The following is a 288,358-nucleotide window of genomic DNA, read 5'->3' on the forward strand; positions in this document are numbered from 1 at the left end:
CCTCGGACACCAGAGCCCATTACGTAACTCTACAGCGGTCAGGCCTCCGGTCGGCTTCCGAGCCCTCTCCGCCGGGCGGGTATAAGATTACAACGTCCGCGGTCGTCCTGGCCTCTAGGAGCTTTGCGTGTGGCTGTTATGGCCGTTTACGTTTGAATTTCCCTGAACCGCTGGGTGGGGGCGGAGGCGCGGACCCGCCCCGGAAAACCTCCGGGCTTCTTCCCGCCACCCGCAAGCCCGGCCCCTCCGGGGGTCCTCGCGGGGTGGCGGGAAGGTCCGGCCAACGCTGGGCCCTGGACAGCCAGGCGAGCAGTCCCAGGCGCCCCACTCCGCCTCCCTCAGCCCTTCCCCAGCCACGCCCAGCCCCGCGCGCCAGGCCGACGGTTGCCCGAGGCCCAGATTTTGAATTTACAGGCCCGGCCCCCGAGCCCCGGACCGCGCCGCGGGCTCCCTATTGGCCGGTGACGGTCACGTGGAAGTGCCGGGAGGCGCCGGCCATGTTGGAGCGCGCAGCGCCACTGCTCGCGCCACCTCCGCCCCCCGCCGCCCCCCCCCCCCCCCCCCCCCCCCCCCCCCCCCCCCCCTCCCCCCCCCCCCCCCCACCCCGCTGCTCCGCGCCGCCTGAGAGGAAACAAAGTGCGGCGGGCGGGAGACTCGGCGGCGGCGGCGGCGCGCGGACCCTGCTCGGCCTTCCTGGTCACCCTCGCCCCGAATCTTCCCGAGTGTGTGTGTGAGTGTGTGCGCATTTTCTTACAAAGGGCATTTTACGGTTGATTGGCAGTCTTCTCCCTTTGCCCTTTGTGCTGTAACCCGGCTCCCGCCAACCCAGGTGCTTCTCCCTTCCCACGCCGCCTTCTCCGCGGGCGCGGGTCGTCGGCTTGTGACTTCGGTCCCCGCTTCGCCCTCTGCAGCCCTCTCCGCTCTGCTTCGCCCGCCAGTCGCCCCGCCGCCCGCCATGGCGACCGCGACCCCCGTGCCGCCGCGGTCGGGCAGCCGCGCCAGCGCCCCCGCTACGCCGCTGAGCCCCACGCGGCTGTCGCGGCTGCAGGAGAAGGAGGAGCTGCGCGAGCTCAACGACAGGCTGGCCGTGTACATCGACAAGGTGCGCAGCCTGGAGACGGAGAACAGCGCGCTGCAGCTGCAGGTGACGGAGCGGGAGGAGGTGCGCGGCCGCGAGCTCACCGGCCTCAAGGCTCTGTACGAGACCGAGCTGGCCGACGCGCGACGCGCACTCGACGACACGGCCCGCGAGCGCGCCAAGCTGCAGATCGAGCTGGGCAAGTTCAAAGCCGAGCACGACCAGCTGGTCCTCAAGTGAGTGCCCGCCTGGCGGCCGCGTTGGCTCACAAAAGGGGCGGGGGGCGCCGCTCGGGGGCGGGAGAGCCTGGCCTGGTGCCTACGCCCTTCGGAAAGAGGATCGACTGTTTCTTAACGGGGACAGGGGTCTCAAAGGGGCCTCGAATGGTAGCGACGGCGCGACCAGGATGCACATTTTCTTCTCCCGGCTACCGAGCAGGACCGGGCGAAGCGCGCACCTGAGGCCGCCAAGGAGGAGCGGCCGGCTTGGGGCCTTGCGCCCGAGATCTGGAAGGGTTCTCCGGCGGGGCTGCCCGGCGGGCCCCAGGTGCGGGGTGGCGGCGTCTCGGCGCGCGCTCGAGTGCGCGCTCCGGTTTCCGGCCGGGCCAGAGACAAAGCCGCTGGTGGGTTTGCGGGGCCGGGAGAGCCGGCCGGGGAAGATGGGCTGCCCGCCTCAAGAATGAATGAGCTCTGCGCGGGCGGAGAGAGGAAGGGGAGGGACCTGCCTCCGGCGTCCCGGTCTCCCGGGGGTGGGTCCCGCTTTGGCGCGCTCAGTCTGGGCCCCGTGACATTTTGCAATCGTTTTACGCCTGTCTTGGGCGGGGTCTGAACTGCGCGCCTCTGCCCGCCCAGGGCCAGTTGGGCTTTTAAGCTCTTTAGCTTTCTTTGGGGGAACAGTGTCTTTTCTTTCTACGAAATCAGGCGCGGGTCCCTTTGGGTGCTTTTGTGGACCCGACGACGGAAGCTCGGTTTTTGCATGTCATGGCCACCGTTCTCTTATCCGCGGACTGCCCACCCCCCCAGCAGCAGTCTCCTCCCCGAGTTTTTGCACCCCTTTAATGTAGTCAGTTCTTTGTGGTACTGGAGACACCTTTTCAGCCTCCGCGTCTGTCATTGTCATTAATGACAAGCCAGGGCAGGTGAAAGTGAAGTGTGGAGAGGTTGAGTTTGTGATTATTACACCTAAAGCGGTCCGGGGCCTAAGGATAAACTTGTAAGGCTTTGCTGAGCCTACCTTGACTTTCCGATGAGCAAAATGCCATAACTGTAATAAGTACGAAACTAGTGTTGATGTCATGTTTTAGATATTTGCTAAATTTGTTCCCAGAAGTCATGGTCTTCATCCTCTATTGTCCGTTGAAATTTCTGGAGATGCTTGACTCTTGACTTTGACTCTGCCTGTGAATGTCTTTCTGTCTGTATCTGTGTGAATGTCCCTGTCTCATTCTCTGTGATTTTGTATGTGTGCATCTTTACTTCCCAACCTTATTAATATATGAAAAATAGTTCATAAAAACTAAGTGCATTTGATAAAAAAAATAATTGTAGCGTGGCTTATAGTGAAAGACGTGTGACATTCTGCTTTTTCCAGGAGGCAATTGTGTTTAGCTCTTTTTGTTTTTATTTATTTGGATGTTTAGTTTCATAACTCAATGATATGCTTTTGTATTTCTTGGATTTACCAACCTTTGGAGTTCTCTTTTGAAATGGGTCATTTCAGTCACACCACTGTCCATTTTTCTTTTGTACTGTTCCAATTTTTTGTAGTTTTTTTGTTATGGAGTTTCTTCAAATCCTAGATGCCATTGCTTGTAATGACTTGCCATGACTGTATGTACCACTAAGGAAAAAACATTAGAACCAGCTGTGTAGGATCCATTCTGTTGGACCCATTCCTATTTCAGAGATGTTAAAATGTGACAGATTAACTATCTGTTATGTGCCAGTCACTGTTCTATGTGCAGAGACTACAGAGATTTTTAAATACATTTTAAATAAATAAATTACTGACCTTATTTTGCTGACTACAGCTGGGAGATAACCAGCAAATGGATGAAGATCCTGTTTCATCTAATCTGAAGCATTTTGGTGCTGATGCTTTTATAATCTTTTCAAAGGTTAACTACTGGGGTGCCTGGGTGGCTCAGGTCATGATCCCAGGGTCCTGGGATCAAGCCCCGCATCAGGCTCTCTGCTCTGCGGGGAGCCTGCTTCCTCCTCTCTCTGCCTGCCTCTCTGCCTACTTGTTATCTCTGGCTGTCAAATAAATAAGTAAAATCTAAAAATAAAAAAAAAGTTAACTACTGATTGTTTTTCACATGGTAACAAGACTGTTACCTGGCCGACTATAGTTATAAAATGGTATGTATGAAGGGGGAGGAAGGAATGGAGGAAGAGAGTCAAAACATACACATAGTTATGAGATAAATTAGTACTAGATATGTAATGTATAACATGATGCATGAGGTCATCATGCCATACAATATATATGAAAGTTAAGAGGCTAAATCCTAATGGTTCTCATCACAGGGAGAATTTTTTTCCCTTTTTCTCTTTTGTATCTATATGAGAAGATGGATGTTAGTTGAACCTGTTGTGTTAATCATTAAATGGTATTTGTAAATTAGACCATCGTGCTTTATGCCTTAAACTTGCACAGTGATGTGTTTCTGTTTGTCAGTTAAAGAGGAAAAACTGCTGTATATGGATTGTGAGATGTATGCTAGTTTCAGCAGAATTAAAAAGTGAAGAATACATATGTTAGAATCAATAAAATAATGTTTGTGGTATGATATTAGGTAGTAACAGATGTTAGAGGAATAGAAATAAGGCAGGTTAAGGTTAAGTTAGGTTAAGTGTCTGAACCTTGATTTTGGGTCCTGTGATCTGGTGGTGAGATATAGTCCTGCTCCGCGAAGAGTCTGCTTGGGTCTCTCCCTCTCCCTCTGCTCCTCCTCTTAACATGTGCACGTGAACTCTCTCTCTAAAATAAATAAATATTTTTTAAAAAGTAAAGGAGGTGAAGGGTTGGTATGGTTAAGGAAGGCCTGCTTAGGGTTTGAAAATAATATCTTCTGAGATATCCTTTAGTGTGCTGGGATTAAAAGTACATTTAAAAAAATCTGTACATATATTCCTTTTGTCCACATCAGATTCATTTTCTTTTCTAACATTCCATCAGTTGTTCAAAACATGCCACATTTTACTTCATTTGAGGTTTCAACTCTGATATTAAAAAAAATTGTTTTTAAAGATTTTATTTGTGTATTGGAAAGAGAGCACTCATGCATGAGGGTGTGGAGGGGAGTGGCAGAGGGACAGCCAGACTCCCCATTGAGTGTTCGAGCTTGGAATCAGGACCTGAGCACAAGTCAGACACTTAACTGACTGAGCCACCCTAGTGCCCTAACCCTGGTTTTTTGGGTACAGTTTTGTCCATAAATGGTCTTTTATTTTTCTTGTTGACTAAAGAAGACTTTTAAAAGATAGTAATTACAATATCTTTTACATAACTATTCTTTATTCCCCTGAAGCTTTTAGCTCTTCAGACATGCTGTGCAGCTGACATCCTAGGAATCAACCTGATTTAAACCCAGTTTCCCCCTAGATCACGTATCTTCCTTTCCTTAGTGTCTTCCCTCATTTTGTTGGACAACATCCTTAAGAAATTTATTCAGAAAAGTTGTCAAGATGTTAATTTCCTGAGTCCTGTTTGTCTGAAAGTAGCTTTTTTCGTTTCATGCTTGATTGATAGTTGGGTTAGGTATAGAATACTGGTTCAACATTTTTTCCACAGAACTTGGGAATTACCATATTGCTCCATTGTCTTCTAGCATCTAGTGTTGTAATCTCTATCTGATGCCAGTCACAGTTATTTTCTTTTGGTAATTGCTTTTGCTTTTTCTCTGTGTAAGCTTTGGAATTTTCTTTTATCCTAATTTTCTGAAATTGCATGGTGGTGAGACTAGGAATGGGTATTTCTATTATGCATTCTTTCTTTTGTCAGTGGTTTTTTTCTATTTGAAGTTTTAATCTTTATTTAGCTCTGGGAAACTTACTTTATTCCATACCTTTCTGTGCTCTATTTTCTTTGTTCTCTGGTGGGGATGTTGAACACTGCTGCTCATAATTTTTTTTTCATTCTGGGAAATTACTTTGACTCTTCTCTAGCTCAATAGTGACATTGTAAAGGCTGAAGTCATACTTTTAATTCCAAGAAATCTTTTTGTACAGGTATTTTCTTTTGCTCACTTTGTTTCTGTGTTAAGGATGTATTATTTTCTTTATTCTGTCTGAGGATGATACTTAGGATTTTCTTTCTAAAATTCTTTTCTGTTCACTGGATTATCTCTTTTTCCCTTCTTGGTCATTTGTTTCTTTTGTTTGGTCATTATTTATTTATTTATTTATTTTTGCAAGTGATTTTTTTTCAAGTACATGATCCTTGGATGTCAGCACCTACAAATGAATGGTTGAGCATCACTGCTTTTGTTGTTTAGGTTGCTCCTTTGCTCCCTTTTCTTTTTCTTTTTTTAAAATTATTTATTTATTTATTTGACAGACAGAGAGGCAGGCAGAGAGAGAGGAAGGGAAGCAGGCTCCCCAAGGAGCAGAGAGCCCAATGTGGGGCTTGATCCCAGGACCCTGAGATCCTGACCCAACCTAAGGCAGAGGCCCAACCCGCTGAGCCACCCAGGAGCCCCCTTCCCTCCTTTTTCTAATGCAAGGACAAATTAGGACCTTTATGTATGAATGGGCTGCCCCCTTGGTTAACTTGTTGGAAAGCCTGCAGTTAGGGTAAGATAAGCTGGTGGGGATCAGGTGCAAAGCTGTTCCATGAGTTAATGGCCCCATTTTGAGTCTCCCTCACTTTCTCCTGTAGTCCTTCTGTGTATGTTTTGTGATATGTACTTTTATATACTTTTCATCTTCTAGAAATTTTTTGGAATGTCTGCTGATGATCCCTTCCTAATTCATTTTGATGCTACAGGTTTTTGTATGGGACATACTTTTTTTAATGGGACATGCCTTTTTATTAGGGTGTAGTGAGGTGGCTAATGCCTATATAGGAATCTTAGAAATAATTTCTTTTGACTAATAATTGAAGTATAATTTATAAGATGAAAAGGAAGAAATTTTTCATCTTTTGGGTCCATTTAGCTCTTTTATTTGAGAATAATTTTTTGTTTTGAGTTTTTTTTTTTAGAGATTTTTATTTATTTATTTGACAGACAGAGATCATAAGCAGGCAGACAGGCAGGCAGAGAGAGAGGGGGAAGTAGGCCTTCCACTGAGCAGAGAGCCTGATGTGGGGCTTGATCCCAGGACCCTGAGCTCCTGACCCAACCTAAGGCAGAGGCCCAACCCACTGAACCACCCAGGCACCCTGTTTTAATTTATTTAGAGTCTTTGTAATTAGTGTATCATGTAGGTGGATTAAGAAAATTATAGATTCCAGGAGTGCCAGGGTGGCTCATTAGGTTAAATGTCTGCTTTGGGCTCAGGTCATGATCCCAGGGTCCTGGGATTGAGCCCCACCTTGGGCTTCCTGCTCAGTGGGGAGTCTGCTTGTCCTGCTCTCTGCACCCCACCCCCCTTTCATGCTCTCTTGCACTCTTGCCCTTTCTCTATCAAATAAATAAATAAAATCTTAAAAAAATATTACAGATTCTAAAATTACTTTGTCCCTTTTTGGTTCCTCAGCAGACAGCATACCTCAGAGACAGAAGAATTTATGAAGATGCTTGGTCCTGCTGGAGAGATTTTGATAATACTTCTTTTGTCAATACTTTTGACAGTAGCTTCTATACACTTGGTCTCTCACAGAAAAACATCTCAGATCTAAGATATAGGTACTCTGAGTCAGTCCAAACTTATATGGATTGGAAACATTTTTGGGGATCGATTTCTAAGAATGATGATGAGTGTCATCAGTCAACACAAAAGGGGAAGATTAACATTTCAGAATTTCAGTATTTATAGGGAAGCTAGATATAAGAGAATTAAGTTAGTCTGTCAGTTGTTTAGTAACTAATTTTGTGGATGCATTTTTTTTTTCCCCCAGTGATATGGATCCACAGTTTTTTATATAAAATCTTATGGCTAGGTGTGTTCTGAAAGTAAAAACACTTTCCATTTTAAGAAGGTAATGTGCATATACTATTAGGATACCCCCAGTGGGGCTTGGGGGTGGTGTTCCATTGTGAAACAGATATTTCTGCAAGGAAAGATATTAATAGTTACAGTAAGTAGAGAAAGACCACTAAAAATAGCCTCATGTCCATTTAGGTCAGATTTTATCACCAAATGAATTAATGAAAATATTTGGTTTTAGAAATTCTGAAAGTGCATAAAGGAGAATATGGATTTGTGTTTTTATTTGTTTTTTAAAAATATATTATTTATTTATGTATTTTAGAGGGAGAGCGCATGAGTGGGAGTGGTGGGAGGGCCAGAATAGGAGTGAGGGAGTGAGCTTGATCCCATGACCCTGAAATCATGACCTCAGCCAAAACCAAAAGCTGGATGCTCAACTGATTGAGCCACCCAGGCTCTGGATCTGAGTTTTTAAATTGACTTCTTTTTATTAAGTTCACTGGATTCATCAGGTTCTAGAAGTTGTCTTTTATTCCTTGTTTGTTTTGTGGTAGATTTTAAAGCTTGGAAAGGTGCAAAATTAACTCTCAGGTAAGTTTCTCTTTTTGAGAATTATGAATTAGAAAAGTGGTGATGGGAGCTTGTTGGTATATAACATATATAGTGGATGCTGTAGGATTGTTTAAGATGCTGAGCCAGTTTTACTGTCCCTTTGTTTAAAAAAATTCTGAAAAGACTGTCTTATTAAAAAGTTTAAGGTTTTATAGATATTAGGCCTCAAAGCCAGTGTTTTCAAATTAATCTTTGCAATAATGTACAAAATCTAATGATTTAAAGCATAATTTCTTGCCTTTTCAAAACAAATAATGCTTCTTTTAAAATATAATTTAGTGAAAATAGGAGTTTGTTTTTTGTCCAAAGAATATATTGTTGATTGTATTTCTGCATGGTATTCATATACCTGAAGATTTGTAGACTGTCTCCATTCCCAAGCACCATTGCTTTGAGGAAGATGGATTTGCAGTTGAGGGATTAAACCTATTTGTATATTCCTTTGGGGGAAAATAACATTCTTTTGATTTTGCTTTGTTATATTAGTAAGGAAACTTCTAGTGGGAAATTTGGATTCATGTGTTTTCATTTAAAAGTGCATACTGGTACTTATGTGCTGCTAACAAATGTATTTGGGACACTGTCAATCACACTAGTATGAGATAGGTAGTATCAGGAGTACTGTATAAGTTGCAGCTTCTTATTTTTTGTGACTTAGGGCAGGTACTTAAATTCTTTAAGTCTGCATTTCCTCATCTGTATAATTATGATTAGGAGTGAGTAGTAGTTTTCTGAATCTCAGGAAGAAATGAGAAATTTAGACCATTATTTAGTGTAGTATTTATTTGTGTCATAATGATGAATTTTATCCAGCAGTATTTGGATAAAGTATTGCTAATATTTTAGCAAGGAAAATTGCTGAAATTTTAGCAGTTTTAAAGAGTACTGAAATGTAAATATGGTAAAATAATTTTTCCTAATACTTTCCTAGTGGGGAGGGGTGTTGGAATTTACTATATATTTAGACTTAGTACATGTATATACTTACTTTCTTGGCTTTCTATGTATTTTAGTCACCAATAGAATGAAATTTAGGAAATGTTATAAGGTAAACAGCACTGCAGGCTTATTTTAACATTTTTGTTCAGTTTTCACACCTAATGTACTAAATGCTAATCTGCTTTAGGGAATTTTCTTTATATATAGGATGATTAGTTGGAAAATAGAAACCTTTATTTTTTACTTGTCTTTTGTTTATGTCCTTATTTTGTTCTGGTAGAAACAAGTTGACCTTAATACAAAAGCTATAAACCTGCATGTTAAAGTTAATTTTCAGGGGAATAAATGGAAGGGTGAAGCCCCTAGAATTGGTGTTAAAGTCTAGGAAGCAAATCCCAAGTAATTAAACTGTCATAACACTTTCTTCCTATGCTTTCAAAGGATGTTTGGTATGGTAGAGCAAGATATCTTTTGGAGTTGTTGGAATTTAATCCCTAGGTTTAATCCCTTTAACTGGGTAAGAAGGTAAACATGGAATGAAAAATAAAGCATTATAATATGCTGCTGATTTCTTTTTTACCCCCTTTGCACAGTCTGTTAATATCTGTCCTTTAATTTGTATAGATGGCATCACCTCTGGTATGTCTGAATTAGAGACCTTTAGAATTTTATATCATAAGTGTAGGTCTCTTTCATTCACACATAGTGAGATTGATTGAGACTGAGGCATTGAGTGAGTGATGGAAGCCTAACTGATGTTGGGATCTAAGGAAGTTTCCTAATCAGGATTTTTAACTTCTTTTTTTCACTGTAGCTCTTTGGCAAGGGGATTGTGTAATGGCTGTTCTATTTGGGGAAATTTAAAAAATGAGCTTTTTAAAAAAATTTTTTAAATTTTTTTTATTAACATATAATGTATTATTAGCCCTAGAGTAAAATGAGCTTTTTTATTACATAAAAATTATTATGTTTGTTATGGAAAATTAGAAAAGAAAGGTGAACAGCAAGAAGAAAATTAAAATTGCCTCTAGTTCCATAAAAAAGTGCTTAAGTTTTTCTCTTAATATCCATATTACTAATAAAAAAGGTTCTTTTTTCTTTAACAAAATAGTTCTTGATAAATACTGATATGTAATCTTTTTTCATGGAATACTACTTTACATGTCAGTAGTTTACATTTATAATAGTAAATATACTATTCTATCATTTAACACATTTTAAAGATATATTGATAACTTTATCAGTCACTTAGCTTACTGTGACCAAGGATGTATGCTTCACAGTGACTGTTTATCTTCCCAGTTTCTCAGAGGCGGTTGGAGTACAACAATTATCCTCTTCTCTTGCTGATAGTATAACAGGTTTTTTTCTTCCGGTTAACTTAGTGGTTAAAAGTTAACTAGTTTACTGGTTAAATGTTAGCCACTGGATAAAGTAATTACGATTTTGCCAATTTTTGATGCCATCAACAGCAGATGGATTCCCATTTCCTGTTTAGAGGAATTTAATTTTAATTTTGGAGATTCTTTTTAGTTCTTTTTTTTTTTTTTAAGAGGGGGATGGGGGGAGAGAGAGAGAGAATCCCAAACAGGTTCCACACCCAGTACAGAGACTGACAGGGGGCTTGATCTCAGGTCGTGACTAGAGTGGAAATCAAGTCACACGCTTAACCAACTGAGCCACCCAGGTGCCCCAAGTTCTTGATCATTTTTATATTGTAATGCTAATGTTGTTGGTATAAAGGGGTCAATCAAAATGCACATTATAATCTGTTTTTGCTGATACTTTCGGTGTAGCCCTAGATGTTAAATACTGTTTTCCCTAGCTAGTCTGTTTACCTTGTCCTTTTAAATTTTAACTTTTTGCCTTCATGGCATTTGAATTTATTGATCATAGGTAGAATTAGAACCCTTTTGCTGCTAGAAGAGGTCTTGGATCATTTGATCTAACCAGCTTATTTTGTGGATACAGAAATTAAGACCTGCGGAGATTAAAGTAGTTGTGCAAGATATGGAACAGAAAGTGCTGGCATTGACTTAATACTTAACATGTTCGCCAGGCACGATGCTAGATGCTTTATGGACACTGTCTATTAAGCCTTATGATAACCCTGTTTGATGAATGAGGAAACTTGAGGCTCAAAGAACTTAGATAAATGGTAGAACTGGAGTAAGTCCTAGTTTTGTCTTCTAGCATTGCCAGAGAGTTTTTACATTGATCATTTCAATTATTTTTTAAAGTAAACTCTGTGCTCAACGTGGAGCTTGAACTCATGACCCAGTGACTGAGAGTCACATGCTCCACTGACTGAGCCAGCCAGGTACCCCCTGCCCCCCTTTGTCATTTCCTGTAATCCCAACATCAGAACTGTTTTGTGGGCAAGGCAGAAAACAAACACTATGCTATTGTGATACTGTAAATGTAGTACATTGGTACAGTGTAATAAGTGTTATGATGGCAGGTATTCACATGGTGCTCTGGAGGAAACGACTACCAGCAAAGCAAACCAGGAGCCTTTTGAAGTTTTGGAAGACATCCCAAGGGAACTGGGGAGGCATTGAGGTCTGAGCTAAGTGTTGGGAGCTAAGTAAGTATGAATTGGCTGGAAAACATTAGGAGAGGGTGTTTTCCTGAATGGCAGGTAGTTTCATCTAACTAGAGCAATATATATGTATGTATGTATGTATGTGGTAGAGGACAGTTGAATTTTAATAAATGAGGAACCTCAAGGAAAAAGTGACATGAATGGATGAATGTTCTGGCCATTCTGTGGAGGAAACAGAGTAGAGGTAAAATATCCGTGAGGACACTTGGGAAGTTATGAGGTGATCCCTGAATTCAGAAAGGCAGTGGGAAAGGACAGAAAGTGGATTTAAGAGATGCTAAGCATGGGAGATTGGGGAGAAAAGTCTAGGGTGACTCTCCTCTCCCTGGGCACCTCAGGAGTGTTGCTCTTAGAGCGTGATGGATAGGGAGCTGGTTTAGAGGACCCGCTCCGGGTTAGTGGTAAATTAGTGGTGTTTGTCAGACTTGTTAGCTGGCAGTCTAGAGTACTTTCCTGGAGTACTTTCTCTTTCTCTTCTGAGAAGAGACTTTGAATGGAAGTATAGTTTTAGGAACATGGTGATATTTGCGGATAAAGACAAAAGAGAGGAGGGGCAAAGACATGGAAAACGTATACATAGGATTACGGAAAGGATTACCCACAGTGGAGGTGGTGCGTAATAGAAAAGTAGAACAAGGGTTGAGTCATAGGACAAGGAGATTTATGAAGGAATGCTAGTGTAGTTTTGGTCGGAGAGGCCTAAAAGTATCTATTAACTTGGGTGGCTGGAAGATTACTGTTGATTGTGAGGAGTGCCTAATGCTAGTAAAGGGCAGTAGGATCAAAGGAAGTGGGGTAATTAAGGAAGGAGTGGGAAGAGATTGTGAGATCACTTGTACAAGAATGTTGGCTCTGAAGAGGAGACATTCTTAAAGGTTTATTTAAAGTAATTCTCAGTTGAACTTTATGTCATAAAACATTGGGTAGGGGACCAGAACACTTATCTTTCTGATAATGCACTTCACCTCCTTTGCTTAAAATTAAAGCACTTGAGTAGCTTCTAGAATAAAGACTAAAACTACCTCAGTATTACCCAATTACAGGGTGACCATGAAAGTTAGTGTCCAAATAGGGGTACTTGTATGTGTGAAAGGGGGAGCTATAAATTATGCTGGGACAACTGGCATGAATGGAAGTTGTCCTGGGCAAACTGGGACTTAGTGGTCATCCTCCCTCAAAGTTCTTCCCTGCATGAGCTGGCTCCTTTCTGATTCCAGCTTCATCTCTCACCATACTTGGTCTTGCTCTCTTCCCTCACTGTGAAGTCCTTTATTCAACCCTGTTTACCATGCTCCTTCTTAATAGCAACTTTGCAAAAGCGCTTTCTTTTGCCTGGGCTTCTTTCATCATTGGATTAATTTCTTATCTCGCAGATGTCCACTGTATCCACTTTTTAGGGAAGTCTTCCCTATCAGATGTTTTTGCTATGAGCCTTAAAAAACCAACCAACCAACCTACGACTACCCAGCAGTAAGTATGTGTGTGCATAATTTAAGGACTAATAGTTCACTCAAGGCTTCTCATGAAAAAAGGTTACCTTCATTTATTTTCACTGCTCCTTTGGTATTTATCTCTATCTAAATGACATTATTGACTTGGTGCTATGGAAGATGAGAAATTGAGTTCTTCATTCTATTATCCATAATATATTTGCTTCCCATTATCCTCCTAGTAATTACATTTTAGCTTAGATTGGTTTAGATCCATTTTTGGTTTTTAAAGTATTAATTCAGTGTGTTGCTACAAATGCTTCTTTAACACCAGTTAGCTCAAATATGGCTTATAAGTACAGAGATGATATTATTGTAATTGTAGGTTGTACTGATTTATACATGACTTTTTCTAGTAAAGGGGAACTGGAATATCAAGAATAGAGTTCATGGGGGCCTTAGTGGCTCAGTGGGTTAAAGCCTCTGTGTTCAGCTCAGGTCATGATCTCAGGGTCCTGGGATCGAGCCCTGGGTGGGTCTCTCTGCTCAGCGGGGAGCCTGCTCCCCCCCCACCCCCCGCCTGCCTCTCTGCCTACTTGTGATCTCTGTCAAATAAATATATAAATAAATCTTAAAAAAAAAAAAAGAATAGAGTTCAAAGGTAAGAAAGCCTTCAGTTCCACTTTCAACTCTATTTTGTTATTTTATTTTTATTATTTTTAATTTTATTTTGAAGATTTTTTATTTATTTGAGAGAGAGGGCACAGGTGAGAGGATGAGCGGGGAGCAGCAGAGGGAGAGGGAGAAGCAGACTCCCCACCGAGCAGGGACTCCCACGTGGGGCTTGATCCCAGGACCCTGAGATCATGACCTGAGCCGAAGGCAGACACTTAACTGGCTGAGCCACCCAGGCACCCCTTACTATTTTTTATTTCTTAATCGAAGTATACTTGACACACAGTGTTCTATTAGTTTCAGGTATACAACATACTGATTTCACAATTCTGTGCTTAGTGCTATGTTCACTACAAGTGTAGCTACCATCTGTTACCATATAACTATTTCAATACCATTGTACAACTATTATAGCACCAGTGACCTTATTTCCTATACTGTACCTTTCATCTCTGACTCATTCATTCCATGACTAGAAGCCTCTATCCCATTTCCCCTTCGCCGCCATTTTGTCCACCCCTGCCCCATGCTGCCCTTCAGTTTCTTCTCTATATTTATGGGTCTGTTTCTGCTTTTCAGCTTTATTTTAAGAAAATCCAAAGTGAGTGCCTGTTCCCGGGTTTCCTTTCCCAGAGAGGTACATCCCCTTTGCTCTTATAGGCAGTGGTGTGTTCAGAGCTCTACTTCTGTCTCTATTGTCTCCATTCCTGCAAGACAGCATGACTCCTCCTGTGTATTTATAAGCATCTCTCCAGGTAGTTGGAGCCATGCTAAACTCCTTACCAGGGTTGTCCAAGTTCTCTCCTGAGGTACTAATCATTAATTATTGATGTTACTGCTGGTGCTCTGGCTACAAAACTGCATAGGGTTTGAGAGGGTTGTTCCAACTTTATTTTTCCATTTGATCTATTACTCTAGTGTCTGCAAAATTTGAGTTCTCAGGAACACACATACTGTGTTTGGCAGCCAAGCCTGTATGTACTCTGAACATAATCTCCAACAGAACTCATTAGAGTATTACCCTTAGTTTTTCTTCCCTGTACCACCTTTCGATTACCTATGAAAATAGCATTTTTTTCCCACTTAGTTTTGTCTAATTTATATAGAAAGACTTGATACCGTTAAAGCATCAAGTTATTTAGAATCATGAGGGTTTTTTTTTTTTAATTAGTTTTATGTTATTGAAGAAATAGCATTCAGAGCCTTGTGCTCTTCTCTAGGCTAGTTGTATTGCCTAAACATTGATAGTTTGGATATAGAATTTTAAGTTGTAAAGTACATTTCCTAAGGATTTTGAAGGCATGCTTTATAGTTCTCTAGCTTTTGTTGTTGCTAAGAAGTACTGAGTGAAAAATCAGAAAGTTTGTAACTTCTTTTTTTTTAAGGTCCAATTCTAAAATTTCTTTCTTTCTTTCTTAAGATTTATTGATTTGGGCACCTGGGTGGCTCAGTTGGTTAAGCGTCTGCTTTAGGCTCAGGTCATGATCTCAGGGTTCTGGGATCAAGCCCCCTGTTGGGCTCCCTGCTACTCCCTCTACCTCTTCTTCTGTCCTCTGCTCATGCTCACACTCTCTCTCAAATGAATAAAATCTTTTTTTATTCATTTGAGAGAGAGAGAGAGGCATACCAGCACACAGGCAGAGGAGGGGCACAAGGAGAGGGAGAGAGAATCTCAAGCAGATTCCATGCCCAGTGTGGAGCTGGATACAGGACTCAATCTCATGACTCTGAGATCATGACCTGTGCAGAAACCAAGAATTAGATGCTTGACTGACTTTACCACCCAGGTGCCCTCAGTTCTGAAATTTCTTAAGGATGTTTGTTGGTGTGGATCTTTTTTTCTTCCAATTTGCTGGTCACATGGTGATAGTTTTCAGTCTGGAAATTCATGTCCTTAGTCCTTGGCAACTTCAAAAAATGATTTTATTCATGATTTTCTCCTATTTTATTACTTTCTGAGACTCTTATTATTCAGATGTTGGACTTCTTAAATTGATTCTTTAGTGTTCTTATTTAAAAATTTTTTTCTCCTTAATACTCTCAATTTTATCTTCCAGTTTTTGCTGTTCTGTTAACAAATTTTTCATAACTTTGTAGTCTCTTGATGTTTCTTTATACTGTTGTGAATAAATTTCATGGATGCAGTACTTCTCTTACTTTTTCAGAAGTCTTTATTTCCTTCCCTGTTCCTTTGTGCTCCACGTTAATTTTTTTTTCTATTTATTTAGGTCCTTGCATGTGTTAGTGCAGGAAATGGAAACTACTAGATATTTTAAGCAGAAAAGAAAACGATATGGAATGCAGGTGCTTGGAAAAAATCATTAGAGCGGTTAGAGGTGTTGGAATGATGCCTAGGATGCTATTGGTTTTGGGAACTTTTATGTCTGAGACCACCACTGGAGCCACTGAACTTCAAACAAACAAACAGTGTGTACTACAGTTCAGGATCAGGAAGCTGCCACTACTGTTGGTACCAATACCTGCCCCATGACCCAGCAAACTGGAGAATGAACATTGGACCACTGTTTTGGAGAAACTTCAGACCGCAAAAATGTCACAAAGCAGTGTCTCTTATGAGGAGCAGTGCAAAATTTCCATGAATGAAATAGTAGCAAACCAAACCTATCCCCTTGTAAAAGGACTACATACTATCACCAAGTGGGTTTTATCTTGGGAATGCAGGGTTGGTTTAGTCTGTGGGTCAGTACTGCAAAAAACCATATTACTAGAATAAAGGACAACAACCATCTCAATAGGTGCATAAAAAACATTTGACAAAGTATGTTGCTCTTTCATGATAAAAATACTCGGATGAAAGGAATCTTCTTAACCTGACAAAGAGTATCTATAAAAAAATTTATGGCTAGTATCACACTTAATGGTGAAGGCTGGGTGCTTTCTTCCTAAGATCAGGAACAAGACAAGGATGCCCAATCACACCACTTAACATTCAACATTGTACTGGAGTTTCTAGCTGGGGCAGTTAGGCAAGTAAAGGAAATTAAAAGGCATCCAGATTAGGAAAGAAGTGGTAAAACGGTCTCTATTTGTAGATGCCATGATTTCATAGGAAATCTGAGGAATCTAAAAAAACAAAAAACTTCCATATCTCTTACATATGTATTAGAGTACTTCATTTTCCTCCAGAATCCCACCTGCAAGAGATTCTGGAAAATGGCATTTTTTAGCTTTCCAGTTTGGGAAAGCAGAGCTGGGAGGGTAGAATGGACGTTGGGTGAGTTAATCCACAGTGAGAGTTTTTCTCAGAAGTTTGATGACTCCTTTATACCCAGGAAGGGTGTTCAGAATCTGATGGAAAGCTGTGTGCATGAGTGGGGCTTCTTGAGCAAGCTTCACTGTGGGTGAAATGGCAGGATCATTTCATTGGGAACACCTACTGTCAGTGTTTTCGGTTTTCTGGGGTTTAGCTGCCTAGCTTTCTGGGAGCTTGAAAGGGGATATCAGCATCTGTACAAGTCCACCGAATTCCCTTATTTTTGTGGTATGGTACTGCTGCCTTTGGGTGTGTTGTGTGACTGCCTGATCTAAGATTCTGCTTACTTTACTTAGTAAACTTTTCATCCTTTGCCATGGTGGATGAGGGTCTTTGGGCCCTGGGGCGTAGTATGGAGTAGGTGTCTGCCTCCTAATAGATTTTCAGCTAGTTCTGCCTCAGAGTTACCAAGGTATATCTTGTTATCAACAGCATCTGTAGTATAAAGTAGGTTACTTCTCAGGTGTCCCTGTGTCTGGCTTAGGATTGAGCACTCTTGTGTTGGTCAAGCTCATTTTCACTCATTTAACTCATTTCACATCCGTGTTCAGCTTCCACAATTTTGTCATTTTCTCTTTACTTTTTTCATAATGGATTTGTGCCTTTGCTGTTTTAGTTGGGTTTCTAGAATGAAGAATGAATAGAATAATGAAGTTGTGTTGAATGTGACATTTCTATTCAGAAGCTATATCATGTACTCCTTTTTTTATTTTTAAGTTTTTTTTTTTTTAAGATTATATTTATTTATTTGACAGACAGCAAGGGAGAGGGAACACAAGCAGGGGAAGTGGGAGAGGGAGAAGCAGGATTCCCAGTGAGCAGGGAACCTGATGTGGGGCTCATTCCCAAGACCGTGGCCGAAGGCAAATGCTTAATGACTGAGCCAGCCAGGCACCCTATATCATGTACTCTTGTAGCATTCTGTACTTTTCTTCTCTTTCCTAGCATTTGCTGAGGAGGTTTGCTGACAAATTTAATGGTTGATTAAGATAATTCTTTATGATTGATTTCCTTATGAGAGTGGAATCTCTTTGTGGATGGGGTTAGTGTCTGACTTTGTTTCCTATTGTATCAGTACATTTTTCTAGCACTCTCTAGGCTCTCCTAAGATAATTATTGACTTAGTGATTACTATTTTTGTAGGAGGCTATTTTCCTGTGAGATTGCATGAAACCCATGGAGGAGTGGTAAAATAACTAAACATACTGTTAATTTCTAACTGATTATTCTGGTTTAATTTTCTTCAAAATATTGCTTACCTCTTCCATATATTAGTTTGTTTATTATGTGCCTCTACCCACTAGAAAGTACCTTCCATAAACGCAGGGACTTGTTACATTTCTTCACTGCTGGTTTCCAAGCCCTCAGATCAATGGCCTGGCACACAGTTGTGGTTATTGATTTTATTGATTGTTTTTTTCCCCCCAAGAAGTCATTTTCTATTAGGATTTAAGCTCTAAGCATGCCTTGTAAGCAAGCACAGAAGTAACTATATATGCAAATCTCTTTCCAAATAAATGGTTCTGTGGTCCATTTTAAGTCTTACTTAGTATTTTTTCCTAATTATAAGCTGGTATCAGTTAGGGTTTGCTTGATTCTGATTAGGTTATTGCTAATTTGTTGACTGCTCCGTTTACTGAATGAATAGCAGAATTTTGTTACCACCAGAAATTATCCATTGCAGCTTTTGAGTTTGTGCGAAAGTATCTTAGGCTTTTTACTAGCACCAGAGGAGACCATGTTAGTAGAAATTGTGATCATAGAACTTACTAGAAATTTTGTGTGTTACATTTATCTTAATTGCAGGGGAATTCATTAAATTTCCTCAGTAAAAATATTGTGGGCCACATTCCTTTTTCCTTTGAAAGGTAGGATACTTGGAGACATAATTGAAGCTGGAGGATGAATGTTAGAGCAGATGCATATTTAATATGCATTTTGAGTCTGTAATTATGAAATAGTTTAGTTTTAAGACAGAAGGTTTGTGTTTGGGTTTAATAATAATCCTTACGTTAAATTCAAAGTGAAGTTTTGGTTTTTTTTTTAAGTCTGAACCATGGCTAGATAATAAAAGTCATGTTAATTGTGAATGCTAGGTGTGAAGAGAGCCTCAGAAGCTATATTGATAGTCACTTGCATAATTGCTCTAGTGTTGAGTGGCATTCAGCTGCCACCAGACATGTGTTCAGAAGAACCTTACAGGACATTAAAGTACAGAGCTCAAACAGGTGGTCCTGATTGCCTTGGCTGTCCATGTAGAGTAGGTCTCTGCTGAGGGATTTAAAAATCCCTTGTTTTATGGTCATGATTAGAGGTAACAGTTTCATATAGTGATTTCTGTTATGTTATCTGTTTGCAGGGGAAAAACTAAATGGCTTTTTCCTTTTACCCCCTGTAATTTATATGTTTTCCTAAATAAGAATGGTCCTGAAGTGAAGTGTTAGTGCTGAGTTAAGAAAGGCAGCTGAACAAAGAAAGGGTGTTGTTGGCATGGGTTTCTTGTGTTCTTTTTCATTTTCTTTTATCTATCTTCTCCTTTCCATCTAGGATATTACAATATGTGCATTAGGGAAAATTCTCAATCTGTATTTGTTGAGTGTCTTATTTTATAAGATGAACCTGACAATGTGTAATAAATAGCTTCTCACAATTGCTAGGACGTGATATAAGCAAGCAGAGGGTTGCATAGTATTTTGCTATAGGATAGTACAAGTGGAATTTAAAACTGACTGAAGAGTGGTGTGTTTTTGGTTTTCTTTCTTTTTTTTTTTATTTTATTATTTTTAAGGATTTTATTTGACAGAGAGATATCACAGTAGGCAGAGAGGCAGGCAGAGAGAGGCGAAGGGAAGCAGGCCCCCTGCTGAGCAGAGAGCCTGATGCGGGACTCGATCCCAGGACCCTGAGATCATGACCTGAGCCGAAGGCAGTGGCTTAACCCACTGAGCCACCGAGGCGCCCCCGTTTTTGGTTTTCTTAAGCTGTTCTTTTGCCTAACATGTTAAAGCAGTAAAGCCCCACATAATTATATTTCCATCTTTGATCTCTATAAACATGAATATTCCTTTGTCTAGTTTATTTTTTTTTTAATTTATAGCTTCTAAAATTCTATATTCTTAAGTCTATCAGTATTATAACTTGGATGGATTTTTTAAAAAGATTTTATTTATTTCTTTGACAGAGAGAGAGAGATCACATGTAGGTAGAGAGGCAGGCGGATGGGGGGGGGGCAGGGAGCAGGCTCCCCGCTGAGCAGAGAGCCTGATGTGGGGCTTGATCCCAGAACCCTAAGACCATGACCTGAGCTGAAGGCAGAGGTTTAACCCACTGAGCCACCCAGGCGCCCCAACTTGGATTTCTATAAGAACATACCTTTCCAACAGATTTTAGCAGTCATTTACTGAACTCTTGTCCACTTTTGGATTATGCAGTATAATAATCTTTGGTGAATTTCTAGGAAATGACATATACTATCCAGAAACTGTTAGACCAACTAAGGGGTCATCTATAATTTAGGTCTCTTACTTTGAATTGCTTAATATAACTCTGTACTTACATTTCTGTAATATGACAATCAAGGAACAAGGACAAAATTATTTGAGAAAATACTGAAAATTATGGCAACCGTGAAAGAAGAAAACCAGAAAACCAGACCCAAGCATGTTACAGTTCCTGTCTTGAAAGTGAACACAGATGCTTTGTTAAAAGATACATTGCAGGGGGGCCTGGGCGGCTCAGTGGGTTAAAAGCCTCTGCCTTCGGCTCAGGTCGCAATCCCAGGGTCTTGGGATTGAGCCCCACATCAGGCTCTCTGCTCAGCAGGGAGCATTTGTGATATAAACTGACCTGTGTGAGCAACAAAATTTAAACAAAAGGGCAGTAATTTCCTATTGCTTAAACTATTTTGTAATGAGTTTCAGATTATGTTCCAAGTATGTGTCCCTGTAAGTTTACTTTTAGATTTCTGTTCCATATTAGTTATTTGTTCCCTGTTGAAGTGGCTAATCTAATTTTTCAAGTGTTTACAATTACAGTATACTTAATTAATTCATTTGTAAGTAGTTACTGTCATATGCTTACTAGATCTTGAGTGGTTTTCTCTGTGTTATGTATATGTAGTGTGACTTTATTTAAAAAGGGCTCTGGGGCGGCTGGGTGGCTCAGTTTGTTAACTGTCTGCCTTCTGCTTGGGTCTTGATCTTGGGGTTATAGGATCAGCCTGGCATTGGGCTCCCTGCTCAGTGGGCAGCCTGCTACTCGCTCTGCCTCTGTGTCACTGTCTCACTCTCTCTCAAATAAAGAAAGAAATAATAAAATCTTAAAAAATAAAATAAAATGTGCTCTACATTTATTACCTAGTAATGATGTTTCCCCAAGAGCTACATTGTGCATTCATTTTCTAGTGACTCTCTAATTGAGTGCATTTTTGAATCTCCCATTTCTTCATTGGTGGGGCTTGTCGGCATTGGGTACACTTAGGCAAATGAAGAATATTAAAGGAGTAGGAGTCTTGTTCATATGGAAGGGGTAGTACAAATATCTAAGCCAGTTCCAGCACTGAGTTCCAGAGTCACGTAGTTCAGTGCAGAACCCAAGGTTGAAATTATAATCCTAAAACAAGTCAAGGTCAAAGAGGTGGTAGACTAGAATACCAAGATGACGAAAGCAGTGAAGTATAGTGGTGTTGCTGGTCATAGGGGATGGTCAGGAGTAATTCAGAAAGTGACAAGTAAGCAGATGTATTTAGGTTAGCCCTTTAGGCCTCAGGAGATAGTAGGGATGGGTCCCAAAGGTTATTGGTAGGTACCAGGTTCTTTTGGGAAGGTATCCTCCAAGCTATGGCTGTTACTCTTGAGTCACTATTATAGAATGTTAACCGAAATATAAGTGTAGGGGCACCTGGGTTGCTCAGTGGGTTAAGCCTCTGCCTTCAGCTCAGGTCTTGATCCCAGGGTCTTGGGATCAAGTTCACATCAGGCTCCCTGCTTAGCAGGGAGCCTGCTTTTCCCTCTGCCTGCCTCTCCCTTTGCTTGTACTCTCTCTTTCTGATAAATAAATAAAATCTTAAAAAAAAACGAAACAAACAACAATAACAACAACAAAAAGAATTTCCAAACAAAAAAAAATTTCCAACAACAACAAAAAAATTTCCAAAATAGGGCACCTGGATGGCTCAGTTGGTTAAGTGCCTGCCTTCGGCTCAGGTCATGATCCTAGAGTCCTAGGATCCCTCTTGAGCCAGGGCACATGAAGTTAGCTTTTATTTGCAATTTTAAATTTTAAGTACATTTTCAGCTTCTGATTCGTATCTGTCTACTTTGTTCTCTTATGTGAAAGAGCTTTAAAGAATTCTGTTCTTTAACTAAAAATATAATTCTTTATATTCTTTATAGAAAATAATTTATATATTATGTATAATTATAATTTAATTATATTCTTTAAGAAATTCTTTAAAGAATTTATAGTAGAATAACATATTTTTACAGATTGATAGTATAAGCAACTAAGAACTTGACAGCAGTTTCAAGTGGTGTTATTGGTGGCTCAAGGTACCACAAATTAATAGCATATCCTACTCTCATCCCCTTTATTCCATCACTCCTTAATCTTTTTTTTTTTTTTTTTTTAAGTAGGTTCTGTGACCAACATGGGGCTTGAACTCACTAGCCTGATACCAAGGGTCAGATGCTCTACCGACTGAGCCAGCCAGGCACCCCCACCACTCCTTGGTGTCATTTGGTCTTGATTGTTGTTGAGGAAATTACCACGTTCTAATTATTCTTAATGTTCTTAATTTTGGCTTTATGTATTTCCTGTATTCTTCTAGATGTGTGGTGTCTTAGGCTTGAAGAGTAACATTCTGAATTTCAAAATGTGCATGTTTTATTATCCATTAAATCAATGATACCAAAGAGAACATGCAGTAGCCTCTAAAATTGATGGGAGTTTTAAAAATTCTGTATCCTTCCTGGTAGGCCGTTTTGGTTTCTGGGAAGCACAGGTTGACCTTGCCAAGAGATACCGCATTTGTAAGTACCACATTATGATCTGAGATTTAAATATTGGGTAGTGGTGGATTGGATAGTGGATAGGATTTTTTTGTACTTAACTTTTGTTAAGTAATTTTAAGCCAGTAGCTTTTGTGAATAATGTGTAATACTCTATGAAATATGATTTTGTTTTAATACTTTTTTTTTTAAAGATTTTATTTATTTACTTGAGAGAGAGACAGTGAGAGAGAGCATGAACGAGGAGAAGGTCAGAGAGAGAAGCAGACTCCCCATGGAGCTGGGAGTCCAATGCGGGACTCGATCCCGGGACTCCAGGATATGATTTTGTTTTAAATCATATGTTTTATGATATATATTCCTGTCCAGCTCTGCTCATTTATGTAGTGGGACAGAATTGTTCCTCACAAGCAATGATTATTCTAATGAATTCCCAGCTTCAGAACCCAGCCCTTCTATGAACTGGACATTTTTTTTTAAGATTTTATTTATTTTTTATTTGACAGACCAAGATCACAAGTAGGCAGAGGCAGGCAGAGAGAGAGGAAGGGGAGCAGGCTCCCTGGTGAGCAGAGAGCCTGATGTGGGGCTCCATCCCAGGACCCCAGTATCATGACCTGAGCTGAAGGCAGAGGCTTTAAGGCCACCCAGGCACCCCCGAACTGGACATTTTTGTTATAAATTAATGACTGTATAGGGTTGCTTCTTTTTTTTTTAAACAGCTGATTTTTTTCTCCTCCTAATTGAATCATCAGTGAAAGGATGCCATCTTGTGGTTTTGAAAAATATAGGAATTAAGAAAAATACTGATAGAGGACTGCTGAGATTTTATGTATATAGTTGTTTTATGATGCCAAAATGAGTAAGAGAGGAATACTATTAATTCTTTTCTTTAAATTATATGTGCTTATCTTTTGAGACAGTAGTTTTCTTCATTTTATTTGGATAATAAAATATTATTTTGAGAATTCCTGTTAACTGAGGATTCTTGTAGCACATTCTCAAACATAAGTTGTAGAAATACTCTTCTGTAATATCTGTTTTAATTAAGAATTGTTACTGAGAATTTTGGTATTAAGGCTCTCCCAAGGCCACCAATTAATGATAACAATTATTTGGAATGAAAAAAAATACTGTCCTTTAAACAATTATTTGTTTAAAGAATTATTTGACAAAATATAGCCAAAGGAAATTTCACTCTATAATATAGAACTATATTTAATAAAAATTGATACTTTATTTTTCTTTTTGTTCATTTAAAGATTTATTTACTCATTTGAGAGAGAGAGAGCTCGCATGCTTGAATTGGGGGAGGGGTAAAGGGAAAGAGAAAATCTCCAGACAGACTCCCTCCTGAGTGCAGAGCTTGCCACTGGGCTCCACCTTACGACCCTGAGATCATGACCTGAGCCAAATTCAAAAGTCAGATGCTTAACTGACTGAGCCACCCAGAGGCCCCAAGAAGTGGTATTTTGGAAGAAAAAGAAACCTCAATTCAAACCTCATTTTTGTAATTAATAGTAGAAACTGAAATAATTTTTCCTCAACATATTAGGAAGGCCCTTATCTGTAAGTGAAGGAAATCTTAAAATAACATCTTAGGTAAGAAATGGAATGTATTTTGCAAGCTTGGGTCCAGTGAGTTCTTATGTAATATTAAGGGAGCTTATATAAAGTCAACAGAAACAGACTCCGATATGGAGAACAAATATGGTTGCCAGAGGGGGTTCAGGTTGGGTAAAACAGGTGAAGGGGATTAAGAAGTACAAACTTGTGGTTGTAAATAATTCTTGGGGATATAAAGTACAGCACAAGGAATATGCTCAGTAATATTATAATACCTTTGTATGGTGACAGATAGTAGCTGTATTTATCAAGGTAGTAACCATTTTGTAAATGTATATGAATGTCAGATGGCTAGGTGGTACACTGAAAACTAATGTAATACTGTGTATCAACTATACTTCAAGTATTCTACATGATAGAACTCTAAATTCTATACTAAGAAGAATACTACATTCTTCTTTCTTTTTTTTTAAAGATTTTATTTATTTACTCGAAACAGAGAGATCACAAGTAGGCAGAGAGATAGGCAGAGAGAGGGGAGGGAGGCAGGATCCCTTCTGAGCACCTGATGTGGGGCTCAATCCCAGGACCCCGAGATCATGACCTGAGCCAAAGGCAGAGGCTTACCCCACTGAGCAACCCAGGTGCCCCGAAGAATACATTGGTTCTGTAGACTTCTTTCATTTAGAGTCATTAGTAATCTTGGAAGGAAAATCATTGAAGGGTAAAGTTGTTATCCACCAAAACTCTAGATTTAATGCTCCCGAATTGCTCTGCTAATTCTAGTAGACTATAGCAGCCTTTAAACTGCATCTTTTGTTTCCCTTCGGCGGGGAGGGAGAAGGTTTCAGGTCAGGGGTATAATTTGATGTCTTGCACTTTTTCAAATGTCTTACAGTTATGCTAAGAAAGAATCAGATCTTAATGGAGCCCAGATGAAGCTTCGAGAATATGAAGCCGCACTGAATTCTAAAGATGCAGCTCTGGCCACTGCACTCGGTGACAAAAAAAGTTTAGAGGGAGATTTGGAGGATCTGAAGGATCAGATTGCCCAGGTAAGGCAAACGCTGGTCTTAAGCCCTGTTGGGAGGTTAATTCCCCTTCTGACCGGGTCGAGTACTTTGATTTCTGAATTCACTTAAAACATTTTTTATTTAAAAATTAAAAAAAAATTTATGGTTTCCCTGAAGGGTAGTCTTCAGGCAGCTAACATGCGAAGTATCTTCACCTCTCAGTCATTTTATCTGGGTCAAGCAGATCTTACTGCTGCTCTTCTTCCTTTCTCTTGTGCTTAAGCTCTTTCTGTTTCTTGCTCTCAAAACCTGATTCATTACTGTACCAAAATGTAAGAAAAGAAAGGAAAAGAAAAAGTCCTAACATTGCTCCACACACAGGAACAAGTGAAAGTGGTAGCTAAAATCCTTCGTAGGTCTTTGTCCATTACTTGTTGCCAGTTACCAGATCTGAGAGGTGTTTCAGTGTGGCACTCTTGGTGGGACCAGCATTTGGACACATGGTTCTGTGATAAAGGTTATAGTAAGAGACTTTCATCCACAGATAAAAGATACAAAAGTTTTAATTTATGATTTGATTCAGTCCATAGGTATCTCTTAAATTCGTTACTAAATAATTGCTATGTGATTTTTTGTCAATTCTTTCTCCACATATTAGTTGGAAGCCTCCTTAGCTGCTGCCAAAAAACAGTTAGCAGATGAAACTTTACTTAAAGTGGATTTAGAGAATCGCTGTCAGAGCCTCACCGAGGACTTGGAGTTCCGTAAAAACATGTATGAGGAGGTAACTATACAATTTTATTTTTTTAAGGAAAGGAGGAATCCTAAATATTTTGTTATAACTATATAGTAAAAAAAGGGGAGAAATTTTATAGGTAAGTTATTCAAGGTATCATTGCTAAAAGGTTGTATACAAGAATTCAGGCTCTTACAATGAAGAGATGTGATTTTACTTTAATTCCTAAGGGCTTGGTCATAGCGATTAAATACTCTCAACCTTTTTGAGTATTAGTATCTCTTGCTGCCTAATAAATTACTCTAAATTTACCAACTTAAAACCACAAATCTTCATTATCTCACAGTTTCTGAAGGTGGAGAATCTGAGAGCTGCCTTATTGCATGAATTGGATATGTTTTAGGGTCTCTCATGAGGTTGCAGTTAGGCTTTCAGCCTGGACTGGAAGAACTGCCTCTGAGCTCATTCACAGGTTGTTGGTATGAAGAGTCAGTTCATCATAGGCTTCTCCCTAGGACTGCTCATTCTATGGCTTTCCAGAAGAATGATGAGAGAGAGAGGGTGGGGGAGCACAAGACCGAAGCTGCATTGTCTTCTGTTACTTTTCTAAGCCTAGAAGTGATGTACTGTCACTCTTTTTTTTTTTTTTTTTTAAGATTTTATTCATTTATTTGACAGAGATCACAAGTAGGCAGAGAGGCAGGCAGAAACAGAGAGGGGGAAGCAGGCTTCCCGCTGAGCAGAGAGCCCGATGCAGGGCTTGATCCCAGAACCCTGGGATCATGACCTGAGCCAAAGACAGAGACTTTAACCCACTGAACTACCCAGGCGCACCGTACTGTCACTCTTTATCACATAGACCAACCATGATACACTGTGGGTGGGGATTCTACAAGGGTGTGGCTGTCAGGAGGCAGCCATCATTGGGGGCAACAGCACTTATAGTTAGATATATATTTTTTAAAATAGTTTCTGTGGTCAAGCCTTGGCAGATGAAGGTAGCAATTTTTGCCAAAAAAATAAGTAATAAAATTGAAGAAATGGGAATGTATATTTTCTCAAAATTGAAGAGAATTGGAATTAACCCAGGGTATGGAACCTGCAGTTAAATACTTAATGATTTTAGAAGTAATATAAATTTGAGAACAGCAACTAACAATTACTTTAAAAATGGGGAATTATTATAGAACTTAAATTTCCTTTTTGTTAATTGGAGAAAAAATAAAATAGTAATTTGACTATTTTTACAACTACGTTCTATTAAAACATACAGGTGTTGGGGCACAGTGTACTTACTGGACAAACAGACTTTGGATAACTCTTGAGTCATTTATTTAAAAATGAACTAATACCTGCTCTTTTCTTTTGGGGGGAATAGTGACAATCAAAGTGGAATATTTTGTGCAGAAGTTCCCTGTATAGTGAATACTATCACATAATTGTTAACTACAGTTTTGTTTTATAAATGGAGGCATTTTTGTATTAAGTTGTCTTATATTTTTGTTTTGTTTTGATAAAATTGCTTGTGATATATCATTACTTAGTTTTTATGCTATGTGTGGACTCCTGTATCTTTAAACCAAGAGTAGGGTATTTTTTTGTTTGTTTATTTGCAAGTCACTGATTCTTTATGAAATAATAAAAAAAAGTAGTTGAGTATTTTTAGGTTGCATAGCATCTTTGAATATTTTGATGTTTGCCTTTCTGAGAATGAACTTAAAATATTCCTCTTCTTTTTTATTTAACATAGAGGATATAATTCTATTCAATAAATATATTTCAGTTTCTTATTATGAGCATTTAAGGGAGTGAGAAAGAGGAAGAAGGAAAACAGGAAGAGGAGGAAAGGAGGTAGATAAAGGGCAAAATTACTTGTTGAACTAACCTTTTATTTACATGATTTACGTGTCATTTGCTTCATTAAATATATATGAGCCCTGGGAGGTTGGTAACAGAACTGGAATCTGAACCCTGGTTTTCGGATTCTGTCAAGTGCATTTTCCTCTGCAATGAGCAGTTAAAAGAAAGATGAAGAAATGCCTAGAGAGACATATGCAGGAGGAGGACACAGGAACAAACATCAGTGGGTAATATCCCCCTCTTGTGGGCTCTTTAATTATTGCCATTAAAGACAAATTGTATTTTCAGAGCTAGAAGCTGGAATGGCAATTTTATTCTTGGACTGGGGTTCCTAGGCATTTTAGTTTTGGATAGTCCTTAAAACCTGAATTGAAGGACTATGCCTACAAATTCTGTTATTTAATAGTGAATGGTCATATGTACTTAAGAGAATAAAGTAATATTGGTAATATGTTTCCAGATCTATTGATACTGATGATACCTTAGCACCAGCTGTTAACATAAGGCACATAAATTAACTGGCTCTGCCTATTGCATTCTTAGTATGTTTAAGAAAATAGTTTTGTTAAGCATAAATCTTCTAGTTAATTTTTCTGAGCAGCAGTTTTAACTTTTCATGTGCATTTTTTCTGGAGACATTCTTAGGATCATCATCATACCAGTTTAGAAAAACAGCGACCATTCAGTGTACATAGTTAGTGTATGATTTCATGGTAGTGCTGTAAGGCTTCCAGGCCATTTCTTGTCTTCAGAGAAATACGTAACTATGCCACTGATAAGAAACATAAAATTCTTAGGTCTTTAGCTGCCACCCCCAGGGCTTTAGCTGCCACCCCCACTTGTGTTGTTGGTTCTAGCTCAAAAATCTTATCATTTGAAAACAAAGGCAAAAATAGGTCTGTTCACATGGCTGCTCTAGGACACACCCAAGGAGGTGGTTTTAATACTTCATATGGCCCTGATGTTGCGGAGACGTGTCCCAGGGCAACTGTGGTAGGTAATTTGGTTTTCTGTGATCTTTCCCCCAGGAGATCAATGAGACCAGACGGAAGCATGAAACTCGCTTAGTAGAGGTGGATTCTGGACGTCAGATAGAGTATGAGTATAAGCTGGCTCAGGCCCTTCATGAGATGCGAGAACAGCACGATGCCCAAGTGAAGCTGTACAAGGAGGAGCTGGAGCAGACTTACCACGCCAAAGTGAGTGGTCTCCCCGGTGCCCAGAACCCTTACTAAACTCACTTGCAGGAGCATGACTTGATGTCTGCTTGGTTCTAATTTTCTTCATTGAGTTCCCCTATTCTCTCTGAGAATAGAAAATGGACTTAAAAAAATATTCTGTCAAGTAAATGTTACTAGAAATTATTCAAAGAAAGTGGAGTTATTTCATTTTTATCAGAGGTTAAGGTGTGCCTTTCTGTCCAATCGATCACATGTGTCATGTCATAGTAGTGAACCCTAAGCCTCTGAAAATTCTTTTCTTCCCACAGCACGTGCTGATTCCGCTGTCCTGTGCATCCAGTTAACCATGAGTGCCGGGCAGCACCACATCAGACTTCCATGGCGTCACTGTACATAGTTTGTGACCGCCACACTTTGGGCCAAGTGAAAGTCTCTGAGATTTCTTCCTCTGCCACTTTTACTCATTTAAAAAAATATTCTAGAAACTTCTCACGTGTGTACATGCAGATCATGCAAAAATCTTTAACACCAGTGAGTACAGGCTTTCCTAGTAAAATTTTTTATCCCAGTGTGTTAAATGTGGCATGATTTGATTAAAGAGAGTTAATCAGTGAAGACTTAGAAAATTAAGGTCATAGAAGTGTTGTAAATAATTTCTATGAATGGCCTCAACTGTTGATGTTGCATTTAACCCATGTTATGAAGTAATTGGCTAATGAAGCCCTACATCGGATTGTCTAACACTTACTTAGTGCTAGGCATTGTGCTGGGCAGTGAAGGAGGTCAGTCACCTAGACTCTGGCCCCAAAGGAAGCCAACAAACAGCCAACAAATGTGCCTCATACACGTGCATAATGGAATGTTATGGGCATCTGGAGAAATAGGATGTTTCTATCTAAGGGGCTATTTTTTGCTTCTGAAAGGAAGTGTTTCTCTTGGGACATAATCTAAAATTTGTACTTTCTGTTTTGACTTTATCTTCTGTAATTAGATTTGGTGGGTTAGAGATATGTGATGTTTATTTTCCTATAGACATCACCCACAGTTAAGTTGCTACTACCCATTCCCTTTACTTGCAGTATTAACTGACACATTAGAGATATAATGGGTGAAATACTTAAGTAATACACTTTGGAGAAAGACCCATGTATAATACCATCGTTAAGCACAGGTACTGGGAATTGAACCTAAAGTCAGAAAGACTGAAGAGAATTCGTACCACATCAGCAACTTCATGATGCTTTTCCTGTTTCATCAGCCAGTTACCAACAGGGCTTAGGTTTGAGATGAAATGCCTTAAAGAGAATCATACTTCCTTATTCGTTTGTTCTGAGTCACTAGGTAAGACTGACTGTTGGTTTGTTTCTTCTTTTAGCTGGAGAATGCCAGATTGTCATCAGAGATGAATACTTCTACTGTCAACAGTGCCAGGGAAGAACTGATGGAAAGTCGTATGAGAATTGAGAGCCTTTCATCTCAACTTTCTAATCTCCAGAAGGAGGTAAGTAATTGTCTTCCTCTAAGAAGAGTTCAAGTTGCATGTGAAGGCCACCTTCCCCACTGTCGTCTCCCTGCTTTGCTCTACCTGGTGTCACTTTTCAGAGAGCACAGTATTTTCTGCACTCTGGTTGCCCAGCGCTTTCCTGATGTTTTCATTTTGCAATGCATAAATGTCCTCTGAGCATGACCATCATTCCTAAATTAATAGATTATCCAGAGCTCAGGAGGTTTCCCTTAGGAAGTAACATGCCGGCTTATTTCTGGGGCTTATCCCTGGGCCCAGATTTTCTGAGCCATGTAGTAGCCTCATCTCTACACTCTTCCTGACGTACTCCTTTTTAATCACATTTGGAAACCATAATAGGAAAAACACACAGAAATTGTTTGTGAGTAGTAAATGCTTTGCTATCCTAGACAGTTCCCATAGTGTTTGGACTCCTTACTGATTAAGGTCATGGGAAAGTAGCATTAATGGTGCATTAAGAAATTAGTAACTACTTTAGTCTTTGGTACACCCTAGTGACAAATGATTGCGTTCCTGGTTGTGCTGACTGAGTGTGAGTGTGTGACAGTGCTGTCTAGGTGCAGCTTGGGCAGTGTGCATGTGGAGATCCGTGTCTGTCCAATGGTCACATTGGTGTGGACACAGAGCGCACGAGCAGCTACCTAGGTACTCAGAAGGCTTTCACAATCTACTTCTCACCTTAATTACTTGAGAAAAATCTCCAGCTTCCTTTTCCCTTCAGGGAGACTTTTATCTTAAATTTTCCATCTAAGAATAAACTTTGCTTTATTCTTGACTAAGTTTTTCTTCCTTTTTGTTTTTTCTTTCCTTTTTTTTTTTTTAGTAAAACATTTTTCTGATTATAAAACTGAAGATATTGTAGGAATTTACAAAACAAGGCAGACAGGGAACTGCATAAAATCGGGTAATGTAAACAAAATTAAAATAGAAGCTTTTACATTGCCTCTATCACATGTGCTTTATTATTTGTAACATAATCTAAAAGATTATTTTAGACCTATTTTGTCCCGGTAGTATTTTGAACTTTTCCTGTAGCACTAGAGCTGGAAGGATCTTTTGAGTTCACTCAGACACAGAGCTAGGTGAATTTAATTACTTGCCCAGAAGCTACAGGTTGATAGGTGGGTTTCTCTTCTAGTTGGCAGTTTTTCCCTTTACCTCTCACTCTCTTCAAAGATAATCTTTTTTACATGGCACCATCTTAATAACTACCTTTCCAAAAAATAGGCCCCTGTGTTCTTACTTCGAGTTGACATTTACTACTTTTCTCTGTTTAATAAATCATATTCTAGTTATCCCCTTTCCCTCAATTTCCCATGTCCCTACCTTTTTGGGGGGGGGGGGCTGCTTCATATTCCCCTTGATGATGCTAGCTGTAGAGGTTTTGTAGACTGGGGCGGGGCAGGGGGTGGTCTGAGACTTGCCTGCTGTTAGACAGTGAGAAGCTGGGAAACTTGATAGTCATGTTTCCTGACTCAGGTTCAGGGCTGTTTCCCTGTTGGCTCATAGGTTCTCTTCCCATCCTTGTAAGGTTTTTTGATTAACTTCTGGTTAGTGGTGTTTAAATGATGTTAGGTAGGGCCCTGGGAGTTTCTAGGAGCTAAGACCTTATGAAATAGGAGAAGCACCTTCTTCAGCCAGAATAGTTTTAAATTTCTCTGTCTTTGGAGAGTTGAGGGGAGGGGGAGATGTCCTTTCCTCTGTTCATTACTAAAACCAGATTTTATGATAAATAATATATCTTGAGGAGTCTCTTCATTAGTTGATAAACTTTAGCCTCTTAGATCATAAAAAAGAAAAAGCCACCCCTCTCGGTATTATCCCATTGTGTATCTTAAAAGCATTTGGTGTTGTGTCATACCAGTTTCATCATGCTACCTCTTAGGCCATACAGTTTCCTTTTGGTTATATGACTCATGTTAGTGAAGTACCCCTAAAACTTTATTTAAAATAGACATAGCCTTGGGGCACCTGGCTGGCTCAGTTGGTAGAGTGTGTGACTCTTGATCTCAAGGTTGGAATTTCGAGGCCCATGTTGGGTACAGAGTTTACTTAAAAATAAAAAAATCTTAAAAGTAAATAAAAAAAATCGGCATAGTCTTTAAAATGCTGACTCCTGAAAATATTTTTAAATAAAATAGAGATGGTAGCAATATTTTGTTTTGGAGTTAGGAATTTCATATATTGCTTATAGCATTTCTTTTATTTCTGTCTGGATTTCTGACTGGTGAAATTAATTGGTTGGTCACAGTCTGTTTGGCTTGTGGAAGACTCCACTGGCATTTTGAAAGCACCTCTCAGTTTTGTTTTTTTTAACACCCAGACTAGAAACTTCTATTGTAGCTAGACTCTAGTAAACTAGTACAGTTATGTTACTTAAGTTACTATAAAATAAGAAAACCAGGACTGTCAAGTCAGTCATAAATTACTCCAGAGTGAGAGGTGAGATCTTACATGTAACCTAATTAGACCTCTTCATTTTTCAGATGTGACATTGTCTTAGTGAGGTTAGTTACAGCCTGCCCAGAGTCTCAGAGCTACTTGGTGGCAGACTTGGGAAGAATGATCTAGGTCTGTCTCTCAGGCTGTATTCCTTGTGTTTCACTACATAACAGGTGAAGTACAGCTGTTGAAAATACAATTCAGATATTTCTAAATGAGTCACAGTAACTTTAAAACTTTTTTATACCTTGATTCTATTTTTCTCCCACTTAAAGAACTCTGTAACATCAGAGGCAGACCAAGGGACATTTTGGGGTAAACAGATCTAGGCTCAGATGTTCCCTCTGCATCTTGAGTACTTCATGCCTTTTCGTCAGCTCCCCTTTACATTCTACCTTGTTGCTCATGCTGTCTGCCTCCCACATCAGAAGTATAGTGAAGAGGTTGATTGAGGGAGAAGCATTTGAACTTAAATTTTATTAGAATACTGTGAGGAAAAAAAAGTGGATTTCTTAGTTTATAGCATGGTTTTAGCAAGTGCAGTTCAAGTGCAAGTTCTCGAGGCAGGAATTATGTTTAGCATCACGCTTAAGATGAATGCCTGCTTCTGACATAGAGTGTCAGTGGCTACTCTGATTTTAGTTAATTGAGTGATTATTATTATTTTTTAAAAATTTTATTTATTTCTTTATTTACTTGACAGAGACCACAAGTAGGCAGAGGCAGGCAGGGAGAGAGGAAGGGAAGCAGGCTCCCTACGAAGCAGAGAGCCCAATGTGGGACGCGATCCCAGGACCCCGGGACCATGACCCGAGCCGAAGGCAGGGGCCTTAACCCACTGAGCCACCCAAGCGCCCCGAATGATGATTTTTTAAATAGCCTTTTATTTTGGCATAATTCTAGTTTTACAGAAAAGTTAGAAAGACAGTATGGCAATTCCCTTCTGTCCCTCCTATAGTTTTCCCCCATTGTAAGCGTCTTACGTTCTCATGGCGTGTTTGTCAAAACGAAGACACTGCTGTTGGTACATTACTACTAACTAGACTCTGGATTCTTGGGATTTTACTACATGTCTCTCTAGTCTCCCCTGGTCTATGATAGTTTCTTAGGCTTTCCTTGTTTTTTATGACCTTAGGAGTCTTGAAGAGAACTGGCCACTTACCTGTGTACTGTCCCCCAGTCTGAATTGTCTGGTGCTTTTCCCATGAGACTGGGGTTATGGGTTTTAAGTAAGTGCCCTTGTCACATTGTATCAGGGATCACATGACACCCACAGGGGATCAAGTGGTGATCTCACCTTCATCACTGGTGAAGGTAGTGTTTGCCAAGTTTCTCTACTGTCAAATAACCCTTTCTCTCTTTCCATACTCTGTTCTCGGGAAGCAGGTCACTGTGTCCAGTACACTCTTGAGGGTTGATGATAGGAAGGAAGCTCCACATCTTGAAGGGAGTATCTACCCTGATTAAGTGGAATTCTATGAAAGATTTGTCTCTCTTTCTTTCTTTCTTTTTTTTTTTTTTTTTTTTTAAGATTTTATTTATTTATTTGACAGAGATCACAAGTAGGCAGAGAGGCAGGCAGAGAGAGAAGAAGGGAAGCAGGCTCCCTGCCAAGCAGAGAGCCCGATGCAGGGCTCGATCCCAGGACCCCGGGATCATGACCTGAGCCAAAGGCAGAGGCCTTAACCCACTTAGCCACCCAGGCGCCCCTCCCCGCCCTTCTTAAAAGATTTTATTTATTTATTTATTTGACAGACCGAAATCACAGGTAAGCAGAGAGGCAGGCAGAGAGAGAGGAAGGGAAGCAGGCTCCCTGCTGAGCAGAGAGCTCAATGCAGGGCTCAGTCCCAGGACCCTGGGATTCATTACCTGAGTTGAAGGCAGAGGCTTAACCTGCTGAGCCACCCAGGTGCCCCTGAAAGATTTGTCTCTTTCTTATTTATATTTTATTCATTCATTTGTCTATATTAGTATAGACTCAAGAATATATATTTTATACTTTGGGTTATAATCAAATACTACCTTCCTTTATTGACTTAGATGATTCTGTCAAAATGCTATTATGTCCCCCTTTTTTGAGCAACTCTTGCTCTGTGGTGCTGTAATAGGCTCCAGGCTCATCCTATGTTTTCCCGGCTGTAGCCCTGGGATCAGCCATTTCTCCAAGGAGCCCTGGTTCTTCTTACTGGAGAATGGTACATAGAATTTAAGATCTGGATGCTGAGTGCCTCACTGGTACTGGGGAGTCATTGCTTCTAGGCCTTCTTGTGGTTGGAGCTAGGTCATATATGGGGGTGTGCCAAACCTTGTTTACACACTTTCTGTAATTCTATCTCTGTCCACTTGTATTTATATTAAACTAAACCCACATTCATACAGATATTTCTGACTAACCCCATACCACAGGGTTCATTTTTTGCATTCTTGCTTATCTATAAACTTTTCTCTTTGAGAGTGAAAAACCCGTTTTCATCCACCCTGTTTACTTATTTGTTTATTCCCAGTGTGGATGTAAAGCACTTTCAGAATTTGTAAGCCATACCCCTGTGAGAAACGCATGTACTACCTAGAGTGTAGTGTTATCTGCATAGTGTAGATTCCACTTTTGATTTTTAGCCTTCCAGATTTAATTTTCGTTCAGTATATGCCTTTCCTTCTCTGATGCTGCTGCTTATAATTCTAAGGGTGTGAGCTATCTATCAGTCCTTTTGAGTTGATCACCTTTGTCATTTTTTTAAAGCTTTTATTTATTTATTTGACACAGAGAGATCACAAGTAGGCAGAGAGGCAGGTAGAGAGAGTCAGAAAACAGGCTCCCTGCTGAGCAGGACCTTCAGGGTCTCAGGACCCTGAGACTATGACCTGAGCCAAAGGCAGAGGCCTAACCCACTGAGCCACCCAAGCGCCCCAACCTTTGTCATTTTCTGAGGCTACTGAGATGAATTCTGTCTTGGGAGGAACATAGAAGAGTAATTACCTACCCAGACACAAGGTTTCTCAGATAAACTTTCTGTTGCAGGTTGTGTGATTTCTCATTTTTTAAATACCAGTTACAAAGTTTTTGTATTTATAGTAATACCTTAAAGACTGTACTGCATTGTGTAGTCTTTTTTTTTTTTTAAAGATTTTATTTATTTATTTGATAGAAAGAGATCACAAGTAGATGGAGAGAGAGAGATGGAAGCAGGCTCCCTGCTGAGCAGAGAACCCGATTCGGGACTTGATCCCAGGACCCTGAGATCATGACCTGAGCCGAAGGCAGCGGCTATCTATCATTTTTAGTTAATTTATACTTTCGAGTGAAATGGCTGGTAGGGGGCTAGACTTTTACTAAAACTGAAACTTTTAAAATTTTGTTTTATTTGGCCAAATAGAGAAGAATTATATATGCATTTATGGCACTTGTATTTGATAAATTTATCTCTTTCTAAAGTCTTCTTATAAGCCCAAACTTTGCTGAAGCTGTATTTTATATTGGAGAAGTTTTAGTTTTTAAATTCTTAGAATCAAAATCTCTTCGGCATTCTAAAGTTAGAGATTCCTTCAGGTTCTATTTATTTTCCCATCCAGGAAATGTTTTAAAAATAGCTGCTTCTTGCTAATGTTGGAATGTTCCTAGAAAGTAAATGTGTTCCTTTGACTCTACAGTCCAGAGCATGTTTGGAGAGGATTCAGGAGCTGGAGGACTTGCTTGCTAAAGAAAGAGACAACTCTCGGCGCATGCTGTCCGACAAAGAGCGAGAGATGGCGGAAATAAGGGATCAGATGCAGCAACAACTGAACGATTATGAGCAACTTCTAGATGTAAAGTTAGCCCTGGACATGGAAATCAGTGCTTATAGGAAGCTCTTAGAGGGCGAAGAAGAGAGGTAAGCACCTTAGGTGTCACTCTACCTCACAGTCTACATCTTGCCCCCACCCTTTTTATGTAAAGAGTAGTAACTAGGTTTGGGCCTTTGCAAAAATTTTATTTTAACATTTAAGGCAACTTTAAATATTTTCTCTGTTATTTTTTAATACCTAGGTGTAGCGGTAAATAGGTATGGATCATATTTCTACCAGAACAACAACAGATATTGTTTAAGCAGTCTTATTATTATTATTTTAAATGCTGGACTTTTGCAAGATATATAGTCTTTTTCTTGAGCTTTTGATTATTTAATATGTTGTAAAATATTTGATTTGCTGAAAGAGACTTTACAGTCGTTTTTCAAATCAGGTTAGTGTATAAGTCCTTTGACACCTGTTAGAAAAGTTTCAAAGGGAATGTGTCTGATTGAGAATGAGAAGCCATTGAGTTTCATTGTTACCTACATCGTGATTGTAATTTTATAAAAAGAAAACACAGGTATGAAAAAATTAGGACAAGCCTATGAAACTTAACAGTGGTTGTGGTGGGGCTGGTGGTCAGTGGACTGGTTCCTTCCCATTTTTTCCACACTTCCTGCATTATGATTATATTCTGTTCCTAGGGAAAAGTAAAATTCAAATTATTACTTTTTAAAAGAACATTGTAACGCACATCCTAGCACAAATAAACTTAGTTAAGATGTATATTGGTCTTGTGCAGCACATCTTTAGTAAGTTTTACTTTAGAAATGTATGTGCAGGAAAAAAAATGCATGTGCAGGATATTAATATCCTTGTTTCTAAAGTAGGAAAGTCACAGGTGTCTCATAAATGAAATGTTTGTTTTTTCCACGTAGACTGAAACTCTCTCCAAGCCCTTCTTCTCGTGTGACAGTGTCCCGAGCATCCTCAAGTCGGAGCGTGCGCACAACTAGAGGAAAGCGGAAGAGAGTCGATGTGGAAGAGTCAGAGGCGAGCAGTAGTGTTAGCATCTCCCACTCTGCCTCAGCCACTGGGAACGTGTGCATCGAAGAGATAGATGTTGATGGGAAATTTATCCGCTTGAAGAACACTTCTGAACAGGTGCAAAACAGACCCCCTTTTTTCCAGGAAGGCTTTGCTAGCTGGTAGATCATTTTCCAATTGTCTTAATTCCTCAGACTTCATTTGGATTCAGTAGTCTTCACAAGAATGAGTATCCCTCCTCCTTTTTACTTACAGTTTCTTGAAGCAGAGTATACATTCAAATAGGAAGAGGAGATAGTACACTTAGTGGTTTAAAGTGTTTCTCCTTAGCATTTCTTTATGGAGCCAGAGCTGTATTTCACACTTGGTCATTCTCGCACAGTGGCCTTCCCAAGGATGAGGTCCTATTATTCCCTGCCCTAGCCCAGACTTGTAGAAAAGTTGGAGTTGTGAGTGTAAATGGGAGATACTCTTTCACAGCTATTAATGTTGGTAAAGGAAGGAAATGTGAGCCCAGACTTGGATATGTGCAGGGAGTATTTTTCTCTCTAAATGATTGAATGAACACTAATGATTTAATTTGTATGAAGAACAGTATGGAGCCCTATCTTGAAATTATTTGTTTAAAAGTAAACAAAATGTTCATTGGGAATTCTGAGGTTTCAAGCTGGTGTCTTTGAGAGTACAGTAGTGAAGGTCCTCCCTGGCTAGGCCTCATGGAGCTGGAGGAGTGTGGAGGTGGAGTGAGATGATGGAGGGGTGTGAGATGATGCTGGAAGGCAGGTCTGAGGGTTCTGTGGAGGTACGGTGGGATGGATGTCACTCTGAAGCACGTGTTCAGGATTTTCACATGTTTGTGAAAATTATACCTTTTCTCCGCTGTCCTATGTGTGGATGAGTAAATGATTTGGCTGGGCAAAGGAAACCTAGCAGTTCACATACTAAAGAGAATAGGCTCCAAGCCCTCTTAGTCATGACTTTAAAAGTAAGAGTAGTCTCTGCTGCTCCATTGTTGTAGTTTGGCTCTTTTCAAAAGGCGTTAACAGCCCCGTGTTGAGTTACTCTAAAGCTGGCTTTCAGCTTGGTTTATTCTTGTCTTTGAGTTAGAGATGGGTATAGATTAGTGCATCTAGTTATTTTAAATACCCTGCACCCTTCCTCAGGTGCCAGGCAGCCCTTGCCAGCATGGAGCCAGAGGTGATAACCATCCCTTGGGACTGGTCATTACATCACCGACCCTTTTCAGCCCCTTATGCTTTGAGGAAGGGAAGTTAAGTATGGGCAGATGTGGCATAGAAGAAAACGGTTATATTTTCTTCCATCTGTTTTTAAGCTTATGTGTCTTTGTTTTGTTTTGAGATTTTGTTTATTTATTTGAGAGACAGAGAGCAAGAAAGAGAGAGCATGAGTGGGGTTAGGGATGGGGAGAAGCAGGCCCTTCACTGAGCAGGAGCTCAACGCCAGTCTCGATCCTGAGACACAATCCCAGGACTCCAGTATCATGACCCAAGTCGAAGGCAGGCATTTAACCAACTGAGCCACCCAGGCACCATTATGTATCTATATTTTTAAAGCTTAAAGTAATCAAATACTGCATGTTTATAATTGTGATTATGACTGCTAGATTGTATTGTAAATTTCAAAGACCAGCCCGATCTAGCAGTGAATATGAAACATTTAGTTTGGTTCACATCCCTTCTCTTCTAGGTTTGTCTTCTTTAAAATTAAGTACCGTAATATTAAAACTGCAGCATTGTTGAGGATAGTGTTTTGCTGAATGATGAACCATGTTTTCTTCTTATGGTAGGAAGATGTGAATCAAGAGAAGGCAGCTACAGAGCTATCGTAGCTTAACTATCTGTGTAAATTCATTTGATTACCTGTCACTTTCTGTATCCTTGATGTGACCTTGTTTTACTCTGTTCATGAATAGGATCAGCCCATGGGAGGCTGGGAAATGATCAGAAAAATTGGAGACGCATCAGTCAGTTACAAATATACCTCAAGATACGTGCTGAAGGCAGGCCAGACTGTTACAGTAAGTGAATTTAATCATCATTTAATTTAACTTCACTGTCTTAACTAACAGTTAAAGTGACTCAAGAAAATTTTTGGCTTAAAGAGAAGCATTTTAAAATTGAGCATTAAAACATCTTTGACACGATTAGGGAATTGTAAGTGCTATTAAAGATTTTAAGAATTCTATCTTATTGAGAGAGATAATTGACTATTAAAAGTGAAAGTATTGACCTTTGAATTCTTTTTATTTTGTCTACTCCAGTAGATATAAAACAGCTGTCTCTTGACTGACAATTGTAGCCCAGTCTGATTCAGGAGATACCGCTTGGCATAAAGAACTATTAGGATAATCTGTCAGTGCTAAGATATGCCTTAACATGATAGTCATCAGCCATGGGTGACCCTCAGCATCATCTGGGTAGTGTTCTGGTTTCCAGACCCCACATCACCCTTAGTCACCATCTCTGGTGTTGGATTAGGGACTCACATTTTGAACAAAAATTCGTAAGTGATAGGTCCTTTTGTAAAGAATGACTTTTTAAAATCTATTTTAGAGAGGGTCACATGGTTTTTACATAGTATTCAAGTTTCTAGATTTATTTATTTATTTTTGAAAAAAGATTTTATTTATTTATTTATTTGACAGAGAGGCAGGCAGAGAGGGAGGAGCAGACTCCTTGCTGAGCAGAGAGCCCGACGTGGGGCTCGATCCCAGGACTCCAGGATCATGACCTGAGCTGAAGGCAGAGATTCTAACACACTGAGCAACCCAGGCACCCCTAAGTTTCTAGATTTAAAAAGAGATGGGCTTTTTGGCACTCTGACTCTCCTGTGAGTTCTAAATGGTTCACTGTTGCTGTGTTCTGAAATGCCACATCTTTAAAAGTCACCAAATATAGCATACTTTTTAGAGAAGTAGCTTCATTGAGCAAATACAAAATTTCTTTACTTTGACTTAGTAAGTAGATTTTACAGACAATGTGTTGACTTTGATATAGATGTAAAAGAAGTCCACATTTTTATTCCTGAAAGATACAGAAGTAATGATCTCTTTTTATCAATTCCTTTTTAAAAATTATTTTTATTAACATATAATGTATTATATGCCCCAGGGGTTCAGGTCTGTGAATCATCAGGCTTACACACTTCATAGCACTCACCGTAGCACATACCCTCCCCATTGTCCATAACCCAGCAACCCTATCCCTAACCCCCCACACCCTAGCAACCCCCAGTTTGTTTTGTGAGATTAATAGTCTTTTGTGGTTTGTCTCCTTCCTGATCCCATCTTGTTAAACACATATTTTATGTGTTTAAAATTTATGATAGATACACATCTTACTTAGTGTTAAAGATCAAAGGCTCAAACTGGTTAAGACTTCCTTAAATAATGTGTCATAGAGCTTGATACCCACTATGAAAATATCAGATGCTAATTTTGTAATGGTAAAAAATGGGAAAAATATCCTAACCACACTGTCCTTTCTTCTCTTCAGTAATTATTATAGTGAGAGAAAATTGTTCAGTCCTATTATGTGTCTAATGGAAGCGGCATAATGTGATGGAAAGCATCTGACATTTTAATTCAGAAGGTTCAGATTTGAGTGTGCTCTCTATCTCTAAAGTAATGTGAAACCATTATGCCAATCATCTGCTTTTTCCACTAGATACAGTTCCTCAGGGAACAAATAGATATATATACTATAGGTCTAGTGGAGAACTCAGTTATCATATGAAATGTAATTTATTTATTCCTTCCTTCCTTCCTTCCTTTCAGTAGCTAGCATTAAATGAGATAAGAAGCTCTCTGGAACATGGTTGTGATAACTAATCTTACTATAAAATTGTACCAGGCAATAGCAAAGATCTACATATAGATATACATATACATATATATATTTCTCTTATGTGTGTTCTGGAATTTTATATATATATAAATATATATATATATATATATATTTGAAATTTTCTTGTAGCCACATTAAAGAGAAGTAAAAAAAAGAAAAGTATGAAATTAATTTTAGTACTATATTCTATTTAACTCACTGTATCCAAAATATTCTTCTTTCAACATGTGACCAATATAAAAATGTATTAGCCAGATACTTGACCTTTTGTTTTTTCTTTTTTTCTTTTTTGGACTCAGTGTTCAAACTTACGGATATCCTCACAGTACATCTCCATTTTGACTGGTCACATTTCAGATGCTCAGACCATGTATAGCTAGCATATTGAATAAGGTAGCTCTGGAACAGAATAGTAGGATTGCTAACATTTATGATTATTATTAATACTAAACCAACTATGATTCCTTAGGAACCATGGTGAAAAAGTGTTGCTTAAACTTAGGAAAACACTAATATTCCATATGACCTAACAGCCCAGATCCAGTTGCTTTTTGTTTTACTTCAGTAAACACTCCCTGTCGCTTCCTAGTTGGAAGATCTCTGAGCTTCAGGTGGGCGTCTGAAGGGGACAGGCTCCCTTCTAATCAGAAATTCATAGATTTTCCTCCCCACCTAAAAAAAAATACTACCAATACTATTTCTAGTCTACCTGTTGCCAAGATGTGGCCATTTATATTGTGAAATAATTTGTGGGATGTAAAACTTTTCTTTTTTCATATGGTCTTTTAGAAACCTTAAGACCAGGTAGTATCCTGTAGGTAGTATCCCTACAGATGAGGACATTGAGGCTGGTAGAGTTATAGTGATTTGTCCAGGGTTCACACCTAGGTTTTCTGACTCACATTTTCTCCACTCTACCAGTACTCTTTTGCCAATAAAATACATTAAAAATATGGTAGAATTCCCTTGCTTCTGAAAAAGGAAAAGCAATTGTTTGTTTGCCTATTTCAGTAGTAGTCCTGCTTATCATTGACTAATGGGTTATTTGTTCATTCCCTGCATGCATTGTGGAGTTCAGCCGTAGACACTCCTGGGGTATTGTGACACTGCCCCTCATTAGAGACATACCAGTTTCTATAAGAATATTCTAGATGGGCTGTCTGCTGCAGATTTTTTGAGAGGAATTAGTAGGATCTCTTCATTGACTACTCTTGACAGCTGAAAGATACTGTTGGAATGGGTCAGAGGGCTCCATTCTGGAAGAATGGCCCATAAAACCCCTAACTGGCTGCTGACAGGGAGAGCTAATCCTTGCTCAGTGATCCAGCCCTGCTGTATGGTTAATCCCTTATTCTTCACAGCAATCTCGCTTCTGTCCTATTTTATGGATAATGAGAATAACGCCACTTGGCACACATTTAGCTGACATGTTGAGGGCTAGGAGGTGAATGTAGACAGTGTCACCTCAGATCCCTGGGCATCAGCATTCCCATTTATTGGATGGGGAGGCTGGGGCCTACGTAGGCACTCTTGGACCCATGGGTAGTTCCTTCAGCGAGTCTGAAGCTGGGACACAGTTCTGAGACTTAGAATTAGGGGTTCAAGGTTCTTCATTATGTTGCTGTCATGAAGATTTGGGAGGGCTAGATTCTTGGTGGATTGATGTTCTTTCTTTTTTCTAGATCTGGGCTGCAAATGCTGGTGTCACAGCCAGTCCTCCCACCGACCTCATCTGGAAGAACCAGAACTCATGGGGCACTGGCGAAGATGTGAAGGTTATATTGAAAAATTCTCAGGGAGAGGTAAGGCCATTTCGTCAGTACCACTCCAGTGTCTGTTCCACTTGAAAGTTCTTTGTGCAAGTGTGATATCTTTCCAGCAGTCACATGAAATGTGAAGTAACTGATTGCTTACACCAGGCCAAGGCTGCTGAGTAAATCAAAGTGAAGAGGACTTCACATTTTAGGAGTGAAATGGGAATGTATTGTGGAGCACTGAACATGAGCACAGGCTCCGGTTTCTGCCTCCGTTGCCCTCTGGGTTTGTGACTTTTGGCAAGTTCCTTCACCTCTCTTAGTCTTCTCATTTCGAAATGGTGGATAATAATAAAGCAAGTCACAGAGCTGTGATAATACTAATGTAATGAGAATAATATAAAAGATCTACTCAGAATGTATATATCTGGCCTTTGGTAACTATGTTATTAGCTATTAGCTATGTTCCTAGCTCTCAGAATGTTTGTGAAACTCTTGAGTTTGAAGATTTTGGAGTGTACATCTGCTTGATGGCTGTGTTTTCAACATGTCAGTCCTAGATTCTCATCAAAGAACATTCCCTACCCTTACTGTCCCATCAAGACTCCCATGCCATATGCACGCCTGCATACCTTCCCTCCAGAAATGGGGCTTTGCCAGGGAGGGAGTGGGTGCAGGCCCACTTGCAGTTTCCCCTTTGGGTTTCTTTCTCTGCTCGTGGGATGTAAGCTGCAGACCCCTTAACTCTGTCTGGTGCTTGGCCTGTTGGCCTCTTTCACTAGAGTCCTAAGAACATCATGGGCAAGGACCTATTCTGATTTTCCCTGGCACAGAATAGACCTTCAGTAAGAATTTCCTGGCTAAAAAAAATTGTAAAAATTGAACACAGACCCTCCCTTAAGTTCAGAGAAGTAAAATAACTAACAGCTTCTGCTGTGGGTGTTTGCATTCCGAGTCCCGTGCCTGGCGGTCTTCCCGTCTGTCCCTCAGTAGGCGTGTCTGCTGGTCTTCGGACTGCTCTTTGTCTGGAATCCTTGTCTACTGGGTGAGGAGTTCCCTTGATCTCAGGCAGAGCCGGGAAGGGAAATGGCCTGTGATTCTTTCACTGTCAACCTCAGCACAGTTTTGTGAGATTTGGGGGCGGCTCTGGGGTATTCATCCCCGATATTCAGCCTGGTTCTCAGGGAAGCAGCGTTGTTGACCCATGCCGTCAGTCACTTGTAGGCTTCCTTCTGATCTCTCTGCGGAAGCCCTTGCTTGTTTCCGTCTCTGCACGTTGGGGTCCTTCCTCTGTGGCCACCGCCGCTGCCCTGCTGCAAGGATGGTGGCTCCAGTGCTGGGTGCTCCCCTGACGTTGGCGTTGACAGAACATGGCTCTCTCCACACGTGGCTGAGTGGCGCTTTGCTCAGGTCCAGAAGCCCTGTGATGAGGGGCCCTGGCAGATGCAGCAGGCTTTAGTGAGGCCTGGGATCCAGGCCTCATCTTGCCGTTTGTTTCTCTGTGAAAATGTGTTCGGAGTACAAGTGATCCTGTAGGAGTTTAGAATGTAGCAGGTTGAAAATCCCCCAAAATATCCTGCCTGCCTCTGCCTACTTGTGATCTCTGTCTGTCAAATAAATAAATTTAAAAATCTTAAAGAAAATTTAAAAAAAAATAAAAAGGAAAGAAAATCCCCCAACATAGATGGTAGATACCATGATGGGGATGGGGCTTGAGGTGGTATTAGAGTGACATCTCTGTAATGCTAACTAGAGCTAACTGGAGCTCAGGTTTTCCTTCATAATTTAAATCTGAATATTAAATCATTTGGTTGGTTGGTTTGTCTGTTCTTTTTAACCAACTTCTGTCTTCCACGAGCTGGGCTCTGTTAAGTGGCTTCTATCAGAAATGAGGAAAATATCATGAATACAATTTTGGGTGTTTTTTTTTTTTTTTAAAGATTTTATTAATTTGACGGAGAGACACACCGCAAGAGAGGAAACAAACGGGGGAGTGGGAGAAGGAGAAGCAGGCTTCCCATTGAGCAGGGAGCCCAATGTGGGGCTTGATCCCAGTACCCCGGGGTCATGACCTGAGCCAAAGGCAGCTACTTAATGACTGAGCCACCCAGGTGCCTCATGAACACAGTTTTTATGTCTGGTTGTCAGACAAATACATTTGGAATTTATTTCTTTAATTCTGAAACTGTTTATTAGTAGGTCCCAGGCCATATTTGCAACCATCCATAATTACCACCATAAAGACCATTGTTCTGTAGGATTGTAGATAATTAGTAAGTCAGTTTAATTTTTTATGTAAATTTTCCTCTTGCTGAGGCATTGGAAGTGTCAGAAAATGTAATTAAACTGTCTGTAATGGGACTATACGGGCTCACACAACCAAAAATCCAGAGATAGTGGACTTGATGCAGTGGCTTACCCAATGTCCTCGAGGATCTTCTGTGTCCCTGTTTTCAGAATGTCTCTTTGGTTGAGGCAGGATGAGTGCCGGATGCTCCTTGGAGGTGCCTTGTTCGAGTTTGGTTCTTTGTGGGAAAGAGCTTCATTCCCCGTGAGTTTTCCATCCAGGGCTTTACTCACATGGTACCAGCCTGGGTCACAGGCTCACCTCTAAACCAGTCCCTGGAGTCTGGAGGACAGAGTTATCTTGAGCTGCCTTCTCCCCTCCAGTAGCTCGATCTTGCTCTGCTCCTGTGACTGTGTGTCCCATCTCTCTGGGAGAGATGGGGACCCAGCTAAAACTGGGAGCTTTAACTGACAAATGAGGATGGGAATAGTGGACAATTTACAACAGCAAATGTTGACATGCTAAAATAGAATGTCTTTCTTTTTAAGATTTTATTTATTTGTCTAGTGGAGAGAGAGAGAAGGAAAGAGAGAGAGAGGACAAGCTGGGGGAATGGCAGAGGGACAAGCAGGCTCCTGAGATGCAGGACTCAATTCCAGGGCCCTCGGGTCATGACTCAATCCAAAGCCAGAAACTTAACTGACTGAACCACCCACCTGTCTCTAGAATGGTTTTTTTTTTTTTTTTAAGATTTTATTTATGTATCAGAGAGAGAGAGAGGGAGAGAGAGCGAGCACAGGCAGACAGAATGGCAGGCAGAGGCAGAGGGAGAAGCAGGCTCCCAGCTGAGCAAGGAGCCCGATGTGGGACTCGATCCCAGAACGCTGCTTAACCAACTGAGCCACCCAGGCGTCCCTAGAATGTTTTTTTTTTTTTTTAAGATTTTTATTAATTTGTGAGAGAGAGAGAGCATAAGCAGGGAGAGTGGTAGGAGAGGGAGGAGCAGGCTCTTTGCTGAGCAAGGAGCCTGACAAGGACCTTGGGATTATGACCTGAGCCAAAGGCAGATGCTTAACCGACTGAGCCACCAGGGCGTCCCTAGAAAGTTTTTCTGTGAGGGAACTAAGAAAGCAATCTCTCTGTACCTTCTGAAATATAGTCATAACTGAAACTTGTATATGTGAATGACAACTTACGTGTACAGAGATATAGTTTAACCGTCGGCTCTCCCACCCACAAAAACCGCTCTGATATGTATGTAACATTTGCTCATCTCTGTGGTGTGGGTATCCTGCACTACCTCTGTGGTGACTTCAGGCTGTCAGCATGTTGTGATCGCACAGAGCTGGCAGAGGTGAACATGTCAGGGGGCACTGGGTGGCTTCAGTACACTCTTGAGTTGTGTACCTTTATGTGTGCAAGGCTTTAATAGGGACCAACTGATAGTACGTTTTGTAGACAGACTATGTGGGTCTTTTAGGGCACTTGATAGGGTTCGATATCTTGCTGAGAGGAATTTTTTTGATAAAGATAATTATCTATTAGCACCTTGACTAATAACAATTTCCTGGGCCTCAACCTCCCAACGATTTTTGGTTCTAAATTTGTTTTATGATTTTTCTATCAATTTTTAACATTTAGCAACTCATTTTCTATACAGGCTTTCTGCATTACATTACTTGGTTTTTAAGTGTTGTCAAATGAAAAGTACTTAACCATATGCTTACACTAAAAGTAGTTAAATTGAATTAATTTGTAATTTGTTGGGAAAGTTGCTTTTTCTGAGTTTCGCATTTGAGGACAGTATTCTTATGTCATGTACCTTAAGAGCCCACATTTCCAGATGAGGTGTCTACACTGGTCACCGGCTGCCTGAGCTGGAATGTAGGAATTCTCTAGCAGATTTTCTTTGACTTTTCTTTCCTCGTTTTAGGATGAATTTTGGAAAACTGGGTACTCTAAGAGCTTTCTGAGAATTCTTTTTCGGTTTTGTATGCTGCTATCCCCCAATTGATACTTCAGAGCATTATAATTGACCTAGATTCACATGCTTTTTTGTCCGTGTGGGTTTGGTCAAAGCAGGCTGATATTTATGAAATGGCTATTTGTGTGTGTAGGCACTGACTGAGAGCCCAGAACTGAAGTTTCTGACTAATGGAAACTCTAAGAGAAGTCCCATCTTATTTGTCCATGCAACAATAATCAAGATTCCCCAGAAAACTAGTGTACACTTTGCTTCATTTATAAAATATATCCTTAGACATATTTAAAGTGGAGCTCTCATTTGTACGACATGGTTTTTGGTTTTCTTTCTTTGCCATTTTAAACTAGCTGGTTGTGTGTTAGATTCCAGATAAGCTTTTACTGACGTAATCTTAGCATCTTCATGCATGGAGTTCTCTTTCTTGAGTGACCTTAGGATCTGGTACAGAGTAAGGTGAGCAGCTCTACGGCTCCTTTTGGGACACACTCATGTACTTGCTGGTCAGCCTTTTGCTTACACAGAGACACGGCTGCATCGTGCGAGTTGACCTTCTCTCCAGGAGAGTCAGCTGTACACGAGCCTTTCGGCAGGGAATGGATGTCGTTCATTCTGTCTGAGCTCCAGTGAGGGATGGGCCTGTTTTCTGTGTGGAGTATGTTGGAGCTTCTCCACTAATGTGAAGAGGGAGGGCTCATCTGTCTTGATTCCATTTCCCAGGAGGAACCAGTTGCTGAATGTGGAGTGTTCCCACCATGGTCCCCGAGATCACAGCATTTGGCCTTCATTGTCATTTTAGTCAGCATTTATTTAGTACCTTTTTTCTGCTAGGAGCGTAGATCTTGAAGCTGAAGTCTTGGGGAGTGTTATAAAGAATCTAGTGTGCCACACGGTTCCCAGAGCTCTTAGTAACAGAACGGAATCAAAAGCATTGGAAATTTTGCCGCAGGTGTTTCCCATTGGACATCAGGAGCTCCCCTGCAGGGAATATTGAAGATCTCAGAACTACTACCAGTTATGCAAAATTTCCTGCCCAGTAGCTAAAGCTTCAAGGAACCACTGTTTCCTTTTTTTTTTTTTTTTTTTAAATTTTTTTTTTTTTTAATTTTTTATTTTTTATAAACATATATTTTTATCCCCAGGGGTACAGGTCTGTGAATCACCAGGTTTACACACTTCACAGCACTCACCAAATCACATACCCTCCCCAATGTCCATAATCCCACCCCCTTCTCCCAAACCCCCTCCCCCCGGCAACCCTCAGTTTGTTGTGAGATTAAGAGTCACTTATGGTATATATACACAATGGAATACTATGCAGCCATCAAAAGAAATGAAATCTTGCCATTTGCAACAACATGGATGGAACTAGAGCGTATCATGCTTAGCGAAATAAGTCAACCACTGTTTCCTTTTTTAAAAAAATAATCCCTATTGTAGGAAAGGTGCTCTTTCTAAAAGTTTGGCAAAGCAAAGTTCCCTCTCCCCGACTGCCTTTGTGATTTTCCAGTATGGTTTTAACTTAAGTTGGAGCCACTCTTGTTTTCAGGAGGTTGCTCAGAGAAGTACAGTCTTTAAAACCACCATACCTGAGGAGGAGGAGGAGGAGGAAGAAGCACCCGAAGTGCTTGCAGAAGAAGAACTTTTCCACCAGCAGGTATTACTTTCACATATTTAAGTTTTATTGACAGAAATATGGAAAAACCAAAATCAATAGTGAGGTGGTTTGTTTGTTTTTTTTTTCCCCTGTTAACTTGCTGAACCATGTAAGTGATTGGCCAGTTGGAGTTGGTTTGTTTTTCCTGAGGGTGTTAGTCAAGATAGCACATTAGAGCATGGGAGAATACATTAGCACGTCTTTTAAAACATTTGTTTTCTAATGATACCACATTTCAGTTTTGTTTTATATTGTACTTAGTATGTTCAGGTAGGGACTGTATATCACTTATAAATATGTGTATGTGGGTTGGAATGCATGCTCAAAAAAGAGTTCTGTGAGAGAGAAGTTTAGATCACTAACTTAGAGTATCTGCATATAAACTTTAAAAACCACAGTAATACTCAACTGCAGTGGGAAACAAAATCCTTGCTATATTAGGTTTCTAATCATCTAATTACAAGATAGATTTTAGCTGATGCTTGGGCTTTTGAGAGCACTTGAAATAAAGAAACTCCAAATTTGATTTTAATTAATTAAATTGGAATTATTAATAAGTAATAAGCATTCAGTTTATGTTCTCAAGCTGTTTGAGTCAGATGATTAATCAGAATTCTTACCCTTATCCTTATAAGACTTTGTCTCTGTATCTGCAGATTTATAAATCTCTGTTTTACTTCACTGGCCCCAGTCCTACTCCAAAAAACATTCTTGTATGTGGTTAGCCCCCAGGGTTGGGAACCACTGGAAGTGGGTTGTATGAGGTAGAATGAAGTTTTGCATATTTCCTCATACATTTTGGAGGACTTTTTAAGAACAGATACTTCAGGTTTAGCTTGAACAAGAAAACAAGGACAAGATCCATTTCCTACCCTTACTGGGAAGCATTATAATGACTGGAAGTACAGTAACAGTGTAAGAGAGGTCTCAGTGCGGGACACGTGGCTCACAGTAGGAGTTGGAACAGGCAGATGCCAGAGACAAGGCCACCAGAAGAGTTAAGATCTCCAGGAAGTGTGCTTGTCTGGTGTTCTGAAGGACTGGCAGTGTTGGGAATATTGAGGACAGGCATTGGTGTTCTGCAGATATTTGAGTTACATGTTGGCTGCCTTAACATATACCCCAGAGCTTAGTCCTGTAGACCAGTTTCTTACTTGCCGTGATGGTAGTTTGACTGGGCTCAGCTGGGCACTTAGTTCTTTTGGTCCACGTGATGGAGAGTGAAGTTAATGCTGCGGATGCATTCAGCTGAGATCATGGCTGGGGCTGGAAGGTTCTCCCTATTTCTCTCCATGTTCCTTTATCTTTCAGTAGTTTAGCCCAAGCTTAATTATAACATAGCAGCTGGCTTCCGGGAGGGTGAAAAGGATCTCTAAAAGGCCAAGGCTCATATTCTCATAGCCAAAGTGAGTCTCTAGTCCATCTCCAGTCCCAGATGAGAGTAAATAGTCTTCAGCTCTTGATGGGAGGACTGGCAGAGTCTGTGATGGTCCTTCGTTCACCACAGGGGATGTGTCAGGACTTGGCTACCAAGCATATCCGTCCAGTTGTGTTGGAGGGTGTGTGTCAGACATACAGGAAATGGGAGCTTGGCGTTAAGTGTGCAGTGGGGATGCCTGGGCAGGTAGCACCTGCACACTGCGGAGCCAGGGAGACCCTGAGACCGAATCCACAGTCGACTCGAGAAGGCAGACTGCAAAGACACGGGAGGGACTGTGTGAGTGGAGGTTCATGGGGATGTAGGGACTGAACTTGAGTGGGGAGAGAAGGAAAAGAGTCAGGTGGGTGAGGCTTTTAGCTTTTGTGATCAGGGTAGGTAATGACTTCAAGGTTTAAAAGAGGGAAGATCAAAGAGTAGATATTTTGACTTTGTATTAGAGAATTGGTCCAGTCGCCTTTTGAATTGATTAGAGGGGTTTTTTTGATGACCTTCAACAAGCCAGTTTCAGCCCAGTCCGGCAGTAAGTCACAAGTCAGACTGTGAGGGAGGGAGCCATTTTGACTTCACATTTGAGGGTGAAGCCAGAGTACGTGCTCTGGGGTGTGTAAGCGGAGGACCCAGCCCGCCAGGGTACCTGATGTGGTTTCCAAATGGAACCTGCTGACCTCCTGTTTCCCAAGTTATAAAAGGAGGTTATTTATTGAACAGCAGCTTTCAACTTCAGCTGCATATTATAATTACTTAGGGAGCTTTAAAATTACATATAAATAGATACACTTCCCCATTTAAATGAGAAATTCTCATTTAGTTGGTCTAGGGACCTAGATCAGATTTTTTTAAAGCTCCTCTGGATCCGAATGTGCAGCTGGAGTTCAGTGTCGCTGTTCTCAAATTTGTTGGAAGGAGTCTGTAAGAAAAGGTTAGAAAGGGTATGTGAGAGTTGATAAGGATTCATTCGGAGTCAGGTAATACGGATTTGTCCTGTCTCTGCCTTAGTTGAAAGTAGTGTTATCTACTTTCTTAGCATTGATCTATCTGTCTTTCTCCTTTGCCTCATCAGGGAACCACAAGAGCATCCAACAGAAGCTGTGCAATTATGTAAACTTCTCAAGTCAACGGTCTTCCTCCATATAAAGAAGTATGGTAATCCTTACCAACATGCAGTGCAGAGCCTTCTCAGAAGCACAGAATATTTTTGTATTTCCTTTATGTGAATTTTTAAACTGCGAATCTGATGGCCTTAATTTCCTTTTTGACACTGAAAGTTTTGTAAAAGAAACCATATCCATACACTTTGTTGCAAGATGTGAATTATTGACACTGAACTAACTGTGTACTGTTTGGGAAGGGTTCCTCAAATTTTTGACATTTTTTTGTATGTGTGTGTTTTTTTAAGTTCTTATGAGAAGGGGATGGGAGGGTAAATAAACCACTGTGTGTCTGGGTATAATCTGAAGATTGCTCCATCTAGATTAGCAATCTGCTCTTGATTCCTCTCTGCTATATATAACGGTGCTGTGAGGGCGGGCATTTTTCAATATATCGAACTTTTGTATTGAATTTTTGTAATAAACAATCAAGGCTACAAAAAATTTTTTTTAATAGAAAAGAGAAATTTTGTAAGAAGGCAATATTAACCTAATCATCATGTAAGCACTCTTGGATGAAGGATTCCACAAAACTTTGTTTTATGGTTACTTCTTCTCTTAGATTCTGAATTCATGCGGGGATGGGGGGGGTGGGAGGGAAGGGTTTCTCTTAAAACGCATTAGCTGTGTTTTTAAAGATAGTGTAACTTGCTTTAATTTCCTATGTTACATTAACAAATAAACGCTGTTTTAATATTAATCGACTGTCTTTTTTAACTTTAGTTAAAGCCTGATTTGGGGGGAAATACTATCTTGGTTTTGCTTTTCATAAAAATAATTTGGCTGCTTGTTTAGGCTAGTTGTTTCTTTAAGCTTTGATGATGAGGAAGATAAATAGACTGTATTTGTGTTCTGGTGTCTTCCCCACCCCTTTTCAGTACTCTGTTGTCATTACTAATGGTAGTAACGATAATAAGAGCAGTGATAATAGCTAAGGTTTCGGAGCCAGGCCTTGTGCGCAGTGCTTTATATTTTTGAGCTTATTAACAATAAGACCTTTCAAAATCTCTTCACATAGGAAAGCCAAACAGGAGCAGGGACAGTGGCAAAGGATGCTGAGGAAGACATTCCTCTCAAAGGAAGAAGATGGAGATAATACCTAGAATCTAGTTTGACTGTCCTGTAAAGTAGAGAAGAGATACTGAGTAACAGGGACCTTCTAGAGGATGAAGGTGTGAGTGCGCTGACGTAGGTAGGTGTGTGCTGTGGGCCGCTTGGTTGTATGTGTGGGGGTGACTAGGCCGTCATTTGTTAGGGGCTTGGGGCGTTTTTGTCATGAGATTGCTTTAGCCAAGTATGTTCATCTTAGAGAAAGTGGAAAGTCTGGACAATCCTTAGAGCGGACAGATGATCAATTTCGGAAGGCAATCCAGAGTCAGTGTTTGGTTTTCCTTTAAAATATTCCTGTGGGAAGCTGTGCAAAGACTACCAGCTTTCCCTTGAAAATAACTCACAAAGTCTCAAAATTACTGTGCTCTGCAGATTTACTGCAGACTCTGGTGCCGTCACAGACACAAGATAAATGCTGGGGAGGATGCTCTGTCTGGTGAAGCAGATAAAATGATCACTCTCAACACAGATGGATCTTCAGAATGAGAATGTCCCTGTGGATGGCCAGCCACGGCTTGGAACTGTTTTGCCACAAGATGGGGTTCTTGTCCTCAGAATACACTCGGGATACTTTACTGCCGGGTAAACGAGGTGCTGGAAGGCACACTTGCAGGAGGTAGGCGTTAGGAAGCATTGGTGCCTGTAACCTGGACGCCTGGTGCCTGCTCCAGTGTCACAGATGTCTGTCTCGTGAGTTAGAGTGAAAATCCAGGCCCTGTGAGCACAGTGTGTGATGTTCCTGGACGTGTAGCAAGCCGGACACTTGGGTTTACTCAGTCTGACAAAGTTGAGACTAAATTGAGGTTTTCAGGAAGCAAGTAGCGCTTGTGTCTGTCCCCGCTGAGTGGGAGAGGCAAAGGGTCCAAGCCCCTGTTGCCCCTGCATCTTCTCTCTGTTGCCACATTTGAGAAGCTTACGGGTACGTTTCTGGATTATCGAACTATTTTACAAGCACATAATTTCCCCTTCGTTTTGTCTCTGGTGTTCCGGTTTCCACCACTACTTAGACAGGGTTGTTGTTTTTGTTCTTTGTTTATTTGTTTGTTTAAGTAGGCTCCATGCACAGTGTAGAGCGCTATGCGGGGCTTGAACTCATAACCCTGAGATCAAGACCTGACCTGAGACCAAGTTGGGTGCTTAACCGACTGAGCCTCTAGACAGGGATTTTATTCATTCATTCATTCATTCATTCATTCATTCCTCTTTGTAGGTCTCATCTCTCTGCTCTTCATTAAGAAAATTCAGGGTGTTCTTATTTTGTTGAATCATCTCTTTCCTGTTTGCTGTTCTTCCCTTTGGTGATTTCTTTTAGATTTATATTTAACCTATTCTCTTTCATATCTTTTTTGTTTTAAAGATTTTATTTATTCATTAGAGAGAGAGTAGGAGAAGCAGACTCCCTGCTATACAAGGAGCCTGATGTGGGGCTCTATCCCAGGACCCCAGGATCGTGACCTGAGTTGAAGGCAGACTCCTAACCCACTGAGCCACCCAGGGCCCCCTTTTGTATCTTTTACATTTCTCTGTGTTGTATTCTCAGTAACTCCTTCGTATTTATCTCACTAATCTTGTTCTCAGCTTTATTTATTTTTTTTTAATCCTTACTGAATTTGTAATTTCATTGGCTATACTTTTCATTTCTGGAATTATCTTTGATTCTTTTTCAAATTTGCCCTTTTTTCAACTCTCCTTTTGTTTTTCTTCCTTTTAAAGAGTTACTCTAATCACACTTGTTCTACAGTTTCTCATCTATGTCCCTGAGATCTTGAAATTGTAATTTTTCTGTTAGCTGCAGAGAAAGGAATGGTTTACTTTGTCATGGGGTTTTTAGGATTGTGAACTTCTCTTCAGCAGGGGTTGTTTATTTCGTGAGTGTTTGTGTCCCTACCATACAGAGGAATTTGGGGGTTTCCTGTGCCAACTCCCCAGTGATGATAGTGGACTGGACCTTTGTTGCCGTTTACTCCTATTGCGGTGGTGATTCATGCTCTCGTCTGCTGGTGCATGGGTCTTCTTGGTTCCTTAGAGGTCGCTTGTACCTGCTGCCTCCAGTCCCCCATCGGAAGTTTGGCTTTGCTCTGGGCCTGCCTGCTCGCTGTAGTGGGAGGTGTGGGAGCACCTGATGGTTCTCAGCCTTTGGCAGCGGGCTCCCTTCTGGGTCCTGCCTGTGAATGGAGCGCGTGCCGTGTTTCTTCCCCGACCTCCATCCCTACACTGAATGCTTGCTCCTCTGTGGCACCTAGGTAGTTTTTGTTCTTATTTTAAGCTTGGCTCTATATTACAACAGAGATTTAGTTACAGTTTATCAGGTTTACCCTGAAAGAAGCGGTCCTCCTTGCCGGCTTATTTCCACATCACACATCACTACAAACTTTGGCGCACTTATTTGCATATGTGGATGTGTATGTATTTTGAGAGTTGATTATTCTAAATCATGTTCCTTGTGGTTTCAATTTCTCACCCACCATCCCTTCCATGAAATCTTAAATTACAAAGAAAGTTCTTTGAATGCCCTTTCTTTTCCTGGCCAAATCACATGTTAAAAACAAAATGGGAAATTGAAAAGGATCTTTAAATAACCCCTGCTTGTGAATCACTGGCTTCTAAACAAAATACAGATCTTTTTAGTTCTGTTTCGGGAAGGAGCAGCATGGGAATGAATTTTAGGAGGTACCACCAAAGGAGAGTGATTTGAACCTCTGACTCCAGATTCTGGTATTTCCACGAGAGTTATCTGGGAAAACCCAGAATTCTGAAATGGGGAAGACTCCTTCCCTCTCCTGCCAGAGAGGAAAAGGCACAGAAAGACACAATATTAATATTCTGTGTTTCTGCCATTTGCCTGTCTTGCTAATGAGTTACTCAGAACTGAACTGATGGCAAAATACATGTACAACTCACAGAAGTTGTATTTCAAGGTGTTGTAGGGAGAGTTTCACGGGAACATGCTAAATGGGGAGAGTCGGTAATCAGCGGTGGACAGTAGGGGCAGTGGGCGTGGCTTGGGCGGGCCGACTGAGGATGGAGGACGATCAGAGAGGCTGACTCAGAGAGGCTGAAGGGTGGCCAGTCAGCTCTGGAGTCCCCACACCTAGTGTGTGAATCCCTCCCTGCCCCCTCCTACTGTGACGTCTTTTTCCTTCACTTCCAGCAGCACAGTAGATCTGTCTTTTGCTGACTTTTCTCCAGAGGCACAAATGCACCTCCGTGTGAGGAGGCAGCCTGTTCAGTAGCTTAATTACTTTCTGGCGATAAAGCACACACGCGTCAGATGACGTGACTGCTTCCTCCACCAATCTGAATTGGAATTCATCAGAACTGGAGTTGGAATTCTCCGCTCAGGTGCCAGCCAAGTTTGCTCTTAGAGAGAAATGCAGCTCTTGTTCCATTTCAGTAATTTTCATCCCTCCTTTGGCTGTGTTATTGCTTCTGATGGGCCCTGGTCAGTGGGTTCTAAAGATTTCTCTGCCTCCTTTATATCATTTTCTTAATCATTGGTGTTGATTTCTTTGATCTAGAATAAGAAAATCCTCCCTTGCCTTTTAAGCCTTTCTTTGGGGTACACTGAGCCCACAGCCTTAGTGCCTCATCCTCTCGGCCCCCATGGCCTCCCCCAGATTTCCCCGCATGTTCTGTGTTGGGGGCCCAGCCCCCCAGAGAACTGTCCTGACTCAGAAATACCTTCACCAGTACTTTTTTTTTCCCTCCGTGTTTGTGACACAATCTGGATAATTCTTGTTTGTTGAATGCACTGGAGTGTTTCTCTGACCACCTTCCATATAGGCCCGTGTGCTACAACTTAACTTCTGTTCCCAGTGTTGCCTGGAGTGTCACTGTGTCCCCAGAGGGATGTGGGGGAGCTCTGCTGAGCAGGTCCCGTCTGGCCAAAGCTGGCTAAGAGTGGTTTCCATATGACTCATTCATTGTACCGTTTCCCCAACTTGGAGTCCCAGAACCCTTGTGTTCCTTTTCCCTTCTTTTCCCCCCTTGCTCTACATTTGAGCCAGGAAGATTCCTGGCTCACACCAGCCTTCACCAGATGCTACTTCCTGAGTTAGCTGTGGCAGCTGGAACATTCCCTTCTAAAGCCCGGGATTGTGACACGACCCAACCTTCCCGCGCCACGTACTGTCAGCTCCCCGCTCCTCTGTTAGGCCACCTTCCAGCCAATGTCAAGAGGGAACGGAACCCAGGCTCTATCTGGGGCCAAGATTTTCCTATGATTCATTTTCCCAGTTGCCAGTTTCTTTCATGTTCTTGTCCTGCTGAGAGAAAAACTGGAAATGTGAACCTTAGAAAAGAATGAGCCGAAGATGATATAGGAGTGGAGTGCCTGTTGCGTAATCACCATCAGTCCCTGTCACAAAGGCCACCAGGACCTGGCCTGCATTCACGGCTGTGGCCATGGGTCCCCAGGAACAGTGCTCCTGTGTACAAATCTGGGAAGAGGGACTTCTGTGGAGAAGGAAGGGGTTGGACACAGAGGAGGATATTTGGGTGACTCGGGCTGGCCTACAGGAGGAGCCTGGGGAACTCTGGGGACCTGGCTAAGAGAGTGGCAGTCGCAGGGTTCTTGAAGTGCAGTGCTGCCCCTCAAAGTTACCTGACATACGGTTCGCGGTACTGCACTGGCTAAGGGGTATCCCTTGTGTTGCTGAGGCACTAACTGGCCCAGGAGTTAGGTCATTTATTCACTCAGTGACCATTCCCTGGAGGATTCGGTTCTGCCCAGCGCTGCTGGAAATACCAAGATGAGAGATCCAGTTGTATTCAGGGGAGCTCCGTCTGTTCGCCCAGGTCTCTATCTGACAGCTCTGCCGACTTTATCCCAGGGGGCTGTCAGAAAATAATTTACAGAACAAGTTTACAAATGAAAACGGTGCTATTCATTGTCAAAAATGAATGGGAACAGTTCCAACTGTCAGATAGTCCCCAAATCCCCATTTTCAGTCTCTGTTGTTTCAAATGTTCCTCAAATGAGCGGCGAGTGTAATAAATATGATTTGTATGGTGCCCTGTAGAAAACACTTTCTGTGCTGATGAGCTGCCCTGAATGTCTCTGGCCACAAAGCCGTAGCTGAGTGAGGGGCAGGCCAGGAGGACCGGCTTCCCACAGCCTGTGCTCAGGCTCCATGCCCCCTCCCAGAGCTCACTGTGCTGCTGCAGGACGTACTTTTCTTTCTTTACTTTTTTTTTTTTTTTTAAGATTTTATTTATTTATTTATTTGACAGAGAGCGAGAGATACAAGCAGGCAGAACAGCAGAGGGAGTGGGAGAAGCAGGCTCCCCACTGGCCAGGGAACTCGATGCAGGGCTCAATCCCAGGACCCTGGGATCATGACCTGAGCCGAAGGCAGTTGCTTAACCAACTGAGCCACCCAGGCCCCCGAGAATGTGCTTTTCTTGACATCAGGGAGGTAATGTTGCCTTGTGATGTCAAAGTCTCCCCTGGGGGAGAGTCACCACTAGGTAAGCTAAAAGAGGTGCTAGAGACTCGGCAAGTCCTGGAAAGCAGGCTGGGCCTCAGCGGAGCCATGTGTTCATTGTGTATCTGGGAACTGTGGAAAGTGTCCCAGGGTGTGTACAAGTAGCCCCACTTTTCCTACTAGAGGGGGCAGGCTCCAAATAACAGGAATGATTGGAACTGGTGATTCAGCCCTGATACGAAAGGAAGTTAAAAAAAATTTTTTTTTTAATGATAAGAGGATTAACCATTCTGTGAAACATGCCAAATTTAGTTCTGGGTCATGTTCCAAGTTCGTACTTCCCCACATGGGGTGGAGGGCCCAGACAGGCTGGGAAGAGACGTGGAAGCATTGCTTTCACCTTGGAACTAGTTTTGTGAATGGGGACCCCTGGAAACAGACACGCTTGGGGCTGCCAAGTGCAGTCGTGAGAAAGCTGGCGTTCCTGCTTCTCTCTTTCCCTCACCCTGAGACTCAGCCCCATGACAGGGTGTCGACAGGAGAATTAAATTAGATTGTGTAGAAAGATCACACCAAGATAGTAGGTCTAAGTAAATAAATAATAATTTAAAACCAATGATTACTTTGGATTATTTTTTGAAGGTTCACTACATGAGAGAGAGAGCAGGGTAGAGGCGCCAAGGGGGAGAGAGAGAGAATCTGAAGCAGACTCCCTGCTGAGCGTGGAGCCCCACAGGGGGCTCAATCCCATAACCCTGAGATCATGACCTGCACCGAAACGAAGAGTCAGACGCTCAACCTACTGGGTCACCCAGGTGCCCCTGAAATTTTTGGCTCAGGGTATTGGAAAGGAGGGTGAGATTTTCTTTACAAAATGGCAGGGCCGTCCACGGCTCTTAGTGTTCGAAATCCACACATGAGAACAGTGCCGGTCAGAGTTCCCGTTTCTCCCCGTCAGCTCAGTAGTTGAGCGAGGAAAGCCACTGGGAATGCCAGACGCACCAGATTTTATCATTTTGTGAATAAATATTAATTCATTAGATGTTTCCAGAGTGCTTACTGGGTGCTATGCAGTATGCTAGGCCCCAGACAGGGTTGTGTAATCTTGTCCTGATGCTCATGGAGCTCACACTCTGTGTGGGCATCCAGCAAATCCTCACACAGGCATATGAAGCCACAGCTGTGGACGGATCACACAGCAGTCTCGGGGCAACCGCTCTCCTCTGGGGAGATGGCTGTTAGGACAGTGTGTCTAGGTGGAAACTATGTTTCAAAGACAAGCTCTCCACTTGGAAGAACTCAACTGCACAGACCTTCACAGTCGCGATGGGTGTGATTTTCACTGTGTTCAAATTCTTTGACTTCCTTGTGGGATGATTGGAGTGTCTTTGGAAACCGTGGCCACCACTTCTCATAGGATTAGCTAAGGGGACCTCAGGGGTATTGAAAGGCCATTTCTCTCTAGTCCTGGGTCAGTCCGATTGCCAGCCCAGGTCTCTCGTGCAGGTGGAGGCAGAAATGTAAAGAGTCATCAGGTTCCCAGGCGGGTATCTGCGCCAGCAGAGGCCCGTAGCCCAGCCCGTTTCCCTGGTCTCCTGGACCGAGGGTCTTGGACATGAAATTTACAGGCACCCAATTCAAGTGTCGAGGTCAGTGACTGTTTTCATGGACGGAGATTGAGCCCAGCTCTGGCAAGTACTTCCCCAGCTGCTGAGCAGAATCAGAATCCTCCTGAGGCTCTCTGAGACTCCACTCTACCTGCTCTAATAGGGGATTTGGGCTGGAAGCACCTGGAAATTTGGAGTTTTGGGGTCTACAGCTGTCCAAAGCTAGGCTTTGTGAGTCCTCCATGGAGGGAAACCCATGCCTGAGAGGGGATCATCCCCCAGCCCCCACTGCCACCCCACATCCGGGTGAAGATGTGCCTGTGAAAGCAACCTCAAGTTTGAGGAATAGCAACATCTGCCCTTCCCTTTTTGGAACACTGAGTATTATTTGAGGGGGGATGATAGCTTCCCAGTTAGAAGCTTTGGGAAGTACACTTGGGTTTTCCCGTTCTAAACAAATGTCAGCTCTCCCCCTGCAGAGGTCCCCAATGTACTGATTCATTTCAGATCAGGCCAGCACCCCATCCTGCGGCTTGCCTCCCCTGCGTGGAGGTGCCACCCCCCGGCAGGTCCCCCTCCATTTCCTTGGGGCGCAGACATTGTGAGCTGTGGTCAGTACTGGGTACAGGCTGGCTGTATCCGTGCCTCTGTCCCTGTGGTTCCAAACCAAAGAGGACAGTGACAGTCCTGGTGCCCCACGTGCTCAGGGCTCGAACAGGACATGGAGAGGATTTCTAGAAAACATTTGGCAATCGCTTTAGAGTTTTCCGTCGAGACCCAAACACTGAGAAAATGGCTCGAGCCAGTTGGCCATCATCCTCTCTCTACTCTCCTCGCGGGGGGCCCTGTGCGCTGCAGGAGACGCAGAATGCCCACCTGCTGGGCTTCAGCCCCAGGGCTGAGATGGTGGGGGTTCACTCCCCCTTGAGGTTGGCTGTGGTTGACTGCAGGTTTTTATTTAAAGAAAGGACAGTTTAAGCCTTCAGCTGGGAAAGGGGATTGAAGGGTCCCCCTGCGGAGCCTGGGCGGAGTCTTGCAGCGAGTGACCCGCTGGCCGTGCCCTCCCCTCTGCACCCAGGGGGCCAGAGTAACTGTGCGCCTCTGGCCCCTCTTGACCAAAATGCTGGGTGGGGTTTGGGAAGCACTGAGTTATGAAATAAAGTGAGGCATTTGGGGAGCTGTTGTCATCCTTGGCATGCGTCCTAAGTTACCGTAATGAGAGCAGACCTCCTGTAACGGGGGCCGCAGGGCGCCCGGATCTGCTTAAGCAATTTGTTGTTGCGCGCTGTCTTCCGCGGGCTCGGCAGGCGGTGGCTGACCCCTTGCGAACGGCTTTGGCTGGTTTCAGGCGAGAGACAAGTGAATAATGTTCCCTGATGCTGTTTCTGTCGGGGAGGCGAGGAGCTGACGGGATTCCAGAAGGCTCCGTGTGAAGGGGCCTTTTCCGTTCCAAGAAGTGCCGGGTGGGGCGGGACATGTGCACCTGCGTGCGACACGCTGACTTGTGCCTTTGGCAGATTGTCCCCGTTTGGGGTCTCGTGAGCCGTGTTGTGTTTAGCAGAGTCACCGGGAGGTTGTGGAGGCAGGTGTATCCTCTCCTTATCTCTGTTCCCCTGACCCCCATGGGGCATGCGGCCATTTCTTCCCCGTATTCTCCCTGGGTTCACTGATGATTCTCGCACCTGCGGCCTCCTTCTCTTTCCCCCTCAAGCACCCTTGTCCCAGGCACTTCCTCCTGGAAGGGTGCTGGTCCTAGTAGCTACAGGGAACTGTCTTTGGGAGTGTGAGTGAGGGGAGAGGGGACGAGGGGCTTTCGGAGGGCTTAACCTCGATTTTGACCATGAAAGCAGCTGCTTTGTCCCAGATTCTTGAAATGCTGTGTGTGCGACAGGAACTTTTTACACGTGTATGTATGTGGGTGTGTGTTTTCTGGTTCAGAATAACTTCTTAAATTGGTAAGTTTTCTGCTAAGAGAAGAACTCCAGTTTTAGTCCTCTGTCTAGGTGTTCTTTTCTTTCTTTTTAAAAAGATCGTATTTAGTTTAGAGAGAGTGAGAGAGAGCATGCGTGGGGAGAGGGGCAGAGGGAGAGAGATCCTCATGCCAACTCCATGCCGAATGGAGAGCCCAACTAGCGGGCTCGATGTCTTGACCCTGAGATCATAACCTGAGCCCAAACCAAGAGCTGGAGCTTCAGGGCCTCACCACACAGGCGACCTTATCTAGGTTCTTAATGCATTTTGGACCTTCCTGAGGTTTGATGCACAAAGCTTTCTCATTGTGGCCTTTGAGTGGCACAACTCTGTCACGCCCTGGGGCACAAGGCACATCCTCTTGGTCCCCTGTTGGGATGGACCACAGGGATGTGTCCCCAGGGTGGCCCCCCTGCTGGACCTCTGGGGTCTCTCAGCCGCTCCCAACCATCGGGAGGACTGTTAATGATCTGAGGCCGGGGAAGCCTGGCTCAGGGCGATGTGGCTTCCCGCGGGCAGCTCCTCCTGGCCATCTGCGCATCTCCTGGGTTTCCTGCCCTTCCCTGGCATTGCACTGAGGAAATACCAAGAATGCACTAACGGAAACCATCCCTCTCACCACTGAAGCCACAGCAAGCCAGACATGCGGAAGCGCACATGCTTTATTCAAGCAGAATCAGGGCTCCAGGGGGTTCACGACCATGTCTGTGTTTTCAGGGGGTGAGGGGTGGTGCTGGCTCTGTTCTGCAGAACTCTGTGCTGTGGGGGGGGGGGGGGGGGGGGGCGGGGAGCCTCACTGGTGCTCTCCTCTCTCGGCTGGACTTGTGGTTTCCAAATCAGATGCTGGGAGGCCGGTTGGCCTTCCGTGTGCGATGGAAAGGAAAGCATCGATCCGGCTCAGAACTTGGGACATCCTTCTCTGACCTCCAGCCTGTGGGTGCTGTGTGCTCACAGTCCATGCTGGATCCCGGGCCTCTGCTTCAGCGCGGCAGACACCAGCTCAGTTGGCCTCAGCCACATGCAGCATCTCTGAGGACAAGTGACAGCCTTTGAACATGCAGCCTCTGGTTCACAGACATCCTGGGTGTCTCCCGTGCAGGCGAGCCTCTTACCCCCACTGTGCTAGCTGCGGTCACCCTCTCTGGCTCTCTGGTCTCAGCTTTCAGGCAACGCTTGTGTCGGGCAGCTGGACCCAACTTCTTTTTTTTTTTTTTTAAAGATTTTATTTACTTATTTGAGAGAGAGAGAGAGCGTGAGCAGGCGGGAGGGGCAGAGGGAGAGGGAGAAGCAGGATTCTCCTAGGGATAGAGTACAGTGTGGGGCTTTATCCCAGGGCCCTGGGATCATGACCTGAGCTGAAGGCAGCCACTTAACCGAGTCACCCAGGCGCCATCCATCTTCTACTTTTTTTTTTTTTTAAAAGATTTTATTTATTTATTTGACAGAGAGAGAGATCACAAATAGGCAGAGAGACAGACAGAGAGAAAGATGAGGAGAAGCAGGCTCCCTGCTGAGCAGAGAGCCCAATGCGGGACTCGATCCCAGGCCCCTGGGATCATGACCTGAGCCGAAGGCAGAGGCTTAACCCACTGAGCCACCCAGGCGCCCCCATCTTCTACTTTTTAAGTGACTTTTTACAATGGAAAGATTTAAGCATCTGTAAAAGCAGAGAGAACATGATAGTCAACCCCGTGTGCCCATTACCCAGCTTCAGCTGTTACCCCGTATGGCCCATCTGGTTTCGTCTGTACTCCCTCCCCCTCTGCACTGCCATCTGCTGGATAATTTTAAAGCAAATCCCAGACACTGCAAAACTTCATAATTCCTTCAAAATGTATCTCCAAGAGACAGGGACTTTTCATAAATGTAACCATAATTCTACTATCATACCTAAAACAATTTTTTTTAAAGATTTAATTATTTATTTACTTGAGAGAAAGAGAGAATGTAAGGCCGAGGTGGGAGAGGGGCAGAGGGAGAGGGAGAATCTCAAGCAGACTCTCTCCTGAGCGGGGAGCCTGATCCAGGGCGTGATCTGACCCTGAGATCATGACCTGAGCCAAAGGCAGACTCTTAACCGACTGAGTCACCCAAGCATCCTAAAACAATTTCTTAATAAGATCAAATACCCAGTGTTCATACTTACGTGTCTCCCCTTACTTTCGGTTTTCTGAATCAGGCTCCAAACCCAGTCCCCATGTTACATGTTTTGACAGATGTTGTAAGCCTTCTAGATGAGTTTTCTGGCCCACAGTGTCAGTAGTGCTGCTATTGAGAAATCCTGTTGCTGGTGGTATTTAACATTTTTTTTTTTAAATCCCTCTCGTTCCTGTAAAGCAGTGGTTAGATAGCAGAGCTCGATCAGATCCAGGTTCGGTGATTTCGCAAGAACATCTCATGGGTGTTTCTGGAATTCCTGTTGTATCCCATTGGGGCTGAGGGTGGGGGGTGGTATGACGTCAGCTTTTCTCTTCTGTGTGAGGTGAAAATTGATCTGTGGGTTTTGTGGAGGGTCTAATGCTTTCCTTCTCAAGTTCTGCATTAGCTAGTGGTTTTAGCGTCTGGTAATGATCATTAGGCAAATTGATTATTCATTTAGATTTTGTCATTATTTTTATATTTGTTCAGTGAAAGCTTTCTCTAAAGAACTTCTCTTCGTCATTTACATCCCAAGGTACAGTACACACAAGAGACTTAAAAAAAAAAGCACTTAGGAGAACAATGATTCGGTTCCGAGGTGACTTGTGTATAAGTATCATTATAAACTCGTGGGTTTTTATCATAGACGATGTGTAACAACTCCTGAGTCGTTCTTTTTGACGCCCGTATGGTTCATCTGAGGCTGGTGGGAGCCTCCTGAAGTTGTATCCCGTACCCTGTGGACACAACCACCTTAGTTTTCTTTGCTTTCAGGTAGGACAAGGTGTTCCAGATCCGTCTTCCACATTTTCCACTCCTGACCTGCCCTCAGACATTTCTCCAAGGTGGTCTGCTTCCGTTTAGTAGGAAAATTATATTCCGAAACCATAAGCAACTCTGCCCAGTTTTTGAAGTCTTCGCAGAAATAGTGAGGAACCTATAAGAGATGCAGGTGCATGCAGGGGACCCATGTCTTCCCTGTGGGGGTGACCACCTGCCGCTGCATTTTTACCATGAAACAAATGAAATCCCAACTCTTCCTTCTCACATTGTGTGTGCTCGAGAGTCCCTTCACCTCTGCAAGGCCTTGCCTGAATCTCATCCCTCGTCCTTCTCATCTGGGATGCAGGAGGCTTACCGCCCCTGTTGAATTCTTCCCTCTGTCACTGCAGCTGGCACAGGCTTCTGAAGGAGGAGTGTCAGGCTGAGGACTTGGCAGCAGGTTGTGCAGGGCTCCCGAGGTTGCTTTGGCCAGAGCTGCCCCTGAGTGTTTGTCCTGTGAGCCCAGCAGGATCCTTCCACCCCTTCCAGAAGGATGCGTACCTCTGGGGGAATGTCTCCTCAGGCACAGACCCCTAAACTCGGTTGCCAATTTTGTAAGATGTTGCCCACGGTGTCCTGTGCTCTCACAGACTGAATAGACGGAGAACAAATAGATCCAGAGGCCAGAATCTTAGACCCCTTATCATAGGACCCAGCCCTAGTCTGTCTCTGTGGTCTGGGGCCAGGCTCGTCGGTAGCCCCAAGCTGCTGAGAGGCCCTGCGGAGGGGGGGCTCTGACTGGTGTCTGTGGACGTCACCAGATGCCGTGCACTGCTCAGCTGCAGAACTCGAGGCCTCAAACACAGCTGACCCCACATTTACTAGGCAGGGGAAGGAAAGGAAGGCGAGTGGTAGAAAAGCCCAGTGACATTTTTGAGTTCAAAATGGATTTTTATATGCTAGCAAAGTTAATTGTACATGGCCCGAAAGCCAGTCTGGGCTTCTAGACTGTTCCAGTCTTTTCAAAGGGCAGGAAAACATAGTTCTGGTTGTCACTCTGTACAAGTAATACTCCCCACCCGTCATTGGGGGTGTCGTCGAGCCTCCGTGGATGGCACCGCTGGGGCAGTGAGGGGCGCTCTGCAGAGACCCCCTCATAACAGCACCCAGGCATTTTCTTGCACAAATCTCAAGACTGGCTTTGAAAAATCCTAACGTCAGCAGCCTTTAGGCCCTGTCTGAGAATAAAACGCACTTCTTATGTCTACTCAGTGTCTCTTATTTGCAGCTGGGTTGCAAGTCCCAGCTGCCTCCTTTCTGTGAGTGCAGGGGGGAGTGGGGAGTCTGCAGTTAGCTTCATACGGGGCAGGCCCGCGGGGCCCCAACCTGTCGCGCCAAGCACATCACTGCCGGAGCAAACACAGGGTCCCTAGGAGTCAGGGAGCCAGACAGGGTGACCCCGAATGTCCGAACAAGAAAAGACCTAACTTCAACGTCGTCGTTTTTCTTTCTGGGGCATTGAGCCCAGATCCCTGCTCTACAAAGCAGAGGTGAAGTAGCTGAATGGAGCTGGGGCAACAGAGCCAAGGGTGGGGGTCTCCTTCCATGCCCTGTCCCTACAGCAACTCCAGGGCTCCCAGAAAGACTTTTTGGGAGTTGCCGGTAGCAGACAGAATGGCGGACTTACCCTGGCTCTTGGCTCCCTTCCCCTCCTTACCCACTCAGCCCCGGAAGTGCCAAAGCAGTGGGAGGATGGGTGGTGAATCTGAGGGTGCACTGGGGCTACAGAAGGTGTGGGGGCAAGAAAGCCAGTTGCCACTGCTGGGGGACGGCTGGGGTGTCATGTCCTCTCCTCTCTCCCGGATCACATCCCAGAAGGCGTAGAACGGTAGTGCCAGCCCATTGCCCCCAGGTCAGGGGCTGACCCCGGGGCTGCTTCACATCCGTGATGGGGTAGGTGCTGGGACTACAGGGCCAGCCGCCCTGCCAGCCACATGGAGTTCCCTCTTCCATGCTCGGAAAGCAAGCTGCTCGCAATCCAGGCAAGTCAGAACAGTGAAAATCCACGCGTGAGAACATGGTGATGGGGACACAGGTATAGGGGTGCTCCCTGAGGGGCACGGTCACTTGCCAAGGTGGGGTGGTGGAGAGATGTTGAGTCCCACGGCAGCTCAGAGCACCTCCCACACTGGCCACTGACCCACCAGGATTTAGCTCCCCTCGCTGTGGGTGCTTGTTAGAAGTCAAGGGGGTAGATGCGCAAGAGGACATGGGATCCGAGGAAAAAATAATCAGAGGTGAAATAAGGTGGTAGAATTCTAACCCACATTTATTTACAATAAATGTAAATGGATATGAGCACCTGGGTGGCTCAGTAGGATGAGTGTCTGCCTTTGGCTCAGGTCATGATCTCAGGGTCCTGGGATCAAGTCCAGCATCAGATTCTCTGCTCACCAGAGAGCCTGCTTCTCCCTCTCCCTCTGCCCTTCCCTCTGCTTGTGGGTGCTTTCTCTCCAATAAACAAAATGTTTAAAAACATGGGAATGGATAAACTCACTAATTCAAAGATAAGAGATTTTCAGATTAAAAAAATATTTGGCAGTATATTGTCTACAGGAGGCATAAAGCAATATAGAAATGTTCAATATTAATTTAGAGAAAGAGAAAAAAGAATTTTAAAATGTCAAGGTGGACAAAGGCAATATTAGAATATTATGCTTTGGTAGGAGGAACAATCTATTAAGAAGAGATAATGATAAATCTGTAAATATTGCCACACATATCTAAGGTGGCTATCAACAAGATTAAAAGGAAAAATAAATAAATCTACAGTTGTAATCAGAAAGGTTCTATGCCCTTCTAAGAAACTGACAGACCAAGGGTGGAAAAAAAGCAAAGTTAATTGTAAACAATTAACACACCGTAGATTATTTATTTATATACACATATTTATATACACATTTACAAAAATCAACTATGGACTAAGCCACAAAAAATGCCACAATTTCAAAGAATCAGCCTCATTGAAGCCATAGTTCTTTGGCTATAATGTAGTAGTAACTGAAATACAAAAACAAAAAAAGAACACTCCTCACCCCATGCTTGTTTGCTGAAAGGCATTTAGTAGTGACTATCTACTATATCATTAGTAGTGACTGTGTGGGGGTAAAGAAAGGAACCAAAAGAAATTAAAAAATACTTAAAACTGGGGGCTCCTGGTTGGCTGTCAGTGAAGTGTCTGCCTTCAGCTCAGATCTTGATCTCAGGATCCTGGGATCGAGTCCCGCATGGGGCTCCTTGCTCAGTGGGGAGCCTGCTTCTCCCTCTCCCTCTGCCTGCTACTCCCCGTTTGTGCTCTCTCTTTCTCTCACCCACTCTCTCAAATAAAAATCTTTAAAAAAGACAAATTTATCTTCTAAAAAAGTACTTAGAACGGAAATTTAAACATTGAAAATGTCCAAAAATTCTGGGAAAGTAGTACCTCCAGGAGAATTTATAGCTTTAAATCATTTATCCAAAAACAAAGACAAAAAAGACTGAAACAAGAGGGAACTAAAACACAAAAGAAGGAAGGCCTTAATAATGGTAAGGCTAAACTCAAGGAAGCGGCGGACAAAAAGGATGAGAGAAAGAGAAGATTAAGCAAATTCTAAACTTATTCTTCAAAAAGTTGAATGAAGTGCACTATTAATGCAGACTGATTAAGGAACGGCTGCGTGGCTCATTCGATTAAGCATCTGACCCTTGATCTTGGCTCAGGTCTTGCTGTTAGGGTCATGAGTTCAAGCCCCATGTAGGGCTCCGTGTTAGGTACAGAGCCTGCCTGAAAATAACAACAACAAGGATCAGACCGGCTAGCAAAAGAGTGAAAAAACAGTTAGAGATATAACACACTGAATGAAGAAGGAAGTCGGAAGGGACCAAGTGAAGGGCCATCCACAGACTTCGCCAGAGTCTGATTGGCACGAGGTGGATGTCCCCACAGAGGGTGGCCTGGCGTGATGTGTCAGAGCTGGAGAAAGGAGAAGGGGACATCTCCACAGGGACGGGGAAGTCTGTAGAGATGAGAGACTCGTTACATGCAGAGAGATGGATTATGTAGGTAAATAAAGGGCAAAAGCCAGGTTTCACCTGGTAGGGGATGAAGCTATAAATATGGCAATGGAAAAATGAGGTTCAGCTCTGTGGCATTGGATTGGAACCGGTGATGTTGGTGTGAACTCTTCATTTTCAATATAAATAGAAAGAGGGATAAGCCAAATCTTAAGTAAGATTGATCTAGGACTGAAAAGATGGTTTAACAATAGCATGTCTTACTGCATGGATAAAAGCAGAAATTCACAGAAATTTCTAATTTTTTTCAAATTTTCTCAAACTGGTAATTATATGTAATTATTACTACTAATTCAATTTGGTGTATTTTTAAAAAAGATGTATTTATTTGAGAAAGAGAGAGCAAGCATGCACATGTGCCCACATGAGTGGGAGGGGCAGAAGGAAAGACTCTCAAGCAGACTCCATGCTGAGTGTGGAGCCTGATGTGGGGCTTGAACTTATGACCCTGAGATTATGACTTGAGCGGAAATCAGGAGTCAGACACTTAACGGACTGAGCCACCCCGGCGCCCCTCAATTTGTTTTTTTTTTTTTTTTTAAGATTTTATTTATTTATTTGACAGAGATCACAAGTAGGCAGAGAGGCAGGCAGAGAGAGAGAGGAGGAAGCAGGCTCCCCACTGAGCAGAGAGCCCAATGCAGGGCTCGATCCCAGGACTCTGGGATCATGACCTGAGCTGAAGGCAGAGGCTTTAACCCACTGAGCCAGGCTCCCCAATTTGGTATTTAAAATAATGTAAAAACTCACAAAATACTAGAAGTAGAAAGGAAACAGAAACTCAACAAGATGATATAAGAAAAATGTATAGCGAATATTGGTGGTAGAGAAACTCTGCCCCCTTGTTAAAACAGGGAACCCACCAAGTAAGTCTACTCTCGTGTCTGCCTTGGGAGAGTCAGAGAGGCCCGGCGTTGCACCAGGCCAGGAAAGAGCAGGCTTAGAAAGGAATCGGCAGCCTTTAAGAACTAACACAGTGTTCAGCAAAGCTGTTAGTACAGGATAACAAGTGTTGTTATACCAGTGCTAGCCAACGAGAAAATGGAATAGAAAATAAGATCCCATTTACAATAACAACACAACTATAAGGTATTTAGGAATTAAACTAGCAAGGGACACAAGAATGTTATTGACAATGATTAAAACTCTATTTCAGGACACCAAGAGTACTTAAATAAATGGTGTTATGCTATTTTCATCATATGGGATTGCCAAAAATTATAAAGAGGGCAATTTTCGTGAAATTAATGTATAAGTTCACTACAATTCCAATCAAAATTCCATCAGGACCTTTTAAACGAGTTAACAAAAACTGTTCTAAAATTTATGCACAAGAATTAAAAGCTGTCTATAAATAACTGAGTCAGTTTTGAAAAAAAAAAAAAAAGTAGAGCGAAATTGGCAGGGGATAGGGTTGCTCATTCCATTACATCCCGAAAGTCGGGATGAAGCCTCAGTGAGAAAAACAGCGAGGTGATGCAGGGACACAGATGGAAACTGCAGAAACAGACCCGTATCTACAGGGAGCTGGGTGTAGGACACAGGGGACAGCACCTGTGAATGACGGGAGGGGAGATTGTTTCATAGACAGTGATGGAAAACTTAGGGAGATGAAGTTGGATTTCTGTCTTATGTCATGGGCACAGGTGCATTCCAGATAGATCCAAAGCCTAAGCGGGGGCGGGGCGGGGGATACATGAAAGTATAGAGACTTGTCTTTATGGTTTGGGCATGAAAAGGGACTTCTTACATTTCAGTAAGACTCCCCCACCCCATCAGACCACCTGACAGCAACCAGATTTGGCAAAGTACAACTGAAGGATTTCTGTTCATGGACACAGTTAAGAGGATATTGATCCAAAAACAAATGGCAGCTCATTAAGCTGACGTGAGAAACTAAGGAGGAAAGATCTCCAATCCAGGAGGAACAATGAGAGGTCTACGTTTGCACAGATATGAGTAATGTCGGATTGGCCGAAAATGAACAAATACAGAACAGCTAATGGAGAAAGGGCAAAACTCAGCCACCAAGGGGCGTGTCTAACATGGGGCCATCCTTCTGGAGAACCATACAAACAGTGAAGTTAACTATACCAACGTCCTATAGTCAGGCATTCCCACTCATGGATGCTCATCTAGAGGATCCTTCCAGTGGCTGGGTCTCAGTCAGGGTCCTGTTGGCTGGGTCAGAGAGTGGGAGGTAACGTGAAGGGAGCAGAGACGTGAAATGGAATCCCAAGCATTGCTAGGAGCAGGCACCCAGACACATAAGCAGCAACATAGATCTTAAAAATGTAGTGTTAGGTGTGGGGGTGGGGTGGGAGGGAAGGAATGAGATTTATAGCATAATCACTTTCTAAAAAAAGATGTATTAATTGATTTGAGAGAGAGTGAGCATGTGCATGCACAGAGGGGAGGGGCAGAGGGAGAGGGAGAAGGAGAATCAGGCAGACTCTGTGCTGAGCCTGAAGCCTTAGCACGGGCTTTATCCCATGACCCTGAGATCAGGAATTGAGTCAAAGCCAAGAGTTCCACGCACTTAACCAACTACAACACCTAGGCGCCCCTAGCATAGTCACTTTTATGTAAATTAAGGTATCTGCTCACAAAACAGCATGTTTTGCAAATATGCATATATATAAAATTTCAGGAAGGGTAGAGATGAGAGTGGACGAAGGGGGAACTACTAAAACTAGAAGTTGAGAGGCATCCTAGCATAGTGGCTGAAGGCATGGACTCCAGAGCCTGGGTCTGAATCCTGGGTCTGCCCCTTACTAGCTTTGTTACTTTGGGCAAGTCACTTAACCTCTGAGGTTAAGCTTCCCCATTGTTCAAAAGGGTCTGGTTGCTAATCCGCAAAGACAGCCCCAAACAATTCCGCTCCTCCCATCAGGGGGCGGGGACTTGTCAGTGCTTTCACCAGTAGGATGTGAGGAAGGGACCCCTGGCCCTTCCAAGCCCAGTCATTGCGCAGGACAGAAGCTTCTTCCCTCTTGAAGTCCTGAGCTGCCATGGGAAGAGAAGCCGAGATGCCAGGTGGAGACACAAGGCCATGGGAGGAGCACTTGGCCCACCTGAGTGTCTGAAACAGCCAAGTGCCACCAGACTGCCCATGGACTGCCCAGCTGAGCCCTAGCCAACCCATGGAACAGGGAAATGCAGGGAAATGGTTGCTTTAGATCACCGAATTTTGGGGTCGCGGTGAGGATCCCCAGAGGTCATTTTAAAAGTGCCGCCTAGCTCGTGACTCCTGGGAAGAGCCTGGCTGTGTGTATGTACTCATGGAATAAAGCAGAAGAAGGACCTGTAGAGACTGACGGTGATAGAAATTGTTGTGCAGGGTTAACTCGGTTCTTTGCATCTGGTATTCACAAATACGATCAATAAAACCTTTGACGGGGTCCATATATTCATTTTCTAAATTAGGTGGCTTTGGATCCAGTAGGTGAAAAGTCATGTCAAAAAAGGAGAGTTTCTCCAAAGAAGCCGGGCAAGGCTGATCTCCTTGTATTGTCTTTGTGCATAGACTTCAGAGCCTCTGAGAAGGCACTAGATGGATGAGCTCCGTGACTCACGAGTCCCTCATTTCTGGGAATACAGACAACTGATAGACTATATTTGTTTTCCTCTGTAGCACTAGATCCAGAACTGGCAAGAAAAAAATTTTTTTTTTTTTTTTTTAATCTGTGATGAATTCTCAATTAACCACAGGCTCCAGTGTCAGGAAATGGAAGAGTAACTGAAATCGACGCCTGATTCAAAGATCTCAATCAAGTCAGTAATTTCAACCTCCAGAAGGATCTCTTACTGTTCTTTTTATTCCAAGCACAGTATGCTCAATAAATATCTGTTGATTATTTAAAATCAGTCCCTCTTCTTTTTGAAAAGGATTTTAAACTATGTGCGTATGGTCCTTCAAATCATTTATTAAAGTTGTTTGTCAGAACCCAAGTTGGGGCAGAATAACAGACATCAGCCATGGTGAGTGGAAGGAAGGGGAGGGGCCTGGCCACTCACGCATCCACTCCTGGGAGCAAAGCCTTACGAATCTTACAGGGATTGTCTGAGGCAGGCATTGCCCACGTCTTACAGAGGCAAAAAACCGAGGCTCGGACAGGTGGGCTCCCTTGTCCAGTGCAGAGCCAAGCTCAAGCCCAGGTCGCCTGACTCATGGCTCGTTCTCTCCCACGCTATGGCACTGGGAAGCAGGGAGCCGGGATCGCCCCACAACAGCTGAACGGCAAGGGGAAGGCAGTAAACCCCTAGGCGTGGAGAGCTTTGTAAAGCCAAGAAAGGGGGACTGTAGAACATGCTGGTCTGTGCATTTCTGCTCGTGCGTTCTGACGCATTTTGGAGTGGGTGTGCAACTGCCCAGCCATTACCTTGTAGTGCCCATTTCTCCTCACTCCAAACCTCGGAAGACCCAGGCCTCATGCAGTAGCTTGCCAGTCTGTAGATCCTCCCCATGCTTGGCCAGGGGGGATGGTGTCTAGTCAGGTGCGTTCGGGTCCCCACCTCTGGCCCTAAAATAATCCCGAGCCCCCTTCCCCACCCATAGGCCCACCTCCTCACCCCTGAATGGCTTCAGAATCACAACCTACATATCGCCTCCAACCCTAGGGCTTAGAGCTGTGTGGTTCATCTTCTGGTAGCTTCAGGGAACATTCTGGATCAGAGAGGAAAGGAAGCATGTGCTGATTTCCTTTCCAAGGTGTCTTCTCCCTGGTGAGAGCAGACTGAGGGCGAAGTTTCTGTGCAGGTCGTGCCGCTCCGTCAGCTGGGCAGCGTGTCAGGGAAGGCGGAGCCAGGAGGGGAACAAAGAGACCCCAAAGAGGCCCAGGGAGGATGTGGAGCCTCCAGCTGGCCACCAGCCAAAGTGCAGGGAGGCAGGCTGCTATTTTACTTCCCTTCCCCCCCCCCCCTTTGGCTCCTTCGTGCCCGCCGATGTGTTACTTCCACTAAAGATGATGTAACTGTGAGGACAGCCCAGCCGAGAGGGACGGGCCACAGTGCTCAGGCACAGGGAAGGGGGGCCAGGCCATGAAAGGCAAGTACAAGTCACTTCCAAGTCATGCCATTTATTTTGTCTTTATTGGATTTTTCCAGCTCATCTGAGCGTCTGCTCCGTTCTCTGGGCTGTAGAATTTGTGCGAACGTTCCGGGTTCTCTGGAAGCCCCAGATAAGAACATAGAAACACATGTGTGTGTGTGAGCATGCAAACACACACACACACATACACACACACATACATACACTCACAGGGCAGGCCAAGAGCTCTCTGGACTTGTTTCACTTGTCCCTTTCCCCCTCTGGCTTCAAGGTCCCACGCATTTGTCTCTACCAAATAGCCTCAGGACAAATGGCGAGGAAAGGATACATCCAGAAGGGTGGAAAAGCAGGCTGTTGAAGGAGTCGATGGAAGGGAAGCAGCGAACCCCCAGCATCCTTTACCAGCCCCTCCTTGTTCCTTTCCCTGCTTCATTCTCGAGTTTTCAAAAAGGAAGAAGCAGAGGAAGAGTTCAAGCCTGGCTGAGCCACTGGTGACCCGTGTGGCGCCTCTCAGCGGTTAGCAAGAGGTACGCTTCTTTTACGGCAGGTGTAGCCTGGCTTGGAGACGGACCCAGAGCTGGGACTGTCAACCCCCGCCCATCCCCTGCCTCTTGGCTGGTGCCTTGTGCCGCACGTTCTGTAGTTCCTTGCTCTCCTTAGCCTTGAACAACGTCAGGGCTAAAGCGCCAAGAAGTGATGAAGAACTTCATCAGCATCTCAGATGGGTCCTGGTGCTGTTAGAGCCCAGAGCCTCGCAGGAGGAGGAGCCGAGTTGGTGGCCTGGAAAGGCAGGCACCCATGCTGCTCTTGGCTGCCTGGACTGTCCTGCACCCCCCAGCCCAGGCCACTGACTTCTTGCATGTGGGCTCTGCTTTATTTCCCAGGGTGGGGATGCAAATACGGGGGAAAGAGCTACGGCACAGACCTAGTACTGAGGTGCCCACCTTTGCCGCACAGGAGCCCCACAGAGCTGCTGGGCCCCTGTCTGCCTTTGATAATTTGCGTCACTAGGTCTCATTGCATGAACCCAAACAGCAGGATTTCCCTGCAGCCAGCTCAACAGGAAATGATCCCGGGGATCTCCCACTTCCTTCATTCATGGAAGAGGCTGGGAGGATGGAGGTTACGGTCCTCGCCTGCCATTCCACTGGGAGGGGTCGTCCAGGAACCTGACAGCTCAGGGACCGAGGCTGGGTGGATGTTATTTAGCCCCTCTTCGGCAGGGCTGTCGTTCACCAGCGACCAAGTTGGACTCCTGGCTCTGGAAATGTAATGTGTGACAGCTGTGTGCAGCCAGTGGTGTCCAGCATTTTAAAAAGGTCAATTAAGAAACGGTGGATGGTGGTGCGGCTAATGACAGCCTGGAGGGGTGAACGGGGCAGAGAAAACAGAAGGGCTCAGGCGTCTATTACTGGAGCGAGTGTCGAAGGGAAGCATGGCAGGCAGGAATCTATTGTCATCAGCCATAAAGCACATCTGAGTTTTACAGCAGAGCGGGGTCCAGCTGTTCCCCTCCCCACGTGGTGCAGGGGGCAGTCTGTGAATGGGGGGCTCGGCAGGCAGAGGTGACACCTGCGTCAGACAGAAATCGTTACCCTCCTCGCTGCCTGCTCCTCTGCACTTTCCACGCTCCCACTTGGGAAGCAGAAGGCAGACGCTGGAGTGATACTCAGAATGTGGGTCATGTTCTAGAAATCCATATTTTAAGCATTCCCCAACGCTGGGCTCCGCCTTTTCCTCCCGGGTGTGTAGGTGGGCGGCAGGGGACAGGCAGGGGAGCCGGCAAGGGCTTCCTCAGATGACCCATGTGCCCCCTGGTTTCAGCAGAGTGCGGGGTAGACCCTTTCCACTGTGATGGATAAAAGAGGGACATGAAGCCCTTAGGAAAAAGGTCTCTTTCAGCCTGTGACAGAATTGGCTCGTGGTTTGGGGAAGGCACTATATGGGATTCGTTTTTTTTTTTTTTAAAAACCAGACAAAGGGTCTGTAGGCTGCTGGGACTAGCTTTTTGCCACATCTACCTGTCAAGCTAGAAATTCAATAGAGCAATGGGAATGCTAATTGATATGCAAAACAGGTCCAGGGTTCCTAGAAATGTCTAATGATTCTCTGGTTCCTTGCGAATGCAGAATTAAGACATGAACTACATGGAATGGGATTAAGAACACCAGCACTTTTACTCGCTCGCTCGCTCTCTCTCTCTCTTTTTCTTTTTCCTATAAAAAAAACTCTTTGGGGAAACTTCACCAGTTTTATAATTTCAAAAAAAAAAAAAAAAGAACATTGCAATCAATGGGGTTTGTCTTTGACACACTGGATATTTATTATTAGAAAATAGTTTTTATCAGCCGGCAATACCAAACAAGTTGAAAGGAGCGTGCTTCTCACCTTAATTTTTTTTCTCCTTAATGAAATTTAAATAAACAGCTCACTGTCAGGAGAGTCGCCACGCCTTTCTTTTTTTTTTTTCCCCCTTTAAAAACGGAATAAACGAAGTTTAGTACAAAACGTCCTTCAGCTATGCCTTGCTCTGCAGTTGTTATGTTGTCCCCTTGAGTAAGAGAGAAGGAGGAGATGAAAAAAGACCACTCTGGTTATCAAATTACCCCAAAGAATCTACAGTAGAAACCGGGAAACAGATAAACTCACCCAAAACCCAACCAGTCCAAACCAAGAAACCAGTTGTAACATTGGCTTTTCCATGGTGATTATCATCTGACTTTAATATATATCTATATCTATATATATATATTTGAAATTGTAATAAAAAAGGAAGCATTGAATTGCATCTTTAGCAGAACAAGCTTCCTCATCTGTTACAGAGGTGTTTGGGAAATTTCATATAGTATCTGGTCAGTAAGCACGTTTGGCAGCTCAGCAAGTATCACGTGACTGCAGCATCCATGATTCCAAGTGAAATGGTGTTTGCTTTCTTTGGGGCCGAGTCCATTGCTCTGGGCGAGGTGCTCCCACGGCTCCGGATGTCCCGAGACCCACAGCTTCAGGAAGGGTTTGGAGGTGGCTCAGTGCATGGCCCCAGCGCAGAAACTTCCAGAACCCCAAACAACGAGTCAGCAAACCAGCCACACGGACGTCAGACAATGGTCTCCTTTGAGTTCCTCTTGACAGAGTGGAGGCCCAGCAGGGACTGCTGGTTAGAAGGGACGCTGACAGACTTTGGGATGAGGAGAATCACTCTCTGATTGGTCCGACGCCATTCGTTGTACAATCGACAGTGGTACCTAAATGACACCTGAGGTCAGGAGAGGAAACACAAGGATTATCAGGTCAGTGGAAGCTGATAATCAATCCAAGAAACAAAACAGGTCATTGAAAACAGCTCTGAACAGCTGGTGGCAGTGAAGTGAGGCAGGCCTCTTGGGGCCGCACGGCGCTGGCCGGCAGCTGAGTGTTGGCACCCACCCGAGGACATCCTTATGTGAACACGGGCAGGGATCCTGGGGGGCTTCCTTCCTTCTTCCTCAGAGTGGAAACAAGTAGGATACGAATAAGAAATGAGGTTCTTTCAGAGGCTGGATTTAGTTTGGGGATAGTAGTGTTTGGGCCCCAAAGCATCAGTTGTGAAGCAGATTGGCTACAGGCAGTGAGGTGGAGTGAGTACAGCGCTAGCCCTCACCCTGGGGGTGGGACCTGAGCCATGTGTCTGTCTGGGCCTCAGCTTCCTCTCTCTTAAATGAGAGTGATGCTTGGATGTCATGTTCCCTCCTGCAGGTTGGACACTGCACAATTCAACATTCAGACTGCCTATGACAGGAAGGGTACCCTTTGACTTGTGTCACGCACAACTCTTTCAACTGTACCAGCGGCCCCTGATTGGTGATCCCCAACTGCCTGCAGCTCTATCGTTCTACAGCTTCCAGCGGGGGAAGCTTTGGTGTGGGCACCAAGTCCCTGGATAAACTCCTCCTGAGCCTCAGCCTGGGGTAGGGTCTACCTCCCTGGGCGCCTGGAGTGCCTCGTGCCTACCTCAGCATGGCATCAAGTGCTTTGTCAGGCAGTGTATTTGTGTCTCTCTCTCCCTGCTCCAGAAGCATCTTGACAGCAGGGGTCAGGCCATATTCATCACTGCATGCTCACCGCCCATCATGTGCCTGGTGCTTAGGAAGTTACTGGGTAGAGTTTGCTGAGTGAATAGCTGATTGCAACTCTGTTTCAGACTCTCTTCTATGATCTACAACATTATGAGCAGTAAACTGATGGCCAATGGCCACGTAACTGTGCCAGAGAGTTCTTGCTTCCCATGGAAATATCCCGGAATGAGACACATCTGTGGTTCATTTTGGAGCAGGCTGGCGTCCGGCCTGGATGGACTGCCCAGGAAATTCAGATTCTGTACTTCTGAAGGTGCATGGACTGTCTTTAAAAACGGGGGAAGGGTGAGTGCTGTGAAGTGTGTAAACCTGGTGATTCACAGACCTGTACCCCTGGGGATAAAAATATATTATATGTTTATAAAAATAAAAAATTAAAGAAAAAAAAAAAAAAACGGGGGAAGGTCCCAGTTTGAGAGCATCCAGATGACTTCCTTCCTAGTAGGTGCTGGGAAGGAAGATACCTGTGAACTTAGGCTGAGAGATAGCCCAGGATGGGCTGTTTAATCATGGGGGGGGGTTGCTGGGCTGACCCCAGGACAGGGTCCATGGTGGTCAGAGAGAGGGCCGATCCCATGGTTGGAGCCCAGTATTTCTGGAAGCAGAAGAGGGCACAGGCCCTGGATCAGAAAGGGCTTACTGGTTCTCTGGCAGGATCATGAAATTCAAGGCCGCTAGCTTAAATTTCTGAGGCTAGAAAGCAGATGCCACAGGCTGAGTGCCAGAGAGATTTGGGTATGAAAATATAAGCTTTTAAACTCACACAGATGTGCTTTTCTCCAAAAGGCCCTGAACATGCCAAAGTGGATCAAGTTTGGGGTTTGTTTTTCCTCCCTAAGCTTGGTTCTCGATGCATCTATTCTGTCCTGCTGCGGCTTAGTGCCGATGGCGGAGTGTGGGAGAGGCAGGCGGGGATGCCTTCTGCTCAGGGCCAAGAGCAGGGAGATGAGTTGAAGGCAGACTCGTACTAATGAGGAGCTGCGGCAGCTCAAAAAGACCAGAATCTGGAGATATTCTCCGAAAGCTGGGTTTCAAGTCAAGAGACCCTCATCTGAATGTTAAGGAGCTGTGCATGCCGGGCCTGGGTAAGCCGAGAAGTCGCTGTGGGAGCACCCAGGGGACGCCTGCTCTCAGGCCCGGCACCCCAGGCCTGGACCCCCACCCTCTACCTAGTGGCTCTGGGACTCTGGGAGGGTTGCTTGCCCCCCGCAAGCTTCAGTGTGTCGGCAAAACGTGAGGAGTGGTGTCTGAGAGTGCACAGAAAGCACTTAGCACCGTGCCTCACACACGGTCCTGTTCTCGGCCTGTTCTTTTTGATGTGTTAAATACAGAAAAGAAGATGGTTTTGTGATGCTCCTTCTTAGACACAGGAGAAGGGGGACAAGAAAAAAACGTGCTAATTTCCCTTGCTCTCGACGTGGCCATAGGTCAGCAGCAGGCTGTATCACTGGGGAGCTTGTTAAAACGTCGGAATTTGGGGCTCCACCCAGACCTAAGGAATCAGAGCGTGCATTTTAACAAGATCCCCAGGTGATTTGCAGATCTGTTCAAGCCTGAGAAGCGCTGCTGCAGGCAACCTGGGAAGTCAACGACTTAGCAGGTCTCTTGGTTCCTTGGCCAGAAGGTGTGAAAATCAGCCAGCTTGTTCAGACAAACAGATGAGATCTTATTATACATTCATCTATCTTAATTGCTGTTAACCATCACAATCTGCAGGCAAATTCAGTCAATAAGAAGAAAGGGTCAGAGAAGACTCCTCAAGAAGAGGACTCCTTGATTTTCCCCAATAAGGAAAATCAAGGAACTTGAGCCTGATGCAGATGGGACCCCAGGTTTGCAAATGCCCTTGGGTGATGCTGAGCCAGGGCCAGGAGCTCCAGGACACTCCCTTCCCACAGTGGAATAGAATAGGAAGAAAGGAAGTTTGACTTCCAGAACTAAAGAGGCAATGAGGGAAGCAGAAACAAACCAAAAGGAAGCCAGGACAATTCTAACATTTGGGAACTTAGTTTAGATATTTCTTAATAGTTTAGATATTTCTTAAATGTCCCTGGGTGCGGGTCGCAGAGGGAGCGAAGGAGAGCGAGAATCTGAAGCGACTCCACACCCAGCAGGGAACCTGACAGGAGGCTCAATCTCATGACCCTGAGATCCTGACCTGAGCCAAAATCAAGAGTTGACTCCTAACTGACTGAGCCCCCCAGATGCTCCTTCAATGTCTGTGTTACGGAGAGAAGAGGAAGAAAGCGCACAGGGCCACTATTCTAAAAATACTTCTTTTGGGGTGAATTTCTTGAGGTGTGTTCAGTTCTTCATCCAAAGGAGATTAACCCGTCGTGGGTACGATCCTACAAAGAGTGGTGGTCACCTGGGCAGGGCAAGGAAGGATTACATCAGCAACCACTCTCTCGATCAGGGAAGTGACAGGGCTGTGGCCTAAGGGCCGCTGTAAAGTCACAGAAGGGTGTGGGAAATCTCGTCACCGATTTCTTATTCTGCCCTTTCTCTCCAGATTGAGGCCTACTGATGGGGTCAGGGCCTCATCTTCCCAGGAAAGGACGAGCTCCTTGATCTCCGGCTGCACCGAGCAGGTGGGCTGTGAGAGTACACGGGCCAAGGAGCAGGACTGGACATGGGGTCACCCTCGAAACCCTGGGGCTGCCGTGGGCTGTGTGGGCTGTGGGTCAGCCAGCTCGCGCACGGTCACCCTTGTCAGGCAGTGTCCTCCCGGAGGTCTCCCAATGTTATAAGGAGAATTCAGATGACTATCCCGTGGGGCTGGGAATCAGCCAGAGGAAAGAGATTGCTCATTCATTGCATCCCAGGCCTTAACCAGTTTCTGTGCCGGGTGCTGGCTGTTGCCTTGGTGATGCGGTGAACGCAGGCACTCCCTGCGGGTCCCTGCAGCACAGCACCCCAGTCCCCAACTTGTCCGCGGTTGGCTCATTTTAAGCGCCACGCTGGGTGACTTTCTAGCGCCGAGCGTGGACTCGGATGACGTCTGTCCCTGGACCTCAGACGGTTTGTGATGTAGGCAGTGATAGTTCCATGGCACCCACTCTGGGCTTGTGGTTTCCCAGAGGTAGGCTTCCCCACGGCAGGTTCCAGAACGCCCTGTTCCCGAGGGGCGGCAGGGCCGGGCTCAGACTGCAGAGGCGCGACAAGGCAGCAGCGGGGCTGTGTTTCCCCCTTCCCAGTGCTGGCGAGGCCCTGCCAGGAAGGCTGCTCTGAGCAGCAGCCCGGCTGGGACTGACACGGTGTTTGTTTATCTAAGACATTTTCACAGCATATTCTCCGGAAGCCTGACAGCTTGTTTACAATGGATTTCTGCCGGAGGGCACTTTCCAAGTGCTGTCAGCTCCTGAGTTACGGCTCCTGCCAGGGCAGCTCGCTACAGCATTTATCTGGGAGGGACTTAGCCTGGATCCAGTCACCTCGGGCTCAGGGGTGCTGCAGCGCCGTTTCAGGGGAGAACGCCTTCCCCTCCCTCCAGCGGCTTTGCATCTTGTGGCCCGCTGAGTGTGCAGAGGAAGAAACCCTCATGTCTATTCTGGGGGCTCTGATAAACGTTTCCGAAGGTACCCTACCTAGTCCTGCCGGTAGCCTAGTGACCCAGGGCTGTCACTGTTCCTCCACTATCTGTAAAGGGGAAGGCTGATCACAGAGGGTAAGTACCCTCTTTAGAGTGACACAGTTCTTAGTGTGCTAAATCTTGGGTCTGACCACAGGGTCTTTGGATTCTCATGCGTGTGCTTTTCACTACTGGGCACTGCCTCTCGGAAACGTTTCTGGAATGAAGTATGTTCTCAGTCTCCTGAAAGAGCCCACTCCAAGCACCCTTCCCGCCCAAGCCCCCTTTCTTCTGAGATGGGAGGTGAAACAGGTTCACATCCGCTTTTCCGGGTGAAATCTTTCCCTTTCTTCCTTCCCTCGCTGCCTCTTCCTCTTTCATAATAGATGACCATATGCTTTACAAAGCAGGTTTTCCAAAAGGCCTTAAATTGGTTTGAAAGCCTAACAATAAGGTTTACATCCTCAACCACCCTGCATCCTCCACACACATCTAAGAAAAATCATAGACTAGCAAACCTGTAAACATGGTAAGAACTGAGAGTTATTTTCCAGAGAACCTTCCTCGGGTGCTCTCTCCTTTCTGATGCCAAGGAGCAGGGAGGAGCCTGGTGGGATGGGCATTCCTGTCACGCCCACTTTATGAATGAGGGTGCCAAGGCTCGGAGATGTGAACTGCCTTTTCCAAGCTGACGCAGCTGACCGGGCATCAGTGCTAAAGGTGATTTGATTTCTTATTCTAAGAGTCTTACTCTTATTTTTTTTCCCATTCCCATCACCTTGTGACTTCTGAGTCTGCCTCATTGCTTGACTCACAGTGAATCAGGACCCACATGGGCAGCACAGACCTTTAGAGGAGAGACACTGAAAGAGCCCACTCCAGGCACCCTTCCCGCCCAAGCCCCCTTTCTTCTGAGATGGGAGGTGAAACAGGTTCACATCCGCTTTTGGCTGGTGGTGGGTAGCAGAATGCCTGACTTCACCGGGGGACTCAGAGAGAGTTGGAAGCCTCAGAATGCTCCGTCTTTACCAAGACTCGAGCCATGTCCCTCTCCACTAAGACGGATGGTCTGTCTGTCTGAAGGCTCCCTCCCCGCCCCACCCTGAGGGAAGGTACAGAGCTGTAGCGTCACAGGATGGACAAGACGGAAATGACCTGGCCCAGGGGAAGGTTACAGTTGCCCTGGCAGCTGGTGGGACAGGGTTTGGAAGACAGAGCAGAGGGGCATGTGGGAGTGAGCGCTAGAAGCGTCCACATGCTGACCCCGTGCTATGGGATAAGAGAATGGTACGCTTTGGACAGGAAACACATACTAAGTAACCGTGGGACGTGCTCAGATTAGAAATGAGCAGGCACAGCAGAGTCATGCCAGGAAGCAGGGCGCCCAGTTTCTGAAATGAGTCTAGCGGGTAGTGACTTTCTTCCCTGCAGGTCCCAGAGGGAAACAGAGAGAGTGAGATCAGTGCTGTGCCAACCTCTGCCCAAGCATTTAACTCTCTTCAGGAGTTAAGTGGGTGAAAAAAACCAGACGTGTTTAAGAATTCTCCCTCATATACGGCAGACACGCTTATTTGGGAAACGGGTTTCTTTGGTGGCAGCTTCTCAGCTAGATAAATTAGTGTTTTTATGGGCTGTGGAGTCAATATCCCAACACACAGAATAACCATCAGGCAAAACGCAGCTCCACGTCCAGCAAAGAATTTAGGCTGTGTCCAGGAGTAAGAAGAAAATAACCAGCCTGAGGATTCATGATCTGCCCAGGCAGTGACAGCAGCAGTGGCCAAGAGCATCCTTCATGATCTGCTACAATCCCAGCAAAAGCGAGGCACATAAACCAGAGAAAGAAAATGCCATGCCCCGTCGCGGATGGAGTCCCAGAACCCTGGAGGAGGGGAACGTTTAGGGTGTGTGGCTTTGATTGATGGGCTCTCAGAAGCAGGAGCTTTTTCTTTCCTTGATCTGCTCTTCCCAGCAGCACACTGGGGTGGACACGCGCCCGCGCATGCACATCCACAAGCACACCCACCCGGACCTCGAGCGTGGCACGCACGCCCCCGCCAGCACCTGCGGATCTGCCTTTCACCAGGCCGGGTGGCTGGGCTACGGCCGGGAGGGAAGGCTGTGCCTGCTGAGGGGTGGTGGCCAGCTCTGGCTGCTCCAAGTCCCCGGGCCCTGGGCCATACTTACTAGTGTCCAAAAGAGGTAAATGGTGAAGAGTGCCACAGTGAGTGCGATCAGTCCGACGGCCTCCAGCCGACTACTAAAGTGCAGGTGGTCCACGGCGCCCCGCAGGCAGAGCCAGCCTGAGATGGTGGCCAGCGGCGTGATGAACAAGAAGCACACCATGTCTCCAAACAGAGTCCGCTTCTCATGCTGGGGGCCTGGGTTTCGGAGCCACTGCCGGGGAGACGGGGAGACAGAGAAAAGCGGAGTCACAGTTAGAGGCCGGCGTGGAGCGGAGACCCGCTGCCCTCGAGGGTGTCTCTGTCTCCTGAAATGGGACACAGGTGCTTTGGACCTGTTCTGAGATCCCAGGGAAGAGTTCAGGCCTCATTCCATACCCCACCTCCCCGGGTAATAGTGATTCTTGATAATACTTTAACATGACAACCGTGATGAGGATCAAAATCAGAATTTTTAAAAGTGTCTTTGCTGTAGGCAAAGTGTCTGCTGTTTTTGAAAACAGTTCAGAGGTTATTATATTGAACACTGACATTACGGGAAGATGGGGAGGATGGTATTTCCAGAAGGTAATAGTTGAGACAGGAGAAGTGCTGTTGTGGGGCCCAGTCTTGGGCCCTGGGAATGTCTGCAGGAAGGGGTTAACTTAGCAAGGTGGGTTTGCTCAAATTGTGCATGTTCCCCAGAAAGACCCATTTTCAAGATTGGCTCTTTAGAGATGAGCTCTGAGTCCTTGCAGTATTTTGCCTTTTACGAGCATCTCTGTATGCCTGCGGCCTTGGGCCATATAGTAAGAGTATAATGAAATCTTTTATCCCAACGATGTGATTTATGCTGAACACCTACATTCACTGTAGGGGGCTGGAGTCTAGGGAGCTAAGCGCAGACACACAGGCGCTCCATGCCTCTGTGAATGACTCCAGTGAATACCCTATACACCAAGCCTTGGGGTGATAATGCCTGGTATGTGTTGTCACAAATTGTTGCCGGAAAAATTAAGCGGGTTTGGGTAACATTACCGGGAGGGGACACCTGGGAGCTCGTGCCTGGTTCCTCCTGAACTTTACCCCCGGACCCTTTTCCTCTACTGATCTGAATTGGTATCCTTTTGCTGTCAAACCATAAGGAAAAGAGCTTCTCTGATTCCTGTGAAGCCTTCCATGCAATCATGGACCCTAAGGGTGGTCTTGGGGATCTCCCAAAGATGGAGACTCATGTGACTCCATGAACTCAGTAATGCCCCTCCTTGCATTAGGACCCTGACCCTACTTAGGATGGTCCCTGACATCTTAGTTGTGTTGCCCAATTTGGGGGCTGAACCAGCCCAACAAGGGTAGTGAAAACTTTGTGCTTGAAAGACCAGCGGTGAGAATTCCTACAGGCTGCGAAACACAGTTGCTGTGCTCCCTCTTAGGGGAACAGGTTTAGGCTGAATGCCTGCTGAAATGTTTTCCATAATCCGTTCTGGGAAGAGTCATGCTTACATATTGGTGTTGGTACATGATGGTAATGAGGCCTGGGGGCTTTTCTTCAGGTTAGCACTGGAACATGTCTCCAAATGCTCCCATCTCGCTACTCCATGTAGTACTAGCTGAGCCCAAAGGGTCCAGAGGAGGGGCTCAAGCACAGTTGATGGGATGGGAGTGGGAAGAGACGCTGGCTGAGTCTGTCTTTCATCTTGTCCCATAAGCAAATGGGGGTTTAGCAGTGCTGTGGGCTGGCCCCTGAATGGGAGCATTATGGTCTGCTGAGTAGGCACCCCAAGTGGCCAGGGCGGTAATTCCCACACAAACATTGGTGGGAGGGAAAGGGGCATGACAGGGGACACAGGAGTGGGTGGTGCACAGTGGAGGGTGAAGGGAAGACCACGTTCAAGGGCAGGAGGAAGAGACAGAAGAGCTGCAGAAAGGGCAAGCCAGGTGAGGACAGAACAGCAGAAGGGCCAGAAAAAGCCTCAGGAGTGAGCAGAAGAGACGTGGCGGGGAGAGGCACAGAAGAGGTTTTCTGGGAGGTGCTCTGCCTTGAGTGTCTGGCCGAGGCAAACATTAAATGACCCGCAGAGTCCAGCACACTGCTTTCCAGAGTCACGCACCTTTCAAGTGTGCAGAGATACTGAAGGAAGGAAACCTCAGCTCTAAAGTGGACCCGAGTAAAATAGATCATGGAAGGGTAAACAGAAATACAGCATTAAAAAATTTCACAGAAATACCTAAAGGATCAAATGCAAAGGACAGTGACCCTGTCATGTGTTGTCATGTTACTCCACACATCTCAGCAGCTTCAAAGGAAATCAGTGAGCTCTTATTAACATTTTCTTGCCTAAATACTGGGACTACCACTATGATCTAGAGAGCAGAAATCGGGCGTGATTCTCCTAATATTAAGGAGCAAGGTTAAATGATTGCTTCACGTGACTTAGGGGTCAAAGTGAGGAGGGGGCTTAGTTCTCCGCTCCTGCTCAGATGTCCTATCCACAAAATATTCGAACAATATTAAAATTGCAAGACATTCAGAAATCCAGATCCTTAAACACCGTTGTCCGAATTGCAGTGAGCTGATTCCTTTTGCAGATTTTCACTGGAAACAGATCTGGAAGCCTGGCCTACTTTTCTCTGTGTCCTCACTTGCTGGAACATAGTAGATTCTCAATAAATATGCAACCGAAGTACGCAGACAAGCTGAACTTCCTGGCAAAGACTTTCCCCAATTCCTTCCACTGGAGAATTCTGAATACATTTTATGAAAATTAATTTAGTATTTTACTTATCTATGTGGCCCTTGACATTACCCAATGAAATGACTCAGGTGTGGAAGGAGGTAATTACAAATCATTGCTTATCTCCATCCGGTGTAAGATAAATCAAGAAGGCGAGATTAATATTACTACTGGTTCCCAGTTTCTCATTTTCTAATTGTTCATTGATTTTCTATATTCCTAAAAAATTTCCAGGCCTTTTTATATGTACATGATCATCTAATATCTGGATTCTGCACATTATTAACTATATATATAGATATAATTAAATATATTTAAATATAATCAAGCACATATATTTAAATATTTAATGTTTAAAATATTTAAATAAATAAATAAATAAATAAAAATATTTATATATATGTATTTTTGGCTTAGCTTACCTTTTATTTACTGCTGGCTCATATTTAGGTATGAAGTTGTTTGTGTTTTTTTGTTTGTTTGTATGTTTTTGAAGTAAACTCTCTGCCCAGTGTGGGGCTTGAACTCACAATCCTGAGATCAACAGTTGTGTGCTCTACCGGCTGAGCCAGCCAAGTGCCCCAGATATGAAGTTCTTTCAATATGTACTATTATGTTAAAACTTCTGCAGAACCCCAAGTGTTAATTTATCGCTTACACAAATGCAGGTGCCATGAACAAGACCACTGGCAGTATCTTTTGATGAATAAAAAAAGTTGCCCTCTGCCATGGTAAGAACTTCTGCCAAAGTATTCAAAGGGGCTGATATGGGATATTTACACAAGCCGAGTTTATAACAGAGAAAAGTGGATTACACCTCACATTTCTAGCAGGAGGTGACTGTCTAAATAAATTAGAGGATTTACTTAGGATACCATAGAGTAATTTGAAATGATAATGTACATTTTGTATTTACGGACATGATACATTATTGAGCAGGAAGACAGTTCTACTGGACAGAATGTATTGTATGATCCTGTGTAGGTAATGATATATTTATAAACACACAGACATTTATACCTATGTAGATGAAGTGGATTTACACATCCAAAGACCAGAAGGATTCCTAGCAAAAGAGCGGCTATCTGGGTGGTGGAATCATGAGTGGTCTTTAATTTTTTTTGCTTTGTATTTTCTTGCTTTCCTCCAATGAACATGGATTACCCATGTAAATATTTATGTATTTATTAGTTGTGTACAAAAAATCAGGAGAGAGAGAGAGAGAGACGGACACTGAGTGAGGGATCGGGAAAGAAGAGGGAGTTAGCCAAGGGAGGTGTCCAGCTAGTGTTTTGCGAATGATAGCAGGGAAAAAAAAAATGTACTGCGCTATGGCTGGGGCAAGCTCGGTGCTAGAAAGTTGAGTTTATGATGCAACGTCTCACTGAGGCCTTGCAACAACGCTCATATTACCCCCATTTTACAGATGCAGACACAGGGGAGAAGAGAGTTTACTAACTCACCTGAGGATAGATGGCAGGTGGGTGGTAGAGGTGAGATTCAAACCAGCCTCACTTTGCTGTTCCTTGCTTTCCATATTTAGATTTTCTTTCTGCACCAAATGGCACTTGTGTATGTGTGTGCACTAGATTTCTGGCAAATTTTCAGCTAGGTGGGATAGAGTAAGTCCTACTATTGACTGGTTCATCAAATAGCTGAAGGATTGGCTGGCCAGGATACTACCATGGTAATTTAAAAAATATATTCTTTTTTAAAAAAAGATTTTATTTATTTATTTGAGAGAGAAAAAATCAGAGAGAGAGTGCGCGAGAAGGTGGGGGTCAGAGGGAGAAGCAGACTGCCCCCTGAGCAGGGAGCCCGATGTGGGACTCGATCCTGGGACTCCCAAGATCATGACCTGAGCCGAAGGCAGTCGCTTAACCAACTGAGTCACCCAGGTGCCCTTTACAAAATATTCTTAGGATACTGTTCTGTTGTATGTTCATTCTTTTACCACATCGCAATGAGGCCTAATGTTGGGGAATTTAATCTCAGAGATATTTTGGCTTAATTCTTAACAGGTAAAACATTGATCTCAATTATTGTTCAATGTGATTTTCTGCTGTTATGTCTTGTGCCTCTCTAGTCAGTTATACTTATTATACATGGAGTATTAGACCTACTCTGCAATAGGGTCTTCATTTCCCAAATATGTAACACAGAGCAGGCTGCAGCCGAATGGCAGGTTGGTTTGTGTGTCCGTCTTGCCACCTGACCTGAGGTGGAGGTTTTGTATGACTCGCGTCTTGCATGTTCGGCATTTGCCGCATTCCATCAATGACAGTGGCTTACGTTTACTCACACACAAGGATATCCAAAGCTCTCTCTTTATGCTGGGTGAAGTCACTGATTTACTCTTCAGTAACCTTTGAAAGGGGTACCACTATTGTCACCAGCATTTTATAGATAGGGAAACTGAGGCACAGAGAACTTCAAGTGACTAAAAAAGACTGGCTTAGGCTTTGAACCATGTTGTCTAGCGCCAAAGATGTGATCCAAAATAATCTATTCTATCATCATTCTTAGTTAAAAAAAAAAAAAGAAAGAAAGAAAGAAAGGAGGCAGTGGGGGCAGTGGGTAATGAGGGAATGAAGTGGGTAGGAGGAGGCTCGTACCTTCAATGTTTTTGTTGGTGTAAGAAGGTTCCCTGGGTGCCTGCTACTAATTTGTCCTGCCACTTGTAGACAGCTTTTGCTGCCAGAATATCGTTCTTGAAGGGGTTTTAGTTTAACATTAGTCTTCTGCTTATACTTGGTGGTTAGCTGTACTTTAAAAGCCGAGGTCAATGCTTGAGAATACTAATTTGTACGGCATCTCTCACCTGGCTGGCCCACCCACACGGCATCCGGGGGATCTGTCGGCAACCCGGGCGCCCTTCCTGACTTCTGTTCTCTGGTTCCATTAGGAACACCAAGCATAGAGGCTGTAGAATTGAAACCAGTGAGCTGCCTGCTTCCCTGTGGTGATCTCATTCCAGTCCCTGACTCGTTCCTGACCCAGGAGACTGATGTGCTCTTGGAAACAGGTCCAAAAACCAACCACCCAACCAACCGTCTAAACAAAACAGAAATCCCCCCTTGGTGATCGGCCAGAGACAGGGAGAAAAGCAAGCAGCGTTCCCCCAGCGACGCAGTAGTGTGCAAAGATGAGCCGGGCCCAAGTGATGCCTTCCAAGGTGTGCTAACTCTAGGTTTGGATCTAATTACAGTGTCAATTTGTTAAATCCCTTCCTCGAGGGGTAGGGGTGAAGGGGGTGCAGTGCTCTAGGACACTGGATTCTCTTTCACAGGCTCCGAGTTAATCAGCTTAAATCCTCAAGGTAGACAGGACAGTGTGCGGGTCAGTTTGTACTGGAACCAGATTACACTCTGGTGGCTAATAGCTCTGATCGATTACCACCTTCCCTATGAATCTCCTTAATGAGAACCCATCATGAGAATGGAAGAAACTGACAGAAGGGATAACAACTGCTAGAACCATCTCAAATTTATGGAGAGGAAAAAGAGAAAGGAGGTAAGGTCTCAACATGGTTTCTCAATGGGTCTATCTGCTTGAGTGTTTCCTGTTCATCTGACACTTGGCAGAGTTATTAACCAAGGGCTTACTTTCCTTGGCGTTGGTCTTATTTTTCAAAACCCTGGTCATTTCACACTAAGCTGTCTGCTTGCCTGGGGAGCTGCAAGGTCAAAGGGGCAGTGCAGTGATCAGACGGGTATGTGATGGGTCCTCTGCATGATCTAGAGATTACGATGAAACACGAATATCATGCATTTCCATTCACTTGAAACAGAGCAGAGAACAAAAACAAACAAACCCTACTGATGTTTTAAATCCCTGAACTCCAGTCAGTCGGTGAATTTCCAGGACAGCTGAAGTCACCCAGAAAGAAATTATGACTCTGGGGGAGCTGAAGGCAATGGTTGCTCCGGATATCCATCCAACCAGGCTTGCAGCAACGCATCTCAAATGAAAACTTCACAGAGGATTTGCTCGTGATCCTAAAATGTCCTTCTCCAGCCTTGGCCTCCCTCCAAAGCTCCAGATGTGCGTATTCAACAGCCCACTCAACATCCCCACTTAGATGACTAACAGACGACTTAAACTCAATCTGTCCGAAACAGAACTCTTGATTTAGCACATACTTTTCTCCACATCTCCTCCATCTCAGTGAATGACACCACCACCCATCCTGTCACTCAGCTGGCCCTTCCCTTTCTGTCTTACCCACTACATGTCGCCTTTCGGCACCACCTTCAGTTGGTATCTGGAATCTGGGTGCTCCCTTCCACATCCACAGCTGCCATCCCTGGGCCACTATCATCTCATCCGTGGGAGCCCAAAGCCTCCTTGCTTCCACTCTGGCTTCCCTACGGTCCAGCTCTAAAACCAGCTGGGGTGACTTAGAACATCCACCTGTCAGAGCCTGTTTCTTCTTCGCTTAAGGCTCTACAATGGTCAGAATCAAGTCCATACTCTTTACCTAAGACTGTGAGAAGACCTGATCTCACACCTGCCTACTTCTCCGACCATATCCCCTCTTCCCTCTCCCCCTTCATGCCCAACTTTTACTTATGCCTGTTCCCATTCAGGGGACAGGCTCTGCCCAGATTCTTGCACAGCTGGCTCCTTCTGGTTGTTTAGGTCTCAGCTCAAATGGTACCTTTTCCTTGCAAACACTCCTTGGCTACATTCTCTGCAGAGCACATGACACTCTCCGAAGAGATGCTATTTATTTGGCTGTTCCCTTGCTTACATTTTGCTCCCTACCTCACTGAGAGCTCTGTGATGACAGGGACCTCATTTCGGTTCATTCTTGGATGCCTCGGTCCAAGAGCAATGCTGGAGCACAGTGGATGCTTGTAATGAAAATGAATGAATAAACATCTGGATGCCAGTAGCCTGACCAGAAAAGATCTTACAATACTAGTTAGTCTAATGAAATTCATTGGTGAGGAGACACTTTTGTTGGCGGGTAGACATTAGGTCCTGCAGTTCACTGCCGTTAGCCTTCTAGACTAAAGATGCTTACGTATCATTCTTTTTAGGTTTCTAAGAGAAATATCTATGCACTATTTTATTGCTACAAGGTGAAAAGCCCGTAGTTTCTGTTCAAGATTTTTTTTTTAAGTTGTAAATAATTGTGGAGTGCCATCTGTTTTTCCACAGGTCATGAAACAGCATGAGAGATCCAGTAAATTATTCAAGGTCCTTTGTACTGTTTTTGTCCCAATTATAATCTGGTTTTTTTTTTTTTCTACCTGAAAACTACCTTGAACTACATGAGAAAAGGACAATGTCAGATGTCTGTTTAAAAATTACACAACTCAGTTTCGGGACACCTGGGTGGCTCAGTTGGTTAAGCAGCTGCCTTCGGCTCAGGTCATGATCCCAGCGTCCTGGGATCGAGTCCCGCATCGGGCTCCTTGCTCGGCAGGGAGCCTGCTTCTCCCTCTGCCTCTGCCTGCCATTCTGTCTGCCTGTGCTCGCTTTCTCCCCACCCCCTCTCTGATAAATAAATAAAATCTTTAAAAAAAAAAAAATTACACAACTCAGTTTCAACCAAAAATATGTGCAGAGTGCCTGTTAGATGCCAGATATTTTCGCTGAATTTAATAACAGCAGGTGGTGTTATTATTCCCATTTTGAATTAGGATACTAAGCCTCAGTGAGGTTAAGATAGTTGTTCAAGGTTACACGGAGAGGAGCCAGGCTTTGAGATCTCCAGCCTACTGTTCTTTCAACTCTTCCCCTCAGCTTGCTTTCACACTACATAAAATCTTACAAAAATTAAAAAAAAATTTTTTTTTTAAATTGAAGTGTAATTAATGGACGTAGAATGTTTTACTCTGTTATGTTAGTTTCATGTATTAACTACAGGAAATCTTGACCCTAATTTCTGTTTGCTCCTACAGTGGATAAGGCTGGGGAAGTAGCACCATGCAGGGGATAAAATGGGAGCTGGGACATTGCTTCCGGCGACCCCCATTAGCTCCCCCAAACTGTTCATCAAGTTTTTTCACCTCTTTGGGGGAGTTAAAAAACAACAACAACAACAACCAGGAGTCTCCCTCACAGGAGAGAGGATGACATGGCTTTGAGGGGAGTGGCGAAGGACCCTTTCTCTTTGTCTCAAGGTCCCACTTCTGTCCAGGACATGCGGTTTGACTAGAGAGTGTGTGCCTCGTCTTTCAGCCTAGGGCTTTTCTGAGCCCCGGCTGCGCATTTGCTGATTCCTAGACATCTCTCCGTCTGTGGGAGCAATGTGTCATACTCACCTAGGTCCACCACGGAGCCCTGGGTTCCCTGGCATCACCCAGCTCCCACGCAGGCTGTCCCACAGCGCCTGCTGGCTGTTGTCGGCACCCTCCGCCTCATCCTGACTGGGCCCTTCCTCACCCCACGCCCCACAGGCAAGCGATCTGTGTGTCCTGTTGGTTCTTCTGGAATATATCTTGAACACATTCACGTCTTTTTCTCTCCAGCGCCATTATTTTTCCAAGCCAGCCTTGCCTCTCACCTGCAATTGCCTCCTCATCCTCCTGTTCCTGTGGTCCCCGAATCAGCTTTCTCTAAAGCAGCAAGATCACCCCCACTTCTCTTGCTTCAAATTCCCCAGCGGCTCCCCATGGCCCGTAGTCTATCACCTCCCCGTGGCCCCTGAGCCCTGAGTGATACAGCCCAGGTTGTTTGGGGTCCAAGGGAAGGATTTGCAGGATCTGTGATTTGTGAATGGGGATTTTCACAACCTCTAATTGAAATCTAGCATCTCATTGAGTTATGCAGAAAATCTTACTGAGATGGGGAATACTTGTGGCTTTGTGATCAATGAAGATCACAGTATTTCACTTCCTGTTAAATTGTGGTAGACATCCTGACATACTGCCGCTTCAGAGTTGGTTTTCAGATCTGCCACAACAGAATGGGTTAAAGAAGCCCTTGGGTTTTACATCACAACTTTTGTTTGCTAGCTCTGTTAGAGTGTAATGGGGTATCGTTGCATCCCAAGTGGGCCCTCCAAGCATTCCATGATTCTGAGAAGGGATCCACAAGCGTGAACAGAGTGCCAGTGGGTCCGTGAAGGAAAAGTTTAGCATCTGGAATCAGGCTCCTTTGATCTCTCAGGCCACTTTGTCAGGTCAGTGTTTCTTCCTGATTTGGGAATGCTGAGCGGGTTCCTGCCTGAGGGCGAGTGTAGGGGTTGGTGCTTTGCCTGGTGTGCTTCTTCCCACGTCTGGCCCCTCCTTCTCAGTCATGTGTCTGCTCCAAGGTCATGACCTCTTCAGAGGCGCCTTCACAAACCACCACGCCTTCTCTCACCAAGTTATTCTTTACAACTTGGTTCTTCCTGGATAACTCTTATCACTATCAGAGATAACCTTTTCTTTTATTGACTTGTTTATCCCATGTCTTTCTCCCTGGTGGGTAAGATCTGTTAGTGTACAACATTCTTCCGGCCTGTTCACAGTTATATTCCCATTTCCTAAAATATTTAATTTGTGCTTGATAAATATGAGCCAAAGACTATAAATGCTTCTGACCTGGGGGATGGCCTTGAGCAGAAACAGGATGAGTTTAACTGAGAAATATACATACATCCTTACCCTGACTCCGCTGGTCAAATACAGGGGAGCAATTTTTGCCACAGACACATGCTTAGCAGTGGTGCTGGCATTCACAGCTGTGATTTGGCTGCAGCATAAGTCATGTTCAAGGGCGCCCTGGAGATCTGTGATGGTCCCTGGAGGATTTCGGCCAATAAGCCAATTAATGGGCTATAGTGCTCCATAAATACCGTGTTTGTGTGAGACATTCTAATTTGGCGCTGGCATTATTTAAACAAATGCTATGCACACCCACACCGACGATTTGAAATTTTCCAAAGATGAGATTAGTGGCACAGCAGGACTAGATGGCAAAGTAATTTTACGTATTATCACAACTTCAGATATAAGCAAAATGGGAGTCATTTTGCTCTGTTTTAGATCATCACCGTGCATAAGCGATCACAGCCAATGGAGACTGCTTATCCAAAATATGAAAGGATGCTGCAGAAGTGACACAAGTGATCCTTGGAAAGCCAGAGACATAGCAAGAGAAGGTGAGGAAAGGAGGCTAGAGGGCAAGGAAACAGAAATTTCCAGAAGAAATTGATGACTGGCATACATTGTGCTAAAAATAGAAATGATTTGCCCCGGGAGCCAAGGGCATCATATTGTGTGGTCTGTGATAAACAGGATGCCACAGCAGCACTAGGTCCCTGAGCCCTGCTTCATTTGGTACTTATGGGGCCCCTGGTCCTGGAGCCAGCCCAGTGGCTGGCCTCTGACACCCTCTCTGCTGGCTTGCTATTGGACCCCAGGTTTCTGAAGCTTCGAATAATTACTTCCAGCAGGAGGACAGGATCACAGGGCAAAAGGTGCCAGGATGGTATACCACGTAGGAGTCCCAACTGGAACCCGGGACCAAAAAGGAGACTCTGATGAATAATAGGAATAAGGATAATAAAGCTCTGTTTTGATCAATGGGGATATTTAAAGGAATATATATATATATAGAGAGAGAGAGAGAGAGAAAGAGAGAGAAATCAAATTCACAGCCAGGTCCTCAAAGGGGACCACATTTAAAAATCGGTGTCCCTTGGAGATAGAGTGAGGGTGTGAGTGTGAGGAGTCCCAGAGCGGGGTGTGGGGGAAGGCTTGCTGTGGAACATGGAACACATACATGATAGAGGACAGAAGAGAGTCTCCCCAGCGCCACCTACTCCCAAAGTAAGCCGGAAGGTTTGAGGCACTTCGGGAAAGGGATAGATTTCTGCGAGGTGGAAAAACCATGGAGACAGGAACTTTTAGATCCACAATCCCTGGAGTCTGCGGTTTTGTTGCCCAAAAGGATCCCGAATAGACAGGATGGCCCAGCCGACCTTGAAGACATGATGTAACTCCCAGCAGTGACTGGTTCTGGAACCTCTCAAGGCTCCACTTGAGGCAGTGGCCTAAGACCCTGCGCTGGAGTATTTGCTGATATACCTCTTTATTTTTGTTGGAATCTCCCTGCCCCCAAATTTCAAAGGTAGCCCCCCAGCCTGCAAGCCATTCAGAAGGTGCTCCCCACTCCTTGTGCACACTGTCTAAGCCTTCCACAATTTTCAAGATCTCAGACATGTCCTTTCCAAGCCCCCTCACAGATTAGAGAGTCTCCCTCTTTCTCTTTGTGTCCACCTGCTTTTCTTGCTTCTCTGGTTTTCTGGGATATCTTTCATTGGATAGGACAGGACGCTTAATATCAAAATGTTAGGCAGAACTATGGCATGGTGGTATTGACTGGCATTGCTTCTCTTGATTCGGGTGATTGTTTATGGACCATGTTGCTACAAATCTCACAGAGCTGTCTTCAGGGAAGACGTTCTGAAGGGGCAGGGGCAACAGTTCAACTGACATGGGTCGCGGCATCAAGGACTGGCATTTATTGCAGGGCAAGCTAGAGTCCAGCTGGATGAGCACAGCTGGCTGTGTGTGGGAAAGCTCCACTCCAGTTGGGAGACACACAGACATTTTTAGCTTGAGTGATCCAGAGACATGTGGCCCTATTAGGTCCCCATGCAGGACCAAGCCAAGCGTGGGAGAAGCTGAGTTAATAACTAGCCCAGTCCCATATATGTGCATACCTGAATCACCAGCTCTCCCCTCAAGACTGGCAAATCATATGCATGACTGTGGCACCCACAGAATTATAACGCGACTCCTCAGGGAAGAGGGAATTGGCTGCAGAGTGTTGAGAAATTTCCCTTACTTCCCATGTGCAAAACATTGTGAGGGTGCAGGAGACACATTTGAAAAACCTACGTGTTCCCTCGCCATCTACATGACTGTCTTTCCAGATCAGGGGTCCTTGACTAAGTTTCAGGGCTTTGGAAAACCTGAGAGCCCTTGGAGACTGTATTTGAACACCAGATGCCTGCAAGTTTCAGGGGAGAGAGTTCAAGCTTCTATCAGCTCCTCAAACAGATCTGAGGGGGAAGAAAGAGTGTTCTAGAACATTTCCTTAAATTGGCTTGAGACACCGCTTGGTCGAAGTCAACTTTCTGAGCTTCGAAAAATTGAAGAATGGGGTCAATAGTAGGATTTGACTGTCTCCAAGAATCCATAATTTCTCCTTAGATGCTGGTTTAAAAAAAAAAATTAACCTAGGGTACAAAATGTGATATTTAAAAAATTAATTGTACGGCTGCAGGGCAGCAGAGCCACGAAAGCAACCGAATTAAATTAACGGGCTTAAAGGAAGAAAAGGACTCCTACAGAGCAGAGATGGAAAGCATTCAGACAATATTAAAAAAAATCCATATGCATATTATTTCCATACAATAAAAGAGGAGAAAAGACCAGGGTTTCAGCTCAGAAACTGTGATAGGGAAGGGGCAACACCTGAAGAGGAAAAAGAGCCACTGACATCTCTGTACCAGTGCCCTGCTTCCTAAAATGGAGACGGTTGCACACACAGGATGTTTAAGTGTCTAGAACAGGGGCTCAGGGAAAGCACTCAGTCAGTGATAACTAGTAGGAGTTGTATATTAAGGATACTTGGAAGGGACCAAGAATACATAAAATGATAGCCAGGAAGATTAAGCTGTATTTTCTGCAAAATCTGAGATTAGACCTTGCAAACGTTAACGCTGAGTGAAGGGAGCCGATCACAAAGGACCACTATTGTAGTGTTCCATTTATAGGAAAATCCATAGAGACATAAAACAGATCAGTGGTTGCCCAGGGCTGGAGGGAGCAAGGGGGGAGGACCCAGGAGTGAAGGCTGAAGGAGGAGGTTTCTTTTTCAGATGAAAATGTCCTACAGGGGACGGTGGTGATGGTCGCACACTCTGAATATGCTAGGTGTCACTGAACCATATGCTTTAAGTGGGGAAACTGTATGTACATGAATTAAATCTCAAATAAAGCTGTTTGTAAAATCTGAGACTGGAAAAGCCCATTGGTAAAAAAAAAACTTGGAAGTGTCTTATACGTTCTGCTAAAGAATCCATCTTGCGAGAATTTTGGTTCAGTGTTCCTTTTGCTTTGCCACATCTTCATCTAATTGGGTTATTTTTCAGGTCTGTATCTGTCAGGTATGTCCTTCCAAAGAGCTGAAATTGTGTATATTTTGGTGTATGGATGACTTCTGGGTTTCAACATTAGGGTTGTAGATTTTAAATAAGTCAGTGTTTAGAAAAACATTAGAGCGATTTTATTCCTCCCGTCTATCATGCCTTTTCTCCTTGCATCTCCCACTTTTCATGCAAAGAGCGAGGCTTTAGATGTAGGAAAATAGGAGCGGAAGCATTATTTTCTAGGATGGTGGATATTTTCCCTTCATCTCCCAATTTCTGCTTTTACTGATTCTTCCCGGATAAAAGCCCTTAAATGCCTATAAATTCTATTTTACAATGTTCCCACTGCAACCACTTGCCAGCATTTCATATATACTATATTAGCCGTTTTCCCTCCAAGCCCAAAAAGATTGTGAACCTCACCATTTATTTTAACCTCCTGTTTCTAACAGCATTGCTGGAGGTGAAGCAATGATCAAGCAATGAGTAGAAAGTATTTCCTTTTCTTCCTTTAATCTGACCTCAATCTTCACAAGCAGATTTTTATACATTTTCCTAAATGGTGTACCTAAGAACTAAACCCATTTTTCAGTAAACTAAAAGCTTTAGACGAGTTTTCTCTCGCCCTTGCATTATACACATACAATCCTAACTTTCCTCTCACATGTCCACTGCGGTGCAAATCTGTCCCTCTAACTCTGTAATAATGGACTGCAAAGAAGAGTTTTATCAGATGGTATATCACCGGCTCCTCTCTGAAAACACGCAGGCAGGCAGGTGATGAGGTACAGAAATACACAGTTAGTGAAAAATGAAGGAGGGAACCCAAGCCCCACCAGACCCGATAGGCTCCTTCTTATCTTTCCCCAAATCTGCTGCACCTGTCGTGAAAGAGAAGGAAGGGAAGCAAAGAAATGAGGCAATTATACAAATAATTCAAGAGAAAGGCCAGCGTTGTCCTATATGTGCTGCAAAACCAGTTTTACCAAAGTGAGTGGTCTAGGGGACAGTCTTTAAAGAAGTCTCCCTCACAAACTCGGACAATCGCATTGTGAGAGATAAGCTTTCAGGGCCGTTCACGAAAGGCGGGAAAAGGCTCTTAACACTATCGTGTTCACCGGACTTTCTCTCCCTGAGGGGAAATCCCAGAAGATACAGGGGACCAAATGACTCAGTAAATGAAGACTCAGATGTGGAGAGGGAGTAACCAGATAAGAAGAGACAAAGAAAGGGTGTGTAAAGTCCTTGGTAATGAAGAATGATGTCTCCAGCTCCAAATAGGCTGCTGTACCTAAGAGCTTGGGCCACTTCGGACTGGGGGGTTGGGGGGAGAGGCACAGAGAAGCAAAGCTATTCCACTATCCCACTCTCAATCTGACCCAGCTCAAGTCTGTGTGTGTATTTGTATTTTTTTAATAGACTTAATTTTTAAAGATTATTTATTTATTTGAGAGAGAGCGTGTGCAAGAGAGCATGAGAGCAAGTGAGCAGGAGCTAGGGAGGAGGGGCAGAAGAAGAGGGAGAGGGAGAAGCAGACTCTCTACTGAGCAGGGAGACCCACATGGGGTTCGATCCCAAGACTCTGGGATCAAGACCCGAGCTGAAGGTAGATGCTTAACCGACAGAGCCACCCAGGAGCCCCAAATAGACTTTATTTTTCAGAACGATTTTAGGTTCATAGCAAAATTAAGTTCCCATATGCCCCCTGACTGCACACCTGCAGAGGCTCCCTGATTCTCAATATCCCACCCCCCCAGAGTCAATGAACCTACACTGACACGTCATTAGTGACCAGTCAAGGTCCAGAGTTTATGTTAGGGTTCGCTCTTAGTACTGTACATTTTATGGGTTTGCACAAATGCAAAATGACATGTATCCACCATTGTTCAGAGTAGGTTCACAGTGTTAGAAATCCTGTGCTCTGCCCGTTCACTCTCCCATCGCTTTAGCAGCTTTGGTTTAATAGGGGAATTCAAGGTCAAGAGGAGATCAGGGCTTTAATCGTCTCTACATCTAGTCTCTTAGGAAGGCTGGCTATAGGTGGAGAAGCCCTCGGCTCTGTGTGTGCGTGTGTGTGCGTGTCCATGTCAACAAACAAGTGAAAAGAAGTACTTTTGGGGCGTGTGGGTGGCTCAGTCAATTAAGTGTCTACCTTTGGCTCATGCCATGATCCCAGGGTCCTGGGATCAAGCCCCCGCATCGGGCTCCCTGCTCAGGGGAGAGTCTGCTTCTCCCTCCTCTCTGTCTGCCGCTCCCCCCGTGCTGTGCTCTCTCTCTCATTCCCTCTTTCTCTGTCAAAGATATAAATAAAATCTTAAGGGGCGCCGGGGTGGCTCAGTGGGTTAAAGCCTCTGCCTTCGGCTCAGGTCATGATCCTGGGGTCCTGGGATCGAGCCCCGCATCGGGGCTCTCTGCTGAGCAGAGAGCCTGCTTCCTCCTCTCTCTCTCTGCCCGCGTCTCTGCCTACTCATGACCTCTGTCTGTCAAATAAATAAATAAAATCTTTAAAAATAAATAAATAAATAAATAAATAAAATCTTAAGAGAAAAGAAAAGAAGTACTTTCAAGTCAGGACAGGAGAAGCCAGGGACAGTGGGGACACCAAGGACTAAAGGGGTCATGGAGACCTGGATTCTTCTGCCTTCTCCACCTACTAGCCCTGTGGCTGAAAGTACTTGAGATCTCTAAAGAGTGATTTACCATCTCAAAGTCTCAGCTTCTTTACCTACAAAATAGGATACTATCCGTATGAGGAGAAAGACACGGGAATCAGATGATACATGAGCAGTATAGCACGCCATAGCTCCCCTTTGCTTGGAAATGGGTAAATAACTCAAGAAAAAAGACACATTGGCATGTGAAATTTTGAGGATACAAATAATTGTATCCTCGAATATAATTTCGAAATGAAATTAGTGAGTGCCCCTGGACTTGGGTGTCCCGTCAGGATCTGTGCCTCTTCTGAAAAGCGAAGTTTCTCCTACAAACAGGCATACAGCGTATCACTCTGCCAATGAACAGCCACTGACCTCCCGCTGCCTGAGTGAAGACACCTCTCGGCTTTGCTGATTCGAATACAACTGTTCATTAGGCAGCGTTTAACTATAATCATGTACTGCTCACAATATTTCGCGCCGTCACTTGTTTAATAACGTGTATTCTTTTCCTGGAGTTAAAAGTGTCAGCTATTGACACAAAACTGAAGAGGCAAGAGAAGGGCTGGCGGAAGCCCCCAGTGGGGGGGCCCTAAGCAGTGTCGGTAGCGATGCACCTGAAATCTGCAATCAATGTCTCCCTTCTTTTCAACCTGACACGTACCGGCACAGGGCAGTTGCTGTGAGCTAACTGCACCTTGTTGTTTTGGCAGGACTTAGGGAAAGATGATCACCAGCTTTAGTCATTTGGTGACATGGCAGTGCTCCTCTCTCAGACTCCCCTTTACAGAGCTCTCCTGCCAGCCGCCCAGGGACAGTTTCACCTCCACTCCACTCCACGCCCAACTCCCACGTAATCGCTGCTAATTGCCTGCCTTTCAAAGAAGTGGACCTCTTGGTGGCCAGTGCTAGCCGTTGTTCTTACGTTGGGAGTTAGGACAAAGGGTCCGGGATATTGCAGCATTATTATCTCGTTTTGTTTACTTCTTCTTATTCTTGGCCCACATGTGCTTAAGGAAAACTTGGCTCCGTCTTCTCCTGTATTTGAGAACACCTGAGGGTGAATTAGTGAAGACTACAGCCATTTTCTCACTGTCCCTGCAAAGGTCTGTCACTCACAAAATGCTAAGATTTGTTAATTCTAGGTGGTGGAGATGCACCTGTTTGACACATTATTCTTCATCCTCCTTTGCATTTTTATTTTATTTTTTAAAAGATTTTATTTATTTGAGAGAGAGCAAGCACGGGGGAGGAGCAGAGGGAGAGCAGATAAGCAGACATTGCGTTGTGTGCAGAGCCTGATGTGGGGCTCGATCCCACCACCCAGAGATCATGACCTAAGCTGAAATCAAGAGTCAGACGCTTAACTGACTGAGCCACCCAGGCGCCCCCTCCTTCATATTTTTTAACATAGCGAATGAAAATTTTAAAGTTGGTTGAAGTGACTCCTGGCGTTTTGCATCTTTGTGTCCTCAGTGAGCCAGTGGAAGGGAGCAGCTGCTGGACTGCCAAAGGTCCTCTTCAGAACATGGATTCTCATTTGTCTTTCAACCCAGTTCACTGCAAGGATCAGTACAATTTAAAATAATGGAATCCGGTCATGTAATTCTTTTTATGCATGAAGCTGGATTTTCCCTCCAAATTAAGCCTGTACCAGCAGTGGATGGCCTGAAAACACCGGCACCAAGCAGTGATCTCCCTTCCATCTGGCACGGACATGGGAACACTTCGGTTGGCTTGCTTTTTTAATGAAGTGATTTTTAATGAAGCAAGCTGTGAATTTAATAGACACCTTAAAACAGCTTCTTTGTAACTAAGCTTTAAGTAACGAAGCAACCGCCAAATTAGCCGCCAGAACCAAGAAGAAAATTCAAGACAGAACGACTACGGGATGTAGAATCTCGGGACTTCGGTGAGCAGGGATGTCACCCCCCTGGCCAGCCCCAAAGATGGTGCCACTGGCCCAGGTGCGGGCTGGCAGCCTGTCCAGAGACCTGACTGGAGGTTAAGGAAGTGCCTGGCCAACACGTAGGGGGGCTGTAAGTGCCAGGTGCCGGAACCCCATCCATGCTGGTGTGCCTTCTCTTCGTGATTCATCTGCTTTGTGATTCTGAATTTGTGATTTGTGATTCAGGCATTTCAGCTCATTTACGATGTGGGAACAATAGGAGGGAGATTTTTAGGTTCAGCCTATACTACCTTGACAGAAAGATGCTGGTAGAAAAAAAATGCTTGTAGTATCAGAAAACTCTGACAGGTGGGAGAAATCACCCAATTTTGTAATCTCAAAGGTAAATGGCGACAGATAATGCAAGCAGGAGAAAAGCACTGCCTGGGTGGAAGCAAGAGGCAAGGCTTGGATGAACTGGGAGTGCTTATCCTACCTACAGGTATTCAAATTCTTTTGGGAAATAAATGGGCTGAGGTGCCTGGGTGGCTCAGTCAGTTAAGCGTCTGGCTTTGGCTTAGGTCATGATCCCAGGATCTTGGGATTGAATCCCGCATTGGGCTCCCTGCTCAGTGGGGAGTCTGCTTCTCCTGCTCTTCCCCCTGTTCATATAAATGGATAAAAATCCTTAAAAAAATTTTTTTTAAGTGTTGAGGCAAAAAGCACACCTGTGTGCATGAGTGAGCAAGCCAGTTTGTGAGCTTGGCTTTACTTGGCTGGGGAGGAGCTAACACATAAAGAGAAGTGACTAGTCCAAGTTTTCACTGCAGGCCGTGGGCGGCCAGCCCAGTGCAGGCCAGCCCAGTGCAGCCCAGCTACAGTTACAGGCCAGTGGCCAGAGTTAGCACGTTAAGCCCTGCTTGGTGAAGTCACCGGCCCAGATTTCACTCAGTGGGAGGGCCTCTGTTCTACTATCTATGACTTATGACACACAGGGTTCCTCAACATGCTCCCCTCTTTTTGTCTTTCAATGCCGCAAGCCCTTCCTCTGCTTTGTGAGAACTTAGCCTCACCGGAGCAGGTCAGAGAGCTGCCTCCAGTTAGGAGGGACTAGGCAACCTAGGGGCAGAGCGGGCAGAAACTGTGCTCCCCTGCCCTGAGCTCAGGTGGTGGCAGTTAGACTGGGAGTGAGAGTGAGAAGTGGGAGCTCCTGGTGGTTTCAACTAAAGCCCTCCCACCCTGCTCCACAGATGCCAGGGGGTGACCCTGCCGTCCATTTTGTCCCTCCGGAATAGGACCCAGAGTAGGAGGGAGAAGCCGAGAGCAGTGCATGAGACTTTCTTCACTTTTTCACCCATGGAGTCTGGCTTCACAGAACCAGGGTAAGCCCGTGCCTTCATCTACCGAACGTTTAATAGGAGCTTTTCTCTCTAAGACTATGGTGCCATGTTTGTATAGTGCTTGGATTCCTAAAAGCCTGGCAGAGGCCAGCTGGGCCAGAAACTTACGGATTTGGTCCCGTGTGCCTTACTCACAACCATACTCTTCTAACTTGGGCCAGCGGTTTCCTGCGGAGTCCTGGATTGAGTGTTTTCTCCTCATTGCTTGGCGTAGGCACAGGGCTGCGCCCCCCTGCCCTTCCCTCCAAAACTGCCTGAGGGCCAGCGAGTGAGCGGGAGACAGGCTTGGTCAGAATCTCCTTGTGGGCTGTGTGGCTCGAAGCTGCATTGCTGGTGGGTCTCCCGGAAGACCTCGTCCAGCCATGTCTGGCTTGAACCATAAGGCCATGGTCGCTTTCTTAGATTTATAACCACAGGTCCAAAGTATGACAGACAGTTTGTAGTTGGGGGAAGGGAGGTTCTCCAGTCAGGCATTGACTTAATGAGTAGGTGCTTCTGGACTGCCCATCTCATGCTGGGATCATGGGCCCACCCCCTTCCTTACTAGGCTGTGCTCACGGGTTGGCGCGAAGAGGGGAGCTTGCCAGCTTGCCTTCGACGAATGTAATAGGCGGTACGCACGCCTGGGAAGCTCCTCGAATCCCTTTATGTACCCTGTGGTATCATTCCCTAATTACCCCAATGCCACAGGGGTTTGCGGAGAGGAATTTGCCTGCTCTGAAACCAAAAGCTCATGTTTTTACGTAAATGGATGTATTAAAAATCAAAAGCAAACCAAATCCACTATAATAAGAGCCCAACGATGTCGCCACCTAAGCCTGATACATACTTATTAAGAGGGTTTGAGGGAATTCTTAAATCTATTAAATAGCAAATGCCAAGGTACAAAGTGGTTTCTCTACAGCAGTTCAGCTCGGCTTCCTGCTGTGTAGCGGGAGATTACACTGAATCCAGGGCACACTTTAGAAACATTTTCCTCCAGTGACTTAAATACATATATATATATATATATATATATATATATAATAAATAAAAAGTTTAGGATAAAAACGCTTTAATCCTCCTCTCTCTAGCTTTACATCTCATTATTCTGAGTAACTGATCTGTGTGAAAACATTCTCAGTTTCAGTTTAGCTAAACCTCTGAGTCGCAGGGAACAGCTTTTAAATTGCTCCTACAATTCTTATCAATCAACTGGGTCTGTGTAAAGGAACTAGGAATACGGAAACCTAATCACTCCCTCTGTGAAAAATCACCATGTCTCTGTGATCAGAGGAAGAGCAGATCCTAGGAAGCCCTCCCCCGCCTCAGATTTGCACCATTTCCTGGCTATTTCATTTTAATCAGGACGGTGCTGAGCTGATCTATTACTTCATAAGTCTCCCGGGCAAGGGTGGGTGTTACTGATACATGTCTTAGGAGAGCCCAGTGCCAGATACTCCCATCAGTGGAAACTCATGTTGCAAGCACGCTGTTTGCACATAATAAGATGGGTTTCCTTGGCAAACTGCTCCATCACACACGCAATCACAGTGGTGGGCGGCAGTCAAGGCACACATTTTGGGGAACGCATCATGGTATTTTTATTGGTTTTCTGTATTTTCCCCTTTGTTGTAAAAGAATGGTATCAGAGTTCAATTTGCAGAGAGAGATGAGGAAAACTGAAAATGAGCAGGAAGGAGCCCATAAAACCACCCAGGCTGGTCATTCAGCGAATCCTTTTACGGTTAGTGGCTGTCTATTTACTGCATTCTACCAGGTCATTATTCTTGGGCATAATTTATCTGACAAATTGCCACTGGGTAAATTTTCCATCATCAATGAAAAAGACGCCGGCTTCAGAGGAGAGAAGTGCTACCCGTGGAGGTGTGAGATGTATGTGTGTTGTATCTGCTCTTCCTTTTTTGCTATGTACAGTGTGAATGCTTCCCTTTCAAGCTTTGCCTAATTGACACAGACCTTAAGAGTTTTAAGATGCTGGACTAGAGGAAATCCACCCACATTTGAGTAAACCAGATGACTACAATGAAGCTCTCTTGGGTTGAAACTAGCTTTTGTTATCATACTGGCTTACTTAGCAGCAAAAAAAATAAAAATAAAAAAATAAAAAATTAGGATGTAAAACTGGCAATGAATTTACCAGAGGACACTAAAAGATTTAGTCTGCCCATGGAGGTAGGTAGGTTAGTAGATAGGCACATGCGAAATCATCTTATTGAGATTTATACCTCGAGAAGATGATCATATCAAAGGATTATATCGAAGGGTGTCCTCATTTTTAAGTGTGGAATGTATTTTTTTAAAAGTATTTATAGGGACTAAGGATATCATGGGAAGCCCCTAACTCACCCTCCCCTCCCTACAGCAGCTCTGAGAAACTGAGCTGTGTCTCATGTTGGGCACTGGTTAAGTGAGGAGATAATGCCCAGGTTGGAGGTGCTAATACTGATTTGGCCTTTATGAATAGAAACTTGGAGACAGAAACGCTGGGTTTCTGATCTGTGAAAAATGAACATCCAGCTGCTGGCGGCACAGAGTGTAGGAAAGGAAGGGGTGGCGTAGTGTCTTCCAAACAGCGGTGGTGATCAGGGGGATGAGGGCTATGCTGAATGAGGGACTGGGGGAGTTCCCTGAACAGTGGGAGTTTGAGGTGTGATGGTGATTCTGACCAATGTTAACGCCTGGGTGCTGACAAATAACATTTATAAATGACTTTTTCAACCGCTTCCTCTAGTAAACAAGAAGCTGTTATTATCACATTGATTTTGAAATTTAATGTTATAGAATTTTCTTGCTTTAATGAGAAGGCAGATCCAATGGTAGATACAAAAATGATTAAAGCAACTGAAAGAGTGCAAATGAGAAGTAAAGTAACAATACGCCCAATGCTTAACCCAAATAGGAGGGTTTTGCTGATGTTCCAAAAAAGATGAATGGTTATCTTGAGATAAAAATATGAAGCGCAGCTCAGTATGAAAAAACCTGCCCTTTGGTAAGAGTGGAAAAGTCAATTAGTAATGTCATTTGTTGAAAAATCTGCCTGCACCTGGTTCTCATTTGTCCTCCAGCTGAGAAACCAAAGACAACTTCTTTTTATGGCTTATGGTCAAACAGCAAGTTCATTTCGCCATGGGATGATCAAACGGCCAGCCTCCCCCGGCTTGAGAAGGTTTGCCTTTCACTTTCAACTTGCTCAATCATCATTAACTCTGAAAAATGTCACATTCCATTTGTGCAATGAAAATTTCACCACCGGTGACCGTTTGGGTAAAGTTTTTGTAGGCAAGGCCCTAAATCTTACAGAGCACCTCACACATTCTCAAGGTCATTTGCCCCAATTCCTTGTGTAATGACAGCAGCCTAAGATCCCAGAGTCTGTGGCCTCGCATAAGCAGCTTTGAAGAACCCCTGTGTCTGGGTGCATGTTTTCCTCTCCAAGATGGAAGAGGTTCACTGGGTGATTCCACACATGCGAGTCAGCTGGGCAAAACCGATACGTGTACATGCGAGCACACACATGCACACACACACACTGGGATTTTTACTGAGCGAAAATAAGAGTCTTCTTTACTGGGATGATACCAGTAAAGACCACTGGACTGTAGCCCTTTTAAAGCAGTGTCATGGTTGTTTTGTTGTGTTTTTTTGTTTGTTTGTTTGTTTTAATTTCATTTTGTTTTTATTCTGGGAAGATAGCTTCCCTGGAGAAGGTGCAATATCAACTTGGGGAGGTTCCAGAAATTTCTGGAAAGATGAAATAGGCTTCTTTTTAACTTTTGCCTTTGAGCTTGAGACATCCTCACCCCCCTTGTTTATCGTTTAATTATACTTACCCCCCACTCCTGCCTCTGCAGAGAAGTTCTGAAATGTAAATCCTAGAAATGTGGCATGGGGCCAGATCCCTGATGGGCACTCTGCAAATAGGAATTTCTGATAGTGGATGTCAAGCAGCAAGACTGCTAAATTAAGAGGTCACTCGATCCAGAGTCTTAAAGCGGAGGTGTATTGAGGCAAGTCAAATAAATTTCATGCCATTTGGCAAGTAAGTCATAGCTAAAACAGGCCCTAGTTTATAGGTCCTGATTAAATTTTCAAGGTCAAACAGGAGACCAGGTATATGAGAGCTCTCCAGAGCTATAAGGCCAAGAAGCTAATGTCCTGTTTTAAATAGTCTCCAAGAAGGGCATCTTGATTTCTAGCTTTAGTTTAATGCCAAAGTTCTGCCAGGTCAGCTGCTTAAAGAAGGGGGAGGTTATCAGTGGGTCTAGATTAGAGGCCCATAATCTTGGTCTTGGTCTCTTTCAATTAGCTCTGGCTCATAATACATTAGAATGTTTATTGTTAATATCAAATTTTTAATTGACCGGTAGAAATTGAGGGTAGGAGAGAGGACAAAATAGCCTAATGATATTTTCTGCTGCTTCTAGCTAATATAGGACTAGATCCTTGGCCTAAAGTAGAAATGTGTGGCTCCTAAAATATGAAAGAGCGTCCTACCATTTTAATGGCTGGGTTGAAATGCCTGCCTTTTAAAGAAAAGAGATTCCAATGCTAGGCTATTAGCTGAAAGAAGCTTGTGTATAATTTCCTACAGGATTTTTTTTAAAAAATTCAAACACTTGGATATGTACTTGGTATTCTAAGTGCTTCAGAAATCTTACCTCGTTTAAGCTTCACAGTAACTTACCTAAGGTTATGGAACTTATTCAAAGCCCAGAAGGCTGAGTTGGCATCCATTTTCCTCTGCACCTCTTTTTTTCCACAGAGACCTCTCAGGCTATGCAACCCAAATGCCCACTTACCTGTTGCTTCAAACTGGGCAGATGGTGTATAAACTGGGTAGAGTGTGATGGATCTGTTTGTTCCACTTCACAGGGATGGGAAAAGGGAGAGCAGCTCTGTCAACTTCCCCACTCTCCTCACACTGACTTGCCCTCTCCTGTCTCCTCACAGAGATCACCTTTCTACTGCTGGCTCCGGAGTGAGCGTGTGAGCTGCTTCTGTGTCTCTCTCACATACATGCATACACACACACACACACACACACACACACACACACACACTTTCACACGCTGCTACTGCTGTGCTTCACTGAGCTGCACCCGGTTTGCGATTCGGGCATAAAAGCAGACATCATTTGCTCATTAGAGTGAAGTTTTCAGGATGTGCCCCAATTACTGACCTCCACTAACGGCCTGGGTTTGCGCTCGACTGCAAACCGGAAGTGGCAGAGTTCACAGTAGCTGGTGTTTGAGGATGACAGCCAGTGCTCCAGGCAACTCCGATGGATTGTCCCCAAGGTCCCCGTGCATTCACAGGGGGAGAGCAAGTCCTCTTGGCTGCTGCCCTCATGGCAGATCCTGCACATCGGCCGGTCATTGAAGGGGCTGCAAGAGAAGGAGGGGCATCTGCTGTTCACCAGGCTGGACGCCGTCACCACGAGGACAGTCCTCTGGCTCTGGGTCCTTCAGACCTTCCCCAGCAGCAGCCACTCACAAACCCCTGCATTCAGGCCCTAGAGGTACACTCTGTGTACATGGCAGTAGGGGCCAGGGCCGGGGTCCTTGGGCATCTCCTGTTGCCGATATAAAGAAGGAGAGGGTGGCCCAGGGCTGAGAGTGGGTGAATGTGAGTAGCCTGTTACTTTTGTCTTGGACAAGGATGTTGTTCAGGCAAACTCCCAATCAGAAAACAAGAACTGTCCCTCACATTAAAAACAGAAATTGTTTTGAAATGACATCAGCTGCAGTTTCTAGGCAAATTGTGTCTTTTGAACCAAACCAGGACACTTTCAGGTACTCAGAGGTTCTTTTCATTTCTTCTCTCATTAGGGTGGGAGAGTGAGGGGAGGCAGGTTAACTGGCAGCGAACTCTCAAGCCCTAACACGGAAGTGCCGTCTGACCCAGAGCACCGAGCTGAGGGCAGGTGGTCCTGGAGCTTTCCAAGGATGCTCTCTGGGACGCTATGGGCACTAAGCTGAATGCAAGTAATGAGTTATGTCCTATGGAGACGGCCTCGGTCGCGAGCTCTGCCATTAATCTGGAAAAAGACAAACCATCTCTGTGCTTTCTGGGAAGGTACAAGGCATGGTGGTTCATAAGGCAGGCTCTGGACCCCAGCTCTGCTGCCTACCAGTTGGCGGACTTGGTGCAAGTCAGTCATCTCTCTGTACTTTAGTTTCTTCCTCTCTAACACAGGTGCAAAGAATGGTGCCTGCCTTCCCCGTAGGTGATGTGAGGATGAGAAAAGATGGCCCAAATCCAAAGCTTAGAATAAGGACCAGCATGCAGCAAATGTGCTGTTAATGGTGACTATTTTCACTTACAGGAAAACTGAGGTCAGGGAAAAAATCAAATGATGTAGTGCTCATCAGGGAAGTTAGTGGTCAATGAAGGTCTCAAACTAAGATGGCCTCAGCTCCTGTGCATACTGTGTGTCTTGGGAGAAGACTGTTCCTTTCAGATAGACATCATCTTGTATTGCTTCTCATACTGTCCTTTACTGGGCATTTTTTTTTTTTAAAGATTTTATTTATTTATTTGTCAGAGAGAGAGTGAGAGTGAGCACAGGCAGAGTGGAAGGCAGAGTCAGAGGGAGAAGCAGGCTCCCCGCGGAGCAAGGAGCCCGATGTGGGACTCGATCCCAGGACGCTGGGATCATGACCTGAGCTGAAGGCAGCTGCTTAACCAACTGAGCCACCCAGGCGTCCAGGCATTTGGTTTTAAACCATGTTATCCCTGTATGTGCCCGCCTGAGGACCAGCCTCTCTATCTGCCCCCACCTGACCTGGACCCATTGCTCTCTTTGACACCAAGTATGAGCCAAATGGAGACAGCCATGGAAGCACTATTTCCCATGGGCCTTTCTGGGATGATCCTGGGAATGAGTGAAGGCTGAAAGGGGATTAAATGAGGAAAAGACTTCCTTTCTGCTTGCCCAGAAGTGGGACCCACTCAGGGCTGGGAAAAGAAAGGTGAAGGAGTTGACATTTCTCTGGCTCCTCTTGGCTCCTTCATTCCCACTGAATCAAATGTGTGTGAAAGTTGGAAATAATCTGGTTTATATGACCTTGTGATGAGAACATGTGAAAACCCCTGATACACATGTGCACAAACACACCCCGCCTCACAGGTCTAAGTCGTCTTAGCTCTGTAGCCTGTTCTTCCTGACTAAACACAGTGTCTCAAGGCTGCCAGGGTGTTGGGTACACATACAGTGACCTGTCTCAGTTCAGAGATGAGCAATGATGCTCATCGCCTTTTCATATTCTGAGTCCTAACCAGTTGTTAGAAGCTTTTCGAGAGGTGGGAAAATATATATTGACTTCTTTCTACTTCATCCCTTAGCAAAAACTGTGCCAATCGGCTGAAGATGTATGGGCAGCGTTTCCAAGATACACGAGGGTGTGAGTCTATGTCTGGTGGCCACCATGTCCAGGCTGGGACAGGAAATGCTCTGGTGCTGCCAGCAGTCCTGCCAGAGGTGCGTGTGGGCCCGGGTCTCTGCTGTAGGGTGTGGTTGACTTGCTCCGACCGAGGTAAGCAGTCAGTGTGTGAGTGACTGGCCTAAAGCTTCTGGGTCAGAAGTGGTGCTGGTATCAGAGGTCAGGTCCAGTGTTGATACCCACCATACGTTTATTGGTCAGACCTGTCCCTACTTATCCTGACGGAAAGCTGGAGAAGCCAATGAGCATGTATTGGCCGGGCAGCCCATGGCTCTCAGTCTGCCGTTGGAGAGCAAAAGCATAAGAGGAGAGACCTCCAGGGGCAAAGTGCCAGCCTGGATGAGCCATCTCTGCGCTGTTTGGAGCCTTTGGCCTCTCTTCGGTTCCTCATTCAGGGGAGACAAGTTGTGATAATTTGAACAAAAGGACCTTGTAGGGCAGGGTGTGTTGGGAAGGCTCAGAAGTTGGGGGGCCCATGGGGCACAAAGGAGGGGGCCACAGAAGAGGCCCCCAAATGGGGACGTGCCAGAGAAGAGGCTCACCCAGGAAGAAGCCCCGGGCGGTGCTCCATCAGCCAGCGCTGACTGGCACAAGCACCAGGAGTGTCTCTTCAGCAGTTGTGCCCACAAGTCTAATCACTTCAGCTCTGTCACCTGAAATCAGGTGCCTCCTTCCTCCAAGCCTCACAAAGGGCCACCTTTGTTAGCGCCTGGCAACAAGAGCATAATTACCACGGCAGTGTCCACATACCAAACACAGTGAAAGCACCCTGTGTTTTGTGGGGTCTTTGCCTGCCTGACTCTCTCTGTAGGTTTGACTTGAAGAGGAAAACTCAACAAGGGGAATTTGAGCTTTATGCCCCATCGCTATAGAAACGGCGAGAAGAGAACTTGGGTAGCACCTCCTCTCACCTGACACAAAGACCTGAGCGCTAATTACGTTCCCTCTGGCCTCTCTCCATCTGACAGAGAGTCGTCGGATCCATTACAGATTCAATTATTTTAATAGCGGTACTACCTCTGGGTGGCAAGAGTCCGCACCACTGTTGACAGCAGCTGCCCGTCCTTGGCGGAAACTTGCATGACATACTGTGGCTGCCCATTCACTAGGCTGCCACAGTCCTCCACGGTCTTCACCACAGGCGCAGCCGAGCTGGTGCAGTCTGGCAACACTTCAGGCAGGTGACTGCAGCGGCTGGTTGTCATGGTAACAGACAGCAATTACTCTGCTAATGGCTTCCACGTTCATAGAGGATTTCCATCTAGGAGAGATCAGGAAATAGTTTACTTGGGCAGGGTGGTTAACAGAAAACGGGGGAATTACAGGCCACCCACATCATCATGTCATTATTTAATATAAATAACAGGGGGAGCCTAGACGCGGCGCCTCGTCTGGTTACCAGGTCAGGTACGCGCGCGCACGCGCACAGAGCCCCCGAGACAGCGTGGACGTGCTTATGAGCGGAAGAATGAGCGTGTCGGTGTCCATAAACATTTAGGAGCCCCGCTCTTGGAGAGGGGAGGGCGTGATGGTTCTGGAGCCCAATCTGAAGAGGAGATAAGCAGTTCCCCTGCTCTGTTGCCAGAGAAGCAATAAGTCTTTGTTGACACTCTCTCAAAGTTACTAGAATCATTATTAAAACCTGTTGCAACTCTTTTTTCTGGTAAGCAATTTATTCCCCATTCGGCTTCATTCTAAGATGCTAAGATTAAAAACAGAGAGAAAGGGGGAAAAAAAAAAAGACTGGCGAAATAGCAGCTTCTAGGACAGTTATTGGCCCGAAAGAATCAATTAACGTCCACCTTTCTGACTGTTGCTGTATCTGTGTCCCATAATACAATTATCTACTTAATGTATCGTGACAATTAACTTCCTTTAAAAACTTAACCTATTTTAGCCTTGTCTTAAATAGTTATTCATGGGAAGTGATTAGTTGTTTGAGCTTGTTACATTTTTTTCTTAATGGATATCGCCATCAAATATTAGAATCAAGTCTTTGTTAGTGGAATACTGCCTCATCATAGAGAATCACACAGAAGAATGCAAGAAATGAGGATGGATGAGAGCTCCACTGCCTGTTAACAACAATCCATTTCCTGACACATAAGCCTGTCAAATAGCCTGCAAAGAATTCTGTCCCCAGTCGGGGTGGTATGGGCTTGAACTGGACCTCAGATTCAAAGTAGTCATACCCGCTGGTATGAGCAACAGCACTGTATCCAGTAAGAAGTCTGCACATGATGCATGAAAAATAGAGATTGTTATAGAAACTTGTAAGAGTTGCATCTCACTTTTAGAAGTATGGCTGTTTCTGCCCAGCCTGCTCCCCTCAAGCGCTGGAGCCCAACAGGGCCCAGACTCTGTAGACAGATGCAGGACTGGTTGCTGGACTGAGTTCACATCAGTAAGCAGACTGTATGGCAAAGGCCCCAAACTGAGGCAAATCCATCCCACAGCCCCAGGAGGACTTCAGGAATTCTTCAAAAGCTTGTTTTCTGCTGTCTGTTTCTCCCAGTTATTAAATAGTACTTGATCCCTCTGGGTCTGGAAAACAGGATCTTCCCAACTTCCAGAATAATGTGCATCAAATGGATATTCTTAGGAGAAGAACGCAGTGTTTGCAGATGAACTGATGCCCTCCCTCCCAACACGCAGGATGTCAGGGAGGCCTGAACATCAGAGACAGTTGGACGGGAAGGGAATCCCCTCCTTGCTGCTGTGGTGTCTGGCTGGCCTCACTCGAGCATGTTCCCATTCCTGTCCTTGGCTGACACAAATCCTCTCTGTGTTGTGGTCTGCTCTCTGCCGGACACCTTTGGAAGCTGGTGGTGGGGAGGGGATTCTGGACACCAGCCCTGACCTGAGGCATGATGTGAGGACACAGGCTTCTCAACTGCCAGGCAGTAACATACAAGGGTACAATTGCATGATTAGCTTGTTTAGTCTTGCTATTTATTTATTTATTTATTTGACAGACAGAGATCACAAGTAGGCAGAGAGGCAGGCAGAGAGAGAGGGGCAGGCAGGCTCCCCGCTGAGCAGAGAGCCTGATGAGGGGCTCCATCCCAGGACCCCGGGACCATAATCTGAGCCAAAGGCAGAGGCTTTAACCCACTGAGCTACCCAGGCACCCCTATAGGGTTTTGTTTTTTAAATAGGTTTTGTTGCCTTTCTTTCTTTTTACATGGCCGAAACCAGAAACTGTATGTTAGAGAAAGTACAGAAAAATACAAGGAAAACAACACAACTCACTCATAACCCCACCATTCGGATAACCACGGTAAACTTTCGGCAGAGATATCTTTCTAATTGTTGGCAGGGTTCACAGGGTGGAGTTGATTTGTAGCAGAGGCCAGATTTTTTTTTTTTTTTAAAGTAACTGAGTTATGGTAGCTCTCAGGCCACAGAACGGAAGGATGTTCAAACCCCAACTTCTAAAACTGCACCTAATCCCCTTCCCCTGGCTTGCTCTTCTAAAACCCCACTGACATTATTATAAATTCTCATAATGCCTCCCAGTCACCCAGGGTAACTTCCTGGCACAGCTCTCTGGCCTCACAAGGCAGCCATAGATGAAGAGCTAGGGGAGTGTTGGCAGGAAAAGCAGACACAGTGACCTTCTTGCTGCATGGAATCATTATGTCTGCATGCACTGAGAGCTATTTTCGGGTTTTGCGTAACTTCAACTCTTAGGACCAAACCCTCCCTCCCTGTGCTCGATGGACCAGGTGGGAGCCAGAGGAGGGATGCACAGAGGGAAGAAAGGGGACCAGGACTGTCAGGAGGAGTTAGACTGCCCCAGTGAAAGGACATCGCTTAGGCACACAATGTCCCCAAGTTCATTCACTTATAACACAGATTAAGTTCTCATCAAAGGAAGCCATTCTAAATATACGACCTAAATCTGCCCTAAAAATGCCCTTAACAATTCTAGAACTAGAGTCCCCTTTAAACTTATTTTATATCTGTAATTTCACTTCTGGGTGATGGACTTCATTTCTCTTCTCAAAGGCAAAAGAGATATCAAAGGCCATCTGATCCGTTTCTTTGCTTCATAGTGGGTGCCGGGCACAGAGTTGAGCCTAAAGGGACAGAAAGCTCCTCAAGCTTGCTTTCTCTTGGGCTATTCCTTCAGAGCCCTGGACCCCACTGGGGACCTGCCTGATGAGTCACTCTGGTCTGGCACTCACTGAAGAACATATTGGCGTATTTGCTGGCCACCAAGCACCAGAAGTACCTTGAGATTCCAAGATTGGCGTGCCCGTGATGAGTTCCCATTGCTTCTAAAAGACCACATCTTTAATTGCAAATGGCGTGTAAAGGCTAATACGGAGCATAGACATCTGAGGTCTTGGTGGGAAGGGCTGAGTTGGTTCCGACCCCACAAGAGCGGATCTCATCATCTCCTCAGGTGGAGGAGGAGAGATGGGAGCGTCGTTCTCCCCAGTCTCAGTCAAAAGGAAATCTGGAGGCCTGGACCAGGCCTGGAGCAGGAGACAGCCTCGGCAGGACGCATGCGCCAGTTGGCTTGCATATGTTGCACCTGGGGCAGTGACAAATGGCCCGCTGCATTTCCCTGTCTCCTTCAGAGCCACCTGGGAAAACAGCAGGCGGTGGCTGTGGATGCTAGAAAGAGCTGAGCTGTCGGTTTGCAGCCCAACTGGGCTTCCACTGATCTTCCTGCAAAATTTCAAGCACCATTCAACTGCTTTCTTATCAACACTGCTGTTCCTGTGGGAGAGTATCTTCCTAGTTCACCCAAGAATTCGGCTCTCGGGGATTTCTCAGGGCCAAAACACCGCGCCGGTGGGGGGTGGCGTGTCTCTGTAAACTTGAACATCAGATTGCACTGGTAGGACAAGTCCTTTGTTGGCCAGGCTTGACTGCTTGTCTAATTGCTTTCTCAGGCTGCGAATAAAACATGATTTGGCACTGGCCGAGTCCAGCTGCACACAGTGAAAACGGCGGCGCTAGGTGGACGAGAGGAAGATAGCAAAAGAGGAGGGAATGGCCCCATGAAAGAAAGCCTGATGGGACCATTGTTAAGATACAAAAGGCCTGTCTGTTAAACTGTGACCCCTTTAAAGGACGGAGTTCAGGTTTCACCAAAGCAAGGAACCAACCGGGCAGCAGCTAATCGTTGCCATGTTTCTGAACAGTCTGCCTCTGGTAAGTGATTTCCATGGGAACATGGATGGCACCAGCAGGACGCGTCCGGAGAAGGGGAGGTGGGGGGCTCTGTTCACCTCCACTGCCCTCTGGCCCCAGCAGCCCCTGGAACCTCTTGGCAAATTGGAGGATTGCAGAGCTAGGGGAAGAAGTTCTGTTCTTGGCTTGGTACTCACTGGGGTCTATCACTCAGCTTCTGAGCCACAGTTGAGATTTCTTGCATATTTGGAATGAAGGCACTAATACTTCCTGAGCCACTTGGTAGGGGTGTTGGTAAGGCCTCAAATAATAAACGTGAACATGCTTTGTGACCTAGACTGAGTCACGTGTAGCGAATTACTGCCACAGCTACCTTCATTCCTGCTCTTACTGTAAGCTGAGCGACATTACGTTTCTATCTTTGAAAACCATCATCCCCTATGGCTGGTGAGCTTCTGCCGTGCTGTCCTCCTGGATCATGCTTGAGCTCTGACCCTTGTGCCACTCCATCCCATTGGCAGGTGGCATGGAGGCACCTTCTTCCTTGTTCATGCACTTCTCCTCATTCTCCCCAGACCTGTCTGTTCAGATCCTTGAACACAGATTTTTCCCTTGTCCATGAAAATGTTTAGTGAGGGTAGGTGGTGAGAACCTGCTATTCTGCCGGAGATCCTTGGGTTATATGTTACAGCAGCCACTATGACCTTCCCTTATCTAGCCCATGATAAATATACTGGAAAATAGAATGCAAGCTATGCTCAAGTTCCTTTTCAGGCTTGTTTCCATTAGAGCTGCATTTTCAGTGACCAGTCGACTTTCATCTCTTAGATTTAGGACAATATGGCTGTTTTGGGGTGGAATCCGTTAGGCTGGCATCTCTGTTGGGGTGTACACATTATCATGGATTACAGGTAAACATCAGAGTGTAAGAGTATGTGTGTTAGCGGCACTGACCTGGTCAGGCAGGCTGCCTAGCAGTGGACTGAGCAGGCCCCAAGCCTGGAGGGGCAGTCTACAGCAAGCATGGACCTCCAAACTCGACCCACACAAAGCCAGAGATTTTTAAGAAGTGGGTTCCTCAGGTCTCAATATGTTCTAGAAGGGTCCTCTGTCACCCCCACAACCAGAGTTGGTCAAAAAGCAAATCAAGAAGCAAATTTATTCATTCTTTTATCCACTCCAAGAATTTTTTTTTTTTTTTTAAGAAACTAGTGGCTATTCTTTTGAAGTTTCTGATGGTGCAGAGTCCGGCCATTTCAAGTCTGACTTTACTTTACCTGAGGAGGGTTCCACAGACCCTCTTAGGAGCTGCAGAGCCATGAGGACATGGCCCCTTTCCACTAGTCATCATGCCCTTGCTTACTCAGGGGACACTGCCCTAAATTTGGGAGAATGGCTAGCAGTCTTTCTGGTCCCAGAGTTGCACATCATTAAAACTGGCCCAGGATTCGGAAGCCTGACGTTAGTTTTACATGAACAACTCTGCTTTAGGAAGGCATCTTGAACACATCCCTTAGCCTTCCTAGAGGTCTGCATACACAGGGAGCAAGGCCTCCTCAATGAGACCAATGAATGGACAGTGCATGTTGGTCAGTGATTGAAACAAGGGGGGGAAAAAAGTAATAATGGCCTATCCAGGAACTTTCCCCTCTGAGGGAGACTTTTAGCCTCAGAATTCTAAGAACAGTCTCTGAGAATAGGAACACTCTTTGATAGAACATTTCCCCGGCTTTTGAGGCATGTTATAAGCAGACAGTGCACGGCATGCCATGAACGGACTTGGAGTTTCCTGAATATGCACAGAAAATGAAGGCAGGCGGGAAATCACACACTGACCTTCCTTTCCCAGTGAAAATGGAGCAAATGTCTAATTTCAAAACCATTAACATGTAAAAGCAGCATATTTCTTCTGAGAACAGGGCACAAAAGCTCTCCAAGGAGATTGCTGGGACATGATTACCAGCAACATTTAAGTTTTCAAAAACACGCCAAGGAGGCCATTCACTAGGAGTGTGTAGCGGCAAAGTAGCTGCTTCATTAAACTTAAATAGTCTCGGCAGGGCTGTGCTTACAGACCCACGCTACCAAATTATACATTTCTTTTCTGGATGCTTCACTGACCTCATTATGTGGAGCGGGGAGTTTGTCATTCCAAATAAAGTGACCATCCGGGTCTTTATAAACATGTCCGTCAGGCGCTTCAGGAGTCCAGAGACGGCAATCTTGGCGGGCCCAATGGATTTAAAACAAAAAACAAAAACAAAAACAAACCACAAAAAACCCTGCCTTTTTGTTTTCTCCTTATTCTCCGCTTCTGTGTGCATTGTCACACTTGCAGAGCAGAGGGAGGAGGTGGAATGCTTGTTTCCGAGCATGAAGGAGGTTTGGATTTGCGGGTAAAGACATTTTCTTGAGGAATGTGTAAACACCGGTGATGAACCAATGGGTAAGGAAAAAATTCCAGACTGGCATGAGGCAAGCTGGATCCACAGAGCTCCAATCTCACAGTGTACTGTCTGAATGTGATACCCAGAGTTATTTATCATTTTCCCATCCGCATTATTATTTTTGATTCTCAGCCGCAAGAAGCACCAGGAGTATCAGACTAATCTTTTTTTTTTTTTTCCCTTTCATTTAAAATTACCAATTTTCTCTTCAGGCAGGTAAAAATCCTCTAGTCGTGCTGAAGGCAAATCAAGTAACAATTATCATGTTTATACATATTTTTTCCCCTCAAGAAGTGCTCATAAAATTAATTCGGATTTTGGAGGCTATCCATTTTTTCATTTAATTTTAATTATATAGATGAAAATGGCAATTAAAAATCCCACAACTACCCTGTGCATTCAAAGACACGGCAACAGCTGAATTACACTTATAAATAATAACGGGCTCCCTGCCCCCCCAGCCCTGCTGAGTCCATGGAGGTGGGGGCTGGGGAGTAGAGCTCACTGATGAGTTCTGGGGACTGGAGAGCAATCGGGACGCATCAGAAAAGTTGAAATGACAAGTTTAAAAACAATAGAGGGGAGAAGGCAAAACAGAATAAGACATTCATGGGACATCACTTGGAGATGAAAAATAAAAGTGTATTTTTTCAGCTCCCTCTCTAGCATAAGGAAAAGCGTGCTGGCTACAGAATGCTGACCAGGATCTCTGATAACACAGGGGATGAACAGTTCAGCTACAATGAGGGCAGAATACGTTGTAAGAACCAGAAGCTTCTGATCTGATGCTACGCTCATACCCATGTTCTGCCAGCATCCAAGTGAATGCCCACCATTAAGGAGGCTGATGCGGGGTTCATTCCCAGTATTACCTCATTCACCCTCTTCTGTGGAAATAGCCTAGTACTAGGCATACAGGTTTGCTAAATTCTTAACCATAGCTTCCTGCATTCTAGAATACAGCCAGCTGTTGACTGATTTAAGACGGGGTTCCTTAGGGCTTTCGCCATCTGCATGTCACCAAGACCACGGGGAGGCTGCAGTTTTGCCCTTTCCCAGGGTGATGTCCAGAGGCTCTGGGGGCCCCAGGCCTCCCTGCAGCGCTTTCAGGCCCTTGATGTCCCAAGAGACTTGGCTGCATTTTGCCCTTGGTTTTGGCACCAGGATAACTGAAGTTGCTCAGCTTGACAAAGAATTAGGCAAGTGCAGAGTAAGGATGAAAGCTCCTTGGATTTTGCTTTTCATCCCTGTCTTTGGCATTAGAGATGGACTCCCTATCATATGCCTTATATTTTTAGAAGGCCCCCAGTTCCCATGGTGCTTTCACATGTGGTCTAGTGAGGCATCAGGTCTCTGGGTGTCTTTGTGTTGTTTTGGTACCATGTTTGGCTTTGGGGTCAGGAGCACTCTGGGAGCATTTAGTGGGGGTGATGTGGGGACAGGGGCAGAGCCCTGTCTTTTACCTGCCCCCCAGTGCTTAGCAACAGAAGTCAGCTCCTTGCTGCTGAGCCGCCGCCTCCTCCCTGAGGCTGAGGACCCGGGATAGGTGTATGGCCGGCACGAGGAAGGCACTCGGTAATGGGCAGGGTTTAAGACTGTAAGGCAGCAAGGTCATCTTACAAGAGCTGGGGGCTGGGGTGGGGACAAGAGGCTCCTTCCAGATCCTGCTGGGGCTGGGGTGGGGACAAGAGGCTCCTTCCAATCCTGCTCTGGATCTCCCTGCCTGGCCCATCCCCTCTATAGTCCTCCTTGCTACCATTCCCTCTGCCCTAGCAAATGTCTCATGGAGGCAGAACTGCTGACAGCTGCTTTGACAGTCTTGTGTAAAGATAGTGACAAAGCACAAGAAGGGTCCCTGGAATTACTCTCCTCGGCCCTTAGACTCTGCTCCCTGTCTGTCCGCTACACACACAGACACACAGACACACACACACACACACACACACACACACATCCTCATACATGCAGAGATAAACCATAGGTTCTTTCCTAGTGTTTCTCCAAAATAAAATGGTGCAGTCTTTTAAGTTAAGATCCAAACAAGCTCTGGAAAAAAGCAACACATAGCCAAGGGCTGAGTTACCTGAATCACTTTATCATGGAATCTCTTCCCAGTGTATATTCTGGGTTCTTGTGCAACATGGTACTGGTGGGGAATGAGGCCTCTTTCTTCCTCACTTCCTATGGACCTCAGTGCAAGGCATTCAATGAATTCCTTCAAAGGAACGTCTGAGGAGTGAGTTTTTCTCATTCAAGCCCATGCCCCTTTCTTGTTCTTCTCCTTTGGCTGCCTAGCCCAGCTCAGCATGCATCTTGACATCAGTCCCCACATCTCACACAGCCCGCCTACCTGTTGGAGCATCACCTTTATTTTATTTTATTTTTTTAAGATTTTATTTATTTGAGCGGGAGAGAGCACAAACAGGGGGAGCAGCAGGGAGTCTGATGGAGGCTCCATCCCAGGACCTTGGGATCATGGCCTGAGCCAAAGGCAGACACTTATGGGACTGAGCCCCACCAAGCATCCCAGAGCATCACCTTTAACTGGACTTATTCAGTGTGAGGACCAGCCTGCTCTGTACCCAAGCCTCCCTAGCAGCCCAATATCTTCAACACCTGTTCTAAATAGCCTGGCTCATTGGCTTACATGGAGGGTTGCCCCACAGGCCTTGCAACCACTCAGCAGGAAGGTCCTGAATCAAATATCTAGTCTGTTCATTTCTTTGTCTCTCCAGCCCTGCCAGAAAGAATAGGTGAGTTTCCGTAACCTGATCCAGCCTGTCTGACTAGAAACAAAACAAATGAATACTGACAAGGAATTAAATTCTTACCTAAGATAAAACAGCCACATAGGCAGAGGTCTACCTTCACTTTTAAATTTTCATCTGATGGGTTTTCCTTCAGAACAGACAAAAAAAAAAAAAAATTACACTATTAATAGCAGTAGTGTGAGTATACTTTCCTATTTTCATAGTACTATTCACTTTCATTCTCTAAGTGCTTAATAAATACAGTGGGTCTTTACTGCCTTCCAGGGTGAAAATAACAGTTATACCCCCATGGAGCTCATTCATTTGCTTTATGGGCTAAAAATCTCTAGTGTGTCACAAATTAACAAAATGTTCCTGAAGACTGTGTTTTATTCTTGAATCTCCAATTTCACTAATAAATGTGAAAAACACATGTAGCCAGATAAGTCCCTGGAGAACCACCACTGCGGATGCTGAAGAAAGCAAGTTATTCCAGCTAAGATCAGCATTCACTTTCACACCAGAGACTATTTGTTACCCAAATCTCCTCTAGTTGCTTGATGGAAGGCAATGGAATTGGTTTCTAGGGATGCCCCCCCAATCTAACAAAATGAGTTTTTCTTTTAGCAAAGACGTCTTCAAAAAATAAGAAAAATACCATGACATTTTTGATCATCAGATAATGACATTATCCAGTTACAGCCCCAGTGGATCCCTACTACCACCTCTGAGAGAGCTCTGTTACTCTTTTTCTTAGTATTTTTACCATGAAAAGTTCCAAACAAATAGAATAGTAAATTGACATATATTCCAGTGTGCCCATCTGACAATTAATCAATATTTCGTCACACCTATGTCTTCCTCTCTCTCTCTCTTTGCCATTTCTCCCTTCTTTCCTATTAATTTTTTTCCCTATGAATATTTTTAAAGAAGATTTTTATTTATTTGAGAGAGAGAGCAATCAAGTAAGAGAGACAAGTGTGACCCAGGGGGAGGGGCAGAGGCAGAGAGAGAAGCAGGCTCCCTGATGAGCTGGGAGCCCAACATGGGCTCCATCCCAGGACCCAGGACTCTTAACCAACTGAGCCACCCAGGCGCCCCTCTTATTAAGATTTTCAAGTAAATCCCAGAAATTATTATTTTACCCCTTATATACTTGAGTATGAATTTCTAAAAATATGGACATTTTCTTATATAACCACAAGCCACTGTCTAACAAACTTAATGATCTTCTGGTATCATCTAATACCCAAACTGTATTCATATCATCCTCCCCCCAAATCTGTTATGCTTGGTTTGTTTAAATGATCCAGACAAGGCCTTTTTAGAATTTTTTTTTTCTTTTTAAATTTAAGGAGGAGAGAGAGAGAGAGAGAGAGAGAGAGAGAGAGAGAGAAAACATGAGAGAGAGAAAGAGCACAAGCAGAGGAGAGCATAGAGGAAGAAGGAGACTCCCTGCTGAGGGACTCAATCCCAGCACCCTGGGATCATGACCTGAGCTGAACACAGACGCTTAACCAACTAAGCCACCCAGGTGTCCCAAGATGTAATATTAGATGTCTCTTTAAGTAAATTTTACATGGCACCTCCTTTTACTCCTTATGCCACTGTCTTGCTGAAGAAAGCCGTGTTCTAATTTTGCTTTCTTGTGGTATCATTTAATTTGTTCCTCTGTCCCCTGTGTTTTCTGTGAACTTATAGATGGGCTTGACTGAGCTCAAGTTCATCTCTTAGACAACAGTTCATAGGTGACTCTGTGTACTTCTCACTGCATCACATCAGGGGGCACCGAATGTAATGGTAGCTGTCCCACTTTTAGTGGGTTCAAGTGATGGCAGGGATTCCCTCAGTGTGACCTTCCCCATCAATATTCTACTGGCCTAATTATTGCATCCATTGATGACAGTTGCATGAAGTAATTATTTCACTTGGGGGACTACAAAATCAAGCATTCTAAGTCGAATTTCCCTTCCAACTTTAGTAGCAGGAATTCTCCTGTAATGAAAAACTTTCCCTCATCAACCAGCGCAATCTGGTTATGCTGAAATCCAACGTGCACAGAAAAGGCATGATCACTGCTTAATTCTTTCCTTTGATTGCCAATTTTCAGAGTGAGGAACTGGTGCCTTAGTTACAAGCTATAGTAACTGAGTTGTTTCGTTATTGTTTAGATTATTCTTAAATGTCCACCTGTTTTTTTTTTTTTAATGTTTTATTTATTTGACAGAGAGATGCAATGAGAGAGGGAACACAGCAGAGGCAGTGGGAGAGGGAGAAGCAGACCCCCATGGAGCCGAGAGCCCAATGTGGGGCTCGATCTCAGGACCTTGGGATCATGACCTGAGCCGAAGGCAGACGCTTAATGACTGAGCCACCCAGGCATCCCAAGGTCCACCTGTTTTTACTGAAATTAAAAGAAAAATCAGACTGTCACCCCATAACTCACCTTCCTGGTCTAGAGGGCTGGATTTGTGATTCAGATGAACACAAAATAAGTCAAGGACATGGTTCCTGCTGTCCGGCACTCTCAGTAAGAAGGGCGGGCACTGTTTCCCTCACCTGTTCTGCTGTCTGACTTCGTCTTTCCTTAGGCTGAACACCCCTCATAGATAGAGGACTTCTGCATTGACTAGTTTCTTAGGAAAATGAGAACAAATCTAAAATATCCCCTATTTTGCTCACTGTGGCCCAGATCAGTGGGTATCACTGGCCCCTGTATCCTTCCACTGTGGTGCTGTTGACTAGATCCACCTAAAGGAGCCTGAGCGCAGGGAGGCAGACTGGCAGAACCGCGATGCATCAGACTGACGGGTTGAGATCACTGAGCCTGTATCAGCCAGACCTTGCCTGTGACTCATCAGGACGGCAGTCTCACCCAGTGAAGCCTGCAGGTGCCATCTGGCATGGCCACGCCCCACTCTGGGGTTGCAGTAACCCATTAACACGTTGGGCCAGCTTCCACCAGGAGGAGAAATCGGCCCATGTATGAGAAACAGCTCCCCTTTTTCACTAAGTAGGGTGAAAACATTTAGGCCATTTATGGGCATTCCCCGAAGAGGCACGTATAAGTCTTCTTTACTTTAACAGTGGCTGATGAGCGTCTCTGAGCCTGACAGGGATCCGGGGTCTTTCTTTTTTTGCTGAGAGCAGAGAGCTTTTTCTGCCCATTATTGCCTTGTTTTACTGACAGGCATCTGTCAGTTAGACATTAAAACAGAGTGATAATGGGGAGATAATATGCTGGCTCTGTCCACACACTTCGAGAGGGAAGCGCTCATGAAAAATGTGTATTTTTGGGAAACCTCTGTGCTCATGTGCCCATCTGCAGTTCCATTTAGTTTGAAATTGAGTGGAGAATAGTAAAGCAGTGAGAAGAGGAATAACAGGGAACCAGAATCAGAGGAGCTTCCTAAGTGTCCTGTAGACGCCCACCCTGTGTGGGGAATCTGAGCAGGAGGGGGATGGGTCAGGAAATGCACGCCAAAGAGGATGGACAGGATGGAAGCTTTTTTTTTTTTTTTTCCTCCCCCTGTCTTCACTGGAGCTCACTGAGAGCTGCTGAACCAAGGAGCTGGCAGAAAACATCTTCCAGGACTCTGTAAATGGAGAACTTTCACACATTCTAAAAAGCACCAATACCCTCTTTTGAAATAGAGGTGAAAAGGGAAGAGCACACTATAAATAAACTAATAAAAGCAATTCAGCTCCTACTGAGAATCCTTCTAGTAAAGAGTTCTCTGTCGGAAAGTAATATTGTTACTCAGATATTTGGACCTCCAGTAGTATTTTCGGGTCCTGACTTCTTGCTAATGCATATCTTCCAGCTATCTCCTACACACACACATACACACACACACACACACACACACACACACACACCCCGTGTATCACCATCTCAATTTCATCCAAGCCAGTAAAATGTCAATTTATTCAATTAATGATTCTAATATAATAGCATCTTTTTTTTTTAAAGATTTTATTTATTTGACAGATAGAGATCACAAGTAGACAGAGAGGCAGGCAGAGAGAGAGAGAGGAGGAAGCAGGCTCCCTGCTGAGCAGAGAGCCCGATGTGGGGCTCGATCCCAGGACCCTGGGATCATGACCTGAGCTGAAGGCAGGGGCTTTAACCCACTGAGCCACCCAGGCGCCCCTAATATAATAGCATCTTGATGCTAAGAAGTCACCATAAAATCTCAGCATTGTGAAGTCAGCCACAGAGCCTGGGGACTACGGGTGTGTAATCCCTATGGCAAGGTTCTCATATGAGCATGACAGGAAGAGAACAGGTGCCATCGCATCCAGGGGCAACAGGCAACAACATGACCGGCATAGAAGCCAGAGATGGCTGGCCTCACCAGTAAAAAGGTTACGGTTTTCTTTCGGAAAAACAAAGTGGGGGAAGCTCTCTCTGCTGCAGTAAGTCTGCAGGTGAGATCTGGCTCTTCCATCAACCAGTTATTTCTCCCCCAGCTGGGGATAAAATGGTGCCCACTCCGTATTTGAGAATTAAATGAAATAATGTATCGAGGGGCCTCGCTTAGAGCCTGGCGCACAGCAAACACTGCTGGCCACAGTTACCGGGCCTGGTCCGCAGCCGCCTCAGATGTCTCCAGGGCACACGATTACTTTGAGTATTTCTGTTCCAGCCCACAGACGTTTATTACCTTACTGATGCTAATACAGACGGCCACCAAGGCTCCTGAGAGGCAGAGTGGGAGAGCAGGAAAAAAATCATGAGTCTAGGAAACAGGCACATGGTTTTGAACACTGGCTTTTGCCACCAGTTACCAGGGTTCAGTCTTGGATAAGTTACTTAACTTGCCTGCATGTCAATTTGCCCATCTACGAAAAAGGGACAGTGAATTCCTTACACAGTCACTGTGCAATCAGCCAATAGGGTATGGAAAGTGCCTGGCCAAGTGGATACCCACACAGTGCTCTCTGTCATTATATGTCAGAATATGAGTCAGCCCTGATGAATCCTGCCACTAGATGGTGTGATCCTGAGCTACAGCTGTGAGCTGGAACTTGCCAGGGGAACAGTGAGCTGAGATGGGACGCACACATGCGCGCACACATGCACACACACACACACACACACACACACCCCGGCATATTAGGAATCTAGAGGAATTAGGTATTAGTAGAAGGTGAAATGTGCAGAGTATAATCTTAAAAGAGCATCAAGGGGTGCCTGGGTGGCCCAGTCGGTTAAGTGTCTCCCTTCGCCTTAGATCATAATTTCAGGGTCCTGGGATGGAGACCCACACTGGGGTCCCTGCTCAGCGGGAAGCCTGTTTCTCCCTCTTCCCCTGCCCACCACCCCCAACTCATGCTCTTTTTCTCTTAAATAAGTAAATCTTTAAAAAAAAAACACAGCATCAATATAATACATAACACAAAACTGTCTCCTCTGTTTTTGCTGGAGGGCAAGTATGAGAGGCTGGGAGGCCAGGGAGGCCACTACTGCTCTTGGAACCTTCCCCTTTTCCCCCTTAGGTTTGCCCATTTTGGTACGAGAATGAGGTAACTGCTCTGAAGCATTTAGTATGGACGTGGAGGGTGAACGGTCCTGTTCTTTTCTGGGGAGGACGGGTCTTTGTGCTTCCCTGAGAACAAAAGGGAAAATCAAACTGAGTCTGTCATTTCAATTCTATCTGTTGATGCCAACACTCCTAAAACCAGGCACTCACTTTATCTTGTTTACACAGTGCTCAGCGCAGGGCCCACTTGGATGCTTACTAGGTACACGAGGGAGAAATGCATGTTCTTTTAATAAAACAGGGATATGCAGAAGGGGAGATGCACAACTTTTAGGGTCATAAGGATCTGGTCACTTGAAAGAGGCTCAATACATGGCATTATGCTTTTTATTAAGTCCTACTTTCAAGGTGACATAAAATACCCATCCTGTTTGCTAGGGGAGAAAAATGCAACCACAGCTAATCTGTGATGACAGTGTGTATGGATGCAAACGAGGCCTGCTGATTTCTCTAGCTGGGTCTGTTCATCAGTTGGACTGATTTCATAGATTTACAAATGATGATCACTATGGTAAATTCAATAACAGAATTTTCTGCTCTAAATGTAGCTTTCTTTTCAGGATCTTTTTACAGCCCTTAAGTGGTTTTTGATGTACACGAAACTAAAAGCTTGGAGAATTAAAAATTACGCCAATAATGAAGATGAGTTCCTAGGTGAATTACCCATTACTGTGGAGGTTTTTGGGTAGTTTCATTAAAAAGAGTAAAAAGGCCATCTAAAGATACTTGTGTATCTACAAACGATTGTAAAGTCGTTCTCTTTATTTCTTTCCAACTCCCATAAGCCTCTTTTATTAGTTTCAAGGAATAAAGCTCCAATCTGCTTCAGTAAACTGCATTATTTTTTAAAGTACAAAAACATACGCGGTTTCTCTACATGAACAGTCTCCTTTAATGGCAATGCGGTCATTGGAAAGACCACATTAAAAGGTATACTTTAGGGTGCCTGGGTGGTTCAGTTGGTTGAGCAGCTGCCTTTGGCTCAGGTCATGATCCTGGACTTCCAGGATTGAGTCCCGCATCGGGCTCCCTGCTCCTTGGGGAGTCTGCTTCTCCCTCTGACCTTCTCCTCTCTCATGTTCTCTCTCACTTATTCTCTCTCAAATTTAAAAAAAAAAAAATGTATACTTTATAGATCCTCCTTCTACCTTCTAGCTCCTCTCTCCCTACTTCTTCTTCCTCTCCCTCTTCTTTAAATATTACTAAGACCCAATGCTTAAAATTAAAAACAATCTTAAACTCCAGTAGAGTTAACATACAGTTTCATGTGTACAATATGGTGATTCAACAATTCCATGTATTACCTAGTGCTCATCCTGGTGAGTGTACCCTTAATCCCCATCAACTATTTCATCTATGCCCCCAACCCCCCCATTCTGATTTGTGTCTTTTTTTTCTTTGTTTTGTTTCTTGAAGTCCACATATGAATGAAATCAGATGGTATTTGTTTTTCTCTGACTGACTTATTTCACAGACTTATATTCCCTGGATCCATCCATGTTGCTGCAAAAAGACCCAATACTTTTTAATAAGTGCCTGTGTATAGTTAGTACCTAAAAATATTTGCTGACTTATTAAATGAATAAATGAATTCACTATCTTGACATCGAATTCTGGATCTGGGTTTAATGTCACATAACATAGGGGTGACACAGATCTCTTAGAAGTACAATCCCTTCTATGTGACTTAACTTCCAAGCAGTCTAATATCCCCTCTGCTACTTAATGGTTGCTACATTTAATTTTTTTTCCTTGAATTTTGATTAATCCTTTCTTTGTGGATTTTTTTTAAATTTTTTTGGAAATAGAATCTTGAATAACCCCTTTGTTTGTTACCAAACTTGGAATCAGGTGATTCTATGCCCAGGTCATTTAGAAAAATGAAAAGGCAGACTATGAATTTGAAGTCAACCTAAACATGGCTTGCAAACAGCTCTAAAACACGGAACTTACAATTTCTCTTCCTACTCGCCCATATGCATAGTCATGGAGGGTGTTGTTTACAAAATGAAAGCAAGAATGAATGAATATATGAATAAATGTCTAAATGAGTCAGCGATGATACAAAATATCTCAGAGACAAAGCAGTTCCCATTTTCCCAGCAGTTCAGAACCTTTTGAAAATATGGGGAAGGAGGATCTCAGGCTCAAAGCTCTCACCTACCAAGGCTCAGGTTCCTGATTTGCTGTGTGAGGCAGAAACATGGTGGCACCTGCCTATTTCTGGCATTCTGACTTAGAAATCATGGACAGATTTTTCCCACGGTGCTAAAATGGCTGGTTACAGCTGAAATGGTACTACTACTTCCATGTTCAGAAACACTATTAGGTGATTGGGCTCTTATGAGCTGCTGTTGGAAATCTACCCATCATGTAACCAGGTTTCTGTTTGTCACAATTTACCATCTACACAGGTTGAGGAAGGCTATCCCCTCTGGTCCTGAATGATATGATGTAACAAACCCACCAGAAATAGCTACTGTTGTTTAAAAAAAATGTTGCTATTGCAGAGTCACCTCTAGGGAATGGTTGGGACAGATAGGCAGGCAAAGGTGGCACAAGGGTGAGGGTGTGATGGTTAATTTTACGTGTCATCTTGATTGGACCTTAGGGTGCCCAGCTATTCAGTCAAATATTACTCTGGGTATTTCCGTGAGGGCATTTTTGGATGAGTTCAATATTTAAACTGATTGAGTAAAGCAGATTGCTCTCCCTAATGCGGGTGTGTCTCATTCAATAAGTTAAAGACCTGATTAAAACAAAAGGCTGACTCTCCCCTGAATGAGAGGGAGTTCCTTCTGCCTGGCTGACCTGGCGCTTGGACTTCAGATTTTTCCTGTCTTCAGATTCTCACTGAAACATTGGCTTTCCTTGGGTCTCAAATCTGTTGGCCCATGACCTAGAGTTTACATTACTAGGTCTTCTGGATCTCCAGCTTGCCAATTCGTCCTGCGGATCTTGAAACCTGTCAGCTTTCATAATCATGTGGGTTAATTCCTTACAATAAATCTCTCTCTCTCTCTCTATTAATCTATGTATCTATCACCTATCTATTATCTATCTGTATATCTATGTATTTACTATTATTTATCCATGTATCTATTATCTGTATATCTATTAGTCTATCACCTATCCCTGTATCTATTATCTATCACCTATTGTCTATGTATCCATGTATTTTCTATCTAGCTATCCATCCATCTATCCATCCATCCATCCATCCATCATCTCCCATCCTGTTGATTATGCTTCTCTGAAGAACCCTGGACTAATACAGCAGAAAACACTGAAGAGCTGATAACCTGAAAAGTATATATAAACATGCATATATATATATATATATATATATATATATATAGCTTTAAAATCCAAAGTAAAACTTAAGCTAGTTCCCAATTATCTTCTTGGTGATGCTCAGGCTCTGTAAAAATGAATCCACAGTCCTCGATGGCTTATCCAAAGAGTGGGTGACTCGGTGTATTAGACAGAGATGACACAGGCTCTCCTCTGCAAGGGCCATGAGCCCTCACGCACCGTGAAAAGCAATTTGGTGGTTTCCACCAATAGCCTTAAAATGGCTGTACCTTTCTTTTTAGGCATCTTTTTTTCAGCATATCATGTTTGAGCCTTTTCTTTGAGGAATCCTTTTTGGAGACATAACCAGAAGTGCCAGCGGAGACATATCCATCATCCACACTGCTGTTTTACTCTGTGTGGTGTTCCTTTCAAGCAGCACGGACAGCTGACCAACAGCTGGGGAAAGGTTAAGTAAATAGAGTATACCCATTTAGTGGATTATTAGTTTGGCCATCAACATGACTTTTATAATAAATGCTTACTGGCACTGAAAAATACAATATAAGGCTATAAAGGGTTATGTAAAAAAAAAAAAAAAAGTAGGATACACACATCTTTCTATCCCTAATTTCAACTACAAAGGGAGAAAGATGGCATATCAGTCTGGGAACAGTGGTTCTCTCTGGGTAATAAGCCATCTTATTTCACTTTCATTGTTTATACTTTTTGCATTTTCTAAAATTTAAAAATACATATATTTTTTAAAGTTTTTTTTTTTTTTAAATTTATTTGACAGAGAGAGATCACAAGTGGGCAGAGAGGCAGGCAGAGAGAGAGAGAAGGGGAAGCAGGCTCCTTGCTGAGCAGAGAGCCTGATAACAGGGCTCAATCCCAAGACCCTGGGATCATGACCTGAGCTGAAGACAGAGGCTTTAACCCACTGAGCTACCCAGGTGCTCCTAAAATAAAATATATTTTTATCATATTTTGAATAAAAGGATAAATAACATGTTATAGTCCTCAAGAAGGAATGCACATTAAACCACCTTCTGAGGAAACAACCGATAAACACAAAAACCAAAGCAGAGCAAGGCAACTCAAAATTCAGAGAAGCTTATGTCCTCATCCTAAGTCATCCAAAAGCAACCAAGAGGATTTCCTTTATTCCATAGGTGCAGACATAACTTTAGAGATAGCCAGGGGAGGAAATTCAGCAGCCTGCTCCAGGAAATGCCTGGTTTGATGGGGAAGATCCCTGGCTTGGGCCCCGGAGGTTCTGGGTGCTGTGCCTCTGAAAGTGTGCAGTTTACTTTCCCTCTGCTTTGGCTCATTCATCAGTAACACATGAGAACTAAATCAACCTCAGTGAGCCACTCAGGGTGTTGTCAGAATAAAAGGAATCGGTAAATGTGTCAATAACCCCAAGGTCAAGGCATTGCAGCAATGTAGCCCACGGTCATCAGTGGTCTCTAGCACTGTCCTCTCCCACCTTGGTGGCAGCCCAGGGTCAACAGTGGAGAGACAAAATGACCCAGACAGGATACTCTCTCTCTCTCTTTTTACCCCTACATAAATACAATGTGTCTAAATTAACATTTGGTTAGCTTGTTTCTTTTTAACCAGAGACATGCCAATTTAGATTAAAAATCCATATACTTAACGTGATTCATATCCTTGCCAGAGAGGATGAATCTATAAACAGGAACTGTAATGATCAGCCAAACTTCTAAAGCATCACTTATCATTCCCATTTGGAACTTATATATCCCAATCGCCTGGCCAGCAATTGTATATTTAAGCCATCTGGCCTTATAAGAGCTGGTGGGTATTTTCACTTGTTTCATGAATGAGGAAACCAAAGCTAAGGAATTTTATGAATTCCCCAGCCCCCTAAAAATATTAGAACCTGTTAAGTCCATTTCTGACCCCAATTTCTGTACCTCCCTCTCACAATTTTTTAATACTGATGAAACGCATACGTGATGCAAGGTGCCTTTAGCCATTCTGCTTGGGGTGATAAGGAAGACTTATTAAAGGCAAGAGGAATGAAAGTGAGAACCCCTCCCCCCCAAAGTTAGAGTTAACAAAGTTGGTGATTTCTCCAGTTACGACAAGCATATTCCCCCCCAAAATCTTCAGAGTTTCCTAAGGCACTGAGTAGGATTGAATGCTTATGGGGAAAGTACATGATCTTTTGATAAGACTCAAATTTTGAAACAGGAAGAATTCTTGGTATTTAATGCTTGGGCAAGACAGTGTGTAACGGCTACAAGATTTCATGATTAAGTTTTATAATACGCAATTGCAGTGGTTACCACTGACATTGATGTGTGCCTCAGATTTTTTCAATCTCCATTTTACTGACTAAGAGGAGAGGAGAGCATAATTCTCAGCTCTGTTGGTCTGATTCTATGGAACTTTTTTTTCCCCTCCTAAGCTGGGAGTTAATGTGGAGGACAAAAAGGAGAAAATACGAGAAAACTGAAAGCGAAGTCACTTTCCTGAGTATTCCCAGAGTCTCCTGCTGCAGAGGAAACTTCTTTTCATATCTGTGAGTCATCACATATTTTTCTGGTATCACAACTCATTCACTTCCCTTTTTGGGCAATGATTTAATTTTTCCCCATAGCACTTTAAACCTGGAGGCAAGAAAGTTCTGTGGGCTGTCCTACTGAATTATAGAAAATTAGAATCTGGTTTGAGGAAAATAACTTCATATGTGCATGGCAATGAAGAAAATGTAATAGTTTCAGTTTTTCAGAGGGCAAAATAAATAATTTTCCTTATTTCTTGCAAGCCAGAAAAAAAAAACCACAGCGATCTCCTTTGCTATTATAATCAGGTATCTGGGGAGTAGGGGAGAAACCTAAGACTGTCCTCTCTTTGAATAAAAGTGAATTCTGTGGATACATTAGTATCTAAAGTTGCAAATGCCTCTTTTTCTTAGAAAACCTTATGAAGGTTGCCAGAGGTTTCCCCTTTTTTGGATACTGTGTAATGATAACACAGGTACAAATTCCAGTTAGTGTCTAATTCTACAACAAACATAACCCTATGCTAGGGTTGGTTATAATGAATGACCTTCAACTGGAGCTCTGTTATTATTAATTTTTCATGGGCAACTCCATCCTGTTGGGTATATGATTGTTACAAAAAAAGATTAGGACCAGCGTCTATCCACATAACCTCCCTGCCCCCTGTGCCCTTTCTTTCTCATTTGAAAGGAAGGCTTCCCCAGATGGTACAAACTGTTTGGCCAGGGGGAACAAAAGGTCTCAGGAATGGCTGATGTGGAAGAATTCATGATAGCAGTCCCCAGGCTCCTACTCTGTTTCCTCCTTTCCTTCTTATCGCCTAACCTTTCCTTTATCAACCTTGCAGAATGATCAACCTTCAGTATGACTCCTTTTGGAGTATGGTTCTGTATTCATAAATAAGAGAACTGCACTTATCTGGGAAGAACTAGAAGACATTCTTCCTGCTTTGAAAGTAATTATAATTATTTAAAAAAAAAAAAAAACAGTTGTAATTTTAACAGTCAGGGATTCTTCTGGACTAAAGGTACTTATGGCCCATATGTGAGAACTGAATAGAAAGAAAATCTAAATACCATCAGTTTCTGTTATTTGAGGCGGTTATATCCTATAAATGGCTTTGAATGCTGAATTAGCCAAGGCTGAACCACTGCTCCTAACAGAAATATAGGGGTGGGTTCCTGCAAGGCTCTGGTCCTAGCATTTTTGTCAATTGATCCATATGTAACTTTAATTCATGTGTGTTTCTGTTTAAAGATACTTATTTAATATGTATTGTCGATTCATTTACATTGTACTCAGGGCCCATAATACTATAAGTTATGCCTGAATGAAACTTACATAACACAGTGTTTTCCTTTTTTTTTTTTTTTTAAGATTTTATTTATTTATTTGATAGAGAACAGAAGCAGGGGGAGTGGGAAAGGGAGAAGCAGGCTCCCCAACGAGCAGGGAGCCCAATGCAGGGCTCAATCTCCAGACCCTGGAATCAACCTGAGCTGAATGCAGATGCTTAACAACTGAGCCACCTAGGCGCCCCTCCTTTTTTCTTTTTTTAAAGATTTATTTATTTTAGAGAGAGGGTGGGGGATGGTGGGAGGACGGGTAGAGGGAGAGAGAGGGAGACACTCAAGCAGATTGTGTGCTCAGTGGGAAGCCTGACGCAGGGCTCCATCCCACAACTCTCAGATCAGACTTGAGCTGAAATCAAGAGTTGAAACCAAGAGTTGGTCCCTCAACCCACTGTGCCACCCAGGTGCCCCCAGTGTATACTCTTATGTAAGTTAGATAATGAAAGTTATCTTACTTCTTATTTTCTCTATAAGACATATCATAGCCTTCCTGTGCTTTGGAACACTGGGAAGCATGTTAGCACTTTTGCCATTTTTAAAGAACAGAATCACCCACAAAAAACCCACAAGAGGACATTGTGAACAAGACACTTGTTTACACTGTGAGATCTGAAACAGCTGAGCGTTGCCTTGCTCAGTGCGAACTGGGAATTCGTGTGTCAGGTGATTCAGATTTTTTGCCGCTCTATGCGTGTCTGCAAATCACCATGAAAATGTTCCAAGTATTGATTTTTGGGTTACAAATATGTTTCATCAAGTAGGTGAATTCTCAAATATGGCATCTGTGAATAATAGTGATTGAGTGTAGAAATTCTACCCCTGATCCATTAGCAGATCAGGCTTTATCCCCCTTTCTCCTTACCACTGATATAGCCTCAATTAGAGTGATCTTTCATGGTAAACAGTGAGAATTTTTTTTTTTTTTTTTTTTTTTTTTGCAGATAGCCATTTTAATTGAAGTGCAGCTGTGCTTTAATTTTTTGCTTATTTGCTTTTATTTTCTTTCTTTTTTTTTTTTTTAAAGATTTTATTTATTTATTTGACAGAGATCACAAGTAGGCAGAGAGGCAGGCAGAGAGAGAGGAGGAAGCAGGCTTCCTGCCGAGCTCAGAGCCTGATGCGGGACTCGATCCCAGGACCCTGAGATCACGACCTGAGCCGAAGGCAGTGGCTTAACCCACTGAGCCACCCAGGCGCCCCTGCTTTTATTTTCTTAAAGTAAATCATCATTAGGAGCTTTGATTTTCAAAAATTGATGTGTCACTATGAGTGGTGGAAAATATAAAGTAACCATTCCATAAAATCTCCTCCAATTCTCTGTTTTAGAAAGAAAACCAAGTGTTGAGACTGAGTTATCCCTCAAAAGATACAGAAGTTAATTTTTATAATTCAGGTGAAACTACCATTAATGCATCACAACTGACTCTCGTTCAGAAAAGTAAGGATGAGAATTCTGCAGGAAAATGCTGAACAATTACTAAGTACTCTGGAAACGGCAAAATCCTGAACTGAAAGTGTAAAAAATGACGCATCTGTCCTCTTAAGCCCCTTGGTGCTGAGCTGCATTTCAAGGGCTTCTTCACACGGCAGGTAAGATTAGAAGTTCAAACCCATTTTTGTAAAAAGTTGTTGCCTTCTCTAAACTGTGGAGAAAAATGTTGACACAATCCACCCAACAGGGAGGTGTAATAAATAGGAAAAAGAAAAAAAAAAACAGGTGGGAAAATTCACACTTGGTAGAAACAGTTTTCAGAATTGTGCCTGGGTTTTCAAAACTGAAGCCAAAGCATGTGTTAATACGTGATAATAATGTCCCATGGAACAGAATCTGAATAAGGTACAGGGGGGACTGACTGGTGCCTAAGTGCAGGGCAACATTAAAGTATGATTCTGGCAGAGTCCCCGTTTGCATCTGGGGCCTGACCCTGGGAAAGCACATGCCTTCATTCTTCTGTGGGTTCGCTGGTGAGAGCTTCATGGAAACGCCTGGGAACCCTTCTGCTGGCAGTCACCCAGAACCCACTGCCACTACCGTTTGCCCCCAGCCTGTGGAAGAGGCCTGGATGGACATGAGAGTTAAGTTTTGGAAGGCCTAAGCATGCAGTGACGGTATCGTGTTAACAATGAACAGAGAATGTTAGATCTTGTAAACAGCCCCGTGCAATGTTGGTGGCCGTCCCTACTGGCTTAGAGAATCATGGCGTGGGTGCTGGGGCTCCTGGGTAGCTTGGTTTCAGGTCAGGTCCTGATCTCAGGGTCTTGAGATGGAGCCCCGTGCTGGGGAGTCTGCTTGGGATTCTCTCTCTTCCTCTCCCTTTGCTCCCCCCAACCTCTAGCTTCTTTCTCTCTCTCAAATAAGTAAGTAAATTCTTTAAAAAAAAAAAAAAAAAGGTACATACGAAAAAAAAGAAAGGAAGGGTGTCTGGGTGGCCCAGTGGGTTGAAGCCTCTGCCCTTCGGCTCAGGTCATGATCCCAGAGTCCTGGGATTGAGCCCCGCATCAGGCTCTGAGCTCGGCAGGAAGCCTGCTTCCTCCTCTCTCTCTCTGCCTGCCTCTCTGCCTACTTGTGATCTCTGTCTGACAAATAAAATCTTAAAAATAAAAATAAAAAAAATTTTAAAAATTAAAAAAAAGAATAAAAATTAAAAAGAAAAAGATTTGAGACTCAAGGTTGCAGTCTTTCTGCCTTGTATTTGTTACTTAAAATTAGCTTCATACTCCCATGACAGTGATCTTAGAGACCAGAAGGATGTCTTCTTGAGCATTTTGAACTGTCTGATCACATTGTGGCTTTTAAAACCTGGCATCTGTCTCCAGCATTCCCTCTGAGCTTGGAGAGGCAGTAAAAACCTTGAATTTCAACAAGTCCATGGTAGCATTTACTGATAAGACCTTAACTTCTTTGGGGATCTACTGGTTATTTTAGGCCAGGAGTGAGCAAACCTTTTCTGTAATGGGCTAGACAGTAAATATTTGAGGCTTTGCAGGTCATATGATCTCTGTTACAAAGACTCAACTCTGCATGAAAATGGCCAGAGACAATATTAAATGCATAGCCTCACTATAAAAAATTTTAAACAAAACTTTATCCATGGAAAATGAAACTTGAATTTCATGTAATCTTCACATGTCACAAAATATAGTCTTTGTTATACTTTTGTAACATAAAGTAATTTTAAGAACATAAAGACCATTCTCCTGATTCGAAAGCAAACATAGGCCCTGCGTGAAAGGGGTTTACCAGCTAAAGTGATGACTGTGGGGGCGCCTGGGTGGCTCAGTCGGTTAAGCATCTGCCTTCGGCCCAGGTCATGATCTCCGGGTTCTGGGATCAAGCCCCAAATCCAGCTCTCTGCTCAGCAGGGAGTCGCTTCTCTCTCTCTCTCCCTCTGCCCCTCTCCACTGCTTATTCTCTACCTGTCTCAAATAAATAAATAAAATCTTAAAAAAAATATAGTGATGATTGAAGACACAGACTACAAATAAAACACAGAAATAACTATATACCACACAGGTAAGAAAATGGTACAGGATAAATCATCCTAATTTATATTAGATGACATTTAATGTCTCTCTATAATTCACTCATGATTGTATTTTGCAAAGCATGTCTTGGGCCACATAAAGCCACTGGTGAATCTACACGGAGAAGGCAAATCCTCAGATGTCTATGAGATAAGTCCAAGTGGTCCGTGGTTTTCATTCTAACTCTGTGACCATCTCAAGACTTCTTTTTTTTTTTTTTTTTTTTGCAACTTCCAGAAAGTCAGAAATATACTGATCTTGGCAGCTGGGTAGCACCATATCTCTTCTTGTGCCAACAGCACCATACTATTGCAAGGTTTTCTTTTCCTCTGATTTACACCAATAAAGGATGAGAAAGTATCTCAGTATCTTCTAAAACATTGAAAAAAGCCATTGTAAAGAAAGAAAAATAATACCGAGCATGTCCTGTAGAACAAACATTGCTATAAGCATCTGGTCTGTGTTATCTAATTTAATCTTGCTAACAATCCTCTGAGGGTGGGACTATTTAAAAAAAAAAAGGAGTGGGATGCCTGGGTGGCTCAGTCAGTTAACCGTCTGCCTTTGGCTCAGGTCAGGATCCCAGGGACCTGGGATCGAGCCCCATGTCAGGCTCCTGCTCGGTGAGGAGCCTGCTTCTCCCACTCCCCCCTATCATTCTCACGCTCTCTCACTCTCTCTCATGAATGAATTTAAAAATCTTAAAAAAACTTAGTAGTAGTTGCAGGAAGTGATGGCACAAAACATTTCCAGGGCCAAGGTCACACAGCGACATGGTGGAACAGAATGTGAACCCAGATATTTGATTCTTCAAGCCCCACTCTCAAGCGCTCACAGTCCTGCCCCCCAGTGGCTTGGTCACTCACTCGGTATTCCTTTCCCGACACACCATGTCACGCATGTGCTGGGCTTTGTGGGCGTGTGTTCAGGCACAACACCCCTCATGCCTGGGCTGTCCTTGCCCATCTCTGCACCATCACCCTCCCTGTTCCAATCCCCATGTATGCCCAAATGGCTACCTTCCCACTCCAAGCAGGGGTGTTGATATGGGAAGCCACCCTGGACAGTGAGGAGATATGGGGCTAGAACTCAAGAGACCTTTGTCCTGTCCCAGGTGTGAACCGTAGGATCCTGTGTGGATCCCTGCCCCTCTGGGGAGAGAGTTTCTTCATCTACTACCAAACACCTCTCTGTGAAAACAATCACATGACAACAGCATGTGTGGAAATACTGTGTGGTGTGCAAGGAAGCCGTGAGTGTTGGTTTTTGTTTTCATTACACCCAGCCTTTGTCCAGCGTTCTTCCTTCCCTTTCTTACTCATTGTGGAGAAGCAACACAGGTTGCTATCCCAGTATTTCCCAGAATACCAGTGCCTTTTGTTGCCTGCCCTTCTCCTGAGTCACTGAGGAGATAGACAATGGTCAACAAGACAGAGTTGGTCCCTGTCTTGCCCTGGGTCAGAGAGGACAAGACAGACACCCCCTGGAGCCAGGGTGGATCGTCCTACTGATCCTTTTCCAAGCCCAAGCTCAGCGAAGCCACGTGGATGGCTTGAAACTGGCAATGGTACAAGTGTTTGTATCATGGAAATAAGTGATACAAACCTCCCTCCTCTTCTCCCCAGAGAGCTGGTTGCTGAATATCTACCAGCACACCACAGGCTCGAGAAGAATCTGTACCAGGACAGAGGAATGTACAGAGTGGTCTGGAAGCATACAGAGAGGTACTGATTGTGGCTGTGCAGGGTGGGCACAGGCAATCAGAAAAGGCATCCCAGAGGAAATGAGGTTTCAGCTGAGACCTCCGCAAGGTCTAAATAACGGAGCGAACCAGGCAAGGGGAAGGGGGAAGAGAGGCCCAGGAAATCCAGGACCTGGAAGTTCCTTCAGCCAGTAGTGCAGAGGGACAGGGGAGGAAAGGAACAAAACGAAGCTGTAGAGGTCAAGAGGTTCAACCTGACTCTGAGGGCAATGAGTGGCTTCCAGTGGGCTTTGAGCGGAGGGCGGGGGGTGAGGATGGGTGGGAGGGGTCAAGATTACAAGTGGGTTCAGAGAACGATGGAACGATGGCGTCTGAGTTCTGCTCTCCTAGCTGGGCACCTCCAGCTTCTTTACCTCAGCTGAGCCTCATCCGTAGCAGGAGGGTAACTCCAGTACTCAGACCTCCTGGCAGGTGTTTGTGATGCTCCTGGGAAAATGCTGGGCACCTGCCTGCTCCTCAGAGTCCCTGGGTGGACATTCAAGCCAAGACCAACCAAGCACGGGGCAGATGGGTGGGCCCTACAGGGAGAACCCTACAAGGAGAAGCTTCCGTCCTCCTTCAGACCCTGGTGTTCTGCTAGTCTCGGACAGTGTGTCTCACTGTGTTGTCAATTTAATGTGAGCAGTACTTAAAGATGATGTAGGATTAAATGGAATTAAGCAAAAACCAAAGACAAAATAGCAACAACAAAAACCAAGGATTGAAGTCCATGGAACTTTGCAAGGTAACTTTTGTGTCATGTTTGGGTGTACAGGGTTACTATGTAACATTGATTCCTCAGCGCTATAGGGAAGAAGTGTGAAAGCTTCTCTTCATTAAGAATCTTCCTGAGCTTGGGCGGGGGCTGGGAAATGAAGGATGAATAAGCAGGCCTGGATGGCTTTATCCTGTCTATGAAGCTGGAAATATCTGAGGTAGTGGTTTATTCCCCCAGGTCTCTAAAGGCTTTTCAGCTTCTAATAAAAACTGATGTTCCTTAGGCCAGGATGGACCCAAGGCTTTATCTGCCATTGAGCAGACCTGAAAGTGACCTGAAAGCCACGAGCCAGGGAGGGAGATGGTATCCTCTTGGCAGGAGTGGTTACCTGTTTGGGAGGCCAACAGAGGGATACTAAGTACCTCCCGCCGCCCCGCCCCATTAGTAACCCCAACCCCAACGGTCTGTCTGGCTCAGTAAAACCAAGCAAGGCAAGTCACTGCCCACTGGCTTGGTACATGAAGGAACTCAGGGGTGAACGTGACATTTCGTGTGGTGTGTCCCAGAAAGATAATTCTATATGTGAATAGATTTTAGAATAATTTACTTTCAACATATGTCAAAACATATCCAATTTGACCTTTGGAGTTGCAGAAACTGTTTGGCATTTCTTTTTCTTCTGCAGTGTAAAATATGGAAAGGAATGGCAGATGCCTGGTCAGTGTTTGGGAGAAAAACAAATGCCACACGGCGTGATGATCTAGTTCACTTGGGTCCTTGGGGCTCATTCCTCAGGCATAGGCAATTGGCACTAGATTAGCTGCCGACATTTATCGACAAAGGAATCAATCTTCACCATTGGGCTTTTTTAAAGCCCATTCTTTCCTGGAAGTTGCAGCAGAACCTCAGGATTCCTTCACTTTTGCCTTTCTTCCTTTCCCTGCAGACAAAAGTGGCTAAAAATAACCTCATAAACCCTTGATTCCACTGAAGAAGGTGAGGGAGCAAAAGAACAAAAGAACTTCATTTCCCCCGTGCAGGCAGCCACGTGGCCAGTTCAGGCAGTCACTGAAACCACAGATGTTAGGAGACTGCATCTTTCGTGGGTGGAGGAGGGTGCGTGCATGTATGCTTTCGGGGGTATAGGCAATGTGAGAACAGTTACCCTAACTGTGACAACTGTGTATTCAGTCAGGGAAAATCTGTCCATCTCTCATCTCTAGGTGCTCATTTGGATTAGCTGCATCTTCCCACTAGGCTTCTCACTCACCAAAATCATCTTTTGGGGGAGGAAGGAAGCAGTATATACTTCCTATGTCAATAAAGCAATGCCAAGCCAGGAACTGCACAGTTCCATTCCCTAAATGCCACTGGAAGCCCCCCTTTCAGCGGGACCCTGGGTGGGTGAGTGCGTGGCTCTGTTGGCTACCTTCCAGGAGTGCTCAGTCTGTTAATAATTGAGCACCCGCCGTGTGCATCAGACGGGCTTGTGCAGAAATGCACAGAGGAATACAGAAAACTTTGCCCTTGTTATCCTTGGATGAAGGAATGAATGAGAGAATGAGGAGTTGAAAACAGCCTAGAGTTGTGGCTGTAGATTTCATTATGTCTGTGTCACCCGTGACACAGGCCACCAGCGTGGACTTGGTGATACATATGGAAAGACTCTGGTGTGCAAAGAGGACACAGAAACCACAGGGAACTCACAAACATAGACAGACCTCCATATGTCGGTTCTGGTGTGACATTAATATCGGTCTGGCAGGATCAGACTGGGGAAGGTGTTTGACGGGCACAGCTTTCTTGGCTAGGCAGCATTCGTCATGTGTGTTTTTTGAGTAAGTGCCTTTGTTGGTCTGCAGCCATGGAGGTGGGCAGGTGAACAAGATGGGCCTGTAGGGCGGAGGGAGGATTTTTCCTTCCATAAAGCTTTATTAAAAGGAGATCCCAGGGAAGGAATGAAAAGATAATGTTTAGGAGACAAACAGTTAAAAAACGCATTCAAATCTAAATGCCAACTCCTTCACATACATCTGTTAAAGAAAACAAGGCACCAGACAGCTCATAAATAAGAAATTTCAAATTAATCCTCCCTAAAGGATTTAATTATTCTGTTAAACTGACTTCCCATTAAAGATCATATCACACAGGTCATTTGAACCAAAAAAATATGGCAACACCACATGGTTGATCTATCTCCAAACAACATTTATAGGGGTTTCGGTGGAACAGGAAATAGAGGTTGTCATCTTTGACAAAATGACAGATAACATTCTATACAATAAGAGTTCTAGAAAGGTCGAGTTACCCTCTGAAAGACCTAAATCTTGTTCTTGCAATTCTGGACTAGGGAGGTAGAACCTCAGCTATCAAAGGAAAAGACCCCATCCCTCTCCATTATCCCTCTGAGCCCTTGATAAGGTAGACTGCCCCAAGGAGACCCTAGAGGGACAGACATACGGCAACTGGATCAGTTCCCCTTGCTTCCCTTCTGGTTCTCAAGGGCATCACAGAATTCTCAGCATGCAAAGGTGGATGTTATCAGCGACTTGGGATCAGAGGGCCAAAGTGCTTATTTAGAGAGGATAGATAGATTGAGGTTAAGTGATCTGAGAAGGAAGGGGCTGAACCTTGTAGAAATTCCTGGGATCTCAGGGAGAATCAGCAATGACCAAGAAATAGGAGGTGGCAGAAGTAAAAGAGATAGAGTCCATGATTTTATACACCCGTCTCAGAAACTGGTGAAACAAACCTGTCCATCTATATAATGGAATGAGGAGTCATGCATCCCAGTCTGACCCCCCCCCCACACTTCCAGCTGACTCCCTCCTGTACCCCATCTCCAACAATCTTTCAACTCCCCTGGGACATCTAACCCATCTAATCTTCTACCTTTCACTCTACCTCACCCTCTTGATGTTCCTTCTTCCTTCCTGAGCCAGTTTAAAAAAAGGTCCACTCGGGGCGCCTGGGTGGCTCAGTGGTTTAAAGCCTCTGCCTTCGGCTCAGGTTGTGATCCCAGGGTCTTGGGATCGAGCCCTGCATCAGGCTCTCTGCTCAGCAGGGAGCCTGCTTCCTCCTCTCTCTGTATGCCTCTCTGTCTACTTGTGATCTCTGTCTGTCAAATAAATAAATAAAATATTAAAAAAAAAAAAAAAGGTCCACCACTAGAATCCATCTCTCTGCAGACACCCACAACTCTTAACCTCTCGTCGGTCTATTCTCTTGACAAAAGCATGATCTAGTTCTGTTCCAACTCTCTGCCTATATTCTTGTTGCTGAGTAAGACTGGGGAAAACCACACAAATGCACTGGATGGAAATTCATGACCACAGGACTCATTGAGCCCCGAATGCTCCCCAGCAACTGTTCTTCATTCCATTCCTTTACACAGTCTCACTCTCCTTGATAATTATTTCACATTGACCTTTTCCCCCTCAAAATTTCAACACCTTTTCCCCTGTCCTCATTCTCAACTGATGACTTTGCCTCCCATTTCACAGAGAAAAGTGAAGCAATCCAAAGAGCACTTCCACGGACTCCCACCACCCCATCTACTGCCCTCCTGCTATCTGTACTTGTAGACACAGCCTCTCCACCTGCCTCCATAAATGTACCCCCTGTGTGCCTCCTTCTCCCTCTGTGCACTAGATCCTCACCCCTGGCAGACCATCTACTCTACACGATTCCCTGTAGCAACCCTCCTCTCTTGAACACCATCAGTTTCTCTCTTTCAGGACCATTCCAAACAGCATACACATATGTGGTTATTTCTCTCACCTCAAAAGAGCCTCTATTCTCCCAGCGATGAAGCTAACAGCTCATTCCTCTGCTCCCCCTGCAGCAAATCTCATCAAAAGTGGTTTCTTTCTGTCCTCTCATTATCTTTTTTTTTTTAGCTTTATTAATGTGCAATTAAAGTATTCTAATGTGCGCATATTTAAATTGTACAGTTTGATTGGCTTTGATATATGTATATTCTGTGAGACCATTACCACAATCAAGATAATGAAACTATCCATAACCCTCAAGAGTTTCCTTCTATACCTTTCCTTCTATCCTATACCCATTCCAATGAGCCTTCTGCCAGCACCATTCCACATAAACTGCTGGTCAAGGTCACCATTTGTCTCCATGTTGGTAAATACAATAATCAATCCTCAGTCCTCTTCGTACTTGACCTCTACAGCATTTTGACATACTATTTCCTCTTCCCACCTTTACATGCTATCTTCACTTGGTTTTCAGGATATCACACTTGATTGGTTTTCTTCCTGTCTCCTTGATGCTCTTTATTCCTCCTCTTCTTACCACTGTTTTAGCCTAGAGAACCCTAGGATGCAGTCCATCCATGGTCCTCCTTTCCTCTGCTTATACTCATTTCTTTCATAATGGGCAACCAGTGACAGGGTTAATCCCAAATTTCTACTTCCATCCCAGACCTCTCTCTTCTACTCCATACTTGCATATTCCACTGCCTGTTTAACATCTCTGTTTGGCAATTTAACATGTCAAAGGGTGAATTCCGGAATCTACCACCCCCAACAAAAACTTCTCTGCTTGTCGTCAACTTCATCTCACTCAATGGCATCTCCAGCCTTCCAGGGGCTTCGGCAGCCAACAGATGAGTAATTATTCTTGACTTTTTTCTTTCTTTTACCACCATCAAAATCTACTTCATTTTACTTTCAAAACATAGGCAGAATCTAGCCACTTTCACTGCCTCCACTGCTTCCAGCTTGGTCTGGGCCACTGTCAATTTTTGCTTGGCTTACTGCAGTGGTCTTCTAATCTTTCCTCCCTAGTCTGTTTTCTACTAGGAAGCCATATAGATTCTTTTAAAAATGAAGCTCAGTCACATTATCCCTTGGTCAAAACCCTCCACTGGTTCCCCATTTCCCTCAGAATAACAACCAAGTTCCTTACAATGGCCTAAAGGGCCCTACACATTCTAGTCTTCCTTCTCTCCCCACCCCCATCATCTCTCTATTCCTTCTGGATCTCACCCTCTCCAGCCATAGTGGCCTCACTGCAGTGCTATACACATGCTTTGTACCAACTGTTCAGTCTGGCTTTAAATGTTTTCTTCCTGGCATAGCCACTTTGGAAAACAGGCTCGTAGTTCCTCAAAAAGTTAAAAGAGTTACCGCCTGACCCAGCAATTCCACTCCTAGGGCTATATACATAGTAGAATCAAAAACGTAGGTTCCCACCAATACTTGTACATGATGTTCAAAGCAGCATCGTTCCTAAAAGCCCCAAAGTGGAAATACTCAGTGTCCATCAATTGATAAGTGGATAAATAAAATATGATATATACACGCAAAAGAATATTACTCAACCAGGAAAGAATAAAGCACTGGTACATGCTATGACCTGGGTAAAACTTGTAGACATTACTCTACATAAAGTCAGACACAAGAGGTTACATTATTATATGATTCCATTATTTCCAGAATTTTCCAGAATGGGAAATTCTGGAGTTTTCCAAATTGAAAATTTCCAGAATGGGCAAAGCCATAGGGACAGAAAGTTGAATAGTGGTTGCCAGGGGCTTTGGGGAGGAGGCAATGGCAAGTTACTGTTAATGGATACAGGGTGTTGATGGGGTTGTTGGGTTGATGATAATGCAACGGAATTAGAGAGTGATGATGGTTGTACAACTTTCTAAACCTACTAAAGCCACTGAACTGTACATCTAAGAGAATGAATTTTATGGAACGTGAACAATATCTCAGTTCTACAAGAGCTGTCTCCCCAGATGTCTTTCTGGATTACTCTTTTACCTCTGTCAAGGCTTTGCTCAAATATTTTTGCAGTGAAAATTTCAAAAACCCTACCACCCTCCTAGCTCTTCTGATCCCTTTATCCTGCCTTATTTTTTAATCCCTGTAATATGTGTCAGCTTCCAACGTGATCTATACTTCACTTACTGTGTTAATTGTTATTTCACCCAACTGAAATGGAAGCTTCCTGAATTCAGAAATTTTTGTCCACGTACGTGGACAAGCAGAATCTCAAATAGTGCATTGTGCATCAATAAATATTGACTGACTGAATGAATAAATTAATACTAAGAAGACATTAAGATTGATATGCAGAAGAATATTGACTCGTATAAAATAAGTCATTTATTCTTAAATGACAAAAGTGGATTACCAAGCAAGAATATAGTACATACAGTATGATCCCTGATTGTTAAGAAATAGAAAATGTATTATGCATAGGAAAAAACATTGGAGGGGATAAGATACATTAAAATACATCACAATCCCTGGGTGTTACTATTGTAGTTGCTTATTAATTTATTTCCTAAAACATGTGTTGATATTTTCTAAACTCATGGGTTTTGGAATCAGAGAGATTTGAAATATCATCTGTGCTCCATTTCCTACTAGCTGTGTAAATCTGAGCAAGTTATTTAGTCCTTGGTGACTCAGTTTCCTCATCTATAAATTGGGTTAATAATAATAACAGTATTAACCCTGCTGGACTCTTTTGAGGATGAAATAATATATGTAAAGCACTCAGCACCTGCTTGGCATATAATAAGCACTCAGTAAAAATATTAGCTATTATTAATTATTATTAATACCTTTCTAACAACCATGGAGTTCAAAATGAACTACTTGCTGAATTTTTTTCCATGAAATATTTTGAGTCATACTTCTGTTGTGAGTTCCTTTGAGTGAACAGTGAACACTCTCCTGAATCATTTCAAGCCTATCCATTTCTCTGCTGATTGGGTCCCCTGGACTCATCTGTTCCCTGTTGATTCTGGTTGTGTTTGGCTCATCTGGCCAAGAGTAGGTTACATGTATACCAATAGCATTGTCTGCAAGGCATTGTCCTTTAATGCTTTCATTTGAGTTGTCTGGACATTTTTGTCCATTGTAGGTTTTAAAGTTTCGGCATAACTGTAATCTAGGGTCTCTACTATCCAAGAAGGATACAGAAGTTACAATATAAATTCAAAAGCAAGCTCCTGCATTTTCTCCAGCTGAACTTTTTTTATGAGTGGGGGAGGGAATCAGCAAGGCAGAGAGAACCTTAAATTTTTATCTCCCTTTTCAAGTTTATTAAAAAGTGATATATTCTCATGGTAATATACATTGACTCATTAAAGGAGGGTATAAATGGAATCATAACACCTCTGGTTCCTACACTACTCCCAGTCCTGATAACCACTTTAACAATTCTTAGTTTATCAAATTTAAGCACTATCAATAAACTCCCTGATTTTAAATATTAGAAGTCTAGCCCACTACCTTTCCCCCCTCCTTTTTCCCTTCCCTAAATTTTGTTCTATTTTTTCTTTTATGTTTTTTTGCTAACTTTATAACTTTAAATAATAGTCTTAAATGTTTCTTTTTAATTCATCAGTTTAAACCAGTATTTCTTAAGCTCCTGCCATTTTGCAAGTTGAAGAAACTGTCACCATTTTACGTCCTGTGTTGCTCCTCTCTTCCATCTCTTACTCAGACTGTCTCAGTCACATCATTAGTTTTGCATTCTTAGGGTTTATGACTTAATTATCTACAATCACTTATCTTTGTCTTTGTTCTCTTTGCAGAGTTCTTAAGTAATCACATGTTGGACTTCTAAGATTGGGTGTCCATGCTCATTAAATTTACTTTTATATCTTCTTGTCTTTTGTTTAAAGATCTAGGAGATGTACTTGACTTTATTTTAAATGAATTTTGAAAATTTCATCTACCATCTTTTTAATTTCCACATTTTTTTCATTCCTTACTTCCAGTTATATAGTTACCCCCTACAATTTTATGGGTACACAATATTCTTTTTATTTAAAAAATTTTATAGATAGAGAAAATAAACACCTATGTATTTACAACTCAGAATTTTATTTTATTTTAAAGATTTTATTTATTTATTTGAGAGCAAGAGAGAGTGAGAGAGATCACAGAAGGAGAAGCAGACACCCCGCTGAACGGAAAGCCCAATGTGGGTCTCAATCCCAGGAAAATGACCCGAGATGAGGGTGGATGGTCAACCTGCCGAGTCACCCAGGTGCCCACAGAATTTTTTTTTTTTTTTTAAATTTCCATTTTGTCATTTAGGCTTCAAGTAATTTTCTTATTAAGAGAAATGAAACTATAGAAGTCAACTGAAGTGGGCTTTTATTTCACAATCGCTACCCCTACTCTCATTCTCCTTCCCTCTTTCTCTTTCCTACCGTCCTTCACTTCCGTGCCAGAGGCATCCACCATCATAAATTTCGTGTGTTTTCTTTCAGTCCATGTTTTAATATTTTTACTACATATGTCAGTTTCTATGAACAGTACCTAATACTGTTGTATGTGTATTAAATTTGTACCATAGTCCAAAAGCATTTGTTCACCCATGCTTTGTTTAAAATCTATCCCTGTTGATACATATGGATCCCACTTATTTATTTTTAAGTGCTGTGAGCATCCCTGTGATCATTCATTTAACAAACACTTACGTGCACCAGAAATGTTCCTGCAACGGTTCTGGTGGCTGGGGACACAGCAATGAAAGAAACAAAATATGGACATAGTATATTGTATCTTTCTTTCATTACCAGACATTAGGTTTTGCCATGACAAAGCAAGCTTCGGTGAATATCCTTGTACTGGGTTTCCATTGCAAGTGTTTCTCTGGCAAATATTTCTAGGGGTGGAAGTGAATGTTCCTAGACCACATTTTCAACTCTACCATGTATTGACAACTTGCTTTCCAAAGTGCTGTATTAGATCAGGTCCAGCAAGCTGAGCAAAGTCTCTGTTCCATTCATTCTGCCCAGCATCTGGATAGCCATCCTTCTTTATTCGTGCTTTTCTGAAGGCTGAGGAATGCCACTTCCATGTTTGAGTAAGCATTTCTTCTAATTGTTCATAAGGCTTAGCATCTTTTATATCTATTGGTTCTTTAAATCTCCTTTGTGTACTGCCTGAAGGAATGTTTTGCTCCTCATTTTTGTAGTCAGTTGTTTGTCTTTTTCATACTGATTTGTAAGGTTCTCTCTCTATACATAGTCTGGAAGCAAAAATATTTTCTGTTTTACGTGTTGTAAATATAGTTTTGCAGTCCAGGGTTTATATCTTCACTTTATTTATAGTGGCTTTTGCATAAAAGAGTTTTACTTCTTAATGTAATCTTCTCCTGTATGCACTGTCCTTTCAGTGTACTGACTGAAAAATAACCTCCCCTCCATAGTCGTAAAGATGCTCTCTCCTGTATTTCCTCTTAATAACTTTTTAAAGATTTTATTTATTTATTTGATCACAAGTAGGCTGAGAGGCAGGCAGAGAGAGAGAGCCTGACGTGGGGCTTGATCCCAGAGCCCTGGGATCATGACCTGAGCTGAAGGCAGAGGCTTTAACCCACTGAGCCACCCAGACGCCCCAGTTCCTCTTAATAATTTTAAAGGTTTGTTTTACATATGCAGGGCCCTAATTCACCTAAAATGACCCATCTGTACAAGATGAGGCATTAATCCACCTTTCTTTCTTATAATGAGAGCTAAATAATTTATTAAATAATCCTTCCTTTTCTCCCTTATTTTAAATACATTGTCTACTCTCTGCTAAGTTCCCATATATATATTTTGATGATTATTTCGGGGGGTTTCTATGATGTTACAATGAAGGGACCTGAGATTTTAGTCAGATTCTGTTTAAAAACAATGCCCTCGTCGGGCGCCTGGATGGCTCAGTCTTTAAGCATCTGCCTTAGGCTGAGGTGATGATCCCAGAGTCCTGGGATCAAGCTCCACCTCAGCTCGCTGCTCATCGGGAACCCTGCTTCTCCCTCTCCCACTTCCCCTGCTTGTGTTCCCTCACTAGTTGTCTCTCTCTCTCTCTATCAAATAAATAAATAAATAAATAAATAAGCAAATGAATGAATGAATGAATAAATAAAATCTTAAAAAAAATCCCTCCTGCTCCCAAATTTCCCATCTTTCCCCCAGTCTCAGGGCATTCTCGTCCACACACTGACCATCTTTTTTAATCCAAACTCCTTGTTTAAAGGTAAGGAAATGAAGATGCAGAGATATTAGACTTCTTGTTCAGGTTCACACACAAGGTAATTAGAAACTACCTAGCTTGGACCAGGATAGTAGCCCGTTTTCCAGTTCTGTCTCCATTAATGATCCATCCCCTAAAAATTTGCATTTTCAGTCAAATTTTTACTTCCACCAGTAGTTGATGAAACCACCCATTTCACCAAATCTTTGCAAGGCTGGGTTTCGTTTAAACCGTCTTTTCACATTCACAGCTTCAGGATGGTGGTTCGCTATTGGAGTTTCTTGACGTAAATATTTAAGTAAATAAATATGAAGCAAATAAATATTCCTTTAAAACTTGACCATATGTTTCTTGGCCATGTTGTGGTTTTGTCTTTCTGATTTGTCTACTCACATCATTTCCCCAATCTTCAATTTCCCTGCTGCCTTTTTCTTAGTGAGTTCTGTGTATACAGGAAAGATACTAGCTCTTTGTTATATGTATTTTAAAAAATTGTGTTGATTGTCTTCTAGTTTTGTTTATACTCTGTTTGACACAAAAGTTTTAGAATTAAAACTAGAGGGATGCCTGGGTGGCTCCGTCGGTCAAGTGACTGCCCTTGGCTTGGGTCATGAATCAGTCCTGGGATGGAGTCCTGCGTTGGGCTCCTTACTCAGCAGGGAGTTTGCTTCTCCCTCTCCCTCTGCTCCTCCAACCCCGCTCCTGCTCCATGTCTCTCACTCTCCCACACTCTCTCTCAAATAAATAAAGTCTTAAAAAAAAAAAAGTTAACACTAGAACTAGAAATTCTTCTCTGTGGTATCTCCTATTATTCCTCTACTTAGAAAAATCTTCACTCCAAGAGCAGATAAATATTCATCCTAGATTTTCTGTGACTTTTATGATTTCATAAATGCTTCAATACATTTATAACTTATTTTGGTGCATGGTGTGATATCAAGAGTCAACTTTCATTTTCTTCAAATGGTGTATCAACTGGTTCAGTCTAATTTATTGATAACTCCTTCATTTATATGCCACCCTTTTCTACAGTAAGTCCTTATACATACTAGAATCTTTCCATAGGTTCCGCTTCATTAATCTGTATTTGGATAACATCACACTTCAAAGTTCTTAAAGCTTTAGAATTCATTTTAGTAAGTGGTAGACATCTCTTGTCTCCCACATTTTACTGATCATTTCTGTTTGTTCTTCTTAGGTTTGCTGTTTTGTTTTGTTTTTTAATTTGAGTCACCATTTTCAAGTTGACATTTTGTTAAAAATGTATTTATTCCAGGGAATAACATAGAAAAGAATTACATTTTGAAAATATTTAGTCTTCCTATCTAGGTACATAGCATATATTTGAGTTTTATTTCCCTTAGCAAAATAGTTCAGTTTTCTAAGTACTGATTTATTGTTACTGAATATTTTACACTTAAGTAAATGGGAACTTTCCCATTATATTCTACAAACACTTACTGCTCATTTACTGAAAAACTATTGATTTTGGTTTATATTGTATATAGGTTTTTACTTTTTATTACATTTTTATTATATTTTTGTCAATTCTATTGTTTTTAGGTAAATAGAAATACCACATATAAATAATGATTATGTTTTCCTCCTTTCTGCAGATATCAGTTTCTTGGCTTCCAGCAGAACATTAAATGATCATGGTGAGAAGGAAGTCTTTCTCCTGCTTTTAATGAGGTATTTAGTTTACTATTAGTTTATTATCCTTACAGTATGCTCTGAGTTGTTTCTCTGGCATAGATAGTCTGGATTATAATAAGATATATGTTAGTTTAAGAAATGGTCTAGTACACTTATCTTGAATTTTCAGCCTTTTTTAAGAGTTCAATTTTTTTAGTCCTTTTAAAAGCCTACTGCTTTTGTATTCTGTATTTTTTTTTTTTGTGAATGAATTCTTCATACTCCATTTATTCTGTGTCCATAGTTACTTCTTATCTACTCTGTTCATCATTACTTTTAAAATGATTTATCTTTGAATCTCATGACTGGGTGGTAGAGAAAAGGGGAGGAAAGATCAAGGGTACTGAATAATCTTTTGGTTAATAATCAAATGTGAAATATTTTTTTTTAAATGCCACTTCAATGTTCACTTGAATAGAAGTTGATTGATGACTGGCACATAGAGAAGAAAAGTTGATAACTACCAATTTGGCTGACTTTTATGTGCAAGATACAATTAACTCAAAGACACTAAAAAAAAAAAAAACAAAAAACCCCAAAACAACTACAACAACAAAAACACCCTAAAACAAAACCCTACAATGGTAGGGTTATTTCAAAGAGACATAGAGAGAATCCAATTCTAAGAGCTCCAGTGACTAACGGTGGAACAAACCAAGTAACAAAATAAAGTAGTATTGTGCTATAAGTCAAAGTTTAAAATCTGAGTCCATACTTAGACAAATAAGGGACTGAATAAATAAATCAAGGAAGGGGAGGGAGGAAAGACACATCTCCTATGTAGAAGAAATCCATATAAGTTATGTACACAGACCTCGAGGAGGTAGAGCGTAACTCCCCATTCCTTAAGTATTGTCTGTGCATGGTGAATTCCTTCCAGAGAGTTACTGTATGGAAAGAGGGAAGAAGAATAACTTCACAATGGAGAAACCTGGCAAACACCACATTAGCCAGGTGATCACACGCAACATCAACTCTGTGAGTCCATGTGTCCTTCGTGTGCGATGACATTAGTGGTTGACTTCTCTGTCTTCCTCTTGCAAACTCATAACCCAGACACATTCTTGTTGAAGGACATTGCATATGGTCCCCGACCAGTGGGTGTGAAAAACAAGGAAAGGGTCTGAGAAACTGTCACAACAACCCAGAGAAGCCTAAGGAGACATAACACCTGAATATTAGGTGGGATCTTGGGTGGGATACTGGAACACAAGATGAATATTAGGTAAAAACTAAGGAAATATGAATGAATTATAAACTTCAGTTAATAAGAATGCATTGGTATTGGTTCATTAGTTGTAACAAATATACTAATACATGATGCTAATAATAGGGGCAACGGCATGGGGTATATGCGTTTAAACTATCTTTGCTATTTTTCTGTAAATATAAAATTGCTCTAAAAATTAAGTTTATTTAAAAAATAATCACATGAGGGGCGCCTGGGTGGCTCAGTGGGTTAAGCCACTGCCTTCGGCTCAAGTCATGATCTCGGGGTCCTGGGATCAAGTCCCGCATGGGGCTCTCTGCTCAGCAGGGGGCCTGCTTCCCTTCATCTCTCTCTGCCTGCCTCTCTGCCTACTTGTGATCTCTCTCTCTGTCAAATAAATAAATAAAATCTTAAAAAAAAAAATCACATGATGAGTAATCATAGCTAACAATTCTTGGGTGTTCTTAAAGCTGTGATGACTGTTTATCGGGGTGGAAAACAACTCAGTAACTAACAGACGGCTAGCCCTACTTGGTATTCCAACCAGCATCTTTTCTGGGACTGATTACCAACGTACCTTTGTCTCCTAGGCAATTGCTTGGTTATATTTCCACAGAGGGTACTCAGTTATACTCTAAAAGCTCCTCTGAGAAAACAGCAAGAACAAATGGACATAAATTGCAGCAGGAAGGGCTTGAGTTAGAGTTTTGGTGTGCTGTGAAGTCAAGCTACGTGATATTCCTTGATCGTTATCAAGGGCGAGTTGACCATAGATCATTTTGGTACGGCCTGGTTTTAGCCCGTCTTCGAGTAAATCAGGCAAGAAAATGAATTGCTACAGTTTCCAGGAGGTCCTAAGAGTTTTCATAACTTAAGTAGAAAATTTCCATAAGCCAGAAGTTGGCCTAAGTGGTACCAATCACTTAGAAATTGTTCTTCAAATTGTCTACAGTCTCTGCCACTCTCTCCATCGGCACATGATTTATTAATTTTGTTTCAGAGCTTTGAGTTCAGGCTGCATAAGTCATGAATAAAGATTAGTTTAACAGTCACAGTACCCCCTGGGACAATGTTTCAAGTGAAGAAAACTCAAAATTGTCGCAATGTGAAAATAATATGACAGTTGTATCAATATTTGCAAATTGAAGTGATATTTAATACCCTTTCAGAGGCAGAGTATAAATCTTATTTCTGCTTATTTTATGCAAACTCTAAAACTTTCCTTTTTAATTTTTTATTAATATTTTTCTCTTGTGAAACTGTTTTGAAAAACAAGTCTAAGATCATCCTGATCTGCCTCCAGCTGTTAAGCAACATTAGACACTGACCTCTTGCTCCTGCTTTGACGACTTAAATACTTTAGAAAAACAATATATTACCAGGCCCCTGAGCCACTTACGGTAATGATAGTTTGCCATTTTTCACATATTAAAAAAAGAAAGAACTGTCTGGTAGTGCGACAGATACCATGGTTTTAATATTCAAAATTGTATCCCCTTGTTTCCACTGGTTTATTCCATCTGACTCTTTAACCTTTATGAAACTCTAATTGTTCATATACTTACACCTGTAACTGTGATTTGGAAAAAAGACCAGATATTAAATACTCTGGTTAGAAGCTAAGTACTCCCTGGAATCAATTAAAAGTGGCTAGTTTTAAGGAAAAATGGCTCATTATTTAGGTAACTCAATTTCCTATTTCCTATATTACCCTCAAGTGGCTGATGGTGAGGTTAGTACAGACAGTAAGATCTTGTGTTCGAGGCTATCGCAGTCATGACTTCATGTATTTAATGGCATCTCTGGCTGTAAACATTTATTCTAAATGTCTGAATTTGGGTGTGCCAGATGAAGAAAAGAGAGAAATACTGTAGATACAAGGGAGCAAAGCAGAGTTTGTTACACTCCCTGCCTTCTCCACTTCGGTAATGATATTTTGTTGGAAAGCTTTCAGCACGTTCTCTGGGTCAGAAATGAGGAACACTGACCTACATGCAGGCTTGGCATGTAGGTTATCAAATAACATTTTAGAGAATCATTAAAAGGCTGCATTCAGTATGTTAAATCCCTCATCAGAGACACCAAAACCGAGAGTCAGACATCTGTCTTGGACAAGTGACCACCCCAAGGTTCATGGAAAGGTCAGGGGAAAAAATGCCAACAGTTACACTTACTATTATAACAGTACATTACTTTTTGTGGTAAGCGATACAGTTTATTCCCTTTTTGTCCTATGTTGTCCCCTATTCATCTGAATAACTATGGTATCAGATTAATTTCATTAGCTAGTATTGGGGAATGAACCAAAAACCCGATTAAAATTCAAATTATGATCCCATCATGATGCAGTCGGCTCCAGTATTCTGTGACTCTAATAAGAAATTATGCCTCATCAAACATACATAATTTGGCTTGAAGTGGTAGTAGTGGGAAACCAAATTTATCGTCACAATAAAGTTGTCTGTGCTGGATCTTTTCATTTCATAGTGCAACATGCATTGGGTAACTCTAGGTCCCTAGGCAATCATCTCGTCATTTGGGCTCACTCTGGGTGTAGCTTGTTTATATCCTATAATCACACCATTAGCAGTCACGGCTAAATATAAGCACGAGGAGGGATGTGAATGATTGTTTCACAACTCCAGTGATATCACTACACAATTATATTGACAGGCCTGAGAGCGACAGAATGAAGCTACCATGGTTACTCCTCCTCAGGGTAAACAAACAGGCGTCTGAACACTGAACATGCATTCCCCGTGTAGTTCTTGGTCCTGTGGAGCGGGGGTGGCAGCATCACCTGAAGAAACCAGGACAGGTCTGTGCCACGAGCATGGCAGTTCCGCTTTCCCTGTAAGAAGCCAGGGAAGGGAGTTGGGGACAAACTGCTGACATCTTCAGAACTCCTGTTCCCAGGAGGCACACAAGGTGCTTCTGCTGGTGGGTTCTGAAATTCAAGTAACTGTCCCCATGGCTTAGTCATTTCACTTCTGTGGGCCTGAACTTCTTCATGTAGAAAATGAGTGTCAAGGTCATAGAACAGTGGTGACACAAATGTATATGTGTTTGTGCATGTGTGTAACTACGGGATTTCAGTGACAGGAACAATAATAGAACTAAGTATGAACTTGGGATTCTGTCATTTATTACTAAATCCATTTCGTTATTTTACCATTTGTTTAAAGGTTTTATTTATTTATTTGAGAGAGAGAGAGAACATGAGCGGGGGAGGGTGGGTGGTTGCAGAGGGAGAAGCAGGCAGAGCTAGAGGGAAAAGCAGACACCCCACGGAGCAGAAAGCCTGATGCGGGGCTTGATTCCAGAATTCCAGGATCCTGACCTGAAGAACCCAAGGCAGCTGCTTAACCAACTGAGCCACCCAGGTGCCCCATTTTGTTATTATTTTTTAATAACAAAAGATTTCCTTCTATCCATGTGACTATGGGAAAGTTAGTGTACTCTAAGGTTTAATTTTCTTCTATATAAATTAAGATAATAATAGCTCATATCCTTGTTTATTGATTCTTGTGAGAATTGCCAAGGTAGTGTAGGTAAGTTTAGCCCTGTGCATGGACAGAGTAGGGACCTGAAGCACTTTTCATCTGTTTTCTGGCCCCTTCTGTTTATAAAACAAGAGAGCAAAGACTGACTACAGGTATGACTGTCAACTTAGAAGGGGAAGTGTTTTTATGAACTGTTACAAATTTTTTATGAAATAGTTATTTAGAGAAGAAACATCTGAATTTTAGAAATACATTTTTTTTTAACACAAAGAAGGGGTCCTAAAACAATGCAATTCTCCCTTAAAAGATAAACTAGGGCAATAAATATATTGACCTTGGTATTTTTGAAGGACAAACCTAGACAGTATCAGTAGAAATACCTATATAAACCAAAATAGGGGCGCCTGGGTGGCTCAGTGGGTTGAAGCCTCTGCCTTCGGCTCAGGTCATGATCCCAGGGTCCTGGGATCGAGTCCCACATTGCGCTCTCTGCTTCAGCAGGGAGCCTGCTTCCCCCGCTCCCCCTCTCTGCCTACTTGTGATCTCTGTCAAATAAATAAATAAAATCTTTAAACCAAAATAAAAGATTTGACCAGTCTGAGGTGGTTTGTCAAAGTTATCGAGGAGGAAAACAGTCCTTATGACATTACCGCTAACTACTGAGCCCCCCCCCCCCAAAAAAAGGAAAAGCCACCTTCAAAAGAAAGTTAAAAAACCAACCAAGTACCTATATTTTCTGCTTGAGTAAATGACATAAAAGATGTTTGCCACAAAGATTTGCTTAACAGTTTGAACTAATAAGAGATAAATTTGATCTAAGACACTAAATGTTTTTAGAACAAGAAACTGACAGAAATTTAAAGTTAGTTTTTAAATTGGTAAATCTTTAAAGAAAAAAATCTGGTGAGTTTTTTTTAGCAGTTGAGAGCAAGTGGGGAACCCTGATTCTTCCTCAATGTTCCTTTCTTGTCCGGAAAACCAAAGAAAATACAGTAGGATGTCAAAATGTCAAGGATACTGGTTTTAAACTCTTGAAGCTCATCAAAATAATTTACCAGAATTTTCTGTCATTCTCTCTTCTCCATGGAACAGAGAACTCATCTCAGGGGCAGCATCAGAGCCCAATGCACCTCTGTAAAGAGCACTTCTACTTTGGGCCCTATTTTTAATATTTAATGCAAAATTGAACTCTTTCACACTTTCCCCCATTCTGGCTGAGGGGACTCACTGAGTGGGCTAGCTGTTTGCTTGGGCTAAGTGGCCAGAGATGACAAGACTCTCCTTCAGTTGGTACTTTATAGTGTATTTGACAGAAAACTCTGGAACTAGGGTTAGCATGACCTCACCCAGATACTGCCAGACAGTAACCTCTGTCCTCCTCCCAGCTTCCCCTCCTCTATGCCTCATGCGTCGTTGGCCTGAGGGTGGAACTAACATTATTGAGCAAAGGGCACAACGCACATAGAGGATAAGGTGACAGGAATTGCCTCAATGCAGTGTTCGAGTCTGATGTCGTAATCCTGGTTAGCCTGAGTCTCCCTGGTTGCTCTCTTTGCTGCGTATACCTAAACACAATCCATTTCTTAATTAACTCACTTACTGCTATGATTTATTCACCTCCTGACAGACTGCAGTTTTTCCAGATTTAGGAGCTAGGGAAGATGCAATGCTAGCTCTTTTGTAAAGGCCCTAAGTGCAGGTGCAGAGAGAAACATTTACCAAATGGTCTTTAAATTGAAAGCCAGAGACTGGAGGGTTTCTCTTCCTTATGGTCCATAAGTTTGGAAAATTAAACTTAAAAAATGATTTTCTGGGATTTTAAGATGTGCATTTTGTGAGCTTTCTCCTATTGTCCTATTGGTTGATTGAGGCTGGGGTCCAGAGAAGAGAAGCTTCTTAATCCATTAGCCCATAGGTCTGATATGTCTCCTGAGCATGTGGGATGCTAAGGTCAAGTTCTGAAAGGAAGCACAATGTTTCAATGTGAGGTTAGTAGAAATAGCTGAGGCAGAGGGCAGCATGGTGAGACAATTTCGAGTCCAGGCTTCTGAGCAGGTGGGCCAGACCAGAACCTGGTGGCTCTTCCTAGCCAGCCCCAGCAGGAGCAAAGGATGGGGAGGGGATGACCTTGTGGGGGATGGAGCTGATTGGCAGCTAATGGAATGGGAGTCTCCCTGACTTCTAAGGGCAGAGAGGGAGCATGCTCCTGGTCAAAGCAAGGAGAGGGAATTTATATTCTAGAATCATCCTGTGTTTCCTACGATGACTTTTTTCTTCAATCACATTGGAACACATCTTTTTTAAAGTTTCCATTTGTTGAGCAATAAATATGGACTAGGAACATTGCCAAAGGCCTTACCTACATGAGATCATTGTCCTCGGAACAATTCTATGAGATAGGAATCTTTATGACCCTACCCCCAGACTACAGATGAGGGAACCAAAGCTCTATATGGTAAAGAACAGGCCTCATGGAAAGAAGTCACAATTTTAATACTGGTCTGACTACCTCTTTAACTTGAGCTTGCTTTCCTCCTTCCTTTCTTTCTTTCCTTCTTTCTTTCTTTCTTTAAAGATTTGTTTATTATTTGAGAGAGACAGAGATAGTGAGAGACAGCACAAGCAGGAGGAAAGGGAGAAGCAGGCTCCCCACCTAGGAGGGAACCTGATGTGGGGCTCGATCCTTGGACCCTGGGATCATGATCTGTGCCAAAGGCAGACGCTTAACTGACTGAGCCACCCAGGCCCCCCTAACTTGAGCTCTTTCATGCTAAACTGTACTGCTGTTCTTTCGTGAACCAAGGCACTGATTTCCACAGAAAGTGGACTTTCAAAAGGATAAACAAAAAAACCCTGCCAAGATGTTGAATGGTCAAGGATTCATTCACAGTCATTACCCACTTTTTAGAAAGGAACATAAATAAATGCTGTTTTGGAAACAGTTTTTAGCAATCACTGCCAAGAAAAATATTTTTGCTTGAAACTTTAGTTTTATTAATAGCATATTAATTATATAGTATGTGGATAATCAACAGTATATCGGTCCTAATGCTGACTGAAATTTACAAAGGGTTTGGAGCAATATAGATGAAAGTTTCCATAAATACAAGGTGGAACAGTAGACAAAATGATGAGCCAAGGAAAGATGGAAATAACTGAGTGGGAATCTTCTTTCTATCGGTTTGTAGGTCCAGGTTCTGGGCCTTCACTGGCACTGTCCTGCATTGCTAGTCAGAGTACTATGGTGGAACTATTGTGGAACTATTGTGGAACCACTATGGTGGAACTATTGGAGAAGAGAGTTCAGCAGTTTCTCGTTATGCTAAACATATATTTAACACATGGCCCAACACAGGACCCATGGAAACATAGGTCCATAAAAAGACTTGGGCAATTTCAGTCCCAATAGTCCCCTACAAAAAACACAGGTGAATAGGTACATATATTTTGGTGTATTCATAGAAGGAACACTTCTCGCAACAACATGGAATGAACTACTAACCACGCACCCACCCCCGGCACCTTACATGGACCTCATAACTGTGTTGAAAGGAGCTGGACAGAAGGATTTACACAGTAGGAGTCTGTCTCAAATCCCAGAGGCACAAGTGATAGTGCCAGAAACCATATCACCAGTTGTCCAGGGCAAGCTGGGTGTACGAATGAGAGATTGACCGCTAAGAGGCACAGGATTCCAGGGAGATGGAAATGTTCTGTGTATTGATTGGAATAGTGGTTACATGGGTGTGTAGATACATTTGTCAAAGGCAACCAAATCACATGCTTAAAATATTATATATAAATTGTACTCCAATAAGGTTGATTTTTTTTTTTAAAGGACTACTGGCTTAGAAATGAGTAGGCATTAGAAAAAAATTTCTCCATTTTGGTTTCTCCCCCCTCAGGTGTTTTCTGTGTCTAATGCTCATTTCAGGAAGTTTATATCCTGTTATTTTTCCTTAGTTGCAGGATTGATTTTTGTTTGTGAAAGCCAAGTGGGAAAAGAATTAGAAGACTTTAAAATAAAGCTATTAAGGATTTTTAGACTACCTTACCTGGATAATCAGATTTCCTCGATTGTTGAGGTTTTACTACTTGGAGCTTTCTTAAAATGCTATTTCCTAAAATGAGTATTTACCTCCACATGCCTTAAATAATGTCTATTGAACACAATTTAATCTTCTCTGAATTCCTCCAGGTCGTCACTATGAATATCAAAGCTGTAATATAGCAATGATTTCGGTTTGTTATGACACCTATGACTGTTTTCTTCTACGCTAAGGGGCCTCAGAACACTGAGTTTTTTATGCATTTGTATTTACATCTTATTCTTTACTGTGTCTTGTTGGGCTGTCAGCAAATATATATATATATATATATATATATATATATATATAATTTTTTTTTTCTTAGTGCCTGTTTGTCTCCTGGTAGAAACAGCCTTCCTCTCCTTCATCCTTCTAAGATGATCAAACTAACAGAGCTATATAGAGAACAGTGGTCCCAAACTATTGATTTCCCAACCAGCACTTGATTGATTTCAAGTAAATTACCTGGAAACTCGGCAAAGCTACAGATGCCCAGGCCCCATCTTTGGTGGTTCTAGTATCAAAGTCAGTATATATTCTACATTCTTTTTTTTGTTATGGAAATATGTTTGTATATATTTAAACTGGCACTGAGAGACCATGGCCCCACAGGCCAAATCCACTTTGTTGCATGTTTTTTAAAGATGTGAAACAGAATTTACATATCATAAAATACACCCTTCCAAGTGTGCAACTGAATGCTTTTAATACTTCACAAAGTTGTGAAGCTATCACACCTCCCCCAGGCCCTGACAACCACTAATGCACGAATCTACTATTTATGTCTATGGCTTTGCGTATTTTGGACATTTCATAAAAATAGAATCACACAATATGTGGCTTTTTGTGTCTGGCTTCTTTCACTTAATGTTATCAAGGTTGATTTATGTTATGGCACGTATCAATACTTCCTTTTTATGGGTGAGTAATATCCCATTGTATAAATAGGGGCCACATTTTGTTGATGCATTCATTAGTAGATGGACACTGGAGTTGTTTCCACATATTGGCTTTAAGGAGGAAGCCTGGTGTGAGCATTCAAGTACAAGTTTTGATGTCTTCCATTCTCTTGGGTATATACCAAGCTAGGAGTGGGATTGCTGGGTCGTATGGTAACTCCATTTTTAAGTTTTTGAGGAACTGCCAGACTGTTTTCCAAAGTGACTATGCCGTTTTACATTCCCACCAGTCGTGTGTGAGGGTCCCAGTTTCTCCATAGCCTTGTAGACACTTGCTGTTTTCCATCTTTGGGATTCGAGCTCTCCTGGCGTGATGTGGTGTCTTGTTGTGTTCTTGATTTGCATTTCCCTAATGATGCATTCAATGTTGAGCATCTTTTTGTGTGCTTATCGGCCATGTGTACATCTTCTTTGGAGAAATAGCTGTTCAAGTATTTCATGTATTTTAAAATCGGGTTACTTGTGGTTTTCTTAAACGTTGAGTTGTAAAGTTGTTAAAAAAAATACGTGCTCGATGCTAGACTCTATTCAGACAAATGATTTGCAAATATTTTCTACTATTCAGTGGAGAGTCTCTTCACTCTCTATCTTGATAGTGTCCTTTGAAGCACAAAGGTTTTAATTTTTAATTATCTACTTTTTGTTTGGTTGTCTGTACTTTAGGTATCTAAGAAACGGTTGCCTAACCCAAGATTGTGAAGCTTGATACCTAAGTTTTCTTCCAAGCATTTAATAGTTTCAGCTCTTACATGTAGGTGTTGCACATATGAATTCTTAAAAAGCTTCTCATGCAATTCTAAGGCACATCTAGTTTTAAGAAAGTAAAACTAAGTGGATTTTGGCAGCCTCCAAAAACTCTTTAAAAGGAACAAGCTTTTGTGTGTGCAGTCATTGTAATATACACGTTGTATGATGAAAGGTCTTTTTTTTTTATCTACTTTCTGTTTTTTTTGCTGTATTATAGATGGCTGAGATGTTCAGAGAGCTAATTGAGGAAAAGTGTGTATTATTGTTTAGGTGTATAGATAGGTACCTCTTAGTACCAACAAACTAAAACTGTTCCAACAAGTTTAGGAGGAGTTCCTTACAAGTTCCAAGTTTAAAGTACAAACTGTCCCCTTAAGTCAGTTGCAGTGTATGTTGTTCCCCCAGTTCTGATCCAGGTATTGGGAAATGTTCAGAGAAAAGAAAGCAAAAATCAGCAGCTGGGACCTAGCTTCCAACCAAAGAAGGATCACTTGATTGTCACGTTTTTTTCATCTGCAGAAAGAAAACTGCAGGTACAACCACAGACCATCAGTTGCCAGTTGACAGCTCGTTCTAGAGACCCCTGAGGCCAGTGGTTCTCACACTTGAGTGAACATCAGAATCACCAGAAGAGCTTGTAAAAACCCAAATTCATGATCCCCACCCCCAGAAATGCTGCCGCAGTAAGCTGGGGTTGGGCCCTGAATTTGCTTTTCTAATATGCTCCCAGATTATGTTAATGATGCTGACCCTAAGACCACCCTTGGAGGATAGATGGGCTGCGTACCCTGCTTTATTACTTAGTGAACATTGATCAAGCAAGCATTAAGCCACAAGAGTCATCTGGGGCTGCTCCTTGGTCATGAACATGTTAATAGTACACTAAGGAAGTTAGGAAACCATGAGTATAGTTTCCAAATTCGGTTTAAAATCTTAATCACTGATAGTTTGATTTCAAGTTCCAGGAGTATAGTCATTTTTCCAAATGCCATTTAGTCACTTTATTTTTAAAATATTTTATTTATTTGTCAGAGACAAAGGGAGAGAGAGAGAGCGAGCATAGGCAGACAGAGAGGCAGGCAGAGGCAGAGGGAGAAGCAGGCTCCCTGCCGAGCAAGGAGCCCAATGTGGGACTCGATCCCAGGACCCTGGGATCATGACCTGAGCCGAAGGCAGCTGCTTAACCAACTGAGCCACCCAGGCGTCCCCATTTGGTCACTTTAAAAAGTATCCTGATTTCAATAAACGTAGCAGGGATTATCTAAGTTGCATTATTTTTTTTTAATTTTTTGATACTTGATCCTATTCAGTGCATGTGGACACACCGGCCATAGTTAGGAATGCTGTTCAGGAACATCCACTGTGTTTGTGATCATGGATTTGACCTGTGGCCAAATGGTACCCTTGGGAGATGTGGCTGTGACGTTGACAGATTGAGCCCAAGTTAAATTCTGATGAGCTGCTAGAGGAATTTTATCAGTCCTAGGATGTCTGCCAGCTGAGTTGGGCAAAGGAGTGACTTTCCCAAATGGCCTGAGCAATCCACATTTATTCTGTTACCTCTATTTCCAGTGTTCTCAAAGGTCAGCTAAAAACTTCATTTTCCTTGTTTCTGCCATTCTCAGGACAGCAAGTTGAAACCTGAGAACCAAATGTTAAGCTGCGTTCCTGCCTCTTACAAAATGGTGCAAAAAGAGCTCAGCAAACAGAAGGGAGATGACAGTTTTGCTGATGGCACAGAGACAAAAGAGACCTTAGGTTGTCTGGCTATTCAGTAGAGAAGAGAAGTAGGAAATGTTTCTGTGGATAAATTGCAGAGATCCAATAACAGAGAGAATCTGACAGTCTGGACACAAGAATACGTCTCACACTGAGGTCCTTAAAACAATACTGGAAGTCAGCTAGTTGCTTTTTGAGAGAAGTGGAACACTGGCTTTGAGGAGAAGCAGCAGAAGTTGCATGTCAAGCCTACGTAGAGCATCCTTGCAGCAGGCCCTGCTCTGCTCTGCTCTCATCTGCACACTCCCCAGGTTTTGGTCTCCCAGATTCCCCACAGGAGGGGTTTGGCATCCAGCCTAACCATGGTCCAAGAAGGAAGGAAACATTTTGTTTTAAACAGACTGCAAACCAAACCCAAGTCAGTTGTCTTAGCACCCATATGTCCACAAAAGGAAATGTGTGCGTAGTATTTTAATCCCAGTGAGTGACACTAGTCACTAGGCTTCTAATGAGTTTAACTCTGGTAACCACCCCCCCCCCACTTTTCTAGATTACAATGGCCATAACCACATTTGTACAGAAATGACCCTAACTGGCTAGCTACTTCATTAAATTATCATGTGATTCCTATTTTATAGGGACAAAATAGTTGATCTCCATGAACCAGCAACTTAGAAACTTAGGAGGCAAATTAGAGCAATTACTAATAAATTATATATGTGATAACTAACAATTTGTCTGTCACCTAGAAATATGAGGAAAAATGCCAGACTCCCTAGTCCTGCAATTCTGAGCCGCTCTATTTTTCCCTTTCCAAGATCAAAAGCTTTCATCACCCACTCCTGCTCCATTATGACTTTTGCTGCTTTCCAGAGCCCAACATTCAGAACCACAAAGGTAGGAATACAATGGTGGGATCTGCACTCTGTTTGGAATGGAGGGTGTGACTGCTTAAAATGAAAGGACAAAAAACTACAGGAAAAACAAACAAACCCAAACCAACAAGTGTGTTTCTTCACATCAGCTTTCCCTAAGTAAGTTCACAGAGGAAAGAAAGGCAGGAGGAAGAGACAAAAGGTCTCCTCATTCATTATCACTGTTCACGATCATCCTCGGTGTCCTTTTTGGGAGAGGCGGTTTGATGACATTAAAGGAAGTTCTATGTTATAAATCATCGGCAGTTCTGCGAGAGGAGGTGCGATTAGGTCAATTAACAAGATGGGATCTTTCTCTTCTTTCCTGCTTGTCTCACCCAGCCCTCGGGTGTGCCAGTTCAACATGAAAGGCGTTGATGTCATTCATTAATTGAGGGCCAGGTTCTCCCATCAGCATATTCCTCCCACCCCAGCCTTACCATCAGCCACTTACATCCCCCGCTGGTTTCATCTTCTGTGGCTGCTGTCAAAATATAAGTGTGGGGAGAGAGGCTTTTACAACTGTATGCTTGAATTTATTCTCATTGGCCTCTTGTTTGAATGAGGGGGGGAAAAAGTATCCAGATCTTAGGGAAAGGAGGTCTAGTGTCTAGGACAGGATGTAAAAAAAACAAAAAACAAAACAAAAAAAAACCCACTTGTAAATTTAAGAAGATTTAGATACCAATCCCAAATACTCTCCAGCAATGGAGAGAATTTGTTTTCTGTGTGGTTTATACACTGCCTTTCCCTCCCTCCCATAACCAGTGAAATTTAGATACTTCTTCTTTTTGTTTTTTAAGATTTATTTGAGAGAGAGAGAGCAAGTGGGGGTTTGGGGAGAGAATCTCAAGCAGACTCCACACCCAGCGCAGAGCCTGACATGGGGCTCTATCCCACGATGCTGAGATCATGACCTGGGCCAAAATCAAGAGTTGGTTGCTTAATCAACTGAGCCACCCAGGAATCCTTAGATACTTACTTCTTTACACTGCATGATTCTGTGTCAGTTTTAAAACATACTCTCTTTTTACATTGAATACAAATGACATATTTATTTATAATCTCATATTTGCCCTTTTTACTTTGTAATTTCAGTATTTCCCCCAACACACACATACTCTTACTTGAATCATTTTTGCCATCTACCTGGGTAGAGGACCCCACTCCATGCCATCGTTTCTCCCTGGAGAATTTCATGGCCCGTAGCTCCCCTGAGCTATCAGGGAGAATCAAGAGTAATCATCCTCCCTGTTTTCTAGTAGTGCAGGGAGCAGAGTTTAAAACAAGACCAGCCTCCTGTGAATGCCAACCTCCTTTCTAAATAACCGTGGATACTATTTCACAAGCTGACCTGCATAGTTCTCCAGGCTGCTGGGGAGGGGGTGGGGAGCAGCAGGTGGGTTGCGACTACCTTGTGCCCACATGCTTGCATGCTAGGTCACACAGAGTGAGTAAACACACCTGTGGCAGCCTGTCATTGGTGGGGCGCTGAGTGAGTGCGGCCCCGTGGAATTCCGCTTCTCTGGGGTTCCTGCCAGGGGGGATGGGAGGTGGGTGTGGAGAGGTGTGATGAAGTGAGGCTTCCACCTGCAGGGGTACAAAGCTGCATCCTGTGCAAAGCTGGTATCCCAGGGGGCATACCTCTCCTGATGCTGACAGAGTCTGAGCCACTCACCTAGCTAGACACTGAAGTAGTCTGATCTGGCAACGGAAGGAGGTGTCATAATACTAAGCAAAACTATTCTGTAGGGTGTGGGCCCAGAATGAAAGAAGATGAATGGGGAACCCTCATCCCAAGAGGGTCTGATGGCTGGGGATGATGGTTCAGACCCCTGGTTCCTGCTTTCCTCTTCAAGGCTATACCCAGTTAAGGGGGACAAAGTCCTGAAATCACCACCCAAGGAGGGAAAAGCCTCACCAATATGTTCTTCTTCCGAATTCCAGTTTTTTAGCCAGACAGCATCTTGCTTTCCTCCATATTTTGGCTTTGTTGTTCTTTGGCTAATCAGAGGTGGAGGGGAAAATAAGTAACCTTTTTTATAATACCCTTGCTCTTATATTTTGTTCAAAACTCCCTGTTACCAAGGAAATGATTAAGAGCCTTAATTGAGGGTTTTCACATCAAAATCATTATGTTGTTCAAAGGTGGCACCTTTCTAGCAGTGTTCATCTGATGAACTCACTTAAAAAGAGATTTGAAGGAGTCCTGACCGAGATTTCAGATCCCCACATTAAAGGTATGGGAACATCTGAACAATAAGAAAATGGGTCTTTTTTGGTAACTTGCTCTCCATTTATTATTTTTTATATATTTAGTCACATTCTGAGCACTTTGTTCCAATAAATTCATTTTTTCTATGACTTAAAAGTCTTAATGAAAAGCTATTTAGGTTACATGTGATCCCTGAAGTAATCCAGCTAGTAGTCATTCTTAAATCTGTTTCAACATAGAATACGGTAGTCCAGCCGTGGACTTACTACCACCTACCACCTCTTCATGTTTTCCCATACGTAAGTTCAAATTCTGTTTCCACTGGTATAATATTCTGGTGAAATTATACCAGAACTGAAAGCTGGGATCCTGTTTCCTCCTCAGCCTCATTGGCCAACACAGTAAGCCCAACATGGTGGAAGCTCTTCTTGCTAGCCCGGAGTGCCGCAGAAAGTGGGGATGAGGAGGCCATTCTCCCGGGTCTTGCAAAAGCAGAGTCTGTTAGCAGATGGATGGGAAGGGGAGAAGGCTGGTAAATCGTGAGTCAGGATCTGTGTGGGTGAAGTTAAAACCCGGAACAGCTGTACTGGCTCAAACTCAGGGTTCGAAAGTCAACCTTCATGTAAATGCACTTGAAAGGAATCAAGGGAATGTAAAGACTGTTAAGATCAGTCTTCTAGCTGGCAAATGTACCTCATTTTCTCCCTATGCCATATCATATCCCCAGTAGGCATTTCCCAATGCCTACTTTCTTTTGTTTCCTTTTACTTCCTTTGGAGTGGCCTGTTCTTAGTCCCTTTCACTGTCTGGCGGTACCCCTCCAGGCCGATGCTCAAACAAAGTTCTTTCAATTGGGGGTCCAGTATCTTTTTTTTTTTCCTTCCCCTTAGATAACTTTCTCCTACTTTTTTTTTTTTTTTTCATATCCAGGGAATCACAAAGGAAATACTACCCCACTATATTCAGGGGCCTGAGACACATATTCTTAACTCTTTTCTTTCTGCTCATGATACGTTCTTGATATGTCCTCTCCAAGGCCTCTCTGGGGGTCCATACGCAACGTGTGGTAGCTCATGGGTAAAATTATCCACAGCTCAGTGGGGTTTGGATATAAAATCTTATGTGACTCAGTCCATTCTCTTTTATATTTTGCCAGACTTGACCCTTGGAGACCCACTGCTTTCTTGCTAGTTTGCCCTGCTTTCAAATCCACATCCAAGTCCAGCTGTCTCTTAACTCCTCTGCTGTTTGCTTCCCAGATCCACTGCCTTTGCTTTGGGTCAGAGCTTCCTTATGGAGCCATGTGACCCTCTGTCGTGGGATTCAGCCCCTTGGTGATTTCTTCAAGGCTAGTCGTTTACACAGGTGGCCCCTGGCTCCTCATTCCCTCAGGGGATCTTAGCCCCCCAGCCCCGGGGCAGTGTGGAACACACATCCATCCAGCCCTCTGCCTGCTCACCCAGCAGGCAGCCCATGTGTCCTGCTTGAGAACATGCCTTCACGAGCACTTTCCTGATCGGGCTTACACACACTGGCCCAGAGTGACTTTTGGTGTTATCCTCCAAGGCAACTTCCAGAAGCTTTTAAGAGAAAGGAAGGTCTGTGTGTTGAGGGCTGATGCCTGCCGCAAACACCCTGTTATCTGGCCACACTGGGAGTCGGGGGGTTGGCTTATCGGGCTTGGCCAGGCTGCTACCCCACCTGACGTAAACAGCACGTGCACTAATAACAGCCAGGTTCTGCTTTGGGTCTGAGAAAAATGGACAGATGTGAGGGTGCTATGTGGTTCACAGGAAGTGCCATTGCTGAAGGACACTGTCGCAGTGTACAGTGTTTTTTATATGAGTCTGGCAAGCCATGGCTTTGTTTTTGGTTGTGGATTCTCTGACTGATCAGTTTTCTCTCTTTGCATTGGCTGTTGGAAAGCTTAGTGCCAAACCTGAGGGTCGCCTGGTTTGCATGAATTTGAATGGATTTTTATGAATGAACTTGAACGAGTTTTATAATATGCTTACTCATCAGTCCATTTTATGTCTTTATCTTTGTTTTGCACTTTCCTTTCCCATCTGCCTCTAATTTATACCTCCCTGCCAGCCACCTTAAACCCTTACTGAATCAAGGTGGGATATGAATAAACAAATATATAAAATGAAGTAATTTTAGGGGAAAAAATAGTCAGCTGGAAGACAAATTCCTGGACAGCAGTATCTACTAAACATTATCATGTACATATTCATGACACAGAAATACCAATTCCCATAATTTACCCTACTGATACACAAGTGGGCAATATTTGTTAGATTGTAGCATTGTTTGGGATAGGAAAATAAAATAAATGTCCAGGAAAGGCTAAATGCTTCCTGCTGCATGTATACAGTGGAACACTAGGCATCCCTCCAAAAATGAGAGATGAGTTTCTGTGTTGTAACATCAAGGATGACTTCAAGGTAGTAACTGAAGAATAAAGCTGATGGGTGGGGGGTGGGGGAGGAGAGGAAGATCTATTTGTTATTTGACTTCCTCCCAACCCCACCACAAATAGCATGAATACTAAGGAGGGCTTGTTTTTTTTGGATGGTATAAACAAAATTGTCATCCTTAGCGCGGAGGCTTTCTCATAATTCAGACAGTATTAAATAACAGGAACGAGGAAGCAACATTGCAGAAGCTTAGAGAGCTCCGTTCTCTGAATTAGTACAGGCTACAGAGTGGGTGAGGAACTACAGAGGAAAGATGAGGGTCTGGCCTTTGAAAGAGAAAAGCTTTGGCAGGTGAGGGTTGTCTGACGGGCATTTTGATGTGAAATACAGTGAAATTTCACACTGTCTCCAGAGCCCTTAGTAAAACCTGCCTGCTTCCCAATAGTTGGGAAGTTGGATTTGTTTTACAGGGAATGTGATAAAGTGTTGCATCCAACCAAAAGGTGGGAAAGGGTCAGGGGGCAGAGGTGGCCCTGAGTGACCAGCCCCATCTGGGTCACCAACAATTGGGTCCCATGTGAAGTCAGTTTTGTGCCTACTGGGAACTATAGCTTGAAAACCAGGAAAAGACTGGTCTATGGACAAAAATGCATACCCCAGATCAACCTCATGCAAAAGCAGTGGTCTGCCTTATTAAATACTGAGATTAGTCTGCATACCCAGGATGATATATAGCTATTTAGAAAAAAAGGTTAGAGGCACCTGAGTGGCTCAGTCGGTCAAGTGTCTGCTTTCAGCTCTGGTCACAATCCTGGAGTCTTAGGATTGAGCTCCGTGTCAGGATCCCTACTCAGCTGGGAGTCTGTCTCTCCCTCTGCCCCTCTGCCCTCTTGCGCGCTCTCTAACAAATATGTAAATAAAATCCTTAAAAAAAAAAAAAAAAAGTTTACAGAATCACAGAAGAGAAGCTAATTCCAGAACTTAACATGTGTAGAGATATGCAAAATGCTAGCTTTGACTACATTAGTTTAATAGGAATGGCTTCTTCAACTGAGAAAAAAAAAAAAAAAAGAGTGATGTTGCATTCCTTAAAAATTCCTCTTACTGCCTGCTTCAACTCTGTGCACCTCAGCCCCTTGTCCTCACACAGAACTGGCCCACCCATTTGATTGACCATTGCCACATGTGATTCTGTGTCTCCTGAGACCACCGCTTCCACATCCTGCGTGGCACCCCCGTGGGGACCTGTCCAATGGCATAGACCCTGTGAATGGGCCTCAGGGGCTTCCAAATCCCTGGGACGTTATGCAAACTACCATGTATGTACATTTTTCTGGGGGAGGGGCCATGGCTCCGATTCAGCTATGATCCCCTAAAAATCAAGGCCCTCTGATGAAGCCCGATAATGGAACTCCTGGAAAAATCTCATATTGCCAACGGCTAGCACAAAGCTTGGCAAACACTTGGTACTTAATAAAAATATATGAAAGGTCACAATGATTGGCTATACAGAATATGCCAGATGCAGAGAAGTTTATTATGATGATTCCTACTTTACACGTGGGCAAAATGAAGTCCTAATTGCAGATCCCTGTTGTAAGATGCTAAGCCCTTGATGTTAGCCACTCCGTACAGATGCTGTTAAATAAACAGATGCTGAATGAGATGACCAGTGGTAGTTACTAACACCTCCACCATGCAGGTAAGGAAAAGGAGGTTTCAGCATGGGAAGAGGGGAGTTGTATCATAAACTCACATCACCTGTCTTCCAGTTCAGTGTGCTTTTCCTTATGGTTTTCTAGCTGTGCTGGAAATAGTCTTTATCCCCTACAGACGTGAGAGTGAGGTCCTGTATCCCAAATGGACCTCAATTCCCACATCTTTGAATGCAGGACTCTTGTTCATAAGTAGATGATGTTTTACACTTGGCAGGTACTGAGTCCCCATGGATGCCTTGGCCTCACCACATTATCTGCCTTGAGAATGTGAGCCTAGGATGAGCAGATCTCCAGAATTTTAAGAGAAACCAGAGACGTAGATTTTTTTTTTTTTTAATGTGGAATTTCCTGAGTTTTACATGTTGACAACTCATAACATTTTTGAAAACACAGTCAAGGCCAAACAAAATACACCACTGAGGGCTGGGTGGGCCCACGGACCATCAGTTTGCAAATGAAGACTTCATTTGGCCAACATTCAGAGCCATCTCCTGGCTCAGCCAAGCAGATAAAGTATATGGAAGAGAGGTGAAGTTAATATTTTCAGTGTTGCTGCTTGTTAGCATCTTTACTGAAAGGTTTGGAGAGGGAGGTGGTTGAGAGAGAGTCTGAAACTGATTTAAAATAAGCTCTCCATGGCCCCAAATAGAAAATTGGGAGTGGGGAGTAACCGTTGTGCCTGTGACTCTCTCCTTCAAGTCCCCAGCCCAGCTTTCTGCTGCATAGAGAACCGTTCCCGCACACACTGACACATGACTTCAGCATTCTTCAAGCTGGTTGTTAGCGTACGTGCCCTGCTGAATCTGCAGAAAAACCCCTGGCTCGCCACGCGTCTTCTTGCATAGCATGTGCTTCTGTGGGGCAGGAAATCAGCCTCCAGCAGGGAGCAAATGACTTCTTCCAGGGCTGTTCTGGATCGTCACTGTCCACTGAGAAGGAACTCTTCTCACAAGAATGCAGCTTCTCCTAATAGGAAGTCCCTACTTTGCCTTTTACTCTGTTGAGCAAGGAGGTGCAAAATGCCAAATAAACGTGGATCTGTTTGGGGATCACCTACTCTGGGATGGGAGCATCAGGGATGCTCAGCCTACTTCCCCCAAAGTACAGGATCCGAAGGTGTGATGGAGAGAGCCAGGCAGAAACATCATTTAGAAGGCTGGATTTGAGAGAACTTTGGGAATTAGTTCCTGCTCCAGCTGTTAAAAGTTGTATGTGGAGAGAACTTCCTGGAACATTCTTGTCTTTAAATACAGTGGTAGGATGGATGCGGGATATTAATGTACTTTGCAAGGCTTTGGCAAATAATACTCAGAAGTGTGCTCTTCACACTGAAGGTGCCATATAATGTTTAGTTTGGAGAGAGATCCATGTTTGTGCCTGCACCCGATTTCCCTCCCACCATACCAGCAAACTGGGAATTTTCCAACCATTTTTCTTTAAACAAGAGCAAGAGAAAACATCACTTCTGATCCGTAAGCCAACAGTAACAGTGCTAAAGTGTGGACAACATCAAATATTATGTTTGGAGTGAAGCTTCGTTCTTCATAGGCTGCCAGGCATGCTCATTTTAATTTTATAAGGAGAACACATTACTTGACTACTATGGTATTTTAGAATCCCTATGCTGGAGCAGTCCCAAAGTCTGCCGTGAAATAGCTAAGGCTGTTCCAAATAGTACTTTCTACTTTTGTTAACACCTTCCTTTCCTTTTTAAAAATTTTTTTATTTAAATTCAATTAAGTTAACATAGAGTATGTTAATAGTTTCGGGTAGAATGGAGTGAGTGATCAGTTACATAGCCAACTTTCCTTTCAAGTCAACTCAATAGATTGTGCCTTTCTTAGCTTCAGATGACCTCAGATGCTTCAATACCCAGTTCCAGCATGTTAGGAGGACCACTGTCCAAACATCTGTACTGTTCAGGTTTAAAAGTTGTGAACAAAGGGGTGCCTAAGTGGCTCAGTCAGTTAAGCATCTGCCTTCTGCTCAGGTCATGATTCCAGCCCCACATTGAGCTCCCTGCTCAGTGGGGAGTCTGCTTCTTCCTCTCCTGCCCTGCCCCTTCGCCTACTCATGCTCTCTCTCTTGCTTTCTTTCTCTCAAATAACTAAAAAAAACTTTTTAAAAAATTAAAATTGTGGATCAAGATCAATTTCCTATTTTAATGTGTATCCCAAAGAAAGAACCTGTGTTTGACTTCTTTTTTTTTTTTTTAAGAATTTATTTATTTATTTGACAGAGAGAGGGATCACAAGTAGGCAGAGAGGCAGGCAGAGAGAGAGGCAGGCAGAGAAATAGGGAGAAGCAGGCTCCCCACCAAGCAGAGAGCCCGATGTAGGGCTCGATCCCAGGATCCTGAGATCATGACCTGAGCTGAAGGCAGAGGCTTAACCCACTGAGCCACCCAGGCACCCTGACTTCTCCTTTTCTATTCACACTTTTAAAACTCCTGAATATATAAGAACCTGTAGGTTAAACAGAGGGCAACTGAGAACGGCTCTCATAGGGAACAACCAAGGCAGCAAAGGGTCATGAGCTTTTTCTCTCCTGCAAATCAATGTGGTTCTTGAGATGGAGAATCTAATTATCCCTTCAACTGTCTCCCATGTCCTGATCCACAGGGTTTGTTTCTTGTGCCAACAGTTAAGGTAACCTCAGAGGAGAGCTGAATAAAGAAGTGTGTTTTCTCTGCATAAGGGGTCAAGGTGCCCACATGTTCTCGAGTTAAAGACTAGATATAATTTGGAATTGGTTTTTTGTTTGGACTTTATTTTTGGTCAAGTACATAATGACAGCTTGAGTGAGATATATGTAGAGATCCTTATTTTTAAATTGAGATATAATTCACCTGCTCCACAATTCACCCATTTAAAATGGGTCTTAGTGTATTCACAGAGCTGTGAGTCCATAACAGTAATCAATTTCAGAAACTTGTCATCACTCTCAAAAGAAATTCCATACCCATTAGCAGCCACTCCCCACTCCTCTCTTCCAGCAGCCCCTGGAAACCACCAATCTTCTTTCTGTCATGATGGGTTTGTCTGTCGTGGACATTTTAGATTAATGGTATCATGCAGTAGTGGCCTTTTCTGGTTTTTTTTTTTTTTTCTTTTTATCACTTAGCATGTTTTCAGGAGAGAGATACACATCACGGACACATGCACAAGAGCACCATCTGAATGTTCCGGAAGGACGTGGCCAACACTGTTCTTGCTCTTTGCTTTCTCACCTTCTTCAGAGAGTTCATTTGGATGCACTTGGGAAATGGAGCAAGTCCGGCTGTGTCTCTGACAAGTCTTCACTCGCCCATGGACGGGTCCATGTCAAGTTCTTATAAGACCTCATACTCAACGTGTGCAACATGACCTCCGCAGTATTCCTCTCCGACTACAATGTTCCTCTTCTTTTATTCATTTTTGTTAGTGATAAACCTAATGGCTTTAAAACCTAGTCATTTTTCCCTCATATAAGTTTCATTCCTCCACCACTGTGCTAGATGCAGGTTTTGCCCATTCTGTCCCCATAGCTTCTCCAGGCCATCTGCCACTGCACCCTCAGGAACACTCCCTGGCCCAGCCCCACCATCACAGTGTGCTTGCTCCAGTCTCTCCTAAACCATGGCTGAGCCCCAAGCTGAATGAATGTGAATGGCTCTGTCTTGAGGGCAGCAATAGGGAAGGAAGAGCAGGGGATCTGTTGGTTGGCATGGACCCATGCTCGTCCCAGAATAATGGAGAGACTGTCTGTTCTTTTCATGCTGGAGGGGAAGCTGAGTACTTGGCACCTCTTCCCTAGGTGGCCTGGGCTGTGTCAAGTCCCCCAGCTGATCCTAATGTGTAATTCTGGGATCTAACACATTGCAGCCATGGCATCGTGCAGGAGGACAAGCAAGGGCTCTTGCATCAGGAGACCTGGCTTTGAACCGTGGTCTACCAAAGGTTAGCTGTGGTACCTAGAGCATCAAAATGGTCTACTCTCGATTTGTCATCTGTCACATGGGCTAAATACACCTTCATGGAACGTTCTGGGTGTTAATTCAGATGTGAAGTATAGAAGAGAATGTCTGGCACGGAGAAATTGCTCAAGAGGGTAGGGGGTGGTATGGGATATACGTACCCTGTTCTGAATTGTCTTTGTCACATTGCTAATATGGCTGGGCAACAGCTGAGAACCAATTTGTTTGAGTCCTTTAGTGAAAGGCAAATGACTCAGCTCACTGTGGGAACTCTGGACCTTACAATGAATTCTGACACAGGAACACAGCCAGACCTCAACATTTTGTGTTTTGAATTTCTTCAAATGCAGGAAGGAGTAGTGGTGCACACGAGCATTGTGGTGGAGGGCCGACAGGTCAGAAGTTGGGAGAACTCAGTTGCTGTGGGATAGGAAGAAACCTGCACTGTCTCCCCGTGGGTACAGGCTGTTGTTGACACCCTGTTCACACAGTCAACTAAACCCTAATCATAATGTCTTCTCCTCCCTAATTCTTTGGGTAGATTAAACTGAGATAACTTGGTAGCCACGGGCTCTGAAATACTTTGCAAAGTCTCATCAACAATTCTTAACCGTGAAGATGGCTTTTTGTGGAGTCAGCTGTGTACACCTTCATTTTCTCCCCTCTGCAGGAGGAGCCTCAGATTAGAAACCCTGTAGAAGAATCGCAGAGCTGGATCACACATATGCTGCCCAGCAGCTCCTCCAAGCCCCCAAAGGGAGTTGACTCTGGCTTCCCAAGAGAGATGCTTGTTTTTCAGTAACAAAGGAACAGATGATCCCTTCTGAAAAGTTGGCCTCAGGACAGGAGAGAAGGGGAGTAGGCAAGAGATCTGGCAGAGCCCTGTGTCCCCATCCCTACCTGAGGGCAGGAACTAGCCCTCTGCCCATGACCAGGCTTTCTTTTGAGTCTGTGAGGCCACAGGCCGGTCACTTCCTCAGCTCAGGATTGTGTATCAGAAACAGCAATGCAGCAACTCGGAACTCTGACTTAGGGCAAGGATCTAAATATGGCAGGGCTCGAATTCTCTCTTTCTGGTATCAGCAAAGACTATCGGAAGTGTCAGCAGGCTGAGAATGCAGACCTCGTGGGGGAGCTAACTTTGGACTTGGAACAGCAGTTTACTCGGGGCCCCAAATCCACTCTCGCTGCCAACTTGATTTATGATGCTGGGGTTAGCCCACTGAAGCTCAGACAGCTGAGGAGCCCTGTCCCTCAACTTCCTTTCCAGCTGTGCCCCCTCTGCATCTCAGACCCCTCTCGGGCAGCAAATCAGAAGGCACACAGGATGCAAAGGCTTCTCTTAGAAGATGCCTAAACCAAAGCAAAGACTGAAACCAGGAGAAAGCCCTGAGAATCTATGGACTATACCTTTCTCCTATCTTTTATCTATGTCCAGCTTCCTTTATGGTTTTCATATTTAATCAGCTTTGGGTAATTTTTCCCAATTCTAACACTGAAAAATTGATCAGAACATGGAACACCTGTTACGTAATACAAAGAGAGAGCTAGAGGTTATCGAGGTGGGGTCAAAGCAGGATAGAATCTGTTTGTTGTGAACTACAACAGGTGACTCTGGATGGAACTGTGTCATGTTAGTGTGGGGCCCTGCAATTGTGGGGGGTTGGGAGGGAAGAAAATGTCAGGGTTTTTCGGGGCATGGGGATGCTACTGGTCATTTGAGTAATGCAGTTCTCTAAGACAGGAATGTGTCTTCTCTAAGAGAGAGGTGGTGGCTCAGGGATGGGCAGGTGCACTGATGCGGGGGCTGGAGGTTGAGAAAACCCAGTGATTCTCTATGTTCAAAAAAGAGGTTCTAGAATAGACCAGACTGGACTATAGTTGTTTGGGAAATAAACAGGACAGGGACACCTTCTATGCCAAGGAGCAAGACCAGTCCGGCAGAGTTTAGGTCCAGCTGAGGGGCAGCAGACTGTAGAGAAAGGCAGGAGGCCAAACCCAGCAGTTGAGGGAAGCTGACAGGGGAACCAGATGGGAACCCGGCCACTGTTCCATGGCCTGCAGGTTCATTGCCAGAGCCCAGCCCAGGCCTCAAGTGGAAAGAGAAGCAGCCAGCAGAAGCACAGGGCTTCTCAGAGCCAGTCATGGTCCTTCAACACTTTGGGGTCATGGGTCCACTTTAGGATCTGAGGAAAATTATAGAGCTGCTCCCCAAGAAAACACACATCTGCTCACATGATTCCACCTCCGCTTCTGGGCTTTCATGGGCCCCCACAGGCCATGTCACAGGCTCTGGGTGATGAAGCCCCAGCCCAATGGATGCTCCTAGGCACTGAATGAAGATGAGTGACGGCACGAAACATATGCAGGATTGTCGAATCCTTTAAACCTCTAGCCAACTCAATGGAATAAAATGAGGCCTGCCCTGAAAATGGTCTGAATAATACATCATTTGCAGCAAAGGTAGGTTAGGCATTTAAGCTTTCGGTGTGTGTAGGAGTCCAGTGGAAAGGCAGGGACTGGGAGTGTGGGGCAGAGGGTCCAGAGGTAGCCCTGAGAAAAAGAGGAAGAGAGAAAAAGGGGGAAGCCAAAGGTAGGGAGCATTTGGCAAGGAGATTGTCCCCCTTTGGGACCCTAGCTGGTGGAAGGTGGACTTCAAAACAATGGGGAATGGCTCGGGGTAAAGGGGCTTTACTCTTGGGGACCACCCTTGGCTTTTGCCACATGTGTTTCATACTAAAAATTAAGATACATGGTATTTATTAAAAAAATACATATTTGTAATTGCAAGTCTGTACTTAGATTGTAATAATGCCCCCCACTTTTTTTTACAAGACATTGTTACTTTTTATCTAATCATTTCATTAAGCCACAACCTGATTTCTGAAAAGATGAGTTTTGGGAAGTATGGGGGGGAAGGGCTACTGCTCCGTTTGGTATTAGTAACTTCTGTGATAGGTTTAATCCACTGTTTTTATATTAATACTAGAGCATGCCTTTTTTGTATGGATGAATTTTCTGTGGTGGAAGGAAGGCTCTGATTCTGAAAATACACAGTGGTTTTTCTTTTTCTTTTTTTAAGATTTTATTTATTTTTTTTAAAGAGAGAGAGAACACAGGCAGGGGCTTGGGGCAAAGAGAGAGGAAGAGAGAACACCCTGAGCAGACTCCCTGGTGAATGAGGAGCTCAACTCAGGGCTCAACCCCATGACCCTGAGATCATGACCTGAGCTGAAATCAATGGACTGAACCACCCAGGCGCCCTTGATTCTTATTTATTTATTTATTTATTTATTTATTTTTTAATGGAAGTGTAGTTGGAAGTTCATTTATTTTTTAATGGAAGTGTAGCTACCATTAGCTACCATCTTCTAGCTACCATCTGTAACTACCTAAAGTTGTTACAATAGTATTAACTATATTTCCAACAATAACATTGTATCCTTATGTCTTATTTATCATTGATCTTGGATTCTTAAACACAGTTTTGCTGGGAGAGAGCCTGACCTTGAGAGCATTTTTTTGTGGATGACTCTTTGGTCCATGGATAACAGAAGACAGAAAGAGATAGCAAGGTAGACTGTTTAAGGAAACTTACCTTCTTATAAAGAAAGGGATTGTTTAGAGTACTAGCAGAACATACCCTGAACGTGTGTCCCTTGCAAGCATGTCTCACAGTAGTAAGATTTATAGAAACATGCTCATTGTGTAACGTCCCACAAGGGTATGTACAGCATACTGTGATATGTGCAAAATAAGGAGCACAGAATTCAATCAGAAGAACCACAATCAGGTTGCTTCAGAAACTGTAAGGCACATGGTTTTGGTAAATTATTTACCATTTCAGACAGAGCCCAAGGATCCTCCCTACAAAATGAGCCTTAAAAGTGCCTGCCTCCTACCTACCTGACTGGTAGTATCAAATGTGAGGGGTGAATGAAATGTCAGAAATTAAAGCATTTGAAATCTTTAAAGGACCATAGTAAATTATACCATTATAATGTAAAGCCAACTAATTTTTTGAAAACTTAAGCATATTTAAAAAAAATTTTTTTTTGAGCACCTACTTTAGACAACCCCATTCTGGGTGTTGTGAATTACAGAGGTGAATAAGCCCTTCAAAAAGCTTTGTTTGTGGGGGCGCCTAGGTGGCTCAGTGGGTTAAGCCTCTACCTTTGGCTCAGGTCATGATCCCAGGGTGCTAGGATCAGGCCCCACATCGGGCTCTCTGCTCAGCAGGGAGCCTGTTTCCCTCTTTCTCTCTCTGCCTGCCTCTCTGCCTACTTGTGATCTCTGTCAAATAAATAAAATCTTAAAAAAAAAAAAAAGAAAAAAATCTTTGTGATTTTGAAAATTAAAATAAAGCATCAGGTTGAAAGCTGAAAACACATCAAGATTTTTCAAATATTCAAAGTTGGATGGATCTATATCCAAACAGAAAAATAAACAATTTCATTTAGACAGATCCTTCTAAATAAAGTGAGTATTTGAAAAAGTCCAAAATAAGTACAATGCAGTAGACATTTAAGAATCAGTATTGGTAAATCTGTCTTGAGTAATATATAAGTCAAATAAATTTGAGCTGAATCATGTGATGCTTTTCTGTTTTGTTCTGTTTTTAATCTCCAAAGGACTGCTGACCTCTGCTGCCATGCCAGTTTTTGAAAGAGGCACTTGTATGAGTAGTCAGGTTCTCTTTACAAATAAACTTTTGTTTCTACAAACAGAAGAGGGTAGGATACATACAAGCATGTGTCCTTAGACTCTAATAAATGATAACAGAAGGCGAGGGAGGCAACTGGGATAGGAGCATCAGGGAAAGAAGATTTCAAAAATTTCTGGATGTCAAGGAGAGGCTGGCAAAGAGCAGAGCAGGTGATGGTTAATTATATGTTCAACTTAGGTAGGGTAGGACATCCAGTTGGATGTCTAGATGTTTCTGTGAAGGTTTTTTGTAGATGGGATAAACATTTATGATTATTTGACTTTAAGGACAAGGAGATTACCCTCCTGAATTCGAGGGGAGGTGTGTGTGTGTGTGTGTGTGTGTGTGTGTGTGTGTGTGTGTGAGAGAGAGAGAGAGAATACAATCAGTGAAAATCAGTGATGGATGCCATGGCAAAAACTAAGGTTTTCCAGAGAAGGAATTCTGCCTCAATACTGGAACACAGAAATCCTGCCTGAGTTTCTGGCCTGCTTACCTGTCCTGTGGATTTAGGACTCAAGACTGCAACATCATCTCTTATCTGGATTTCTAGCCTGTCTGCCTGATCTATGGATTTTGGACTTTCCAGCCCCCACAATCATGCAAGCCAGTTGCTTAAAATAAATCTATCTCTATCTCTGTCTCCCTAACTGTATCTTTGTATCTCATTTTGTATTTATCATCTCTGTCTCCATCTCTCTGGTTCCATTTCTCTGGAGAAGAAACCTGGCTGATAGAAAATGAGAAGAGCCTAGAACATGTAGGAGAAAACCTGGGAAGGTGGAAGGGTGGAAGGGAGTGAACAGCCTGGCGGGCTATGGGCTCACTGGGCAGCTGCGGCTCAGACTGGTTCATGCAAAGGAGAGAGGTGCCCTCAAGTCTCCCTAAGGTTCACTGAGCCTTGCACATGTTCCTCAGGCTCTCTCCATCCCCTGCCTTAGACCCACGCATTGGGCCAGAAACCCAGAATTTTACTTGTACAAGTCAAACTGTACTCTCTGCAAGATAGTAGCATTAGGGGAAGCTGGATGAGGCATGTATACAGAGGGCATATTTTTGGGGTAACTTTCGTTTAAGTCTAAAATTAGTTCAAAATAAACTATTTAAAAAAACTGTGCCATGCACTATAGTAAAACCTTGTCCTTGGGCATTTTAAGCATTACCCCCCCTCCAAGAAAAAAACTCCTAACTAAAATGGAGTACCTTCTCAGTGTTGTTTCCAGTTGGGGATGGCTTTTCAGTATAGTTATTTCTGTGCTGTTTTATTTTTAAGCAGGATCTCCGCTGACCAGAGAGCCCTATGCGGGGCTCAATCCCAGGACCCTGGGATCATGATTTGAGCCAAGCCTTTAACCCACTGAGCCACCCAGCACCCCAAGAGATTTTTTTTTAAATGGAGTTAACCCCCACTGACAACACCAACATGTTGACTTAAGAAAAATAAAAAGCATATAATAGTAGTACTAAAGGGGAAAATATCCAAATGCAGACTTAGGGGCTCAAGTAGCAAGACAGTTTGGAAATTTCTGAGCTGCCTTCTTTGTTAGAAAGCAAAGGAAGGAAGCATCTGGGTGGCTCAGTCATTTAGGCACCTAACTCTTGATTTCAACTCAGGTTGTGATATTGGGTTCGTGGGATCAGCCCTGCCTGGGGCTCTGCTCTGGGCTTAGAGGCAGCTTGAGATTCTGTCTGTCTCTTCTTCTCCCTCAGCCCCTCCCCCTGCTCACATGCATACACACACACACACACACACACACACACACTCTCTCTCTCTCTCTCTCTCTCTCTTTAAATAAACAAAATCTTAAAAAGAAAAAAGCAAAAGAAAAATTTAAAAACAATTTAGTAACCTCCTCCATCCCTAGATGCTATGGATCTTGTCAGCATATGAGTATAAATTTCAGTGTACAAATGGTCCAAACACTTCACGAGTTGGGGCACACATTCATCTTGAGCCCTTCCCTTGGCTGAGGAGTGAGATTTGAGTAGTATTTAGTCCCACTGTGATCTAGTAAAAAATAAATCGTAACACACGTAGAGGAAAGAAATGGTTTACCGATAGGACCAGTATGAATATATTAATCGCAATACTTAGAACACATCAGTGATAATCGTGAACAGCTTCCTATTATGCTCTGATCCTTCGTGTCTTCTGCAATAGTATCAACTTAGTAAGAATGAAATTTATCAGCACGATGTTGTCTTCTAGTACAGCATTTTCTCCTCCCTACATTCATTATCACTGTGTTCTTTTCCTTGCCAAATGTATTCCACGGCCTGATAAAATGTCTAGCATTGTGAACTCACCATATGCCAAGCAAGCAGGAGTCCCTAAAGACAGTTCTGTGTACTTGCTGCCTCTGGGAATCGACCTACAGGGACTGCCAACTGAGTTTTCAGGCCACGTGGAATATACAAAGTTGAACAAGTCGCTCTGGCTACAAAAGCTGGCAGCTCTGGGGAAGCAATGTACTGGACAGTAAGAGGGAAAGCTATCCTGTGCATTTAGTTAATACTAAGTGATCAGGCATAAAACTGATGGGTGCCCCAGGGTGTATGGTACAATCCAAACCTGTGATGGTCTCCCCCACCCATTCCGCACCCATCCCAGCTTCTCTTCTGCTCTCACATTCTGATAACTCAGTTCTAAAAAGTTCACCTGCAGTCAAATCTGTCTGCTAGAAACAAAATAAGCCTCTTCCCCTCCAAACCACAGGCATCCTCTTCATTGAATTTTGCCATTCTGTTCCAACTAGTATCCACGAGAAGAATGTCACATCAGCCCAATGGAACACAAGACCTGTCTAAGGATGCTATTGAGCCTTCCCCTGTCAATAACAGGACACACGCTCAGGGAGGGAGGGGGCGCTCCTAGCTCCGTAGCTTATAGGTAGGCATGGAATGGACATTTCCCTAATGCAATATCAGAAAATCACCCTTTTCCATTTACTCACTCACCCCGCTCCTTCCTCTTTTATGAAAGTGGAGTTGTGGGTAAAGTACAAAAGCTCCACGCAGTTGAGTGGCCTTGACTGAAAGTTTTCCTTAGTCAGGAACACTCGGTGAATTCCTATGTAAACACTGCAAGCAACTGGCTCCTGGAGGTTACTGCCTAGGTTTGCAGGTCAAGGGGCCTCTATGGTTACCACCAAACTCTGAAGATGACCCAAGGGCATCAGAGGTTCCATGAGTCATTCATTTTGTTCCTTCCTATTTCTGATGCCCAGCTGATTCTATAGGCAACCACCATGACCCACAGTAGGCCACAGGAGGACCAGGCCTCCAACCCAAAGAGCCTTTGAACTGATCTTCCTGTTGAGCACAAAGGTGCCAACCACAGCAAAAGCCAGAAAGCCCTCAGACACATCTGCCTTGCATTGGGGCTCAGGCTCCAGGGCTAGCTGTGGAGGCCAAATCCATAATCCCCTGTTGTAACCAAACAAAAACTAGATGAGAAGAACCCTTGCTTGCAAAGGAGCCTCCAGTGGTCAGAATCGGAAAGCAAGTGGCTGAGGAGGTAAAAGAAACCAGTTATGAGGCAATTGAGAGTTTGTCTAAAGCTTGGAACTATCCTGCTTAAAAGGTGTGCCATTTTCAGGCTCCTAGGACTCCACATGATCCCACGCTATCAGGACCAGGACACAGGTAACTGCCTGAGGGCTGAGAAATGCCTCGGTGGCCTACTAGATTTCTCTGAGCTTATCTGCAGAGCTACTCTACTCTCCCCTCAATATCAGGGCAGAGTCTTGCCAAGCAGCCAAACGTTCACTTTAATCATTTTTAGTTAAAGGAAGAAAAAAAATTAAAGTTCTGTATATAAATAAAAAGCTTAACCCATTGAGATGAGGTCCACATCCCTGCCCCATTTCTCTCTCTCTCTCAGTGCACCCACAGCTGAGGCAGAGGAAATGAAATGGCACCCCCGGCGACTTTCAATCTACCTGAAATCTATAATCCTATTGAAATGATCTAAAATGGTGTGCGTAACCTTAAACGTCGACCTCTCCTGGTGACTATGATGGGAGTGCAAAACAGAACAGCCACTTTGAAAAATGATTCAGCAGTTTATTGAAAGAATTAAACATACACCTGTCATTCAACTCAGCAATCCCATGCGTAGGTATTTAAGGTAAGATAGATGAAAACACATATTCCCACACAAAAAATGGTATGTGAATGTTTATAGTGACTTTATTCATAATGACCCCAATCTGGAAATAACACTGGGGTCCTCCCACTGGTGAAGAGATACTGTAGTACATCCATACAATGAAATCCTACTGAGCAATAAAAAGGAACTAGCCGCTGACACACAGAACAACATAGATGGATCTCAAGGGTATTATGCTGTGTGAAAGAGACCAGACTCAAAAGCCTTCATGCCATATGATTTCATTTATGTAACATCCTGGAAAAGGCAAAACCGTAGGGTCACAAAACAAGCCAGTGGGGGCCAGGGACTGGGGCTGGAAGAGAGAGTCGACTTCAAGAGGGCATGAAAGAAATTTTGGGGACAATGACACTATTCTGTATCTTGACACACTAAAAAAGGGTGAATTTGTTCAAGTTATACCTCAATAAACACAACTTGAAAATAAAATCTCAGCATTATGGACTCAATGATGAAGAGAGGCAGACTTGGAAAGAACTGATTAACACCCCACCTACCATCAAGATATGGAGGCCATTTCCCAACCTGGGTCTGGTAGGGCTGAGAAGACAGCCATTCAACACACGGTTTAAATAAAGCACTAACATAAACCAGTAGGGCCACTGGGCCAGCATGCTACCTCATGTGAGGTTACTCATTTAGGCAGTTTTCCAGCCTGCTTCTTAATGAGAGAGCTGCTCACAATCTGACTTCAAGGTGCTGTTTATTTTGTGGGGTGGTGCCTGTGTCTCTACCTTGCTTCTCCTCGAGTTCTAACTGCTTGGATGTCCCAGGTTACATAATCATTGGAGTCAAGCAGTTATTTCCACACTGAGAATTCAAGCCTGCCCTGTGTTTTTCTATAAATGAAAAAATAAGTGAAAAAATAAATGAATGAAGGAAGCAAATTAATCTTTATTAGCCCAGCTGGATGTAACAAAGAGCAAGAAGGGACTTGCCTAATTCAGTGATATTCTTTCAGATTCCTTGTACAGAATTATTTTTGGCAGAAAAATACATCCTGGACATTCAAAGGTTTTTGCTTAATTTTCCAGTGGATGCCATGACCATAATATAATATACTACCTCTATTTTCAGTGGTTGTGATTTGAAGCTAGGCTTTATTTCTCCCCTATCCTTCTCCCAATAGAAAGATTTATTGAGAATCCACTATATGGAAAGAAATGCTAAGGGCCAATGGAATGAGAAGCTCAAAGATGCAGCCTTTCATCAGCCCACTGCAGTGACTCAAATACCTCCAGGGGAAGGTAGAGTGTCATGTGTGACCAACAGAGGCAGAAATACAGAGCTAAGGCAGCAAGGGAGAAGGGAACCTGGATCTGTCAGGGAAGGTGGGATTCAAGCTGAGCCCCTGAAGGATGAAGAAGTTGTGGGACCGCAGACCTTCTGGGCTGAGGAACTACTTTGGGACTCGTGGGAGCACATCTGCTTAAGTCAGTTTTCATCTGGCATCCTGGAGCCTGAAAGCCACGGGTATTAAATTTGTGTGTGGAGGGGAGGGGGATTTCACAGTCTTCAGGCCTCAGGCCTCTCTGTTCTCCAAGAGTCCCCTTGCTCCGTCTTCCCTCACACACACTAGAGGGCCACATGTTTAAGTCACCCACCTTGTCCATGAAGCCACTTCAGTGGGAACCCTGATCACTCATAGTCGATTATTGGGTTATGAGGAGTCAAGTGTGGTAAACAACAGGAAAGGGACAGGAGGGCATGCTGGTGATGGCTTTAAAGGGGGTTAGAGTACTTGCTCATCTCCAGTGGGGTATGGATCCAGGATCTTTAATGACCTCAGGAAACAGTGATCACAAAAACACTGATAATGAATGCATGGGAACCTTCACTGTGGCATTATCACTACCAATAAAGGGAAGGTAATCATCCAAATGTTCATCAACAGGGACACACTGTCCTCTTAGCAAGTGTGGGGATGGGAGTAAGAAGAGCATATCCTCTCTAACCAGTAGGCTTGCTATTTCTCACCACCACTGACACCCCAAAATGAAAGGCCAGGGCTCTCAGGGCAGTCTTGCCTATGGATTCAGATCCTGTTTCATCTTAACAGAAATAGTAGAATAACCTATTTCATTTATTTGCCTGAATGCTAGTTTACCCAAAATGACTGGACACCCTATCTTTAGTAGGATTATCCTTTTCTCATATCTCCTCCCTCTCTCTTGAGAAACTGTTAGGTCAGCAATAACTCTCTGTACCCCAAGCCTGGTCAACCCAGGCTTGCCTGCTACCATTCTTGAGGAATGAACCATATGTCTCTAGTATCAACACAGAAAAGAAACTTGGCCAGTTATTTTAGAAAATGATCTAAATCAATAATCAGCCGACTGTTTATCAACAGCAAGAAGACACTGAAGCACTTTAGTCCAGAAACCCGCTGGAGGCTATTGGCAAACTAAGAACAACTGAAGAAATAGTAAGAGGAGAAAATAAGAAAATTTGCCTATTCCTAAAAACTCTCCATGATCTCTTCCACGGCAGGAATAAAATATCCCACAACATGGGAATTCTTGGATCTGGATGGGTTTCTTTCACTTGATGTAGCCCACAAAGTAGGCTGCAAAACTTGACAGGCAAGGGAAGGGAGGGGAGATCATGGAAGTGGGCCACTTCCAAGTGGCCCAGGTGATAGCCCGTGAGCCGTATAACCACGAATCTATCAGCCCTGATTACTGATCAGAAAACCAAAATTGCTGGCTGTGGCAAATCAGAATTCTCCTCCAACAGCTGAGAGTAAAGCTCACAGTTCCTGTTCCTGCTTCAGGCCACTCCGTAGCTTTCAACTTTAGAATGTCCTCCAGCTTGGATCAGGTGCGAAACCGGAGCAGCTACCCTAAATGGTCCCTCGGCTTCGCACCTACATGCTTGATTCTTGACTTGGCTCTCAGCAAACCCAGTGCAAACACTCAGCATTCCATGGCTGAGGCCACACACGGAAGCCATCAGGTGGGGATGGCCGCAAATGTACTTTCACACAACGGGGAGAAGAGGGGGAAGGTCAAGAACAGGGTGGGGAGGAGGCAGCTTCATGAACCGTTCAAAATCCACACCAGGAGGAAACGAACAGATATTTCCATGGAATCAATCTGAGAAAAGCTGTCTTTTCAACAAAAGTCTCCCTCATTCCCCGGCACTACTCCTTCCTTGCCAGTCCCAGGCCGTGCCAAAACCATTTGAAAAGCTATTAAGATTTGTGGTCGAAAGAACAAGCTCCAAAATATTTGTGGATGTTACCTAAAGAGGCCCCACAGTGACAGCCTGAAGTAGAAAAACTAAGAACTGGAAGATAGAGTACCACATGCCACATGCCACAAGATTTCAGGAAGAAAGTATACCTGCTAAAAAATAAAAAACAAACAAACAAACAAAATCCAAAATCCAAACCAAAAAACAATACACACACACAAAAACAGGGAAGTTTCCAGAAAGTACCCTCTCAGCAACCCCTCTGAAGGAGAACTAGCATATTGAACTTTCTACATAATTGCTTTTCAGGTCTGTCTCCCAAATAATCCCTCAGTGAATACCTAAGTCAGCAAAACAACTGGAATTTTTATATTGATCGTGTAATACTGGCAGGCCTGTGAGTGATAGGACTTAGTCGGGGCACACACATAAAATATTGCCAGTTGGGTAGAGAAGTTTTTAGCTAACATAGATGATGTAGAAAGTGGGTCCATTTTCCTTCTTCTTCCAGATAGCAGACTTTTCTTTTTTTCTTCATAAATAGTACCTATTTGTATGGCAATTATGCCCTGACCAGTTTTTAACGAGCCCATTAAAGCCAGCCCAGCACAACCTCTCGAGTAGCCTGCACCTTGGGAACATGGAGCCTCCTTACAGGGTGAGAACCTGGATAACTTGACCTGCATCCTGGGTCTCTGAGCTTTCATCCTGGTCCTGCAAGCTACTTTCTCACTGACTTTCAGATCAGACCCTCCCTGTTCTACTCCCAGGCATAAATGGACCTCACTGCCATTGAGGTTTCTGGTTCCCAGTTACCTGGTGGTCATGTCTCCCAGCTGATTTGGTTCCTGGTACTCTGGCATCTGGAGTTTGACGGAGGTAGCACACCCCCTCAAAGACTGAAGTATTTTCAAAACATGCTGTTTGTTTCCAGATGGTCAACTCTTGTATAACTCAAATATGCAATCTAATTTATTCAACAAACATACCAAACACCTATTACTGTAAGACTGTTAGTGCTGAGAGTCCAACAGATAAGGCACTGCCCTGCCCTTACCCTCAGAGAACTTCTGATGACTAATGGGCCACAGTGGGTAGAAATCAGCCCAGTCCATCAAGGCCATGTCATGGAACCAAAGCAAATAATACCAACGCCTTATAGTCATTCTGAACTGCATAGTTTTCAAAGGGCTATTACGTATATTTTAATATTCATGATCTTAGGTCAAATTCTCACTAGGTAATTGAAAGAAATCCTTATAATATCATTTAACCAACTTAAATGGTGCTATCTCTCTTCCTCTCTCCTTCAGCGTACCTCCCTCATGAACCTCCCTGTCCCCAAAACTTAGAAGGTATCATGCTTCCATTCCTTATCACACCTATGAAAATCATCAGCAAGTCTTGTTTGTTCTGCCATCTTGAACTTATATATCCTCTCCATCCCCATTGCCATCACCTTACGCAAACCACCATCTGATTTTCTCTGAATTATTCTCATAGCCTCTTAACTGGTTCCTTGGCTTCCACTTTTGGCTAAGTCCAGTCTGTTTTCCACACAAAAGCCAGTGACCATGAGGACTATAGCATGCAAGCAAGTTATGGTGGATTTGGTCCCGGCCCCTTTTATTGGGTCTAGAATAGTGGGCAGTGATAGAACATGCAGGAAGATGAGAAATAATTTGGATTTTGCCATGCCAGTGACCTCACACCATCCCTCCTCTTGCAAAAGGCATGAATGAATGACTTTATAAAAGGCTCACAAAAGACAGCTGTCATCATTTGGATGCATGCCACTCAGAGACATGGCAGAATGAACAGCAAACATAGTGACACATTCCAAAGGGTATGGAATGAGAAACAGAGGAAGACTAGGGATGGAGCATGACAAGGCACCAAAGGATGTGAAGAATGAAGCCGGGAACCAGTGAGGTCACCCAGCCACCAGAAAGACATTACCCCTATCATGAGTAATGAAACCAGTGAAGAATTCCATTCACACAGCAAAGTCTTGAAGGGTAAAGAACTCACATTATCTCAGCCCCAACACCATTTGTCAGGTGATTATCGGAGGACTAAGTAATAGAAGTGAGGGTTATATTTAGTGTTTTTTAGTTTGCACGTTCCTTCTCTGGCACTTAACATGAGTTTGACCTGTACACAACCGGCAGGATTTTGTGCCTCAAAGATGTACTGCCTGTCACTATTCTTGGTGTTTCTTTCATTGAAAATAAACTCATGTTGTATTTGGATGGGCAGAGAAACTACACCTGTCAAAGATCTAAAGATATGAAATGGGCAGAGAGATGATGGAAAGCAATTTTGCCAGCCCCAAACTGGAGTCCCCTGTTCCTATGCTTCAGTAGGGTTGGTTCGTCTGTCTGCTTTCTGTACCGATCTAAAAACAGTCAGTTATTTGAGCATTCCCGTGCTGCGCTAGCCGGAAGACCACCATAGCTGAGCAGAAACTGTCAACAGGCCATTCCCCAGAGCCTGGACGACCATGCCCGCAGGTGAGACATCACTTCTGAGCGTCTCGAAGGTGGTCGGGCCCATTAGCATCCCTTTGAGATTTTTAACACAGAGAATCCAAGCCCTTCTCTTTTCTCATGTTGGGGTATGTGAGCCCCTTGCTACGAGCTCACTTCCTTTCATAAATCAGACCTTAGAGAGGGGAATTAATGTCTTCTGAACTGAAGCCTAGCTGTTACTACACTGGAGGATGCTGGCAGGAAACTCTGCCTGGAGGGAGTGATCGATAACTGGAGTAGAGGCACGAGGGCAAAGCACAGACCACAAGTCCCCTTGGACTGAGCAGCCCGAGGACAGAGATTCTGTTTGTCTCTTCAGTCCCAGAACCTCGCAGGTTCTCAGCACGCACAAAACGCTTGTTGAATTGAACTGATGGTTGTAAGAAAAGAGCAGAGTGGAGCCCAAGGATGGAAGGAAACTAGAGAAATTGGGGTTTGGGGGTATTAGAGGAGTATATGACGCTGGTAGGAAATGAGTGGAGGGCAAAATATTTTAAGAATTAAAAGAAAAAGTAAATGGAGAATCAAATGCAGAGAGGATCCCAGGAAAACACTGCAGGTGTGGGTATGTGCACACAGACATGGGTGCCCACACACATGGGCACAAAAGCATGGTCAGTACCAATGGGGAGCTGGAGCTCTCCACAGGGACGGAAGGGCAGAAGGGGTCTTGGAGGCATCCTGTTTGTTTTCAGCCCTACTCCCAGCACAGGGGGAGGGAGGCTGGGGCAGCTGAGAGGTAAACACCAGCTGGAGGAGGCACTCGGGCCAGAAACATGTCCCTGGGCAACGTGGGTGCAGACACTGCATCCCACGGTTCTTTTCTTTGTTCCCCAGGAACACATGCGAACAGCCCTCTTCACTCATTCTGAAGGAGATCCCTCCTGGTTCCATTTCCTAACAAAAACCAAAGTTACCTGACAATCCACCTTGTTTTTATCATCTATATATGGCAATGAAGGAGCTGTTCTCTATAAATAGGTTTGCAAAACTGGGCTGTGCCTTTTGCAAACATTAAAGTAGAAATGGCCCTGACACAGATCAATAATGCTTGTCTATTTCCTGGGGCTGCTCTGTTTATTTTTAGTCCCTACAAAGAGCCCAATATTTGTAGGAAAAAAAACTCCATATCACCTTCAAAAATATTATCAACTAATGACCTGGGCAGAAAAAAAAAATTGCATTTACTTTATTCCTATCTTTCCTTTTTTTATATATAAATTCAGACTCAGCAGGAATTTGTTCTACTACCTCATTACATAGATTCAGGCCTTTGGGGAAAGGGATCATGAAGCTTATAAAATTCCATACCTCCTTTATTACTCCCTGTTTTCTTCCATTTGCCAATTTATCTAAGAGTTCAGTTCTGTATTCCACAGGCAAAGAACTGCATGCTCGTGCACATAAACCCAAAGAGCGAGCTTTGGTTGCTTAGAAATAGGAAGGAGGATGACCTGCTGCCTCACCTCCCTTTACTTGGACATTTTCATTTAGTGCATAAAGGAATCAGAGCTGCAGACCCCAAAGAGGAGCATCAGGAGGCTCGGCCACATAAAAGGTGCCTTAGAAAAAGTGCTGGAAGCTGGAGCAAGTAATTGGCACTTGGTTATCTACAAGTAACCATCTCTGTGTTTCCTGTAGAGTTGAGCAAAATGCTCTCACACAATTGGTGTCATTTAATGTTGGTCAAATACACAGGTTTCTCCTAAATGCAAACGCTATTGTGATTATATGTTGCACGCTGGAGTCCCCACTGAACTTGTGGATTCCCTGGGGGCCTAGCTAGAGTTGCACCCTTAGCAGCCAGGCTGAAGCCTATAGTGACTTGCACGCTCAGCAGGTCTTCAATGAAAGATCAGATTATGCCATTGTGCACCCCGAATAAGTCACATACCTCCTTAGGGCATTCTTGTCCTCACCCAGGGGCTTTATTAGAGTCTGTGACAACAGCTCTTCGGTGGGCATGTGATCGCCCTGAATTCTGGACAAAATTTTATTTGGCAGCTTGTATGTATAATTTTTCCCCAGGAGGATATATATCTGATTGTCTCAAAGACTCTGTGGCTATTCCCTGCCCCCCAGATTTAAAGATTTAAGAATCTTTAGTCAAGGGCAGTGGTCTTCAAAATTATGGCATCATGAATCCCAATACCAAAATACCTTTGAGCAGGGACACCACACTTATGTGTTAGATATGTATGATGCATTATATTAGGTACGTTATTAAGCATCAGAATCACAAAAGTATAAGTAAATATGAAAACAACAATACTTTATTTCCTTTAAATATATTTTCTTTAAATCTATCTAAGAGTATATACTACCTTACTAAACAATCATTATTTTATCAAGAACAACATAGGTAAATATGCTTCATGTTTGAAAACTAGATTAATTATTTGTGATATGTTAATTTGAATGTATAGTCCCAAGTTCAGTTTATTCTATACAGTTGGGTTGTAATAGATGTCACAGTTTTAAGCAAATAATAAGAAGAAGAAGAAGTAAAGAAATAAAAAATTTAAAAATCACAGTGTAAACATTTCCAAACAGTTTTCCACAGTGTTTCCTCTATACTAAAAGTTTCTTTAAAATTCAGTTACTTTCTTCTTTATTCTTAAAATTCCTTTATCTTGAAAGGACAAATTAGTTATGCTTTGTGTTTTAAAAAAATGGCCTCTAGTAGCATACTACTGAAGATGCTTATTATCACAGAAATGGTTAACAAAATATGGAACTCTTTCTTTTTTATAAAAAGAAAAATGAATGTAACTTATCTCTAAGTTTGACAACTCAATTATTTTTCAATAAGATAACCAGCAAACCTCTGTTAGGTACAAAAGAGCTTCATGGTCCCTTCTCAACTTAATACAAAATATTGTATTGCTTTAACGACACTGTATAGTATAGGTTTGTTTTTTTATAAAATTAATTATGAAGTCTCCTCCTGTAGCATTTTGTATACCTCTGGCTTCAATGTCTTGCCTGTATTAGCTTGCTTATGAATGATGCAGTGAATGAATTTATCTCTTGAAACCTCACCTTGGAATCCTTTTCTAAGAAACAGCTGCTTCTCAAGAGGAAACACTACTTGGTTTTTCTCACAAGACATTTTCATAAAGATTGTGAATGAATCTCATCCAGCGGTAGCTCACCAAAAAGCAAAACAAAACAAAAAACCAAAACCAAAACAAAACCAAGCACTTAGTGTATTTCATTGATGAAGCAGAAACGAATAAATACAATAGGCTAGATCAAACATCTTACAAATGCAAAACAGGTCTTCTGCTCTCCATAACCTGTCCTAATAGTGTATTTGTTTCCTCAAGATTAGAGTCATAGCTTCAGTAATACTTTTTCAGCATTTTGTGATAGAGAAGCTCCTTTTTTTTTTTTTAAATTTTAAAGTTATTTATTTATTTTAAAGATTTTATTTATTTATTTGACAGAGAGACACAGCGAGAACGAGAGCGAGCACACAAGCAGGGAGAGTGGGAGAGAGAGAGAGAGAGCCCAATGCAAGCCTAGATCCCAGACCCTGGGATCATGACCCTGAGCCGAAAGTGGCTGCTTAATGACTGAGCCACCCCAGGCACCCCAGAAACTCCTTTTTAAAAAAAGATTCTATTTATTTATTTATTTTGGGGGGTGTGGAGGGGTGGAGAAGGGCAGAGGGAGAAGCAGACTCCCCATTCAACAGCGAGCCAGACACAACCCAGGACGCTGGACCATGACCTGAACTGAAGGCAGAGGTTTAACAAGTGAGCCATCCAGGCGCCCCAAGAAACTCATTTTAGTTTTCAGCATAGTATCTCACCTGGTCTTCTATCAGGAGGCAGAAGTGTTTATAAATATACGTGGGTTTTTTACTTTTGCCTATAACTAAAAATTTCAAAACAGGCTTCAGAGCACCATTTAATTGACTATAATTTTATAAAGGTCAATAGGTAAATTTAAACACTGGTTAAAAAGTGCAGGGTTTACCTTCATATTTTTCTAATTGTGGCACTTTCGTATTATCATTAGGAAAACTTTCAAGGCAAAGTATTCACTTCCTTCTAATATGTTCATTCTTAATGACAGTACATGTAAATCTTTATTTCATTTCATCATCTTGAGGGTTTTGAAGTTGGGGGCTAACTTCCCATCGGAACTGATCGTATGGTTATCATTTTTTAACTCCTATCTTGGCTAACAAAGGACTTATCCTAGAACAGAATCAACTCCATTTTCAAACTGTTCCCTTGTTCTTGCTTGCACAATTAGTGATCCCTTCAAATTCATACTTTGCTTTTGTTTTTACCAGAATATTTTTAAGCTACTTGCCTTGTGTTTGTTGTTCTTATTTAGGGCTAGGTTAGTTGAAACTAATAATATTATGCAAATTAATCTAACCCAACAGGTACACATGCAATGCAACATGCTATAGACCAGTTGAAGAGACTAACCGCTGCCTGCTGCGGGGAACCTACCCCTCCCTCAGAACATAGAGCCTTTGGACCTAAAGAATAGGGGAGGGTGCAAATGTCAATTCATAGACTACTAAAACTTGATTTTTCTTATGTGGGGGGGGGGGGAGAAAAAATGAATAGAAATTCTAGTAATTTCTTCCCATGCTTCAATGGTTTATCTTACAAACTCCACTTTGGAAACCCGAATGTGGATAATCTCTAGGGCCATTACCAACTCAAAAATTACAAATTAATGGAATTTCTGCTAGAAGGGCACTGGCTGTCATTGTTTGAGTGCTCAAAGAACTCCTGGATAATTCCCAAGGTTATGTTTCCTGGCAGCTCCAGAGAAACCCTCCATCCAAAAACCCAGTGAATGAGGAATGAAGGCAGGTCACCTGGATGAGTTTTCTCCTCCTGCCACCTAGAAGAGAGTCTGGTTGAAACCATCCAGAAGAACTGGGTAAGGTCGACAAGTCTCTATCTCCCCATTAGCCTACATTCACACACCCCTCAAATGGACTGGCAATTTTCAGCCTCAACAAACATTGAAACATGTGATTATGATGTGTTGCAAAGCAAAATTATTCAACACACACAAATTTCCCTTGGAAGCCTTGACAGCTGCAAGTGGGAGGGACGGGACAGGGTCATGTGTTTTCATATTTGTTCTGGACAGCTCTGCTTGGTGTGGGAAGAAGAAACAAATTGTATTCTGTTATGTGGAAGGGAAAAGTTTTCTAAATTTAGAGTCTTTTATCACCTGAATTATTTTCTTTGAGCCTGGTTTCCTCCATTTCCCATAGTGAGGTGCAGGAGTTTGGGAAGTCAGTGTGATTGACTGCAACCAGCAATAACAAAATCATATGCTGGGCAGTGGGACGAGACAACCCAATCCAAGGGCCAAAGCCTCTTTCTGAAAGGACAGTCATACACATCTAGGAGAAATTATTTATACAACAGCAAGATCTGATTACCTATAAACAAAATCTCCTAAGATACTAACTTAAAACAAGATACAAAGGTTTTTAAAAACAAAGACCAGCTCCAAAAGAGGATTTCCCAAATCCATCCATTCAAATTTCCTCTACAAAAACTAGCTTTTCTCCTGTTCATCAAGAACTCCTAAGCAGGATATTCCAAGCCCCCAATTCCTTTCAGAGGTCAACTTGTCAAAACCAGAGTCCTTCACAAAAGCTAAGGATGATTCACCCTTAAGAAATTAGCTTGATTGGTCATGTCTGTGTTTGAGGAAAGGGAGGCATTTCTCTTTTGTTGGAGAAAAAGTTTTATTAACAAAAAGACAACAAAAATAATGCAGTCCAGGTTGCTCTCTGTATTTTGGAGGTTCCACCAACATTATCATCAGAGACACTGGAGAGAACACAGGATTATTTGTCTCCTCATTAAAATTATAATAGCCTTTTCATTGAGCTTTTTAGAAAGTGACAAGTTGGTTCTTACAAATGAAGTTTTTATTTTTATTATTATTTATTTAAGATTTTATTTACTTATTTGTCAGAGAGAGAGAAAGAACAAGCAGGGGAAGAAGCAAGCAGAGCAGGCAAGGGGAGAAGTGGGTTCCCCGCTGAACAAGGAGCCCCCATGGGATCATGACCTGAGTCAAAGACAGTTGCTTAACTGACTAAGGCAGGTGCCCCCAAATGAAGTTTTTATTTGTGCTACTTCCTTGCACACTGGTTTATAAGCACTGATGGTGTATTTCCCATACAAAGAAAGATAATTAAGTGTGTGAATGCTACTGGGTTCCTGCTATAGGTTTGCATTCTGGATTCCCTCTCCCTCTCTCTGTCTGTCCCCCCCACTTTTTTTTAATAAGATTTTTATTTTTTATTTTTATTTGAGAGAGAGAAAGCACAAGTGGGTAGGGGACAAGGGCAGGGGCAGAGGGAGAAGAAGAAGCAGACTCCCTGCCAAGCAGGAAGCCTGGCACGGGGCTCAGTGGGGCTGGATCCCAGGAACCCCAGGGACCATGACCTTAGCTTAACCAGACTGAGCCATCCAGGAACCTCCTGGATTCTGTCTCTTTATTTTCTTACGAAATCAGAACTCCACAACCTGCCACTTCCAATCCCTCCCACCCTCCAAGTTGCTTCTTCTGGCACTGAAGTATGAAACTTACTGGTTACTCTTGCTTGGAATTTGTGATCTGACACATTTTATTTAAACTCTTGTATACAACATAGATAAAAGAAACAGACAAAATAGGGATTTAAGCAGCCAGCTAGTCACCTGGTGAGTATTCCCCTTGCAATTAAAAGTTACCAACCAGACAGTTTTATATCTTGCTTCCTATAGAAAGGAAAAATAAACAGCCTTGAAAGATGAATTGAATCATACAGTGTTAAAACTGGAACGAGTCCACAGAAATAATCCAGTTTTCTATTCCTTTTCCTGAAAGGAGACTGGTGCCTTGCTCTACATCTATCTTTAGTCAGAGGTGGGACAGAACCAGGCTCAGGGTTCCAACTGGGGTGCAAGAAGATTGGGGGGCCTGGCCAGGTGGTCATTTATGCTGACATCAAAGAGAAATCTGATAGCAGAAACTAAAATTAGATAACCAATTTCATAAGATGGTAAAGAGCTCCACAAGGCACCTGAAGTTGTAAATATTTATTAGTTATTCATGTATTTTTAAAACTAGAAAAGGGATTTTTTCCAAAGGTTTCCAAAGCAAAAATCTATTTTACGTGCTCCAAAATATCTTCCAGGATGTTCCCACCACCCCCTGTCAATGGACATTCTCTGACAGAGGTCTAGAGAATGAACTTGCTCTATAGCTCACAAGCAGCTAGCTTGTGACAGGGACACACAATGGCACAACCAGTCTCAACTGACACATCGCTTGTGTTTTCTCCCATCAGAAGCCAATACCTCTTACTGCCAAATGGAAACCATTCCCAGAATTTTCACTGCAGAGAGATTTCTCCAAGAGCTGTGCTTCCAAGCCCTTTCCCAGCATTCTATTCCTAGATCAGGTATAAAAATCTAGGCTCTGCATTTAAGCTGGAGAAGGAATAAAGAGTAACTGTCAAAACACTTACTCCACCGAGCCTCCACACCACTCACCTCCCCTCTTGAAAGTTATAACCTGCATTGAAATAATCCTCATTCAAAGTGGAGGGTTTAAATCTGCATTAATGACCTTTGAAAACAGGAGCCTAGGAAGGCCCCTGAGATTCAAGGCCTCTGAGACTTTGCACGTGGAATACATGGACTCCATAAGCCAGGCTACTTCTGGGAAGGACCTGGTGCTAGAAGTGAAGGAATACTCAGCACTTGAGCATCAGATTCAAATTCAATCATTTCTACATGCTTCACCTACTCCTCCAAATAACTGCCAGCTCTCTGGGCTTGTCTTCAACTGCCTAATGTAGCATGAGGGGATGGCATCTCTCTGAATCTGAGGCTCTACCTTGGACGGTTCTCCGCCTCACCCCCACTTCCCAAATAAGGTATTGTCTCCCATGGGGCAGACGCAGGAGAGCACTATTCTCCTTCCCAGCCTTTTATTTAAATAACAGAATATGCAAATGTATGCAAATAAGGCATACTCTGTGGTGGAAATTCCCACGTATAAATAATAAATCTTCCTCCTATTGCTCAAAAAAGAAGAGGAAAGGTAACTGGATTTCCGAAAAGTGCTCCCTCACATCCCCACACCACCTCACCTTCAAATATGAAGATAAATGAGAGTTTGAGAGAATTCATTTTCAACTAGTAGCTCACTCCTAGTTCATGATTTCAAACACCAGGTAAATCTGTAGCTACAATTTTGTATAGCTGAGTATTGCCTTTGCCTCCCATTTATCCTTTTAGAATGTAAAGGCTGCCATTTTCATTGGTATTCAGAGGTCTGCCAATATGCGAATCCAAGCAGTTCAATTATTTTGCCCAACTGGGAAAGTGAGTTATCTAGAAACAAATGGGAATGACAGATTAAAAAGCTATCCTTGCTAATACTTTCAAATTGGGCTAAAGTTAGTTATACCCTGTTGAGTCCTTCCACCTAGGATGAACAATGCAGCAAGCATGGAGAGACATATTGCTTAGGCCTCTAATCTTAGCTGTGACATTTCCTGTCTCATGTTCTACCATCAATAGTGACCTACTTGCTATACCATGTGATTTTCCAACTGGGGCTTTTGATGCTCACACATGGGAAACACAATTATTTTTATATTTAGCACAAAGTGTAGCCATGAAACATTTCAAATGACTTCCAGTTCAAGATAGCCACATTAATCTTATTTGGTGGTAATCTTTTCTGCTTTGTCATTTAGAAACATAATAGTTGTGACATGTTAAAAACAAAGCTATCACCTTTTTTTTTTTTTTTTAAGCAAACTGTGCAAATGCTACATTCTGTCAGTATCCAATACACTGAAAACTATCAAAAAGTAAAAGAATCATGTCCTAGTTACTTATCTTGTTCCAAGAACTGGAAACAAATGGATCTTGTTGAAAGTGATAGGAAACAACACTGCTGGTGTTACTGGGCTTTGAAATCTTAAGAATAATGAAAATAACTCATTAGTTCTAGTAAAAGAGTAGACAGAAGCTGGCATTCAGAAAATGGAATAGAAGGGTACAAAAGACAAAACCACAGGATTTATTAGGTAAAACTACAGTCAAAACTAAAAAGTCACCAAAACACAATGTATAATAAGATTAAGAATATCTAGCAAGGAAGCCTTCCAATAAAACAAAATATGTCTGACCAGTAACTCAGGAAAGTGGATTTACTAGGCAAAGTACAACTGCCACCCATAGTTTTCAAAATTAAAAAGAGAGCCATCTCTACAAATTTAAGCCTGTATGTATGCATGTAACCTAACAGATGACTGTTCACAATTTTAAGGCTTGCTAACTGATCCACGAACCCTAAAGAAATGAACAAAGCATCTAACACTCTAGTGAAGAGTACTTCTTCCACATCACTTGTGAATAAGCAAACTCCCAAAACTTAACCCAATCTCCAAAACAGATGCCAGGAGTCTGCAGTACATCGATTTCAGTCAGTCTCCTAAACTCTGTGGCTACACCAGCTCAAAAGCAGCTGCTTTTGTGAATCTTAAAGGACCTTTCACAGCACAGTGTGTTCACACATGGAAAAGCACATGTTCTACTTTGCCTCTGCCAAAGAAGCTTCATTGTCACCCCCCTCCCAAGTACTTGGGAAATATTCCAGCAATATGTGTGTACCCATTATGGATTCGTTCTCATTGCTACTGCTTTTGCTATACATTTTCTATAACCTCATGCTGTTTCCCACCCACACAGCTTAGAAAGCGGAAAAAAAAAAAAAGAAAGAAACAAAGCCTTTGTCAAGTCATAAAAGGGCCAATCTACTGTATATGAAAACTACCACCAAAGACAGTCTCTCAAGAGTTTATGTAGACCATGCACCTGCCTATTTTAAATAAAAATAATATGTTGACCCAGCCCTTTGATTACTCATCTGCTTGTCACCTGGGTTCTGATGGGCTCTTACCAACTACACACCCAAATCTACCCAGGTTATGAAGTAAGGAAGAAAGGGGTCCTCCCCAGGACACACAGGGGAAAAGCACCACGTGAACAACATCAAAATATCCTCTTTCCTTTCTTCCCCCTTCAGTTTTTTCTGACTTGTCTATGATGCAAAACATAAAGACAGTCTGGAAGAACTAGATTAAAAATTACTGTCAAATACAGATGTATTTCTACTCACCATAAAATTTCGATCTGCTTCTGGAAGTCTGATACAGGGAGTTTAGCTGCAAAGTATATTTCATAGTAACTACTCTAACAGGTTTTAGTGATAGCAGGAAGCGGAGAAGGCAGAAAACAGAGCCCAGTGGGTTTAGACTGATATCCTACACAGAGAGAGATGCCATGGTTGGTGAGGTCACCTGGGAAAAGATCTGGAAAAGGTGAGCAGATCAGAGGGGCGTGTCAAGTTCCTGTCAAAGGGGGAAATGGTGATTTATTTGGTTGAGTGGTAAAGTCACACTGGAAGCCTCAGAAAACAATGGTTCACAATGTATTTAGCAAGTGACACAGCAGCCCACAGAACAACAGGGCAAGGAAAACACAAAAGCACATATTTTAGTTGAGAAGGTCCTGAGCTGAAAGCCAGAGAGAAGGGACTTTGGGAAGGCACTGCTTCACTTCTGTCAATCCCTTCCAAATTAACATGGGAGGTAAAGCTATTTTTCAATTTGCACCTTCATAATTACTTCAGAATAATTAAGAACACAGTTCTAGGAATAAATTATTTTGGTAGATACATGAGTTCAAATGAAAAATTATGTGTAAGCAGAGAAAACAATTTTGTTTAAGCAAATTTGCCACTGCAAATTATCATGCAATTATAATTCTTCCAATTTACAATTAAGCTTTATATGTCTACCTTCAGTTTTTAAGGGTTTGTGTCTAACATTAAAGGAGCTGGCATCCTTAAAACATCCTTAAAAATAATCAGCATAAAAACTGTAGCTAAGAATATTACTCAAATTTTCTTCTTCTACCAAGTTCTCTTAAAACCTTTATGTGATACTACTATGGCACGCCTCCCTTTTCCCCAAAGAATTCTGGTATCTATCTCTTATTTTGCCCTCAGAGAGGCAAAGAAAAAGTAGGTTTTGTTCAGTTTCCAGATTTTATAGGAGAAAAATCTAAAGTGCATGTACTCAGCTCAATGGCAACTGTCATCCTCCTTTAGTCCTTGTGTGGAGAAAAAGGCAGCCTGTGGATTATCAGAGGTCAAAACGTCTGAATAACTCCATTAACTTAGTCACTTGATTTTTTCATTCATTTTACAAATACAGCTAGGGTCTCTGTCCTCATGGAACTTTATATTCTAGAAGGAACAAATAAAAACAAGTAGACAGGCAGGCAAGTTATACAAGAGTATGGCAAATACCATAGAGGAAAAGGGAAAATGGAGTAGAGACAGAGGTGGGGGAAGGCTCCCCTCAGTAGATCAGATGGGATGGTCCTGGGAGGGGACTGTGAAGGGGAGCCCTGAAGGCAAAGAGTGGAGCCACAGGAGCTGAGGATGTGTGATCCAAGCAGAGGGTGCAGCAGCTGCAGAGGGTCACAGGTGAGAATGAGACCAGCTTATGTGGTTGGAAAACTAGTGAGGGCAAGGGGATAAGTAATGAGGTCACAAAGATGGGCAGAGGCCCAGCATGCTGGCAAGGGTAGTCTTGGGACAGTCTTCCAAGGTAAAGAGAAGTCATGGAGAGGAGGGAAGGGACCGGGGCAGATGAATCTAAGTTTAAATCCTAGCTTAACCACTCAGTAGCTAAGTGAGCTCAGCAAATGACTAGCTCCTTTTGGATGCTGAATTCCTAATTTATAAAAGGGCACTCAATAAATCACGGCCAGTTATAATCATTGGTAATTATCATTATTGTTAATGCTATGATATGTAAATAAGGTTAATAAAAAATGTTTACATTCAAGTGGACAAATACTGCAAAATAATATATCCAAAATATAGAATTGAGAAATCGGCAAATTGTTTTAATCTTTTTTATTCAGTAAAGATCATATACTTGTTAAGTACAAACAGACATAAATTAGTACATTTGAATTCATTAGGGTTTATTGTGATTCTAATCACAATAATTATTGATCTTGGCTTGATTTCTCTGGCCTTAATTAGTCTGCATTGTGGCTTTGCTCTCCCTGTCAACCTAGCCTAGCCATTTTGTGTCCAGAAATGTATAGCATTTCAATGGTACCTACCAGCTACACAGTAGTCATATAGGGAATTTCAGAGTTACTTTCCAAGTCATGATGTATAGTAGACACTTACATTTATTGCCATCATCTATTACCCCTTCACTCCCATCACACACTCCTTTTACTAACAGTATCCTAATTTTGTTCAAATTCACCTCTCCCTTCCCTCAAGCAATGATGGAGAACGTCTTGCTACTGGCCGATTTAGAGATGGAGTATGTGATACTGTTCCAATCAATGAGATAAGAAGACAGGTCTTCTCAGACTTTTCTTAGTACTATTTAATTTCCTTCGAAAGGAGACCCTGGGAAAGGGTGGTCCATTTTCTGTGCTCTAGATATTGTCATGTCCACGAGTGACATCTGAGCAACTGCAGCCATCTTGATAAGAACCAGTGTTAGAGTGAAGTCGTCCCTAAGGATGACAATGGAAGAGAGACGAAAGAATGTAATTGTGCCACTAAATCAACTCATCCTGCTGTCTGCCCTACTCACATGAGATAACACACTTCCTTAGGGTATAGGTCAATGTGAGTTGGTGTCTTGTGTTGTGTGCAGACGTGGACCACATCTGGTGCATTTTCATTTGGAAATATCACTTGTTTCTTTGTCTCTGGGAAGCTCTAGGAATGGAATGAGGACTTTGAATCTGGCTCAGCGAGCTCCAAAATTCTGGATGTGGGGTGATATAGCATTTTAATCTATAAACTGGGATAGTCACCTGGAAAATCTTGAAGGGAAAACAACCTAGAAATAACAACAGGAAGATGATGCTTTGGTCTAAGTAGCTGGTACCACATAGTCTACCTCTGACTTTATCTGTTTAAAAGCTTTGACTTTCACCTTCCAACCTGCCTAGTTTATATGTTTTTCCCTGAAGACCAAAGTGAGCTTATGCTCCTCACTGGGCTTATGTTCCATAAAGCTTCCAATTCTGAGCCCTGACACAATTACAAGAATTCCATTAGGGACCTTGTATGACTAGTACTGATCCCAGGCACAGGTCAGATACCAAGGATGCAGAAGCAGCCTCACACTCCACTGGGACAAGAGGATTAAGGGGCAGAAGCACTCCAGAGAAGAGGTGCAATATTATGATTTATAATCAGGAGAAAGACCTGCCTAGAAAGGAAGGGGGAAATATCACAAGCGTAATAGGACATTTGGCTATTTTTGTTTCAGCTATGCAGAGTTATTTTAAAATTGAAAATATTAGGGACCAGCAAAATAAAATATCCATCTTACCAATAGAGCACAGCTGCTAACTGACCGTAGAGGGAAAGGTCGCAGTGTGATTACTGCTGGCAGAGTTGCTGGTGGGGGTGGGGAATGAGGTAAAATAGAAGATCGCATAAACGTCTAATGGTTCACAATAAGCAAAAAGCAGTATGGCTTGAAACCAAATTAGCTATTCCAGTCTAATAAGTATTTTTCCTATAAGAAAATTATGGAATTATAAATTTAGCCCATTAAGGGAGAGCAGAAATTATAAGGCACATAGATTTCATAATTTTATACAGTATTTGAGAAACATTACTTATCAAATGGGGTAGACATTATAACTGGTGAAAATTTGCTAAGAGACCATAATTAAGATAGAATAGCAAATGGTGCCTCAGCTCTTGAAAGGGTCACTATCAGGATTCTACTTAACATCTTCATTACTGATCTGCTGCGAAAATGGAAATGCATTCAAAGTAAGGATGGTGTCTAATTGTGAGATGCTGCCAAGGGCTGGAAAGTGGTAGAAAAATATCTACAGCAGTTAGAAACAATGCAACATAAGTAGGTAAACCAGACTAAACCATCTGAAACACCAAAAAATACAAATTAAGTAAATAAATGAAGGAGAGTTACCTGAAACTCACTGGCCAGAGTTCTGAACGGAAAGGAAAAAGTGACATTGGTTGATGTTAGCTAGAAGGCAATGAATGACCCAGCCTCAAAAGAAAAATAGACCAGATTACGAACTTATCAGCAAAAGATGCATCACTTTACATGGTCTGTCTGTAAAGATATCAGGGGGACCCTGCTCTTCTTTTCCCTATTCAACATATACCTGTTGGGGTATTTGTAGAAAGCTTCAATTCCTTGGTTGTCATGAATATGTATGTCTCTTGCTAGCAGAGGTTTGTGATTTGTTTCTTAATGATATAAAAAATGAACAGAGGGAAGTAAGAGTGATTAGGTAAGGGGGAGAGTGTCACTGGTTGGTAAAACACTGAGGTTTTGTGAGACTAATTCCCTCTGCGCTGTGTTTAGAGTGTGTAGCTGGGATCTTCTCTTTAGCACTGGAAAAACATACTGGCATGCTCTAGGAAAGTCTTTTGAAAATGGTAAAAAATATGATTAACTCCTGCAGGGAAAAGACTAGTGGGAACATTGATTCTAGAGTTCTTACCTGAAAGGAAGGGAAAGAGAATGTTAAAGAGAGGAAAACATGAGTTGGGGGTAGGACTACATGAAGGAGAAAAGTTCAAATCAGGGAATCCTAAGGCTGAGAATATCCTGGCTGTGAGAACTTCAGTGTATGTAACATAGTCACAAGAGTGGAAAAGGAAGGTTTGCTATATGGGATGCTAAAACATGGATCTGAGAAAATGCCAAAGAAAAGCAGCACAGGGAGAACCTCCACTGGTTGCAGGGATGAAAGTGGGCTCCACAGATGTCTGCCTCCCAGCTGGTAGACCACCCCCTCAATTCCTCCTAGCTGCCAGCAACCAGATGAAAGCAGAAGCCTTGGGACAGGCAGGGGCAAGTGCTCCTCACTTGCAAGATCCAAAAGAAACCAGTGAGTCCATGACCTCATCTAGGATTGCTCATCTTCTCTGTTACCTTGAACATCTAAATAACTTTTAGATGTAATCACTCAGTTTTCTAATGATTTTCTTGGCAGGTACAAGAAGAAAGCACCTATGTTCACTGAGGCTTAATCTCCCACATGAGACAGAAAATAAGGGTGCTTGATCTCTTGCAGTCATTTGAAGTAGGTTAAGCTCTAACATAAAAGGACCATCCTAAAGGCCCTGACCTCAGGCAGTTATGCTTAGTTTGGCTGCTCATAAACTCCATCTGGACACACGGTCTATGCAGAAGCTCAGTTAGCCACTCAGAGGAAGAACTGAGGTGAGAACTTACCTAAGCCATCAGATGACATCACGTACACAACTGTATGGGGGATGCTTCTTGAATGAAAGATTTAGAGATGAAAAATACTATAAAAGTTCATCTTTGAAATTAAAAATTTGTTAAAATTTTATTATTATTATTTTTAAAGCATCACTCTCAAATGTCAAGTTTCCCTATTATGCTCAGTTTTGGTTATCTGCGGCCTGTTGGCCCAGCAACCATCTTGTTTCTCCATAGCCCCCAGACCTCCTCCCAACCTCCCACAGCCAAAACTAGCCAGTTGGCTGCCCAGGATGGCCAAAAAAAAAAACAGTATATACTTCCAAAGATATGCAACTCAGGCTGCCCCAAGCCTCAAAGTGGGGCCCATGAGTTAGATGCCTATTCAAGATAGGATACAAGGAATAAGAGAACAAAAAAGGGAATCAGGGGACATGGCCACAATAATGGAGGAGCGGGTGAAGTTGGAGACATTTCTGAAGACATCACAAGAGGAGGCAAGGCAGGAATGGAGTAGAGGGGGAACTATGAAGATGAAAGATCAGGAATGGATGACAATTACATGAAGCCCCGAGACAGGGGCTAGAGCCAAAAGTCTGCCACTAGGATTCAGTTATCAATCAACTGATATCAATCAACTACCATTTCAGCTGGTGGTGAGTATCCTTGTGCACATCCTTTGAAGGTCTTGCAAGCGTTCACGTGTAATTCTTTGTAGCCTCTAGTGCACCTAGCAACTATTTCTTATATGCCCTTTCTTGAGAAGCTCCAAGATGAGAGGTATGGGCCCTGCCCTCCAGGGGCTCCCAGTCAGGAGTGGGTGGGGTTACAAGTGATGGTTCTGCTGACAGTGTACAACCAGCCCAAAGAGAGACATGGAAAAGCTTCCTAAAGACGCTATTATTTGAACTGCATTTGGAGTTAAGTAGAAAAGAGGTACTACCTATGATAGGTACTCAGTTACTGTTTGTTCATTAATTTTGATTTGTATTGGTTACCTGGAAAATTGTTCAAGGACTAGGAGCTAGTTCTTATCACCACTGTTTTGTTTTTTTTTTTTAAGATCTTATTTATTTATTTGTCAGAAATAAAGAGCACACAAGCAGGTAGAGGAGGAGGGAGAAGCAGGGTCGTCTCTGAGCAGAAAGCCTGATGCAGGGCTCGATCCCAGGAACCTGGGGTCATGATCTGAGTTGAAGGCAGAGGCTTAGCTAACCGAGCCACCCAGGTGCCCCAACACCACTGTTTTTAACACTGTCAATGAAGCAGATAAATCTACCCATTTTAGTGTCTAAGGATATAACCCGAAAAAATACTATACCTTACCTTCGGCTGAGATGGGGAGTGCACTTATACTTTTTCTAATTATGAGGCATCTTCTTGTTCTACTTATCTCATAGCAAAAAGTTTTAAAAGCTTTTGAAAAGATCACATTTTGCTCACTTGAAATATGTCTGTATATTTTAGCATAAAATATACTTGGCAGCTGCTAACATAATCGGATGGCTACGCCTTGCAAAAACTTGATTTCTTTTTAATCAAATTTTTAGAACCATACCGGGTTTCCTGCCAGTGCTACAATAGTGAGCAATAAATACATCATTAGATCAATGGCATTCTGATGATGGATCACTCCAAAGATACCTTCAGCCAAAAAGAATAAGCCCATAGTCTCACTGTGCAAAGATTCATAAAATACTGTTTAAAACATAGATACTCGGGGCGCCTGGGTGGCTCAGTGGTTAAGCTGCTACCTTCGGCTGAGGTCATGATCTCAGGGTCCTGGGATCAAGCCCCGCATCAGGCTCTCTGCTCGGCAGGGAGCCTGCTTCCTCCTCTCTCTCTCTGCCTGCTTGTGATCTCTCTCTGTCAAATAAATAAAATCTTTAAAAAAAAAAAAAAAACATAGATACTCAGTTAATATAACAGGGAAGAAAACATTGCAAAATAGAACACAATGGCCTGGGTTTATAATGTAGCAATATTGATCATGGATTTTCCTAAGTACTCTAGAGCAGCCACACGATTATATATGCCTCTGATTAGACCCAGAGATAAGAAGGGGAAAGTTATAAAAAAGGAAACTAACCAGAGGAAGGCCTGCTGCTATAATAAATTATTTAAAGCAAGCAGGGCGAGCGGGTTGTGAAGACAATATAAAACAGAATCCAATGCCCCCAAGAAACCCCAAACCATCAGCACCTCTATAAATTTCTAACCACTCTGTCTGGGATTTAACTGGAGGTGCTTCTTTTCCACCACTCTTCCCAACCCATCCAACCCCAAGCCTTCACGTTTTGTCAGTTCCTTTCTCAGAGCTTAACATTTGTTTTTCTTCTGTAACCAGGGATGCTGTCTTCAGTTATATTTTTCAGCTTGTATCTAAAGAGTGTCTGCAAGGCCACAGACGAGTGCATCTGTCACTTCATTCATCTGGATCTTAAATTTCCCATGGAAACTATAAGCTTGGAATACCTAATATGACACACTTATCAACATGACTTTGATAGTCTTCTCCTTTTCTCTTTCTTCTTATTGTTATTGTAGTTAAATCCACAAAGCTCAAGCTAGGGTAAAACTTCTAGAGCTCAGTGACTGTTCTATATTAGAGGATGTGAGTAGGCCCCAAATACTATGAAGTGAAAGTAGAAGCCTGATTAAGGGCATGTTGGAAGAAAAATAGTCAAAATGGCTAAAATTTTAGTGTTAGGAGATATTAAAGGAGTAGAATGACTTGAAAAGTAAATATTTTATAGGTAGATTTTGCCATGGAAATAGGGGTGGAGAAAGAAGGGTAGAAAACTAGAAAAGAAAAGCCTTTGTCAAATTCCTTTGACCAAAGAATTTTGTCAAGACTATGCCATGGCCAAAAAAAAAAAAAAGTGTTGCTTAGAAACTTGCAGTGACCCATGGCCCAGTTTCAAGAAAAGTAGCATTCTACCCTAGTTTTTTAAGTAGGCACACAAATCCCATTGTACAGTCAGGGGCTATGATTATACGTTAGGCTTTTAAAATTTTCTAGGTCCATTCATCATGCAGAATCTGGGCAAATGAAATATAAACAACTCTATTCTGCCATTATAAAAACATTACTAGCAGCATAATAGGACTCAATAGGCAACATGGTACAGGTCTAAAATATGAGTCCAAAGAATTCTACATATAGGCTTTCCTGCCATTGTGCTCTGTGACCGTTAGCAAATTATTTGCCATTCTGGGTCAAGCCTGGCTGGTTAAGGTTAGGGTCATTGAACCAATGATCATAAATGGGGGTAAACTTTATAAAGAAAACTATTTGAAGGTCACATTTAATATAAAAATAAATTTGAATAAAGAGGTAAAGAAATTATAGATGATACGAATGACTAAGCATAATTCTATTATGTCACTAGGATGCTAAATAAAGATAATTCAAATGCAAGGCCAATTTCTCAGTCATTGGTGTTATCTTTGAATGTGAAAGACAGGACCTAAATATTATCATTCTTTTGTGGCTGCTGTTTGCTCATCTGTAACAAAGTAGGAAAAGAATCATTGTACTCAAAGGATTGTTAAGATAAGTGACCTATAAACATGCCTGCCAAGTGCTCCTTAAAACAGAAATTGCTCCGTGAAAGTCCCAGTAATAATCCAGTGGCCTGGAACAATCCAAGTTCAGTGTCCCAACCTCTCCACATCTTTTTGTCACCAGGCAAGTAAATATTCCAGACACTTCTGACCTCTGAGAAGTCATTAGTTTTTTTTTTAAGTACAACTTCTTCTGATAGATCCTTTTTCGTTAAAACCTTATCGAGAAATTTTAAATTGAGAATTATGCCAGTCTGAAATGGGAAAATAGACCCCGAATGTCAGTATCCAACTATAAATAAAAACTGACAGGCAATAATTAATAAGTCCAAATTCCCACTCATTTAAATAGAGAAGAAGCAATCAATTTTCAACCCATCTCTCCATGATGCTGAAGGGTCCATCTATCCAATTAATTGGACAGCTCAAAATACTTCTAAGATGAGTTGCAGAAAATGGGAACACCCAGGTCTTGGGATAGTTGCCCCAGGACACTTTCCTGACCAAGAGGCAAATCAGCTACAGCTTCTCAAGGAGATCCTTGATCTTGGGTAAATCTGTACTAGTCCTGCTGAGGTTCTAATCTCTAAGCCTGGAATGGCTTTGGAGTCAAATATGCGTTATGACTGGCAAAGTCACCTCAGAGCATCCCAGAAACCCACTGGACTTGGAATACACAATGGAGGGACTAAGACTGGGGAGGTCTCAAAGTACCTTGTGCCTCCAGAGAGACTTCCTCAGAATTGGGGCTAACCTGAACAGGGATAGCTGAGGATTCCAAAAACACTTCTGAACACAGAACCAAAGGTGCCATTGTTGAGGACAGAGTGTTAGAGTGTTACCTATAAATTTCACAAGGCTGGTAAATGCCACTTGGAAATACCAGACAAATTACTTGTTAAATGAACCCACAGAATATGATCATTCTTTTATATCGTAAATACCATTTCAATGTTTATCAAAATATGGTGAAGGGATCCCTAGCCTCAGAATCACTTGGGGGATGCCTGTTCAAAATACAGATTACTAAACCCCACCCCAGACTCCTGAATCAAAACGAAGAGAACAGAATCCAGCTCACAAACTGAATTTCTAAGGACCAACACAGTTGATTCCAATGATTCATATCAAGACAGGAGAATTATTTTGTCTCTTAGTCCATCAGAAATTTAAAGACACTCACAGATTAGGGAAATGCGTATTTTCCCCAAAATGTTTTACGTACCATAAAAATGAAAACAATATTTCTTGTGATGAGTTCTTGAGAACCATTCCAGTTTATTCTGCCCACATATAATAAATAATAAACACCATTATTAAAATATAATTATGAGCAAAAAATTATTGGGAAAAATACAACTATGCTTCTCAAAAATACTGCCTTTATTTTGTCACCACAAGTAATTATGTTATTAAAGGAATTTATAGTTTTTTTAAGTATCAGTCACTTGGCTGCAGGAACTTATTAAACTGTTATACTCCTCCCCATACCCTTTTAGTCATCAGAATTTTTGTAATAAAGGTTTTTTATTATTTCTTAAACTATAAATTGTGAACCATTGCAACTAGTCATTAGGCTGCACGTGAATTTATATCCAGGTTATAAATTCCTAAAATCATGTTTCATTAGAATTACTAAGGCAGTCTCAACTCTAGTAAATTAAATAGCCCCTGTGATAAAGCTCTGTTTACTTCTATTTAGGATTTTTTTGGGGGGGAGGGTGCAAAACAATTCAGTTTTAATGCATTCGCTTAAGAAGCAAAAGAAAACAGTTTCTGATATACATGCTACTGCAAAGCAGTAAACCAGTGTTGCATGGTAATGTGACAAGTACCACATTTCTTTTCTAGAGGGATTTCATTTTTTTCTCTTATAAACTCCCTTTCCCCAAACCATGGGTATAATTATTTCACGAAACGTAGTTTGCCATTCCTGAAGAATCAAATACTCTATTTCTTTCTCACCAAAAATCACAACTTTAGGCAGAATACTGAATGAAAATAGAACTTGAGAGGCAGTCTTTGTTTGTAGCATGTTGTTCCTACTAAGGGTTGCCCCCCTGCCCATGCTCCACCCTAGTGCTCCAACTGAAGTGACTCAAGTGTACATGTTATGTTTTAACAGATGGGCTGGCTGGCGGCTGCTGGGCTGTAAAACAGGAACTCAGAATCTGCACCAGAGTGGTATTGAACTAAGTGCTCATAAAGTTCATGGACATATACACTGACCTAGACAGACCAGGCAGATTCAGACATGCATACACACATGCTCATCATACACCCCATAGATCAGAGGGTCTATCTCTCCAACCAGAACAAGTTCAAGGCTGTTTCCCCCTCCATATATTTCTATCTTATACACAATCAATTTTACACACATGCGCACACACACACGCCCATGCACATCTACATATGCATAAAGCATGAATAGTCATATCTTTCAATTCTCATATTTTCAATTCTCATATTTTCAAAGATGAAAACATTCCCAAATTGTGTACCCAAGTCTCTAGGACGTTGAATAAGCTCTTATTCACATCCAATAAAAATTACAAGAAAATATTATATTTCATTATATTGAGTCCACACATAATATAAACTACATGCATGTAACTGCCCTCAGAAAAGCCAGCTGCTTTGACCCCTTATCATTATGACAGAGAGAGGAAAAATATCCCAGACTGGTCACAGAATAAGTGTCAGGTTTAACCTTGAATCCTGTGTTGTCAGTTCCTGTCACAACTTCATCATTGAACACCAACCGACCAGCCTGGTGGTCCCTTTCAGGGTCTAGTCTAGGATTCTCCCCGGCTTCCTGCACTGGGACAGACAGCAGCTCGCCCTGGTCCTAATGAAGTCCTTCGGACACACCTTGCAGGTAATATACAGAGGTCCAAGAAGCTCATGAGGGATGTGGATACAAGTGCTAATAGAAAGTAATTACTTTACAAAGTTTAATATCCGTGCTGTCAATGCCTTTCAGTAACTGCAAAGCACTGAAGCCCCGGCTACAGAACCTAGCTGGTCACTTAAGTTCTCTGACCTCTGAACACCCACCCCGAAGACGATGGTCGCTGGCTCAGGCTACGGCTCAGACACCTCCGCCGGGTCGCCGCACCGTCTCCGGCGCGGGTAAATTTTCCAGAAACCGGTCCTCAAGCCATGTAGGAACTGCTGTCCGTACACGACTGGGCACGGAGGCCGCCCCCAGCGCGCGTGTCACCGCCGCAGAGGGCCAGGGGACGCGTCCCTAGGCCCCCCTAATGATGGCAATTATAACATGCCAAGTTGGTGAGAACGCGGAGCCGCGTCCCGGACCGAGTTGCGACGCTCTGAAACAAGTTCGGGAGTGGGGACACCGGCAAGGAGGAAATTCCGCCTGGCCCTGACCTCCCCACAGCGGCCACGCTCGGACGGACGCACCGACGCCAGCCAAGACCCGTCCAGTGCCCCCCGGCTTGCCGAACAGCGCCAAGAGGAGCCTCTCGCCTTGCGCGCGGCCACTCACCCTCCTCGCTGAGTCCGGATCCCAAACCGACGCCCCTGCTGCGGGTCCTGAATCCCAAGTTGCCCCGAACCAGCGACTGCTCTCGTTCTAGAGAACCCTGCACATCGGTTCGGGCGGGCACCTCCGAGAGAGCACGACAAGCCCGGCGGGCGCCCCGGCTCAGCGGCCGCCCGGAACGCGTTGACAATTCATGGACCTGCTCGGCGAATGAGGCAGACAGCGGAGCTGAGGCTACCGGGCTCCGGAGGGAGGCGGGGCCGCGCGGCGGGAGAGGCGGAGCCAGCCCCTGGGTCGGCCCTGCCGGGGCGGGGCGCCTTTTACCTGTGACTGGCGGAGCCTGCAGCCAATCGCGATGACTTCAGGAATCCGGGCGGCCGCTGGCTGGGCCGAGCGCCCGGCTCCGCCCCGCCGCCGCCATCCAATCCGTCGCTGCCGAGGCCTGGCGCGGAGACGCGCCGGCGGCAGAGAAGTTGGCTGCGGTGGGCAGCCTGAGCTGCGGGCTGGCGCTGTGGGGGCAGCTGCGCGGGGATTCGGGCGTATTGGGAGGGAAGTGGCGGCCCCAAGAGACCCTGGCTGAGAGAGGCTTGGGGCCACCCAGACCCCTAGGGGTCGCGGCGTATCGGCGAGCTGTGGAGGGAGAAGCCCAGCCGCAGCGCGAACAGACTCCGGGTCGACAACGCCCACACCTGGCGTCCGCGGGAGGCGCCGAACTTGGCCCCGAGGGAGCCCCAGCACTCGGAAGAAACCGAGACCCAAAGAGGGTGAGTCCCGGGCCGCATCACCCAGTCACAGTCGGAGGCCCGGGCCTGAAACTGGAGCTCCGGGCTGTCTGGAAGAGGTTCTGGTTGCGGTTTGGTGGTTCTCTCCGAAATGAAACTCGGACTCCGCGGACCTCCTGGAAAGTTCTTACACGTCCCCTCCTCAGCCCTGCTTTCTTACCGCCAGCAACTGGGAACCTGACCAAGCGCCTAGGCTCCCTTCCCAACCCATAGCGTCTGAGCCACTTGGCAGAACCGGGGCGGGAGGGCGAAAGGGAGGCTCGGGTGCTAGACGGCAGCGGAGCCCCCCAGGCCGTACCTGGGGTCGGTCTGCCCCGTGGGGAGGCAGCCGCAGCGCGGCTCCTCCTGCTGCTCTCTCCTGGGTCCGCTGGAGGGCCCGGAACGCTCCTGCTCGCGGACAGGAACGCCTCGGAGCGAGCCACGTGGGTCCCACGGTGTACGCTCACGGCCCCTGCCCCTTCCGAAGTCCTTGCATCGAGCTCAGGGACCTCCCTAGCGGTGGGCACTGGAGGAGCCTGAGCTCCCTAGGCCAGTCGCCGCTGAAGAATGCCCTGTGGGCTCTTGCCGGCGGCGCCACTGCGGCTCCTTTTGTGGGCGGATAGGTTCTTTAGCCTGTTTTTTACGCCCGGACCTTGGCCACAGCATACACACATACGGAGCTGTGGGTATAACAAGCCAAAAAGCAAAGGGTTGGTTGTTGCTTTTAGGTTGAGGCCCAGATGTTCTAAGGCTCCAGACAGTAGCTTTGGGTGCATAGCGGCCTCTGTTGTATCTGGAACTGCACCTTCCGTAAGTAGGCGCTCAAACCATGTTAGTTCAGCAAGGCAGGAAAAGGGTCAGGCTTTCTGATGCCCCAACACATTCCTCACTGAGCGTTGGCTCCCTTAGATTCAGAAGTCCTGAAGGTTTCAGTTTCTCATGGGTGAGGGACTCCGGACTTCTACAGGTGTTATTTCAGTGGCAGCTTGGCCCTCCTAGGGACATAGTAAGGACCTCTTTAGCCCTCACAAGCAATTTCTTTTTTTTTTTTTTTTTTTTTAAATATTTTATTTATTTATTTGATAGAGAGAGATCACAAGTAGGCAGAGAGGCAGACAGAGAGAGAGAGGAGGAAGCAGGCTCCCTGCTGAGCAGAGAGCCCGATATGGGACTCGATCCCAGGACCCTGAGATCATGACCTGAGCCGAAGGCAGTGGCTTAACCCACTGAGCCACCCAGGCGCCCCTCACAAGCAATTTCTGATTAGAGTCCCTGGCAAGAAGGAAGGCAAAAGGACTATAGCTGAAAAGGAGTGAAATGGCCCCTCCAGGAGGGAAGGCTACAGCTCAGAGGTGAGCTTGGGCCTAGTTTGAGTTTCAAGTGTAGGCTCCTCAGCTTCCGGTCTCAGTGGGGAAAGGTCCATAAGGCAGGGTGTCAGGCAAGAAAATAAGGGTCTGGACAGTCCTTAGTAGGCCCTGAAAATTGACTTGTGATGCACAAATTGCATGTATTTAAACCCCTCTTCATTTAGTGGATCAAAAGACAGGTGCAGACAAGGGAGCCCATTCCATTCAGTTTAAACAGTTGCTTACCATGCTGCTTTGTGTCTTGAGAGAATGGCATTTGCCCACAAGAAATTAGCTGTAGACCACCTGATTGGAATACACACCAGGTCCCTGCCTAGGTTGGGATGGGAGGATGTTGGGAAAAATGTCTTTCCTTGGATCCTTTTTTCCCCCCACTCCCGGATAGTTTGCCAACAGTGTTTATCATATTAACACCCTGTGAAGGTTTTTCACAGATGCTAGTGATTATTTTAAAAATCACCTTGGTAATAGGAGCCAAACATCGGCTGTTGACTGTACTTGCTATAGTATTTATGTTAGATGATGAAAAAAGGAAATAGGAAATTTCTTTTTATGAAATAAGTTGGAACTAGACGAGAAACTTCTGTTTCCTGATTTCCAAGGTTTTCCGTCTGTTTGTTTCATACAGATGTGATTGTCCATGGGTTCTTAGACAAGTAACTGGTCTCATTTTCTTTTATAGAATGGATGACATGTAAGAGCACGTCTAGACTCATTCACATTTTCATTACCGTCTTCTGTTTTAATTGGTATTTGACAAAAGTTTATCACTCTGGCACAGATTTATTCCTTTGGCTGTCATTCTCCCAATGATCTCTTGAATTTCAGCCATCTCCATATTTTACAAGAGAAAAGGAGATCTATTACTTGTGTAAGAACTCATTATAGTCCTGTCTGTATGAAACAAACAGAAAACCATGGAAATCTGGACATAGAAGTCACCTCTTTAGTACTAACCTGTTTCCCTGAAGAAAATTTATTTCCCTCAAAGGGATGAGGAAGTTTGTGGAATGGCTTGGGAATGAAAAGATTGACATGAGACCGTGGAAGCAGGGCTGGTGGTGTGTGTGGTGGTGGTGTGGGTGGTGAGCAAATTTGCCTTCAGGCACTGTCACCCATCTCTGACACTGAAACAATATTTTGGAATCTTCTAAATTTCAAAAGGGTGTGACTGATAGGAGCTATGGATTCTAATCTGAGCTCCAAGTGCTGCTGGCAATCACTTAACCTCCATTTAGTCTTGCTTCCTTGCCATAAAACCACAGTAGCAGAATTGGGCTACTCTGTTTAGCTGCTTAAGGGGGATGCGGTGACAGTGGTTACAAAGCACTGTAAATGCATGACATTTATAACAGTAGTCACTGTTGAAAAGAACAAAATGATGTTGGTATAGGAAAATAGTATAGACAGAACAATTCCCCTCTACACTTGGAATTTCTACTAATTTTAATCTCATTGGATTATGGTCCTTTCTTTAAATGGAAGTGAGGAAAAAGGGCTCTCACAATCCTTGTTCTTTGATTACCAAATGTTTCTGGAAGCTTTGCATAAGTTAATGCTGTTTTTCCCCTCTTTTTCCATTTCCACTACCTCTCTCAACATGTATTCGCTTTGAAAATTATTCAGAATTTGAGCAGGCTGAGCTAAAGCACCTTAGCAAAGAAATGCAATCAGAAGCAGCAGATTCTAATACCAGCTATGCTGTAGGTTCATTCTAAGACTACGGGCAAGCCATTAACCTTCCCATACTGGAGTTTCCCAACTGTGAAACTGCAGCAATACTTCTGATTAATCTCACAGAGAGGAGAGATAACTCATGATAAGGCTTTTTGAAATATTAATTGCCATGTAGAGGACAAAATATCACGTAGGCGATTTTGCAAACTCAAGTATGGTGTTAGTTTGTACACCACAACTAGGAGATGTTTTGTAACAGGGATTGCTCTGGCACAACGTCTGTAGCCAGGGTGCTACCACCCACAAAACAGTGATGTCTCGTGCATTTAAGTGACAGTGCAAGTGCCCCCTGTGAGTGTTACTGCCACAGGTCCAACCATGTAAAAATGTCACAGAAATGCATGAGAAAGGGAAGCCTCCATTCTACAAAAACATGGGATTTCCTCAGATGTGCCCTGGAAGAAAAACTACACTGAACTTCTTAAAAATGTCACTGTGAGTACAAGTCTGTTGAAAGACTAACATGGTCTTGGGAAAATGGCCTGATAGATAAAACTACACACATTGGTCAAAGGGTCACTAGAAGAGATTTAAAAATACTCTTAATTTTAAAACTTCATAACAGAATAAATAAAACTGAGGAATTTGGAAAGGGAGGGTCATATATTCAAGGGAGGAAAAATAGACTCCCAACCCTTAGAACAGTAGAGTGTTCTAAGAAATAGGACAAAGAATATGGGCTCTAGAAACACGAAAGACTGAAAGTTGGATTTTCTTTCCATTCCTTCCTAAGTTTGAGACCATGGATAAGGTGCTGAGCTTCTCTGAGCCAAATGGAGTGGGGATGAAGAGTGTTGAGTTTTCCTCATTGGTTTTCTATGAATCTCACCTGAGAAGCTTTCTGTAACTCTTAGCACATGGTTGGGCTCATAGTGGGCCATCTGCCAATGACAGTTCCTAATGTTTACTGAATACTCACCATGTGTCCTCACCATGTGTTCCATGTCTTTTCATCAAATTGCTCACTTGATGCTAACAATCACCCTCTTACGTTGCTACTGTCTCTTCTTCCTCAGAGTTGCTATCTTCTTGGAAGGACCTTTCTGGGATTCAGATCGTGCAGTGGACTTAAAAGTCAGAAGTCTCCTTTAGTAATTTTTTTTTTTAAACTAGCATTGCCTGTTTTCCTGTGGAAAGGGCTATTCTAATCTTTCGTGGCACCAGGAAATCAGGCTGCATTGAGCACTTGGTAACATGTACACTACAATAAAGGGAACAAGGGATTCAGAATTGGGGACAAAAAGAGCCACAGGCAACAAGTAGTGCTTTAAAATCCCAAATCGCTTTCCAGGTCTCAGACCGTAATCTCCTCAATTGTGGCTTCTAAACAGTGTGCTCATCATCTGGATTTGAGGTTTAATGGAAGTTAGTTCCCTTGAGGCAGTAGTATGGAAACAGTAACTGGCTAAAGAAGGGAAAAACGGATTATCCCTTAGAAATGAATTGTATCATTAGTTATTATGAATACCCCAAATTATGACAGATTCATGTGTAAGTATGCCAGGGAAAAGTAGCCGTGAGCTATAATACACAAAATCATTTATTACTCAAGAGAATTTAGGTGCTAATGTGGATGGTTTTGCATCTGTGAGATTCTGAAACCCACAAAGGACTCCAAGATGTAAAGCCAAATAAAATATAATACAGAGGGAAATGATTCTGATTATGTAACATTTATATATAGCATGTCATTTTACATTTTCAAATTGCTTTTCAGTCATTGGTTTATTCTTCCCAGCACACCTGGGGAGTACATCCATGCTGTTATCCTCGTTCACAGCTGAGGCAACTGAGACTGAAGGAGGCAAAGTGTTTTGTCCAAGAACGCAACAGGGGCAGGGTGAGAAATCGTGCATTTATTCAATCATGAGTCTATTCAACATCTACCCTTGGCAAGGCACCGTGGTGTGGAGTGCACAGCGGTGGGAACTATATCCGTGGTTTCTGCCTTGTAGGGAGTCTGCTGGGGCACTAAGTGTTTTGTGGATTATGTCTCTAGACAGTAAGGACCAGGGTTTAGAGGAGGAGAAGGTGAGTCCCTCAAGATTCCTGGAAACTAGGATTTGTGGTCCTTTAGAGATGGGTAGAGTTTTGGCAGATGGAGGCTAAGGGTGATCGGAATGCCAGAGACCGAGACAGGAATGAGCAAATTCAAGGCGTACTGAAGAATGTTTGATTACAGCAGGACAGTTGTCAGCAAAGGGCTGGTGCGGAAAAAGCAGCAGATTTTTTAGCACACTGAATACCCAGCTAAATATATAGATTTTAGCCTGTGGGCAATGGGAGCTCAACTCCTCTCTGACTTCTTCCATTCCCTCATTATTCTAACATGTACTGAGTGCTAATATACGCTTAGTCTCCAGATGTTTTCTCATACCTTGGCTTTTCTAACCTTTGCAGCATTCCAACGAGATACATACTATTATTCCTTCTCAAGTGGATGTGAAAACTAATGCATTTAGAAATTCAGAATTGCCCACCCTCATGGAATTAATAACTGACAGATGGGGAATTTGAAAACAGCACCTTTGACTTTTTTGTAGGTACTTCTGGAAAGAAGGGGTGTGGATTCTGGATACTGTACTCATGATGCCCATCTAACACTGTTGCCTTCACCCTAGCTCGGTGTCTTTCTAGAAATGAAAAGTGAATAGGAGAAAAAGAAAATTTTCTCAACGTGTAAGTTGTTTGATTTCTAAAGTCAGCTGTGGGTCAAAAAGAAAGATACAGGGTATTTCCCCATATTTTCTGTGCTCTTCAGCTAACAACAAATGTCTGCATTTTGAAAACTTTAGTCTTGGGTCTGTAATATATTTGGATCTCAGCTTAGTTTTTCCACTAAGCCAGAATCTCTCTCTGGAGTTGGTCAACTTGGTTTCTAATCCTTTCCCTTTAGCATGCAACCCAACCTGTTTATCATAGTGCCCTGTGAGGTCTCCATCTCAGCTTGAATTTTGCCCATCAAGAAATAGCTTTTCCTCTCCAGATGCAGGCTACTAATTAGCATTTTTACTGTTTAATCACCAGGACTAAAATACAAGTGAGAGAAGTATTATTGTTAATCCAAAAATACTTAGAAAGGAAAAAGATTGCTTATTTAAATCATCCTATAAAGAAAGAGATGCTCTCAGGAGGTAGGTGTGTACTTAGGTGACTTAAAAAGTAAAACTGAAAATTTTAACATTTGTTAATAGGGTGCTTCTCATTGATACGGTTTCGTGGAGAGTTTCTTTGGAAAATTCCTGTCCATGATCAGTCAGAGAAATCTTCCTCTAGAGCAAAATATCTGCTACAAATGAGAGGCCAGTGTTGACCCTCTACATGAAGACAAATGGGAAATCACTGAAACGGGGCATTTCAAATTCCTAAATTCAGTGTAGAGCATTCTCCTTGTCTCTCAACCCTCTAGTGCCTTGTTTGGCTCTGCCCAGATTATATTTTATGACCTAAGTGATAGAGATTCACAAGTAAATAGTTGAGTGTTTCTCCTGTTTCTTGTTTGTTTGTTTGTTAAAGAAGTTGAAAGTGAACTTGTAAGGATCATTAAATTTTATATAGGATCTTAAGGAGCCCATGTGAAAGACATGGAAAACAAGCACTGGATCAGAAAATTGTATCTGATTTCTCCTCTGTCTTAAAATGCAGTAAGTTTTTCCTGTGCTTTCAAAGAGAGCAGGAGTCTGGGACAAGGTGGTCTGAGTTTAGTGACAAAAGTGAGAAAACTAATCCATGTTATCTTGGCTTCTAGATCTGCAAAGCAGGGATGCTTACCTTGAGAGACAGAGAAAACAAACCTTGGAAAGACTCAGAGGAAATCATACAACTCATTGTAGCCATTTGCATCTCTTTACAGAGAAAAAAATCACAATACATACTTCTAGGGATTTTCCATATTGATGGAAGAAAGTGTTCAAGATACCAAAGTGAATCCCACTGAAGGCATGTATTAGCATTAATTTCTCCGAACTATTAAAATGAAGCCTGTGTGGTTCTTTCTCCCCTTAAGATGGTCAACAAAACTGCTGAAACTCTGAAAGATGATTGATGTAGAAACATGCTAGAATTAACCTTATTTTAAAAACAGTAACTCTGGGGCGCCTGGGTGGCTCAGTGGGTTAAAGCCTCTGCCTTCAGCTCAGGTCATGATCCCAGGGTCCTGGGATAGAGCCCCACATCGGGCTGTCTGCTCAGCAGGGAGCCTGCTTTCTCCTCTCTCTGCCTACTGGTGATCTCTGTATGTCAAATAAATAAATAAAATCTTAAAAAACAACAACAACAAAAAATACCCAGTAACTATGCATAATAGATGACTTTTCCAACCAGTAAGACTCTGTGCACTGAGGCTCTTTTCACAGGAACTTCTGAATTCTGTACAAGGTTTGACAGGATATTGCAGGTAGCAAAATACTGTGTGAGAAGTTAATAACATTTCTTCTCAGTGCCTGCTGAAGGCCAATCTAGGATTCCTCAGAAAACCAGCATGTCAGCTGACCACCCTGGGAGTCTTTATGGGGAGGTTGTTGGTATTGTCCTGTCTGAAGGACCCAAAGTTGTTGAGTGAGAGCATCTCAAGGAACTTTTTGTAGCCTCCACAGTAACCACTACAATTTACTATTCACAGATATAAATACTCAATAAAGATTTATTTAATGGAATTTAATTGTTAGCAGGTCCTGAGCTTGACTAAAGCAGACAACTGCTCTTGGGAATACAACCAAACCCTCAGGAGCTCAAAGAGAAGAGAGTATAGTCAAGGTCAAGTGTCCCCAGAAAGGTCATGCTTGTTTAGTTCATAGCTCAGATAAGCTGTGGTGGACATGAGGGCACTAATTCCCATTCAGAGGCACAGATACCACTCATTTGTAAATGAATTGGAATATATAATGGGACCTGGCCCTTGAAAGTTTTGTGGCCCTTTCAAAGCCAAATGGAAAGAGGAAAAACTGTATCTGTTTTCTGATTCCCTTTTCCAAGAAGCTGAAAATACATTGCAAATGAGCCCTTAGTGGTTGTGTGTCACTATTCTTACAAAACCTATCTTTGGTTCCGAGGTTGGGAACTTGTTCTGCCTAGCTGTGTCACTCACCTCCAACTGGGCTAGGTCTCGAAGTCTCATTTTGACCATATATTCTTTCAGCCAAGTGGGAGAGATGAGAAGAGGCTAAATATAGCCATATAAAAAACAACCAGCCAACTAGAAGGCACCTTTAGGCTTAACATCAACAGTGAGTACGTAGCATTAGCTTCAAGTCGTGTGTGAACAAGCACAAATATTTTCTAAGAATATTTTTCAGAAGAGGGTATTTTTTAGATATACTCTCTAAATTGGATTATAAATGATAAATGGGAAGGTTAACTAACTTTATTTCAGGGATGTTTGATGTATGTGCTGCCATGATTAGCTCTATCTTTCTTTGTGACTATAGATTATGTCAGTTTATTAGTCTTGCTGGAAAGAGAGCATTGCCATACTATGGTGTTGGGAAAGGATCGTTGAGATGATGATGAAGGTTGTAGGAAAGGCTCAAGTTTGTTTTGATACTTGTTTCATTTTAAAAGGCTGTGACTAGGACTTCATACCTGTCTAATAAGCATGCATGTACCATTTTTATGTTTGCTGAATGCCTTAAAGTCCTCCATTAGTCTCCACCATACCCCTTAAGGGTGGGTTAGTATTATCACCAACAGTTTACATTTGAGGAGATTTAAGACACAAAGGGATTATGTGATTTGTACAAGGTCACCCATCATGCAAGCCTAGCTAATAAAAGATGACTGCAAAGCTCTTTCCAAATAAAATTGCCTTATAAACATTAGGTGGTATTAATGGGCATGATCCCAGGATGAGTAAAATACTCTCTAGGAGTAAAGTGCTCATACACACTCTATATGATTAATTCTTTTTAACCTCAGGGCAACTTTTGATATAGGAATTCTTGAACCTAGCTATGCGTCAGAAATGTCTTAATAGTTTTGAGAACATATGAGCACCTGGGCCCCTACCCAAGCTGTAGAACCATAATCTGGGAGGTGGGACCCAGATAATTTGTATCTTATAAAAGCTCCACAGGGGATTATGATGCTCAGCCAGGGTGGAGAACCACTATCCTAGACTATAATAACCTCAGACAAGCCAAGAGCAACAAGATACCATAGAGTCAGTTTAGGAGAAAACGCTAGTGTCTTCCAGGCTTCTGTCTACTTAGTTCAAAACTATTATTAGCAAAGGAACTGCTCAACTGAGTTGAGTTTGAAAGACTCAACTGTATCCATGTATGGAATTTCAGGAAATAGGGCCAAGATTAAAGTTTATTTAAGAACCACCCATGTTTGTTATAATATACCAGGTAAATCTTTGTGTCTTTTCTTGGGTTATTACTGATTCCAGTCTAATATTTTTATTTTGAGTACCTTGAACAACCAACAGTAAAAGCTTTAATATTTGCCCATTCACCCATCCTTCAGACATTTATTGAATACTTGCCATGTGGAAATTACAGAGTGAACTAATGTTTTTTGTCCATCGGAGTTTATCAATAAGTGATAAAAATAGACTCAGGCCAAATAAACAAAAACCCTATAATAGTAAACCATACATATTGAATGATAAAGTGTATATGGGGCATTATTCATAATAGCTAAAGAGTTGAAAAAACCAAATGTCGTTAATTGAAAAATGAATAAATAAAAGCTGGTATATCCAAATATCATACTATTATTTAATAATAAAATGAAATGAAGTACTGATACATGGTAAAACATGGATGAGCCCTGAAAAAGGTGAAATGAAAAAAACCAGTCCCAAAGAACCACATTTTGTGTGATTCCAGTTATATGAAATGTCCTGAATAGACAAATCTATAGAGACAGAAAGTAGATTAAGATTGCCTAGGGCTGGGGGAGGGTGAGATGGGGAGGGACTCTTAATGGGTGCTGGGTTTCTTTTTGGGGTGATTAAAAATGTTCTAAAATTGTGGGACACCTAGGTGGCTTAGAAAAGCATCTGTCTTCTGCTCAAGTCATGATCCCAGGGCCCTGGCATTGGACCCCATGTTGGGCTCTCTGCTCAGGGGAGAGCTTGCTTCTCTTTCTCCCTCTGCCTCCCTGCCCCCCATTCGTGCGATGTCTCTTTCTCTTGCATGCGCGCTCTCTCTAAAAAAAGAGAAAGATTAAAAGGTTCTAAAATTGTGATGGATACATAGCTCTGTAGCTATACTTAAAAAACCCCATGGGGGGGGGGAGGTTGGGGTACCAGGTGGTGGGTATTATAGAGGGCACTGATTGCATGGAGCACTGGCTGTGATGAAAAAATAATGAATACTGTTATGCTGAAAATAAATTTAATTTAAAAAAAAACATTAAATTGTACACTTTATTATTTTTTAAGATTTTTATTTATTTATTTGACAGACAGAGATTATAAGTAGGCAGAGTGGCAAGCAGAGAGAGAGTAGGAAGCAGGCTCCCTGCTGAGCAGAGAGCCCGAAGCAGGGCTCCATCCCAGGACCCTGGGATCATGGCCTGAGCCGAAGGCATTGGCTTCCCACTGAGCCACGCAGGTGCCCCTAAATTGTACACTAAATTGGTGGATTGTGCGGTATGTGAATTATATCACAGTAAAGCATAAATATATACATATACATATATCTAGCACTGGACAAACTTGGAGGAGAGAATGATTGATTGAGTTAGAAGAAAGGGTGGAGAGTTTTCTGGAGGAAATGTCAGTTGAGACAAAAAAGGTGATTTTGTGAAGAGGGAAGGCTTAGAGATATAATCAAAGTGATGATGCTTTCGTGCAAGGGCAGTTTATCTGGAATTGATGGGATTTAGGACGTATGCATGGTACCAGTACATGGAAACTAGAGGCAGGTCTTTTACTACCATGCTGAATTCTGTAGTTTGGTCCTCGTTTTGTAGAGAGCCATGATGGGTTGGTAAGTGGTCTCAACAGGCCTGTGATTTGGAAAGATGGGAGATGGGGTTGGGAGGCCAGTGAGTAGGGGAGACCATTGAGGAGGCTGGGCTTGTGCAACACATAGGCAAAAAATGATGAAGCCTTCAGGTGTGTCAAGAGTATTGAACACTGAAACAAGGAGACTGATTAGAGGAAATGCTTAAGAAGTTGAATCTTAAAACTTGGTGGCTCTGGGGAATAGGTAAGATATATACAGCACAGTATTTTAGAACATACAAGGGTCTGGGTGTTTTTTTCTTAAGTATTTAGAATCAATGCAAAAACCGTGGTTGAAATAACACTATCCACACAGATTATTCTCTAACAACTTGCCAACAAGAGTTCGATTACAGAGACTCTTCTTTTTTTTTTTTTTTAAAGATTTTATTTATTTATTTGACAGAGAGAAATCACAAGTAGATGGAAAGTCAGGCAGAGAGAGAGAGAGTGAGAGAGGGAAGCAGGCTCCCCACCGAGCAGAGAGCCCGACACGGGACTCGATCCCAGGACCCTGAGATCATGACCTGAGCCAAAGGCAGCGGCTTAACCCACTGAGCCACCCAGGCGCCCTACCCGCCCATTTTTTAAGCTCTTTGGAATCAGACCCTCCCTTGTTGGAGAAGAAGCACTCATTCATGGCTTACTCTGAATGACTAAGTATTTATCTCTTGCTCAGAGAGCTTCCCTAGAAACACTTCCTTTGGTGTGAGCAGCTTGGATTTACTGCCAGGGCAACACCTCTCATCCAACACCCACGCTGCCTCTTGACTTGGTCCTCATCGGCAGGTGTTCATAAGCTGCATTTTGTTTTGCTTCTAATAAGAGCATAGTCTCAGAAAAGCATTGGCTGCAAGTACTACACATTATAACTTTCATTACAAGTGTTCTTATAGGAGAGATCAGAAAATGTGGGAGTCTTCAGGATCAGGAAGACAAAGACTTCCTTTTCCCTTAGTTAGGACAGGCCACACCTGTGTTTTCCATATGAAAGAGGGCAGGGAGATCCTGGGCAAGGTCAAATAGAAACAGTCTCTTCCACTGCTGGCCCTGCATTCCCTGGGAATCTTCGTGGGCTCTGGAAGGCATTGGCAATGACACTGCCTGCTGCTAGCAGAGTTTGGGAATAGCATCCCTGACAAGTGCCGTACATGAGTTTAACCAAGCAGGAAACACCATTTAGAACACCACTTGCTGAGATGTGGCTCTTATCTGTGTCTGTCAGTGAACAATGACTACAACAAGCCCTGTTCAATCACAGTTGTTAGCAGAGCTAATTACAGCAGTCTCAAGTGGGAGGAATCCCAGCAGACACCTCTAAGGGACTTCATCACAGGTTCAAACATTGGCTTTGCAGGTAAGCAATGGAAACAGGCCCCTTGGGGGGCCTTTAAACAACAGTTCTCCACATGGATCCATCTTCACTCTGCAGATGGCGAGAGATCATTTTCAAAAGAGAACCACCACCAGAGAGCGAAGGAGGAAAGGGATGTTTAAAGCCAGTAGGGTAAATGTTCTGGATGAAATGAGAGCAGAACTAGGTATTATTCCTTGGGCCGTCTTTGACTCACTCATGACCTGATGGAAGTTGCTTCCCCTTTCTGGGCCTCACTGTTCTCATCTCAAAAATAAGGATAATAATACTGGCTCTATTTATATCACAGATTGTTGAAAGAATAAAATATATAGTTTAAAGAATAGAAGTTGGGGAAAAATAGAAAATGTCATACAACTTTAGTTAGTGTCCCTTATTCCCCTTCTCCTGTTCTACATTTTACTGACAAGTGATGAAAGGGAGTAAGGAAAAAGGTCTGTGCTGTTGTAGAATATGAAACTTGACTTTCTGATGCCTTTGAGTGATACTATGGTTTGCTCAGTTTCAGATTTGCCTCCCCATCCTGACTATTCTGGGGTAAACTCATCTCCAATGTGAGGGGTTGGAGAAGACCTAGGGATCTGAAGAGACCAACACCCTAAACCCATCTAGTTATCATCTAAATGTCACCTGCTGCAACCCATCTTAAAGTCTCTCCTCTTCCTGGGATACCAGATTTGGGAGGATGTGAACCCTGAATGGGTCCCACAGTAAAGTTGGGACTTGAGGGCACACCTCCAGGATAGAACCGAAAATAATTTGTAGGGTGTGCTGAACATGTCTTAATCTGGGTCTCTAACTACATTCTTGTTCCTACTAAAAATCTCAGCACACTTCTAATCAAGCAAGGCACATCTACATATCCGATGGCGCTTTCAGTGATAGAAAGGATCATATTATGGATTTGGCAGAGAAGAAAAGGGAGATTTATTTCCACTGGTTGAAGATGTATCTTTTCCAGATATGCAAAAACAGTCAGAGCATTAAAAAATACCAATGAAACGTGATCATGTTTTGTGAGCAGAAGAAACCATTCTCGACTTCAAAACAATAAGGAAGATTATAAGGATCCCAAATCCATGGTTTAAAAAAAATGACAATAGGGTGCCAGTGGGACTACCAAACTCTTACTTGCCCCCTTAGGGTGTGGCGACATCTGCATTTCAGTGAACCCCTTGCTTTCACTTTTTCAAGTTCCCCCTTACTCGTTGCTCCTTCCAATCATTTATCTTTTTTTCCCAATGTTCAGCATAACTAAAAAGTCTAAGTAGGGAATTGCACATAATTGTAGACTGCACCATTGGCAAAATGATGCTTCCTTCTCAGTATTTGTAATTATCTGTTCCAGTCTTGCTTACTCCTGGAAAATTTATGTAGAATGACAGCAGTGTCCTTTACTTCTCTTGAAGGCATTCTTTGGTCTCACTTTGTGTAGAGGTTATAAAACATAACCAAGAAATGCAATATCGTGTTTTTTATGTAAGTTACACATAAACAAATAGAAAATACCACTTTAAATCAACCAAGCAAAAGGTGGGGAGAATAACTAATTATGTTATAGCTATTGCACTTAATTGGTAAGGTGAAGAGATGGGGGGAAAAAAACCAACTTTGATAACTTAAAGACTGTGATCACCCTGGACATGTTGGCCTGCCCCTGCCAGCTGGGAGGTTGTTTTATGCTGTTAGGTGAGAACTCCATGGTTTCCTTTGTGCTCTCAACCTTTTCTTTATTACTAGCTTAGAGAAATGTGACATTGCTAAAAACTCCAACTTGAAAATGCTTCACAGAGCAGGATCCTTGCCAAATTCAAGAATCTTGCTAGTTTGCAAGATGGGAGCTGTCATGCAGAACAAAAGTCTGATACTAGAAGTCAGCAATCACAATGGGAATAAATCCCACAATCTGGTTTCTAAATGTCTTCATCTCCTCCAACCTTAAAAGAATGATGCTGGCCTTACTTTGAGGCTGACTTTACAAAGAGAACATAGAGGGAGGTAGAGTTAAATCCTTGAACTTAGCTCCTCTGGCAGTTCCTTCCCAACTTCTAACACCTCTTTTTTACCAGGTCATGAATAGATGCCCATTTTTACTTTTCAACATTACATTCCTAACAAAGAATATATGACAGTGCCTCCCTTGCCTGGTCAAGGAACAAGGGAGTTTCTCAGCTGATAGTTTAACTTAGTCCCGTGATACACTTGTACATTTTAACCCAGTTTTAAGGGAAATGATTTCTATGGTTCATTTTTCTCTTTCCTTCCTTAGTGGGCAGAACATGGGTTGACCTTGTCAAGAGGACCTGGGATCATTGATGGGGTCTTCTCTGCAATGCAGTGCTGCAGTAAAGCCCATCAGGGTTTCTCAGGGGAGTTGGGTTGCATTGTTGAATTGTGAGTATCACAGTGCAGCCATAGGGTGAACTTGTCCTTAACTTGAATCCTCCCTATTTCTTGGTGTTTCTAAATTATTAAGACATGTTTCCATTAATCTTAGGCCTACCTTGTTTCTAAGGGTGAAAGATTTCCATCAGGAGTAGTTCAAATATAACATTTGGGCATGAGGGAAAGATGGCTTTAACACTGTTTGGGTTTGTGGCTGGATTCTTCTTGTGTATAATCTATTGGCTGGCACTGCTTCTATGAGCTTTTCTTCTACATCTTTTATATGATTTTAGTGTTTTCCCCTTCTCCTGAAGCTTTATGTCCTTCTAGCCTTTATAATTCCAAAGTACTTTGGCTTTGGTACTCTTCCTTTTTGAACCTGAAAGGGGAGGTAAAATGCTGAACATCAGTCCCTAAATGAAAGACTGGCCAGATGAGACCATTCTTTGTTGGCCATGCCTCAGTGTTGGTCATGGATTTCTGTGTTAGTAGAGAGATGTAAGATCTGTGCCAGATGCAGGATTTTGGGTCATAGTGCAAAGTATTCTGGTCTCTGTGGTGAACAAGGGCCCTGGGTCTGGTACCTCCATCTGTGGATGAGAATTGGTTGCCAGGATTTACTCTCCAGTGTCAGAGTCTGTCTGGAAACCCCTGAATTCTGCTGCCTGAATGCTTAGCTCTTCTAAGACAGGCTGATGGTTATGGTACTTCCTAATGTGGCGTGTCATTTTTGGGTATTGAGCTAATGGTTAATCAAGTCTTTAGCTCTTCTCTCTGATACTTTTTGTTTTCTTGGTTGTCTTTTTAAAGAAGGTATGTTCAAAACTTCCTGAAAGATAGATACTCTGCAATCTTTTCTGAACCTTCCACTTATCATCCTACTGCAGTTTTCTTTCAGGCTGTATCTTCTTCCTTTCCCCCACCAAAATTGTTCTCAATATAGTCAAGTTACCATTTGTACTAGTTTCTTGTTGCTGCTATAACAAATGACAACAGACTTGGTGGTATAAAACAACACAAGTATATTCTTTTATAGTTCTATGGGCCAGAAGTCCTAAATCACTTTCACTGGGCTTAAGTCAAGATGTAGGCAGGGTACCTTCCTTCTGATGGCTCTAGGGGAGAATCTGTTTCTTTGCCTTTTCTAGCTTCTGGAGGCCACTTTGCATTCCCTTTTTTGTATCACTCCAGCCTCTCGCTTCCTTTGTCCTATCACTTACTTTTGTGTAGTCCCTCTGTCTCCCTCTTATATGGACACTTGTGGTTACATTTAGGACCCACCTGGATAATCCAGGATAATTTCACTGTCTTGAGATCCTTAACTTAATGGCATCTGCAAAGTCCCTTTGTATATAACATTCACAGGTTCTTGGGATTAAGACCTATATAATTTTCAAATTCAGTGTCATCTTTTAATTCCTCACCCTAGCTCTTTTAATATTAAATACTGTTAGCTGTTCTGAGAAAAACTTTGCTGACTTTCAGGATATGACTATTTTCCATTGACGTAATAACTTTATTGTTTATCTCTCCCTCTGGAATGCAAGCTTATGAGTAGGAACCTTGACTATCTATCTGCTGCTCTATCCTCCCTGCTCAAAATGATGCCTGGTGCTATCATATAATCAAAGGCAGCAAAGAATACAAATTGCATGACCTTTCCCCACTCCTTATTCCATCAACTCTTATTCTTGTTTTCCTTTACTGGCTTTTCTTCTGTCCATGTGGTCAAGTTTGGTATTTCTGAGGGCTTAGTCCTAGTCTACTTCTTTCTGCCAGTGCCAGGTGAGGGCAGTTTCAGCCATATTCTGGGGACCTCTCCAATCAGCATCTCCAGCCCAGACCTCTGATTTGAACTTGAAAATTTAATCTTTACATGGATATCCCACAAGCATGGCAAGTTCACCATGTCCCATCTTCCCCATCCACCAAGACAACCAAAAACTAACCTCCCCTTCCTTTTATATTCTCTCTGTTAGGGAAGAGTAAGTACCAGGATTTACCCAGTAGGCACAGCAAGAAGACTGGCAGTCATCCCAGACTCCATGCTTTCTTCTACTCATTCTCCCCCCACCTCTACTGCTCTCCAGTCAGTCATGAAGTTTTGTCAACCTGTCTCCCAAACATGTCCTGCTATCTCTTTCTGTCTAATGTCCATTGCCCTGGTTCACATCCTCATCACTTGCATGTGATATAAATCAACTTACTAAACCATTGCTCTTGATTTCTTTTGAATATGATGGAGCGACATGCTCTTAAACTTTCTATATGTATACCTGAGCTACTGACCATTGCCAGCCATGTCTTTAGTCTCTGCTGAGTGGGCAGTGGCTGATTTGCATACCATCTGGTCTTGGCTCCCAGAGCTGACTGGGTCTGGGATGGGCGCCTGACTCAAGGCTGGCCTCTGCTATTGTTCTGATCAGTTACCACGACTTGGGGGGCTGGCTATACAATAGAAGCTGAGTAAAATCCCTCTTTTGGGATTTCAGAACAGCAAGGCTGGGAGATTCAGATCACTGTATTGCTGAACAGAAGGATCAGCAGAAATGATGGGCATGAGCAATTGCAGTTATGAGAAAGTAGATATTGTAAGTAAGTAGGGGAACTGCTGAGTCAGGATAGAAGAGGGAAAGAAAGAGGCCGAGGCACTGCATAAAGGGTTCCGGCTCTTTTTCTGTGGCTTCCCGAGGCCTGCCCCGGGATTCCCATTGTCACGTTTCCATGAGCTGCTGCATTATTATAAACAACAACAACAAAAAAAACCAGCCCTAGTCTGAGTGAGCCCTTGCTTCCTGCAATAAATTGGCCAAAGTGATATGTTTTCCAGTAAGCCCTTTTAATGTTATATGAGACACCTGGAAGAAAGCAGCACTGTAACCAAGAGCAGCAATGTGCAGTCCCAAACTCAGTGTTTATTCCACTTCATTTTAAAGCATTAGCTTAGGGAAAGAAGAGAAGTTTATGTTACTATTTCTTTTGGGAGTGGGAGAACATTATGATGAGCTTCTGGTGTCAAAATTAGTCTTTATGTAAAAATGAATTGATGCCTGCAAACATAATTTCAGAAAGGAAAAGTGTGAAAATGGCTATAATAAATGACTGAATATTGTCTTATACTTATCAATAGTGGGAAAATGAAAGCACATGTTTCCAGATATCTGCCTTTCTATTTTCAGCTGTTGAAACAGAGGGATTGCAAAGTCTCCAGGATTCTTAGTCACATGACTATATTCCTTTCTCAAATGTGAATTAATAAGTAGATTGATTGAAGATTTATAGGTAAAAAACAACATTTGGCACATATGTGAATGGTACACATTCAGTACTCTGAATATGAAGTACAATCAGCATATTTATGTCTCCTGCTCTCCTTGTAAGATATGTTCAATGGGGAATTTTTTATTCTGTTCAGGATAAAAATGAAAAACAAGAGTAAGTGTCAGGATTCTTTTGAGTATTCTCAGGCCACAGAAAGGCCCATGGTCACTTCACACTGGGTTTCATGTGTCTGTTCCTATGTCAGAATTAAAACTTGGAACTTGGCTTTAAAGTTGTCTTACCTGGAGTGCAGTGTGAAGCCATGTGCTGGTGGGATGCTATGAAAGGGGAAGGCCTTTCTCTCTTTGTTCCTGGAAGCTGTGGTTCTTCTAGGAATAGGATGGGAGAAGGCAAAAAAAAGTGGTCAGGGGCAGGAGTGTTGTCAGTGAGTCCTAAAGTTGTAAGATGACCTCCAGCTCTCTGGGCCTGGTAACCACTTAAAGGAGATGTTTGACGAGGCTTTCTTGGTTTCTTGGGAGGTGTCTCCTCTGCACTTCCCTTGGTTTAGGCAGATGTGCTCTCCATTTGAGCAGCTGCTTACTTCCTCAGCCCCTAGGAGCCCAGGATTCTACCTCTGCTTCTGTCCTGAGGCTCCTCCAGCCAGTCCTCTCATGTTGGCCCACATCTGATCTAGGAAGAAATATCCATGCATGTTCTTCTGGACCACTGTAGAGAAATAGCAGCTGTCCTTCACTCTGCAGCAGGAGTGGCTCGCTAGCTCAACTCTCATGTGACTTGCCAGCAAGGAGTTAGACCACTGGGTTCTTCCTCCCTTGGGACACATATCAGGCTTTCTGATGAGCCTCATTTATGTCCATTTCTTTTGACATTAGGTGATCCCAGTCTTTTGCTTTGGTGACGAGTGAGAACACATGTTTATTTTTAAAAAATCCTTCAAGTATCCTATCTCCTCAGTCTCCAAGTCTTTTTTATTTTATTTTATTTTATTTATTTATTTGACAGACAGAGATCACAAGTAGGCAGAGAGGCAGGCAGAGAGAGAGGAGGAAGCAGGCTCCCCGCTGAGCAGAAAGCCCGATATGGGGCTCAACCCCAGGACTCTGAGATCATGACCTGAGCCAAAGGCAGAGGCTTAACCCACTGAGCCACCCAGGTGCCCCAGTCTCCAAGTCTTTATGCGACCTAGTAACTCCTTTAACTGGGTCCAGCCAACACTTTAATTCCCTATAAGGATCAATGGGTTTTTATTGACTTGTTTGAAATTCTAATGTCAGAAGTTTGTTGTTTGGATGAAGTCTCTGCCATTCCTGTATACCTATAACCATGTGCTTATACTCAGGCAGGAAGTGCTCCAAAAGAACAAACTTCCAGGATCTCAGGCCAGGCCATGGGTTGTCTCTCAGCTCAGCATACTCTGAAACTCTTGGCACTTTTCCAACTCACGGCCCAGGAGAAGGGTCAGCAACCCTAGGACATGGGGTACATAGCTCTCAGGGTGCCTGGATTCAGGAGGAACACAGGGTGCCCAGCCACACAAGTGGGCCATCTTCTCTATGGCCCCCTCTCCCTAGTTGTCTTGAAGACATAAATGTCCTGCAGGGCTAGTGGAGAGTGCTGCTGGGCTTAGCATGCTTGAGGACTATAAGGACCAAGGAAGGCAGGGTAGAGAGGGTAGATAAATTTGAAGAAACAGGAGCCAGAGGGCTTGCTCTGGATGAGGGCAGGAAGTAAAGGAGGGAATGGTTACAAGGATGGGGGGGAGGGTTGTCACATTACCTGAGGTCCTTCACAGTGTGAATCCCAATCTACTTGGTTGTGTCTCCTTCACTCGCTTCCCCTTCAGTCCAGCCACATAGAACCGTCTGCTGTTTTCTAAGTATGCCAAGCCCTGCATACTCTTATTTTCCACATGCTGTTCCTTTACGATGGAACCTCCTCTTCCGCCTCAGTCCTACTCTATTGCTTCTATTAAATCATCAAAACCTAGTTTAAGTTTAATTTTCTGTGAAGACTTCTTGCTACTTTCCTCATCTGGCCGCTGTGCCATTTCATACATGTCTCAGTTCCAGCCATCACTGCGTGACATTGTAGTGCTTTATTAACTTGCCTCTCCTTGCTCCCCAAAAGATAGTGATGGTCTAAGACATGGACTCATTCATTCTTTTAAAATTATTATTATTTTTTATTAACACAGAATGTATTTGTTTCAGGGATATAGGTCTGTGATTCATCAGTCTTACACAATCCACAGCACTCCCCATAGCACATACCCTCCCCAAAGTCCATCACCCAGCTGCCCTATCCCTCCCACTGGACTCATTCATTCTTGTATTCCCACCACCTGCCACTGTTTCAATGTCGTAGGGACTTCTATGAGACCACTATTGCTGTGTAACAGTCTACCACAAATTTAGCAGCTTGAAATAACACAAATTTATTATTACAGTTCCTCCAGATCAGAAATCTAGGCATGGTGTGGCTGGATGCTCAGATCAGTGTTTCAGTGAGCTCAAATCAAGGTGTTATTCCAGGCTCTGGTTCCATACCGGGCTTAGGATCCTCTTCTAGGCTCAATGACTTTACAGAATTTGTTTCTCGAAGGTATAGGACTGATGTCCCCATTTTCCTGCCACCTACTGCCCAATGACTACTACTCTCAGCTTATAGCAGCCACTCAGTTTCTTGCCATGTGGCCCCAGTAGGAAGTTTACCACACTGATGTTTGCTTCCTTCTAGGCTGGCTGGAACACATCTCTGATTTCTTCTGTACCCAGCCAGAGAGAACTTTCTGCTTTTAGAGAGCTCACCTGACTAGATCAGGCTCCACTAGTATAATCTGGCTTTTGCCATTTGATGTATCCTAACCATTGCAGTGATATTTCATCATATTCAGTGTGTTCCACCCATACTCAAAGGAGTTAGACAAGGGTGAGAGTTCATTAGGGTTGACTTAGAATATTGCCTGCCGCAGGGCTGAATGAATAATGTCAAATAAGATGTGTTCCAGAAACTTATAAATTATAAACACTGCTATTCAGTTTTAAGATTTTTTTTCCTCTTGTCACTTTGGAATGCTTTTTAAATTGGTCCCAAATTTGTGTTTAATCCAGCATAGTTGAAGATGTTGCATGTGAGATAATACAGTAATATCCCTACCATGAGCACAGGTAGTACTGGAAATTCAGGGTAGGGGGCAAGACGTGATCTGACAACTGACTGACTGGCTGTATTATCTTAGGCAAAGTCCCTGAAACTCTCTGAATGTCATATTTCTCATCCTGTATAACATGAGCGGGTAGGACTACACAATGTATAAAGTTGGCCAGCTCTAATATTCTATATTTTCTAAGACTAAAACATACTGCTCAAATTAAAATCTAGCCAAGTGACTCACAATATCCAAATTCATTACAATAGTTCACAAAAGAATTTCATTATAGATGAAATTACAGTGATGTAATTTTAAGAGGAAAAGGCCATTTTGTGTTTAAATGAATCCACCGCTATATTGTTTGAACTTAACTAAATATAAATTGAGGTACACAACTATTGTTTTAACATTTTACATAAAATAGTGAAAAATACTGTCTTTAGATGACATATCTGTCCAATTATGTTCAGAAGTGAATTTTCTCCAAGATATTAAAACCTGATACTATCTTACAATTTGAATTAACTCAATTGATGACAAGCGAATAACTATCAAAGGCAGCCCTCAAATATTATGAATCAATTCACTGACTACGTGGGAAGCATGTTGAGATTCTTATACACATTTTGGAGGTTTAAGTCTTTCTTTTGTTTTTCTCAAATGAAGCCATTTTGACTAAGATAATTATTCTCTTCTACCTTCCCCAAAAAATGAATTCTAATTTTAAACAGGTATTATTAAATCCCACTGAAATAGGCTTCATGCAGATGTATTTGTTAAAACACCCCTTTATTGACTGTGCACAGTTATTAACAATTCACATTTTACTTTATCTACTGAGTGGAAGAGCATTTATTCTTTCATTAAAAAGTTAAGCCCTTAGGGCAGCAGCAGGGATGCAGAGCCTTCTCCTATAAACTGCACTGTCCAGTGAATGTAAAATGCTTCCATATTAATACAAAAGGGAAAAATAAATAAAACAAGTGCATTTCCCCCATCCTCCATTATCCGCTTGCTGCTGATATGCTCCTGTCATTTTAATAAAATGCCAGCATGTAAACAGTTTCTACACTGTTCCCATACTTCCATCAGTCAGAAGAGTAATGTAACCTTTTATTTATTGGGCACCACCTAGTTCAGAACTTCTGTAGGGCTGGGCAAGGCCACTGTCAAAGTCTTTAGGAAGATGCCATCTGGACAGAGTGGGTGGCGGATCATGAAGGCATCCTCAGCATCCAGCACCTTGCTGCTCAAGTTTTTGGAGCTGCTTTTCAAGTTTTGAGATGTCTACTCGATGCATCATCAGAAACTGGCCATTCAAGTGGAAGACAGGGATGTCAAATTTATACCTTTCATACCAAGCAGAGTTTCCTGGAAGTGTGATGTCCACCTCCTGTAAAATAACCTGAAATGGAGACAGACTAAAGCTCTGTATTTTAGAGAGCACAGAATGATACAACAGGCACAGTGCCAATCTGATGTCCAGATGAGCTCTCATGCTGAAGGGTTTTGCTGTTGTCTGCCTGTCTGAGGTCCCAAGTGAACTCATGTCCCTGATTTCCACAACTTGACTGATTTCGTTATATTCCTTAACTCTCAGTTTTGCTGTTTTTCTATAATACCTATTACATTCACTGTCGGGTCACTACTCCATTCCCAGTGAAATAAAATATGTCCCAACTGGGAAGCTGAGGAATCAGGACACATGCACTTTGCACGTAGGGATAGGAAGGGCATCATGGTTCGCTACAGGAGAACACTTCCATGGAAATGACAAGAGGAAGATAAAATGAATGGGGACACAAGTTTAAAGAAAGCATGATATTGCACCTGCTAGTTAGCTTTGGTTCATATTAAGAGTCAGAGTAAGAAAACCAGTACTGCTCAGAGAAAAACACTTAGGGGTAATGAGTTATGTGGAAATTAGCACTGAAATCTCTCTCTGAAGAACAGAAAGAAAACTTAAATGAAAAATCATTTAATCTTTTCCCAAAGAAAGGATCCAGGCAGATAATCTACACCACATACGCTATCCATTCCATATACATACAGGCACACCACTGTATTTATGCAGGTTTCCCCTGCTTTTCGAAAGCACTCATCAGGCCACTTGGCTGTTACAAAAGACCTACATTAGTACCTGTTTTGCTAATGGAAAAAATCTGAGGACTTTTGCTTTTATGAAAAAAGATGAAAAATGAAAATAGTGTTCAGTGTTGGTTTTGCCGTTCTGGAAGCAGTGCCTACACTGAGCAGTGAGAGTGGCACCACCAAGCTCCTTCCCTTGGGGCCCTCTTGCAGCATCGCAACACTAAGCCCCTAGAGCTTTGAACTGTGTGAGCATCTGTGCTTTATCTCAGTTTATTCTGTGTATGCATCAGCAAGAAATGTCCTAAAGTACCAGAAAAGCCTGAGAGAGGTTATTTCTTGGGTCTGGGAATGATAAAAAAATTTTTTTCATAAATGAATGTTAATTGCTTCTTTGCTTCACTCCACTTGGGCATGTGAAGGTTGGATAGGAATGCTCTACTTTCGGAGAGTGGAGGGGGAAACCGGTATTACCCTGTTTTTGTAGGGCTCCAGTATTTCCTTGGCTTCATCACAAAGGGGGCATGGATCCTACAGGAAGGAAAAAATAAAGCCATTAAATTCAAAGAATGGCATGTAGCCTGACAAAAACCACAAGAAGTAGATTATACTTACTTTAAAGGATATGCTTTTTTTTTTTAACCAGGTTAATTATACTGTTTTTTTTCCAAAGCAAAACATTGCCATAGAATCTTATAAATAGCTAGTGTTTCATATAAGTGGGCTGTCAGCATTTTTTAGTTGTTCTGCTTTGATTTTTCACCATAAATAAATCTATTTATACATATATGTATACACATATATAATAAATTTAGATGCTTACCTTTGTTACACACATACATGTAGAAACCGATCACATATACATCCACATACATCTAAATGTATTACATACATGTATATGTAGATACATACACATATACTACATTTAGATGCTTACATTTTTTGTCACTAGCTTTATCTGATGGATATCAGGGAAGATTATTTTTCATTGATTTATAATCGTAGGGCTTTGTCCTTCCTGTGACAGGAACACTTTTCTGGCCTGGCTGACATCACCAGAATCGCTTAAAGTCTATTTTGAAATGGAGGCATTGAGCTTTGCCTGCCTGTTTTTCCTCATCAGTCCACAGGAATAAACTCATTGAGATGAAGTTAAATAGTGATTGCCCCACCAAAAAAAGGGAGAAATCTCTATTTACTTCAGGTGATGATAGTACCAACTCTTTAATAGTCTGCCTGTTTTCTCATTGCAAGTGTCAGCAGTAGCCTTCCCAGGTTAATTCTCTGCCCGAGGAACAAGCAAGTTTTAGTGCTGGTTGTTTGTATTCTTGAACCATCCAGTGGAGAAGTGTTTTGAGAATGCTGTGGATCTTTGGCAGATTTTAAAATCTCAGCTCTAGACTCTAGGAACAGCTACTAGCTATAGGTTCTCTTGCATGAGCTCAAAATAGACTCACCATTACCGATGCTTATATAAAACCTGCTTTTTAACATGACAGGAAGAGGTAAGCTGTTATGTAAAAGAAAGGCCCCCTCCTCCAGTTTAACTCCCAGCTTGTTTTGAAATAAGGACCCAGATCATCAAAAGGCAGTTTTTCTTCATTAGGGTCTTTCTGGCCCTAACTTCCTGGTGCAGAGAATTAGGCTCATCATTTATTATGAGCACCATCAAGAAACAGATTATGGATAGTCTGTGATGTTTTAAGAGAATCACATTGAAATTTTCTAAGAAAGTTTCAAAAAGTCAACAGAAGATTTTAAAAAGCAAAAGTTGTTAGAAAAAGAACAAGCTAAAGAAGTACCAAATATACCAACATTTTGCTTTTATGTTAAAAAAAAAAAACAAACTTCAGTTGAACCTAGATCACATTTTCTGTTTTGTTTTTGTAAACATGGACATTGGGGCACATTATTTTGTATATATGTATTTTTATTAGGAAAGGTTCATCAACATTTAAAGAGGCCTATGAACTGAAAAAGGATTAAGACTCAGTGGTCTGGACCATTAAAACTTTCTTCTCTAGGATTTTCCACAGCACCAGCAGAGCAGGTACTTACTGTATCCCTAGAATGGAAAGGACGTTCATTGGGTTAGCCATCCCACTCCCCTTTCTGGTAGGAAGAATGTTGTGATTTTGCTGAGTGATTTTGCTGACTGTGGCTGACTGAATCCCTGAACAAAAAGGGTAGAACACTTGACTTAGGCTGAGACAGTCAGTGTATCATATCCCTCTTGACCACAAATGGCTCAGAGATTGGCCAATCTTATATACCTAGTGACACATACCAAGAATTCAATACAAATTTTAAGCTAAATGAAAGATTAGTGTGGCTTCCCCCTCCCCAGATGTCTATGGCTAACTTGGCCATTATTCAAACTGAAAAATAATGCATAATAGTTAGGCTGAGTGAGCACCACTAGCCTTAAGGGATTATTTTATTTTTGTGGCTAATTCTCATATGCATTTCTCATATGTAGACACAGATAATCAATTATTTTTATTCCATAATTTCCAATAATACAATATATACTATGGATATGAAAAGCAGTTTAGATTAACTATTTGCAATAAGAAATTCAATTTTTAAAAACTATTTTAAACTTTGTTATTAGACAGCCATCAGACATTTTAAGATTGCTAAAGATTGTCTGAAATCTGAAAAACATATTAAACAAGACAAGTTTTTTTGCTTGAATTGGGAATATTATTCCCTGAGGTTAAATGTTACCCCGTCCTTTCTTTTTTTGATTATATATCACACAAAGTAATGTTAACTAGTAAAAGGAAATCAGTGATATTTATATTACAAGTTTCAGGGGAAAAAAGCTCCTAAAAATTTTCAACTTTAAGTTGATGAACCTTTCCTAATAAAAAATGTTCAATTTTAAGTTATGGCTTAAAACTCGTGTTAGGGATATGAAAACAAGGACAGTTGTACTTGTCAATCCTTGTTATTTGTGGCTTTCATATTTGCAAATTTGCCAGTCACAAAAATCTATTTGTAATCCCAAAACCAATATCTGTGGCAATTTTGTGGTTATCTGCAGACATTCGAGGATATGCACAGAACAGTGAAAAATCTGAGTGCACATTGCCAGCGGAGGTCGAATGAGACAATGATCTGACTTACTGTTTCAGGTCTCACACTTGTCAACAGGTGTCCTTTTCCTGATCCACTGGGTGTCATGCTTTTTGCATTTTTGTGTTTTTTATTGATTTGGCTATTTAGAATGGTCCCCATGTAGAGGGCTGTGTAGTGTTGTGCAGTGTTTCCAAGCGTAAGAAGGCTGTGATGCGCCTCGTGGTGAAAATACTGTTAGATAAACTTTGTTCAGGCATGAGATATGGTGCTGTTGGCCCTGAATTTGGTGTAATGAATCAACAATACATAGTAAATAAAGTATCTTTAAACAGAAACATATGCCAGACAAGGCTAGTATTGATCAGCTGACAATATGTGGCCAGCAGCTCACTGGAGTCTAACCATAACCTCCCCTGGGAGCACTGGTTTAGTTCACTAAATTAGTTCACTAATTCAGTGTTTGTGGTGACTTTATGGAACACAGCCATCACAAGAATTAATTATGTTTCTAAGTGATGTATTTATAAACATCATCTCTCTTTTGATCGTTCTTCCTTCCAATGCAGGGATTGGGAGACTATTAAATATATTAGTTTTCCAACTGAAAAGTGTGAGACAATGAGGCATGTGGGTAGAAACCAGGGTTAGTACCATTGTAACTGCTACTATGAAGTTGGGGGACAGGTCTGAGGACAGCGTATTCCATTGCTTTCCTTTCAGCATTTCCCCATCCCTCTTCTTAAATGTACAACTTTCTTCAGACAACAATTGAACACTTTTTTTTGTTTTTGAAGTAGTAATTTTACTTTTTAACTCTGTACCTTTGTAAATAAGGTCAGCACAGGAAGAACAGTCTTCGAGGCAGAGAGATTTCTCATGAGGAGTTGAAGGGAGTATTTGGCAAGATGCATGCTATTTCCTTGAAACCAGAGCATCTTAATTCTGCCAAAAGAAAAATAGACCAATAAACTTATGTGCCCTAGATTTTGCTGTTTATAATATGAACAGTAAGCTGCAAGCCTATGATGGAATTTGATGACTTGAGAATTGCTTCTTGGACTCCAGGAGTGTCAGAGAGGCCCAGATGTTTGGCAAGTCTCCATGATGCCTCAACATTCACTGTATTCCAAACAAAACAGAACTTAGAATGGGAAAATATCCATATTTATGGATGAGCTGTGTGCCTACTCACTTGGGTTCTGCAGGCAAACTGCATGGGTTTGTTAATTTGAATACAAAATTAAATTTCACTTGCAGATTGTGCCAGCATCCTGATGATTCCCTATAATGGGGAGGTTTCCTGAGATGGTTCTTATCTGCAGAGATAGCTTATCTTGTTGGCAAGCATTCAACAACACAGAGCCACCTTCATAGTAAAGGAACAGTAAGTAAGGAGCACAAATCCCCAAATGACGGTTAAGGTTGTCACTTAGGAGATCCATGCCTCACTCTGCTGCAAAAGATGGGGAAATACAGATTGTACTAAGAGGACCTATAGGGGAGAGTTGGGTTGAGTTGACTTGTCAGGAGCAAAAATCTACTCAACTCCTTAAGTATTTTAAAAGGAGATTGCCATCATTTTTAAAAACATATACAAGTGTACTAGTGTTACTACTGGAGATACTCCAACACGAACAGCTTGGTAATAGCAGCATGTCAAACACTAGGCTTTGAAGCTCCCTCATCTTGCTTCTTTGCTCGACATAAGACAGCCTACTTATTCCTATTCTATTGAGCCTCCAGCTTTGTCCTTAAAACTACAGATATGATAATTTCACTTTTAAAACACATATGCACTGTTGACTTTATCATTTATCAATATTCTCAAAATGAATTCATTCCTGGGATCTTCATTTCTTAACTTTGCTTTCCAACTTCATCTCACTTTCCCCTCCCTTTTCTTGGCAAGCGGCAGCCACAAAGATTCCCTTTCTGTTCCTTGAATACCTAAAGATCATTTCTTTATCAGGATCTCTGTACTTGCTGTCCTTATGCATGAAAAGCTCTTCAGTAGCTTCCCCTCATTTGGCCTGGGTCATGCCTTAGTGACGACCTTACCAAGGTTGGCCAGCCCACCATGCTCCATTCTTATGCCTTGCTACGGTTTTATCTTTTACTGCCTCAAATGGCTTTACCTCTGTCCCCCTCTATTATAGTGTGACTTCCATAGGAGCAGGTACTTGTTTGCCCCAGTATCCCTGAGCATCTATAATTAAGTTGGCACACAGTAGGTATTCAGATATTTGTTTGAATATTTGAAGTATTGGAGTGAACCGTTCTCCACCTTTTTAGTCTCCCCTCTAACCCTAACCAGACACTCAGTGTGCACAGCAGTCACCAACTGAGCATAGCTCATGTTATAACTAAATGTTAGTATTCTTCAGGGTGTCCATAAGACTGTGGGCCAGGGCCCTACAGTTGGTCCCAACCCCTTCACCACCAGCTCTGATCTCTGCTCTCCGCAGAGCATGACTATATTAATAATGTGCTAATCTCTAGTGCTGACTAGGCTTCTTAGTGTAAGATTAGCTTTAAACTCATTTCAAACAGAATGATACGATTTTAGAGAAAAATACCAGCCCTATCAAACTAGTGTAAAGACCACAGGACAAAAAGATTGGATTCTGATCTGTGAAAACAATAATCTTTCCTTCACTCTTAAACTCATAGCCTTCCACTTCTCCCTGGATCTCCCTGCTAACTGAATGATCTCGATAACACATAAAAGGGAATGTGATGAGCACTTTGCAATGATCTGCTACCCACCATTATTCCAAGATGGAAAATAGATCCATCTACTTCCAAACACGCTGTGCTACTCTCAATTAAGTTTTAAACCCTGGTATACACATTTTTTATAAATTAAGCAGAATCAGCAACTCCAATAGGTAAATGTGGTCAGAGACGACAGCTTCTAAGCATGGCTTTGTCTACACAGGATATGAATGAGGAGGGAAGGTAGACTACTAGCCGTTTTTACACTGGGTAAAAATTTTTGCATCCTTGGTTTTGGGAAAGCCCTATAATCACAGTGGCACATCTTCCTAGGGAATAGAATTAAAGGAGCTGTGCTATAGGGGAGAAAGAAAACAAAAAATTAGTTTTGTTAAAGACAGAAAGATAGTTCTTGGAAATGAGAAGGATTGAGCCCTTTGTGGCAGTGACCTAAGACAACCACCAGGATAGTGAACCACAGGTGCATGCTTTTGGTGGAGGGATTTAAGATATATTGATGTCTGGCTGGTAAGGAAAGGAGAACTTACTGCTTTTTCCTAGCCGAGTTGAGACTGAGGTGTTAAGGCTTTAAAAAAAAAAAAAATTCACATTCACAAAGGAAATCTGCTTCAGTATTTCCAACATGACAAAACACAGCATGTGGTCTTGGTTGCACCCAAGACAAATAAAACCTGTCATAGTAAACAGAGTTGCTATTCATTCCAGATTTGCTGGAATATTTGTTAACCCAACCCAGAGAGCAGAGTCTTCAGTGATGCTGCAACGATTCTATTTAAAATTAGTTCTCTTTCCACTGTTAGACCTACTTCCACCTTTTCCCATATATTTAATCACTTAAACATGGCACATCTGTTTATGGAGAAATGCATTAGCATTATGCAGTTTTACTACCTGCATATTTTCCGAATGTCCTAAGGCACATGCATTTTACCACATTGTTAAATTAACTTCTTTCTTTGTAAGCACTGTATTAGAATATTATATTAGAGTATGATATTTAAAAAGCTCCCTATACCTCTCCTGGGCAGAAATAAGATCTGAAGTCTAAAATTCTGAACACAGGAGTCCGGTCAGTTCTAGAAATAAACGAAAAATGATACACCCCATTTGCCACTGCATCATACTCTTCTTAGAATATTTTACTAACTCTGTAAACCCTAACACTATTGCTGTCAATGTCACAGTCAGTGAATCATGCTTTCTTGAAGTAAAATCTTAATACAGGCTACTCTGTCAATGTGACATTTTCATTAGTTCTATTATTTTTGAGCAGTATCTCAGCATTATAAAAAAATACTCTGAGAGGCAGTTTCTGCCTGGTAGCTCATGACTTGGGAGAGGACAACACCTTTTTGATTATGTCATTGAATTTAGTCATGAAACTTGTGTCCTTACTACACACAGACACAATTTCATCCTTTGTATTTTGTTACATGCCTCTGTGATATGAGCAAAAAGAGCTGTGTTCATAATATCAAAGAAGCACAAATGGGTCACCTTTGTCATGGACAAAAAAAAAAAAAAAAAAAAAAATGTAAAAGGCATAAGACTGGATTTAGAATGTGCCTAAAACAAATTCCACAGCCTAACAATAAAGATGGTGACTCCTGCTGTTTCAAGTCCAGGCTGCTCAGAGGCGTGGATCAGCCACACAGAGAAAGGGAATGCTGGCTTTTCAACAAACTGAGGCTGACTCCAGTGGGCTTTATGGCAGAATCAAATACAACATGGGGGAGGACTGATTGGACCCATTCAGCCCTCCTTGAAGCCAAGATAAGGAAGATAACTTAACTTTATAGCATTTCCCCTGTGAGGCACTCAAGGGCATACCATTAAAGCAACTGATTACAGTACAGAGAGAAGCCAGGGTCGTTTGAGTCTTTATTAAGGATTATTCATTTCTTGCATGAGGAGCTGCCCAGACTAGGGCTGCATATCACTTATGTAGGGCCCCTGGATTCTTCAAACACTGCATGTGTCTGATTAGAAGAGAAACAACATTGTTCTCGCTTGAGTAGAGAAACTGACCTTCACTGACCAGAATTTTTATTCATACAAAGCATCCTTTGGCACGCCGAATCTCCAGGCTCACATGATCCCTCATCAGTAAGCTGCAGTGTTAGTTCATGAGCATAATGAAAAAGTCTATATAAGCCCAGGTACTGCCTTGGTTATTAACAGGTAATGTTGGAGCTTCACAAGAGTATAATGTAAATTTAATGCTGAGCTGACATTAACCAAACACTATTATAGTAGCTCCTGCTGAACGTGTGTTCCATGAGGAGAGGCTCAGGGCTTCCGTTTAGTCATCTGTGCCATATGAGATGTTAAGCCCTCATTTCACATTCATTACCATCTAAGTTAATGTTTCTATTTTTACCCAAGTGACTAGAAACACTCGTGTGTACGCACGCATGCACACACACACATATACCACACACCTCTACTGGGAACAAAAGCCCATCATTCTAGATTACTGAAAATTTATGTAATGAGATGAGGCTGCTCTTAGCAGACTTGTCTGGGTCACTGGGCTCAACCTAATGCAGGGAAACAGGGACACATGTTGCCACCCCAGTGCCCCTCTGTCTCCCCTTTGTCCAAACCTCCTCTTCTCCCAAACATGTGGGAGCCTAGCCTGGGATTTGGGTGACAAGGAGAGGCAGCATTAAGGGACATCCCCAAAGCTGAAAATGAAGCAGATACTATGACGTGTCAACTCCAAGGAGCTAAGCAGGGCAAGAATGAGGCTACAGAATAGAAAGAAACAGGGAGTGGGACGCTCACTCACTGGCATAGGTGGGATCGCAGGGGCTTTTCTAGCTCTGTAGCCTCTGCAGCCAGAGGACCAGGCCAGGGGGACTGCCTGAGAGGTGGAGCCAGCTGAGACAAGATGTCGCAACAAAGATCCAAGCCAACCACCCACCTATAGGCCCACTTGTACATGGTGTCATGCTCAGCTTCATTCTTTCCTTCTTTATTTAAATTGAGGTATAATTAACATAACATTTTAATTAGTTTCAGGTGTACAAACATGATTCGGTATTTATATATATTGTCAGACAATCACCACAGCTTCATTCTGACCATAGAGTTCGACTGCTGATTTGATCTCACATAACACATGAAACCATGAGTAGCCCTACATCATGCCCCAGACCTGGGGAGCAGGAAACAGCTTCTCACACCACACAGCCATCTCACTCCCTGTAGCTTCTATTTCCAGATTTCAGTGCCAACAGGTTTGTTCATCACCGTACAGGGGCCAGAGAAGGCAGTAGAAAATCAATCCCAGAAAGGAATGACTGGTCATATGAGTGCTTAGGAACAAAACCCTATTTTCTTTCCCTTCAAATTATTACCATGACAGTGAGATTTCCAAGTGTCTGGATGTCTCTATTCCACTGTTTATACTCAATGGTGCTACGTTAATTTGCATTCAACACACTGTTCTGTTAAGTTCTTTAACTGTTTGAAGGGTGGGCATTGCCAAGACACTAAGATTACCATTTCACTGAAGGTTTTCTTTTTCTTTTTCTTTAAAGATTTTATTTATTTATTTGATAGAGAGACCTCACAAGTAGGCAGAGAGGCAGGCGGGGGCGGGGGGGAAGCAGGCTCCCCACCGAGCAGAGAGCCCGACGCGGGGCTCGATCCCAGCACCCCGAGATCATGACCTGAGCCGAAGGCAGAGGCTTTAACCCACTGAGTCACCCAGGCGCCCTTCACTGAAGTTTTTCAACTCTACCACTTAATATGTTTGTTCTGTCCCTGTACCTCACCTCCTTCAAATTCTCTGTAAAATTAAACCTTTTTTTTTTTTTTTCCTTCATCCTGTTTGGTGTTTAGGCCATTTCTTGCCCTCCAAATAAAAGTCACATGGAGAAGTCACGTCCACATACTAGATGCAAGCAACAGGAATAATAGAAGAAATACTTCAGTGGATTCAGGAGAAGGTAGTTCAGTTCTAAACTGGAACAATATAAATACAGAAGCGATTGCAACCATGACATCTAATGTGCACCTTTAAATGCTATAAGAGAAAGGAGGATACTGTGAGCTGAGGTCAGAGGTGGTTTCACAAGAGTAAGATCCCAAATCATCTAGGATTTGGGTATGTCCAAAAAAGGGGAAACAATTCTAAAGATGGTGTGAGACACAAAGGTGTTGAAGGAGTACCATGGTCTGTCTGATGGGAGGCACTGTAGGGTTTTGAACGAGAGAGTGTTGTGATAAAAGCAGTGTTTTGGAAAACTGATCTAGCAGCAGCATGCAGGATGGACGTCAGAGGAAAGAATGGAGGTGGGAAAGAGAGAGATCGTTTAGGACAGCCTGGATGTGGGAGGAGAGTCACCTATTTATTCCATAATTATCTGATGTTTTCCATGTGTTAGAGGCTCTTATAGGTGCCAGGTGCAGTGGTGACCGGGAAAGCAAGGTACCTGTCCTCCTGGGGTCCGTATTCCAGTGATATTAAATCGAACAGTATCAGAGAGTGACAAGTAGAGGAGAGGGAGTAGACAAGGTGGCGTGATGGTAACTGAGGCAGGTCCTTGAAATAAGTACTCTGGGCTGGTGTCAGGTTTGCTGGGACTAAAGGCTAAGAAGATGCAAAAATCTGAAGTAGGAACATTTTGGAGAGAGGAATAGTAAGTGCAAAGGCTTTAAGGTGAGGACAACCTGAACTTACTGGAAGAAACGAACAGGACCATATGGCTGGAGCAGAGTAAATAGTGGCAGGAGACAGGGCTCAACAATCATCTGTGGGGTCACATCACCTAAGTACTCACAGGCCATGTTGAGATTTTAATTACAATTAGATTTAGAAGAAGGAGGTGACATGAATCTCATATACATTCTATTTTGTTTATTTATTTATTTATTTTTAAAGGGAATGCAAGCAGGGGAAGTGGGAGAGGGAGAAGCAGTCTTCCTGAGGAGCAGGGAGCCTAGGTTTGAACCTAGGACCCTGGGATTATGACCTGAACTGAAGGAGCCACCCAGGCACCCCTTATATACATCCTAAAAGATTACTTGAGGTGCTGTGTAAAGGTGGATTGCACGGTTGGGGGGCAGGGACCCTGTTAGAAGGCCACTGCAGTGGTCAAGGTAAGAAAGGATAGTGCTGTGGACAATGACAGAAACGGGGCCAACAGATCTTGGCCATGAACTGGATGTGAGAAATTGAAGATGCAGTAAGGACAATTCTAGTTTGGGCCTTGAGCCTCTGGTGGGTGGCAGCGCCATTTACTAAAATGAGAACAACTGAGGCAGAAATAGATTGAAGAGTATACAGGACTGAGAGCTCCGTTAGGGACAAGTTGGAGCTCATGGAGAGAGTGGCATATACAGGTTTAGTATTCAGGAGAAGAGCTAGGGCCGAAGACAAAAATTTGAGACTCCGTCAGTTTAGGGACTGTATTTACAGCTTCGAAACCAGATGAGATAATCTAAATAATACAGAGAAGGAAGACGGCACAGGACAGATCTCTGAGGCAATCCAACATTTAGAAGTTGTGTTGAGCAAGCGGAAGGAAAGGCTGGTGAGGTACAATGCAAACTAGAAAGGAGTGTCATCACAGAAGCCAAGGGAAAAAATTGCTTCTAGAATGGGAACGGGGTGGTGGAAGAATCTACCACAAATCAGATGGGATGAGTCTGAGAGTGCTTCAAAATAATGAAATCTTCTAACCAAAGCCTACCCTTAAAGTGAACTGCCTGTCTGGTTTTTGCCTAAAATAACACCTTAACTAAAAGTGGTTATTTCTAGTGAGGATGGAGGCAGTGCGTTGGAGAAGAGTGAAGGCAAAAGTTGATTGGGTATCTTCAAAAGAGATAATGAATGTGAAAATCTCCGTATCAGTTACAAAGCAGAATAGAGAAATCAGCTTTAACATTATTACTAAAATAATGCTAAAAGTAAGGCATTGTTATTAATAATGATAATAATAAGGAGCGCCTGAGTGGCTTAGTCATTTGAATGTCCAATTCTTTTTTTTTTTTTTTTTTAAAGATTTTATTTATTTATTTGACAGACAGAGATCACAAGTAGGCAGAGAGGCAGGGAGAGAGAGAGGGAAGCAGGCTTCCTGCGGAGCAGAGAGCCCGATGCGGGGCTCGATCCCAGGACCCTGAGATCATGACCCGAGCCGAAGGCAGCAGCCCAAACCACTGAGCCACCCAGGTGCCCCTGAATGTCCAATTCTTGATTTCAGCTCAGGTCATGATCTCAGGCTCATGGGATCAAGCACTGCATCAGGCTCCCTGCTCAGGGGGAATCTGCTTGAGATTCTCTCTTTCTCAAATAAATAAATAAATATTTTAAAAAAGCAGTTATGATGATGGTTCTCTTGACTGAAATGTGCTTTTACTGGCCTCAAAAGTAAGATTTAAATCTCTACTATAGCAATCTCAGAAATAGGGAATTGCAAAACTGAAAAATATTTCAAACAGAAGTCGCTGAAAATTTCAGACTATGGGTATTACTTAAGTAGGAATTTCTGAGTATATCACTGATTAAGAACCAACATATTTATCTTCTCAGGATGTCACTAAGTCCATCTAAGTTGCTAATATCTTGGCATCCAGTACTGGCTTAGCTTCCTTAGGCTTCAGAAAATTACAGAACAGGACACTGAAATCTAGTTTTCAAGGAGTCAAGGTTTCTCTTTGATAGGTTTGGGACAAACCCTTCCAGTTGCCCTTCGCAATACTTGCCTTTATATGTTCAAAGATTAAAAAATTCATCCATTTTACCAGTTGAGGACATCAACCCATGTACATCAAACAAGCCACCTAGGTAATGGTAAAGTTGGATTTTATTGATTGTCTTTCAAGACAAAACTTATTTCAAAATAATTTTGAATAACTTCTGTAGAGTGGTCAAAATAAATGTTATGTAAATGTAAATAAACACAGCTCCTGCTAAATCATCAGTCAGGCGAATTAAGTACCAATGGTAATTCCTCATTTAGGAGTTTGAGAGTCACTCCTCATACAGTTTCAGTAGAAATTCAGCATGTTTGAATTCCTGTGTGCATTTTTGGGTGAGGATTTTATAAATATAAACCCCAAAGACAGGCAACTGCCCCTTGTTAGTTCTGAAATGCTGGGCAGTTCCTCATCTGCTTCAGCTTCATCAGCTGCACAACAGAGTTGCTAGTCCTTGCCCTGTTCTCTCAATCGATAGAGATGGGGAGAAACTGTGCCCAGAGGCTTTGATGTCAAATGTCCTGCTGATCGGAGAAGGGGCTTCACACACTGAAGAAATGCCATGGCCATAGCCCAGGGCTTTGGAAGTCCCCAGAGAATCTGAAGTAGTTTGCAGCTGTGGGAACCTAAAATGCTAGACCATCTAAAGAGGACCAAAATTCACACAGAGATCCAGGCAGAGGTGTACAGGCGCTTGCTCGCTGCACACTTGCTTCTCAAGCTCCTCAGTCATAATCAGGAAGCCCTATCATCCAAAAAGACCCAGTAGGGGAGGTGATGTTAGCCTTGCCAGGGCACTCATCTTGCAGCTGAGCATCTGAGATGGAAAAGCGCCTCCAAAGGGGAATGATGTATTTTTCTCTTACTGTTTGACACATTTAAAAAATATTTTTTTTTTTAAAGATTTTATTTATTTATTTATTTGACAGAGAGAAATCACAAGTAGGCATAGGGGCAGGCAGAGAGAGAGAGAGAGGAGGAAGCAGGCTCCCTGCTGAGCAGAGAGCCCGATGCGGGACTCGATCCCAGGACCCTGAGATCATGACCTGAGCCGAAGGCAGCAGCTTAACCACTGAGCCACCCAGGCGCCCTTAAAAAATATTTTTTTAACAACAAACCCTCATCATCTCTGCATTCTTCTCCATATCCAGAAGCACCCCTATGTTTGCCTCGTAAGATGACAAATGTGAAGTGGAAGGGGAGAAGAATCTTTAGTGTAAACAAGAGTTTGTTTTAGAATCTTTGGACCTTAGCAGTCACACTTTCCACATCATTGCTTTAGTAATGGGCTTGGTGCACATGAAAATGTCAGGGGAGGGTCTCCAGAAAAACATTCAGCTGAGAAAACGATAATGAAGATGCTAATCATAAAAAGTAGTGTACTCCTACTACACACTCCCTCTAGAACCCCAGGCGTCCAGAGACGATTCTGGACTACTTCCTGTTAACACAGTAGGGCTAGCACACATTGCACCCCTCCTCTCATCCCAAAGACACCGACTCAGCATTTGGCCTTGAGCCAAAGAGGCATATTCTGAATTCAGAGTTGCAGCAATGTTCAGTACAATTACAACATAATGGCTGCAAAGCTGTTCCTGAAAGCCAAGAAAACCTGAATAATGTGGTTGGGTTATATCATACATGAGGGCTTAATAGAGTTAAAAACCAATTTGAAAATTCCTTCATTCCATAAAGATGGCATCAAGATGAGGGCAAAATCATTCTAGTTCAAGGGATGGGAACAAAGTGCATAAGGACTTATGCTGACTCCTTTCCACATTATCCTTCTTAACTAAAATGACCATCCCCTTTGAAGATATCTCTGGTATTTAATGCTGACCCAGAAAGAAGGCAATTTCATTAAAACGTCTTAGTTTTATTGTAACCAGCTAGTAATGCCAGTTTCCTTGCTATTTACAAAGCACACAATCCCATTTCCAAAAACAACTATTTGCAATTCAAAATCTGCCCACCCAGGCAAGGTCATCCATTCATCACTAATACCCCTACCATTTCCAATTCACCTTGCCAAAGAGATGGATTTATCTTCATGACCACACAAGACCTGAAAGATTTTTCATTCATTTTTAGCCATTTTGTAGCAAATGACTTTGGAAACTTTGAATTACTAAATCTGAGCATTTTCTTCGACTTGTGATACCAACAATACCTAGGCCTGCTCAATCTGAATGTTGGGGACCATATTCTCTTGAGGTCGTGCACCCACAACTCTCAGTGATGTCAGATTCTACAATCCTCGGATCCCATTCTGTTACTTAACACGTATGGGATGTCTTAATATTTTGGAAGTGGGAAGTGACTTCAAAGATCTCCTTGCATTATGGATAAACTAATGTCTTCCTGAAACCTTTCATACTGCATATTTTGGTTCATCTTTCTGTATTTTTTCCTTGAACAATGGCTTATTTTTATACATAATGAGACCAAAACAGAATTTTCAGAACTACAAGGAATCTCCAAGTTCAACCTCCTTCCTTTAAATTAAAAACAAAAACAAAAACAACCCTCAGAAAGCTTTATACATAAATCCTCAGCATACCAAACAACTGGTAGCACATTGTGTTTAAAGATTAATTTAAGGATGGAGAGTGAGGAAAGCCTCTGCTTCAGATAGCAGAATTCTTTTATTTTAAGAATGAGGTTCTGGTCTCTAAATCTAAGAAGATACAGATTAATTTCATTTTTGAACATGGAGTAACAGAGCTGAACTTAGATCTCTTTTTTCCCACTCTCATGTCCTAGGCTGACTCAGCTGACTGAATTTCCATTAAATAACACTATCCTTTCTCTTGGCTGACTGGAAGAACTATATGTTTTAAAAAGTAAAGAGTTAAAAAAATCAAATAATTCAATCTCATGTCCTTCCTCCTGACTAAACTAGAAGCCATTTCCCCGTGATTAGTATGAAAAAGTACAGGAACAACGAAAGGAAGTTCATTTGTTTCCAGGAGTAATGTTCTGGTTTCTGCTGCAGTCCCACTGGCAACAGAAGGAAGCAGTGTGTTCCACAAGCCTGCCCCATTATAACACAAAAAGCTGTCAGTTTTGAACTCCTTGGGAATTTGAGCAAAGCAGAAAAGATGAGAGTGGCTTTCTTACAATATTATTTGGGCAACCTAGCCTTAAAATAGTGACCATACATAGTCTCTCCTTAAGGAAGGATCAAATGAAGGTATTAGTGACCTAGGTAAACTCGTAATTTGGTATACCTTCACAAAGACAGTCTTCATGTATTTGCTCAACAAGTCTTTGGGTGAGGAGTTGAGCATGGAAGGCCTGAATGGAGGGGGAGACAGGGCTCCCGAAGCCATTCAACAGAACTCAGGCCCTATAGCTGATCAGGACACAGCTCCTTGGAAGACAGTTTGGTGACTATCTGCAGATTCTCAAATATGCATTTCCCTACTCCAAGCTGTTGATCAAGGTGTTAGTAACTGCAGTACTTATAACTGTATCTAGTAAGCTCTTGAAAGGTTAATGTTTTTAATCTTGAAAGGTTAATGTTTTATATAATCCTTTTCTCTACCTGTTGTATTCCCAATCATATTATAGATCCAATCGCCTTTCAGGGACACTGTGTTTTCATTTCTGTGGCATATACTGAGTGTTTGCAATGCGTCAGGGACTGTGCCAGGTATAGAAATATAAGAGTGATTAAGATCCTTTCCCTGCCCTTTAGGACCTTACACCTTGCACAGAAGAAAAATTTACAAATACAGTACTGCAGTGGTGAAGCCTATAGCAGTTAAATGGTTATTACCAGATACTAAGGGTGAAATGCTCTGAAATCCTGGGAGATGGATATTTTCTTAAAGTAGAAGGTATCTTGAATTTTGCCTCTATCTCTAGAAACCTTATCTTTGGTAAAGATTAGAATAAAAAGAATGATGTTTCCATGCCTCCAGGTTCCTGTAACTGGAACTGGAATATTAGGGATGTGGGATAATGATCTATGAGATACTCAGCCCAAACATTTCATTTTGCATATTCTTTCTCAAATGATTTTGTCCCTGAACTTGCTATGTGATATTACTAGGGGAAGGATGAAGGAAGCCTGCCTAGTCCCTGCTACCTGTGTGGATCCCTGGATCCAGATGGTTTCTCCCCTTCAAAATAATTGCAAACAAGATTAAAACTGCATGCAGGAACAATCCCAGCAGGCTTCTGGTTTCCTATGATGTATACTCCTTTAATAAAGCAGTGGCAAAATTAGATTTAAAATAAGGAACATAAAAAACCTTCATACTTGTACCATATTACCTCAGGGTCCTGCTATATGTGAAACACCAAACCCTGGCATTAGAGTAACTGAACGCATCAGCCAGCTAGAATATGCACACATTATGAAATACAAAAACTTAAAAAAATAACTTATTTTGAAGGCATATCTCCACATTGCCTCCAGGTACTTAAGAGTACAAGAGAGCCAGACATCTGGGATAAAATAGAAATACAGTCCAATAAATTCCCGAGTTGGAAAATCCTCATTTCTATTACCTTACCTGCCATCAATCCATCTAAATAAAACCACACAGCCACATTTTCTTCTAGTGAAGGAGACAAAAAAAATATTGATTCTTCCTCAGCAGGCCGCCACTACTGACCACAGAAAGTATGAAGAAAGAAAATCTGGGGAGACTGCCTGTCTAAAGCACCAGCCCCACCAATCTTAATTTTCCCAACAGGAACTTTCTGGTTCCACACAATTCTTTGGCAGAACGGGACTCAGGTTATCAGGCTATGATGTTTCACACAGAACCATGACTTAGTTGGGCCTTACCCTGATGTTACAGTGATCACTTAGTATTTCCAGAGAGACTTTTTTTTCCAAGTGTTTCAAATCTCACTGTATGTAGCTCCAAATATTGAAAAATATTGGTTAGAGAGTTTCATATGCATTTTCATAAGCTATTCTTCATATAATTAGTAAATTAAGGGACTACGGCCTATAACAGCTACCTCAACTTGTACAGTGGCATGCACACTGAGGCACTGGTGCAGTGGCTGCTTCACCAATGCAATGTGTAGATACAGGAGCCCTGGTTATATTGGGAAATGTGCTAGAAAGTGTTGGAGGTATAATAGGTTCTAGACACTATTCCTATCCTGGAGGAGTTTATAGCTTGGGATCAAGCTGGGCCATACTGTGTGTTGTGTGTATATATACATATACATATATACACACACATATACATATATACACACACACATACACATATATATTTAAAGTACCCTACAATATGAAGTACTACATGAAATAATATTAAGAAACAAGAACAACTATTATCCTGGCAAAAACCTTGTTAAAGACCGTGTTAGAAACAGGCACTTGCCTTTTCCCATTAGTAATTTCGCTGGGAATTCTTTACCTCTGGACTTACTAAAAAAAAATTCTATGAGCTGGTTTTTATCAGGAGTGGCCGACAAGGCTAAGTATTTGTTGAGAATTGTCTCTGATTTATTCTCACGTTGTTCACCACCCAGGGGGATGCTTTTGCCAGTAAAGCAGAGAGGAGATTCCCAAACCGCGGGACTCAACAACGTTTCCTACAGCACCTTTCAACCTTTTCACCCCCAGTTAAAGGTCAACATGGCTGCTCAAAAAGATTTATTTAAAAAGGCATCTCAGCGGCCTGCCAATTGAGATTATATTGCCACTTCACAGAATTCAATTAAACCGCGGATGGGGCTTCTGTGAAACACTGGAATTAGCGTGAAACTGAGATGCTTCCTGCTTCCTCTTAAAAAGCTGCCTTGTCCCGCTCGTTATTTTGTTCCCTTCCCAGAGCGCCATCAGTTGTGCGGCGCGCGCGCGCGCACACAGACACACACACACACGCACACAAATGCCTATAATCTCCCCCCGGAGGTTCATGGATTTATGGCTCTCGGTTTAATTAAATTCCCTCTAACGACAATCGAAATTGGCAGCTTGCACTCCAGCGAAAGGTTCGCGTGCCCCGCTTCCCGCCCCAGCGCCGGCTCCGGGCTGGGACCAGAGCTCCCACTCCCCGCCGCCAGGCCGCCCGCACCCACCTGAGCCGGCAGCCGGCTACGTCGCCGCTTCCGCTCCGACCCCGGCACTTCCGCCCGGACCGGCCCAGATCCCGCCCCGTAGCTCTCACTTCCGGCCCAGCAAGCCAGGCTTCGGGCGGTCCTCTCGGGGTCGCACAGCCAAGCCGGTCGCCCGTTTGTAGGGTGGGCCACCTCTGGGCAGTTTCTCAGGAAAAGAGAGACGCAGTAACGAAGGCCAAATGTTTAAAAAAAAAAAAAAAAAGGTTCCTAGCCTGTTTGGGGACCACTTAATAAGGAGCCAACTTTGAAAATGGGCAGTTCAGGCTTTTAACTCTAACCTGTGTTCATTCACTCATTCATTTAATGTTGAGTGCCTTCCTCCCCTTGGTCCCTGCTGAGCTAGGTTATGGGCAGCTGTCCTCTTCCCAAACTTAAGTAAAGCAAGTCACACATTAGGCAGTAATCCTTTAAGTAGGCCATGAGTTCAGTGAGCTAAATACATTGAAAGGGAAGGAATGTGAACCTTTAAAAATTAGGTGGAAGTGATCTGCCTGAAGAGGTAGCTTTTGGGTTGGGATGTGAAGCACCAGGTGGGGCAGGGACAGATCTCTCTAGGCCTGTGGAAGTCGGACTGGAGGGAGCCGGGCACCAACAACGCATAGAAGACTAGTGTGGCTGAGGCATAGAGAGAGTGGGGAGAGAGGTGCAAACGGGCCACATAGGGTAGGCAGGAGCCTTTTTTTCAGTTTTGTGCTAAGGACAGCTGGAGGAATTTTTGTTGTATTCTTTTTGTTTGTGTGTTGGAAGGGGTTGAACTGATTGCCTTTCCATACTGAAAGGATCACTCATCCTTGGGAAGGAGATGAGAAGGGGTTGGGGTAGGTGAGAGCAGAGTGCCAGCTGAGAAGGCAGGAGGCCCCTAATTACTCCAGGGCTGAGGTGTGGGGGCTTGAATGGTGGTACTCTGAATAGAAAAATGATATGTAATTATAAGAGCAATGTTTAAAGCTAGCATGGATTGCTCACATCAGCTTCATACTCATTAACTTGTTTAATCTGGGGAACCATCCTTTTAATCATTATTGGTACCATTTTGCAGATGAAAAAATAATAACTTGCCTTAATCTCAGAGCTAGAAAATGGCAGAGATGGGATTGCATCTCATCCTGTCTGATGGCAGTATCTAAGAGCTTACTACTATATACTCAATTTGTATTTAGTGATTTTTATTTTATTTTATTTTTTTAAAGATTTTACTTATTTATTTGAGAGAGAGAGAGTGAGAGCAAGCACAGAGGGAGAGTGGGAGGGAAGCAGACTCCCTGCTCTTTGCTGAATAGAGAGCCGATACAGGGCTCTATCCCAGGACCCCAAGATCTTGACCTGAGCAGAAGGCAGACACTAAATTGACTGAGCCAGCCAAGTGTTCCATGTATTTAGTGATTTTTAAAGAAGATACAAACAAACCAAGGTCAGGAATGCATTCCCTAAACAAACTACACTGATGATGTGATATTGTTGGAAGAAGCATCTAGAAAATAGAGTTTTCAAATTTGTACTTTATCACTACAGCATTTGCTGATAGCAAAAGAGGGGAATTTGTGACTGTCAGTAGACGATCTATGATTATTTTGGGGTTGATACAGTCTGATAAGACCTAATCCCTTTCTGAGGGTGTGGGGGAGAAAAAAGTACACTCCACCTAACATTGCTGATAAAATATTTTTAAAGAAGTTATCTTGAGTCTAGTTATAGTTATAAACACCTTAATGGAACACACATAACTCACATTTTATGGAGCGATGGAAAAGCTTCCTAGGAATGCAACTTCAAATCAGCTTCCACATCTCATTTCTTATTAGAAAATGAAATAAATTGGATTTATGAAACCTGATTTCATCCATGAAGGAAAAGAATGACTTTACCAAAGGCCAACAGTGAAGCCTTTTAGCATTAGTTATGGGTAAATTTCTTTAAGGATCCAAAAATTCACAAAAATCTTCAGAATTTGAGTTTAATTAGGAAGACTTAATTTGATTGTTCAGGTGATGGTACAAGGTGTGGTACCTCCACAGGATTGTTTGGGTTAAGGGCACAAATTGAATGAAATGGCTGAAAATCCCCAAGAACTCACTGTAGTCCATGTCCAGTTATTCAGGGAGTGCTTGGCTGAATGCCAAAAACTCAGAGGATAAGCTTAGCCTCTAGGTAGTAGGCTCACAGTGCTGGGCATATGAGCTTGTCTGGGAAAATGTCTGGAGTCTGACTGGGAAAAATTATAGCCTCCAAAATTAGAAAAGGAAAACTGCCAAAGCAAAATTAATCAACATTTATTAATGGTCACAAAATATAATACTGTGTCAGCTTCATTAATTGCTGGATTTAATGTTCATAACAATTGCATTACATTTGAAAACAGTTTTAAGATGAGCTGCTCTCACCAACTGAGAGTTCCTAAATATATATGATGAGTGTTAAGAAATCACAGCACGTTTTTAAAAGATTTTATTTATTTAATCATAGCACATTTTTAAATGAGTTACTCTAGCTGAATAATTTCAAAAGAAAAACTATAAAAATTTTTATAGCAAAATAATTAAATGTGGGATGAGTACACATACTAACATGTTTGAAATGATGTGAAAGTAAGAGCCTTTAGAGAATATAAAGGTCTTAGTATAGCAATAGGTCTTGTATATTTATGATCACTCCAAGCATGCTTGTCCTAGGCATTTGACCTATATCTTGACCTCCAGGTCAGGGCTCCAATTTGAAGCTCTGCCCTGAGATGATAGCTAGGACTGGTGTCAGGACCTCTCACGTGGGTTGAGTTCTTCTGTTAGATCCCAGGGCTCTGCCAGGTCTATGGTCAGATCTGAGACTGAAGTCCCGTAGAGAAGGCCTGCTGGTTAAGTCTAGTCGGCGACTCCTGGGATAACTTGAAGGGTACTTTAGAGGGCATGTCACCATTCCCTCCAGAGATGACCTGGATCCAGGCTTCCCCACAAAGGCCTCCTGACGGCTGGATGTGTGTGGTGGAGGGAAGCATCTTCACTCCCATTCCCCTTGCCTTTGCCTCTGGGAGAACAGGAGTAAGGAAAAGGCTTTTGATGTCCATGCTTTCCCTTGAGAATACCCTAAAAAAGATCATATGTGTCCTGATAGTTAGTGACTGTTGTGTTAACTCTATTTTATAGTAACCTGGCTCTGTATTACTACTCAAGAAACATGGAATCTGAACTTTGACTCAAGGGGCACCCACCAGAGCTGGCTAATGTTGATTTTATCATGATGGTAGGAGTATTTAGAAGCCTGGTAGATTTTCTTTTCTGGTCTTTTTCAGGTCTTTATAGGAGCTTGTTTATTTATGTCAGGAGTGTCTCATCCCCAGCAAACTCTGCAGGAAATGATCTGTAAGGGCCAGATATTGTGTTGTGTTTAAGGTCATGGAGAAAAACAGTGGCAACCTCCCAAAGAAAAGACAGGCTTCTGAGTCTGGATGTGTTGGGTCAGCAAGGTCACTGTTGACCCCCTCGGGCCAACCATTACAGGAAACAGAATTATAAGACTGTCTTACTAGGGGAGAATGGACCTCAGAAGCCTGATTTCTATATCCCGCTTGACATTTAAAAACCTCTGCTCTTGTGCCAGAGGAGAGTGAAGAAAATTTTAAAAGAAGAAAAATGTTTATTTGTTTTAAGGCTTGCTCAGTAATCCACTTATGCCATTTACATTAAAGAACCTTTCCATGTAAACATCATTAATTATGTAGTATAAGAGCCAAATAAAAATAATTATAGAATAAATTAGTATAGCTTGAGTGCACATATATTATACAGAGACTCTAGACTTTTATATTTTATTGAAGGAGGTGGATTTGTGATTTTCTACATTGGAGCTGCTAGGGTGGAACCAACAGACGTGACATTTTACAGATGGATAGCAATGCTGTTAAAGTTTAAACTCATACTGGCCAAGACATGGTGCTTTTTAACAGGTGCTCTGACTTATGCCCCCTCTCTATATCTGTCTAGAGAAGACTCTGGGTGGAGATGTGGATTGAGTATCCCATGGGTTTTCCCAGGAGGTTTTTTGGAACACGACCATTCTTGTCTTATCCAAAATCAGTGGCTTCCCTCGGACACTCAAGTGCAATCACATAAGACTGCTTGGGTCTGTGCTTAAGGCAATGAATTGTGTGCAGCCTGCCAGGCACAAGGGAGGGCAGGGACAGGAGCTGGTGAGGTAATATGGCCATGGAGACCTTGTAGTAGCAGTGACAGACAGTATACATTTGTATCACCTTTTGTAGTATTTCAAGGGTTTTCATGTATCCTATGTAATTAAATCCTTTACGATAATTCTATAAAATAGGGAGGGTAAGTATTTTTACCAATCCCATGTGACAGGAAACTGAAACTTAGGGAGGGAGGTCTTAGTGAAACAGGGATTAGAAAGCATTTCCTAAATCCTATCTATATATTTTGTTTTTCTCTTACACCTTCATATTTCCTTTTAAAAGTAAATGAAAAACAACATGGTAAAGTTCATGGCAATGTTTTGTGCTATGAGGGATCTTTTAAGAACATGTGAGTGCATTTGCATCATTTCCTCAGGGAAAGTTTTGTTTTACCTAGAAAAGCAGGAAATGGAGTTGAAATAGGAAAAGTTTTTCATTTTTATGGATTAAACCCATCTGTTATGTTCACTAATCTGGGATCATGGAGGGGGAAGGATTCTCACAGTATAAAGAGAGGAGAAAAGAGAATTATGTGTTTCCTTTGTTCCCTGGTTCAGATTCATACCCATTCACGGAGTCCTATTCAGACAAAACAGGGCAGCCATCAGAAAGAAAAGACAGAGGGTGCCTGGGTGGCTCAGTGGGTTAAAGCCTCTGCTTTCAGCTGAGGTCATGATCCCAGGGTCCTGGGATTGAGCCCTGCATCGGGCTCTCTGCTCATCAGGGAGCCTGCTTCCTCCTCTCTTCCTGCCTGTCTCTCTGCCTACTTGTGATCTCTGTCTGTCAAATAAATAAAATCTTAAAAAAAAAATAAAGAAAATACAGCTCTGTCCTCGAACGTGTCCCAACACCCTGAACAGTCTTCAGCAGAGTCGAAGTTAACACTTAGCCAGCCCTAAAGAATTCTGAGGGATAATTATTTTCACTGCTTTGAGCATCTTTCATAAATATGTTTCAGTATTTTGCTGTATTATCTGTTATGTCTGCACAACACAGAAGAAAGTGAAATTACCTTTTGTTTATTAAGAATAGTGCTTACTGAGTATGTACTGTGGGGCAGTGCTAGGCACCAGAACTCTGGGGTTGAAACAAGACATGCTTCTTGTTGTAATGGAACTCACAGTCAAGTAGAGGAGATGAATGTTAATCACTTTATCCCAGCAGTAAATATATACTGTAGAAGGCCCTTTCTTCAGTGAGAACAAATGCAGTTAAACTGGGAAGCCATTAAAATGTGTATGTGGGTTTATACATATACAGTTGACCCTTGAACAACAAGGGGGTTAGGGGCACTCACCCCCCACACAGTTGAAAATCCATGTATAACTTTTGACTCTCCCAAAACTTAACTAATTATAGCCTACTGTTGATCAGAAGCCTTACTAATAACATAAATAGTGGATGGACACATATTTTATATGTGGTATGTTTTATATACTGTATTCTTATAATGAAGTCATCCAGAGAAAATGTTATTAAGAAAACCATAAGAGAAAATATATTTGCACTAGTGTACTATATTTATCAAAAAAAAATCTGCATATAAGTGGATCCATGCAGTTCAAATGCATGCTGTTCAAGAAGGGTCAACTGTGTATATACACATGCATGTTTATATGGCTAACATTTTATATATACATCCACATGTGTGCATATATACATATATCTGAATATACATATTGCATGTATACGTATATACATGTGTATATGTGTGTGTGTGTGTATACACATACGTAAACTTTCATTTCTTACTTAAAATGAACATGTATTTGCCGAATTTGGTAGAGTCATCTTTTTATTTTATTTTATTTTAAAGATTTTATTTATTTATTTGACAGACAGAGATCACAAGTAGGCAGAGAGGCAGGCAGAGAGAGAGGGGAAAGCAGGCTCCCCGCCAAGCAGAGAACCCGATGCGGGACTCAATCCCAGGATCCTGGGATCACGACCTAAGCTGAAGGCAGAGGCTTTAACCCACTGAGCCACCCAGGTGCCCCAGAGTCATCTTTTTTGAATAAAGTCCATTCAAATGTATATCACCTACAGTTTCCAGTTTAAGATACTTTAAGGTGGAGGGAGAACTTAAAGACACTTACCAAGTAATTTGAGTTCATTTAGATTTTTAACACTTTTTTCTCTAGTCTTTTACACTTGTCTTATTTACCACTAATCTAAGCAATTCCCACTGCCCCCAGCTTTTTCAAGTCTTTCCAAAGCATTTCACTTTTCAAAAGAGCAACTGTCTTTTTATGCTCATATTTGATCAGTTTATGTGATATTTAATTAAAGTACATAATTGTAGTCATCAAGTACAACTGCTGTAAACAGGTTGGGGAACAAAAGCAACGCCCTCTTAGAAGGGCTAGAGCTCATTCTGTGGGGGTAGAAGTGATGAGGGTATTAGACTGCAGAAGCCACAAGCATCTATCATGCTCCAGGCCATCAGTCAATACGTTTTACAGATGGATTTGAAAAGTCAGTTAATTCTCCCCCAGGAGCTCAATTAAGAGTTTCTATTGTAATTAAAAACTAATAAACATTACTAAAGAAAAGCAGTGGGTGCCGTAAAGGTTTGTAGGCAGGGGATATGATCGGGTCCTGGGGTGGTAGGAGAAGCCTCTCCTAGGATGGTGGCACTTGAGCTGAGATCTGAGAGCCATGAGGCATTTGCTCAAGAAGAGGCTGGGGCAGGGGTCTGGAGAAGGGAGTCCCAGGCAGCAAGAGTAGCAGAGGTAACGCTGTGTTGAAAATAAGGAACGGAAAGAAGCAGTGTGATCAGAGGGAAGAGCAAAGAGGGAGAGTAGTCCAGGATGAGGCAGAGGCAGGGAGAGGGCAGTTCACATGGGCTTTGTACATTCTGATAAGCATGCAGGTCTTTGTCCCTCTTGCCAAGAGAAAGCTGTCAATGATTGTGAAGCAAAGCGGTCTCCTTATTTGAGCACAAGCAGCCTCTAATTTGTTTTGACCCTCAAATCTCATGGGGGCACTTGGATTGCTTTAAAATCTAAATACACGATAGGCGGGGGAAAGAAAACAATATTTTCTTGGCCTCTGGCACCAGAATTTTGCTTAGGGAGGGAGCTGTTCTTGAATAAGAAAATACATTCATTAGCTGCTGGGTCAAAGTTGAGGATCCAAGGGCAGGTGTCAGAATAATAAAAGAGGTGCTAGTTATCTCTGCTGAGAAATTGGGATGGAGAGAGAGAAAAAGGAGGCGGGTCTTATATTACTTTCACAGGGCTGAGGTGACAGAGTAAGACAAACTGGGGGCTTAAAATCACAAACATTTATTCTCACACAGTTTGGGGGGCTAGATGTGTGAAATCAAGATGTTAGTAGGGCCATGTTCTCACCTAGAGCTCTGGGTAGACTCTTTTCTTCTGGTGGTGGCTGGCAATCCTTGGTGTTCCTTGTCTCGAGGCTGCATCATTCCATTCTCAGTCCCTGTGGTCTTATGGCATTCTCCTTGTGCATCTTTGTCTGTGCCCCTTCTCCTTTTCTTATAAGGACCCTAGTCAGATTGGATCAGGGACCACCCTTAATGGCTTCCTCTTAACTTGATTACAATCTGCAAAAACTCTATGTCTAAACAAGGTCGCATCTGCAGATGCTGAGGTTAGGGCTTGAATATATCTTTTTGAGGGACATAATTCAACCCACAACAGGTGTGAAGAGAGAGAAGCGGGAAGAATCAGCCAAAACCATGAGAGCTTATATAGCTAGGTTGGCTACAACCACTAAGAAATTACTGGTAATAGGATAGCTAAGGGGAACAATATGGTTTTTAAGTGCTTTTCTTACAGTGTTTTAAGATGTGACAGCCTGCAAAACATGTCCCCCATCACACCCATGTGGTGGCTCCCACCTTTTCAGTGAACTTTCTGTTATGTGTATTTACAAGGTGGGAGCGGTAAGGGGACAAATGACAAGTGGAGTCACCGAGAAGGATTTGGGTCTCATGTTAGGGCCTCTGACATGAAGAGTGTGATCATAGGAAACCCCAGAGAGAACATCAATTCAGTAGAGACTGAAAATAGTTATTTTGAGACTGTAAATGCCTTTCCCTACCCAGATATTTAGAGATAGATTGGGTTTCCAAAATCTCTAGCATGGAGGTTTGTGTCAACCAACCTTATCCCTATCTTGTTGGGCTAAGACCAAGGTTTCAAATACAATTATGAAAATTCTTCCCTGCACCTCCTCTCTCCTCCTTGTTAGGGTACAGTGCATGATTTTGGTGAAACAAAGAGTGTTTGTGATTTACTTCTCAAAAGGATGAAAAATCCTATATTCTACACCACATGCCCTACTATTTTCTAAATATCAAAATTCCAAATCGATTACCACTTGGGTGGCAGGAAAATGTTTTCTGAAGTCTAGTTTTCCTCTCTCATCAGTCTCCCTCCTCACTTCACAGAAAACCTTTCGATTGCATTCCTCCACCGCCAGAAACTCTTCGATGCCTTTCACTCAGGTCTGCGCCTGGCTCTCGAAATGAAGGGAATGATTTCCTGTAGTGAGTCCAGATGTTTGTGTTCAGCATTATTGCTATTAGCCGTCAAGTCTGAGAGTCGTACAAAATTAAATCCGTCCTTGAGGCCTGCAAGGGAAGACAGTTTGATAATAGTTTCATGTCCTCGGAGTGAAATAGCTAAAATGGGGGAAAAACTACCACCTCCAATGAACTATGATCCTGCACAGTAGCTTTCTTTGTTCATGGCTTCATTTACGTTGGTGTTTAACACAAATGTCGTTTTAAAGCACATAAAAGCTTCCTTAAAACCTGAGCAACTGGCAAATGGCTAGAATAATTAATAAGGTAGGTATTTTGGGATTTGTTTCGTTTTGTTTTCTGTTAAATAGCTTGGAGAGAATGGGAGAAATTGCAATTGGCAAAGGTGTTCTTTGTGGTTCATACGTCGTGCCTCTGTGGAAGCTTTGGCCCTGTGTTGCAGGTACTTCATGGGCACTGAGGCTGCTCAGGCAAAAGAAAGCAAAAAGCAGTTATCCAGAGACCAGGAATACAATATGAGGCTATGCTTGGATATTTAGGCAAGAAATCTCCAGCGTCTTCTCCCACTTTGTGCATCTTGTAGGGGGGGTTGGTTGGAGAAGCTGGATGACGTTGTTCTTTACCTCTGAAGGATTTGGCTAACCCATCCATCCCCCCACATTATGCCAGGGAAATTTCGTTCTCTAGCTGCTGGGGGCAGATGGGCCCTCTTGTTAAACTGGATAGTCATCCTCTCAGCTCTTGAGAACCAGTTGGTATCCTCTTGAACCAAGCCATAACAGCATGACTCCTGCCTGCTGAGGAAGGGTGTCCTCCACAGACAAGGTGGTCATGTCAGGGTGAGGAATCCCGAGATGGCCCAGAGAATGCCGGTGGAATGGCCTCTGAGGTTCAACCCAAGGCTCACGCCATGTGCCAGGCTCTCTGGCTCTGTATGGTGTTCTCCCCCATAATTCCTGCAGTTCCTGCTCTGCCCTTATTAGTCCTCATAATAACCCTTTAAAGACAATATGTCAGCTGATGTAAGAGGAGCCATTCTTCTATAATTTTGACCCCACCCTGAGCCCAAGAGCATCCTCTCAAAGCTCTATACAGACTCTCAGTGGCTGCCACACATTAAGAAGATTAAAGCAGAGGGGAAAAAAAAAATCTCTGCTTGACCTAGCCATATCAATCGCCCTTGGGTGCCTGTTAACTCTGCAGGCGTAAAGCATTCTGAACTTTTAAACACTTCGCTCTGTTAATAACAGCAAGTCAGGTTGGCAAAAATGCCAAGGAAATTTCTTGAAATGGTGATCAATTTTAAGGGAGTCTTTATAAAATCAAAAGTGTTATCTGCTTTCTGGGGAAAAGCATGAAGGCTAAAGGATAATGAGACTTTGGCAGATAGAAAGTATGTGGGGATCAGTTATTCTCATTAGTCAAAGAGACCGGGCAGGAGTAATTGGCATAAGCTGATGAAATAAAAGACATGTCATATAAGAAAAACCTCATTATAAGTACAAGGAAACTTTGGCATTGCCCTCTTGCACTGCCAGTGACAATTCAATTATAGTAGAGTCATATTTCTTATTTTGCAGTTGTTAATTGGTTAACGCAGAGAGAATCTTTGTGAAGTTTCTCTAATTCTTCTCCAGTGTGCGGTGTGTGTGTGTGTGTGTGTGTGTGTGTGCATGTAAAAAGGGAAAAACAGAGACACAGCAGTGACATATGTTAACTACCTGTGTTCATCTAGGGAAAGCTCTCACCCAGAATTACTCTTTACTTTCATGATGGAAAGGTAGATGGTCGCTTTGAAGACATCTACTCCCAGGTTTTTACCTCCCGTGGTCTAATTCTGGGGTCATTTGTGGCTTCCTGGGTTTGTATGGCTCTCCTTTCCAATCATCATTGACTGTCACACAAATGCAGATGGTGAAGCAGAAAAGCCAATCAAATGGAATTGTCAGTTCGGGTTTCATTTGTACTTTCTCTGCTTGTCACCTGTTTTAAAAGCTTATCTGATTGTATATTATCTATCACAGCTTGCTTGGCTTCTCCTTTCCTCTTGGTCTGGAAGGAGGGGGGTGGACAGAGAGAGGGAGAGAGAGAGAGAAATAGAGAGAGAGAGAGAGAGGTATTTAAAGTTCTTTGCCCTCTAACGTCACCGGAGCTCCTGCAGGTGATTTAGACACCACCTGGGCTCCGCCGTCTGTGTGCTGTAACTCGGTGACTCAGTCTCGCTTGACCTTCAACAGCTGCTGAGCTACTTGTTCTCTAAGCAGGGGCAGAGGAGGCCGTTATTACAGGGACAGGACATGTGGCTTTCCAAACGGCATGAAATACATCTCTTGCCACCGGATGAATTATGTATTCATGAAAACCGCGGAACAGAAGACTACTCCTTTTGCCGAGCTGTCACCTGGGCTTGAGCGCAGGGCTCAGCACATGATGCAGACTCTAGCTCCCTCATTTATTTACCCTGCTGGTCCATGTGTGCAGTGTGGTCGCAGGTTCCTACAAGCCGGGAGAGGGGAGCTGGGAAGAGATCTGCATTGCCAAGGAAAACCGAATTGCGTGAATTAAAATGCCTGCATTTTAATTTGGTATCAGCAAGTTGTTATTGGGTATCTGTTATTGTAACATTATCCACACAAAATTATAATACTGTATTTACTCGGAAAAAAATATACTGGTCACAAGGTCAGTTTTTCTGCAAATACTGGGAAGCTTCCCCTTTCACCATTAAATATATATCCCACTAGTGCGTGTAAAGCAACTCACACGAAGATGGTGAGTTTTGACATTTCAATTTCTTGTTAATTCCTAACTTATTAGCAGAGGATTGTGGAAATTATTCCTATTTTACAGATGGGAAAAAATGAAACCAGAGACATTGAGCGACATCCCAGGATCACTGTTCGCGGCAGAGCTAGAAAGAATGTTGCTGGGCCTCAGCTCTGAGTTTGTATTCACTCCACCAGCACACCACACTGGTGTGGGTTTGCCTTTAGTGTTAAAACGTCAGTAACGGTGATGACAAAAAGATGGTGATGTTTAAAATGCTGTCCTTGGTTCTGTTCATAGCCGGTCAGGGACAGAGTTCCACTGCTGCTTAGGCCCGCACCCACGCGGATCCTCCTAGCTTCAGCCCTCCCCCTTCTCTGCCTTCAGATCTCTCCATCTTTACATTCTCTGTTGGCCTGGGTGTGCTTGCACCTACCTGTTCGCACCTGCTCCCGGTGCTCCTGGACGGCCAAGGCTGCAAAGAGACTGCCTTGCCGCTAGGGCTCCAGATAGGCCTTCTGGCTCTGCTAATCGGATGGATTCACATAAGACTTTAGTTTAGAACTGAGTTAAATGCCAGAGTTATGGTGGGCCATTAGACTGACTATCTATCTACCTACCTATCTATCTAACTATCTATCTTCCAGTAAGGATTTAGCAGGAATAAACAATTGTCATCCCTGGAGAGCTGCCAATGAGATCTATTCCTGGAGCTTTGGCAGCCTCTGGATTCCCAACCTTTCTGAAGGTGCCCAAGAGGGCAGCTCCCCTTGGGGTATAATTCTGCAGTATGGGTCCAGGACTGCCCTCAAGGCTCAGCAGGGAGACTGTTCCTCCTGACCTCTCAGTGATTTCATTAGCACCTAATTCCCAAATAAAATCTCTTCCTCCTTAAAGTAGCTAGAGTGGTTTCTCTGATCTGCAGCTGAGTCATGATTCATCCATTGCTTAAAGATTACCTGCGAGCCCACTGCATCTTGACTCAACTTGTGATTTATTGTGTCATATTGCATTTAAGTTTTCCCTCCCTCCCCCCTCTATCTCCCTCTCTCTCTGTCCCCTTCCTTCCTCAGACTATAAGGTTATTCATCTTTTAGTCCCTCTGTATGTGGGATAAAGTTTGGCACATAATGGGGCGCCTGGGTGGCTCAGTGGGTTAGGCCTCTGCCTTTGGCTCAGGTCATGATCCTGGGGCCCTGGGATAGAGCCCCGCATCGGGCTCTCTGCTCAGCGGGGAGCCTGCTTCCTCCTTTGCCTCTCTGCCTGCTGTGATCTCTCTCTCTGTTAAATAAATAAATAAAATATTAAAAAAAAAAGTTTGGCACATAATATTCACTCAAGAAATGTTTGTTTGAATAAATGGATGGATGACTAAATGCAGAACCAAATATCCTGTGATGCTTAGTTCATGGGAGAATGAAAACCTTGTCAAAAATGCAATTTCAGGTGCACCTGGGTTGCTCAGTTGTTAAGCGTCTGTCTTCTGCTCAGGTCATGATCTCAGCGTCCTGAGATCGAGCCCCACATTGGGCTTCCTGCTCCGCGGGAGGCCTGCTTTTCCCTCTCCTGCTTCCCCTGCTTGTATTCCCTCTCTCACTGTCTATCTCTCTCTGTCACATAAATAAGTAAAATCTTTTAAAAAAATGCAATTTTATTTCATACATATGCCATTAGTGTATCTTATTTAATAAAATGTAGAAAGGCACACACTTTTAGCTTGATATTAATCATTACCTTTTACTTAAACAGTCAAATAGGATTTTCTGCTCAGCAGTTAAATATTTTGCTGTCCCTGGAAGACTAGCAGTGTGTGTTGATGAATGTGAGCCTTGCCTCTTAGCTCCTGCCTCCTACCCATGACATTTCTTCCTGGGTAAATTCTGAGCAGGTGCTGCTAGCTGCCTCATTAACTGCATGGAGCTACAGGAATTGTGGGTGAGATGATCCCTCACCAGAAACTAAGCCCTGCATTCTTTAAACACTGCATTGGACTTAAGCATCGTGATTCTTCCTGTGTTGCCACCAGCGACAGACACTGGCTTAAGGTGCCAAGAACTGGAATTGACGTTATGTCTTATCTTTTCTCTGATCCTCCCTTCTCGTCATCATTCAGTCTGCTCTCTATCATTTATCTGCCTATTTCATTTCCCCATTAATACTTATTAAGCACCTACAGGTTGCATAATAATAATAATAAATAAAATATTGTTATAACTCTTTTAAACCATTTAAAAGGCTTTTAGAATTTGTAAGTCATTTAATTCTTGCTAAAACTTTCTCAGGTTGGCAGTGCAGACATTCATATTCTCATTTCTTTGATGAGCATAGAGAGACATAGAAAGGATAAAAGTTACACAGTAGAACTGGGCCAAGGTGGTACGAGCTGCCCTGACTCTAGGCCCACTGTTTGTCTGGATCCATATATTTTATGGTATGAAACGAGACTAAAATAGAGACACAGAATAGATAATATCAGATCTTGAGGGTTTTGCACTGCAAGCCAGTATATTTTATACATGGCAACACAGGGAATGTCTTGATGAGGATTTGAAAATACCTCCACTCAATGATGAAAGGTATTTTTATTATCAATGAATGTATATAGTGTGTCTACATGAAGCGCCCAAGTGGAGAGAACTCATGAGCCTCAGCTGGCAGTGATGAATCTTTTTGGCATTAATGATGCCACTGCAGCAGCAATTGGAGGAGGTCACCCACTCACAGCATCTTGACCTCATCTGATGACATACGGAATATTAAGCAACATTTCCCAGTAGGAAAGCAGCCAGGGAAGGGGAACTAGATGGAAGAACAGCTCAGAAAACAAGTCCAGTGGGAATCGATTGAAGGGTCTGGGGAGTAGAGACGGAGACTGGGTGAAGAGATGGTATGAAACATTTTCTGTGTGACACCAGAGAGCAAAATACTTGAGCTGGTGGGTAGAATGACAGGGAGATAGAAGAAACATTTTCTGACAATCCAAGAACTCCAAAAATGAGATGGGTTACCCTGAGAATAATAAGCTCTTTGTCATTAGAAATGTTCAAAAAGGTGACCATCTGTCAAGGCTGTGGTCAGGAAGCCTACCTTGTGGGGAGGTTAGATCATCATCTTGTTGCCAGACTAATGCGTGCTGGGAGCTGGAGGAGAAGCAGGCCTAACCAGAGAGTCTGATTCAGTAGCTCTGGACGGAATCCAGAGAATCTTTGTTGGGAAACCACTGGACCAAATCACTGGACTCTATAGTGGAGGGTACAAGAAAGAGGACATTTCCTTTGTATTTATATTTTATCTAAAAGTAAAAAGGAAGTAAGCTTGCTACTGTTTGATGTCTGATGAACCACACAATGTCTGTTTATCTAAGGTGTCACATGTGTTACTGGAGTCAGAGCAGGAGCCCTCCAAGATGGAGGGCTGTGGCCAGGTCTTCCTTTGTTCATTCCCATGAGCATGTTTCTATATATTGTAGTTTATTGTGTCCGAGTTAGAGAAATTTATGGACTGTATTATTTTTATTTTTATTGATTTATTTTTATTTTTATTATTTTTAAAAAAAATTTCATTTATCAATCTGACAGAGAGAGAGAGAGAGAGATCACAAGTAGGCAGTGTGACAGGCAGAGATGTGGGAAGCAAGCTTTCTGCTGAGCAGAGAGCCCAATCCCAGGACCCTGAGACCACGACCCAAACCGAAGGCAGAGGCCCTAACCCACTGAATCACGCAAGTGTTCCTATTGATTTATTTTTAAAGATTTTATTTATCTGTCACAGAGAGAGAGAGAGCACCAGCAGCGGAGCAGCAGAGGGAGAGGGAGAAGCAGGCTCCCTGCTGGGTTGGGAGCCCGAAGTGGGACTCAATCCCAGGACCCTGGGATCGTGACCTGAGCCGAAGACAGACACTTAACCAACTGAGCTATCTAGGTGCCCTGGACTCTATTATTTAAATAACAGAATTGCAAACAGTAGAATCTTATAGTATTTTGAATGAAATGGGGAATAGCATTCCATGACAACGTTTTGTGTCACGGAGAGGTTTACAGACTATCTTGGATCAAAATAAAGCAGAGTCAACCCAAGTTGTTCTTGCTTGCTTGCTTTTTTTTTTTTAATTTTTTTTAACAAAAAGATATGTGTCCAGTTACACTGATCTCCTATGGTGACAAGTGCCTGTTGGTCATAGGACACTTGACAGACATTTGTGAAAAATTAAACACACATGGGGTACCTCGCTGGCTCAGTCTGTAGAGCATGTGACTCTTGATCTCAGGGTCCTAAGTGGGGTCCCCACATTGGGTATGGAGATTACTTGAAAAATGAAATACACATAACATGTTTCATTTATATAAGGTTTAGAAAGTTTAGTATGGGTCAGGCATGGTTCTGTTTTATACAGGTCAAGTCAATGACTCTTCACTCAGGCTACTAACTATACGGACAGATGGGGAAACTGAGGCTCTGAAAGATGAAGTGACTTGCTCAAGATCATTCAGGTAGTCAGTGAAAGAGTGGGGTTTAAATGAAAGCTTTTCATCAGTCAACTATTTACTCCTTCTCTGAAAATTCAAAATCAGCTACCTTTTGAAAGGAGCTTGTGCTAGGTAGAAAGCATTTTATTTATTTATTTATTTATTTTTAAAGATTTTATTTATTTACTTGAGATAGAGAGAGCATGAGAGGGGAGAAGGTCAGAGAGAGAGGCAGAGCTGGGAGCCCAATGTGGGGCTCGATTCCAAGTCTCCAGGATCATGACCTGAGCCGAAGGCAGTGGCTTAACCCACTGAGACACCCAGGTGCCCCTAGAAAGCATTTTAAAAATAATGTCTGGAAACATTTCCATCACTTATGCTATCATTGTGGCCAAAGCTGTATAAGTTTGTAAACTTTAAAAACCACAACATCACAAACTTAGGAAACGTAGTAATAGAATTTTAAAACTGATTTAAAAAAATGAAAGATCCACTTTTGTTGTCTGATTGCTGAGGCTAGGACCTCATTAAAAAAAAATAAACCTTAATTAAAAAAATGAAAGATCCAGTATATTTTGAACTCATTTATTAAATATATAAAAATATAGTAAGTTCCAATGTGTTGACAAGAACAAATGCTAGAGCAGGAATAATACAAATTACTAGCAAAATTCTACAAAAATGTTCATGTAATTGGTCGATGATTTTAAAATTAACTTTCACGAAGAGGGTGGCCTGAGACTTTTGATCTCAGGGTTGTAAGTTCAAGCCTCATGCTGGGTGTGGGGATTACGTAAAAAAAAAAAAAAAAAGTTTCTGTGATTTAGTAAGCCCAACTAGCAATTCATTTTCTCCCCAGTTGGATGAATGTATTTTTGAGAAGCATCTTTCTCAGCAGTTGTGGCCACTGAAACTGCACCAAACCAAATCTCTGTATCACAAAGTATTAAACTAAGATTAAAAAAAAAAAAGGATTCATATTCAATTGCATTATTCAGTAAAGAAATGTTATCAATGGTGGCGTATTTTTAGTGAGAGCAAAATTCTTTATTCCTGTTAATAAAATACACTGAAACAAGTTATTTTAAAACATTTTATCTACATGCTATCTTTTAAAACTTTTTTGCATTTTGTGTGTTTCTGAAATGATCATAATGTATTGGTACAATAGGGTATGTATACAACATATAAGTGAATGTGTAAAATAAGAGGGTGTGTGTTTAAAATAAGAGGGACACATGGTTAGCAAGCTCAGAGGCCTCTGGCGATGACATCCTTCAAGGTCCATTCCCTAGTTTGGAATCTTTGATTCTCAGGCAAATGCTCTGCCCTTATTTGGTGAGAGATAAAACCTAAGTGCTAGAAAGACACTTCCCTCCAAGGCAGGCAGCACCTCATTATCTAGCTCACTGCCCAAATCCTGTCCAAAAAAAAAAAGGCTAAAGACATACATTTCTGAGTGAATCGGCTTGATTTAAGACTCAGAGCTATCTGTGTTTTGTACAACATCTAATGCACTGTTGATGCTTAATAAATAACAAATCGAGATATTAATAATTAAGAATTGATGTTACTGCTCCCGTGAAATGATTTTCAGGAGAATTATTCCCCATTCACTCATAAAGAAAAATGCGAGGTAGAGACAGAGCAATAGCTTTTAAGGAAATTTAGTTCCAGCTACTTTGTGTGCATGTGGTTTTCATCCCCCCTCCCTCGTAAATCTGATGAATAACTGAACAAGACAGACCCAGAGCCCATCTAAGCTGCTTTCCCCCTCCTTTTATTTCCCTACCTTTAGGTGGGAATGTCTAGGATGTTGAATTGTATGATTTTAAAGTGCTTGACAAACATTAATTAACTGGTGGTCGTTCTTTGTTTGAAGGGAGTTATGTCTAATTACGAATAGGTCTCCAATTATCTGCTCCTTTCTTTTGACTGTATTATTACTGAAAATGTGCAGTATCTGATTTGTTCGCACAGTTATTTGAGTAGGCTTTTTGAAGTAGGTGGCACCCATTACAAAAAAGGGACATGGGGCACCTGGGTGGCTCAGTGGATTAAAGCCTCTGGCTTCGGCTCGGGTCATGATCCCAGGGTCCTGGGATCGAGCCCCACATTGGGCTCTCTGCTCAGCAGGAAGCCTGCTTCTTCCTCTCTCTCTGCCTGCTTCTCTGCCTACTTGTGATCTCTGTCTTTCATATAAATAAATAAATAAAATCTTAAAAACAAAAAGGGACATACAGTTATCTTAAGGAGAAAAATTGTATTTGAATGAAAGTTATGTTTATGCTCATATTTGGGCATACTACATTGTCTCCGCACACACACACATACACAAGCACACAAATCTTTCCTTAAATGGTAACCACATCTTTCAAGTGGTAGATTGTGACGATTGTGATGACCCACGCTGAACTGAACTCTGTTCCTTCCAAGCTAGGGGGATTGTTGGTATTTGCTTTTTAATAGCAGAAATCAGAAAAGCTCTCCAGAAAAGTGAATTAATACTCCCGTGAAAGCAAGTGTAATTAATCACGAGAGAAAGCTGGCCGTGCATGTCAACGGAATCCAGAGAATTGGCTGAGTGCTGTTGATTCATTACCTACCACGGACCCTCCCCCCTTACCCCATGCAGGAAGAAGGGTGCCATTCGGACAGCAGCCACACCTGCCACTGGCATTGGGGACTGGGAGACCAGATGGATTACAAACTATAGTGGACACTGGACCTGTATTTTGGCATAAGTAGTGTACAGCATAGCTTGGAACAGTGTCTTAAATAATTAGCCAGGGCAGGTATGTGCCTGTGCAGGGGCGGATTACAGATTTTTCTATTGCTTAGAGAAGTTTTCTATAGTAACAAAGGAATAAAATGTAAATTAATCCACAACTGTAGGACTTATACTGATTAATGCTGTTCAAAGCAGGCTTCTCAGTAAATCACTTCTCATATCTGCTAGACGTTATCAGTAGCCTATAAATACTGATGTTGATGTCACTCAGCTTCATCTCAGCACTATTCATCAGCTTTAGGACACAGTGTCATAAGGTAGAGATTATGGACTTTGATGTCACATGCACCCAAATTCAAATCCTGCCCTCTCTATTTACTAGCTATGCTACACAACAGAGTTCAAAATCTTCATCCATAAGATGCAAATCATGGTAATCATTATGGGCTGGTTTGTGGAACCTCTCCCACCCACCCATCCCAACTCACCCACAAATTCATATGTCAGGGTCCTGACTCCCCCAAACCTCAGAATGTGACTGTATTTGGAGATAGAGCCGCTAAAGAGGTGATTAAGTTAGAATAAGACTGTCAGTATGGGCCCCTAATCCAAGCTGACTGATGTGCTTAAAAGAAGAGGAAATTGGACCCGCAAGGAGACTCCAGGGATGCACAGGGGAAGACTGCATGAAGAGGAGCCAAGAGGCCGGCCACTTGCAAGACAAGGACAGCAGCCTAGAATAGCTCCTTCCATTATGGCCCTCAGAGGAAGCCAGCCCTGCTGGCTTGCAGGGTTCAACTGATGTTCAATTCTCAGCCTCCAGACCTGTGAGCAAGTATATTTCTGTTGTGGTAGTTTGTTATCATAGCCTTAGCAAACCAACACAGTGTCTGTTATGGGGTTATTATGGAAATAAATGATATCACATTTTTGCATAGAGTGTCTCCATATGTCATTAACAAATGACCATTGTCACCGTCATTCAGTCAATAGTATCTCCCTTCTCCTTCTCACTGAAGAGATTGTCATTTCCCAGGACACCTGTTGGAAATTGGACTTCAGGCAGTGTGGTTCTTTCTCATGTGTCAACGAGAATGCAGCCAACTCACCCTCTTTATGGAGCTGTAAGCCGCCTCTTTCCAAGTTATTCCTGCCTGGGATTCTTCCCTCTGGCTTTTGTCAGTTCTGGCTCAAGGACGCAGTGCCTCCTTTGGGATAGGCTGCAGAGTAGGCAAACCCACCTTCTTCTTGCCCTTCAGAATCCACAAAGGAAGAGCTGTCTGCCAGTGGTGGAGAGAACTGTAAAGACAGAGCGAGAATCTCTGTTGCAGTGCTGCTGCTGTTTTGTGTTTCTGCACATTCTTCATTGACATCAAGTGTTTGGATCCCTAATGTCTCCATATGTTATGCAAAGTCAAAGTGGATGTTATCTCAGGAGCAGACACAAACAACTGAGATGTTCCCACTCTGACGTTTGGCTTTGGAGCTAGGTAAATTAATGCAGCCCCAGAGTCCTAACACTTGCTGTCCCGATTCCAGACAGAAGCAGTTGATGACCCACAGTCATGCTGACGTGATGGCCTCACCTCCATCCTGTCATCCAGGAGGGCTGTGAGTGCTACTGACTTCTTTCCTCTTGGGCTGACAAGGGAGGAAGTGCCATGAGGACAGCTGAGGTACTGGGCTATTTTTAAGATATTTAGGAGCTAGGAGATTCCTGATGCATTGAATTTAGAAGTGTTGTCTTTTTGCTATGGGTTGTGAAGTTTGTTGACTGGGGCACCTGGGTGGCTCCGCTTGTGAAGCTTCTGCCTTTGGCTCAAGTCACGATCGCAGAGTCCTGGGACTGAGCCCCACGTCGGGCTCCCAGCTCAGTGGGGAGTCTGCTTCTCCCTCTGGTCCTCCCCCTGCTCACACTCTCTTTCAAATAAATAAATAAAATCTTAAAAAAAAAAAAGTTTGTTGATTGCAGTCACTTGTGTATTCATTAATTTGACCAACATTTACTGCATGCCCTGCAAATGCCAACCCCTGAAATGCTCTCTGAGGAGCATAATCATAACAATAACAATAATGACAATTAACATTTTACTTTGTTATCGTCACTGGCCTAGCTCTTTATGTATCATTGTTGATTTTATTGATAATAGTTTTTTATTAACATATAATGTATTATTTGCTTCAGGGGTACAGGTCTGTGAATCATTAGTCTTACACAATTCACAGCACTCACCATAGCACATACCCTCCCCAATGTCCATAACCCAACAACCCTATACCCATGCCCCCACCCCCCAGCAACTCTGTTTGTTTCATGAGATTAAGAGTCTCTTATGGTTTGTCTCCCTCCCTATCTTGTTTCATTTTTTCCCTCCCTACCCCCCATGATCCCCAGCGCTGCCCCTCAAATTCCTCATATCAGAGAGATCATATGATAATTGTCTTTCTCTGATTTACTTATTTCGCTTAGCATGATACCTTTTAGTTCCATCCACATCATTGCAAATAGCAAGATTTTGTTTCTTTTTATGGCTGCATAGTATTCCATTGTCTGTGTGTGTGTGTGTATACATATATATATATATATATATATGTATACATGTGTGTATATATATGTATACACATACCATATATATATTGTATATATGTATATACCACATGTTCTGTATCCATTCATCTGTTGATGGACATCTAGGTTCTTTCCATAGTTTGGCTATTGTGGATATTGCTACTATAAACATTCAGGTGCATGTGCCCCTTCAGATCACTACATTTGTATCTTTAGGGTAAATACCCAGTAGTGCAATTGCTGGGTCATAGGATAGCTCTATGTTCAACTTTTTGAGGAACATCCATGCTGTTTCCAGAATGGCTGCACCAGTTTGCATTCCTACCAACAGTGTAGGAGGGTTCCCCTTTCTCCACATCCTCACCAACATCTGTTGTTTCCTGACTTGTTAATTTTAGCCATTCTGACTGGTCTGAGATGGTATCTCACTGTGGTTTTCATTTATATTTCTGTGATGCCAAGTGATATTGAGCACTTTTTCATGTGTCTGTTGGCCATTTGGATGTCTTCTTTGGAGAAATGTCTGTTCATATCTTTGAACTATTTCTCAATTGGATTCTTTCTTCTTTGGGTATTGAGTTTGATAAACTCTTTATAGATTTTGGATACTAGCCCTTTATCTGACATGTGATTTGAACATATCTTCTCCCATTCTGTCAGTTGTCTTTTGGTTTTGTTGATTGTTTCCTTTGCTGTGTAAAAGATTGCTATCTTGATGAATTCACAATAGTTCATTTTTGCCCTTGCTTCCCTTGCCTTTGGCAATGTTTCTAGGAAGCAGTTGCTGCAGCTGAGGTCGAAGGGATTGCTGCCTGTGTTCTCCTCAAGGATTTTGTTGGATTACTGTCTCACATTGAGGTCTTTCATCCATTTTGAGTCTATTTTTGTGTGTGATGTAAGAAAAGGTACAGCTTCATTCTTTTGCATGTGGCTATCCAATTTTCTCAATACTGTTTGTTGAAGAGACTTTTTTCCATTGGACATTCCTTCCTGCTTTGCCGAAGATTAATTGGCCATAGAGATGAAGGTCCATTTCTGGGTTCTCTATTCTGTTCCATTGATACATGTGTCTGGTTTTGTTCCAATACCGAACTGCCTTGATAATGACAGCTTTGTAATAGAGCTTGAAGTCTGGAATTGTGATGCCACCAACTATGGCTTTCTTTTTCAACATTCCTGTGGCTATTCAGGGTCTTTTTGGTTCAATATAAATTTTAGGATTGTTTGTTCTATTTCTTTGAAAAAAATTGATGGTATTTTGATAGAGATTGCATTAAATGTGTAGATTGCTTTAGGTAGCATAGACACTTTAACAATATTTGTTCTTCCAACCCATGAGCATGGAACATTTTTCCATTTCTTTGTGTCTTCCTCCATTTCTTTCATGAGTACTTTATAGTTTTCTGAGTACAGATTCTTTGCTTCCTTGGCTAGGTTTATTCCTAGGTTATCTTATGGTTTTGAGTGCAATTGTAAATGGGATTGACTTTTTAATTTCTCTTTCTTCTGTCTTGCTGTTGGTATATAGAAATGCAACTGATTTCTGTGCATTGATTTTATATCCTCACCCTTTACTGAATTCTTGTATGAGTTCTAGCAGTTTTGGAGTGGAGTCTTTTGGGTTTTCTACATGAAGTATTATATCATGTGCAAAGAGGAAGAACTTGACTTCTTTGCTGATTTGGATGCCTTTAATTTCTTTTTGTTGTCTGATTGCTGAGGCTAGGACTTCTAGTACTATGTTGAATAGCAATGGTGGTAGTGGACATCCTTTCTGACCTTAGGGGAAAAGCTCTCAGTTTTCCCCATTGAAAATGATATTCACTGTGGGTTTTTCATAGATGGCTTTGATGATATTGAGGTATGTACCCCCTATGAGTACACTGTGAAGAGTTTTGATCAAGAAAGGATGCTGTATTTTGTCAAATGCCTTTTTTTTAAAAGATTTTATTTATTTATTTATTTGACAGAGAGAGATCACAAGTAGGCATAGAGGCAGGCAGAGAGAGGGAGAGAGAGAGGAGGAAGCAGGCTCCCTGCTGAGCAGACAGCCCAATACAGGACTCGATCCCAGGACCCTGAGATCATGACCTGAGCCGAAGGCAGCGGCTTAACCCACTGAGCCACCCAGGTGCCCCTGTCAAATGCCTTTTTAGCATCTATTGAGAGTATCATATGGTTCTTGTTCTTTTTTTTATTAATGTAGTGTATCACCTTGATTGATTTGAGGAGGTTGAACCAACCTTGAAGCCCAGGAATAAATCCCATTTGGTGATGGTGAATAATCCTTTTAATGTACTATTGGATCCTATAGGCTAGTATTTTGGTGGGAATTTTCACATCCATGTTCATCAGGGATATTGGTCTATAATTCTCCTTGTTGACGATGACTTTGGTTTTGGGATCAAAGTAATGATGGCCTCATAAAATGAGTTTGGAAGTTTTCCTTCCGTTTCTGTTTTTTGGAACAGTCTCAGGAGAATAGGTATTAATTCTTCTCTAAGTGGTAGCATTCTTCTGGGAAGTTGTCTGGCCCTGGTCTCTTGTTTGTTTGGAGATTTTTGATGACTGCTTCAGTCTCCTTACTGATTATGAGTCTGTTCAAGTTTTCTATTTATTCTTGGTTCAGCTTTAGTAGTTTATATGTATCTAGGAATGCATCCGTTTTTTCTAGATTGTCCAGTTTGCTGGCGTATAGTTGCTCATGATAATGTGCTCTTATAATTGTTTGTATTTTTTTGGTGTTGTTTGTGATCTCTCCTTTTTCATTCATGATTTTATTTGGGTCCTTTCTCTTTTCTTTTTGATAAGTCTGGCCAGGGGTTTATCAATCTTATTAATTATTTCAAAGAACAAGCTAGTTTTGTTGATTTGTTCTACTGTTCTTTTGGTTTCGCTTTCATTGATTTCTGCTCTGATCTTTATGATTTCTCTTCTCCTGCTGGGTGTAGGCTTTCTTGGCTGTTCTTTCTCCAGCTCCTTTAGGTGTAGGGTTAGGTTGTGTACTTGAGACCTTTCTTGATTCTTGAAAAAGGCTTCTATTGCTATGTACTTTTGTCTCAGGACCTCCTTTGCTGTGTCCCAAGGATTTTGAACAGTTGTGTTTTCATTTTCATTTGTTTCCATGAGTTTTTTAAGTTCTTCTTTAATTTCCTGGTTGATGCATTCATTCTTTAGTAGGATGCTCTTTAGCCTCCATGTATTTCAGTTCTTTCCAACTTTCCTCTTGTGATTGAGTTCTAGTTTCAGCACTGTGGTCTGAAAATATGTAGGGAATGATTCCAGTCTTTTGGTACTGGTAGAGACCTGATTTGTGACCCAGGGTGTGATCTATTCTGGAGACTGTTCCATGTGCACTAGAGAAGAATGTGTATTCCATTGTTTTGGGACGGAATGTTCTAAATATATCTCTGATGTTCATCTGATCCAGTGTGTCATTTAAGGCCTTTATTTCCCTATTGATCTTTTGCTTAGATGATCTCTCCATTTCAGTGAGGGGGTTTTTAAAGTTCCCTACTATTATTGTATTATTGTTGATGTGTTTCTTTGATTTTGTTATTAATTGGTTTATATAGTTGGCTGCTCCCATGTTAGGGACATAGATATTTAAAATTGTTGGATCTTCTTGTTGGAGAGACACTTTAAGTATGATATAGTGTCCTTCCTCATCTCTTATTATACTCTTTGGCTTAAAGTCTAATTTAACTGATATAAGGATTGCCACCCCAACTTTCTTTTGATGTCCATTAGCATGGTAAATTGTTTTCTGCCTCCTCACTTTAAATCTGGAGGTGTCTTTGTTGTCTAAAATGAGTTTCTTGTAGACAATATATTGATGGGTCTTGTAAATGGGGGCATTTAGCCCATTTACATTCAGGGTAACTACTGAAAGAGATTTAGTGCCATTGTATTGCCTGTAAGGGGACTGTTACTCTCTATTGTCTCTGTTCCTTTCTGGTCTATTACTTTTAGTCTCTCTTTTTGCTTAGAGGACCCTTTTCAATATTTCCTGTAGGGCTGGTTTGGTGTTTGCAAATTCTTCTAGTTTTTGTTTGTCCTGGAAGCTTTTTATCTTTCCTTCTACTTTCAATTTTTTTATCTTTCCTTCTATTTTCAATCTCCCAAAATTTTAAAGAAATAAAAATGTATATATATATATACAAAATACAAAAATAAGGATAAATACAATGAAAGGATGGAATATCACTGTAAAGATGAAATTTAAAAAATTAAAAGATCCTAAAAGAAGGAATTGATAAGATAAGTTATTGGTTGAAAATGAAAGGGAGAAAAAAGAAGAAAGAATGTGATCAGGCTGAAGACTAGAACAAAGCTATCTGCTAGATTTAGGGTATATTTTGATCTATTAGAAGAAATTGTATACCAAAATTTTAAAGAAAAAAAAAACCCTATGTGTATACAAAAAATAAGGTTAAATACAATGAAGGAATAAAATATGACATATGATAAAATATGACTATAAAATATGACTATAACAATGAAAATTTTGAAAGATTTTTAAAGGTATTGATAAGATTAAATAGGATTAAATAGGAATAAGATTAAAATAGGAACAAAGAAAAAGTAAAAACAATAGAGGAAGAAAAAAATAAAATTAAAAAATTTAACTTTGAAAGACTAAAGGATCATGGGGAAAATGCCATGAATTCTCTGTTGTTTTCCCCTAGTTCTAGAGTTCCGCAGTTCTCATTGATGGGTGAACTTGCTCTTGGCTGGATGTTCTTGCTGATCTTCTGTGGGTGGGCCTGTTGCAGTGATTCTCAAATTGTCTTTGCTTGAGGCAGAATTGCACCGTCTTTGCTAGGGGCCATGCTAAGCAATCTGCCTGGTTTTGCTCTCTGGAGCTTTTGTTCCCTGAACGTTTTCCATACAACTTGGGAGGACTGGAATGAAAATGGCCACCTCCCATTCTCCGCCCTGTAGGAGCCTAGATCTTGGGCCCCCACTCCTCAATGTGCCCTCAGAGAAAAGTAGTCAATCCTTCCCATCTCCCTGCTGTTCAGCCAGGCACCGAGCTCGCCTGGCCTGTGACTGAGCATTTCTATATCAGGTGCATGGCCCCGTTTGGAGTCTCCAAACCCAGCTGATTCCTGTAGCGCGCTCACGCCACTCCTCCCGGAAGGTGAGTGTCCCTGAATCTGCTGCTTGTTGGGTCCCTGGCCAAGGAACCTTGGCCCAACTGCCTTGGATCATGGTTTAAGGTAAGCTCGAGCTGAGAGCCCCCTCCCCAGCTCTGTCTTTGCTGCTGGCTTCCCTACTAGGATACCTGGAAGCTCTGCCACACTCAGGCACCTCTGGTCTTTCTGTGACCCCGTGGGTCCTGAGACCACACTGTCCCCACGAGGGCTCCACCCCCCGCTTAGCCTCTGAAGGACGTCCCTCAGTGGAGCAGATTTGTAAAAGTTCTGATTTTGTGCTCCACTGGTCTACAGCTTGCCAGGAGCTCACCCCTCTGACCACAGTCTATCTTCCTGAATATTGCCTCAGATTCATTTCTCCGCATGTCCTACCTTCTGGAAAGTGGTCAATTTTCCGTTCCTAGAATTGCTGTTCTTCTCTCTCCTGTTGAGCTTGTAGGTGTTCAGAATGGTTTGATAACTGTCTAGCTGAATTCCTGGGACCTGATGATATTTGGGTCTCCTACTTCTCCACCATCTTGCTTACCACCCCCTGCCATCCCCAACATGACTCTTCTCTGATAACATTTGTAGAACGTCTGCTACTGTAGTTGGAGTTGTGCTAAGCTATTTGCCTGCTTTTTAGTCTCTATTTTAAAAAATATTTTATTTATTTATTCATGAGAGACATAGAGAGAGCAGAGGGGGAAACAGGCTCTCAACAGAGCAGGGAGTCCAATGTGGGACTTGATCCCAGGACCCCAGGGTCTTGACCTGAGCTGAAGGCTCCAGGTGCTGGAGCCTGTTTTATTCCTAAAATGACCTCATGAGGGAGGGACTTCTTATCCCATTTCACAGATGGGGAAGCTGAGGTTCAGATCATGCTGAAGGTCACATAGATGATAAATGGTGAAGTCAGGAATAAAACTTAGGTTGTTCTGATCCCAAAGTCTATTTTTTATCCAGGGGCTCAAAAGATAGTTGAGAAGGAAACATTCTATAATAATTGAGGTCCCTTGTGCCCTACACTTGGAAGTCACTCTCAGGAGAAACATTCTTCCTATAAACGATGTGTCTGGTGTAATTTTCACACTATTGCCCTGGGTGCTGAAATCTCCACCCCACACCCTGAAAGCAGCTTTTCATAGATATTTGAGAGCTCCTCCTTTGGGTTAAGGCTGTGCCCAGTGGGGAAATGGTTATTACATTATGTCCTTTGCAACTTCATGTCAGGTGTTGAGCATGTCATATTCTCTTTGGAGGTGCTGTGGTGTTCAGTGTGAGTTGCCTTGGGAAAGCAAAGAGAGCTGGGGCCACGGGATGTGTGAAGGTTCAAGAGGTGCATGCCCTTCAGGGTCCAGCAGGCAAAGAGTCCTGAGCCTTTGAAGGGACTGACTGGTCTGTGTCATTGTGAGCTGGGATTTTCTGAAGCTCAAGGCAGCTTTCTTTACAAATCCGTCCAATCTCCAGCTGGATGATGGCTTGGATAGAGACAGCAGGGAGTAGGCAGGGTCAGGCTGCTTTGGGAACAAGAAAAAACACCATTTTTCTGGAATTTACATCTAACCACAGTCATGTCTACCTCTCTGCAGCCCATTTGAATGGAAACAATTTTCTGTATTTAATCCAACTACAGCCTAGTATTACTAATAATACTGATATCATGACCTTTTACAAAGCACTTTTGTAGGTATCATCTCATTCATTTATTCCAGCAAGTTCTGGGGTATTTCCTTTTTTCCCCCCACTCTAGGGGGACTGAGAGTCACATAATTAAATGACTGGCCCAGGGTCCCAGAACAGGCAGTGGAACATGTGTGGGGAGGACACGTCATCTTTGGGCAAGGCCACAGACTCTCTGGCCTTATCAACCTGCCTCCTTGACCACACTCTCATTCCCCTTATGGGACCTGAAAATACTGGGCTCTCAAATCACAGACCAGTTTCAGTAAAGGAAAAGTCTAATCTAAATCTTTTTTATTTCTCATGCATATACACAGTCTGTCAGAAGCCCAAATTATGGAAACAGTCTGTTTCATGGGTGTGACTTTCAGGATGTGCAGGTGGTTGGGGGCCAGCTCTGCCATTGGATGCCTCAGCAGACAATATCTGGACCCTGGCCAGATTCCTCAGATTCCTTGTTACCGTTTATACATGCCAGTGGGTTTGGTGTGATTTTCTTTCCGTGGCCAGGCCTGGGGCTTTTTTTCCCCCCTCAGGGGATGGCCCTGACTGACAGGAATAGGAGTGCCTCTGGTTGGCCTGGACAACTGTGAGATGTAGCTTATATACTGGAACTCCCCTTTGGGATCAGTTGGAAGTCAACTGTTGGTGGGCGTTTACCTGAGATCACATATTTGCTTGACCTCCTGCTGTTTCGGTCCTGCTTCTCTTACTGCCAATCAATATTCTCTTGGAGGCCTTCCTCCCTAGAACTTTTGGACATGATTCCTTGTCTCCAATTTTGCTTCTAAGGAGCCTGGCCTAAACCTAAAGCAGTATGTTCCAGAATCTTTTGGTTAGTCTAGTTTAGTGTTTATTTTCATGTCTTTGATTAAGCAGTTTCAATATTTATCACTTGTCTGACCTTAAATTATTTAAAATCTCTGAGCCTCTTTTTGAATTCTCTAAAATGGGGATTATAACACCTGTCTGTTAGGGCCATGGTAGGGATTTAATGAGATAGGTAGGTAAAGCACTTGACCTAATGTTTATAGGTGGTGCTTGGGTCTTATGACCCATTTTAATGTTTTGTGTGGAAATTTCTCCAGTGGCATTCTGGAAAACATGGCCAGTAGGATGAGTCAAAGTCACAGAATAATTCTACCACAGCTCAGCCTTGTATCTTTGTGAATTTCTTAGATATATAGACAAAAGCCGTTTACAGCATGTAATCTGAGTATCTCAGGATTTAGCAGTTACTGATGGCAAATGTAATCATACCAGATTAAGCCCCAAATGTCAATAGCAGTGAGCAAACCCCCATTTGACTGGCTTCTTATTGACTCAAGGAAGCCCAGTCTTTCATAGGCTACCACCCTATCCTGCACAGGGGGCTCACATATGCCCACATTTCTTCCTCAGCACTGTTTGCTGAGCCAGGATTTGGAGCTTTGTGTGTCATCATTTCCAGAGTGGCTCATCCCGGGGTGTGACTCTGCTCTTGCTGCCGATGAAGTTGGAGAGTCCCACAAGGAATGTCATTTTAAAAATGGAGAACTGCTGCACCTCAAGGCTTAACCTCTTCACTGTTTTTCTGTGAGCACCAGAGGATCTTCTTTCTTGGCGCTCTGCTGGGATTGGCATGGCAATGCTACCATCAAGGATAGAGTTCTTAACCGTGGCAGACTGTAGAGCCAGGACACTGCTAAAGCTGAAACCCACTGCCCTGAGCCTGGAAAATCAAGAATATGGGGTACCATGCCCTCAAGGTCAGGGATGCTGATGGTTGTCACAGCCGATGGCCACTATGTGTGTGTGAGTGAGTGTGTGTGGAAGGCACGGACGGGGTGATGGAGTGAGGTGGGAGGTAGGGAACCAGAAAAAGTGACACCAGCATTTTAATATATTTTCAATTAACATACAGAACCCCTTTCTCCTTGGGACAAATCTCAGGTGGCAGTGAGTTCTGAAATGTGCCACCACCTATAGCCATAATCACTCCAGCCCTCCAAATTCGAGCCCTGTTGCTGGGTCTTGCCGCACAGATAAAGCTATTACTGTTTAAAACCACCAGTGACTGCCACAGCTTCAGCCTGTAAGAATATGGCATGTTTCTCTCTGGAGTAAATAGCCTTTTATTTAGATAAGATGAAGCCCCCAGGGCACGATTTGGAAAGAGGCTTTGAAACAAAGAGATAGCTAAGCCAGTCTGCATTAAAAAATAAAGGAGGGTTTTGGGGGAGGATGGAAGAGCAAAGAAAGGAGGAGAGGGGAGCAGGAGAAGCTGGGGATTAAGCCACAGACCGGCAGTGCAGTCAGTCTGCAGCCTTCCACGCCCACCATTAGATACCCCTCACCCCCTGCGGCCAGAGGATGTTCAAAGACAAGGTTGTTTTGTGTTCTTTTACCACATGCTTGGTGCTGAGAGATACTCACCCAAGGTGAAGGCTGTGCCTCTAGGGTTTCTGGGAAATCGAGGCAAGAGTCTGCTCCAAACTGAAGAACTAGAATGCAGGGTGAGTAGAGAGCAACCTGGAGAAGGCTGAGAATTTAACTACTGAAGGGAGAAATCAGGGAGAGAGCCTTTGGAGATTCATGGAGACAGGGCTTCCATTAACCTTGGGATGGGGAGAGTGTCGGCCAATTTTATGTAATTTTCAGAGGACAAGATGACCTCAACTGATAATGTGGGTGACAACCTAAATAACCACCCCCCCTTGCCATCTTTCATCCACCTCAGCCTGTCCAACTTGGCTGTGTGTGTCTGAGTCCCACTACATTTCTAGGCTTTTGCCCTCTCTGGCAGGTCCCCAGATCCCACCAAAGTCCCTAGATACAAATGACTAAGTGGGAGGAAAATGCGTATAACTGATGTGGTGAATGAGCAAAACTTGTTGGGGGGACGGTAAGCATAGAGCAATTTATTTTGTCTCTCCCAAACACTGCATACAAATATTTAGGTTATTAAAATTTTTATTCAGAAAGTCCAGCCTATAAGATATCAACACTCCAACTCTAACTTGAAGTCAGATCTCCTCCCTCCCCCAGTTCCACTCCTGGTTGGCTGGGAGGCGGGGGTGGAGACTAGTACAGGCAGGGGACAGAAGCTAGAATCTGCTCCTGCCCTTCTTGGGTTAGAATATAGTAGTGAAAGGAGAGGTGAAGGGGGACTAGAAAAGTTCTCATGTGACTGATACTGTCTCATGGATTTGTGGCCTTCGGGGCCTGGGCTGTTTAAGTTTGGCTTTGGTTCTTTGGAGAGCCCCATCCCTGGGGTGCCTTTCTTCTGAAGCTCGCTGGACCCAACTGAAGACTCTGAAATTATGGCCAATAGATTACTTCTCTATAACCCCCAGATACCTGGCAATATCTTTAGCTTCTCTCCACTAGGGTCCGGTTGCCCCTTTGTTGGGAACTCTTATGGGACAGGACCAAAGCAGCAAATTCGTTCTTTATGCGACCCTCTCCTGACCATGGGAAACATTTGTTCCTTTTCCTTTAACAAGTTCTGAGTGGGTAGGCTGCTTCATGCAGTCACTTATTTTTTGAGTTATTTTTCAGCTCATTTTAAGTTTGAAGTGAGAAATGATGTGTTTTTGGAATAGTGTTGTTGGGGTCCAGAGCCAAGAAACAATTCCTGAGATGTCTGTCTTTGGTGTAAGAAGGTGGTTTTGTTAAAGCTCAGGAGCAGGACCCGTGGAGCAGGAAGAGCTGCTGCCCTGGGCTTATGAGGGTTAATTACATATGAGGGTCAATTACATTATGAGGGTCAATTTGGGGTTGAGGGAAGTAAATATAAGGAAAGTTCCAAAAGAATTTTCAGGTGCTAAAGAAGACTCTGGATAACGGAGGCCATGATATTGTCAAGCTGAGGTAGTTTTTCCCTCTAGAAATGCATTAACAGTTAAGGCCGTTGGCAGTTTCCTGGAGGACTGCTATACGCTGCCTGTCTCCAGTATTTGTCAATCGGCTGCAAATTATAAGGACATTTAATTTCATCTACATTTCCTTCTGCCTTTATTTCCCACATCAAGAGACAGCAGCCCATGTGTCTCCAACTGTAGTCCTGTTGCAATGCTGTCAAGAAGCTGGGGACAAGTAACACATATTCCCTACCCTTCCAAACTGGGGGAACACGAAGGCTGCCTAGCACCATGCTGTTCAAGGAAAACTTCTTTCCCCAAGTCTGCGGAGTCCTGCTGTTTTTATGCCCACTATATAAAGGAGAAGTCTGAGAGATGTCTCACCCATTCTTGTCACCAACTCTGAAGTTTCTGTACAGAAATAGAAAACAATTTGGATTGTAACATGTCGACTTTCTGCTGTAGCTGACATGTTCCCTCCGAAGCACCTTTGCCTCTCTTTGTAATCTTTGTAATCTGACAGTTCCGTGGCCATCAGACATGGCCGTTAATGTCTCAATTCCAACTGTATGATGGTTCAAGTTTTTTTTTTTACCCCCCTCAGGAGACTCTTCAATCCCAGTGACAGTAAGGGGACACGAATGGTTACGGGGAGCTATTTTCTCAGTCCATTTCCCAGAAGCATTTGCGGCTAAGTACCTGCCTCACTAAGCCTCCTTGTTACGATTAAGAAATGGCTGGTGGTTCTCCTTTTCTATTCTCAGTGGAAGGTCAGAATGCACTGAAGCTAAGGTATTATTAGGATGTTTTCCTCCTACTGGTTTTTAAAATGTTTTTCTAAGTATGGCTTCATGAACCTTCCATGTTAGGATCCAGCAGAGTTGGGAGAAATACTGCAAGTCTCTAAGCACAGAGCAAGGGGGAAAGTGATTTTTATTTCTTGCTCACTCTTCCCATCTGCCTACTTGGAAAATATACCTTGATTTTCATTTGCCCTGATCTTTTCTCATACAGAGTAGTGGCCTTCATTTTGAAATTTGGAATTCATGATGATACTTGGCTTAGAAGTTATATTCTGAAGTGTGTGAAAGTTACATCGAATTACAGATTTATCGTGTGCAATGTGATTGCCAGTTTTGGTTGCCTGCGGTGGAAGAAGTATGAAAAGTACCCTCAGAAATAGGGCCTTACAGTTTTGATGATAAGTGTCATTTGAGATCTAGCTCTCCTAAGTTGGCCTCCTAGGTTGAGATTAATGAGGAAGGCGGGGTGTGTGTGCGTGCATGTACA

At 42.9% G+C, this 288,358-nt stretch overlaps 3 protein-coding genes across 4 annotated transcripts; 1 reads left to right on the plus strand and 2 right to left on the minus strand.

Moving 5' to 3' along the window:
• The first annotated feature begins 594 nt into the window (after positions 1-594).
• Positions 595-52,688, plus strand: LMNB1 (lamin B1). The gene is made up of 11 exons (XM_059417483.1): positions 595-1,314; positions 25,181-25,337; positions 25,954-26,079; positions 28,920-29,090; positions 30,448-30,573; positions 36,688-36,908; positions 37,746-37,971; positions 39,788-39,892; positions 43,403-43,522; positions 49,292-49,399; positions 51,901-52,688. The coding sequence occupies exons 1-11, from the start codon at positions 956-958 to the stop codon at positions 51,940-51,942; spliced, it is 1,761 nt and encodes a 586-aa protein (XP_059273466.1). The 5' UTR covers positions 595-955; the 3' UTR covers positions 51,943-52,688.
• Positions 52,689-76,464: 23,776 nt separating this feature from the next.
• On the minus strand, positions 76,465-212,722 carry MARCHF3 (membrane associated ring-CH-type finger 3). Of its 2 annotated transcripts, XM_059416572.1 has the most exons (6): positions 212,457-212,722; positions 121,658-121,724; positions 112,249-112,492; positions 108,969-109,173; positions 84,037-84,246; positions 76,465-77,419 (listed from the first exon to the last, which is right to left on the minus strand). In XM_059416572.1, exons 3-6 carry the CDS (start codon positions 112,434-112,436, stop codon positions 77,261-77,263), a joined length of 762 nt encoding a protein of 253 aa, XP_059272555.1. In that variant the 5' UTR covers positions 112,437-112,492; positions 121,658-121,724; positions 212,457-212,722; the 3' UTR covers positions 76,465-77,260. The 2 variants fall into 2 exon arrangements, with proteins under 2 accessions (XP_059272555.1, XP_059272554.1); XM_059416571.1 differs by lacking the exon at positions 121,658-121,724 and having other exon boundaries at positions 212,457-212,721.
• A 20,780-nt stretch (positions 212,723-233,502) lies between these two features.
• C12H5orf63 (chromosome 12 C5orf63 homolog) lies at positions 233,503-255,238 on the minus strand. The gene is made up of 4 exons (XM_059416573.1): positions 255,142-255,238; positions 240,459-240,579; positions 237,028-237,084; positions 233,503-235,870 (listed from the first exon to the last, which is right to left on the minus strand). The coding sequence occupies exons 2-4, from the start codon at positions 240,570-240,572 to the stop codon at positions 235,694-235,696; spliced, it is 348 nt and encodes a 115-aa protein (XP_059272556.1). The 5' UTR covers positions 240,573-240,579; positions 255,142-255,238; the 3' UTR covers positions 233,503-235,693.
• Positions 255,239-288,358: the final 33,120 nt, after the last annotated feature.

This window comes from Mustela nigripes, chromosome 12 (assembly GCF_022355385.1).
Source record: "Mustela nigripes isolate SB6536 chromosome 12, MUSNIG.SB6536, whole genome shotgun sequence".
In the NCBI taxonomy this organism is placed as follows: Eukaryota; Metazoa; Chordata; class Mammalia; order Carnivora; family Mustelidae; genus Mustela; species Mustela nigripes.

What these genes read in the sequence shown, in the direction of transcription:
- LMNB1 (XM_059417483.1), top strand. Translation starts at nt 956, where the DNA reads ATGGCGACCGCGACCCCCGTGCCGCCGCGGTCGGGCAGCCGCGCCAGC. An exon ending in TGAAGAACACTTCTGAACAG is followed by an intron (nt 37,972 to 39,787) that starts GTGCAAAACAGA and finishes GTTCATGAATAG; the next exon opens with GATCAGCCCATGGGAGGCTG. An exon ending in TGAAAAATTCTCAGGGAGAG is followed by an intron (nt 43,523 to 49,291) that starts GTAAGGCCATTT and finishes TCTTGTTTTCAG; the next exon opens with GAGGTTGCTCAGAGAAGTAC.
- MARCHF3 (XM_059416572.1), bottom strand. Translation starts at nt 112,436, where the DNA reads ATGACAACCAGCCGCTGCAGTCACCTGCCTGAAGTGTTGCCAGACTGC. An exon ending in CGGACTCTTGCCACCCAGAG is followed by an intron (nt 109,174 to 112,248) that starts GTAGTACCGCTA and finishes CTTCTCTTGCAG; the next exon opens with CCCCTTCAATGACCGGCCGA. An exon ending in AACCCAGGCCGTTAGTGGAG is followed by an intron (nt 84,247 to 108,968) that starts GTCAGTAATTGG and finishes TCTCCCCGGCAG; the next exon opens with TGGCTCCGAAACCCAGGCCC.
- C12H5orf63 (XM_059416573.1), bottom strand. Translation starts at nt 240,572, where the DNA reads ATGCTCTGGTTTCAAGGAAATAGCATGCATCTTGCCAAATACTCCCTT. An exon ending in TGCTGACCTTATTTACAAAG is followed by an intron (nt 237,085 to 240,458) that starts GTACAGAGTTAA and finishes TCCTTCCTGTAG; the next exon opens with GATCCATGCCCCCTTTGTGA. An exon ending in TGGAGCCCTACAAAAACAGG is followed by an intron (nt 235,871 to 237,027) that starts GTAATACCGGTT and finishes TCTCCATTTCAG; the next exon opens with GTTATTTTACAGGAGGTGGA.